At 39.0% G+C, this 288,358-nt stretch overlaps 1 protein-coding gene across 1 annotated transcript; it reads right to left on the reverse strand.

The window, feature by feature from the left end:
* Positions 1-63,878: 63,878 nt before the first annotated feature.
* On the reverse strand, positions 63,879-190,572 carry MAN2A1 (mannosidase alpha class 2A member 1). The gene is made up of 22 exons (XM_086480083.1): positions 190,438-190,572; positions 174,656-174,916; positions 165,750-165,894; positions 155,835-156,006; positions 153,993-154,120; positions 152,328-152,501; positions 149,873-150,059; positions 144,172-144,349; positions 139,928-140,127; positions 134,764-134,949; positions 133,434-133,548; positions 128,841-128,908; positions 106,783-106,948; positions 104,150-104,380; positions 103,915-104,037; positions 94,847-94,961; positions 90,595-90,728; positions 89,348-89,489; positions 85,493-85,626; positions 71,735-71,929; positions 64,912-65,022; positions 63,879-64,031 (listed from the first exon to the last, which is right to left on the reverse strand). The coding sequence occupies exons 1-22, from the start codon at positions 190,570-190,572 to the stop codon at positions 63,879-63,881; spliced, it is 3,453 nt and encodes a 1,150-aa protein (XP_086336209.1).
* Between the last annotated feature and the right edge of the window lie 97,786 nt (positions 190,573-288,358).

A 288,358-nucleotide genomic window follows, 5' to 3' on the forward strand; every position in this document is an offset into this window, starting at 1 on the left:
CCATGTGTAATGTCTGTATATATATGATATACTTGCTTTCTACCTTGCATTTGTCTTGCCTGCTTAGAGAGTTGGAACAGGAATTATCTATTGTTTTGCAGAAGAAAGGTCTGCTCTTAGTTAAAGTACAACAGTAAAAGATTGTTGACCCTCTACACATATACAGGCTCATATACACACACAAACATATTGTGTGCATAGTTGTGGCAAATATGTATGCAGTTAAACCATTTAATTGCATGTACAGTTTTCAAAGCCAGCCTCTATTTTTAAAAGTAGACATAATTTCTGGTTATATTCACAACTGGAGGTGTTCAGCATTTATTCTGCCAGAAATAGTGCACACAGACTGGAGTCAGGACCTTTGTGGAGGACCTTCATTGCAAATTAACTGTTCTAACTGCACAACTCTCAGCCATGCTTGCACATGTAATTTGGATGGTAGAATCCTGTGCTTTAATAGTTTTGTCATTCTGTGGAGCAGCAGACTGCATAAAAGTTTTTGCAGTAGCAAATAACTAGTATATATGACTGGCCACATCACATGCAGAAGTTTGTTGACAAAATACTTATATGAGATGAACCTATATCCCTTTTCCTTCCTGAACACCCATTAAATCATCAGCAGTACCCGAGCCCTCAAACCTTTGATGCTTTTGACCTCCAAGCACAGCAAGGTAAGTACAGCCTAAGATTATTGGCATTTGCTCCATTCATGACATGTTTCTCCTAAAACTGGTAAAATGGCCTCATATTCATCCATTTTCCTACACAGGGTCTTCTAGTCTGCCTCCCCACAGACCAGAAAATGTAGCCTTAAACAAAGATTAGATTGGCACTGGATTCACGTCTTATTTGATCTGCATAAGGCAATATGGCAAAGAGCATACTGCCAATAGCAAGTATGCTATCATTCAAGTGACAGTATTACAGAGTCTAGCAATGCCAATAAGATGCAGCTCCCAAAAAAAGATGCATATTATACTTTCATACTGGTTTTAGTCTTCAAACATACAGATAATATATTTCTTAATGAGTTAACCACCTAACCACAAACCAAGCAGGCCCTCCAGGAGACCGCATCTGGAATATTGTGTCCAGTTCTGGGCCCCTCAGTTCAAGAAGGACAGGGAACTGCTGGACAGAGTCCACTGCAGAGCCACAACAATGATGAAGGGGGTGGAACACCTCCCTTTTGATGAAAGGCTGAGGGAGCTGGGTCTCTTTAGCTTGCAGAAGAGGAGAATGAGGTGTGACCTCATCAATGTTTATAAATACATAAAGGGTGAGTGTCAGGAGGATGGAGCCAGGCTCTTCTCGGTGATGGCCAATAATAGGACAAGGGGCAACGGGTGCAAGCTGGAGCATAGCAGGTTTCACGTTAACATAAGGAAAAACTTTTTCACTGTGAGGGTGACAGAGCCCTGGAACAGGCTGCCCAGAGAGGTTGTGGAGTCTCCTTCTCTGGAGACATTCAAAACCCCCCCTGGACACGTTCCTGTGTGACCTACTCTAGGTGGTCCTGCTCTGGCAGGGATGTTGGACTAGATGATCTTTCGAGGTCCCTTCCAACCCCTAACATCCTGTGATTCTGTGATGTGCAACTCAATGTAACTGTGAAAGCCAGTTGAGATGCTTTTTAATCTGTATATCCTCTGACTTTCACCTGCTTAATGCAATCTTCCTGCTCATCACTTCACTATAAGCAGCCAAACCACAAAGACAATTTACATCTTTTCCAGGCAAGCATCTCACCTTAGCTACTACTTTAGTCAAAATTAGCAGAGATAATCAGGCTTCTTGTTTTCCAAATATGAATATGTAATGTGCCATTTCAAGTCCAAGTCTTCATAACACTGCTTGGCCTCAGCCTATACAGAGTTGTTTTGCTCTGTCATTCCTGAAAACTCTGGGCATTCAGCCCCATAACAAGCCCAGCTGGCCACTATTTGGTAGCAGCTACACAAGTAAGAAAATGATGCTGTTAACTTGAGTGCAGGCTTCTGTTTGGTCAATTATTAACTGAAGAGGCTGGTACAATTTTAATAAATACTGAAGTGATTAAAGTGTAAGAAAACTGATATTTGCAATGACAAGATCAAATGGCTAAATATGGGGTGCAATAATAAATTAACAAAATTAACAACTAACCTTATCAAAGAGCAGTTTCTCAACTGACTATAAGAATATTGGCATTTTTTCAGACAGACCTCAAACTAATGTTTAAAGGAGTGCATTTGCATAATACATTACACAGCACATACACAGAGTTACTAACAGCTTGTTGAAACCACCCTGTTTTCTCACTTAGTCAGAAGCAGAAAAGCATCTGCTTGCAAAATAAGCTCCCTGCTCAGTACTCCCTTCCTGCAGCTGAGTGCATGTAGGGAATTGAGTTGACTTCCTCTAAAAGGCAAATGTAGGGGTGACCTGTTGATTAATTCAGTTCATTTCCAGGTATATTTGTTTCAGTAAATGTATATAAGCAACATTTATGCACTTGATCTATTAAGATACCCACCACTTCAGAGCCATGCTAAGAACTGAAGAAACGCGAGAGAGTAGTTCAGTGGCAACATTTTCCTTCCTGAAATCATAGAATCATAGAATAGTTTGGGTTTGAAGGGAAATTTAAAGGTCATCTTGTCCACCCTCTGCACTGAGCAGGGACTTCTTTAGCTAGATCAGGTTGCTCAGAGCCCCATCCAACCAGACCTTGAATATTTCCAGGGATGTGACTTCTACGACTTTCTGGGCAGCCTGTTCCAGTGTTTCACCACCCTCATTGTAAAAAATTTCTTCCTTATATCTAGCCTAAATCTACCCTCCTTTACTTTAGAACCATTACTCCTTGACCTAGCGCAACAGGCCCTGCTAAACATATTGCCCCTGTCTTTCTTATAGGCCCCCTTGAAGTAGTGAAAGGCAGCTATAAGGTTTCTCCAGAGCCTTCTCCGGGCAGAACAACCCCAGCTCTCTCAGCCTGTCCTCATAGGAGAGAAATGGCAGCAGCAGTCTCCATGCCTGTGGTAGGAGTGAACCAGGGGTACAGACCTGTGTGGAGAAGGAAGTGTGGCTTCCCCTATGCCACTTTCTTCCTTGTGGGTGGGCAGGTGGCACAGTTCCTTCCCAGGCTGTCCTCCAAAGTATGCATACCTGCTAAGGGAGGATTTCACCCCATTCTGCAGGGAGAGCAGCATCCCAGAATCCTGGGGTTTATCAAAGCTCCAGAGCAGTCCAGTGTATCCCAGGGCAGGATGTTCACAGTCTGATTGGCCAAGAGGATTTGAAAGCATTCCACAATATTGTGGCAGCTCCTTCTACCAACCAAAGAGGGGGAAAAAACCTATTAAAGGAAAAAGTGTATGCGCAAACAAGCAATTACAATTCACATGGAGACTTAAGTCACACAACCCAGTACAGAAAGCACGTCAGATTACAAGTGAAGTTTCTGCACAGAGCTGATGTGATCCTACAATGAATGTAAATTAAGACAGTGAACATATGATCACATACCATTTTTTTTCCCAGGGATCCCTGATTTATTCACTGTGCAGGATACTTTTTAAGCTTCCTTAAAAAGTAGCTGTTCAATATTTTATTTTCCTCCTCATTGTTCTCGTGTAGTTATAACATTATTTGAGCCCTGCTCTGAAGACAGAATGTCTAATTTCCCTTTGGGTTTCTTTAGGGCAATCAGCACTAAATATCTAAATTTCTGCGTGAGTGCATTAATTTGTTTTCATGAGACCTTTGTACAGTGAGAGCCTGGTTAACTGTATTTAGCAGACAAACTAATACCTCAAATCCATAGCTGTTTAACTAGCCCAACCTTGTGCTGTCATCCCACACTCTCCCCCTGATCCACCCCATGGCCACCCGTTCCAGCCTTCTGGCTACCTTCTTCTTCTGGTCCAAGTGTCCACACAGGGGTCCTCCCTGATGACATGCAGCTGACTGAGAAGAATCTGAGTGTAGCAGATCTACAGTCTTTTCACAGCAAGAAGCCGAAAATTACCTTAACCTACTGAAAATCTCCCTTCTGGCAGAAAAGCTGCACATCTAGACACAATACCAGAACCATTGCTCTCAGACAGGCTTCTTGTGGGTATGATACAGCAGCTTCCTCAGAGCTGGAACATTAAGCAAAGTTGCTTGGTGGCTAGAAACACTTAAATAGACTTTCTAATAACCTAAAGGTATAAACTAATCTATGAAGCAGCTTTTAAAGTATAGCAAAATGGCAAAAAGAATGGCAATTTCCAGGCAGGCCTGCCTGCACCAGGTACTCTAGCATGCTGCAGGAGATTCAGACCCCTTGTAATGGCTTTGAAAGTTTTCCTATTTGAGACAGGAAAGCACCTAAATAGGAAATCTAAGGATGAGGTAAGAATTTATTCCTCATTTGTGAGAAAGTGTCTGCCTGCTGTTTCTTACCATTAAGCCACACCTAGATCCTCTTTAGTATTTAGAGAGGAAAGGTAAGATTTCAGTTGTCTTTAGGGCACTATCACAGAATCACAGAATCATAGGATTGTAGGGGTTGGAAGGGACCTCTGGAGATCATCTAGTCCAACCCTGTTAAAGCGGGTTCCCCTAAAGCAGGTTGCACAGGATCGAGTCCAGGCAGTTTTTGAGTATCTTCATGACTTGGACTTTACACATTGGAAGTTCTTATAAATAACTAAGGCCAAGATAGTAATTTTAACTTAAAACTGTACTGGTGAGTTAAGGAGTGTTCAGACATCCTATGTCTTTTGAAGTTGAGGGGGGCTGTGCCACCATGTTGATGAGATTATTTCGAAATCTTCAATGATCTTGCTGTCCCTCCTGGCTTGGCGCTGCTCACCAATGTGGTAACTATGCTTTCACTTCCATCATCTAGATCATAATGAAGATACTGACTAGTACATCACTCAGGACAGTTCACAGCAGAATCCTACTCAATACACCCTTATGTTTAGACAATGAAACATTAATAATTCTAGTGAGCTTCTGATCAGTCAGGAAATCCCATCTTTCAAATGAAGAATTTATGACCATATGATTATTACAGTCATTGCTTACTTTGCAGCACTCTACGTCATACAACTCACAGTACAAAATAATTTCCATCATTCTAGCAGCTGAAAGGAAGTTGCAGGTGTTGGGGATCAGAGAAGTTACATTTGACTGGTGCACAGAGACAACACTAGCTAGAAGTGGTCATAGTGCACTATCTTGAGCTAGGCTGTTTCCCAGGGTGGAATTCAGTACTGCAGTGTAAGATTACTCTGTTGCAAACTGGCGACTAATCTGCCACTCTGTTTGAAAAAGATGGCAGCATTGATCTGCAGCAAAAGTGCTGAACAGCATGTGGCTTTTCCTGTGATGCTGCTCAGAGCCTGGTGCATAGTGGTTTCCTCTACCTTAAATTCATACTTTCCTAAAACCACAGCTGCCAGAATGAATACCTTATGCTGATGCTTATTTTAACACAGTAATTCCCAAACCTAATTTTCAAGGTAGCAGCATCAGTTCTGGTGAACTAGAGCTGCAGTAGCTGGGTGTGATCAGGTCTATCCACTCCTCCCTGATACGTACCCTATTCCCTAATTTCACACCACTATCTTTCCCCTAACCATCTCCTACATTCACCACAAAGAGGTGCTAGTCCTATCTCCTTGCTTTCGCACCCTGGCATAGGTTGTTCCGAGCTCTTCATATCATCCTGCCTCGCCAGCCCACCTCTGACACACATCCTGGAGACTTGTGGGCAGGGGAGCTGAGTGGTCCAGGGCTCAGATAAGCACCTGATGGCTTGCAGCTGTCCACTCTCTGTACACACTGCTCTGCTGCCAGGGACCCTACAAACTCCCCTATGATTTCTACCCTTAGAGGTTCAACCTTGCAGATAGGAGCCTGAGCACCTTGCTTGTTTTGGGGCATTCTGCTGCTTTTGCTGTTTGATTACTCTCATGCATTTGCAGCCTTTGACCTGGAGCCACCTACAAAAGAAATTTACCTGCTAAGCTGCTTGAGTCTACTTGGAAGGCCTGGCTGGAGTCCTGTGGGGCAGGGATTTCTCCACCGCCTGGGAATCGGAGCTTGCCAGATACCACAGTGGCAGACCCATTCTGAAGCTGGGTTACCTGCAAGCCAAAGGTAAAAGCCTGGCATCTCCAGTTTCAAGTAATCTGAAAGGCGTTCCTGTAGATTCCCTTAGAAGACTCCTTGAACTTGGTGAAAGGTAATGGAAATCGTGATGCTTCATGGAAAACAATTAAAGCTCAACAAGCATTTTTCAAATAAATTATTTTACTGGAGCATTATTAACTTCTAAAGTAACCAATATGTGTTCCCTTGTATCTTTGTTCTTGGGTAACTAGAATAATTTTATTTTTAAACCCAAATAATTCACAGTAAATCTTCAGCACGAGAGAAGAAGCAGCAGAATTACAAACATGTATATTAATGAATTCCATGTAACGTTGCATGCTTGGCTGACAATAGTAAGTAATTAATTTTTTTTTTAAATTAATTTCATGTTTGCTACAATATTTCTGTAGTCTAAGCTATAGTATGGTCAAATTCATATCTCAAAACTATCAGCTGCAGATTTCACAGCTGTTTCTATGATCCAGCTTTACAAATAGAGCCTACTATCACAAATTGGTAAAAATACTGAAATACCTCCTACCTCTGCAACGGGGTGCCAGATGAATCCTGTATGCAACCTAGTGTTTTAAGGTATGACCACATCAGGAGTTCCAGGTCTCTTCTGTACTTTTTCACCCTGGAAATATGTGTTTGTTTATGTACACATAATTTCTGGCTGAATTACACAAAACAACTTTTGGAAAGGAAATTATGTAAGGAAAGATCATCTATTCATAACTTCCTTTCTTTATACGTTGTTTAGAACCAGAAAATGCCTCTCTGCTCTTCTTCTTTATATATAGAAATAATTAGGAGTGTGTTTAAACCCGAAACCAGCACATTTGCAGTGAGAGGGAGGGAAGGAAACAGTAATGCTCCTAATTTTGCATGACTCCAAATACCTTCCCAAATCAGAGTTGCAGAGTCATGTTGCTGATTATTCTGTCATTCTAACCTGAGGTACACAGATAACTCCAATGGTAGACGTGAAGAAATTTAAACTGCTTCATGTTTCCGGCATGCTCATTTCTTGTCCCTCAAGGATTAATCTTAAGTTTGCACTAAAATCTGTAGAAAAATCATATGGCTGATATTTGCTTTTGAAAGGTGACAACAATGTATATATTGTCTGGTTTGGGACTGTAATAAAAGAAAATTACAAATCTATAAAGTGTTCTGAAATACGAAGTCTAAGTATTTCTGACAATCCCATCCCTCCTCCACCACCCCACCAAGTGATTAGATCTGTGCAAGTTCTTGGCAGGTTCAGCAATAACCCTAAGATGGTTTGAAATTCTGTGGGCAGTTGTACAAGACACTTACACTTTATCTTGGATTTCAAACTATGCTTGATTCCCCTTCTGTACTGACAATGTCTCCAAACTTTGTTTCAGAAGCACACAACAGCATATCATGCCAAGATCATCACCAAAAATATTCACTCCAGGCTTGTCCTGGTTTGGGCTAAATCAGAACTAATTCTGTTTTAGTGCTTTAACTTTTCAGTTAAGTCTCCTCTAACTAACAGCATTTGCTGAAACAGCAGCCTGTTTTTCCAGACAGTGACTGCTTCTAGCAGTGATAAGGCCTGATGTTTATAGTGAGTACCAAGGAATGGTGAGCAGAGAGGCCCTTGCTTATACTTGTTCTTGTAGCGACCAAGGTCACTGCTAAATCTTGTACTCCGTGTTGGGGTGCTGGGAGTGAAAAGGGTCACACCTACAGGGAGGAGCGAACTGGACAGGTGACCCAAACCTGACCAACAGAGTATTCCATCCCATAGACGTCATATTCAGTATAAAGCTGAGAGATCACGAGGGTCTCGCTCTCTTGGTCTCTCTTCCTCTCTGCTTTGATGGCCGACATCTGAGGAGGACTCTGTTCTTCTGTCGTCGATCCCGATCCGTGTGCATCCCTGAATCCATTGCCTGAGTCCAGCTCCTGCATCCCGTCCCTGTCTGCTGCCGAGTCCAGCCTGTGACTGCCCCAGTGCCAGCCCTGCGGTGTGGTGGTGACATATTGTCATCAGGGTGGGGGGAGTTGGGTTTGGTATTGGTTTTGTATATATATTTGTACACATTGTATATATTTCATTATTTCCTTATTCATATTATTATACTTTCTTTTATTGTTATTGTTTCATTAAAGCTGTTTTAGTTTTCTTTTCCAAACCGTAAAGTCTCTCTCTCTTGTTCTCTTTCCTTTATCCTTTTGGGAGGGGAGAGGGGTTAGTAGAGAGAGTCTGTCATTCATTAGTGGCCAGCCCAGCCTCAAACCGTGACAATCCAGCCTGGATTCTAAAACTTCCAGGGAGTGCACTAATCACGTCCCTACAGGATATTTTTTAGTTTTGTTACCCTCACTATAGGCAAACTCTCACCCGTTTATTGTTCTTGTAGTAATTCCCACCTTTTCCACTTGAACTATTAATTTCCTACATGGCATTATGTCAAATTCCTCCACTGAATTCCAAAGAGGTGAGACCTGGATCTTTTTCCTTGTCCAGAATACCAATTATTTTTGTCTGTGAAAAATGCTTGATGACACCACCTGCCTTTCCAACACTCTTGTGTGTTCAGTCCATTTTCAACTTACCCACACTTTTTTAAGTAAAGACTAATTTAAGCCTTAACTATTGCAGAGGCCAAACTCTTGCCCATGTGGTTTCCCAACTCATTTCCCTTGTAACTCTTCCTTTTGTATCTATGTTAATACTCTGTTGAACCATGTTCTTGTTTCCCGTTTGATTGTACCTTTCTCTGGGATGAAAGATTCACTGTAAATTTTCACTGCTAGATACGGGGTCTCATTTCCCAACTCTTTCAGAACTCTGGAATAAAAAATATCCTGTCCCCTAGTGCAAACCCAAATAATTTCTTTTTGCTTTTGTTTATATATTAAAAGTTATTATGTATCTTGAAAACTCAGGTGAAATTTTCTTTTTTGGAGCCATACCTACTTTATACTCTTACGTTTTTCTTGTAATTTCCTATGAATGCAAAGCACCCTGGACTTCAGTCTTTTTATTAACAATAACAAAACCAGAAAGAGTATCAACTTTGTTGGCTGGTTTCCAGCATCAGTTTCTGCCAGCCACTATATATGCTGCTCTGAAGCCACTGACCCTGCAAACGCTCTAACCTTATAAACTTTATACCTGTCTGTGCATTCTCTTCTCTCCCTGCCTTTCGTTTTCCCTCTTTTTAATTATAGGAATGTATGGGGGGGGGGGGGGGGGGGGGAAATATTTATTTTAATTTCCTTGCCAGGTTTAACTCAACTTGACTATCCCTGTAGTCTCCTTCCTTCACCTGAACAACTGTTCAGTATCTTGTGATATAATTAAAGAAAAAACCCAAGACCTAATACCATCGTCCTTCTCTATGGTAGTAAATCTCTATGGAAATATGCTTACTGATACAGATTCATTATTATTATTACTACTAACAAGATAGAATCGTGGGTCTTTGTTTAGAGATTAGCCACACACAAACCTAAGAATGGAAGAATAATTGAATAGCCACTACAGGTTAAGATATGTGAATCTAAGGATTTCCAGACAACTTGGTTTTCTTCACATGGAAGAAAAAAAAAAAAGAGTGAAAAACATGACATGAAAAAACATTTCACTTAAGTTTTTAAGCATTTTACAGTTACAAGTAGGCCATACTACCAGAATGCATTCAGGTGGACAGGTGAGACGCACCTCCGATCAAAAGTCTCTTCAGCAGAGAGGAAGAAACCACTCTTGGATACTATCTTACTTTTGAAAAACAACCAGCAAATCAAAAGCATCCTTTGTTGCTAATACTGAGTTTATATCAATGTAGTCTTAAACAGAGATATCAACAGTTTCTCTTCATATTTTCTGATATTTGATCCTCATCCATTGCCAAGTGATCACTGATCAACAAAGACAATATTGTTTTTTAGTGGAATTCAAATACTGAAATGATTCTAGCTTTGGTACAGAAGACTTCCATGTACACTAGTTGCTTTATTTCTTGGTCACTATTTTCTATCAAGAAAGAAGCAAGGCGCTTATTGGTGAAATTCCTTCATCAATAGTACAACTCTCACTTATAGGAAATCAGCAGTGAGGAACCTAGATGCAGTTTGCTGGTCATAGTGTTCCTTAGTTCCAGTAAGCAGAATTTTTCCAGCCATTTTATCTAGAACAGCCTACGCCTTTGCAGTAAAAGAAGCCACTTTATTTGGGTCTCACATTCCAAAAGTATGGGCCTCTATGCTAGCAACACAGGATTTGTATAGTACTTTTCTGCTGTGGTCTCTGTCATGGAAGGTCAGCCTCATCTCTCCAGTTTTTTCCTCTGTTTGGATTTCTTTTCTTTGTTTTTTTTCCCTCATCATTCTTCTCCGCAGAACTTGTTCTCTCAGATATTCCTTAACTGGAATTTCAACTTTCTTCCAACTCATACAAAAGAATTTGTGCTGTATAGACAATTGCTTTCAGCCTCATGACAAGGAGTTTTAGTCCTCTGGGCCTCTCTTCATGCGACTGTGTTTATTGCTCTGTAAAGAAAGTTACTATCAATTTTTTTCCTTTGATAAGCCCTTTTAACAACAGACATGCTATATTGTTTAGTATGTCAGCTGTATTTAAAACACAAATCCATAAACACTACTGCCAAACTACCAGGCAGACCACACTATTTAACCTGTATTTTAACAGTATAATAACCTCTGCCATTATAGTTTGAACGTATAACATAAGAGTACAAGGAACTCTGAAGGCTGGAAGTGTTAAATATGAAACAGCTGCGCTGTGGTGTCTTAAGAAGTAATGAAGCATTGCCATTAACAGGCAGTCAGAAACAGGCTTAAACAATGTGAAGAAAGTAGCCACCGCTTAGCTTGCATTCACAGTATTACATAGTCTGCTTTGAAATTACCACAAAGAAAAAAGGGTCTCTCAGAATTTCTGAGCATACCCAAAAGATCATCTGTGAGTGAACATTGGCTAAAAAGTCAAACTTGAAGAAAGAAGATATTCTCCTACTCCTTCTCACTTTGCTGTCTGCCACAACAAATGTCCTCTGTTTGATCTGCAATTTGTAAAGCTCCTTTGACATCTTGGTTGTGAATACTTGCTGTGAGTGTCACAGCTGCACTCAAGACACAAATTAACACCCTCAAGGTCAGGCAGCTGTGGGGACAACCATGCACTATCATTACTTACTTGCAGAGGAGCCTTCTTAAAAATCTTTATTCTGCAGATAATGTGTGTAAGGAAGTAATTTTAATTTCTTTTCCAATCTAGCCTTTCTAATGCTACTTGCTATGTTAGACTGCAGCCTAAAACTGCCTTGATCAGTAAAGGATTTTTCACTCACTCTGGCCATGCTTTGAACCAGGTCCCCAGGCTGAACAGCTGCAGAACTTAATCTAGCTTCTCAGTAATGAATTCATTCACCTCATTCATATGCAAGTCATGCGTAAGTACCACAACTTTAAAGTAAGACCAAAACTAATCTTTTTAAATAGAGTGAATGTACAGTAGACTTAAACTGAAGAAGCTTGCACAGAATTCACAAAGGATTTGCTGTGTTAGTGAACTGCACTCATTGCAGTTAGAAAAATTCCTTTCAGTGTTGCCATCCAATTCTCTTTCTTGCCTACAGAATTATTGCTGTCCCTTGGGTAGCAGGATGAACAGCTGACTTCCAACAGCACCCCTTAAGCTGGGGCCCTTTGAGGGGACCTGTAGTGCAGCCATAGGTATAAGGACATCTTGCTTGCTCTCTGCACTCTAACATGGATGTTAAAGTGGCAAATCAGCCCTTTGTTGGGAGTCTCCCAAATGGTTGCCAATGAATCCCAGCAATATCTGTACAGCACAGTGCATTTCAGCTGAGCAAACTGCCTAGTGGTAACCTGGATCTGATGCAGCTCTGACAGTATTGCAAAGAGGTTCTCTGCAGCAAGCTCATATGTCAGCATGCTTCAGGGTGTACCTGGAGTGCCTTCAAGCCTAGAGTTTTCCTGTGTTTTATTGGTAGAGAAGATAAAGTCAAAGGAATAATGGTTGGAAATAGGCAGGGAAAATGATGCTTCTATCGGCAGCGCAATGCTGGCATTACACATGTTGCATTTGGCCTTTCTGGTGGAGGTTATTTTGCTATATTCATGTGCCACAAGATATTCTGTAATGGTCAGATCAATAAAGAGTGTGTTACCAAGGAAGGTGGCAAATATAGTCCTCCAACGCCATTCTGCTCGGTGCTAGAGATATGACACTTTATGAAATGCATCTTTCTTCTTTTTAATTGCTGCCAGTGGCTTAGGTTCAAAATAAATTAAGTTGAAAAACTGATTACATTAGTCCTATAGCATTCCTTTGCACCTCTTACACATCCATAGCATACTGAGTAGTATAGGACACTTCACTGTTTTGCTTCACTTTTATGTTGGAATATGTATGATATTCTTAAAAGAGTGTATAAAAGCTTTGTGAAAAAAATTCAGGTAGATGAATGCCTTTGTAGATCCTAATGCATTAGGTGAGAGCAGTGTTTTTCTTAAAATTTCATTTTTTTGAAGAGTAGTAACTTCTTGACCTTGTAAGAATTTCATTCTGCAATTTGTGTTTTATGCTTTGTGGAAGATGCTTTTCTCCAATTTTTATTTCACAGCCAAAGCTATCTACTTGAGAAAACCCTGAATTAAGGTCACCAGCAAGCCATTTGAAAAATTATACTTGTTTAGTCCATTCCACAGGTGTAAGTGTTGCTCTGCTGAATGTTCCAAAAATGCTTAAATATGAAATTGCTCAGTGATACGTTTTTTTTTCTCAACTGTAGTGCTTCACATATTTAAACAACTGTTTGAAGAAATACTGAAATGGAAAGTCATTGTCATTCTGACAGGGCGAAGCAGTGTCTGTACGGCTTTCGTTTGTCAGAAGTGGCACTGTTGCCAGGATACTCTGAGGGAGTATGTCAAAAGACAACAAACTGAAAGGACAGACTAACTAGACTATCCTGAAACCTGCCCCTTGCATGCTAACAAATTTAGGGAGTGCTCCTTTTCTCACTGACTTCAACAAGAACAAAATTGGGCTGCTTAGGGACAAGCTAGAAAGGATCCCATGAGGCATTGTTAAATTTCTGACACCAAAGAGGCACCCAAGATAATATCTCTGCTTGCAATAGCTTTTACACTTTCTCTGGATGTAGCTAAATCATCCCTGCAAGAAGCTTATAAAAGTTGTTTGCCTTTTGAATGGATTCTGCTGTGTGGTGTTTTCCTGAAGTGAGATTCTCTAGAAAATGTAGCTTTAAAACCTTAAATTGTAGAGATACTGATAAGGTTTGGTGGTTAGTACAGGATACAGGTTAGGCCCTCACTTCGTAAGCAGGTACATAGTCTCTCAAAGACCCAGTGGCTTAAAAGCCAAATTACCCAACTCCAGCTTAGGAAGATGATAGAAATTTAACCAAAACGGCAGTGTAACTCTTACTACAACTTTCATAAGGATATGTTTGGAACTACCTTTGCCCGAAAGAGGACCACTGGATTTCTTTGTCAAAGTGATACCCAGAGCTCAGAGGCAGCCAGCCATTTTTGTGGTTAATGTGGGTGAATCACAGTATAAATCAGTGCTCCAGATAGCCTTTCTTGCAGCTGGCACACAGCAGGGACACAGAGAGGGCATGCCCAGCTATGCTGACATACTCTGCAATCTGTACTCAACTTTCCATACAGTGGATCCTCATTCATTTTCTCTTTATCTACCACTCATTTCCCCCATGCTGCTAAACCTCTCTGTCTTTGTCTGTTGTTCCCTCCTACATTCACACATATACTCCTTTGCAAGCCACACAACAAACTTCCCCTTGCCCAGGTCTTGACTGCAGACGTCACACCTACACCAGTCTTAGTTCCATATGCCTGCTCCCAGTCCAGTCCTCGCAGGGTCTGCAGCCGCTGCACTTTCCTCCACTACTGGCACAGTCATATTTCATACTTGCTAAATAACAAACATTCACATTGCTTCTCCCCCTCCCCAGAAAAGGAGCCCCTAATTGCATGCACTGCTACCTGCACTCTCCCTGCTCTCTGATGAAGGCGACTGTTAGCAAAGGCAATAAAGAACTGTGTGTGCAGCTGGCCGTTTCTTGACAGGTTGGCTGCCCCTGCAGACACCAGTGGTTACAGACCTAATTCACCACATCACTCCTACATGCCTGCATTATGAGGCAGTTGGCAGAACAACCTTGACATTTGTGCAACTCTGAAAGAGACTGCAGGCTGAGAGAGTGCGTGGTGAGCATACTGTGCCAGCCCCAGGCTTCCCAGGCACTCAAGTGTTCTTCTGCAGCTTACTTATGAGTAGCGAGGGGTGGACACTATGCAGTGTTGTCAGTGTCATCAAAACAGATTTCAGAAATAGAATACAGTTGTTACTAGATGATGCCCTTGAGATTGCACTGTTTGCTTGGTAGTAAGGCAACATCCCTTGTGTTGATCATAAGGAAATATCTGTGCTTCAGTCAGAATCCACAGGTATCTTCATCTTCTGTGGAGAAAATATAGTCTGAGGTACAAGAGCTTATGACAGACTGAGTGGAAGTGTTTAAAGGCACATGAAATAAGGAAAAATACTGAAACTAGAATACCAGGACTGCCGTTTTTTAATTCTGTGTTTCCTGTGGGTACTATAATAAAACAAGCCCATTTATTTAAATTCTCTTGAGAGAGACAAAAACAGTTGTTAAAGGTGGAAATAATTACCTTTTATTTAAATATAGCACTAGCATTCAAGAGGGTGTTTCATTAGTATGTATCTCTGATTCATGACAAAGCATAAAAAATCACACTACCAAAACATAATGCTGTTATAAAGCTTCATCTAAACCTCAGTGAAAATGGTAGAAGGATTCATTCTGCTCTGTGAACTTTGTGTCAGACTCATTCTAATATAAAAATAAGGCTTTTAAGACTTCCTACTATGTGTTATTCAAGCCTTCTTTTACAATTTATTCAATATGAAAAAATGACATTCACAATGTGAGAAAATAATGCGATGTTCACACTAGGGCCATTGGTTAACATTTTTAATTATTTATTTCTATATGAACAGTTAAAGATTTGGTGTTGTTAAATATGTGGTTCTGAGACATTCAGAATAGGTGTAAAATCCTCTAAAGTACATTTAGAAGTCCCCTTTTTCTCAGTCTTCATTCAAAATATAGTCCAGAGAAATTATAGAATCATAGAATTATAGAATCATTAAGGTTGGAAAAGACCTCTAAGTTTAAGTCCAGCTGTCAACTCAACACCACCATGTCCTCTAAACCATGTCCTGAAGTGCCACATCTACACGTTTTTTGAACACCTCCAGAGCTGGTGGCTCCACCACTTCCCTGGGCAGCCTGTTCCAGTGTTTGACCACTCTTTCAGTAAACAAGTTTTTCCTTATGTCCGATCTAGACCTCCCCTAGAGCAACTTGAGGCTGTTTCCTCTTGTCCTCTCACTTGTTACTTGGGAGAAGAGACCAAGACCCACCTCACTACAACTTCCTTTCAGGTAGTTGTAAAGAGCAATAAGGTCTCCCTTCAGTCTCCTCTGCTCCAGACTAAACAACCCCGATTCCTCCAGCCACTCCTCACAAGACCTGTTCTCCAGGCCCTTCACCACCTCCATTGCCCTTCTCTGGACATGGTCCAGCACCTCAATGTCTTTCTTGTAGTGAGGGGCCCAAAACTGCACACAGTATTTGAGGTGCGGCCTCACCAGTGCCCGGTACAGGGGCTCAATCACTTCCCTAACCTCTGCTGGCCACACTCCTTCTGATACAGGTCAGGATGCAGAAGTGTGTGTGTAAAATATAGACTGAAACCTATATAATCGTGCATTCACAACTGAAATAGTAACATACACTCATAAAGATTTCTGGGCTACCATGAAATTGAACAACCATACTACTCAGAGTCTCGAGTCAGTATTTGAAATGAATACTCTCTATACTCTTCTTGTTCATGTGTAATGGCTGTACAAAACAAGGGACTTTGCTTTGACTGCTGTGTCAATGAATTTGGTTTCTTCACAGAGAACTCCAAGGCTCCTGGATGCTTATGAGTTGCAATTCTTTTTGGTAAAACATCTAAACATTAGTGTACAATGTGACCAAATTTACATATGATACTTTGGAGAGCTGTATTGACTGAAACCTATCTGAAGCCAAAATGCGTGTGAAATTTAACTTACAAAATGCCAGTGTAATATCCTATAAAAGATGGGGCAGAACGACACTTTGAGCATCTGGAGTTTAAGATCCTGTCTTTTACAGGCTCAAATATTATGATTACTAGATGGTTACTAGTCCCTGGTAAATGAGAATACTTTCAGAAACTGTGATTACAGGTGGCAATATTTATTACTATCAGAGGCCAAATTACAAATATACCTGAAGAAAGAAGAGCTTTGAAATTAAGAATCTCGATTTGCTCCAAGGTTGCGAAAATAAATAGATCATAGTTCAGCCACCACCCTGGAGGAGCTTTTGTGCCTCATTTCTTGCAGCCCCAGCTATATTTAGGAATGAAAAATGGAAAGATTGTCTGTATAGACCTAAGGGTATGTCTCTATCATGGAAAGCAGCATGTCACAGAAACTCCTGGGCAAATGTGGCATAGGATATCTTCAGAAACAACTTGTGTAGTCCCTTCAGATAAAGACTGTGCCAATGCTCATGAGCACTGTGCTGTGCTATGTGGCAGTCCATCATGCACTGAGCTGGCATCTGGAGCCCTGTGCTCTGTACTAATGTCCTTCATAGACACACCCAACAGGCATCCACTGCCTTAAAGCATCTACAGTTGAAGATATAAAACCTGACTTTTACTCAAACATCATTCTGCCAATGCTGTCAAAGCCCAACAGTGTTACTACCATGCTCAACTTACAGTACATTTATTGTGCAGTCAATTCATTGCAGTGACTCATGGCAAATAGTAAATAGGATATAATTGCAAAAATGGACTAAAAAGGAAAATGGGCACAATTAATGGAAAATACCTTTTATGTAGCTTCATGTCTTAATTATTTTATTTTACCTTAGCAATTTATAATGTGACGTCAGTATATCAGTCTGAATGTGGTGTACAGAACAGCCAACTCCAATTTCTTACATGCTCAGGAATGCTGAAACCTTACACCATGAGAAATAAAAGAAAGGCAAATCAACTCAGAAAAAAATGAAAATAGAACTCCATAATTTAAACCCACATCTTGAAAGTAAAGCTTTGAAGCTTATGTTTATATTGGGTTCCAGAAAAGCATATTATACCAAAAAATTTTAATAGGATTTGCTGGCTAGATGTGGAAGTTAGAGTCAGATACCCTGCTATGATTACCTTTCTCTGAATCCCCAAGGATAGACATTTGTCTTCTAAATTCTCTATCAAAAATACCCCACAAAACCTTAAGTGACAGATTTCTGGAAACAAGAATTATGCAGAAAATGTGAAACTTAAGTTTTTGTTTTGTTTATGGTGTGTTAGGAGTGTTTGCATTCTTAAAATATAGACCAAGAAGCATTTTTACATTGCATAAATGCAAGCCATTAAGCATCGTGCTCCAAGCTAAACTCAAGAAAGTTTAAAAAGTAATTGCAGAGTACACGCTGTCACACTGGAAGAAGAGAGATGACTTCAGAAGCATGGACCAAGGCATAAGCTGCCTGTATGAGGATAGGGGAAGAGTGTTAACCTTCTACAGATGCTGACTTTATAGCATTTTTTGAACACTACTCAGAGGTTTATTTAAAAACTCTCCGCAGTTCACACATGCTTCTCATCAGTCTCTCACAACTTGCTACCTTTTCTTCTTTCATTTTTGATCCTTGCTCACAGTTCCTTTTCTCCTCTGCATTCCAGTTTCCCTTCTTAAACATCAGCAGGTTTCAGGCACCACCTGCACATCTTCCTTTGCCCTTTCCTCATCACCTGGGGTAACTGTCCCAAAACTGCATTTATTCCATCTGTACTTGCTGCTACCACATCCCTCCTCCATGCTGTCTCCTTATTTCCTTCTTTCCTTTTACATGCTGTCCTGTACCCTTGTCTCTGAGTTTCTAGAGTGCACGCTCCATCTTTAACATGATTCCTAATTGCTGTTTCTGAGAAACAGAGCCATTCATGACTTTTCAGCTTGCTCCTCTCTGCTACTGCCATTTCTGGATCCCTGTGTCACATACACTGGCATGGAGATGAATTCAGTTTTCCTCATTCAGAGAATAGTTTAGCCACTGCGGCTCTTCATCTCCTTGCACACCCTGTCACCTTTGGCTTCATAGCTTCTCTCCCTCTTTTTTGAGAAGCACCCTCAAAGCCTCTTTCCTCCATTTGTTCTCATATCAAATGTACCTAGCCATCAACCTGTTTTCTGGAGTTAAGTTCTTTGGTTTCCTGCATTTTTATCATTTGTGAGAGTCTGTTAAACTCATCTATGTTGGTGTCAGCCTTCGTGTCAATGATCAGTCCACCACCTGCTCTGCACACTACTTCACCCTCATATTTTAATATAGTCAGGAGTCTTGGTTCCACATCCACCAAAAAAGCTATTATTTGATTACAGTCTTCATCAGGTGTTACTTTAATGTACCTATCTTTTGCTGCAGTTTTCCTTTCTAATCATCCTTCAGGATTTTCCACAGTATCACTTTTGTGCCCTGGCATTTAAGATTTCTGTGATTTTCTGTCATTCACCATCCATGACTTCTTTCTCAGGCCATTCTTCCTTTCCTTTTTTCTTCAGTATGATGACTGAGTCTCTGTGTGCTTCACATTTCTCTGCCCACAACTTCTATTCATCTCTTGCTGACTGGAAGATCCATAGCCTGGACTTCAAAAGAGCAGACTTTGGCCTCTTCAGGGAACTGCTTGGTAGAGTACCATGGGATAGAGCCCTGCAGGGAAGAAAAGCCCAATATAGCTGGTCAATATTCAAGGATCACCTCCTCCAAGTTCAGGAGAGATACATCCCAACAAAGACAAAGTCAGGCAAAAGCACCAGGAGGCCTGAGTGGATGAACAAGGAGCTCCTGGACAAACTCATGCACAAAAAGGAAGCCTAAGAGGGTTGAAGCAAGGCAGGTAGCCTGGCAGGAATAAAAAGAAAGAGCCCGAGCAGACAGGGATCAGGTCAGGAAAGCCAAGGCTCTCATAGAATTAAACCTGGACAGAGATATCAAGGGTAACAAGTAAAGCTTCTACAGATATATCAGTGATAAAACAAAGACTAGGGATAATGTGGACCCTCTCCACAGGGAGATGGGAGACCTGCTTACCCAGAGCACAGGAAGGTCCACTTCAACATGAAGAAAAACTTGTTTACATGAAGGGTGACAGAGCACAGAAACAGGCTGCCCAGAGAGGTTGTGGAGTCTCATTCCTTGGTGTGGTGGTTTGGTGTCTGGTGGGGTTTTAGTGTGGTTTTGGTAGTGGGGGAGCGGGCTACAGAGGTGGCTCCCGTAAGAGGCTTCGAGAAGCTCCCCCGGCTCCAATTTCGGACCCGCCTCTGGCCAAGGCCAGACCAATGGCGCCTCTGCGAATGACTATTTCAGAGTGAAAGAAGCCGTTGATCGGGTCTCTTTGTTCCGTTCGTGTTGGTGAGCGAAGGGGGATGGGAGAGAGAGAGCCCTGCGGACCCCCGGTCAGTGAGGCAGGAGAGGGGCAGCTGTGCCGGAGCAGAGGGTCCCCTGCGGCCCGCGGTGGGGTGGCGGCTGAGCCCCTGCAGCCCCTGGAGCCCAGCGGTGGCCCAGAGGTCGCCCTGCAGCCCGCGGAGGGCCCCGGGCCGGAGGAGCAGGGACCGGGCCCGGAGCAGAGCGCGGCTGCGGCCGCGCTGGAGCCGCCCGTCGGTGGGAGGGCGGCAGCCCCGGGAGGGCCCCGCGCTGGGGGGTTCTGGGGAGCTGCGGCCCCGCGGGAAGGACTCGCGTTGGGGCAGTTCCTGGAGGGCTGTCTGCCGGGAGAGGGACCCCGCGGTGGGGCAGGGGAGGGCTGTGAGGGCCCCTTTCCCTGAGGGGGAAGGAGCAGCGGGGACACCTTGTGCCGGCCGGACTGGGACCCCCATTCCCTGCCCCCTGCGCTGCTGGGGGGGAAGAGGGAGCAGAGCTGAGCCCGGGGAGACTGGAGGGGTCGCGGGGGTGGAAGGGTGTGTTGTGTTTAAGACCTGGTTGTATCTCCCATTATCCTTGATAGTGGTGGTTGTTTTGTTTTAAATTGATGTTGTTATCCCCAAGTTGAGTCTGTCTTTTGCCCGTGACCATAACTGGTGAGTGAGCCCTCCCTGTCCTTTGTCTCGACCCTCAAGCATTTTGGTTGTATTTTCTCCTCCCCATCCCTCAGGGGAGGGGGTAGGGGTGATCGAGTGGCTGCGTGGGGCTTTTGGAGCCAGCTGGGTAGGCTCAAACCACAAACCTGGAGATATTCAACACCCGCCTGGATGCAGTCTTGTGTAACCTGCTCTGAGTGAACCTGCTTTAAGTCGGGTAGGACTATATGATCTCCAGAGGCCCCTTCCAACCCCTATCATTCTGTGTGATTCTGTGAAAGCTGAGGTACTCAAGAACTTTTTTTGCCTCAGTCTTCACCAGCAGGTACTCTAGCTACACCGCCTAAGTTGCAGAAGGCAAAGGCAGGGACTGGCAGAATGAAGAACTGCCCACTGCAGGAGAAGATCAGGTTGGATACCATCTAAGGAACCTCAAGTTACACAGGTTCATGGCACCTGATAAGGGACATCTGCAGGTCCTGAGGGAACTGGCAGATGAAGTGGCTAAGCCACTATCCATCATATTTGACAAGTCGTGCCAGTTTGGCGAAGTTCCGGCCGACTGGAAAAGAGGAAACATAACACCCATATTTAAAAAGGGGAAAAAGGAAGACCTCTAGAGCTACAGGCCATTCAGTCTCTCCCTTTGCCCAGCAAAATCGTGGAGGTGATCCTCCTGGAAACAATGCTAGGGTACATGGAAAATAAGGAGGTGATTGGTGACAGCCACCATGGTTTCACTAAGGGCAAATCATGCCTGACAAACGCAGTGACCTTCTACTGATGGGGTTACAGCATTGATGGATAAGGGAAGAGCAACTGACATCATCTACCTGGACTTGTCCAAAGCATTTGAGACTGTCCCACACAACATCATTGTCTCTAAATTGGAGAGACACAGATTTGACAGATGGACCACTCCCTGGATCAGGAATTGGCTGGATGGATTACACGCAAAGAATCATGGTCAACAGCTTGATATCCGAGTAGAGACCAATGACAAGTGGCATTCCTCAAGGGTCGGTATTGGGATCGGTGCTGTTTAACATCTCTGTTGGCGACATGGACAGTAGGATTGAGTGCGCCCTCAGCAAGTTTGCCGACGACACCAAGCTGTGTGATGCAGTCGACACGCTGAAGGGAAGGGAGGCCATCCAGAGGGACCTTGACAGGCTGGAGAGGTGGGCCCGTGCAAACCTCATGAAGTTCACCAAGGCCAAGTGCAAGGTCCTGCACATGGGTTGGGGCAATCCCAAGCACAGATACAGGCTGATGAGTGGATCGAGAGCCGCCCTGGGGAGAAGGACTTGGGGGTGCTGGTGGATGAAAAACTGAGTATGAGCCAGCAGTGTGCATTCTCAGCCCAGAAATCCGATTGCATCCTGGACTGCATCAAAAGAATCGTGACCAGCAGGTCAAGGGAGATGATTCTCCCCTTCTACTCTGCTCTGGTGAGACCCCGGCTGGAGTACTACATGCAGCTCTGGGGCCCCCAGCACAAGACAGACATGGATCTGCTTGAGTGAGTCCAGAGGAGCGCCACAAAGATGATGAAGGGGCTGGAGCACCTCCCTTATGAGGACAGGCTGAAAGAGTTGGGCTTGTTCAGCCTGGAGGAGAAAAGGCTCCAGGAGGACCTCGTAGCATTCTCCAGTACTTCAAGGCAGCCTACAGGAAAGGTGGAGAGGGACTCTTCATCAGGGATTGTAGTGATAGACTGAGGGAGAACCATTTCAAACTGAGAGTGGGTAGATTTAGATTAATATTAGGAAGAAATTCTTTCCTGTGAGGGTGGTGAGACACTGGAACAGGTTGCCCAGAGAAGCTGTGGCTGCCTCCTCCCTGGCAGTGTTCAAGGCCAGGCTGGATGGAGCTTTGAGCAACCTGGTCTAGTGGAAGGTGTCCCTGCCCATGGCAGGGGGGTGGAACGAGACAATCTTTCAGGTCACTTCCAACCCAAACCGTTCTATGGTCCTATGATTCTATGACAATACTAGTCACTACTTGACCGGGTCTTCTTGTGCTCTGCTGTTGCCCTTGCCCTTGCCCTTGCTGTGGAAATCCTTTAACCAATGTAGCTTCCTCTAAATCAACTTCACTCTCTCCTTAGTTTCTCTTTAGCACTTCTCTTTCTGGATGATGTGCAAACTTCCTGAACAAGATAGTAATGCATGTAGTGAATATAAAATATTTCTGAAAATTCTCTTAAGTGGTGGAAATAAGTCAATACAACAAAGCATTCTTACAGTCAATATCCGTTGGTAATATTATTTGCTTTTCAAGGTGCATCTGATAATATTTTTTTAACTTTTTTTCCAAGAAACTGCTTTTTTTTTTTCATGTGCAGAGTATAGAAACAAAGGTTACAGGCAGTTAATAAGCTTGTTTGATATGAGTGAAGGCTCACTAATAGTTGTTGGGTGATTTGTTATTATTCGTAATAGCACCTGGATCTTAAAATAAATATATTGTGAGACTTAGTTACCACTAGAGAGAACATGGATCATCATGTAATCCCTGCATGTGTAAGCAGGAGCAAAGTAAGTAATTCATATGGAAAACATGGAAATGCTGAATGATCTGGCAAGTCTGCAGAATGTCGATGACCAGGTAGAAGAACCGAGAACAGGAACGTGTTTATCAACATGATAAACAGTATCTGTTCTTCTGAAGATAAGTATAAAGGATGTTGTTTCTACCCTTGTCATAAATACCATTTTGTGAATCAGCTTAATTTTTTAGAGGAGATGGATGTTCCTATGCACCTAAAATGGTATGTCTTTTTTAGACATAAGGGTTTCAGTTGCTCACAAGAATATATGCTTCAAACCCCAGCCAGGTGATTATCTTCAAGTGTCTTATTTTGACATTGTTAACAGAGGCATAAGAATTCTCTGTGTGTAGCTTGTGATATTTTTCCCTGTAACTTTAAATGAATTCTAATGTGTCAATTTCTCAGATCTTATCAAAGATCAGTGTTGCTGATAAACTTATTCTGGATTTCTGTTCAAGATGGAGACTGGGTGTGCAGCCCTGTAACTGCATTATGTCCTGTCTTTCACTGAGTCTTCTGTGACTGGAGCTAAGGCTGTGGGTTCATCACTCTTTGTTGAACTTTAACCTCTTTATCAGGACTGCTTTGTAAATCTTGCCAAGGCAATTAGAGTTAAAGCTCCATTAAAAACTACAAATGCATTAAGGTTTTTGGCACCATATAATGACTTTTGACAGACAGAATCTTAGCAATTACTTTTCAAACAGGAAGAATGCTGAATCTTATTGAGTGCCTTGTTTGAAAATGATAATTATAACAACATTGCCTGCTGGGTAACTTGCAGCAGTCAAGTTTATTAATTTCCGTTACTTCTTCTGGAAGCTGAGTCCTTTTCTCATCTCAAAGAGCACATCATTTTGTATTTTATTTCAAATTTAATACGCATTTTGAAATAAATTCTGAAGACATTTTTATAACAATATGCATTTTTTTTGCGTACAGAACATTTTCAGTTGGTGTGTCTCAAAACACTGATAAATAGTAACCAATTAAAACACAAAACAATAAATATGGACTTCTTGTTTTGCAGTAGAGGACAGTGATACAAAGAGCAGTTTAGTCAGTTTTATAAGATTTTACAAAAATCCCAGACTTCAATTCTCAGTCCCATTTTTGATTCTTTAACCATTCCCCCCAGTTGCGATCACTGTGCCATTTCACATACTGTTCACCCCTTTGATGCCATACTAATTTTCATCATTCTAAAATATATATTACTAGCAGAAAACAAGATACACTTGAATATGTTGTTTAATATTGCCAGTTTTTGGGAGTCAATCACTTAAAATTGGTATGTCAGAATCCTCTTGAGACAACTGGAAGGTCACCATCATCATCATTTTGCAGAGATAAGCCACTTGTTTTCCTCACACTCTTCTGCAAGAAATAGCCTCTTTGCAGAATACACTGTTCTCACAGCTCTTCATTCACTCTGAAAAGGTCTCCTCCCCATCATCCAACAGTTCAGGTTTTTTACCAGAAAAGTCTGTTAGTACCTTATTCGATCTCTCTAAAAGTGCGTGACATTCCAATGTCAAGGGTACAATATTCAGTCTATTCTGCAGAAAGCTCTTGTCTGACATTGACGAAGTCCCTTCCAGTTCATCATGGAAAACAGCTGATTTTCACATTCATAAGCGATTTAAAGTTGATAAGGCATCAATTAAAATGTGGTAACAGGTTTATACATCACTAGACCATTAGACTTGTTCAGTTTATCAACTTGCTTTCTCTCCTGAATTAGAATAAAAGACCCAAGCATTACAGATGATGGTACCATTTCACTTATTCAGCAACAGAATAGACCATATTTCCCTTGAATTTACATGCAATAAAACTTTTTCACACAACAGAAGTCGGTTTCTGGTCCAATAAGTGATTAATACTGTCTCTGAAAAGAAGAAGAAGAGCCTTATATGCACTTTCCAAATTTGCACTGCCTCCCATGAGATGCAGATGTCCCTTGTGGTAATTAATTTACACCCTGAAGCAAGAAGCTTGATCACCCCCACATAATTAAGTTAACTATGTCTACAAATGTAGTGAATGGCCTGAATGTTATGTAGTCTTAAAAAAAAAAAAAAAAAAAAAAAAAAGGCAACATTGTGAACCAGTGATCTCCCCAGGCTGATAACAATGTACATAGCATAGAATCATTGAATCACAGAATCATTTTGATAGGAAAAGACTCTTAAGATCATTGAGTCCAACCGTTCACCTAACACTGCCAAGTCCACCACTAAACCATGTCCGTAAGTGCGTGCCACATCTACACATCTTTTAAATACCTCCACGAATGATGACTCAGCCACTTCCCTGGGTAGCATGTTCCAGGGCTTGACAACCCTTTTGGTGAAAAATTTTTTCGTAATAACCAATACAAACCTCCTCTGGCACAACTTGAGGTCATTCCCTTGCATCCTATTGCTTGTTATCTGGGAGAAGAGACCAATACCCACCTCACTACCAACCTTCTTTCAGTTGGTTGGTTTCTCCTGAGACTCCTTCCTGACTAAACAGCCCCAGTTCCCCCAGCCGCTCCCCATAACACTTGTTCTCTAGACCCTTATCGTCGTTTGAGCCTACCCAGCTGGCTCCAAAAGCCCCACGCAGCCACTCGATCACCCCTACCCCCTCCCCTGAGGGATGGGGAGGAGAAAATATAACCAAAAGGCTTGAGGGTCGAGACAAAGGACAGGGAGGGCTCACTCACCAGTTATGGTCACGGGCAAAAGACAGACTCAACCTGGGGATAACAACATCAATTTAAAACAAAACAACCACCACCATCAAGGATAATGGGAGATACAACCAGGTCTTAAACACAACACACCCTTCCACCCCCGCGACCCCTCCGGTCTCCCCGGGCTCAGCTCTGCTCCCTCTTCCCCCCCAGCAGCGCAGGGGGCAGGGAATGGGGGTCCCAGTCCGGCCGGCACAAGGTGTCCCCGCTGCTCCTTCCCCCTCAGGGAAAGGGGCCCTCGCAGCCCTCCCCTGCCCCACCGCGGGGTCCCTCTCCCGGCAGACAGCCCTCCAGGAACTGCCCCAACGCGAGTCCTTCCCGCGGGGCCGCAGCTCCCCAGAACCCCCCAGCGCGGGGCCCTCCCGGGGCTGCCGCCCTCCCACCGACGGGCGGCTCCAGCGCGGCCGCAGCCGCGCTCTGCTCCGGGCCCGGTCCCTGCTCCTCCGGCCCGGGGCCCTCCGCGGGCTGCAGGGCGACCTCTGGGCCACCGCTGGGCTCCAGGGGCTGCAGGGGCTCAGCCGCCACCCCACCGCGGGCCGCAGGGGAACCTCTGCTCCGGCACAGCTGCCCCGCTCCTGCCTCACTGACCGGGGGTCCGCAGGGCTCTCTCTCTCCCATCCCCCTTCGCTCACCAACACGAACGGAACAACGAGACCCGATCAACGGCTTCTTTCACTCTGAAATGGTCATTCGCAGAGGCGCCATTGGTCTGGCCTTGGCCAGAGGCGGGTCCGAAATTGGAGCCGGGGGAGCTTCTCGAGGCCTCTTACGGGAGCTACCTCTGTAGCCCGCTCCCCCACTACCAAAACCACACTAAAACCCCACCAGACACCAAACTACCACAACCCTTCACCAGCTTTGTTGCTGTTCTTCTGACAGATAAAGTATTTTGTTCAAAATCTGCTGCCATTTGACATCAGAAAGTACATCTTTCTTTTTAAGTTAGAGAGCATAAACCACCTTCATCACTGTAGGTGTATAAATTCCTAACTGTGGTGAGCAAAGACAGGCTGCACTCTGCTCATAACTGCACTCATGGATGTTAACGTCTCATAAGCAGAGGGGATTCCTGAGTGCAGACCAAGTTTGCAAGTGGACATAAAAAAATCTGGATATGTGACAACAGCTAGGTAATGGGAATGCTTAGACTATACCTAGACAGATCTGAACAAACTATGTGTCACTTAGTGTGTTTAATTCCAATATACAGGCACCTGCATCAGATCCAGATTCTACACATGCAGCAGATACCAAAACTTGTAGATACCTGAAGTTCTCAGGAAGCTGTTTTATGCCAGTGGGCATCATCTAGATACTTGCACCAGTAACAAAACCAATATCAAACCTTATAAAACTTCTCAGACAAGACAGGGGCTGTTGATGTATTGGGAACCAACATGGAAAAACATCTGTTAAATGCCTGAAATGAATTAGGGTGTTTTCCTCTAGAAAGGTGACATGGTCAATAGCCCAGCTGAAGTGGCTCTATACCAATGCACGTAGCATGGGCAGCAAGCAGTAGGATCTGGAAGCCACTGTGCAGTTAAAAAGTTATAATCCAATTGCTGTCACTGAAACATGGTGGGACGAATCACATAACTGGAGTGCTGTGACTGAAACTGTTCAGAAGGGACAGGCGAGGAAGGAGGGGCAGGGGGGTTGCCCTCTATGTAAAAAAATGAATTGACTGCAAAGAAATGTCTTTGAAAAACAGTCATGAATGGGTTGAGAGCCCTGGTGTAATTCACAGTCTTGAGGGATATGGGCCAAATGAAAAATAGAGTCAGGATCCTGAATTTTAGGAGAGCGAACTTAGAGTTGTTTAAGGAACAAGTGGATGGGACCCTCTGGGAAACTGCCCTCAGGAACAAAGAAAATAAACAGAGCTGGCAGCTCTTCAAGAACATTTTTCTTAGAGATCAAGAGCTCTCAATTCCCGTATGGAAAAAATCAGGAAAAGAAGGCATGATGCCAGCACGGCTGAGTAAGGACCTCCAAGTCAAACTAAAGTGTAGAGACGAAAATGCACAGGCAGTGGATCAAGGGGTGTATCACAGGAAAAATATAAGGATACTGCCTGGTTGTGTTGGGCTGGGATCAGGAAAGCTAAGGGACAGTTGGAGCTGAATTTGGCAAGGGATGCAAAGATTCATAATAAGGTCTTCTATGTGTATGTTGGTCACAAAAGGAAGATTAAAGAAAATATACACACACTGATAAATAAGACACGAGAACTAGTGACAGCTGACATGGAGAAAGCTGAGGCACTCAACAATATTTTTGCCTCAGTTTTCAGTCATATTCTCTCTTCCACGTCTCTCGAGCCCCTGAAACTCAAGACAGGGACTGGGGGAATAAAGTCTCTCCATCATAGGAGAAGATCAAGTTCATGACCACCTGAGATAACTGGCTGATGCAGTTGCCAAGCCAAGCTTCATACTGTTTGAAAAGTGTCATAGTTTAACCACAGCCAGCAACTAAGCACCACACAACTGCTCGCTTGCTCTCCCCCACCAGCACAATGGAGGGAAGAGAATTGGAAGGGTAAAAGAGAAAACTCATGGTTGAGATAAAAACAGTTTAATAACTGAAATAATAATAATAACAACAACAACAGCAGCAATAACAACAATAAATTATTGTAATGAAAAGGAAAATAACAAAGAGAGAGAAATAAAACCCAAGAAAGGCAAGTTATGCAAATAAAACCAATTGCTCACCACCAACGCACTGACGCCCAGTGAGTCCCTGAGCAGCAGCCTCCCAGCCAATGTTCCCCACTAGTTTTATTGCTGAGGATGATGTCATATGGTATGGAATATCACTTTGGCCAGCTGGAGTCAGCTCTCCCAGCTGTGTCTCTTCCCAAATTTTTGTGCACCTCCAGCCTACTGACTGGTGGGGTGGTATGAGGAGCAAAAAAGGCCTTGGCTCTGTATAATCCCTGCTCAGCAGTAACAAAACCATTGCTGTATTATCAACACTATTTCCAGCACAAATCCAAAACAATAGAACCATACTAGCTATGATGAAGAAAATTAATGCTACCCCAGACAAAACGAGCACAAAAAGTTGTGGTCAACAGACAAATTTTCCAGGGACTGGAAAAAGGGAAACATCACACCCATTTCTAAAAAAGGGAAAAAGGAGGACCCAAGGAACTACCAACAAGTCAATCCCACTCTGTGCCTGGTAAGATCAAGGAACAGATCCTCCTGGAAGGTATGTTGGAACATATCCTCCTGGAAGATATGTCAAAACATATGGAAGATGGAGGTGGTTAGAGGCAGACAACACAGCTTCACCAGGTCAAATCTATATCTAGTGCCTTTCTATGATGGAGTGACTGCATCAGTGGACAAGGGAAGAGCTAGGGATATCATCTACCTAGACTTCTGTAAGGCCTTTGCTATGGTCACCCATAACATTCTTGCTGCTAAGTTGGAGAGTTATGAGTTTGATGGATGGACTGCTAGATGAATAAGGCTGAACGGCTGCATCCAAGGAGTTACAGTCAATGGCTCAGTGTCCATGTGGAAACCAGTAACGAACGGTCTCTCAAGGGTCTGTAGTGAGGCCAATGGTATTTAATATCTTCATCAATTACATAGATAGTGGGATTGAGTACACCCTCAGCAGGTTCACAGATGACACCAAGCTGAGTGGTGTGGTTGTCATGCTTGAGGGGCAGGATGCCATCCAGAGGGACCTTGACAGGCTTGAGGACTGGGGCCATGTGAATCTCCTGAAGTTCAAGTAGATCAAGCGCTAGGGCCTGCACCTGCGCTGGTGCAATCTGCAGTATCAATAAAGGCAGGGGAATGAACTGATTGAGAGCAGCCCCACAGAGGATGGCTTGGGGATACTGATGGATGAAAAATTGGACATGAGCCGGCAATGTGAACTTGCAGTCCAGAAGGTCAAGCATGTTCTGGGCTGCATCAAAATAAGCATGGCCAGCAGGTTGAGGGATATGACTCTCCCCCTCTACTCCACTCTTGTGAAACCCTACCTGGAGTACTTTGTCCAGCTCTGGAGTCCTTAGCACAGGAAAGACATGGACACGTTGCAGTGGGTCCAGAGGAGAGCCACGAAAATGGTCAGAGGCTGGAACACCTCTCTAATGAAGAAAGGCTGAGAGTGTTGCAGTTAGTCAGCCTGAAGAAGGCTGTAGGAAGACCTTATTGTGGTCTTTCCATACTTAAAGGGGACTTATATGAAAGGTGCAGAGAGGCTTTTTACCAGGGCCCGTAGTGACAGGACAAGGGATAATAGTTTTAAACTAAAAGAGGGGAGATTTAGACTGTATGTAAGGAAGAAAGTTTTGATGATGAGGATGATGAGACATTGGAACAGATTGCCTGGAGAAGCTGTGGATGTCCAATCACTGGAAACATCCAGTCACGTTGAACAGGTCTTTGAGCAACCTGATCTAGTGAAAGATGTGTCTGCCCATGGCAGGTGGCATTGGAACTAGATAACGTTTAAAGGTCCCTTCCAAACAAACTATTGTATGATTCTATGATTTATTACCCTTTTTCTCTTGTGGAGCCCAGTTTAACACACAGCTTCAAAACAAACCTAATGAATTTGGTTAATGAGATTAAACAGCAAGACATAACATTTGTCTTGGCTGCCTATATTGCATCAAGTACCTTAGTGGCTGGGGCAAGCAAATTAACATGATCACCATCATGACTTGGGTAATGTGTATTCACTAGGGAGAAAGCTTATTTTTAAGACAGCAAGTCATGATCAGAACTCTATTAGAATAATAGCAACTTATTTTAACAGGAGTAACTTTAGACATATAAATACCAAGTTTCTTCTGAGGTCATCTATGTTATGTTGGTCAAAAAGAGTTTGCCAAAACTGATTTAGATTATCTAACCATGGTTATTGATCAGCTGCAGGAGTCTTTCATAGTCTGCTGAAAACATATGGTATTGCCCTAAGTAGGTCTTATGGCAGAGAGATAAGCTAGTGTACAGCCATTTTAACCTGGAGGGAAATCTGGTCATTTGGCATCAGAAGAGTAATTATCCAGTGACATGGTATTTGAAACTGATTTGTCCCTTCTTGTTCTAAAATTTTTGGCTGATATACATTTATTAGTGTAATTCAGTTTAATACAATATTTTCATAGAAGGCCATAAAGAAGCCAAACTTTCCAAGTCTTTATAAAAATAGGATACAATTAGGATTGCTTTACGAATCACATGAGAAATGGTTGAATTCTGAAGCTTTCTTTCAGGTAGGAACAATATACTGAAGCTACTTCATTTGTATTTTCTAACTTGATTTTAGTTTTCAAAGAAAGCAAAAAAACCTCAGAGTAGTAAAGTTGCCTGCTTTAGTTCAGGAAGGCCTCTTCATCAAAGTTTGATTTAATTCATCAGTCTTGATACTGCATACAAATATAACTGATGTCGTTAAAAACATTACATTTCTAAAAAAAAAAAAAGTTCTCCTTTCCTCCAGGGAGGGGAAGTGACTATCTACCCCTTTGAAAAGGAATTATTTGCTCATCTTTGATTGTAAAGTGCCAGAAAAAGTTCTCTGACCCAGCACCTTTAAGACAACATTCTTCCTGAAATATAAAACAACCGAAGTACACTCCTGCAATGAAATTGGAAGGTTATTTTACCCTAATATTCATGACAGTTAACTTCAATGAGCCACTGTGTAGCATAGAATTTAATACTTTTTTTACACAAATACCTCAAGTAAATACCCTTAGATCTAGGATAAACAATGTTGAAATTTAGTCTGCCTATAATTTTCCGGCATTTAATAGTTTTTCCTCCACTACCCTGAACTAATTTCCAAAAAAATTCAGAGCTTTACAGATATGGTTAACTGTTTATCCTGGGCAAATTAAATTAAGCCTCTGGCATATGATGAAAAGTTTGTTTCGCCTAATTGAGCATCTAATGAGTATGGATGAATTTAAGCTACTCATAGAAATTTTGTTTTTCAAAGCTTTTCTGGTTAACATCCATTCAAATGGAGACAGCAGCACATTGCATTTGTATATACACAAGCTTTTGAAAGAAAGCTTAAAATAAGATTCTGATCCCTCCAGAAGTTTTCACATCAAATTGTGTGTCCTGTATAGATAACTGTAATTATTACCAAAATACCCTGTCCCACTTTTCCTTTTGATTCATGCAATTGCCTCTTCTTATTTCCCTGGGCTTTTCAGTACAATATTGTGTACATTCACTAAGAAGTTGTGCTCTTCAGAAGCTTTACTATTACTCTGATCAAACTAGCATGTCAGTTTTTTCCCTCCAGAATATGCACCTGGAAACTAGATACAGCTTTTTAAAATGTCAATTTTAAATTGACAAAATGTCAAGCAACCAGGGAAAGGGGTGGATAAAATTTTGGACTCTTTTGAGACTACTGAAATATTTATAGTCTTTACCTTGCTCCATTTGATAGTATTCGTGTATGAATTCTTCATCTCAACAGTATTGCAAAAGCTCCAGATAGGCACGTTATTCTTTTTTTGCTCATTATTGCACATCAATAAAGCTCTGGACTCTAACTTGTCTTTTGGGTTAGAACAGAGGAAAAAATTCTTGTAAAGTAAAAAGTCAAAAATTTTTATCCTGGAAATCTTCTCATTTTGAGGAAACCCACAGACTTTTAGACAAAGGATTTTAAAGGAAGAGATTGTGACTGAAGAAAATTCACATCCAGTTTTTCACACCACACAGCTTGGTCACACTTCCGTTACTAAGAACTCATGTGGTTATCTACACTTGTTTCTTTCAATTCCACATTAAAAAAAAAAAAAAAAAATCCCTTGTACAGCAAAAACCTGATTTGACCGTGTCTTTTTGAAGCTTGCACTAGCTTTTTTCCTTCAAAACATTTTGTTCTGCCTTCCCCTTCTTTTTAAATCTTTGTGATCCTGCCTACATCCAGACCCTAATCCCTTCTTGCAATCATCCTACTGCTTTTGTTTGTTCAGGCTTTTCTTACCTTTGTCTCAAACTACGTGCTTTCATGTAATGCTTTTATACCAGCGTCCATCCACCCTATACCTACACTGAATGTGAAGATGTGATTGAAGCACATGGAAGCATGCCCATCCTAGCCGTAATCTACCTGGTGGTGTTATGAAAATATTGCCTTCAGAGCAAACCTGCCAGAAATTTGAGTGACCTACTCAAGATGTGACTCTCTTTGCCCTGAAATCTATGACTCGACTTCTTCCATCCATTGCTTTCAAAATTGCCTGGTTTAGAGCTAGCATGGATATATATCCCAAAGTGTGCCAGTCACCTTAATTCTGGCTGCATATATTCATGAGTAGCGTATTTTTATGTGTGGCTTATTTCGTTGAGATGTTGTCTTCCTCACCCGGAGGGTCTCTGTGCTTTGCTTCCACATGATTCCAGATCGTGGTTTCGTTGGCTAAGATTTCTTCCAGTTCCTAAAGACAGTTCTGAAAGAGCCCTATGTCATTTGCTGTCAAAATAAGCTTTTTTTTTATTCTTGGAAGAAATCAGATATTACACACTATTTACTGATGACCTATGTTTCTCATTTTCAAAGCATTTGTTAACTGAAGCAAGAGCAAGACATACATAGGAACTTCACTACTGCTGGGCTGACAAACTGGCTGTATGCTGTGATGAGTTCTACAAACAGCAAGTTGTGCTTCACCTTCTCCCAGTTACTGGTATGGTTTTGGGCATGGGGATATTTTCACACAGAAGTGAAAATAGTGCCCTAGATGACATATACATATTTCAGACAATCTAAATAGTTTTATTTGCTTTGCTACAGAGGACTGTTTTTTTCCTGTGGCACTAATGTGGTCTTTCACTTGACCTGGCCTATTTAGTTATAGCAAAGTTGAAAAAATTAAACTCTGTCTAAGGCTAGAATAAAATATTCTTAGAATTTCTTATGACTTCCCATCCCTAAAGACCTTAATTTTTCCTTTCACACAAATTATTCCATAACTCTTTACGAATCTTTGTCCTTGTATTAAACCAAATAATACTAAAAATTAAAACACACCTTCTTCTCTCTAGCTTGCAACATAGTCCGGGAATATACTTTCACATCTGCCCATGATAAAAGGTATAATGCTTTCTTTGTGGTCTGTCTAAAGCTGTACCTTAGTCTGTGATAATTCAAGCTTATGGTTTTGTTTCATTTTTATTAAACAAATTAATCAGTATTGTATTTGGATTTTTCTCCACTATATTACTCTTAAATGCCAGAAGGGCTGCAGCTGCTCTCGAGTGCCTTGTACCCTTTCTGATGTTTTCAATTAAAATATTTACAATAATGACATACCATGAACTAGGAAGAATTTTCAGAGATTAAATGGACTCCAAATGTAGTAGTTGGGAATAAATTATGTAGAGAATGTTTTTGCTGTCATTGATTTTAAGAACCCTTTTCAGCATGTACAGATGTGAAAAAAAAATCCTCTCCATTTTCTCTCAGGGGGAGGAATAGGGAAGGGTAAGCATGCCAGTCTCCAAGTCCCCTGCTGGCAATAATAATTTGAGATTTTTGTTCCAGTTCGGGTAATCCTTGCCTCCCATAAAGACTTAAAGCCCTTTGTATTCAAAGAGTTCCTCTGCATTTATGGTGCTTCATTTCTGTTTGCTTGCCTCACACACAGACCAATAGCCTTCAGTTTTGAGCAGCAGTTTTCACACTGCTGAAAAGAGGATTACGTTAATACCCCCTTTGGAGCCATCTGTAGACAACTGAAATTGTTCTTCCTGGTGTTGTTTCTGACCACTGCTGCTTCCTCAATTAACTGCTTCAGCTTCTTTTATTTTGTGTTAAGTTTTTCATTTAGTGTCCACAGGGTATCAGCCCAGAGTAACATTCTCAGATTACCATGTTGAGCAGGTAGACTAGGCACACTCCTTACAAAGAATATTGTTCCAAGGGATCTTTGCTGAAGCAAAGGTATTACTGATGGCAACAACAGTACTCTGTGCTAATCCTAGGCTTTCTTATTTGGGGAGTGATTTTTGTCTCAGGTATGCCTTTTATAGAATTACGCGTGTAATACCTATGCCTTTTTTTGTTGTTAATACTAGTAAGTATCACTTCTGGCAACAAACTCATCAGTGCATCAGTGTCCAGCTTAAAATCATTTAATAAACGATTTTCTTTAAGGCTTTTATAGAGAATTTGACTGTGATGTTATTGGCACCTTTGCCAATTTTGTGCATATTATGCAAGCTCTTACAAACTCTTGTGAAATGATATAATTATCTTTCTTGCAAAATTTATATGGGTGCTCAGCATTGTCTTGGCTCCAGTATTCTCCTCAGCTGTTGTTACAGCTCTCCATTCCTGAGCTCTGTTATTCTAAATTAGGCCTATTTGCACGAGATATTTCAAGTTTCTTTCTCTTTTTTCAACCATTCTTGTTGCTTTGGAGTGGTGCCCACATTGTATAAACTTCATTCTGCTCTGGATTATTTCTGAAGCCTGCCCAATTGCTTTGTCAAAAGTCAGACTGAGGTTTTTGGCTGTTCTTTCACTTTCTTCTCCCCTAGTTCTTTTGTTCCAGACCTAATCAAGGTCCATTCCTCTTTCTAGGGTACTGTTCATCTTTTAATTCTTAAATAAAGTCACTGGCTTTTTGTATTTTTGTTCTATTTTAATACAAAGCCCTCAAAGATTTTACTATTATGTGAAATGCAAAAATACTCCTCAAACATTTCCAGTGGTTTCACCTAGCTTCCTGCTTGATTTAACTGCTGTGCCCATCAAGTGTGTCAGACTTAGCCGTTTAGTAGAAATATGGCAAAGTTTTTCTATCTTTTGATTCTGGCAGATACAGAGTGCAATACTGGTAAAATCTCTCCACTCTCCCTCCATACATATATTTTTTGGTCATTGACCACTTCAGCCTTTCATTCAGTCAGTTTTTTTACCTCCTTTTTAATTCATTACCCTGTGGGATTCAGCAGCTGCCCAGTGCTTCTAGTACTTTATCCTTTGTTGGCTAAGATTCATGCCGGAAGCCAGGATGAAAAATTCTGCACTCAAACTGCCCCCAATTATGGATATAGCCAGTTCCCTTGCTGTGGTAGGAGCTCTGCAACTTTGAAGTGGGTAGAGAAGGACAAGCCATCATCTTCAGGCTGTGATTCCCACGAGTGCTACAGCAGCCTCAGTACTGTGCCCTAAAAGTTTCAGATCCCAGGCTTCTCACCTGGTGGGTGCAACATAGAAGTATCTCACTTGGAGCATTAGCAGCCCACATAAGGCCATTCACAGGGAGAAAATATGTCACGGGAAGGACCTGGATTTCCTTTTGATGGCTGTTGCCCCCACAGCTCCTTCACTGTGTCTCATGCTGTCCCAGAATGATTTATAGTCGTTGTCACTAGGTTTCCAATGAAGACCCAGAGGGATGTCAGTTCAGTACTCTGCAGGGCCCTCAGAGTAGCAAAGTAACTACAGCAGTGCGAACTTTCTTCCTTGCAGCTGAATGCAAGCTTAGGAAGGAGGGGTGAACTGCTAGTAAGAGTGGAAGAGTCATAACATAACCAAAGCTTCAGACCAAACCCGCAACATCTGTAGCATTGCTTGCTGACTCCCTGCACTGGTATACCTTCATCTGTGTCTCCTATTTCCATCTTCTTCAGCATTACCAGTTATCACGTTAACCTCCTCTCAGCCACCAGCACTGCTTTGCAAGTCATGTGTGGCCTGCAAATACTCTAATGAGTAACTATGTTTCTAAGATTTCCTTCAGGTGAAGTACTGAATGCTTGCACAGCACCTCTGTACATAGTAGGTGCAGTCTTTTCAGCTGGATAATTCCCTCCCCCAAAGCAATGTAATTGGAAGCAATGACTGGAAGAACTAGTCTCCTTCTCCTTTGTCAGAAAGACTTCACAGAAAGAATATTTGATCACTTCAGGATTCTGGATTGCATCAAGACAGTGCTTTATGATCCGTATTAGTAAATTGTCTTGTGTCTCGTTATGTTTTCCAATACACTACTCTGCAGAGCATAGTCCCTTATTTTTTTTGTTTCAGATACCTAATAAAAGTAAGTGATTATTAGAAAACAACCACAAGATTATACAAAAATAATAAAAAAATATTATCTGCTTTATTCCAGACTGGAAGCTGGTAGGTAGGAAAACAATTACATTTTATCTAGATTGCTGAATCTGGGTAGAGAATATTCTTCCTCAAGAAGTCTCATTAACAGTATTTCTGTCTCATCATTTCAAATGCTTGTGGAAATAAGATGATAGCTAATATTTCTTCTCTAGAATGAGTCATTGCATTCATGTACTAACAGAGATCCAGGGAAGATTCTCCCCTTTAAAAACTATGAGACAAGTTCATCTGTAACTTCCAAATTACTGTTTAAGTGTCAGGCTAAAATCAGTTAAATTTGATTGAGTATACCACAATATCATGCTTATTTTTGGAGTTAGAAAGCCACTGAAGTTTCTTTGCTAAAGGGAACCCCTTTACACAAAATAGCTAAAAGTAAGTTCAAATGTCCTTAGTGGGCAATATATCTGATCTTATAAAATAGACTAGTCTGTGAGAAGTACTTAGATTTTTCAGCAAATTTCTCTGTAAGAATCTAATGAAACATTCATGTAAAACATTTCCACTCTAAAAATGCGTTTTCCATTTTCTTGCACAAAATATTGTTAAAGAGTTAGGATTCTAATTTTCAAATTGCGTTCTATAAAATGGAGGAGAACCTAAACTGCTTCCCTGTTGAAAACTTAAAAGAAATTTTTGAATATGTGAACACATGGACTATAAATCTTAAAAAACCCACATAGTTTCTTAGACGAATGAGTGCTATAATAGACAGAGCATCTGGTAAACATTTTGCTGAACTCTATGTGAAATACACTTTGGCTTACTTTTAATCAAAATTGTTCATTCTTTCTGCAAACTAAGAATATAGCCTGAAAAGCCTCCTGCACATTCATCTTACAAAATGTTCCGTTTAGGTTTTGCCTGTGACTTGCACTCTAATTTGAAGACCTCCATCTATGCACTGAAGAATCCCCCTGCTTTCAAGGCACGATTTTCAGCACAAACTGCACAACTACCAGGCAAAGCTGAGAAGGTTCTAGCATGGTATTTCTTATAACTACATCTCTACATATTTACACATATGTACACATAGAGATATTTTTTGTGTGTTTAGTTTCTAGCAGAAAGCCATTCATTATTTCATTAATTTCAGACTGGGACTTGCAGTTCTTTATTAAATGAAAGACAAAATTTGAATGATACTGAATAGAAACATTAATATAAAGACTAAACTGTTTCCTTTTTTGTATGACTTCAATTTCAAGGTCTTCCCATCTTCAATTAGTCTCCATGAATTGGTTGTTTAATGCATAACTAATCTTGAACTTGTTCTTCTCTTGCTGATGGGAAAATTAAAGTTAATTTTGTTGAAGTCGTGGTGCTTATGTTGCACATTTATCAAATGGTGGTATTTTCAAAATCCATATGACAGCTGTTCTGTTTCTCCTCAGAAGTACATGGAAGTAAATTTTATTTATAAACACGCAGACCTCTACCCTTTTTCCCTGCAAATAAAAAAAACCCAGACGAACATTTTCTCTATCAATACAGAATTTTTCCCTCATGGTGGTGGCAATTATGTTCCTATCTGCATTACAATGGGTTAAAGCATAATATTGCTTAGGTTGGAAGGTCTAAGGTACTGGCAAGAAGGGATAGAAAACCAACAACAAAGGATTATTTCTCTATAGAAGGCATACAAAAAGAATAGACATAAAGGTCTGTGACGTATTTATTTGTGTCTTGGTTTGAAAAGACAGGTGTCTGTGGAGGAAGGCAGGAGCCTCCCTTGAAATGGAGAGTGTAACCCCCTTCCCTCCAAACTATTATAATTTTGAAATTAACGGGCCTTCAGGCAAAGATATGGGGAATAGGAATAACAGTTCTTTACTAATATATATATGTATATAACACAAGGCAGGGAAAAAACAAACAACCCACTAGTTTACACTGACAAGAGTCAGGAATACAACCTGACACCCTGTTAGGGTGGCAGTAGCAGTCCGATAAGATGCTGGCTGCAGTCCTCCTGAAGTGATGAGTGTAGTTCTGTGGAAGCAGCGATCAGGTAAAAGAGTCTGGTCTTCCTCCGAAGGTCCAGTGTTCGGCAGGTAGCTCTTGTCCTCTGGAACTCCAGTGGGGGGAAAAGCTCCTCTGGGAATCCAGTGGAAGAAAAGCGGCTAGGGTGTTCAAAATCTCCGTTTTTATTTGGCATGGACTGCTTGGCTCCTTCCCCCCCCCCTCCCCGGGCGGAGTATCTCACAATGGGATGGGGAGTCGTGAGGCAGTTCCTTGATGGGCCATTAACAGGAGATAGCCCAGGAGCGAGTTACCGATGGGTCAGGCGATAAGGCATTGTTGTGCCCATTGACAGGAGATAGTCCAGAGGGGGGAGGCAGGGAGCACCGCCCCACCTGGTCTCAACAGCTCCTGAAGATGGTAATAGAATATATTTTTTTTCTTTTGGCACATTTTACACTGTAACCCAGGACAATTTGCTATAGCAGTTATATTTTAACCAAGTAAAACAATACCTGTGCCATTCATTTACTTGAAATTAATCTGAACCTCACCTTCAGGTCTTTTGGGAGTACATGACCACATTCCCCCTTTGCTAGTCCCCAGTTTCAAGCTTTCTATTTTTCCAAGGGAATTTTGCTTTATAAAACACTGGTGAGAACTATATTGTTATTTAGAATATAGTTGCAGCTTTTGCATTTACCTTCCACTGAATTTCAACAAATCTTTTGTAAAAGGCTTATCCAACATAAAACTACTATCAAATCTCTTGCAGTTGTAAAGCAAAATGGATGGATAAAGGTGAAAGTAATGATATAAACAGTATTTAATCCTCACTACAAAATCAACTACACTGAGGCTGTGAATCCTCATCTGCAGCACAGATGTAGAGTGTTGATCATTTGTAGAGCTATAACATAGCTGCTAAGACAGCAACTAAGGAATAGCATAAATTCAGAGCTATTGCAGTTTTGCAAGGATTTTTTTTCCCCAGCTGTGAGCTATCCAAATCACTTCAAGTCTGCTAGAGTCACTTCAGTCATTCATATCATATTTTTTGCATGCACAGATGCCATGGGTTTGTTTCACTGGATGAAGTAGAGATGGAATCTGCCTCCCTCTCCTGCACCAGCTTTGTTTTGTGCCCCAAGACACAGCAGAGCATCATGTGCCAGCAGGAGGATGGCAGAGATTCAATTCTGTTCACTCAAGTTTACCCCCATTCAAATGGTCTGAGCCTTGAGCTTTTGAATTCCCAATCTCTAATCTTGACTACACTGTGGCAAGCAGATTGTTTCATTAACTATAATGAACCATGTTAAGTGAGTTTCCTCTCATTTAAATAATAAGGGTGTGACATTTTTACTTTTCTGGTTTTTACTTTACTAACTAGTTTTTTCTTGGTAATTACTAACAGGTCATATTAAATTTAGGCAAATCCCTTGACACGTCTCCTCAAGCATCTTAGGGGTATTGTGACTTAGCATACCACAGAGAATCTTTTATCATTTGGAGACAGAAAAACAAATATAGGTACCTAGACATATATAATAGATGAAATTAAACAGCCTGAAATTACACAACACTAGTGAGCATTGGGAATTGATGTATGAACTTAAAAAATGGTTGAGGAACTGCCTGAAAGGGAGATGGCATGGAGCTCTGATGAAAGAAGTACTGGGCTGGAGAAAGGCAATTAGGGGATTTCTCAAGCATTGGTTTTAGAATGGATGCTATTTAAATATTTTCATCAATGACCTTGGCAAACAGAGTGTCAATATGCTAATGCAATGTACCAGTGCCATGCTTTACTGTTTTATCAGGTCATGGCTATGTTCCAGCTACAATATAAAAAAGAAGCCATATGGATTTCTTTCCATTACATGATAAGCTACCGCTGCCAAAGCAGTTCAGCTTTTGGCCCACTCCATGCCACTGTTCTTCCCAAGCCCCCTCACATGTGGAAAGGGAGCAGGAAACAAACCTGAAAGTATTCAGGTTTGGGGCAGCTGATGAATACTGTGGGAAGGCTGCAGCCTCTTCCTTATCATTCAGGGCCTCTTGGTGTTCTTGTCTTGACGTGACCAGATACGTGTATCACATGAATAAGTTCGGTTACTTAGTTGTCCCTGGATATATCCCAGGCACACACCAACTTAGGGAATGGGAGCACACACGCATTTCAAGACACATGGGAAGAAAAAGCATGGGTGTCCTATCTCATGACCTATGGACAGGTTAGGGGAAGACATTTGTGCCAAGGCAAAGAACAGGGAAGAAATCCTGTGCTACAATCTTATCTGCCTCTGTTACTGAAAGTTACATAAATTAAGCTAGCTAATAAGGCTTTTGGGGAACAAAATGTGAATTGTCCAGATAGCCTACTTAGGACTGTTCTTGATACCCTTGGATCAATATAACTTTTAGGCTGTCTTTCTGTTGAATTTTATTTTAGCACGACGTAGATGTATAGGATACAGATGAAGTTTCTACTGGAACAGCTTTTCTTTTGAGTCAGTTGCTTTCTACATATATAGTTTAATAAAGTTTTCATTTCATTATAAGAGTCTGGCAACAAACAAGAACAACATGTGGGTCTGTCTTCAATAATGTGTTCATGCTTTTTAAGTATTCCAGCCTCACAGAAAATGTAACTTTCTTCTTTCTCTTTCTAATCTCATAGGAATTCAAACTTGAATGATCTTTGAGGACCCAATAAAAACACATTTGCTAGTTTTTCAGATTATTGTTTTCAGCTTTACATAAGTTTAAAATTATGAACAGTCAAAAATAGCAGGAAAAAAAGAGATACTGCTTTTTCTTCTCCTATATTTCTATAGGTAGACAAACATTTTCTTCCAGACTCAAAAGAATGACAACAAATCTTATTTTTCTGCATTTTGCAGGCATTTTATTTTCTTTACATGGAATATTGAGGTATGTGGAGCTATACTTCTGTTCTGGAAACTCTTATGTGTGATTATGTCAAATAATAGCAGGCAGTTGTGTGAACTTGTCTCTTTAGCTTGGAGGAGACTGAGGGGTGACCTCATTAATGTTTATAAATATGTAAAGGGCGAGTGTCAGGAGGATGGAGCCGGGCTCTTCTCGGTGATGGCCAATGACAGGACAAGGGGCAGTGGGGCAGTGGGTGCAAGCTGGAGCATAGAAGGTTCCACATTAACATAAGGAAAAACTTTTTCACTGTGAGGGTGACAGAGCCCTGGAACAGGCTGCCCAAAGAGGTTGTGGAGTCTCCTTCTCTGGAGACATTCAAAACCCACCTGGACGCGTTCCTGTGTGACCTACTGTAGTGGTCCTGCTCTGGCAGGGGGGTTGGACTAGATGACGTTTCGAGGTCCCTTCCAACCCCTAACATTCTGTGATTCTGTGATGCTGTGACATGATATATTCCAAATACAGAAGTCAGTTAGCCTGCACAATTTCTCTTAAGCTTTTGACAAAAGAATCAGACTATAATATCATGATATATCATGTATGTAAAAAAGTCTAGAGCCCTCTGTTTCTAAGAAACAGCAGAATTTTGTTAATGATTCACCTACTGAGTCATTAAAATATTATTTAGTAGTGATGTGAAGAGGCTGCACCTATTTTTTGTTTTTAGCTAGAAGGAAGGTAATGCTGATTTATAAATTTTAGCCTGTGTGTCTGAATTTAACTTATTTTCCTACTTCACCATTTCAGTAAAATCTTGTCTGAGAATTATTCTGCATAACTCTGTATAAATGGATGCCGTTGATAAGACTAGCCATAAAGTGGTCTAGAGAGAGGAATACACAATTTATATCTTATGCAAGCAATTTTGTATAATTGCTAGATTGGTCAGATTTGGGGTGTAGGTAGTATAACAAACAGTGGTTATTATTTTTAAGAAGAGAAGAACATTACTACGGGACCTCTATAAAATAATATTTACCCTACTTTACTCTCCTGACTTCCTACAATTAAAGGTTGAGGGATTTTCAGAACTGCAGGTTGTACCTGGGCCTTTGTTTTTAACAGCCACTGGAAGATCTCTCTTTTCTGAATTTCTCTAACCTCTTTTTGAATCTATTTACCCATTGGGTTTCCATGAGTTATACTACTTCCTTTTTTTTTGGTTTAAATTTGTTACTCAATAATTTCAGTCTGTCTTAACTAGTTCTTATGAGTCAAAAAGACAGTAATTAATTTCCTATCTACTGTATCCAAACACATCTTCAGTTTCATAATTTTATAAATGTCTTTCCGTTTTGCCATTTTTTGTCATTTTTTGTTCTGTATTGAGGAGTCCCAGCTTTTCACTCTTTCCTCATGTTGAAGCCACTCTAATAATTCCTGTTAGGCATGCATTACTTTTTGTAGTTCTACTAAATTCTTTTAAAGGTGAAATAATTAAAACTCCAGGCAACATTCAAGTCAGGGGCATACTGTTGTTTTGTGCAAATTCACAACAGTATTTTCTAATTGTTTTCTTTTTTCCTCAACTCCCCTTCTAAAAATAAAGCCCAATATTCTGTTTTTTTTCTTGCCTGCTGCTATGCACTGGAAGTGACATTTTCAGAGAACTGTACACACTGCCTCCTGAATCTCTTTCCTCAGTAATAGCTAATTTAGTGCTCATCATTTTGTACATATATATATAGCTTCCCATATGCACTTACCATTCTGAAACTCATCTCCCAGTCTGTTTGTCCTGTCTCTGGTACATATATTGCAGTGCCTAATCCTGAATAGTAGGTGTGGTGCCAACAGATTATAAAAGTGTAAGAATAAGAGAAAAAATTTCAATAGAGATATATGTCCAAAATGAAAGACATGTTTCTGATTAAAGGTATTTCCATGCCAATAGGGAAGATATGATTAAGGGAAGACGCTGAAGTACCAAATCTACTAACATTGTTGAAAGATTAGTTAAAAGTCTGGACAAAGTGTTATAGCAAACGTCAGAATTATTTCACGGAAAAGACTCTTGTCTCGAAGACAGCCAAAGACTATGAAAACATCAACAGGAATTTAATCTTCATGCAGGCCTGAAAGCTACTGAGAGAAAAGAACATTCAAGTCAGAAAGATTTGATACCAAAGAAATATCATCAAATCAGAAAAATGAGGGAAGAATGTTTTCCACTATCCTTCACGACATGTGTTTCTTCTGATAATTTTTTCAGTCCAAGAAACACAATATCTAGAATGAAAAGTGCTATGAGAAGACTTACTTCTTTCTCTAATAGATAGCACATGCCCATTATGACACATTCATCTCACTATGGATAGGTGAAGAGATCTGGAAGGCCTGAAATAAAATTTATAATTGATAAAACCCCCATTTTTTATGGATAGAAATTCAAGACAACTCAGAGAACTCGTTATATCAAAAAACTACTTGAAATGAAAATTAAAATATTTCAAACAGATTAGAATCATAAGAAAACAATTAAATCAAACTTCTAATTTGCATACAGAGAAGTAAGTGTATCATCACAACAATCAATAATTTTGTATTCTGTTGGCCATGTGATGCACATATTATTGTGAATTTTGTGGTATGCCTTTTGGAAAACTAATAAATGTTTGATATCATAAATAAGGTATTGCCCTCTCTTACTTTTCATGTTTATTTTTTTTTCCCTAAAACTCATTACTACCTAGATGCCTACAAAAACATTAGTGGGCGTATTTTGCTAGATTATGCATAGACAAGTACTGTTGTTTACTTATGAGTTTTAAAAGATGAACTCAGAAATAACCAGTCATGAATCTAAAAGAAATAGAACTGCCCTCTAATAATTTATGTGTTTGATTAATCTGGTACTAGGGTTTTTTCTTTTTAAAGATACAGGTTTAGTCTAGTGACAAACAGGACAGAGTCACAGAGATTGGAAGAAGCAGGAAAAAAGGGAAAAAGAAATAAAAATACCTTCTTCACACTTCATTAGTAATAAAGAGTTAATTAAAACTCCTATGAAAGCACAAGGCTGATGATACAGCAGATCAGAAAGACCACTTTTTTTAAAAAGAGAAGAGGTTAGCTGTTGTGGTAGCTTTATAACAGACTAGACAGTTGCACAGACACCTATTGGAACACTTAAAGATGATAAGCCTTCCAGGCAATAGGAGGATAGATGTATATACAACAGTTTCTCCTTTAAAGTCTTCAAGATCTGTTCTTAGAGTTAAAATAAACCACACATCATATTTGTATCCATTTATATACATACATGCTATAGGTACAAGTGTATTGACATTGTTAAGCAGAAACTTTTACACTCTTATCCGTCCTGGAGCAGTCCAAGACTCCTGCTCTCATTTTAAATTCATACAGGAATATAAATGGGTAGATCTATCCCAGTCACTTGCTCTCAGTCCAGGAATCTGGACTCAGGACTGTGAGGGAGAAAGGTAGGTTCTGAACGTATATGTTGGAAAATCTCTAAAGAAAGAACAGTTATTCTTAAGTAACCTGTTTGTCTTCTTTTTTTGTGTTTTTGTTTGTTTGTTTGGTTGGTTGGTTGTTTTTTTTTTCTTTGAGTGATCGTTTCTGGATGTATTCACATTGGGGAAGATTCCCAAAATATCCTGGGTAGACCAGCCATCACATACTGTTTTTAAAACCCATTTGTTAGGAGTTACGGGTTGCTCTCAGTCTCCCAAAAACTGTTATGTGGGGAGTTTCTGTGGAAAAAAAATAGGCACTGCTTATGGTATCTAACATCCTTTCAAAAGCTTGATCTTATTGCTGAGCTTATCTATTATAAGAGGTTGGTGCGAAGTATAAAAATGTGACAAAAAAATAATCAGTCAAGAAATGGCATTTAAGAATTAGGAAAACCTGAAGAAAACAAAGAAATTATGGCACCAGTTTTAGCACTGATGACAGAGAGAGTTTCAAACAAGCAGTTAAGGAGAACTGAAGGATGTCACAGCACAAGGGGACAACTTTAAATTATGCATACTCTGTAGAACAAAGTATCTACATCATCTAGGGAGCTGATAGCAGGCTGATATACATTAGCTCACTTTTGGTTGTTAGTCGTGCTGCAACAAGTCGGAATCAGCAACTTTAGAGAATGACACTTGAAGGGGTCATCCACCTTTTAGTGAATTAGAGAATTAACTTTTTCACCACAACAAGCAGGCTATCAAAGCAGGCAACAAGAGTGAGTGATGAGCCCTTGGCATTTCTGGGTGAAACCCCTTTGGCACCAGAAATTAGCCATCTTCTGTCACTTTTACCTATGGGGAAAAACCAAAATCATCAGCCCAATAGAAGGTAATTCTTAGGTAACTAAGAATTATCCATTATACATCTTAATATCCAATTATCAGCTTCTGTCATCATGCTGGACACAGTCATTCAGGACTTATAACACTAACATTTTTACTCCATTAGTTGGCTAATCTACAGTCTTTCGGAACTGGGCAGCTTCCTAAATTGAATAGTTGGTAAATAAGTGCAAATCCAGCATTCCAAGATACACTAGCTAAAATTACAGTAAATATAAATGATAGCCGAGGGATGCTTGGGCTGCTGAAGAGTGGAGTCTTGTGGTAAAATAATACCTGTATACATTTTCATTTCAGCTTACATTCATCTTCTAATGTGTGTGTTACTTACTGTGCTCTCCCATCACCATCTTGCTGGCCAGCACAAGCTGTTATACAACAGAGTTTTTAATAATATCTCAATATTGAATAAAAACATTCCTGAGAGTCATACAGCAGGCTGCTGTTTCCAAACCAGCTCACATAATTTTTCATATTTCGTCATTTTCAACAGCCACAAGACAAAGTGCAGTGAGGGCATCCAGGTATTTACATATATTTTAAAATTTTATATGTTTTGAAACTTTGATCCTTGGAAAATATTAATGAGACAAGTATCTCCTTGAATATTCAGCTGGGTGTAGGGAAATTTGCAAAGCTGGAACTCTGACTTAGCCATTTGAGCCAAAATGCCTCCCACAGTTGTGCTGCATATGCACATCTGTTCACAATATTGTCCCCCTTCCCCTGCAATTCTAGAGCAACCCTACGTATTCCCAGGTAAGGAACAGATGTGATTTGTCATCTACAACAGGCAAATATTCTGACTTTCACTAATAAAAAAATCAAAGCCCCACTATGTAACAGCTTAATATTAATAGATACTGTTTACAAAGACAGTAAGAAACAATACAAAGGTTCACAACAGGTGTCGATACACTTCCAGTTCTGGAGAGTCATAAACTGTTCTGCTTTTTTAAAGTGGGATATTCTAATAAAGAGAAGGGTAAACTGAGTCTCCAAAAGCATGAGTGCTTTCCAAGTTCTGTGTAGTTGGCCTGGTACTAGACAGGCTGACAGAGCTGGAAAAGCTTTATATACTGGAACTGGGACAATACTTTTTCAATGTATAGAGTAGGAACCTTTCTTAAATTCACAGTCTAACGTCCTTTGTCCTAACACCAGTGGCTGACTGGAAACAAAGTTCCTGAGAGTTACTTCTAAAGTGTGGCATTCCTGTTATCTTGTTTATCTTACTATAAATTAACATCCACATAAGAGTGTTTGTTAGATAAGTATTGCTGATTGTATCTAAAATGGCTTCTTTGTAAATTCTAAGATATATTCTGAATCTAATGTATAACAGAATAATTTCACAGAAAGATACTATTTTTTTTTTTTTTTTTTTTTTTTTTTTGCTAGAATGTATTCCTTGGGAAAGCCCTATGTCACTTTTATAGCATGATTTCCTTTAGTATGCTGTGGTGGTTTGGTGTCTGGTGGGGTTTTGGTGCGGTTTTGATAGCATGGGAGGGGGCTACAGAGGTGGCTCCTGTAAGAGGCTTCGAGAAGCTCCCCCGGCTCCAATTTCGGACCCGCCTCTGGCCAAGGCCAGGCCAATGGCGCCTCTGCGAATGACTATTTCAGAGTGAAAGAAGCCGTTGATCGGGTCTCTTTGTTCCGTTCGTGTTGGTGAGCGAAGGGGGATGGGAGAGAGAGAGCCCTGCGGACCCCCGGTCAGTGAGGCAGGAGAGGGGCAGCTGTGCCGGAGCAGAGGGTCCCCTGCGGCCCGCGGTGGGGTGGCGGCTGAGCCCCTGCAGCCCCTGGAGCCCAGCGGTGGCCCAGAGGTCGCCCTGCAGCCCGCGGAGGGCCCCGGGCCGGAGGAGCAGGGACCGGGCCCGGAGCAGAGCGCGGCTGCGGCCGCGCTGGAGCCGCCCGTCGGTGGGAGGGCGGCAGCCCCGGGAGGGCCCCGCGCTGGGGGGTTCTGGGGAGCTGCGGCCCCGCGGGAAGGACTCGCGTTGGGGCAGTTCCTGGAGGGCTGTCTGCCGGGAGAGGGACCCCGCGGTGGGGCAGGGGAGGGCTGCGAGGGCCCCTCTCCCTGAGGGGGAAGGAGCAGCGGGGACACCTTGTGCCGGCCGGACTGGGACTCCCATTCCCTGCCCCCTGCGCTGCTGGGGGGGAAGAGGGAGCAGAGCTGAGCCCGGGGAGACCGGAGGGGTCGGGGTGGGGGGGAAGGTGTGTTGTATTTAAGACCTGGTTGTATCTCCCATTATCCTTGATGGTGGTGGTTGTTTGTATGAAATGTGTGTTGTTATCCCCAGGTTGAGTCTGTCTTTTGCCCGTGACCATAACTGGTGAGTGAGCCCTCCCTGTCCTTTGTCTCGACCCTCAAGCCTTTTGGTTATATTTTCTCCTCCCCATCCCTCAGGGGAGGGGGTAGGGGTGAGAGAGCAGCTGCGGGGGGCTTTTGTTGCCAGCTGTGTAGGCTCAAACCACGACATACTCATAAAGCGGATTAGCAGAATTAAATTTACTGAAAAGTACACTTTAGAAAAGCAGAATGAATAATAAGAATTAAGTTTATGAGACAGCTAAACTGAATTGTGTGTATTTACAGTTTTTTTACCCCTACAGGCCTTAAATTTAAGAGTGGCACATCTACATCTGGATCCCTAGAAATTCCAGCAGGCACCTGGAGGGGAAATTCAAGACCACATACATATTTCAAGACCAGTTCAGATAATCTTGTCAATCTGCAGCTATAAAGTCCAGGAATCACAAAGAACTCGTTGAAATAGCCGAACATTTACAATTTATACTCATTATTGTCTGATGTGAACCTCAAACTGGCAGAGCCCTCTGGAAATTGATGTGAGGCTTCTCACAGAAAACACACAGTAGATGCCCTTTAGGGCAAGGAAAAGCAGACATAGTCTCCCCACACCACTTGCATAATGACTTAATCCACAGTGCAATCCACAGCACAGCTGCCGAAGTCTGCACAAAACCAGTTTTAAATTACATTCAGCAAAGTCAGCAATAGTATGTCACTTTGAAAGAATGGGATCTGTGAGAGATAACAAATATGTTCTAAACTCAGAAGAAGCCAACACCTTCATGCTAGAGGGCAATACAGTCAGCATCAGGTTTCTTTGAGGGGCGATGTGTTCCCATTTAACTTACATGAGAATTAATTGTGGAAAGAAAAATACAACTAGCCATCCTAACATACTATTTTTCAAACACGGCAAACAACAAAGATGTTTGCAGCACTCTGAATGGATGTGAAAAATTTTCTCAAATTTCTTTGAACTAGAACTGACTTGTTATAATGGAAGGGGCTATGATCAGGATGCATAAGGACTTTCTGGCTTTATTATCGCAAACTATGGCTTTTAGCTATATCTCTACAGCTAGGAAGTCAGATACAGCAGTATTAAAGTGATTTGGAAGCTAGATTCTTCTGTTTTTATTGGATGTGAACAGAAGGTTAATAGTGTTGCCTTTATACTATGTATCCCCTTTGTGAATCCACAGCTAACATCCTGTTGTGATAGCTGCAAGCACTGATTATTATTCTGAGACTCTCAAACACTTTCTAGGATGTTTTATACCTAAATTAGGTGAGATTTTTTCCACATAGGTGGTTTACCTTGTGCAACTTTCTCACAAAAGTTTTGCCAAGTGATAATAAAAAGTTGCAAAACCAGTCATACAACTCCTAGTAGAATAACTGGTGAGAAGCAAGATGTGAATGTGGTCGACATCAGCAAGTTGCTGTTATTTGCTACTGAAAGGCTTGTAACAGTGTTACATGTACTGAACAGTACTATGGGAGGACTCCAATTTCTGCCTGTGAAGTGTCACACGACCTTCTAAAGAGGCAGAGGACACGGAAGTAAAAACTCTTAAGCCAGTGAGGAAGAAGAGGTGACATCTGTCCTAAACTCACAATTACATTTGCAGCCTTGGAGTTAGTAGCAGGGGAATGATTTGAGACGTGTTTTTTTCAGATTGATGATGCCAGTGCACTAGCTGCTTGCTTGTGCGGTTGAACACAAATTTTTAAATAGTGACCAGTGGGGAGAGTGAGCTGGAACAGCAAAGCTCTATGTTGGCTGAAGTGTCAACACTAGGACATTGAATTTACTAGAGCTTCAGGAATGTAAAAACTGTACCTGCTGGCTTTAGACACAAACATCATCACATCCTAAATTACAGTGAAGACTGTATCAAAATTCTTCTATCCTCCACTGAACTGTATTATCCTCCATATAAAGGCAGAGATGTATAGTCAGACAAGCTTGGCCATGCACAGGCCTACATTTTAAGACATTGTTCATTCACAACTTTTCCTCAACGGTATTTGAAGGCGTACTTCTGATCAAACATGTTTTCTTATCTTGTTTGTTGTTAGTCTTTGATTAACCTTATCTTATCTTTCTTCATGTAAGGTATTTGGAGCAGGAAGAGCAAGCTGAACATCAGGCTTGGAGAAAGAAAGCAAGCTCTGCCAAGCACAAGAGAGGGACAAAAGCCATTGTCATGGCAACAAGAATCAGATGTGAATTCTCCTATTGCCAGTGTTCTAGTAGATAGGTGAAAATAATCTCTGTCTAAACTGGGGGTGCAGTGTCCCTTGTTAATGATTACATCTCTAAATTATAGAAAAAAATCATAAACATGGCAAGGAAAAGTATTCAGCTAAATGGATTTGTGTATTAATTAATCTAAAGATACCATAATTTTCAAGAATGTGGAATAGTGTACAGGTATTATATAAAAATAAAATCTTTAAAATATTTTCTTTTAAAAAAATCATCCATTCTGAACAGTTGTCTTTCAACATTTTGTGTCGAGAAAATATCCTGCTTTCCAAATATTATCCTAAATAAAATTATTTCCTGAAGTTCAAAATACAAAAAAAAAAAAAAAAGTATCTGCACACTATTGTATGTAAAAATATAAACTGAAAAAAGATCACTGTAATAACTTCACTAAATAATCTAATAGGTATATGATTTTCCTTTTTTATTTTAAAAAGAGGATTACATACATTTGAAAAGGCTTTTGGAAGAGCACAAATACAACAATCCTGTGCTGTAATCCACCAATATTTGCAGAATACATTAAACACTTTCAAGTATTATCTGATGAATATTTAACACATTAAATACTCAGGAAGTATTAGAAAGTCTGGAAGTGTTTTAATTTAAAAGCTGGGACTCTTGAGTAATTTGTTTCTTTGCTCACAGGTGTTATAGACAGTACTACATTAGGTCTAAAAGAAAGTATCTTTTCTCCCATTGTAACATAACACTGTCTTACCAGCCTTCCATCCTGACTGTGCTAATTCTAACTGTTGCCTAACACCGAATCTTTGGTTCCTCAGCAAGTCAGTGGGAAGTAGCTGCCAACTGAGCTCCCGACCCAGCAATCTACTTTCTAGAGCCTGAGTGGCACCTGCCTGCCTGGCAACCACTGCTTTGCCCTCCACTGTGTGCCAAGGATGGGAGTGCTGCCTTCCTCTTCACCTCCTCTGAAGTGCTAGTCACCATCAGCCATGCCTACCTCTACATCTGTGTGTCACCTGGGAAAACATCGTGTGTAAGCAATTGTGTTGGAATCCTTTCCTGGAGAAAGAAACCCCACAAACAGTGATGTGAACTTGCATGATGGCCTACTGGCTTTTCAGTCATCAGATCTCACAGGAGTATTTTACGTGTAGTACCAGCCAACATGTCGCCTATTGGGAATCTGATGTTTTGGTGTAAATCAAAGCTGTAGCATTATGCAGGTGATAGTCAATAGTCACTCTACTTACTATCCTTGGATGATGATAATGAAATGATCCTGCGCTTTAATTAAATCAAGTACTGAATGAAAAACTGTGATTCTGTTTAGCTGCAAGAGGGAGACTGAGTTCACAAAGAAAAAGCCATTGCAGTTACTTTCAGCCACAGCCCATCCTGCTGTGATAGAAGGTACATATATACAATTAGAAAACATAACCTATATTCTAGTATTCATCTTACAGTCTTCACTGACATTAAATTGTTATATCACAGCCTCCAAAAATGTCTCTTTTTGCCATTTGGCTTTTATATCTTGTTATATCCTTTGTTCAATTTTTTTTTTTTTTTTTTTTTTTTTTTCAAGATATCCTTTTGGCTCAGACTGCTGTGTCCAGTCTGTTTGATCTCTTGATGGGAGATGATGTTTCAAAACATGAAGTTGAGCCCCAGAAGATTAATCTCCTTATAAACACCTGTATATAAGCATGAGAGAGGGCTATGCAGGAATGCTTCAGTGCACCTAAAAGCAAACTTCTTCTCTAAGTCACTCTCCAGAAGACCTATTTACTCTCCCTGAAAGCAGAAAACAAAGAGAGAATCTAACCTCCTGTGGCTAAATTTTGCTTTTCCTCACAAGTCTGTATGGTTGCTGCCATGGAGTGTCTTCCTGCGTGATACTACTGAAAGTATTAATACTTCTGCTTTATGACAAAGTCTACCACAAACATGGCAAAACACATCCTTTGCCTTATCCACTGGTCCCTTATATCACAGAGGGACCTGCCCAAGGTCTCAGTTCTAATTTTCAAGATTCTTATGACTTCAAACAGCGTATCTAAATAAATGATTTCTATGGGAATATGATGGTAGCATGAATCTTAGAATTTCAACCAAGATGAAACATTCAAATGTCTGATGGAGGCTAGGCCAAGCTTTTTCTGCCTTCAGCCACTAGTGTAAACCATCTTTCAAAGTAAACCTGACAAATGCTGTGTTTTTCCAAAAATCTGCCTTTTCTCTGTTTTAACTCTCAGACACTAAGTTTTTATGTTTCCTCAGCTAAAACCTCAAAATTGAGAATTTTAATAGCATTGCCCTTATGACAGAAAACTTCTTTAATGAAGAAATTTAGGTGAATCCTTGAGACTTACAGTCAACATTCACATTTTTCTATGTGGATCAGAATAGTTATAGGATTTCTTGCTTTTTCAGATAAAGGCTTGTATTGTTCTTTTAAAAGTGAAACAAACCACTTTTTCTAAAGAGCTTCTCCATTCAGCTTGTCCAGAAGTTATCATCACATTTTCCTTACTCAAACTGAAACCATTATCAGTTTGAGTTGGCAGGATTCATGCACTGCCCAAATGACAGAAATGCATTTGCACTTTCCAAGATCTCCAAACAAGAGTTTTGTAGGGTTATCTGCTGATACCCAGCTATGAGAAATGTTGCTGTGTGTTAACCAGATTGTTACTGACTGTTGTTGAACAACCAGATACTGTACACTGATCTCCTTTTTTTAAAGCATTGGCTCACAAAAGTCATCATGCCAATCCTCATTGTTGCCTCCAAATCCTATAGAAGACTGCATGTTTCCTAAGACAGTATGAATTTTTAGATTCCAAATACCTGTTTGCCAAAGTACTATATGTTCATGTTTCTCCCTTGCATGTAATACATGCAAAAAGGTGCATTCACTGTAAGTTTTTCTTTCTATTTTTGTATTGGGTTTGCATGACAAGGTTTTGGCAGTGGGGGGGCTACAGGGATGATTTCTGTGAGAAGCTGCTAGAAGCTTCCCCCATGTTTGATAGAGCCAATACCAGCCAGCTCCAAGACAAACCTGATGCTGGCCAAGGCCGAGCCCATCAGCGACAGTGGTGGTGCCTCTGTGATAATGTATTTAAGAAGGAGGAAAAAGTCACTGTGCAAGAGCAATTGTAGCCGAAAAGAGGAGTGAGAATATGTGAAAGAAACAACTTTGCAGACACCAAGGTCAGTGAAGAAGGAGGGGGAGGAGATGGTCCTGGTACCAGAGCAGCGATTCCCCTGCAGCCTGTGGTGAAGACAATGTTGAGGCAGGCTGTCCCCGTGCAGCTCATGGAGGTAAATGGTGGAGCAGATGACTGCCAACACCCCCAGGAGGACCCCATGCTGGAGCAGGTGGATGCCTGGAGGTTGTGACCCCATAGAAAGCCAGTGCTGGAGCAGGCTTCTGTCAGGACCTGTGAGCCTGCGGGTGACCCACGCTGGAGCAGTCTGTTCCTGAGGGACTGCACCCCATGGAAGGGATCCCACGCTGGAGCAGTTCATGCAGAACTGCAGCCCGTGGGAAGGACTCGCATTGGAGAAGTCATGGAGGACTTTCTCCCATGGGAGGGACCCCACACTGGAGCAGGGGAAAAGTGTGAGGGGTCCCCCCCCCTGAGAAGGAAGGAGAGGCAGAAACAACAGTGTGATGAACTGACCCCAAACCCCATCCCCTGTCCCCCTGTCCTGCTCAGGGGGAGGAGGTAGAGAAATTGAGAATAAAGTTAAGTACAGGAAGAAGGGAGGGGTGGGAGGAAGGTGTTCTAAGATTTAGTTTTTCTTTCTCATTATCCTACTTTGATTTGATTGGTAATAAATTAAATTTCATTTTTCCCCAAGTGGAGTCTGTTTTGACCATGATGGTAAATGCTGAGTGATCTCCCTGTCCTTATCTTGACCCATGAGCCTTTTGTTACATTTTCTCTCTGCTGTCCAGCTAAGGAGGGGAGTGATAGAGCAGCTTTAGTGGGCCAACAACAGTTTATTAAATTTCAGACATCTTACACCATTCAAAGTCCCAGATATGTTAACAGCAATGCTCTCTCAGTGAGCTAGTCTTGACTAAATGATCGCTCAGTCCCATTTTCAGCATTTTTTCCACTGCCAGATTTCCTTTTTCCGCAGATAAATCCTCTCTTACCTTGACTGAAGTTTTGAGAATCACAAAATGTCCAACAGTTTAAAATAATGATATAATCTTAAAATCTTCCTTTTCCTGGCATAAGCCATACTCAGATCATCAGCTGGATTTCCTGTCTCCTGTGGAATATTTAACCTCTGAAATCCAAGCATTCTCTCTGTGATCAGAAACAATTTATCATGGATTTGAAGGTGAACTGTATTTCTAGGATGAATCCTTGCCTGTTGATTTTCCAGTTGCATAAATTTACTTGTTTCTTTATGTTAAACAAATTGGCTGTCTCTGAGTGCAAGCTGGCTGTCCTATACACATTTCCCAGCAGCAGAAAGAGGAATATTGTATTTCTTCTAATCATTAGAGCATAGATATAAATCTCATCTTCCAGCACAAACCAGGTCTTTTCCACAGCAAATTTATTGCTATTTTCCTGAAGGGCAATGATTAAACAGGGACTGAATTCAAAATTAGTATAACAAAATTTCAGATTTGCTGTTTAGCGAGTGGTTACTTGTCCGATAGATTATACCAAAGATCTCTGCAGTAAGTGCAGACTTTCTGCCACAATAATAGTGATAAAAAACAGGAAGGAAAATACCTATATACTTGATTCTCTCAACAAGTTCTTAAAGTAGATTTTAGCTTTTTTCTGTAATATGGACATCAGCTTTGCAAAATTTCTATGTTCTCAAGCCTGTGTCCAGTGTGAAAGACAACATAGGTAGACGTATGAACAGTCACCATAACCTTCCCAACTCTGACCACTAGAGTGTAAATTGGTGTTTCTTAACTAATCCACAAATGAGTTCTGAAAAACTGGCAAATCCACAAGCAGATGATGTATAATAGGAGCAAAGTCCAACAAAACTCTTTCAATCTATGGTTGTCTGGGAAATTATCCAGCTTTGAGCATTCTCAGTTCTGTTTTTGCCCATGGAAATTTCTCTTTGTTGGTTGTGTGGCTAAAATAAATTAATTTCTTTTGAAATGATTCACATTTGTTCACATTTGTTCATATCGACAATCTTGTGTTGTCACAGGGCAGTTGAAACTATATTGATTCTTTTTCAAAGAATCAATATATGTAATACATACCAAGATACCATCTTTCGGCAAACGAACAACGTGGTTTGAGGCATTATGTAAGACAAGGGAGATTGCTTTGTGTTATCAAAGCTCTGGTGTTACCACAAAAACGTTTTTCCTTTGCCCTTTGGATTTGCCAGCACCTACTTTTAAAGCCAAGTGTAGAATACAAAATTAAACCTAACACCAGCGCCAAGTTACTGTGCACCAACGTCAATTGATAAAAATCGTAAATTCTAATCTTAGTTTCCAACTTGGTCCAAATGTAAGGTGGCACTGAACTGGTGACTGTCCTCACTTTTAGAGGAACTGTGAACTCCCACCCTGACCACCCACGGTTCCACACCTCCCATCACAACACAGTTAGCACCTTTCCAACCCAGTTACTCTGTGACCTGCATATCCAAAATGCTACCTGTCACCATAGTCACAAGGCTCTGGGTGCCTAATGACTTAGGCAGTGCCAATGTGAAAGCCGTGTGCAATATCTGTGTATTAGGGGTGGGGTGAGGGGTTTGCTTTGCATTTTCAGTGGAAACATGGCAAGGATGACAAGGACTGCTTACAGATCTTGACAAAGCCCTGAGGAATGAGATATCAATGCTTCTTTTTTTTGTTTGTTTTTTGTTTTTTTGGCTACTGACGTTTACTTAGGTGGTGCCTGTTTCACACTTACCCCCATACCAGAAACTTGTTAGGACAGCAAACCATAGACAGTTTTTTTCTTTGCTTTAGAAGATTCCTCTTGAATTTGAGTTTGGAAGAGCTTTTTGGTTCTCTCTGCTTAAATGTATGTCATCATCAAGGAAGAAATCTGTATTTGCTTTTTCCTCTTGGCTAGCACTTAAATGATTCACTGTTCTCTTTTTTATATATTAAAAATAAAAAAACCTATGGCCTGGTTACTAGTTGTCAAAAACATTCAGAAAATGAACAGAGATCCATTTCTGATCTGTATCTGCAGGAGCTTTGACTGCTAAAATGTCCCAAACTGTAGGTTTTACATTTCAGATACTCATGTATTCTGTACTGGAAAGCTATTAATAGCCCACAAATCACTGCTTTCACATAGACCGTATCTTTAAAGATGAACCTCCAGAAACTCAATCTGCAAGGCACCTTTCCTAACAGCAATTAGACATTTATTAGCTGTATTAAAACCTAATTCAACCCAATTATTAGCATCTTGGCTTGTATTCCAAAGGCCTAATTTTTGATGAATGAAAGATCACAACTCATTTTGTCTATTTGGAGACCAATAAGGTGAATAAGTTGTGGATCTCTGTGCCAAAATCATTTCAGTAAGTTTGCCTTGCAGTTATATTTGAGCTTTCACAGTTTCTTTCTCATTTCTATTAGTCAAGAAGAACCTCTTATGTTTTAGTTTGTGTCCATTGCCTCTTGTGCTGTCACTGTGCACCACTATAAAGAGCCTGGCTCTGTCTTCTTTACACTCTCCCTTAAGATATTTGTATCCTTTGATAAGATGCCCCCTTGAGCCTGCTCTTCTCCAGGCTGAACAGTCCCAGCTCTTTCAGACCCTTCTCATATGAAAGAAGCTCTAGTCTCTAGCAGAACAGAACTATACAGTGTCACTACCAGGCCTTTTTTTATTTTCTTGCTCCCTTTCACAGCTATTCCTTTGGCCACCATATTGAATTAAGCCAAGTAAATCACCAAAGAATTTTCTCAAAGATGTAAGACTTTTGCATGATTGGATTGGGACAATTTGCTTTCTCCTCTCAAGTCTTTGTGGACCTTGAAAAGAACTACTGTAAATGTACACTATTGCTGAAAGCATTTAACTGGTGTCAAAAGACTTACCTTCACTGTCATCTGGAACTGCTCATTTTCTTTCATCAGTGTGTTTTACCACTGAAGTCTTTGAAGCTCTTCTCTGCCACTAAATTAAAAGTTAGTCAAAACTTTAATATCCTATACTTTCCAGACAACTTTCTGATCTAGCACAATAAGGTTACTGAATCTCTCTTTAATGTGACTTGACTGTCTTTTTGGTTTATGGCTGGGTTTCTCAACATGCCTAAATCTTTTGTTCTAACAAAGACTTCATGTGTACTTACAGATCATTTTTTTATCTTTCCTGGAAATCCTCCAGTTGTCCTTATTTCCAAAAGAGCTTAACTGCTTTCACTGTCTTAAAAGATGGCAGAACTAGCAGTTTCAGATATTTTGCCTACAGCAGTATGTGTATAACACATATCATAGAGATTTGCTTACAATATATTATTGCTTACTTTTTGTGGTACTACAAGACAGTCGCTATGCAGGAAAGTCTTTGGAATTGCCTCAAAGCTAATAATTACTGAGAACTTGCAAATGATCTTGATTTCACTGTTTTCATTAAGTTCTCCAGTATAAAGCCTATGGTTTGAAGAGATCAGAGTTCTAAAGAGAAAGCTGTGAAAAGTCTAATTTCTTCAGAATGAATTGGGTTGCATCCCATTATTACTGAGATTTGTGCACACAAGTTATTTGAACTAGAGATTTCTTTTTTCAAACTAGTTCTATCTATAGGGTCATGCCTACCTTCTTCTGAAAAATAAGAGTTAACAAATGTCCAACACAGAACTCATAGAGAAAGCAGCCCAAACTACAGAAATTACAGATTTTGTTGGTCACTGATGTGAACAGGTTGATTTTAGAGGATCTTCGGTAGCCAAAGCCATAACACTGGGCATCATCAAAAAATCTCTGATTTATTATTGCCTGATCAATATGGATCAATTAATTCTGAGCATATTCAGGACTTCTGGAAGGTAGGTTACAGGTAAACTTGGGCATGACTGACAATTCCTGAAATGGAGATCGTGTTATATCACACTACCTTTTCAGACCACTGACAGAATAGAGTTTGTCAGCACTCCTCCATCTCTCTTGAGTTCCTGGATTCTTGCTCACACACAATTCCAGCTCACTAATGTATAAACTTATTTTTAGAAACTGGAGAAATAAATGGAGGATGAAAAAAAAAAAGGGAGAATGGCTCAAGTGGATATTGAGATAGAGAAAAATGTATGTCCTGAAGAGCAGGTTAGTGCCATGAGGCAGCTGTGGCAAGCAAGTGGGCATGTGCCCCATTCGCATGCTCGTTGATATCGATGAAAACGATATAATTCTTGAAGAGCTGGCTGAGTGCTCACACGCAGCACAGCTCATGCTTTGGCTGACACCACAGGCAGTCTGACTCCAGAAAGTTCTGGAGTACGCACTGGGCAGAGCTGGAAGGCTATGTACATGCTGAAGTCTACAAATGCCTACAGATTTAACTGGAATGCCAAGAAAGGAGAAAGTAGTACAAAAGGAATAGCCAAGTTTGGGAGAGAAATAAAAATAGACTAGCTAGCTGAGGAGACCACAGTTTACTTTGCAGGTCATGATTTGAGAGGAAGAGGCGCACATGTCTTCTTGTATGGTGGATGTGTGTGATGTAATATGGACTTTAAATTACTTCATAAAATCTGTATATTAAAAGACAGGTCCACAATTTAATACTATAATTCACAGAAATGTTTGGAGACACAGGAACTTTGTATCAGCCAGAACAGTGTGAAAATCACAACAGGGCTCCAGTGATTTGAGCTTATTCTAGATATATATTAATTTTTTTGTATGTTCCCTCTTTTAGAGGGCAAAAGTAATACCTTTGGCTGATTTTTGTTGTTAGAAATTCTTAATGACAGAGCAATTGTCCTAAAGTACATAGGACAACAAATTGAATCTCTACTTTATATTTTGTTATATATTCAACTAATCACAAGTCAGATAACCTGTTGAATCTGAGCAATGTATTTTAGTGTCAGTATCAGCATCAGTAAAGATGTGCAGAGAGATCTAGCACCTGTTATTTAAAACATGATGGACAGGTATAAATCAAATATAATTACTTTAATTTCAAAAAGTAAAAGAAAAGTTCATTGGTAACTGGAGTAAGTGGAATATGTTCTGTCCAGATGGTCATGCTGATATTAATGCATTCCAGAGTAGGATGACCTTAAAAAGGTGAAGTGGGACCCATACCCATTGTTGCCTGCTGCAGTTAGATGTCGTATACTTCTTTTTAGCTTGAAACATCAGCTTTAAAATTACGGGGATTTGCATAGTAAATGTATATGTATACTTTTATGTTTATAGCTAAGACTATCCAGTCCAACATCAAATAGTTTCAGGCACTGACTGAAATTTATACTAATTGTCTTTGCAACTCATTATGCTCAAGCTCCACCAGCACTTTGGGAAACAAACCTGTAAAGACTCTATGCCTGTTCAACTTGTCATATGTAATTACAGCATATTATATTACCATTGTATTATTTTTAAAAAAGTGTTCAGTCTAATAACAGTTGAACTGTTATTTTTACTTTATTTTCTAATGGTGTGTTTGTTAATTTAATTTACAAGAACATCTTCCACTCCACTACTCTCAAATGCTTAAAAGAGAAATTAGATTAATTCAAGTAAAAAAATTCTAGTATTTTACACCTTCTACTATTTTCTGCTAAGTGAGCGCAGTTTCTTTTGTAAAAGAAGAGCTACCCAGTCCCTTACCATACTGTGCAATCACATATGTTTACATCTCTGAAGTTAGCATCTATTTTCTTTCGTTTGGCAACTGTGAAATAGATTGCATCTTTCATCAGGAGTTCATCTCACTACAGGCAATCCTCATTCCCAAAAGTTTCCAATATACTAACCTTCTCAAAGAAGCCATGCTTGTTGTTTCGCTCTCTTTCTTGTTTTTTAAATTTAAATTAGCTATGGCTAAGGCATTAATGACACTAACCACACCTCACAATAACATTATCTTTTATTAGAGATCTTATTTTACATATCCCCACAAGATATAAAACCTTCCAAGAGAAAATATCAAAAACCTTCAGTTGAAATCAGTTTGTCTTGGACAATATGAGCAAGTAAACCAAAGGCATTTAAGATAAAGGAATGTGAAAAAAAACCCCAAATGTCAGTACAGGTACAACTGTGGTATGGAAAGTAATTACAAGGTTTTAAACCATTTCTTACACAGCATTGTCTTTAAAACCATACTGGAAGGAAAGGATGCTTGGTTCTCTTAACCAGTAGTTATAAACCCAGCAGCTATAAAAATAGAAAAAAGAAAATAAAATTATTAAATTAGCCAAAACAAGAACTTAAACTGAAATATCCAATAAAACAAAAATACGGTGTAAGAATTCACTAAGAGGTGCTGAAAAAAAAAACCAACCCAAACCCATCAACAGCCACTTCTGAACCAATTAAAATTAGAATTTATTGTCAGACTTTGACTGGAATTTTGACTTAGTTAAAGATTTCAGGAAAGGATCCCAAATTGAAGGCTGTTCTGTTGTTACACAACAATGCTGAGGCTGTTGGTCTCTTCTCCCAAGTAACTAGCAATAGGACAAGAGGAAATGGCCTCAACTTGCACCAGAGAAGGTTTAGATTGGACATTAGGAAAAATTTCTTTACTGAAAGAGTGGTCAAACATTGGAAGAAGCTGCCCAGGGAAGTGGTGGAGTCACCATCCTGGAGGTGTTCAAAAAACATGTAAATGTGGCACATTGGGACATGGTTTAGTGGGCATGGTGGTGTTGGGTTGATGCTCGGACTTGATCTTAGAGGTCTTTTCCAACCTTATCATGGTTGGAAAATAATTCTATGGATTCTACAAAAAAAAAAGCAAAATAAATGAATAAAGATTATATCTGCTGGTTAAGGAAAATTCAAGCATTGTGATTGTACAGCTGATGATAAAAGACCGAATGCTATATGAAACATCTTTCAGAAATAATTCCAACAGGCAAAATACTTTAAAATTTTATTGCATCAAAATTTTGCTTTCCTGCCTAACAAAACTGAAATAGTATTTTGAAAGCTCTCTTGCACAGAACACATAAAAATCTCTGAAGCGTTTTAATTCTAACAATGTAACAAAATAAATGTTATGAGAAATTTCTGCTGGCAAGTCTACCAAGCTTTGAGCTCCAACAAAAAATAGTATTTTCAACTACTACAGCTAAGAAAAGTTACAGTACATGTTTATTGCATGAAAACATCCATTTATTGGATCCATCTGATTCTTCCATTTGTGGTTAGTGGTCCCTATATTCTTGATATAACTTGCACCAGATCCTACTAAGTATTCCATTAATTACAAAACACACAGTAGATTGAATTATGTAGGGAAATCTATACAATCTCAACAGAGATCCAACCTGTGACAATGCATGAAATCAACGATTCGCTTTCATTTTCTTTTAAGATAGCCTGTAGCAACATGATATGATTTGATACACTGTGGAACAACAATGATGAAATTAAATACAGTAGGTAATATTAGAGTTAGAAAATAGCACATCTTTTTACCAGTTATGATGAGTTTTCATGCATTAGCATTAAAGATAAACAATGATGTATGGAAAAGTAAAGCATAAGCAGGAGATAGAACAAAGCTATGAAGATAAATGAAGATTAGGAAATTGGATCATACCCAAGTGCATGTTTATATATATTAACTGTAAACAGCAGCTCTACTTAGGGAAATATTTTTCACACTTGAATGGCTTCAGCACTAAATATGAATTACTTAATATGTGAAAACGTAGCAAAAAGTAAGACTCCATTCTTCAGTAATGTGAACACTGGCAATGTAAGTGAGGTTGCAAGCTTGGAAAATGTTGTTTAAAATATAGGCACATGATTCTGAATTAACAGGTCACCACAGTCTGTGACATGCAAGCACATGTTTTGATGCGTTTGTAAACTATGTCTTGCTTACTATCAACTCTCTGCATCAAGATGCAATTTTCTTGAAAGCAGCTGAATTTAGATTTTACAGTAATTCTTTTTGTCTGTTTCATGTTATGACATCATTTTAATACATTCAAATAGTCAAAAACTTCAGAATAAGACAGCACAAACTTGGTGCAGGAGGACATAGATCAGAGTGTGGCCAGCATTGTCAAATAGGAGATATACAGCTTAAGTATTATATAAACCACCTTTCCCCCAAAAACATTAACATAGACACCAAAATTGTAACAAGACGTATCAAAAAATAAGGCACATTTATCTTGATATGGTAATCTTGAAATAGAAAACTCATTTCAGAGAACATTGGTATCTAAATGAGTTTTATAAAAAAATCTTGTATTCATGATAATTATGGACATTTCTCATCATACATGATAATGGAATAATTGCACATATCCCAGTTGTGTCAAGTAACAAAATGGGAGTTTTATTAAACATTTCCATTGCAAAATTATTTTGTAAGTTCATGTTTTCCTATTTACATAACTCAGGTGAATGGTAGCAGTATTAAAATCTACCATCACTTATCACAAGTACTGCAGGCTTTCATTTTACCACAATTAATAATCCCCTTTGTGTTGAATAAATTGAAATTAATTGTGGAATAAATTGAGATTATTGTCATTTATATAAATGATTGTAAATATTTGGACATCAGCTACTACACAAGAACATTTTATTCTTTTTTTTTTTCCCCAAGCTGCATCAGGACTTTCTACACTGAATTATTTGTACATAAATTCATCGAGGATCAGCAAAGAAGGCCGTTTAAAATCCAATCCCCTCTTTAAGAAAATTAAAACTCCAGAAACATCATTAGTTAGCATTTAACCTGAGATTTAATTTGTTGAGAGGTTAACATCCTTAGAAATTTCTTCACTTGTTGCATTAACTTATGCCGATGTTGCTGTTTTATGAGAAAAAAACCCAAAAAAACCCCAAAACCAAAAAAGTCGCTGACAACATGGCTTTTCACTGTGTTGGTCAAAAAAAATTATAGAATGCATGTTTTTCTCACAGTATCCAGAAGCTGGAGTAATAATAATGTGCTTTTTATTGCACGTGAAACTTAGAGGAGATATAATTGCAGATTCCTCTTCTCTATCTGAGTATTAAAGCCAGATTTCAGCTTAGCTGAATCCGAAACGTATTTATGTCCATAGAACTCATATTTATTTCACTTAGATTTCTGGCATCCGGAGGTGAGTGCATCAAAGATAAAGATGCAGGTGTAAGACTTTCCACTCTGAACTTGTTAAAGAGTTTATGCACCTTTATCTGGGAAGGAAAAAAAAAAAATATTAGAAAATACAGCATATACCTTAAAATCGACCTTAACCTAATTCTAACAATGATCCAAATGATACATCTTCTTAAGGTATCAGCACAGCAATTCTTACACCAAAGATCATGAATATTTTTATGTACCACGTCTCAAATGCTATGCACTGAATTAGATCTTTAAAGGCAGTGTTCACTTGCCACATTTCAAAGCAAGTAACTTAAATCCATATATTAAAAAACTCATCAGAAACCTTTGGATTAAACTCTTCTTGTGAACAAAACACTCTTCTGCTTAAAGAAAATCTCAAACCTATTTCAAAATTTGATTACAAAATTTCAACAGATTCATAACCATCCAGTCTATCTGTAACTCTCAGAACAAAGTTGTATAATTTATATTTCATACTCTTACACATCATAAATCTACAGCAATTGCAAAATGCTCAGATACTTGCAATGGTGTTAGGCCACGTAAGTGAGCAGGAGTAGACAAAGGACATGCTATAATACGCAACAGTTTTCAAAGTAAGAGTCACATCATTTGTGGATACATTAATAATAGATACACTTCAGAATGTAATTTGACTCTTTGTACTTAGTAAAACTCTAAAAATTTGAGAAATACTGATCTGTGTTATATGAAAACAGCATTTACAGGAAGTTAATGAGATTAAAACTGACCAAGAAGTTTACTTCTTGATGCTTACATGGTCACACCAACCTATCGAATGGAAAGCAGCTTTCCAGATAAACATAACTATTATCCTGAAAATATAACTATTGAGAAATAAATACCTAGACTTCACCTATAATTTGACTTATCAGTGTTTCTGCAATACGTGTAAGGTTAGCTACCCATAAAATATCAGTATACCTTTCCCTGAGTAGTGGAACAGAGCAGACCCGTGTCTCTGTTTGAAAATCTACAGTCAAATCCCTTTCTGTGAAGAATCAGAGCAGCTTCATCAGACGGCTCAATATCTACCTAAAAATAAAATAAGAAATTACTCGGGATGTAGCAGAACTAGAAAGACATTTTAGGACCTCATAAAATTACCATTACCCTACAGTGACAGAGCAAATTATGCCTTAGCTAATGTTCATCTTATATTGAATTGTCATGTTTCATTAATGCATATAAGACTAAACAGAGAAAGAACTAAACAGCAAAGAGAATTTAAATATACAGTTATATTCTGTAGTATTTTGTAAGTTCTTAACCAAGGAGTTCAAAGCTCAGTAGATGCTCATGTACAGACTCAGAATTCAAGTGGAGCTATCTTAGTTGTATTAACAGGCTTCCCAGAAAAATTACATGGCAAAACCAAAACCAAACTAGAAATTATATGCTAATTACAACAGTCAAGTTTTAAAAACTCATTGTGACCATGTTCCATCAATCTTTCACTTTGCAAAGGTGTCCTCTAAAGTCTAACTCGTCTATACCATGGGACACATCCCTGCAGCAAAGAGGAGCCCAAGAAACCTGGTTAATATACAAGGATCACCTCCTCCAAGTGCTCCAGCTACACCACCCAAGTTGCAGAAAGCAAAGCCTGAATGAAGGCTGCCCACTGTAGGAGAAGACCAGGTTTGAGACCATTTAAGGAACCCGCAGATGCACAAGTCCAAGGGACCCAATAAGACACATCTGTGGGTCCTGAAGGAATTGGCAGATGAAGTGGCTAAGCCACTATCATGTTTGAGAAGTCGTGGCAGCCTGGAAAAGTTCCCACCAACTGGAGAACTTCCAAGGGGACACATAACCCCCGTACTTCAAAAGGGAAAAAAGGAAGACCTCTAGAACTACAGGCCAGTCTCAACTCTGTGCCCAGCAAGATCATGGAGTGGATCCTCCTGGAATTATGATAGGGCACATGGAAAATAAGGAGGTAATTAGTGACAGCCACCATGGTTTCACTAAGGGCAAATCATGCCTGACAAACTCAGTGGCCTTCTACTGATGGGGTTACAGCATTGATGGATAAGGGAAGAGCAACTGACATCATCTACCTGGACTTGTCCAAAGCATTTGAGACTGTCCCACACAACATCCTTGTCTCTAAATTGGAGAGACACAGATTTGACAGATGGACCACTCCCTGGATCAGGAATTGGCTGGATGGATTACACGCAAAGAATCATGGTCAGCAGCTTGATATCCGAGTGGAGAACAATGATGAGTGGCACTCCTCAAGGGTCGGTATCGGAATCGGTGCTGTTTAACATCTTTGTTGGCGACATGGACAGTAGGATTGAGTGCACCCTCAGCAAGTTTGCCGATGACACCAAGCTGTGTGGTGCGGTCAACATGCTGAAGGGAAGGGAGGCTGGAGAGGTGGGCCCGTGCAAACCTCATGAAGTTCACCAAGGCCAAGTGCAAGGTCCTGCACATGGGTTGGGGCAATCCCAAGCACAGATACAGGCTGATGGGTGGATCGAGAGCAGCCGTGTGGAGAAGGACTTGGGGGTGCTGGTGGATGAAAAACTGAGTATGAGCCAGCAGTGTGTGCTCGCAGCTCAGAAACCCAATCACATCCTGGGCTGCATCAAGAGAAGTGTGGCCAGCAGGTTGAGGGAGGTGATTCCCCTCACCTCTACTCTGCTCTGATGAGACCCCACCTAGATGGAATACTGCCTTCAGCTCTAGGGACCCCAGCACTAGACAGACATGGACCTGCTCAGGTTGGTCCAGAGGATGGCCACGAAGATGATTAGGGCCTGGAGCTCCTCCCCAGTGAGGACAAGCTGACAGAGTTGGGGTTGTTCAGCCTGGAGAACAGAAGGCTCTGGGGAGACCTTAGAGTGGCCTTCCAGTACTTCAAGGGGACCTACAGGAAAGGTGGGGAGGGACTCTTGATCAGCGAGTGCAGTGATAGGACAAGTGGTAACGTTTTCAAAACTGGAAAGGGGTAGATTTAGATTAGATATTAGGGAGGAATTCTTTCCTGTGAGGATGGTGAGACACTGGAACAGGTTGCCCAGAGAAGCTGTGGCTGCCCCCTCCCTAGCAGAGTTCAAGGCCAGGTTGGATGAGACTTTGAGCCACCTGTTTAGTGGAAGGTGTCCCTGCCCATGGCAGGGGGTTTGGAACTAGGTGATCTTTAAGGTCCCTTCCAACCCAAACCATTCCATGATTCTATGATGATTAAGGTGTACATGAAATGTATACTAAAATACAAATATTACACACATTTTATGTTTATAGATAAGATATACAGTACTCTTGAGGTTCAACAGGCATCAAAGAGTAAGCCAAGAGTTACTCACAATCTCAGCTTCCTAATTTGGACCAAATAGCTAAAATCACTCAGGACAAATGGGTCACACAAGCATAGCATATAAATGCCTCAAATCAGAATCCTGTTCTGATACATACTTCAATTAACAAAGGCATAGCTAGAACTGGCTGGGAAACTTCAATTTACACAAAAACATCTTTTTTTTTTTTTCTTTTACAATAAGATGTAGAAAACTACTCTTGTACAGGAAGAGGAACATAAAAGAAATTCTTCACATCCACGCAAGCTAGCTTCACACCACATGAATGGCACATAACAGCATGTCTTTCGTGCTGCAAGCTGTCTGCTGTATTGCTACGCTCACCTTAGTAATTTTCTATCATGCGTTTGCTACTTTTTTGTTGTTGTTTTACATTCTTCAGCTCTTCTTCTTAGTATATATATAATAAGGGCATGTAAAAGATGGTTCTATCTGCAGCTATGCTAGCTCTTTTCTCTAATTTATTTCTGGTTTACTTGATTTTGTACTGGTGCTTTTTCCCCAAAAGTCTCTGCCATGAGTTAGGTCCATTTCTAGTACTCCAATAAGTATCTCCTGCCTTGGAGAAACCTATGCCTACAAGCATTAGGCACTTTGTGATGCTTTAGCTCTTGAAGGTGTAAAAAACGAGAGAGGTCTTAATCTAACAGGCTTCAGATCCAAACCAATTTTCTCCCAATAAAGGAGATCTTGAAACAGCTTGAACCAGCTTATTTGAAATTCAGCATGACAGAACTTCATAGTACAACAAATTCATAGGATTAAGTACTCATTCAAATAATAAAAAATGGTGAACTGATAAAACTTAATGTTTTCTAAGTTCCTCATTTAAAATAGTAAAAATTTACTCAACAGTATTTGGAATTGAAATAAGATACTTTGCAGTAAGACCTTGACTGATAAAAACTTTGCATATTTTACAAATAACGAATAAAACTCAGTTTGAGAAGATTTTCATGAACAACATTAGTTTATAACCACCTAAAATCAGTTTTTAATTAATGAATGGCACCTACAGTCAGCATACTCAAATAAGTTTACACTACTCAGTATCATTTATGGCTGAAAAATTTCTTATCCTGCTTATTGGAACAGTAGTACTACTTTCCACATTAAGTAAGGTAATAATGATGATGTCTCTAACTATGAAATACCTGACTGCGTATTCACTGTCATTGATATGAGTGTTGCACTTAAAAGTAGACATTTTTATACACACAAAATAATACCATCTCCCTAAGCATCATATTAGTGAAATATTAAAATTCATACTGCAAAAGCCTAACTTCCTATGGGGTAAATTGATGTTAAAAATGACAAGTGAGTAATGGGTATCAACACTCTCTCTATTACAGTGGAATCAGCTCGTAGTAATCTGCATAACAAATGCATTTATGCAGTTCCAAAGACAGCATGCATATTTAATCTTTTAAGTTTTTTAAATTAAATATTATCTTAATTAAGATTCAGAAGATTTAAAACAAAGATAATAAACAATTAATGACACTTCCAGGAAAAGAGTTTTGGTAAGTATAAACATCTATGACATAATAGTCAACCAATTCCCAGGATTTTATCATGCACATAGCACTCATGTGTAATAAATTAAGCTGTTCTAACTCATTACCAAAGCAGGTGTAAGACTGAGTAAGTTGCGACAGCCTCTGTATCTACTTTAGCTTACCTCTTCTTACACCACCCCTAGGTAAATTAGATTAAGTGTATGTAAGTCCAAGGAATATTGGAACAAGGATGAATCTAATTTACATCAAGTATACCTTCTATACGTGACCATGCTAACTGCATGAAAACCTGTATCAAATTTCTCAATTTTCAACAAACGACATCCATAATCTTGTATTGATTATTACTATTGTTGATTATTGTTATTGATTATTGAAATTTTCACAGCATTGTTACATAACAAAAATTCTGTAACTACTGTACTACCAAATCTCTGATTCCCTTTCTTCGAAGAGCTGCCAAAGTTTGTTTTGATTTTGATCTCTGAGAAATAAAAAGCAGTTCTCACATTAGGCTTCTAGATGGAAAAAATTTTGCTAGGCTTTCTCATACGCTGTATCTCAGGGCAACACTGCTAAAATTTTGATGAGAAAGAACAAAGCCCAAAACATTTCAAAACTTTATCTGATTACTGTAAGCAAATAGACATGCATTGAAAAGACGAAGCAACATGACAAAAATATGTATTTATATGTAGTATAAAGGGACAAATGTACTCAGTTTTTAAATCTCAAGGCCCAGTCTACTTACAGTAGGTAAAATCTGGGTCAAACAACTTAAAAACTGGAGCTTTATTAAAACATTTCTTTAAATTTCATATTCTTAAAGCACTGGACTCTTCCATTACAAGATCACATATCTTACAACAATAGCAATATGTTCCTGCTGAGAGAAGCAGAGTTTAAAGGGAAACTAGGAATTCCCTTAAGTTTTTTCTCATTGATGTTTTCATGCACTTTCATGCATTCTGATTTCTAATAACACTTTATTTTAATTTGGTACCCTTTCATGTGAAATAGTAATGGTAGAATTTCTTGAAAATAAACTTCAACAGCTAAAGAAGCAGTCTACATTTCTGGGAAAAATTGCATTGCGTCAATTAGCCAGAATTATAACACTTATTATTCAAATTCTTGGAAGACAGGGAAAGGAAACAAAGTGATAAGAGATTAAAAAAAGACCATTTTGTCACACAAAAAATTATTTGCATGGCATAGGGCAATTTCTGCTGTGGGGAAGAACTGTTCTATACCTATAACAACAGTGCTCCTATCCTATGACTACTGATAACTTTCACTCTGAAGTGCACAAAGTAATGCTGCAAGCTCAAGACCTGTCAATCAAGTAATTATCAAGTTGTGGACAGGGAATAGATCATAGTCTCAAACAACCTTATACCAACTGGGATAGTTCGGCCAGTATAGCCCAGATAAAAATTGCAGAATTCACCTATGAGGTCTATTTTGCAGTGTATCTGCAAAACAGCAGACATAGAGCCAGCCTTCCATTTAACAGCTTTCATGGCCACATGATAAAAACAAGGTGAGGAAGTTTAGGCCTTGAAAAGGGAGAGGGGGCAGGTTCATGAAGGTCTGCCCCTGAACTTGACATGCTGAAGCAAACAGGTGTTGCTGAGCTCGCTGAGGTAAATGAAAAGATTTTACAGTGAAGTGTGGAACATACACTTCACATGAAGATTTAATCCAATACAAAGCTACTTCCTAACTCCTCAAAGGCATAAGACCCACAGAATCAAGAGCAATTCCACTTTGAAATTCAGAATAAGAAACAGTTACAGCTGAAGAAGTGTACATGAGATTGAACTACTAACAGAGAAAGTGTGAGAAAGTAAACCAATTCTTTAAGTTTTATAAGAGTAAAAATGAAGAACTGTAATAAAACAGTAGCTAATGGGCAAGTTTTGCCAATATTCTGAATATAATCTGAGGTTATATATTATAGATAAGCAGTTCTACCTCAGCCACCACCGAAGACCCTAAGGGTGAAGGGACAACTGTGGTTTCTAAGTATGTAAATACAGCAGAATGAAAAAGGGATTTCATCTATGGTAATAGCACTGGTGGATGATACTGCAGTACAGTATGAAGTTAATACACCCACATTTTACAAGGTGCTGAAAAACTGAAAAGAATTTATACAAGAGCTGGCAGAAGGAGGACACACAAAAAGTTCTAATTCTATAGTTTATCAAACAGAAATTGAAATATGGTGGTTACAATTGTGTAAGTTCTTTTGCAAAGAAAAAAAAAAAATTGAGCCCAGAACAGGGTTTGGGTTGGGTTTTTGGTTTGTTTTTGTTTGTTTGCGTTTTTAAAAATTTTTTTGTTTAATTGTAAGCCTACCAGAGAACAGTTTCACAGAAACCAAGGATTGTAAGCTGATGTTAGAATAATTAAAATAGGTCTTTTAATATTTTAACAATTTATTCATGTTAAGATGTGGTAGATTTTCTTTAAGTATTCCAAATGGAATCAAAGGGGTTTAAAATTATATGCTTTATTAAACACACAAATTATTGTACTCAGAACAAAGTCTAATGACCTTACATTTAATTCTTGTTAATATAGAAGAGGCCAAAGTATATGAACACTTCTGGTTTTAAACTTTGGGAATACATTAAAATGTGCCCCCTCCAGTGACAGAATAATGCACTATGCATACAATTATGTTCTGAAAAAAAAGACTCCCGTATTTCACATTACTTAAACAGACACAAGTCTCTAGCTCTCGCAGAATCAACAAAAACAAGTTATCACACTGCAGTTTATCATATACGCCCCCCATTAGTTTCCTAGAATAAAGTATTTGATTAAACTACATTAATAAGCTATATCATATGTTTGCTCATAAAAATAGTGGTTTGACCTTACCTTTGATTGGATTGTCCTCAGAGTGACGATATGAATGTCACAAGGCATGGATGACATGAGTGGAGAAAAAGTATTTAGCATCTCTGGCACACCTGAATCTGCATATGTTGTCATTGGAATTACAGGATGATTTAAGAAAGAAGAAGTCATATGGCTAAGAAGAGAGGGAAAACTGACTGATGCCTTCTCTTCATTCTGCAAAACACAAGAGAAAATATTTGTAAAATCAAGCAAATATACCATCATGTCTAAATTTTGAAACCCACTTACTTTATATATGATTTCATTAACTTAATACAGAATGTAAATTTATGGACTGTCCATTTTACTTTTGGAAACTGCTGATCATCTACTAATTCTCTTCTAGAACTAGGTATACTTCCTGTTTTTACAAACCACTAGTGTATCTTTCAAAATGATCATTAGGTAACACCTCATTTTACACCATTCCTCAGCTTTCTGTGATGTATAAACAATGCAGTTTAGAGAAAGAAATTAGCTACTACATTAGCAAGTTGCTCCTATCTATTCAGTATCTACTTTAATACTGACAGCAGGCTTCCTTTTCTGCATAAATTCTCTGTCCTTTATTTCTACTTTCTTCAGATTCATCTAACTTGTATGCTACATCCTTCTTTCTTTTTAAATCTAACTTCTTAAAAAACTGTCGGAAGAAATTGCAACTAGCATCTTTGTCTTGGTCTGCAATGCAAAAGATTTCTTTCAGCAGTTTTATTTCAATGTCATGCCAGCAGGAACTGAAGAGACACTCTCCAAAGATTTTAACAAGTTTTGTAGTTTCAAAGTTTTGTATTAGCAGTGCTTTTACATGGCTGCAGAAGTCATGCTACAAAATCAAGATGACTAAGGCCTACATGATCACAATAACTAGTTAAAGCTCCATAGAAGACAGAAAACAAAGGGACTTAAAAAAGGCACTTTCTGTTTTAGAGTGTCAGTGAAGAGAAGGTAGAAATGGGTGAAAACTAATTTTGCTCTTATTTTCCCTTGCATACTTAATAATATAAATCCCTGCTTGTTTAAACAGGTGATTTTTAGTGAAAACTTTGCAGAAAGTTTACTGAAAACATAGGATCTTAAGCACCGATATCTTAAATTTGCATTTTGTGATAGGCTGAAAACATGGAAACAAAAAATAAATAGAAGATACTTAAAGCAAAGGGGAGTATTATTTATCAGTTTACAATGGTCAACCACAACAGTAATTCCTGTTTTGGGATGCGTATGCACGTATGCATACTTATTTATATCTCTGCAGTAGCATTACAGATTAAATACATCTAGCAGCATAGCAACTGAAAATATGCCAGAGCTGCCAAGATGATAATTTCTGTTTTATTCTTGGTGCTTTTTTTGGTCATGACTAACACTGTTTGCCTCTCTGGTAGCTACTTAGCATAGAGGTTAGTATTTTTATAGATATATTATGACCCCCAATTACTTTCCATAAATGGTAATAAGTTGATAGTTGTAGAGGATTGTTCCTCCATGTGCCTCACTACGTTTATTTACATCTGCCACTTTACTGCATGCTTAATCAGTCTTAAGTCTCCAATTCTTCAGTTAGCCTTGACTTTTTTTTTATTACCTTGAATAGTTCAGCATCACCAGCAAACTTTCTTGTCATGATTTTATTTTCCCATTAAAGTATGAGCAAGCTTGCTCAAAGTACAGCTAAAGCTGAAAGTCTTCAGTTCAAGTGACTGCATGCACTCTCTACCCACAGGGCAAATGTGCATATACGTGTTCTTTCAAAGAAGAATAAACTCTTTCATAGCAAAAGGACACAGTTTACTCTGTTGCCACAGATGTGCTAGTCAGTCAAAACATTTTATGGTCAGTTTTCTTACTACTATTCAATTTTTCTTTTTTCTGTAAAATAAGTTGATTGCTTGCACCTGAGAACTTAAAAGAAGGTCTCCTAGAATATCTTACAAATTACACATGAATCAGTCACATAATTTATTAATCTTATTATAATATTTAAAATAAAAGATGTATCAAAAGCCCTTGCAACTGGTTCCTAGTACTACACGTGTTACCCTGAGAACAAGCATAAGACAAAATGGCTTCTAGCAACAACAGTTATTTGAGATCAGTTTTTCATATGCGCATGTAAATAATGGGCATTCATACTCAAAGCATTTGAGATCAGCAATTTTGCCTAAACAGAATTCACATTCAGCCATTTCCTCCTCTACCTTCAACCATTGCGTAACACACTACGAACACGTCAAAGTAAGAAGTGCATGCCCCATATCCAACACAGCTCCCCTCAACTCAGATTTCTCAGGTTTAAGGGACTCCAAGTAGTTGAAAAAAGGAAGAATGGTGAGCCTTCACAGAAATATCTTTTTTTAAACAATGCTTTATCTAAATGCAAATTCTCACTTAAGACATTCCAAATGCCTACTTGGAGAAGGGCCACAGTTTTTTATGGGAAGAGTGACTGAATAATAATTCTGCTAAGTGCAACTTTATGCCTGGAAGTACAGTGCTTCCTGAAAACAAACAGAACTCATTTAGATGTTCTCATTTCACAAAAAGATGTTCCTCAGGAAATGCCACCAAAGGCATTTGAGATGGAGACACGAGATCTTTCTGAAAGCTTCTGATCCACGTACAGAAAAATACTGTGCACATAAACACAAGCATGACATCCATGGGTCTAAGCCTTGCTCAAATCTCAGAGATGAGAAGAACAGGAAAAAATGGGAAGAAAGTTTGTATACTGGCCGATATGAAAGTAAAAAAAAAATCACCTGTAAAAATATGAGATGAATCCTCAGCCTTGTCTAGAAAAAGATAGCACAGGGTAGGTCAATCCTCTAGGACCAAAATCTTCAAAGCCTTCTCTAAGGCTAACAGAAGTAATATGAATAAAAAGGGTGTTTTTATATAAAGATGAAGTAATATAGATTCCGGTTGAGAAACCAGGAAAGATGGAAGGAAAGACACTGTAAACTTTGAAGAAGACTCTGGGTGTGAGAGAATCATTTATTATTGATGGGCAATGGGACAAAATTCTCAGATAACCCTTAGCAGAACCATAAAGGGTGTCTCCTCAGTTCCAAGATTCTAGAAATAACTGAGGATTGCAGAGAAACACAGTCTTGAAGGACTCCGGCAAATGCTAGAACCAGAGCTGATATAATGTGGCTCATTTTTGCCCCTGCTGTGTTTACATGTTTTATCACAGGCATAAATACTGCACTTAAGCATTAGCCACTTTGAAACTTTGAAAAGCTGCACTAAGACTTAGGCAGACATTTTATCTTGAATCTTGTATTCCCACACCTAGAATGACAGTCAGCTTTGGATGACTGTACCAACAGAATAAGTGCAGTCATTCAGTGAAACTACATAATAGCAGTGGGATTGGAGAGTACAGCCAGTGCCAAAAGCTGCCAGGACACCAAGGGAAAAAAGGTTTTGCAAACCCTGTGATGACAATGCTCTCACAGAAGACCTAGAAAAGACACTTCAAATCCCACTCCCTTCTAGGTACATCACAGTCACAAAAGGATTGGAGTATGTCTTTCCCCTCTCAACCTAGTGATTTGAAATATAAATGGGACTCTGGGAAAAGAGAGAGATGGGAAGAGTTTACATGTGCAAACAATGCATCTGGAAGAATAGTCACTATGAGCACATTCACTATGTGGGTGGCTTTCAGCAGTACCCTGCTGATGCTAAGTCAAAAGACGTAGTCCCACAGTCTTCATCTAATTAAAGTACTGCTCTCTCAAACACGGCATTATTTCCTCAACTTCAATGACAGTGTTTAGTACTCAAAGTGTAAATGGAGCTCCACTGGCAGCCTTACAAACATTATGTACTGGCAAGATTCTGACGAATGCCACTGATACAGCTGAGTGCTACCTTAATGAGATCTAATCAAAGCAAATACTGCCTTTTTTGACTACCTTACAGCACATTCATATACAGTTATCCAATTGGAAACTGTCTGTGTTGAAATTCATCCCTTTGAATGACTGTGCAATAGATGTAAACAAATCCTCATATAGGATCTTCCCTTGTCATCAAAAGTGAGTAATTCTTAACTTTCAGTTTTAAGGAAAAACAAACAAATAAACCACACCTTAGTAATACCTTACATTACAATTTGCAACAAGTTCTAAGAATGGCCTCATCTATAAAAAGTGCCCTTATATCAGAAATGAGATATTTTATTGATAAATAGAGGATTGAACAGAACAAGAAAAGACTCAGAGAGTTTTCTGGTAATAGTTTAAATCCAGGTTTAAATTCAGAACTGAGGTCCTTAATTAGAGAGGAAAACCTCTAATTAGACTTTTCAGAAATCATTTAGTAATTGAATAGAAGAAAGAAATGGAAAATACTTAAAGAAGAAAGTAAAGCTGAAGCAGTTGATAACTGGACTTAATTGAGCTAACAGAGAAACAATTAACTTTTCAACACAGACAAGTAGTCTAAAATTTCCCATAAGAAAGTAAGGAAAGGAATCTCAGGCAGACAGAATATCAATCACAATTCTTGACCATTTACTCCTCCTCTAGACTGTTCTCTGCTGCGAACAACCCTAGTCAGGAAAGAAATTTACTTTAAGTCCAAAACCCCACCAGCATCCAAAATATCTGAGCAAACATGCTGAAATGTGGATGCTGACTTTGGATGACATCACATTCAAATAAAATCTGGAAACAGATAGAATTCTGGGCCTGCTAAATCAAGGGATGCACATCAAAATAGTCTGATACCAAACCACCTGGACTATTCCTGAAAGGACAAAGTCTCTCACTCTTGTGCTGTGTGAGGAGACAATTTTTATCAACTTTCTCTATCACAGGTTCAGAAAACCAATTGGCAGTACTCTTAAAAGAAGAATGTTTCTGGACTGGAAAACCTAATCTGTAGAGTAAAAAGATTCTTCAGAGCACCTCTAGTCTCAAAACATAGGGAGACAACATTATTAAATATCTCTCAATCATAATCTCGCAACTGACAGCAACCAAGATCATCATCCAAAGAATTTAAAGTTTCCCAAAGACAAACACAGAAGGAAAAATTTGTTTCCTTCTGCACAATCCAATTGACAATCTATCTACATGTTTGATGAGATGCTGCTTCTACATGAGAAACAGGTTGTGCTAGCCTACTTGTAGGCGAGAAACAAATGGCAGACAAAATAATTGACTACATGAATATACAGTTTTACAACACATGACAAAACTAAGCGACAGGTAAGGAGAGATGCCTTAACTTTAAAATTACACACATTCTTCCCCAAATGCACACATCTTGAATCCTTAACTATGTAGAGTGCTCCCCACTTGAGGAAGGAGGTAAACAGGAAGAGGGTGAGAAAATTGCACAATATTCTTGCATACACACTGCCCTAAAGCTCCCAACTTGGAAGAGAAATTCAGATTTTATCTGGGACTGATACTCGTCAAGTTCATCGACATCAAGAAATTTACATCAAGAAACTGACATCAAGCAGTAAATGGTTTCAACTTAGCTGCAGGCTTTAAATGCAAGACTGCCTGGTTGTTACCTCAACAAGTGAAAATCAGATGCTTGCTTTAAATTCATCCAAAGTCACACATTGTAATACAAAAAGTCTGACAAGTTCTAAAAGTCCTTCAGATATGGATGTATCGTTCCCTTTCTTCTGAGGTCAACTTCTGGAGCCAGAGTTTTGGTGCCTGTAAAAACTCCTAGTGCTTTTAAGGAGGATGTTAGATAATGAGCCTTACACGCATAATGTAACAAATAGCAATTAGTCGCTAATGAAAATTGGATTAATTCTTCTGAGGTGAATAATTCCTTTTCAGTGTCCAAGAACACAATGCTGATATAACCATGAGTCAAAGAAAAAACCCAACTGACCAGCTTTCAAACTGAGTAGTGGTTGCAGAGGGAATTTTGTAGGGAAATCAAGTAAATTGACAGGAGGATCTTCTCTGAGCAGTGGGGTTCAGAAAACTTAGGACCTCAAAGCTGCACAAGAATCTTCAGCAGAACAATCTTCAGGTAATTTCTGTAAAAAAGCAGGTCCTCTACAATTAATTAGATTTTTAGGGAGGCCTGGATAAAGCACAACCAGAAATAACAGCCACAAATGTGAGTACTGAGCAGGCAGCTATCCTGAAGTCTTGCAAAGACTATAAAGGAGAATATTGATGCCAGATTATTTTCTGCTATACTAGATCATCAGTCTTTCCTGAAGTCCTGGGGGGCAAAATGCTGAAAAATATAAGGATTAGATCTGCCTGAATTGTTCATATATATATTTTTGTCAACACTGAAATATTCATCAGTTACATTACAATTTTGCACATCAAAGCATAAATTCTCTTGGCAATGTGTTTCAAGTCCTTTACTGAGAACCATGATCTGGAATGCTTAGGGTTTTCTGATAGCTATGGAAGTGACCAGCAAAGATGACTCAACTGAGCAGACAAAAACTGATATTACCTGTTTACCTCAGAGAATAGAAAGCTTTCTGTCAATTCATTTGGAGGCTGTTACACTGGAAATGCATTCCTGTCACACTAGGTGAAAGGGGTCCCAGGAGGCTGATTATAGAAGAAACGAAAATTCTGAGGCACTGTAAAATATCCATGAGGCTGTGAGTTGGTTCAGTGACTCTAAAATCAGTACAGAGTTTGTGTACTGCCTGTAGATGTTTAGCTGGCACTGAGACTGCAGGTAAGAAAACCTGGGACTGTTACAGGTAACCAAACCCAGGGAAATTTGGGTCCACAGAAGTTCTTCTCAGTCTGCTAGAGCCAAATTTGGTAACTCCTAAGACAAGGGAACTCCTCTCATCCCAGGATGATAGACAGGAGTCTGCTGTGGTTCTGCTCCTCCAAGACCAGGCAAGAGAAAGGCAGAGCATGTATTCCCAATAGGCGCGCGCACACACACACACACACACACACACACGGCCAGTCATACAAGTAAGCAGAGGGCAGCACCTTCACCAGCACCCACATAAACACAGAGCACTTCAGTAACATGAGCAGAACAGCAATCTGAACATAACTGTGCCCTCCAGCTGATCTGGTCAGACGTTCACTAATCAAAGACCCCCATTTTCTTGATTCACAAGTATTCTCAACAACCACCGATTCCTCAAAAATCAGTGTAGACTTTAAGTCCATCTGATATCCAGGCATAGACCTTAGACCTCTTAACCTTTCACTAGCTCAGACTTCACATCCTTCCAGGTGCTGATCCCCTACCGGTCAGCTTGAAGTTTGCTAGCAGTTTACATGCACACACAGAAAATATAGGTCTCACCCGCAACTGGCAGACAGTTACACCAGTCCATGTCCTGGTCCTTCAGTTCCATGGTCTCTCTCTCCAATAGCTGACATGCAGCTTATTCTACTTGCTTCCTAATCTTACCCGAAGTCGGCTAATGGTTCACACAGATTCAGAAAAGGTTGTGCACTTGCACAGAAACCAGACTTAAGAATATAGGATAGGCTGTGGTGATCAAGCACTGGACTTGATCAGACCCTTTTATGCCCCTTTTACCCCTTGTTCCTCCTCAATCCTTCTCTTTCCTATCCTATGTTCCTTCCACTGAACACCCTACAACAAACTTTTTTTTTAGAAGAACAAAACCAAAACAAGTCCAAAACTCTGTCCCTCCTCCAAATCCTGTAAGTCCTGAACCCCTTTAGGCAATGATGGCCTTAGTCTGCATAAAGTGATTTCTGCCGAGTTGTCTTGTTGGGTTTCACACCAAGAACAATCTAATCTTCTTCCTTTCATGGTCTCAGAAGCAGCCAGTTCAGCATGCTCCACTCCTCTCTGGTTAGGTTCCTTCACATCCTCTACCTACCACTGTTCCTTCGATGACTGTCAGGTCCTTACATTTAATTTAATTAGTCTTTAATCAGATGCCATAACTTCTGCTCACTGGTCTACAGAAGACTGCAGATGGCAAAGAAAGTAACTAGTGACCATGACTGTAAGTACACCACCATAATTACCAAGGCTGACAATATGCAGCCATCAGTACAGTTCGATGAAAGGGATCCCAAAAGCAAACAGACAGCATGACATGCTTTTCTTTATACTTTAGTTATAGTGTCTCACACTAATTTTATTTCTTCTCTTCTAATTCTTCTTACAGTGTTTAAATTGTTCAATAATGGTGCAGGAGGAAGGAGGAGGGATTTAATGCCTAAAGAAACAACCCATGCTAGAGTTGCGGAAGGGACACAGTGCTAGATTTTGTTTCCTGTTGACTGGGAAGAGCTTATCCTGTTCCCAATGATGGCAGAACACAGTGATAAGAAATTTTCTGGAGTTCTCCTTTGATGGGGAAGTAGGTCACCAAACTGATGATAAAGACAGAAACTACACAATGCTATCTCCTAATTTTTGTCCTCCAGAGAGGCTACCTCATTGGAAGTCTGCTGCTCATGTGAAGTTCTTGCTGCTGATGGAAACTGCTTGTCCCATGTGCAACAAGATTATCCCTTGAGAGTTATTTCACTTGAGACTACAAGAAGCAGCTGGACACAGACATTCTCCCTCCTTTAAGGATTCTGCCCTACTGCCAGACCTTGCAGCAGGAATACATAGGCCTTCCTAGAAGTGGTGATACAGAAAGGTTTAAATTTAAGACCTCAAACTGCACCAGCTCAGAGAAGCTCAGAAAAGACCTTAAAGAGGTCTACCCTTCCAGTTTGATGAATTATATGGGCTAAAAGTGGAGACACCAAGCTTGAACACTATGCATACTACTGAAGTAAAATTCTTTCTAAACAGAGCTGGCAGACAGGTATGCACATATGAAGACAAGTAAAACCAACCGAAGTAATTCACCGTAGAGAAGTACATACATACACCAAAAAATCCCCACAAGAGAGACATAGCTCTAAGCTCCGAAATCAGAGGAAGGCAGTCCTCGGTACTACGAACTTCACCATAAGTCAGCTATGAATGCCTGCTGCCCTGTTGCAGGGTGAGAACATTCATTCCCTACAGCTCTGGATGGAGCTTGGAGACATATACATCTTTGTTTAGAACCTTTCTGCAACACAGTGTGAAGAAAAAACAATATTTGAAAGAAATTAAGCTGTAAGGTAATGAGGACGGTGCTGGCCTGAAAGCAGATTGTATTTGTAGATAAATAAGAGATGGAAACAGTATTCTTGAGCAGCAGACACAAACTTCCAGCATAAGATAGTATCATCTATATAGCAGCAACAGTAATGATAATTTAAATGTAGTGTTTTAAACAAAGCTGTAAAGAACTAACATATATTTGAATCTCTCTTCAAATGAAACAAATTAATTACTAAATATATGTGGCAAGGCTCTAAAGAAGATGCATTGTGTTCTGTGTGAGAGGAAGACAGGGAAATGTATTTTTTTTTCCTCCTGTGGCCACCTTAAAACTTCAAAACTTTAAAGTTCAAGATTTTGTATATATTTGATGAGTTCACTATTGTAGTCATAAATAAAAATTATATTAGAATATTTGTGATTGTCACACATGGGCTTGAAAATTCTTCTAAATGTCAGCAATTAAGCCAATGTTGAGTTTCTACTTTTTTGAAACATCAAGTTAATTATGCTTGTTAAGGTGTGATTACGCATAGCACAGCAATGCACAAGAATAGTATATAGCTACCATGTGAAACATACACATGCATTCTAAATTTGCACATCAAGTAAGTGGCAAATACAACTCAATAATCAGACAGAAATGGCTATATCACCAAGGACATATTTTCAGAGAAACTGGATACTGACAAATATTTAATGAGAAAAAAAATAGTTGTATGTGGTGGAAGAGGAGTTTGGTTATCTGACTGCCTCATATTTGTGATTTTATTAACTGCCTCCTTCATTGTTTCTCTAAACAACCTGCCCCAAATCATGGCACCTGTTTGAGCCATTGAATCCTGGTTCTCTGCTTGAGACTAGGCTATAAATCAAGTTACATAAACTGAGCAAGTCAAGGCAAGGTATGAAACAGGCATCTGAAAAAGAAAGTGTGCCTGGCATGGTATCTTTTTTTCACCTATGTCACTGATGAAATAAAGGTATTACCAAATCCTGTTTCATTCATATTCTTATACTAATATAACACACTAAGGCTGAGAAAGTAAAAAGGTATCAATGCTTATTTTTCACAAAACTTATAATAAATGTAAAATAGTCTGTTAAAGAAACATTTAATCTTTTGACAAACAAGTATTGATAACTGTACTCATTTTCCCTCTTAGCTAAATAATAATCCCTTCAATTTAAAAATGAAATGCATTCAGTTCTTGCTGAACAATCTGAGGAAAAAGAAGAATGAATATTAGAAGAGAAGTCAAAAAGATATACAGAGCCAAAAGGTGCTTGCAAGGACAAAATGAACACATAGGCAGAATTAGTAACATCTAGTAAGAGGAGAAAAAGAACCGTACAGAAACTTTATCAATACAGTAACAACATCAACAGATGTCCATAGATCAGATGAGTATAATGTGAAGTGAGGTAAGACTTGTCTAGCTCTTACTAAAGACATCGCTTACGTAATGAACAATACTACCATTCTGAACACACATTTTGTAGTCCAGCTGGGGGGGGGGGGGGGAGACTAAAATAATTTTAGCAAAACAAATCAACCTGAAGTCTTTTGCACAGAGCCAATAACAGCATGAGTATTTACTACTAGCTAGATGAGCTAGAATTCAAGAGCCAAAATCCAGGTAACATTAGGATTAGGGACTTAGTAGAATACAAGCTCCCTGAGTATGCCAGCAATTATTAAGAATTCTACCTACCCACTGGACAGGTCAATCTCACATTTCAGGACATTTATGTGGTTTGACTCTGTCATTAAAATACACTGTTCAGGATGGGGCTGGGAAGGAAAAAAGTATTTTGGAGATGTAAATTAAAAGAAACTTTTAGTTGATATTGCCATAACCAAAAAACTCCACAGTAATTACACCAGTGATGCACATTTATTTTCATTTCTAAGAACTGCACATCCTACATTTCACACTCCTTTTATGGAGAAGTTTCCCAGAGAGCAGAAAAAATCCTCTTCTTCAGAACTGTTTTTGAGAAAAGACAGAATGAAATATTTTGGAATACACTTTAGGAAAAGCTTGCACTGGCAAAGATGCCAAGTGATCAAAACTCTCTTCTCTTGTAGCTTCCATGGTTCCTCAAGTCAATTACAAAATAGGGCTTGACAACAAAATCAGGGTCAGTGTATGAGTCATGCTGCAACCTATTACACATATAAACTGCATATAATTTCTTCATAATTTTTCTGACAGAGCTATTATAACAACTACCTTCTGAGTAACAAAGCACTAAAAAAATACGTTTGTATATTTAACAAAACAGAAACGGGATTACTACTCTTCCTTGCTTTACCACATCTGAAACAGTTACATGAACCAGAAAATGTTACCAATAGTCAAATAAATTTTGAAAAACAAAATGCTGTAACACTCTCAAAATAGCAAAGGGGAATTCCAGAAAGACAATCACAGAATGTTAGGGGTTGGAAGGGACCTTGAAAGATCATCTAGTCCAACCCCTCTGCCAGAGCAGGACCACCTAGAGTAGGTCACACAGGACCGCATAATGTTTCCTTAGAACAGCTTGCTTGGCTCCTGGGAGTTGTGCACACTTATGAGTTGGGCCAACAGCACTTTTGTGCCCAGTCTTTTATAGTTTTGATCCCCCTTCTTTTCAAGTCTGCAAGACTGTGTAAGAACAAACTGCCATTAAAAGCTTGCAGCTATTTAAAACCATTACAAACTCAGCAGAAAGGGTCAAGGGGAAGGAAGGTAGATGCTGGAACAGAGGTACCCAAACCACCTCAAAGACTTTCGATCATAGCAGGTAACTGTCCCTTCTTCTTTGAAAGACTTTCAGCAACTTGCACAGAATCTTTCAAAAATGAAGGAAAGGAAGAGGATTTTAATAAGAAAAGGGAAATACACTGTTATCCTACTGACCTGATGTCTGACTGTTTGGTATCCTGAACAAACTGGTAAATGTATACAAACACACATATAAATGTTCCACTAACCAGATAATCCCAGAGTTGTTTAGTCTGCCATTGTTCTAATTGAGGTAATCTCAATCTATTTTCCAAAGGAGTGTTTCGGTTTGAAGCAGTGGTGCTGTTGTGAAATTAAACTTACAGCCAACTCCACTTAACCAGGCACTGTGCTAGTTTGCAGAGGAGTCTCAGTGTGCATGGACTGCTTTTCTCTTAGAAGAAAGTAACCAAGAAGCTTCCCTGGAGGTATGCACCAAACGTGCTCTAACCCTTCCCATCTCCATTACAGTCTGAATGGATGATGAATACTTTGAACAGTTTTTTAAGTCTGTTCTGACGCAAAAATAGACCTGCTTTGAGCAGGGACTGGACTAGAAGACTTCCAGATATCTTTTAGTGAGTTATTTTATGGTTCTGTGGAAAATACCAAAACTGCACACACTGTCAATGCAAGCACCATGGCACTAACTAATTTGATGTCCTCCTGTTGTTTCAAATTATTTGCTAACGTAAACATACATTTCCATGTCCAATAATTCTTACTTACCTGCTTCACATTCTAATTTAAGACAACACAAATTACCCTGGATACTAAAGAAGTTTTCTGTGTCAGTACAGATCTCTCTGCAGGTTTCTTCTTTCGAAGGTAGATTAACCTGTGCAATGCTCATTGTTGTCAAAGCTAGACTGCTGAAGAATTCGTTAGCTTCTTTCAAGTTAACTCAGATATTTGCACACCACACTGCTATATGCAGTTAATATGCTGCCTGTGTTATACAGGATGAGGAAGCAGAAAATCATAATGACATGTACAACCTGAAAAAAACCCACTGTCAATCATTAAGTGGTGGAAATTAGCTTTAAGTCTGATATTATCACCCTCTCACAGTGGTTAATGATACCCATTATAAACCAGAATTAATTTCAATTTATCTGCATATTCATTAGCAGCTCAGTATACAACCTCTCATCTTTAGCGATGTGATGATTTTACAATATACCCAGTGCCGTCGTCATAATTCTACTGCTTCAGTATGAAGATGCACTACTTATTTTGTCCTCAAAAATGACAGGTAAATATGCAAAGACAGAAAATGCAAGAACTGAAAGAAAATTGAAGAGTTATTCAAAAGACTAATACAGAAAAAGGTGAACTGAAATGATCTGTGCAAGTGAAAAACAACACTTAAAATAAAATTATCTCAACTTTCCCAGAATCATAATGAAGTGAGAAGGATATAAACCTGTATGTAAATATTTCCACTTAAATCTTATTTCCTAAGAAAATTAAATTTACAGGATGTTTTCTCCTTCCTCTCAATTCATCCAAAATAATTTGTCAACCTTTGTCCAGATTTGGTTAATTTTGTTAAGAAGCAGAAGTCTTGCTTACTAGCAATTTCTTAAAAGCTTCCTCATTTAAAAAAAATGAAAAATAGAAAAAAAAAAATAAAAGAGACTTCCACAACAGTACCCCAGTCATGTGTTGAAGTATGAGCGAAAAAGCAGACACTGCATGTATTTGTGTAAGTAGCAGTGAAAGATCAAGTCTTTATGATGGAATGTGCAAGCAAGCTGACAACTCTCTTGGAAGCTACGTTTCCTTAGTTCCATGGAATGATTTCTTTACCAAGTTCGCTGCTGCTGCAACAGAAACAAATATTTACATCTTAATTAGCCAGAAAAATCCAGAGAGTGAATCCTACCACATCTGTTCCATGTCTTTTTTCCAGCAGAAGTCGGAAGATATTAGCTGTAATCTTATTATCTTGGACACCTTGTCCAAGACCACGGTTGTCATCCTGCATAAGTCGACGATCCATGATCACTTCCAACTGACCTTAAAGAGCAATACAGGGATTACACTGGTAACAAGAATATGTACAGCTTCTATTAAACATAAGAAAAATACCCTGAAATATAAAGAATTACCATTTTTGTCTTGCATATGGAAGAGTAATAGTAGATCAATATTGTTAGGACTGATTATGAAAACAGTTAATACCTTTGGGCTTAGGCCGTTTATAGCCATCCAAAAAAGTTTCATAAGCCCTTCAGCAGAAGGTCCTGCAAATTTTTAACATAAGAGTCTAAATAGAAGTTTAGCATGAGAACTTATTACTGTTAACTATTAATTGTAACAAGGACACTTGGCACACCAAGCAAAGAGGAGAATCACCCCAGGTAGCTGCAGCTGTATGGAGAGACCTTCTGTAGAACTGCCTTCATCTTACACTCCATAAAACAGTGCACCTCCCAAATATATTTTTTCCTTTCTTTTTTTTGTTTTTCTTTCACAGTTGGAGGCAGAAGTAAAACAGGTAGGCAGTATCAGTATATAAATACAGTCACACCATCTTGTAAGAGTGTTTTCACTTGTGGGAATATGAAAGAACTTTGCACCAGATGAACATTGAGTATGAAGTTCTGAGTTTACACTGAACTGTAGCATTGCTATTCAGAATAGCTCTTTCAGCATGATGTTAAACCATAATTAGCCTTATGGAAGATGAAGTTCATCTCTTTTCAATTTTGTATCTCCAGAGGAAAACCAGCTCCATGTAATTAAGGCTGTTACAGTTTTTGGAAACTGAATCTTCAAACAAGTATACTTGTTTCCTAAATAAAACTGGAAGACTGAAGTACTTGTTTCCTAAATAAGAAATACACAATTAAACTACTAGAAAAGGCTGCTTAGTAAGGTTGCCTCTTTTCTTCATTTTTCTACAAATACCTGTCCAATTTTGTGTATTCAGGACAGAAGTCAGCTGGCAATGAGTAAGAAACAAACTACCATTCTGAACTAAGGTATAAAGCTAGGATTGTGCCTCAAATTGATGGTCTTTATGGATTGCTGTATGTATGTGGGCTGACAGACAGATACGATAAGTCTCTGAAAAAAGCTAGAACCATAGTAAAAAGGACAAACATGATAAACTTTTGTCAAAGTTTTCAAGAAAACTTAGAAGATCTAGATTCAAAACTATCTCACTGTATACCCAACATTCTTTAAGAAGCTATGATAATGAAGGCTGACAAAATAAAGCTTTGTGATTCTTAAGGTGGTTGTGAATATAAACAAAATGATCAGTGCTGCTAAAGTCAGGCACAAAAAACATTTCAAAAATGGGTCAAAGATTAAAAAAGATTGTTTTAGGGAAATTTCAGGCTTAAAAATGGTAAAAGTATATTGCATGAGGCTTTGGGACATAAATGATCCCTGCTACCCCATTAATTATCTGTCAGACTGCAGGGAAGTGCACCTCTAAATGACAGTGGCGCATCCCATCTACCTGGAGGTCTTCCTGAGGTATGGAGAGTAATCTACTAAATAGTAAACTGGAGTGGAACTGGATGGAGCTTACAAGGTGGAGGATGTTCGGCATTAAAAAATGATTATGCATCCAATTCCACAAATGGTAAGAGAGATGAAATGTAGGAATAAAGCTGCGGCATAGGTACTTTACAGTTTTTGATCAAGTTTCTTAGCAGCTGAAGTTGAAGACTGATGTCAATACAGTGAGAAATCCTACTCCATACTGCTGAGATCATCTGACAGCATAAGTGTTAACTAACTGCTCCATAGTAAGGAACCTGTCCATAATCCAAGAATGAGAAGTGAGAAAAAAATCAACTGTTCATATAAATCTCAGATGGTGTGTTATGCCACAGTCTCAGACACACACATACACAGCTACTGAAGGCACTTGCCTAACTGTAATATTTTTGAATTTTCTTCCAGGATCCCTTTGAGATCCTGAAGGGCCTTCAAAAGAAGTGTCATGAAGCATCTGACTTTCAGCAGCCACAGAACTTTCAGACTCATTTTTGTTCTCTGTTAATGAGTCCAACATGCCCTCAGGACAAAGGCAGTGAACACAGTCATTTCATGACATATTACCTAAAGATAACAAGTCAGATGAATACATTCTCCTTTTTTTTTAGTGAGCGCAGAGTAAACATTTGATGTTGCTATTACTCAACCTTGACTGACTATTATAATAGAGTTTGTCAAAGGTGACATAGTTATGAAATTAATGCCATGACCAGGTATGGGATACAACTTTTGCACTTTCACTCAACTGAGTAGTAGAAAAGTCTCTAATGTCCTCTGACCAGATTGAAACCAATGCTCACATAAAGCCAGTTTCTCCCCGATACTTAACTGTAATATGTCAAACAGCACTAGCCTTGACTTCCCTAACTTGAAGAGAGTGGGGTCTCTGTGGACTTAGATGCTGCATTTTTCTGTGATGCAGAGACTAGGACTGTTAATGAACAAATACAGATGCTATTATAAGGTAATGGAGCCTCTACTCACTAATTTAGTCTCTAATACCTATGCAGTGAGTACCTACAAACACTTGGTCCTGTCAAGTTCCTTCACAAGATCAGCCAAAGAGAATTTCGTTTCTAGCAATGGAAGGCATGAGGGGGAAAAAAAAGTATTTTGGGTCTTGTGTCAGGTGGTCTTGGAACAAAAGGCTTATATTTTTGACAATGGCTTTATTAAAGCATCAGCCAGGGTTAACTCTGCCCTACAACGATTTAGGTTTGCTAATACTGCTATTAATCTAGTACAGTATTCACCTTCTGTCAGAATAGACATTAATACAACATTTTTCTGAAAAGAAACTGGGAAGCAGGTTTTGGCATAGACTCTGATGGGGTTTTTTCCTTCCAAGTATTAATTCTAATTAATATAAAATTGTGTAAATTTAAAGTCACAATATATTGAACCACAGCAAGGAATTATACATCTTAAACTATATGTATTATTTTGCCAAGTACTTGCTAGCTTTATTTGAATGCCTCCTCATTCCGGTAGCAGTATAAAATGAGCAATTTGCCTCTGTTTCCATTCCTCCAGACTGTTCAACATAGTGTTCTCTGCTCGGAGAGACAAGACCGCACCCCTTTTGGAATTCTGAACATGAATTGATTTTTCTTGTCAACATATTCATCAGGTCTTTCAAAGTATTCCATTAAACTTGTGAGGTATGACTTTGCTTCAGAAGTATGTTGACTCTTACCCAGGGTAATTTTTACCCTTTATCTAACTAATGCTAGTCTTCAAAAAAAAGCTGTTATTGTTTTCCTGGACAGGGATGTTAAGCTATACTGCATACACCTTAAGACTAGTGCTTTCTACCCTAAAGCAAACACATCAGAAAACATGATCAGCATCCTATTATTCATCTGAAGCCCTCTGCTACCACAGCAGCAGGAAAGAGAACAAACTACTTAATTTTGCTGTTTCACTGTTGAGTTCCATCAGAGTTCTTGGGTGAAAAATACCTGGTTTTGACAATTTATTGCTCATTTTGTCTTTCTCATAATCTCTTTCCTCTGTCTCCAGCTCAAGACAGATCTTCCATTGACAATGACAGGATCTCATGTGGGAACAACCTACCTCCTCCATTACAGACACATTCTAAACTCATGAAGACGTTGGAAAAACGTATTTACTTTCTTCAAATGCTAGTAGGTAATCTCTGAATGAACTATTTTAGACAATCATGAAGGACAGGCCTTTATAATACCTATCATCTTATACTTACCGTTTTTCAAGCTTGCAACACCCAGAGACTGAGCTGAATGAAGTGTCAAACGAACGCCAACATCTTGAATATAAGCCATTGTAGTCATAGGATAGATATTTGCTTGAAGAGGCAATTTGCTCATCGTCAGTCTGGGCTGGATCTGCAGTATGAACATGAAATTCAATAAAATACATTCTTTTTATTCATTTAAATTTCAAAGACCTTTTCAGACATTTATCCCATGTGCTTTAGAAGCACAACCGGCACCAAATTCACGCAACTGTATTATTTAGGTTTTTGGAGATTTGTGGGTAAAATTACCACTTCAGAAATTATAATTTCAATGTACTTTTAGATCAAAGGATATTTTAAAAAAACCTAAAAGATTCATCAAGGGAACCTAGAAAAAAAGGAATAATCACAGTTACAGAATGAGAGAAATTTTTTTCTGCTATAGAGAGCAAACAGTGAATAGATTCAAGGTAGCAGAAAAGGAATTGTTGGTCTATAATGTGAACTTCTTAAAGTGCTGGTGGAATTCTTGAATGGTACATGACAAATGAGAAGTAATATTAAAATTATTTTCATGTTTAAATATTCACTTTACTGTCTCCAGCAAAATGCAGTACTATAGACTAACTGGAAAAACAGTAGTCTTTTACTCAGCAGGTATAATTTTCAATGTATTTGCAAAACTATTTTTAGCAAGGAAGAAAGGTAAGGAAAAGAAAATTTTCTTTCTTCCGTGAGTTGCAGAGTCCAAGTTAAAAAAATGGTCACACAATATTTCATCAGCTGCATTACCAATAGAAAAAGTTGTTACACTCCAAAAATACACCACTTATTTCCACCACAGCAGCAAGCATTTTTTTCCTAGGTCTGAGGTGCTGGACATTATGGACATCTAGCATTGTGCTACCCAAAGGGATTTAATTAAATAGACAAAGCTGTGGGGAAAGAAGGCATGCAGATACACAAGCAACTATATGGTGGCTTGTCATAAGTTGCTGTATTACAATTCTTATGTTAAAAAGGATATAAAGGAATATTTAACAAACTCCTTGAAAGAAAACAGTTGCTGCTTCATCAGGTCTAAATCAAATTTTATACAGGATACATTTTTTAAAGCATTTCTCCTTCTAAATGACTAGTAGAGTTTAACATGAGAGGTTGGTTAATATAACTCAAACTCTTTACAATCAGAAGTTACTAAGACAGTAAAAAACTAAGACCCTAAGCTTTTATAATTAATAGACAATAATTACCTGATATCCATTAAGATCTGTATAGAATCTATTTTGACTGTTTATGTCAGATGAAATTCTCATTGCAAGCTCACGATTATATTCTCCTCTAATATCCACAATATTCGAAACTTCAAGAGACTGGCCTTCCAAACCTACATTAAAAAGATGCATTTAAAATCTCTCAATATTTAAAAGTGACTGCCACATACGTAAGAATGACTGTGCTTCCAAAACACAGTGATCTAGTTTTCCCCTGCTACCTTCCCTTTTCTGCTATATCTAACTAGATATCAGAAGCTAGTTCAGTTATGTACCATATGAGATATCAGTATTTCTAATTCAGTACTCATTGAACATACAGTTTCAAAACTTCACTGAAGTAGAACAGAAGCAGTTCATGAGAACAACCAATGTGGGTTCTGGTAAATCAGTAGGAAACAGCATACAACTGTTAAGTGCTGTCTTTAGCAGCAGCTAATACACTGGAGCAAGACCTAGCCATTCACTTCTCCCCTTGACTCATGTGGCTGATGCCATTCACAGACAAGAACGAAGTTACCAGCCTCCTGACAGCAACTGTTCTACTAAGCAGGAAACCGGTCAGCTGTTTTAACCAAAACAGAGAAAAATCTTCCTTAATATGACCACATGGACGAATACAACCACAACCAGGACACAAGTCTTTGTTGACACGGAAAAGATGCCTATTTATTAAAAAAAGGATTAAGTATCTGAAAGTGGAGACAGATGTTCACTGAGATTTTTTTCTACAGTGCCTCACACTGAAAATTAAATACCTTTAATAATAACCTGACCTTTTCAAACAGTTGGAGACACAGTCTGGACTGGAATCGTACCATCATTCAGCATGACCACTTCTACCCTTTCTGTTGTCTAACGGCACTAACAAGTGTGAAAAGAATTCTGCCAAGCAGAACAGACATATGAAATATCCCTTTGTAGTTAGATGAAATTACACGTCTGACAGATTGTAAGCAGAAGATGGTAGAATGTGAGGGACTGATAAAACAACTTAGTCCTTTAAAACTTGAAGACAGTTATTTAAAAATCTTAGATACTAAATACTTTTTTTTTTTTTCAACAATTCACTGTATGTCAACTCAGAAGACTCGGAGGCATGTTCATCAGTTTGGGCCCTTGAACTGTAGAATCTTTTGCAGGAGGACAAAATATCTGAATAAAATTCCTAGATTCCTAAGCACATGGACAGAAGTTAGCACAACGTCTTTTTCCTTCTACATATATAGTTTCGAATTTTTTTTTGCAGTTCTGTTTGATAGCATGTTGCAATAGTTTCCTTAAAGTCTTCACAACACTCTGAACCCTTACACAATGGAATGTTGAAAGTGTCTGCCTGCTTCAATTTTTATACCATTATTTAGTATATAGAAATGTAGTCAGGGCTGTGATTTCATCACCTGAATGAGGTGGATGTCAAGCTCTGTATTTCTTTCCTCATCTTTTTTAAAACCTGAATGCCACCTGCAGCAGTACCAGCAACTGCTAAAATGTTAACATTTAGTTACCAATGGCTATTATACTACAGTGCTAAATGAAAAACCACTCAGTTCAGAAACTACTTGTATATTCCCAGACCTAGTCGGGAAAAAGTGGATCTATCTGCTCTATTTTTGACAGTTTTAGCCACAGATTTTCAACTATTTTAAAGCAGGACTTTTAAATCACGAGTACATTGAACAAGGATACAATATTTTAGTTTACTATTTTAACATGACCAGACCATGAATCACTCTCAGCTCTTTTCTAATGCATAATTTGAGATAATACAAAAATACAATTAGGAAGATAATGAAACATAAGAAGCTTCTGATAAAAAGACTAACAGAAAGATTGATTTTTTTTTCCTGATAAAAAGACTAACAGAAGCAGAAAAGGTTAAACAGGATACAACAGGAGTATCAAGTCTTTATTTAGAAACAAAATGTAAGTATACATATACACATACTTATTTCTCTCCACATGCTTTGTTACTGTACAAACCTAGTAAAATTTCAAGATACCTTCTTTTAATAGAAGTAATGCTATATAAATAATTTCCCTTACAAAGCCCAAGAAACAAACCTTAGCAAAACAATGTCACAAATGCCTCGATTTTTAAACTTAAAAAAAGGCCATTTCATATAAGAAATTAAAATAAAAACACACCACAAAAGTAATCAGAAAAAATATATAAAAGAATTGCATAATATTTCCTTGTAAAATCTGTGAGAATGGTACAGGACTTCACCATGATGACTGGATATGTAATGGTGTAAGTATTGAAACAGTGTGATGAATTAAAAATTGTCAAAAAAAAAAAAAAGAGGAAAAAACCTAAACAGTGCACTCAAAATGAAAGATAAACATGTTAGGAATTGGCAAGCAAGTGATTTTCCCCGATAACCCATTTTCTGCGAACTGTGAAATGGAAGTATACTTACTTTTAGTTATACTTTACTAAGAAATTAAAACCCAGGGAGTATTAAAAAAAAAAAAATCCATTAAAAAAAGTGCCAAACAATGTCACCCTAATCAAAAGAGAGACTTTTCAGGCTTTTTCCCTCACCTTCACTACAAGAAACATCCCCCTTACATAAGTTTCCTCCTTGCCAAGGAGTTTACTGTGTGTGGTTCAGTAAATTAAAGTAACTTTCTTTTCATATTTTTGGTAACATAGTACATCTTGACCCCAAGATAGCTTTTTTTTTTCCCCCATCTAAGCCTGTTTTACATATTGGTCACATAAAATCTAAAAATATAATTTTGAATATAGACATCTTTCCTGAGGATCTTCAACAACAAATTACTATACAACACCTTGGTTTGTATTCATAACAAATGTGATCCATAGTTTGATCTAGAATTACTGTATCAGACAAGCCGACAACTGACCTCTGATCAGTATATGGCATACGGGTAAACTCTAGCAAATTCAAATTCAAAGTATACATTTACATCATAAAAACTCAGGCATCTGACTCAATTTTAGTTCTAAAGAGAAATACATTGCAACTGCAAAAAAAAAACCCATATCAAATGGGTCAGTTCTGTGTGACTGTAAACTAGGTATTGCTGGCAATAGTATTTTTGAAACATAAAAGGAGTAAGGAAAAGTGCAAAGTAGACTTTCAAAGTACTTACAGCTTCATTACTTGTTTTTGAAGGTGTTTAGAAAAAATAATTAAATATGATAAATAAGATTTTTAAAACCATGCAGGCAATTTTGGCATCTACAGTAAAACTAATGCTAATACAAAAGTTATGTTTAAGTACCTTCAACTGTTGAAAATATTAGCCAATGCTTCCATATTTCAGAAAAAAATCCAGTAGAGTAAATACAAATAGATGAACAACTGAAAATGTGTGTTTCCTACTTCAAGTACAAAAAGATAAACTTAAGCATTTTAAGTCAAGTTTCTATAGGAAAGAAAGTTTATACAGTTGCACAACTATTTCCTCCCTCTGTTACATTTTTCACTGGCCAATTTAATCATCAAGTTTGGAAGGGTACAGAGTTTCCAATGTTACTGCTGTCCTAGAATTTTCTTGGAAATCAGTAGTTGAACAGCAGAGAAACAAAAAAATAAAGCTTTACTGAAGGGAATGCAAGCAAAACTGATATGAAGTTATGTCCTAATAGTCAATAAGTGGGTGTTCAGGGCTGGTGCCTCTCAACAGACACAGCAGATTCTGTCACAAGCTCTTCCAACAACATAAAGGACATAAAAAGGAAGCTCAATGGTAACTAAAGCATGCCTACAGATGTGGAGTAAACTAGACTTCACTATTAATGCCACTAACAAATAACTTCACACTCTTTGCAACCTTAGAGAAGATAATATCTCTCCGTCAATAAGTTTGAAGCTATGAAAGTAACTACGTTTTTACATCATCTCCAAGGTATTTCTAAATTTTTTTTTTTTCATTTTCATAATTTACAGCTACCTAAACATAGGCATAGGTACAGATGACCCACTAAAGTTTGGTACCCCTTAGTAGGTAATATATACTATAAAATATCCTGATATTGAGAGGTATGGCCAACAAAACTGGAGTTTAAGCATGCCAGATTAATGACTTGCATGATGCTCAGAAAGCAATCATGGTGCACTGGACCCAGTAAAGACTTCAGTCTGTCAAATTCTGCACTAGTTTAGAATTGAACTTAAACATTAAAAGGACAGGTAGGATCCAAGATGGTACTGATGAGAAATAATTGCTGAGAGAGACAGAATTTCACAACTCTTACCCTGGACATTATACAGTCGCATGGTATGTGTCACATGGTGGAAAAAACATACAATTTCTGAGAAAATCCTTCCATAAGCAACTCTTATGATAGGCGGATCTGTAAAAATATAAGGCTAAAAAAAGAAAATAGAAAGTCAGAATAATTATTTCAAAAGTTTTGCATAAAAGTAATGTCAATAAATCAAAGTATTTAACAAATATTAAATAGTCTTTTAATTTTTTTTAAAGTGTTCTATACCTAAGTCTAGTCTAAAAACTGGGAATTAAAAAATCTGTCCTAATCTGAAATTCATCAGCTTCTCTTCAGAGCCCCACTTTTCCTTTTGCTAAAATTAGGATACCCCTCATTACATCTCTCACAGGTATTTATGAGGATTAATGGATACAAGGCCTACAAACACAGTAACGTATTAATATTGCAAACATATGGATTGAGCTTTTTTGCTAGCAAAATTATACTTGCTAACCAGTAAGAAAATACTGTAGTTTCATAATTTGTGGCAGATGGTTTAACTGTTTCGTTTGCTCAGTTTACTATACTAGCGGTACACACCGCATGGAGGAAAGCCGCACCTACACTGCCTGGTGGATCAGTTTGCATGTCCTTTTGAAAGTGAAAGAGGAAGATTTTTCTTCATCAAAAGCAAATACAGTTGCCAGGGGAGTCCCCTAGAATGCGGGGTAGAGCTGGGAACCATAAAGAAACCTCAAGAGGGACATTAGTTTCTTACTAACGTCTCAGAAACTAGCAGAAATTTCCTACATCCATAGCCAAATCAAAGAGAAAAAGAAAATTATTTCTCCATATAGTCACAGTATTTTGACTCTTGGCTATGCAAACAATGATCTTTTTTTTAAAACAGTTGATCCCAAGCAGAATGGTATACAATATATAGAAATACATGGAAAACTACAAAGGTAAAAATGGGTTAAATATTAAGCATGTGCAAAGCCAAAAATGAAAATATAACATGTGCAACTACTACTACAGGGCAATGGCAATTAAGATTTCTCTCAAAAAACCCAACAAAATGCTTGAAAAACATGTTATTCAGTGGGTTCTAAGCAGAAAGCTCTTAGACGGTGACTGTCCTGCTCCTATATGTACCAATGTCTTAAGAAGGACAGACCATGTGCTTCCTTCTCAAGTGAGGAAACGAAAGATCAAGTATATCTTGCGGAAGAGAGGAAATCAAGATTACATACATATAGATAAACCAGAGAAGAACAAGTACAGGTACATATCGTCCAATCTTCTTCTTTGAACATGTAACTTCATGTATGTTCACAGAAAAATTTCAAAAAGTATTGTATAAAAGAAGAAACTGAAAGAGACTTTAAAAGACTAAAAGCCTGCCTTTCTATTCACATAACTATTCTTAAAGCTTCATACAGAACTCTGTTTAATAAAAGCTTTGCCAGAACTCCAAAAGGCAACTCTGCAGCTATCAACTATGGGAATATTTTGTACAGGAGTTTGGAAAAGGAATCATAGTTGCTTACACTTCAGTAGGATGGGTCGTTTAGGTAGAGAGGGCTTTTCTACTGACCATCTTAGAGCAATGTTTTACCCAGTTAATCAGTACAAAAATCGAAATAAGGAAAGACTCTTTTGGACTTCTCAACAATTGACATAAAAAGGATACTTCCAAGGAGTCTCATCTCATCATAGAATGGTTTGGGTTGGAAGGAAATTAAAGATCATCGAGTTCCAGTGCCCCTGCCATGAGCAGGGACACCTTCCACTAGACCAGGTGGCTCAAAGCCCCATCCAGCCTGGCTTTGAACACTGCCAGGGAGGAGGCAACCACAGCTTCTCTGGGCAACCTGTGCCAGTGCCTCACCACCCTCACAGTGAAGAACTTCTTCCTACACCTCCCCTCTTTCCAGTTTGAAACCGTTACTCCTTGTCCTATCACTGCAATCCCTGATCAAGAGTCCCTCCCCACCTTTCCTGTAGGTCCCCTTGAAGTACCGCAAGGCCGCTATAAGGTCCCCCCAGAGCCTTCTCTTCTCCAGGCTGAACAACCCCAACTCTCTCAGCTTGTCCTCACAGGGGAGGTGCTCCAGCCCCCTCAGCATCTTTGTGGCCCTCCTCTGGACCCCCTCAAGCAGGTTCATGTCTGTCTTGTGTTGAGGGCCACAGAGCTGGACACAGCACTCCATCTAGGTGGGGTCTCACCAGAGCAGAGTAGAGGGGGAGAATCACCTCCCTCGACCTGCTGGCCACGCTTCTCTTGATGCAGCTCAGGATGTGATTGCCTTTTTGGGCTGCGAGCGCACATTGCTGGCTCATACTCAGTTTTTCATCCACCAGCACCTCCAAGTCCTTCTCCTCAGGGCTGCTCTTGATCCACTCATTGCACAGCCTGTATCTGTGCTTGGGATAGCCCTGACCCAGGTGCAGGACCTTGCACTTGGCCTTGGTGAACTTCATGAGGTTTGCATGGGCCCACCTCTCCAGCCTGTCAAGGTCCCTCTGGACGGCCTCCCCTCCAGCGTGTCGACCGCATCACACAGCTTGGTGTCATCGGCAAACTTGCTGAGGGTGCACTGAATCCCACTGTCCATGTTGCCAACAAAGATGTGATACAGCATCACTATTGTCTGTCAATAAGACAGACAAGTGTTATCTGTTACGAAGAATCCATTTGCCAGTTGAGAAATACAGGAGGAGTATGGTATTAGGAGGGCACAGAAGCCAGGTGACTTAATATGCTTGGATAAAGGAAATCTGAAGACCTGAACTTAGGTTAGACTTTGAGCTGGCTTTTGGGTTCTCTTATTTCCATGAAAAACTGCCAAGATCCATCAATGTAGACTGAATCTTTTCCCTTCTTCAGGCAAAAGAGATCACTATCTATCTGCCAATCTATTACACAGAGGTAGAGAAGACTCATTTAACCTGTGACTACAAGCTCCTAGAATTATATGCTTAGATTAAAAACCCTTCAAAATCCTACCTGCAGGGTAGGACAACATGAAGATCCTCAGGTTAGCAATGAAGCACTGAAACTTCAGCTAAAGGAACTCTCAGAAAATGAACTGAGAAACCTGAGGCCTTCAGGCCAAGCAAATACCCTCGCTTATCACCTAGGAGAATACTACTTACATGAACTGCAGCCTGCAAAATACATGCTGTTAGCGAAGTAACACCTATCTTAGGGGCTTATTTCTGTTTGTAAGAACATTTCTCACTAGGACTCTCTCTCACTCGAGCTATCCAGGACCAAACCAGTAAAACGGATAGATGCCGGATGAGTAACAAAGGAATGCAAAAGGCTGTGCACTTAAAAAAAGAAAAGAAAAATCTGAAGTAATTTTTCTAAAACAAAAAGTAAAAGAATACTTCGAGAACTCTGTTCCATCAAGCTTGTTAGTTTAAAACATGATAGTGACACGGACAGCAAGTACCAAAATACACTGTTGCTGTACCAGTAGAAAGTTGAAATAAGATGCATTCAACAGGTCTCAGATATTGGGATATTGCCACAAATACTAAATTCACACACTAGATTCTCCAAGTTGAGCATGTAGCCAGATCAGCTTCCCAGCTGAAGATAAAGGCAACCATACTTACTGCTCTGAACTACACAGGAAGATGACGTAATAGGAAAGAAAAGGAATTAAATGTAATTTTGAAGATATTGTCTGAAACTGATGAATCTTTTTAAAATATCATTTGTGATTCCAGTAGCACATGCATTGAGAGAAATGTACCAAAAGCAGTTTGCAATCCTCCGATTCAGATACAGTGCAGGGAAAAGGTACAAATTAGGAAGGAGAGTTACAAAGGCACATGCTATCATGTGGTTTTGGGGGTTAGAAAAGTTCTTTCCAATACAGAGTGGAGATATGATGTACACTCCAGTTCACAAGGATCTCTGTTGCTTCCTGACTGTTGGGCAAACAGGAAACAGGATAAATGAAGAAAAAAATATGGTACCGAGAGACTAGGGAAGCTTCCTAATTAATATTTAGGGCCTAGAAAAGCACTAATCCTAGGAACTGATTTCTTCACAGTCATCTGGAAACATACACAATTCAGAACTTATAAAATGATAATTGACCAGATTTGCCACACTGAAAACATTTCAATGAATTAGGCTTTTAAGCAGGAAAACATCTTTAAGCCTTGAATGTGCAATTATTCTAGTATCATTGTAAAGATCCTTGGTGACATGCACAGAGGCTTGTGAAACGGTCTGGGTCTGCAATATAAAGATATTTTTGATGTGAATGTCTGACTAATATGCAGGAATAGGCCTCTTACTTCTCAGATGCAAACCACTTCCCTTTCTAAGTGGAAGGAACAAACAATGATAGAGCTATTTGCAAAACTGACTGCACAAAGCCCTGATCTGAATTCGGTATTTACTCTGAGTATTTTTACTTTGAGTGGGAGCTTGGACTACATGGCCTTCCAGCATGAAGGATTCTACGACTACTAAGACCTTAAATTAGGAATAAAAATACTTGGGTCTCATATGCAGTGGTAGTCTCAAGACTCCACTTCCTAAACAGTTAAAATGAATAACCACTGTAAAATCTCTTCCCCTCAGCTCCACGGGAACAAGTTCCATTGCGCAAGAATCAGCAGCCTGCTGTGGCAGGTTTTGTTGAGCCTGGAAATCAGTATTTTCAGAAACAGAGTAACAGAACCATGAGTCAAAAGGTCCAGAAACCATTTTTCAGTACTCATATTCAGGTGAAATGAAATGTGATAACCTCTCCTTGAAGGAAGGGGAAAAAAAAAAAGCTAGCTAGAAATTTTAAGGGAGAATACTTGGAGCAAAATAATATCCCACTTTTCTCTAGCATATCTCAAAATACTTGGCATCAAATAGGGTGCCAAAGTGCCAAGGGACAGAGATAACTGGAGAGATGCCTTCACTTAAAGGTATACTGGATCACATAGAAGCTAGCATGGCATATTGCAGCCTGAAGGCATGAAGCATGGGTAATAAGGCTTTCCCCTTGTAGTCAAGTGAAGCACTACTAACCATTTCAGTGTGGCCTAGAAATTATGGCAGCGTTCAGTACACTGTTGGTGTGGAAGTCAAATAAACTATGCCCAGAGTAAAGTTTTCCAAAAGAGACTGAATTGCTCTTGATATCCCTGAAATTTTAAAAAAGATTTAAGACAAAGCCTTGAAGAAAAGTTGCTTTCACTAGATTATCGTTCATTTGAAAGAGTTTTATATTAGACTAGGTATTAGGGGAGGGGTCGGAGTGGGTGGGGAAATCAAATACTATGAGCTCTTGAGAACTGTTTTTTAAGGATTACACGGCAGAAGAATGACTGTTGTCATTTTAATACTTTTGTCTCCAAAAATAACGCAACCAATATGTGGAGCAGATTTTCAGATGATAGATATGATGCTTGAGGAAAATACATAGCACTAAGGAAAGAACAGACACTTCAAAGGCAGCCAGTTCTTGAGTACCATGAGCACCTTCCAGGTAACAATGCCTGCATACGTATCTTTTCCTGTTATCAGGACTGCAAAACCAGGGGAAACATTAAAAGTAGACACTATGCTTGAATGAGGATCCTCTGCCTTTTTGAGAGGGAAAATCTGAAGACAGATACAGCAAGATACTCTAAATGGATAGTCTTTCTCCTTTTGGGCAGTGGAACATCTCAATCTCACCTACAAAACTGCAGAAAGATACTGTTATCCTTTCCTTAGGTTTGAAGGCCAAGCATTTAGATAATTGAATACGTGTTCTTCTCTGAGAAGCAGAGGAAACAGGTAATCTTGACAGATTAAAAAAAAACGACTGATCATGGAAAAATGCAGCTATACAAGTCAGGGATCATAATCTGTAAAGGAAGTCCAACAATGGAGACAAAGTGTGAAGAAGAAAAAGGGAGAAAAGCTCTAGCATTAGAGATCCTGCAGGACCAAAAAAAATAAATTTTTTTTAAAAAAAATCTCTTTTCTTACATATTCTGTTACTACATAAGTACCTACAGCAACACACACATACATGCATAGACACAGCTGCCTGAGGGAGAATCACAATTTCCCAGTCTGGGTCTATAAAAAAGTCCACTTTGATTCTGAAAAATTGATTTGTAGAACAAGAAAATGAACCACTCACATTGACCCCACAAACACTTAGCATCTGACTCTTTGAAAAAACTGCTTTGTTCTATTTGCTATTGATATCAAACATGGCTAGTAAGTGGGTCATCAGATATTGACTTGTCTTGAATACACAGAAGAAAATATAGACATTTAACCGTTTCAAAGTTTATTGAATACTGACTTTCTCTCCCCCAGATCTACAGATTTACAGAGTTGGACATCCTTCACAAAAATCACAAGACATAAACATGTTTGCCCTTCACAGGCAGGATGCTTTTGTTTATATTTGTTGCGAGGTTCAAGGACGTCCCTTCCTTCCAAACCTTGATAACATTGTCAATCAGTTAAGCAGCACTGACAGTTTAAAAAAATTAAGATACTGTCTGTCTTTTTCCTTAGTACCTTGCTTTTGTTCTATTTTGTAGAAAATACAAAGACGTGGTAGGAGCACTGCCTTATGCTCTGTGCAATTGTCCTGGACTTCGCATTGGTGTCTTGACCCAAGGCTGCCACTGACTTACTTCCAAACTTCAGAGACAGCAGGGGCAGACTCATCCACACTCAAGACCCTATGCCACAACCACAGAGACTGTTCTTACTGGGGGCTGTCTTGCTGCATTGTGGCAATTTGCCATGGTGTCGTAGAACCTCAAGTCCAGCTATTCTTTCCAGAGCAGTGACAAAGAGTTATCAGTGTTCAGTGTACCTTCTCTTTAATATTGTGTAAATCCCTGTCATCACCCCAGGTCTCTGCTAATGTCCAACTTAGTGCTAGTACTAGAGGCTTATTGCTTCTTAGCAAGAATGCACTCTTTGCAGTACTCCAGGCTGTTTTTAGGTCAGCCATAAATGTGATTAATCCAAGGAACCTCTTGAAGGACTCAGATTGTGTACATTCTAGTACACAGACCACCATCTGCAGAAAGCATGACATCTGCTCTTAACAGCCTACTGAGGACCAGAGCTGCACTTTATGTGTCAAGTATTCTAAACTGCCATGGCTTTAAGTCATGGCCTGCAAACCTAGCATGTTCCAGCATCAAGTTTCTAAAATTAAAGTGGCAGAAGAACCCAAGATCAAAAAGGCTGTATATAAGTACTATAGTAAGACAGATGATTAAACTAGATGAAGAAAAATAGTTTCTGAATATTGCAGAAACAAAAAGAAAAGAACCAGAAGACTTATCAGGTGACAAAACAACCAGTTAACAAAGGCAAAGAACACATGTAACTCTACTCATACTAGAGGAAAACGACTGAATATCAAATGTAATTATTCTTAGCAAATTTTGCAGTAATACATAGAGTGAGTGGGATTGGAAATAAAACCCTAGCCAAAAGACAAGAAAACTAACTGTAATCTATCCTATTGCCACTCCATACAAGACCTTAGAAAATATTAGTCAATCTACCTCACATTGAGAACCCTGAACAGATGGTATTTCTTTTAAGACAGATATCATTAGTTCTGTTTTAGAAACTACTATAGAATTACATTGTTATTCCCAGTGGGACAACTCAATTAATGTTACCAAAATGCAAGCCAAGTGAGCCTCATGGTATATTAATGAAGCTTTTAGAAGTATCATGATTTCATTTTTACTGTGTAAAAGTTACAAAAGCTAAATACACCACCCTTTTTCATGTTGACTAAAATTGTTCTTTAATTTAATTTTCCATAAAAGTACAATACATACCTTATTTCCTAACTGTGCCTACAGGCACGTAACAGACTTCTTCTGTTAAAACCATAGCATTTTGCTTTTTTTTAATATATATAATAATTCAAAATTTATATAATAATTCAAAAGTGTAGTTAAAATTACATAGCTGCTAGATTTAGCGATTATTGTTTTTACAAGCAAAAGACGAAGTAGCATCCAAAATAAAATCAAGTAAAGTGTGACCATGCAGCTGATGACAGCTAAAATTTAAAAACTGTAAGTGAAATTGTTCAGGTATTCACAGATCAAAGCCACTAACATTTAAAAATTAAGAATAAGTGAACCCTGTTGAACACAACTGATGCAAACAATTATGGGACCAAATATACTAAATGGTTTAAAAGTGCCAACTCACAGACCTCAAAATGTGTGCTTCTAGGACAGACTGCTGAAAGCAAAGGAAATGGTTCTGTCCACTTCTAGACTGATTTACATATATAAAAACAACAACAACAAAGTAATACAATGTTCACCTTTACTTATTTTCTGAAGTGGTAAACAGAAGTCCCAGTTTGCCTTACACATGCAACTTAAGTTTCTCCAGGAGAAGAAGAAATATGCCACAAATTAGCCAGCTTCTTAAAAGGGTTCATTATTTCATCATTTGCTTTCTGAAATAGCACCTTTCCAGTTCCAAAAGCATATATTCTGTATGGTATATTAAGTCAGTATAAGAAAACTGTCATTTCTGAATTTCTAATTTGAAAACTAATAGGAGTATGCTGTTGCCCGCTAATAACTACACAGCTAAAAATTCTGATAACCCTAGACACTAAATCACAACAGTTGCTTGCTACTCTGTCTTTACATTTGTCAATTGAGACTCAGTACCCCAATTACTGTATTAAACTACATATGCTAATATCAGCTGAAAAAAAACCCTCAAGAATCAGAAAAGTGAAGAAGTGCAGAAATGAATCAGTATGTCCTATACATTTTCACCATAGGAAGTGAAAGTGAACTTATTTTATTGATAGTGAATGATCACATCACACTGGATTTCTTGCAAAGGTAGCATCTTATTTAATTTTTTTGGTGAATCATAAATATTCTGTATATATTTACACTTTCAAATTAATGCTCTGTTTTTACCCAAATCTAGGGTTATGAAGTTCTGCCAATCATTTCAATATCTAACGTCATTATTTCTAGCCATACAGCTGTATTTCAGTGCTCTTCCAATCTGTATTTGCAGAACGCTTCAAGTTACTTCAAGATTAGAATCTCTCCACAAATAGAAGATTTACCTTGGCATCTCCATCTGGTAAGAAGAGATAAGCTCCACTTTTATCCCGGTTACTTGTAGTTCCATACCAAGCAAACTCCACCTTCATTTGATGATTTTTACCATCTTCTTTGGTATTTATTTTCTAAGGACAGAGAATCGTGTTTGAAACAGTTGACACATTTAGGTTTCCACGAATAAGAACAGAAGCTCTTAAAGAAGTCAAACATTGGGTTTTGAAATATAACACAACACACCTCCAGTAATCCAGACATTCCAGAAAACCACAGCTTCATGTAAGAATTTTCTAAGATTATATTATCCACAGAATTCTGCATTTCCTTTATCTTGAAAAGTGTGTCTGGCTTCTCTTGCCTACTATTCCTCATGTATATATTATAGTCTGCTAAAACTGCTTCTGAACTTTGAACCTCCAAAAGCTGGTAAACTCCAAGTCCCAGAGGTGGTAGATGCACCACAAAAGAGATCTGTTGGGAGCAAAAAAAGAAGCCATTATTAAAAATCTCAACCTAAAAGTATCAACTTTTTATACTAAACTTATGCTCAGAGTAACCCCTTTTGCTTCAATAATTTTAGGATGGCTGAGTTTTTCCCATACTCCATGAATGAATATAAAATTACAAATGACATTCCAAAATTAACAGCTGAAGCACACTAAGAAGAATTAGCAAACAAAAATAACTGCACCACTGATTTTCTTAGCATCAAGATCAGTTACATTAATGCAATAATGATTTTCAATCTTGTTAAAGAATGTTAGCTGTGATGTGCAGTTCTGAGCATATTTGCCGTGCATTAAAGATGTGTGAACAGCATAACAAGCGGGCACAGACCCTACTTATCACTTAAGTTGCTTTTAAAAATCCATACATTTCAATAGCAAAATATAAGGCAACTGTCTCATTTTCAGTCTCTAGTTATTTAGGAGCTACAAGGTAATCTGCACAGAAGAGTAATATACATGTAGATCTCCAAAGCAATCTGCTTAGAATTCGAGGTACAGATAACGTAATTTTATTTCTTCTTGTTCTACAGTGAATTAATAGTGTTAATTATTGTACTGGTTTTGGATGGAGGGAGTTAAGTTTCTTCATCATAGCTCCTATGTTGATAACACAGGGATGTTTTAGCTGTCACTGAGCACTGCTTATGCAGCATTAGCGCCCTTTCTGTTTCTCACCCCATCCCACCAGCGAGGAAGCTGGGGGTGCACGAGAAGTTGGGAGCGGACACATCTGGGACAGCTGACCCCAACTGGCCAAAGGGATATTCCATCCCATATGATGTCATGGTCAGCATATAAAGCTGGAGGAAGGGGGACATTCAGAGTAATGGCATTTGTCTTCTCAAGAAACCATTACACATGATGGAGCCCTGCTTTCCTGGAGATGATGGCACACTTGCCTGTGGATGGGAAGGAGTGAATGAATTCCTCATATCACTTTGTTCACATGCACATCTTCTGCTTTATCTATTAACCTGTCTACCTCAATCATCAAGTTCTCACTGTTACCCTTCCAATTCTCTCCCCCATCCCACTGGGGGCTGTGTGGAGCTGAGCTGCTGGCTGGGATTAACTCACAACAATTATCAATAATTATCCCTTTGGAGGACAACTGAGACACACTTATTCAAATATCTTCACAGGAATATTATCCTGAATCAAGCCCACCTTGGCTCCAAAGTCAAAAGGAATCAGACTAAGTATGTAAGCCTGGAAGTAATACAGTATTACAGTAATATAGTACTATTATATATCACTAAGTATTTAACAAAATACAGTTTCTGATGTGTGATCATTGAGAACAATCTTCTATAATGATGTATGATTCAAAAATTCTCAGAAATTTTGTTTAAAACAAAAAATAAGAGGTAGACTCAAAATCATCTGTCTAGCTTGAGTACAAGAGTAATGGAGATTACTATCCAGCCTCTATACCTGGAAAAAAAAAAAAAAAAAAATAAAATCATAGAATCACAGAACAGTTTGGGTTGGAAGGGACCTTAAAGATCATCTAGTTCCAACCCCCCTGCCATGGGCAGGGACACCTCCCACTAGATCAGGTTGCTCCAAGTCACATCCAACCTGGCCTTGAACACTGTCAGGTTCTCTGGGAAACCTGTTCCAGCATCTCACCACCCACACAGTGAAGAACTTCCTAACATTGAATCTAAATCTGCCCTCTTTCAGTTTGAAGCTGTTACCCCTCGTCCTATCACTACACTCCCTGATCGAGTCCCTCCCGACCTTTCCTGTAGGCCCCCCTGAAATACTGGAAGGCCGCTGTAAGGTCTCCCCGCAGCCCTCTCTTCTCCAGGCCGAATAATCCCAGCTCTCTTAGCCTGTCCTCATAGGGGGAGGCACTCCAGCCCCCTGAGCTCTTTCTTGGCTCTCCTCTCGACCCGCTCAAGGAGGTCCATGTCTGTCTTACGCTGGGGGCCCCAGAGCTGGACACAGCACTGCAGGTGAGGTCTCATGACCCCAGAAAAATCAGAATCTAATTGCTTAAGCCATTGCACTTACAAAACTTTCCAGCTGGAATGCTTAAGCACATGCAGACTGTATGACTGTGTACCTAGGCTATCACTTGAAGGAAAAAGCAGCTTTAGAAGGTTGGGGGAAAAGACACACTTCCAATATTTTTTGTTCATGCAGCTGAAACTGACCCTTTAAATGTAATACACATATTTAAGTAACATTCATGCTATTTATAAATATTTTTTTCCCCTTAAAATGACTGAATTAATGGCATTATCTGCAGAAGACAGAATTGCCAATATTTGAAGTATACGTTCCATTTTCTTCAACTGTGATACTACAATATCTGTCAAAAATATACTTTAATGCTTTTTCTTTAAAGTAGCATACCTGATATGCTTCATGTGATACTGTGGTTGCTCCATCCCAAACAGCACTAATCTGGACAGTAACAGGTTTTCCCAAAGGAGATAGTAATTGAACTCTGGGTGTATTCACATTGACTGAAATCACTGAAAATCGCTCTTGTTCCATGGGATTGTACACCAAAAGGTACCTGCAAAAACATATTTGCCAAATTATCTTTCGGCAAACAAGCTTCCTCCTTCAGGTTTAATATTATTGCACAGAAACTTTACATACAGAGCATCAAAACACTGTTAGAACAACAAGTACATACCACAACAAATAAATATGCAAAACATAGCCAGGAAACAATGAGTATTTAACATAAACTCTTGTCAGATCTTCTTTTCTTAATGCTACTATTTTTCCAAGTAATTTTGAAAATACCTTACAATAAAAACAGGTCAATTTCTCATCTTAACTACTACAGAATTGCTATTAACAGTTGCATGCACAATCAGGATATTTAAGGGCATTTTAAATGTATTTTTCAGGATGAACTATTACACTCTTATCCACAGTTGTCTTCCCTGTAACATAATTTAGAAACAATGAAGTAATGAACAAAACCCACTGTACATACATGTACCTGATACATATTCTTTAAAGCAACCAGTTTCTCTCTGCTATAAGGGAAAGTTCAAAATGATTTAAATTATAGTTTACCAAAATTGCCTATGGCAACTCTCTGCATATATGTTGAAAAATTTTTATAAGGAACATATGGAATAATTTTAATGTAATCTTATGCTTGATTTTCCATTTGAACACAGACTATGTTACTAACCTAAAGAATCACCCCTGAAACTGAACAAAGCAACTTTATTAGCCTATATAATTTTTTTTTACTACAGGTTCATATATTGTAAGGTATAGAAAAATATAGAAAAATAAAATTATACTTCAACATTTGTCCTTCATGCATCTATAGGACTACCATTGTACTTCTTGTCTTTATATTGCCAAGCTCAAAGACTGCAGTATTTACAACTGTTCCCTGAAGTTTCCCTCTATTCATTTAGTCCTTTAAAAAAATTGTCTGTAACAATGAAAAATGTTCTTTCCAAAATTTCTAATAACTTCTTAGATACACAGCAAAACCAATATTCTATCTTCAACCTCCTTAACCCTTCCCATTGTAAAACACAGTTTACTACTTTATGAAATCTTATCTTTCATCAGTTTCCATGATATCCACTTCTTACTTATCAAGTCACTCCTTCAGCATTTCTCCTAAGTAGATTCTCCTCATTTTCTATGCAGATTCCTCAAGGTTTTGTCAGTGGTTTTCTTTCTTTTCCTTTCACATTTTAACCTTCAAATTCAATTACCAGCTTCACAGATCAAATTGCTTCATCTAGACCTGTCTCCTTCAACCCAAACTTGAAATCTCATTCTGTCACTCAGGTCTTTAAATTAAACTTCACCTGTAGCTTGAACCTTTTTCTATAATCTCACATTCTGACTGTAAGTCTTCCAGGTTCCTTACCCACACCTTTAGATGCTCTGTGCTTCATTATTCACTAGCCTGGCACTACAGTACAACTGAGGTCCTGCGAAAAAGTTACTGACATCGTTAAACCCTTTAATCTTTTCAATTTTCCAACACAGCAAACAGAATGAGGGTAGCCCTCCTCTACATACATGCCAGAGGAGAGTGAGGTCTCCCTGGCACCATAAAGTCTGGCAGGCAATGGACAAAGCTGCTGACATGATACTTTGGAAATAATGAAACAGCAAAATTTCAGAGTTGAGAGGCAGTGGCAAACTGCTTAAGAGTTAATAAGGAAGTACAAATTTAACTCCTCCTGAGAGAGAGCACTTCAACACGATTTTTGCATAAAGTCAGACTAAGTTAATCCACCACTAAACTATGAATGCGATACAGATACACAAAGAAAATTTTGTATCTGTATACTGATGAAACCTGTATACTTCTCCATTACTGATCTTACCTACTCCCTTTCCATCTTGCCCTCTGACTTTTTTGCAATGCTAACAAGTGCAGTTTTTCTCTATAGACTCAGAATCCTTATGAACATTAACGAGGTACCATTTTTCCCTTATCTTTTCATTGGCTTCCTCTCTTTTTTCTGCATGGAACTTAGGCTGTTCAATTTCACAGCCCTTCACTGCTACTCTACTACCTCATGATCAGTAGGAAAGGTCAACTCCAACTTCTCATTAGTTGAATAACCTAAAATCAGAGTCTACATTTGTTTTTTCCATCAAGAACCTTTGGATTACCTGCCATACATAAAGTGAGCTTCCCATAAAAATTATTTTCTTTTTAACTCCTTAGATGAAGATTCCTGTACTGAAGTATTGTTAAATCATGACTTCTGTGAATAACAACTGTTTTCCTCACATATTTGTGCATCTAACTGTGGTCAGTTCCCTTCTAGCATAACCAAAGCATCTTTGGGATGCTCCTTTTTGCCCTGTTTCATGTTGAAGACTCCTAGATTACTAGACAGCACAATAGTTAACTGTATTTTTGGTCAGCTTTCGGAGTCTTTAAGAACTTGTGCAAGGCTTTGTAAAAGCCTCCCCAAGACTTGTGTAGGTCACTACACTTTTGCTTAACCGAAGATGCCTTCTTTTTGGATAAGACTTCAATTTAAATGTTAATGTAATTCTTTTTGTAACAGTTGTGGAATCAAAACCAAACTAAACCAACACTATTCTCAGTCTGGACTCCTTAAAAAGTAGGAAGGCAAAAAAATATAAAACTAGTGAAATACTTTTTCAAGAACTCCTCATATACTGTGAAAGAAGAGTGTAAGAACTGTGTCAGAAACAATACAGATCTAAGATATTGACACCAAAACTCAGAATATATCATCAGTCTCATCCATCAACAGAACGTTACAAAAATCTTTTATTTATTCTTTCTATACAATGGAATTCCTCAGTTCTTATAACTCCAAGTAAAATGCTAGCTTATGCATACAATTCATTTCTATTAATGCTATACATCCTCATTAAATTTAAATGATCTGCCAAACAAAGAACATATTAATGTAAAAATACTTCCAGAAACTTTCTTCACCTTCCCATTGACACAAACATGTTTCACAACTTTAATTAGTCTCATGACAAAAGATCTTAGTAACTGCCATATTATCACTAAATTTCAGCAGACTATATATTTTTTTATATTCAGATAAAACAAAGCTCTTGTTGTACCAAAGTATATATGTTCTATGCCTTCTTGAATCAACGTATTATAAGCGCATTATGTATACATAGAGTAATAAGGCAGTCAGATGAGGCTAATAATGACAGGGCAGATTTTTAGCAGTTGAAACACAGGACTTTTGCCTAGATGATAGTATTTTGTTTTCAAATTTTATTTCAGCAGGACTGAAGTATTTATAAACATCCAACTCCCACCCTCAAATAACATCCCACTATATTTTAAATTCTATATGAAACAATAGAGCTACACTTCACTTAAGCTGTAGCATTACAAAGAACATCATCCATAAATGTAGAGTACAACTGCTTAATGCACTACGGTTATATAACACAGAAAGCAACTTGACAATATTAAAGTTTTCTATTCCAGATTTTAAGGCAAAACCATGCATATGACTGACTTTCAGAAGCAGCAATCAATTCTTTTCCTTTCATTATTCAGATCACTGGTGTTTGGCCACAGCACTAAGAAAACTACAACAGCTCACATCTTTTCTCCAAATAAAAGGGGACAGGCTTTAATGCCTACTGGTAAAATTCAGATTAAAATGTTTTCCGGAAATATTTTGCTCTATAAATCACATTACGGCCAAGTGTCAGCCACCATTTCCTTCACAGCCACCATTTCCTTCACAGCCACCATTTCCTTCACAGCCATCATTTCTGTCATTTATTCGAGAAATCAAAGAATTTTCAAAGAATTTTAATATAAACTGCATTGAAACAAAAGCAAATCATGAAACTTTCTACAGTACTAACCACGGCAAATTTACTCAGAGACCATGCATTCCATCTGTGCACTAGCAGCAGGAGTAAACTGCTCTCAGCCCCTCAAAAAATGAGAAGCAGGTGCAGATCTGAGCTCTTAATCCTAAATTGGATTCATCTCTGATGCACAAATATTTGCAATTTTAGAAAAGCAAATCCTGCAACCTGCTTTTCATTTGCTATATCTTTTTGGAAAGATATACCCAGATTTTTTTTACTCCATATTTTTCTGGGTCTCTGAAATCCAGAACAAGCATCTTATATTCATAGAATCATAGAATCATAGAATGGTTTGGGTTGGAAGGGACCTCAAAGATCATCTAGTTCCAATCCCCCTGCCATGGGCAGGAACACCTCCCACTAGACCAGGTTGCTCAAAGCCCCATCCAACCTGGCCTTGAACACTGCCAGGGATGGAGCATCCACAACTTCGTTAGGCAACCTGTTTCAGTGTCTCACCGTGCTCAGGGAGAAGAACTTCTTCCTTGTATCTACTCTAAACCTGCCCTCTCCCAGCTTCCAACCATTACCCCTTGCCCTATCACTGCAGGCCCTTGTAAAAAGTCCCTCCCCACCTTTCCTGTAGGCCCCCTTCAGGTACTGGAAGGCCCCTATAAGGTCTCCCCAGAGCCTTCTCTTTTCCAGGCTGAACAACCCCAACTCTCTCAGCCTGTCCTTGTAGGAAAGGTGTTCCAACTCTCTCACCGTCTTAGTACCCTCCTCTGAACTCGCTCCAACAGCTCCATGTCTTTATACAATTTTCATACAAGCCTGATCATTTTCTGTATACAACCTACCATATGCCACTAATAAACCATTCTATTAAACGTGTACATTCAAGCATCAAAAAATATTTTGACTAGTCTTTCCTGTAGTAAAGATTTAACTTGCAGCAAAAGATTTTCACTCAGAGCTGAAAAAAGCCACCCTCTCTTCTTATTTTAAATACTCTTTACTCAGCTATCAAGAAGTGTGTAAACTGGTGTAGCTATATTCCCAGGCAATATGTGAATAAAGCTGATTCAGATCTCTAGAAACACAACTCAAAACCTTGCTTTCCTAGAAGACAACTATTACAAATTTTGTTTTTTAAACTGAAAAGTTACAATATTTCAGACTACTCTTGGTTTTGTTTCACTGATGTGCATAAACATATAGGCATAGATATATATTGATATATACACACATTCACTGGTAACACCTGCAACACAATTACCATTTTCTTTTGAAGTTCATTCAATGTTGCCTTCACAAGCAAAGCATTCAACTAACATGAGAAACCGGAACTCGTTACTAGTAAAAGTCAGAGGATCATCAGTGACAAAGGATTATTCAGAAAACCACGTTTGCAAAAGGCTTGGCCTCACAACAGCTTAGGACAACAGCTTTCATTGCTTGGTGGAGGATCTCTATTCAAGTTTGTTTTGAGAACCAGTTCCTTGAGGCACTCTAGCTCAGACTGATCAATTTTACTATAATCTCTATGACAAACCTTTGCAGGTGGATTATAGTATTTCCCATTATAGCTCATCAGAACCAGTTCTCTGGGCACATACGCATCATTTCAATGCAAAGTTATATGAACAGCCCCTTTGAGGCTGCTTAGTTTCTTTCCCTCTTCTATTATAGAGGCTAAAAAACAGCTACATAGTGAAAAAAGCAAAACTGCTACAAGTACATCCAAAATTGAGCAAAGATAGAAGCCACGAAGCCAAATTATATATTATATCAACAGTCTTCCATTGAAGAACAAAAAAGAAGAAACAGAAGCACGTAAGTGCTCTGAAACGTCCGGGGGGGTGGGGGAGCGAAAAGAAGGGAAAACTCATGAATACACATTAAAATGCTTTAAGTACTAAATAAAAGGAACTGAAGTAACTCTACATATGTTAAAAATCACCAGAAGGACTGGTGGGTTAGAAGAATTCAGCTAGAAAGGTATTCTGAGATCTTGGCAGTTGATGGACTTTGATGGACTAAGATTTTAGAATTGTAAACAAAGTCATCTCACTGGGACAAAAAACCAATAAAAACTCTCCAGATATCAAATGGGGGTCAATATAAAAAAAAAATGCAAGAAAAAATTACTTAGATCTGAGAAGAGTCAGTAGACGGTAACACTGTTTAATTAGTAAATTTAAAAAAAAAAACCCACCATGTATGAGGTAGAAATGATCTGGGGGTTAGTATTTAAACTGTGTAAAACACCATAAAAAATAATCTGGATTATGTGACTTCTGCCATACGTTAGAAGCCAAAAAAAAAATACAAAAAATAAAGAAAAAAATCCCAAGAAAGCTAGAATCCTAAAACCTCTTGTGAACTGATATTATGCAGGCCCACTGTCTTTAAGGACAGTGGTAAATGGAACAAAGAGGACCAAGACGATCCACTTAAAATAGGCATTTATCTGTACATGGCAAACACGCACAACCTCTCCTGAAGAAAAGACTTCCATGATCCTTGCCATGAAGCCCAAGAAAAGAGAACAGACAATTATTTTCCTCATTTTTTCAATACAGAAAAAACTAAATATAACTGGACCACAAAAATTTTTCTTATGATTTAAAAAGCTCCCTCCTTGCTTTAGAGGGCCATGGGAAAAAACTTTGAACAAAACCACAAAGGAATTCCAGCCAGTAAGTCACCTTCACAGGGGCCCAACTTAAATGCCTCTATTCAAATGCACTTAGCATGGGGAATAAACAAGAGGAATTACAGATATGCACACGCCTGCAGGGATATGATCTTATTGGCATGACTGAGACATGGTGCAATGGCTCCTATGACCAGAGTGTTGAAATGGAAGGATATAGGCCCTTCAGGAAGGGCAGGCAGAGCGTGTTTCCCTCTATGTCAACAACTGGTTGGAGTGCATGGAGTTCTGCCTGGAGATGGATGAGAAGCTGACAGAGAGCTTATGGGTCAGAACTAAAGGGAGCACAGGGGCAGGTGACATTATAGCAGGGATCTGCTACAGGCTGCCTGACCAGAAGGACTCAGCAGATAAGTCCCTCTATAGACAGAAAGGAGCAATGCACATTCACAAGCCCTGGTCCTCATGGGGGACTTCAACCACCCTGATATCTGTTGGAGGACAACATGGCAGGGCATAAGCAACCTAGGAGTTTCCTGGAATGTGTTGATAACTTCATTCTCCAAGCAACAGAAAAGTCAATGAGGAGAGGAGCTATGTTTGACCTTGTTCTCACGAACAAGGAGGGGCCCGCGGGGAATGTGAAGAAGCTCAAGGGAAGCCTTGGATGCAGTGACCTTGAGACAGTAGAAATCAAGACACTTAGGGCAGTGAGGAGGGCACACAGCAGGCTCACTGCCCTGGACTTCAGAAGAGCGGACTTTGGCCTCTTCAGGGAGCTGCTTGGTAGCGTATCATGGGATAAAGCCATGGTTAATATTCAAGGATCACGTCCTTCAAGTTCAGGAGTGATGCATCCAATGAAGAAGAAGGTCAGCAAAAATGCCAGGAGGCCTGCATGGATGAACAAGGAGCTCCTGGACAAATTCAAAAAAAAAAAAAGGAAGCCTACAGAGGGTTAATGCAAAGACAGGTAGCCTGGGAGGAATAGAAAGAAATTGTCCGAGCAGCCAGGAATCTAGTTAAGAAAGCCAAGGCCCTGATAGAATTAAATCTGTCCAGGGACGTAAAGGACAACAAGATAAGCTTCTATAGGCACGTCCATGACAAAAGGAAGACTTAGGGACAATGTGGGCCCTCTATAGAGGGAAATGGGAGACCTGGTTACCCAGAATATGGAGAAGGCTGAGGTACTCAACAACTTTTTTGCCTTATTCTTCACCAGCAAGTGCTCCAACCACACCACCCAAGTCGAAGTGGCAAAAGAAGAGATTGGTAAAATGAACCACCACTTGCTGTAGGAGAGGATCAGGTTTGAGACCACCTAAGGAACCTAAAGGTGCACGAGTCCATGGAACCTAACAAGATGCATCCACAGGTCCTGAGGGAACTGGCAGATGAAGTGGCTAAGCCACTATACATCATATTTGAGAAGTCATAGTAGTTCAGTGAAGTTCCAGCCGACTGGAAAAGAGGAAACATAACCCCCATGTTTAAAAAGGGAAAAAAAGAAGACCTGGGGAATTACAGGTTAGTCAGTCTCACCTCTGTTCCCAGCAAGATCATGGAGCGGATCCTCCTGGAAACTATGCTAGGGCATATGGAAAATAAGGAGGTGATTGGTGACAGCCAACATGGCTTCACGAAGGGCAAATTTTGCTTGACAAACTCAGTAGTCTTCTACAATAGGGTTACAGCATTGATGGATAAGGGGAAAGCAACCAGCATCACCTACTTGGAATTGTCCAAAGCATTTGAGACTGTACAACACAACATCCTTGTCACTAAATTGGAAAGACACAGATCTGACAGATGGACGACTCTCTGGATCAGGAATTGGCTGGATGATTGCACTCAAAAAGTCACAGTCAATAGCTCAACGTCTGAGTGGAGACCAGTGACGAGTGGCGTTCCTTAAGGGTCAGTACTCGGACCGGTGCTGTTTAACATCTTTGTTGGCGACATAGTGGGACTGAGTGCACCCTCAGCAAGTTTGCCAACAACACCAAGCTGTGTGGTGTGGTCAACACGCTGGAGGGAAGGGAGGCCATCCAGATGGACCTTGGACAGGCTGGAGAGGTGACGCTGTGCAAACTTCATGAAGTTCACCAAGACCAAGTGCAAGGCCTTGCAACTGGGTCGGGGCAATCCCAAGCAATATGATTGAGGGCTGGAGCACCTCCTCTATGAGGACAGGCTGAGAGAGTTGGAGTTGTTCAGTCTGGAGAAGAGAAGGCTGCAGGGAGACCTTAGAGCAGCCTTCCAGTACTTCAAGGGGGGCCTACAGGAAAGGTGGGAAGGGACTCTTGATCAGGGAGTGTAGTGATAGGACGAGGGGTAACAGCTTCAAATTGAAAGAGGGCAGATTTAGACTAGATATTAGGAAGAAATTCTTTCCTGTGAGGGTGATGAGACACTGGAACAGGTTTTCTAGAGAAGTTGTGGCTGCCCCATCCTTGGCACAAGGTTCAAGGCCAAGTTGGACGGGACTTTGAGCCACCTGGTCCAGTGGAAGGTTCCCATGCACATGGCAGGGGAGTTGGAAATAGACAATCTTTAAAGTCCCTTCCAATCAACACCGTTCTATTATTCTGTGAAAACTAACTGTAACAACTGCTTTTTCTTAAGAAGAAACACTCTGCTGAATATTTACTCAAAACACTAGGTAAAAAAAAAAGTATCAAGTTACTTAGTTCTGTTTAAAGCTCTTATGGTCTCTCACACAAGAGTTAAGGCCTCCTTTGTCAAAAATAGGATTAAAGTGGCATTTTAAGCACAGGTCTCCTCATCCTCTTTTTTCCACATCTTGCCAAGTTTGCATGCATTTCTGCTATGAATTACTAAAGATGGAAATCATCTACAAAATAATTGTTCTGAAAACAAATGCCATATATACAACCTGAAGTGTCCTTTAATCAATTTTATCTTTTTTTTTTTAAAAAAAAGTGATTTAGGGTATCGTCTGAAATCATCTGGTCATGCTGCTGCTCTGATTCTACAAAAATTAGACATTTTCTATTATCTCAAGCCATGTTCTTAATATTTCTTTAGGAACAAGACTAATTAAAGTCCAACTGTGCAGGCTCATGACGGTGACACTCTCCTTGACAGGAGATTAATGCTTTTTCGTACAACTCTTCTTCTATTGGTTAGTAAATTGAGCTGTAGAAACTATGTTTCACAGCATCTCAAGATGCCTTTCAGTTCTACTGAAAATTTATTTAGCAAGGAAATTAGGTAACAGAGAAAGCTTTGGACAAAGTAATTCAAAACCTCATGCATGAAAATCATGTGACCAATCCAGTTTGAGGCATTCAAGTCTGATTCATGCTTGTTTTAAAGAAAATTTGACTCTGCAGGTATTGTTTAAAGCCACCCTCATTTCCAGCTTTGCCACATGAATATTTATTTCTGAAATGTAAAAAGATCTCTTTATTTCATCCAAATTATAGTTTTTCTATATACATGCTATTCAAGACACTGAAACTCTAAGCCTCTGTGTATCTTGAACTATTATCAATGACATTTGGCTCACAACTTTAACAGTGGCAAACCCTACCAAAAAATAAGGAAACAAAGAATGTGGAAATCAATCTGTCAGTTAATTTTGAGTTTAAAAGTCCACAAGCCCCTGAGGAATTACTTAACATATTTTTGAAGAGATAAGCATGGATACTTGTCCAATAATCAAAAAATAATTTTCTTCTTATGCCATATGCAGAAAGAAAGCAAAAACATGTGATATCCATAAAATAGAATAATTCTGCATCAGAAGTGATTTTTTTTTTTTTCCAGAAGAGTAAATATACTTCCATGTCAAACATGTCAAACCATACCAAATAATTTACAGAAATACAACGGTAGGGATTCAGGATATTTCTTTTGTAAATACAACTGGATATGTACACACACACATACCATATATGTTACATATACGGGAGGTGGGGGTGGTGTGTGTGTGGCAGAGAGAAAATCCAGAATTTTCATGTACTAGGAAATATCTTGACCTTTGCATTCCTATAGAGAACTGAACTGATCTGTTGCTACTAATGTAAGTAGCTATTACTCTACTCAACACTTCTTATCAGAAACCTACATACCCACAGCAAAAAAACGCTCTTCCTTTTATAGCAGATCTGCTAAGTGCCAATATAACATTTGTCAGAGTAAAATAAAACGTTTTTATCCTGAACTGGAAATTCCTTTTGCCTGTACAACAGAGCATAAATTGCTGTGCTTGTGCATTAGGGACAGCAGTTGTAAGTAGATCTGTTCTCTCATGGAAGCAACTAGTTCTCATACAAACATCAGGTAACATTTCTGGTCACTGGAAGGTCTTGTATGCCTTAAACCAGTCAACTTCTTCTATTTATTCTAGTTGGTCAAATAAAAGACAGACTAGGCTATAACCTTAGGCTCTGCTGGGTACTGCAAAATAGTTGTTTTGCTGTGACTCTCAAGACTAAATTCAAGAGACAAAAAGCAAATATAGATAATAATAAGAAAACCAGTGGACTAGAAGGTTGCTGTAGTTTGACCTCCTAACCAGAACAAGAATTCAGCAGGACAACTTTTAACAAACACTCCAATCACTATTCTTGAAAGCATCCAAAACTGTTTATACTGTTCTGCAGCTCAAGCACCCATTTTGTTAATACACAATTAAATTTTGAATTACTTTACATTAAACAACCTTTCTTCCAATTATGTCTTCCTTTTTTCCACTGTCTTCCTTTTTTCGTTTTTTTTTTTGTGTTTTTTTTTTTTTTTTACAACTGATCCTCATTGTTACAAACCTGTATGTGCTTACAGATTTATGTTCCTCATTATCAGCCTTTTCAAACTAAACCAATGATACTCTTTTAACACCTTTTGTCACTTGCTTCAACTTAGTACTCTTGTTTTCCTGTTAAGCCTTCTCAAAGTCTACTCTCTTGAAGTATGTTTTCTAAAACTAGATACCACATTTTTGATGAAGCCTTCATCGCTCTAAGTATAGCACACTATTTCAGCTGTATTTTACACAGAACATTTCCATTTAAATAATCCAAAAGCAAAATTGCCCCTGACATCGTACAAGTAACTCTCTCAATCTGATTTCCTGTAATGTCTAGGTTTTTTCTGCTTCACTAATGTCTATTTGGTTGGTCCCCACATTATTCTTCCATGTGGCATTAATACTTCCACTTGCCTGCTTCATTTCATTCTTTGACTATGAAATATTTGCTCCAGTTTACTGAGACAGTTTTAAATTCTAATCCTATATAGAGTTTGTTCCCACTATGACTCTATCAGCAGGATTGATAGAAACAGAAAACAATTTGCGATTTTATGATCTGAACTAAGCAATTTCTTGCTTGGCTTTGTCCTCATTTTGCACAAAAAACCCTCCACCCTCTCAGACGAATGCCCAAAGATATAAGCTGAGTAATATGTGATATCCAACATTTATCAATGAACATTTAAGTAATAGCTAGGCAACCAGCAAATCTGTCTATTAACTAGAGTGAAGGTAGCATTGGCAAAAATACATTTACAACAAACTGACTAGAAACTAAATGAAAGTGTGGAATTAAAAAATGATGCCAAGTCCGCTTTTCTGCTTTCCAGTTTTTAAGAAAGGAGATCAATGTATTTCAATATTCCTTCTTGGGTTAGTGGCTCTTTTAAAATTTAATCTGCACATTACAAGAATGAGCTTTCAGAAAAAGGTATACCAAGTTAAGCCCAGAGCACCAAATGAAACTACAGTGTAAGTATGCTTTAAATTGCATCAACACACCTAATCACATTACAGCACTTAGTTTCAATAATTGCTACAGCTTTGATGTACGCCTTCTTTGAGATACAGTAGATGCTGAAACCATTAGTGTTCATAACTATACAATCCTAGACATTTAATTAAATAGAATAGTCCTTTGTGAGGAAATTATTATTAAAGAGCTGCAGTCTCAGATATACTGTCATATGTAAACATGAAATTTGGGGCAGTGTGAATACAGGCGGTTTAACAAAAATTCAAGTTAAGCAAACATTTCTCCTCGATATAGTCAGAGAAAATCAAGTTCTCCCCAAAAGGAGATTCCAATACCTTCCCAAGAGGCTTGTCATTGACTGGATAAAGTCTAATGAGATTTTTCAGCTTATTTAACTGGATAAGATAAATAATGTTAATATTGTCCTCTGCATCACATCCAGCTAATCTTCTTGTAAAATTAAGACTCCAAATTTGGGATTATCAATACAGTCACAGATGTAACAAAAAAACCCTAAAACATCAATTTGTATCTAAGCAGTAACTCTTACAATCCAATTAAACTGTTTATTATAGAGTAGAATATTAATCTTGAATAGATGTAATCCAATATTATCATATAGAGCCAATATTAAGATTTTTGCCTCTTATTAAATAAGACATCTTTTCCAGTTTATGAAAAAAATCCTGCAGAAGAATTAGTTAGAATCTAATCTCAACTTGAAACTACAAGCACACAATATAAATTTGTGTTGCTTTCATAAGGTATAAAACCAAAGGTAGAAACAGAATCCATTATCCACAGATCAGCTTTTCATTACAAAATCAAACTGGTGACATGAAGAAATAAAAAAAGAGATACTATCAACAAATAAATAAATTCACAAGAAATCACTAGAGTTTCAAGTAACACAAAATAGAATTATGCTATGATTATAACAGCATTTGAAGAGGAAGTCAAATGTGTAGTTTGGAAATAGAGCTATAATGTTAATATTACGCATTCTTTCTAAAAGTAGTAATGGCTGACAGTTCTGATTAACATACAAGTAATGAAAAACAATGACACTGTGCTTAAAAAAAGAAACGTTCCATTATCTTAGCTTGACATTTCAGAATTCTGAATCATTGTAGGAATGTCTTTCCTAATGACAAACCCAAAGTCAAACTTGAGATTCATTAATAAAGCTGAGTGAACTCACATACACACATTGCTATCAATTCTCTTTTTATAATTCTACAGATGTATCTTTACAATATCCATTGCTCATACAAAAGGCAGAGAATTAGGCAGATGACAGGCAAATATTCCATCTCTCTACTCTCAAAGGAAACAGGACCTTTGCATGGCTTTCTCAAGAACAAACCATGGAACACCGTCAAGAAAACAGCATTCACAATAAACACGGACAACAGCACAGCAAGAACTACAAATTTTGAGAACACAAAAAACAACATCAACCTAAGACAAGACTTTAAAATGTTATGTACCTACTACATATGCCAGATACACATACTTCCTACGATTTGGATGGATTGTAGTGGCACACATATCCTAATCTAGAGTACATAACTACTCTCCAATTAAGGATAAAAGGATTAAGTCCAAAGGCACTATTTTAAATTTTTCTTTTACCACAAAGTTGTGAGGTGTTCTGAAGTCCAAGATGGGCTTGAAGCCCCCTGACTTTTTCAGGATCAGGAAGTACCTTCACTAAAATCCTTTCCTTGTTCCTCTTGTAGTGCAGGCTTTATAAATCTGCATTTAGAAGGGAAAAAAAATCTGGTTCAGAAGAGCAGAAAGACTTTAAGTATGCCATATCACTTCAGTCTGTGCTTTGAGCGCCTTGGACTAATAACAGTAGTGCCTCAAAACAACTCCAGTAAAAAAGCTGAAGGGGCCAGTGCCTGGAATAAAAAGAAATAATACACAAGTATACTAATATACTGAAAATGTGTATCTTCTACTTCCAAAATTGCTTGAACAAGTACATGCATATACTGCAGATCTTTCAGTTGCATTCAGTTCTTCCCTAGCATATTCCTGCATAATGATCACTTTTTGGTTTTTGAAAAACAAACCCAGGTTTTTTTCCTCCCCCAAAAGTATGTTTACTTAATCTATTCTTTCTGCATTTCATATGGCGTTTCCATTACAGACTGTTTTCAGAGGAACCCAGAAATTTCTTGTAACACCTAACTGTGGGATTTTTCATTGTAATGTTGTATTTTTTTATAGCAACTGAAGCATCAAACACCTTCACAATCAAACACCTACTACAATTGCACTGGTACTGCAAACTCCAACGAAAACTGTTGAAATTCTGTGCATTGAGCCGAAAATCCTAAATTTGTGCAGTTTTGAGAAACCACAAAGATTCTACAAATGCTGCAAACTGTATCAAATTACTTACTGGCTTAATTTTGCAACTGCAACTTCAAAGACAGTCAGTAAACAAAAAAATTTAGAACAGACCATCATTGGTTTATCAACAATAAAACAGACCAAAACCTGAAAAACATTTGATGTATAAGAATTTTTATGTACTGAAAATATAAAGATTAAATGTTTGAAATTTAACAACTTTTAGGACAACTCAAATTCAGAAGTATGACAGTCAAAACTGAGTTTTGAAAAATAAAGATTAATACCATAGAAAGCTTTGGGAACACAATTATTTGCAGCAAAGCTGCTTTTTTCTTCTTAATAATGAAAATGTATAACAGCTCAAAAAATGAACCACAGTTCAGTTTTAAAGATCTACCCCTTACATCAAAACAGACATTCATCCCTTAGCTTATTTGTTGTTTTGTTTTCAGAGTTCCCAGGCAAACATTTAGTGAAACATCAACTGCCAATGTAGGGAGTCAGTTCTGAGATAGGCCTGCATGTAGAAAAGTCACACAGTAAAAATGGAGATCTCTAAAAAAAACTGTTGTGACCTTTCAGAAAGAGTGGGAATGAAGACATCACGGTGCTGAGAACTCTTCCATGCCCCTCACTTCCTCTCCCATTAGACACTGTCAATGCAGAATTTGCCAGTTTTGGACATAAAGGTAGCTGCACAGCTAACTTAGAATCATAGAATCACAGAATGGTTTGGGTTGGAAGGGACCTTAAAAATCACCTAGTTCCAACCCCCCTTCCATGAGCAGGGACACCTCCCACTAGACCAGGTTGCTCAAAGCCCCATCCAGCCTGGCCTTGAACACTGCCAGGGAGGGGGCAGCCACAGCTTCTCTGGGCAACCTGTGCCAGGATCTCACCACCCTCACAGGGAAGAACTTCTTCCTAATATCTAATCTAAATCTCCCCTCTTTCAGTTTGAAGCTGTTACCCCTCGACTTATCACTACACTCCCTGATAAAGAGTCCCTCCCCATCTTTCCTGTAGGCCCCCCTGAAATACTGGAAGGCTGCTGTAAGGCCTTCCAACTATAAAGCAGAATGAAGGTAGACCACTTCTTGGTTTTGTTCATTTTGAAGTAACCACTTTTGCCAGAATTACTTCTACTGAAATATTTATTCCAAGCTGACACTAACTGATGTTTCAGGATTCAGACACCCGAGTTACCCTGTGTCAGCCAAGCATTTCATTGCCTTTGCAACAGCTCTTCTATCATGAAAATCAAGAGAGAGAATGCTTTTTAAATACCAATTCAATTTAGTTAAAATGACCTTGAGTTTACTACAAACAGAACATGTTCATGGCAATTACAGGTCACCTGAAATCTAGGTAATTAATCAGGCAGCTGAACACTAGGATTAACACTTTAAAGTAATTTTTTAAAAGTCATTAGGCTGTATTCAGCCTAAGCAGCCAGGGTATTAGAAACTAAAAGTGCAGCTCTTCACATACAATTTCAAAGGGTTTTCTAATTTTTGAACTACTTGCACTACTGTGCTGAGAATACAAGTGCTCAATTAAGTGTCATTTCTTAGCAGAAGAAAAGAGTCTTAAGGCTTGACTGAATGACCATTCATCCTGTCCACCTCCCTTGAAGTTACTAATACAGAGGTTTCACTTTAACAAAAACATAACAAGGTTGTGCATATTGCTATCACTATTCGATCCAATAAAAAACTAAAACTGTTGGTTTGGGTTTTGGTTGGGTTTTGGTGGTTTGGTTTTTTTGGTTTTTTGTTTTGTTTTGTTTTGGTTTGGTTTTTGTTTTTGTTTTTTTTTTATTTATTTTTATTTTTATTTTTTCCCTGGTGAACAAGGGTGCTTACTAACAACATTTGAACTGCCACAAATATTTTTGGCCTCATTTTAAATGTTACTGTATTCTTTCTTGTTGTCTTTAAACATTTTTTCTTCTTATTGACAATGGAAAATACCCTTGTTTCAACTGTGTCTTTTAAAAACTGTTTCAGTATACAACTAGGAACACATATGCCTTAGAATTAATTCAAGAATAAAAGGTATTTAAAATGAAATGTATATTATTAATATGTCAAATGCTGTCACAGCATTCTCTCCTTGTAATTACATTGGACAACTGTTTAGAATTATTGTACCAACATGGGCAACACAGGTAAAAACCAAACAAACAAAAAACCAAAAAAAATCCCACCAAACCCCAACCACCACCAAAGTTAAAGTTGCCAAATGAGAATATTAAAACATTACCCCAACCAACTCAACTTCTAATCTCAGAAAGATATAGTTCCTTTTGCATGAAGCTTTAATAAATTGCTTCACCTCATCAGGACAGCTTTCCTTTTTGGCATATCACACCAACACCAACAAAGTTTCCTTCTCAGGCAAGTTATCCTTGCTCTCATCTTCCAACCAAATACAGTAACACACTGCTCTGCCAAGGATTTTTGACCTTTGTATATTATTCTTTATCACACATTAAACTTAATAATGTAGCTTTGATTTCTACATTATAGTGCTGTGTTGAGAAAGCAGTGGATACACCTGCCAAGTGAATTTTTGAAAAGGTAACTAACATGCAAAATCTTAAAAAGTAAATAAAAATTTTCTTTCCCAAAAAAGATCGCAAATTTTGGACCTAACAGGATGAACACAATTTACGCCAAACCTTTGTTAATTACAACCTTATGCCAAAACCTGCTCATATATATTGAAGTAAGGATAATAGTCCAGATTATTTTGTATCCACTATTTGGAAAAATGAAACTTTCTTTTATAAGGTGGATGTCAATAAACTGCTTGTTGCTCTGACAGATCTTTGAAGAAATCATTGATTACAGTGTATCCTACTCAGAATCTCCTAAGCAACCTGAATATTTCAACTAGTGGAAAATGTGTCTGCTAAGCTATTAAACTAGCCTGATAAGAAGGATATCATATCATTCCTCTACAACTAGCTGACAACAGTAATTTGCAGGCAAATTATAAGTGTTGCTGGTTTAGCAGTAAAAATAATCCTAAATCAATGATTTTAAAAAATCTTTCAATATCATAGTATCTTCAGTTCAGAGGGGATGCCTTACACCATGATTGTAGAGTGCAACGGAGCTCAGTACTAAAACTCCCGAGCCAGGTACATGAAGGTTGAGAAGTGAGAAAAAAAAACAAAACCAAAACCACCAAAACACACACCACCACAAATTCAGTTATTTGGTCACGTATCACATTCCCCTGTAATGCTGTCTCCAGGAAACACTGTAGATAGAAATAGCTGGGAAATCTTGCCGCTCACAATGCTGACATACCCTTCATCAACAGCTGACTGCTTAAACTGGATAGCAAGAGGTTCAAACCCACACCCGCACCTGAGCCCAGCGAGTGCAAGTCTTTTTGGGAAGTACATCTGGCTGACTATTCCCAAGAACCAATGATGATATCAAAGGACAGGGCTCTCACAGAAGTAAAATGCAGTATCCAATTTATCAGCACACTCATAGGCTTTGTCTCTAAATGCACACTGTAATAATTGTTAATTTCAGAACAAAAGTAGTCCCATATCTAGTTGGATATTATCTTGTGAAAGCTTTGTTTTTCAGGTGGAAGTAACAATTTTTTAAAAAAGCATGCAACTTCTTTATCAGTTAAAAGGGGTTTAGTGTAATTAAACATGCTGTAACTTCAGTACTCAAAAGCCTGATCATAAGACCACTTAGTTTCTCTAAGGTGGCAGTCATAGTAAGATTTAAAATACTCTACATAACGATTTCATTGAAATTAACCCATTACTGCTTTTATAAAACTACGGATTCATAAAAAGATGGCAACAGCACACTACAGAAGAGAGATGCATAGGTGAGGAAGAAAATGATACCAAATATATTAAAAGTGGTACCTACTTAGAAGCAGTTTCAAAGATACTTCTCAACTACACAACAACCTGAAGCTACTTCGTGCTAGAACAATGACTACTGAAAGATATATTCTTTTTCCCCTCTTTTCTTTTCCTCCATGTGTAACAAAGTTGTGCTAGCTCTCCTGTACAGTCAGTCCAACCAGTTTTCAGTACTGACTACAACTTTCACAAGCAGTGAAGAGAACACTTAACATCAGAACATTTAAAAAAATCAGAACAATTAAAAAACATCAGAAAGGCTGGATGAGAGAGGCAAAAGCATACTACCAACTACTTTCCTGTTAAAAAGGAGGTTAGATTTGAAATTGACAGTATCAACTCAGTAAAATGAGAAAAAAAAAATTGTAAAATGATTGAGTAAATAATTAGACAAAAAAACATTATCTTACGAGCTTCCCATCAGTAGCGTTCTTCTAAATTTATAGGTAATATGAACCAAACTTCTATAAGAATAATCAATTTATGATACAGCTATTTTTAAAAATCTGACATGGAAATGCAAAACTACAAAAAGCTAAGTATTCAGCCAATTAAAGAAAAGTAACACCTTGCCAGTTACATTGACTTAATTTCTATCCCACATAATGGTATATACATTAGAAAACATTAACAGAAAGAAATCTAGAGATTTCATGCTACAGACATGAACAATAAAGACTATCATGAATGGAGGATAACCAAATAATAAAGTTTTTATGAGAATATGTATTTTCAATCTGCTGATGCCTCAAAATTTTAAATGAAATATCAGTTTCTGTCTTAGAAGCTTCAAACTCTGAAATTTAAGCACAGTAATCCTTTTATCAAGTTGACTTTAAGAGTCCACTGAAATTAACTTTTCACATCTTTACCGGTTACCTAGAAAACTCAGATGCACAGTCATAATATTCATATACTAGGTTTAAGCAAAAGTTACTGTCTCAGCTTACATACCACTTTTCACAATGGTAACAAAGTTAGTGGAGATTCAGACTACAACCAGAGACCAAGTTAGAAGCCTAGAAAGACTAAGCCTATTTTTGTAAGAGAAAATAATTGAACATACAGATATTCAAATGAAAATTTTAACAACAAAGGAAACATGAAGTAGTGTGCACTTAAGCATTGTCTTTAAAGTGTTTCCAAACAGGAATTCGTTAAAAAAACAGGTTTTCAGGCAGCAGTATCAATATTCCCTTGTAACCTTTCTCCTCCCCTTCTCCCTCACATTTTTTCCTCTTTATTCTATCTCCCATAATCCTGATTACACAGTCTTTGGAACACAAACTGCATCTTATACGGCTGTATGGTATCTTCACGATACTAGACAAGTTAAAATCAGCAATTATCTACCAATTTTATCTTCTTAGTAAGTTAAGAAATGTTTAGAGAACAGATGCAAAAGGCTGCTAGGATAATATTAATTTTAAAATAAAAAATCTTAACACATATATATATATACTTAATGTACAACTAAGAAGGAAAAAAAAAAAAAAAAAGGCAGGCAAATGCCTGAAACGTATAAACCCTAAAAATGGAAAAATTTACTATGCAGAGAGAGAAGTGGAACAGTGGAAGCAAACAAAAGCCTTATCAGGGGATGGAACGGGTATGAGGGAAATTTCAAGAGCTAACCCAAGCAAGGAAAGAAAAAGCATTAAAGCTACACTCAAATGACAATGAAAGTCTACATTATAACTTGTCTCCAGCCAAGTATTTATATACAATACATACAAGCCTCTCCCAGTGAAGACATCTGAGGGGATATTTGGAAAAGGTAAAAAAATTTTAGTTAAATCAAATAGCTAGGCACCTGAGGTTTTCACCATTTTGGACAAATTTAAGATAATCTATTAGCACCTATCTAGCACTCCAATAAGAGAAGAAAATTTGTATTTTTTTTTTTTTTAAATAGTATGTATATCTACATGACTGCTCTAGAAACATGTTTATATTAAAACTACATATACACACACTTTTATATACATTTAACTTTAGAGGACTGAAAACAGCTTCCCCCAAAAGCTCACAAGAACCAAAAACTTCACCCATTTCTTCAAAGAATCTGATTAGAATTTTTTAACAGTAGCAGTTGTGCTGCTGAATAGTCTGTCACCTTCATGAATTACACAACTAAGTTTTATTAGCTTGCCACTTGCTAGAACTAGAAAAATTAAACACTAACATCAGCAAAAATAGCATTCACTACTTTAAAAATGAATCTTAAATCCTCTCTTCTGTAAATAAAACCCTTGTATTTCTTGATTTACACGCATAGCAGGTCTCATATCCATACATCTTATCTACTTTATTTGGATTAGTCAACTTTTGCTGAATGTTTAAGTTCTTTCAGGTTGGATATTGAATGTTAATGGGGATGGCTGGATGTCAGTTTCAACTGAATACTCTAGAACTACATATAAATAAAGTAAGCCCTCAATACAATGGAAAGTTGAAATTGAGAGAAAACTGTCCTAGTTTATCTTCTACTTGAATTCTAAAGACAATCCAGCATTTATATATTGTGTATTTTAGGCCTTATTGTCCTTGTTTTGGCTAGAATAAAGTTAAATTTTCTTCCAAGTACCTGGCACAGTGCTGTGTTTTGATTTAGTACAATAATATTGTGGATAACAGACTGATATTTTAGTTGTTGCTAAGTAGTGCTTATCCTAAGTCAAGGATTTTTCAGCTTCTCATACTGCCCTGACAACAGAGGCTGAGAGTGCACAAGAAGCTGACAGGAGATACAGCAAGGACATGACCCAAACAAATCAAAGGGATATTCCATGCCAGTACATAAACTGGGGGGAGTTGTCCAGGGGACACTGTGGCTCGGGGAGTGGCTGGGCATTGGTCAGCAGATAGTGAGCAACTGTATTGTGCATCACTTGTTTTGGCTATTTTTTAATTATTTTCCCTTCCTTTTCTGTCCTGTTAAACTGTCTTTATCTCAACCCATGAGTTTTACTTTTTCTGATTGTCTCTCCCATCCCACTGAGGGGAGGGAGTGAGTGAGCAATTGTGTAGTGCTTAGTTGCCAGCTGGGGTTAAACCACAACTTGTAACAACTAAGGTTTTGCTCACAGTGTTAATTGAGCCAGCTGTAATTATGCTTAATTAGAATTTTCTACTGCTGCTCTCAAGCACAATTTATGAAGGATAACAATACAGTAAAAACACATAGTAAACAGATTACTTGCTGCAGCTAAATCTGTGGTATGTAAGAAACTTCTATAGTTTAAGTACTGTGTCCTCCTTCAACTAGGCATAATGGTATTAGTATAACATGCCAGACTACCTTTTTACCTTTCTTAATTTTTTATGATTTTTTTTTTTAATTTTACCTTTATTTTGAGTGAAAGTTAAAAAAATGAAATGGCATAAAAACCTACTAGGAAGTGAAAACACACACATTGCTACATCAAGTAATATGTAAATTATTTACCTTGGTTGCGATGTCAGCTTTATAACGGTCTTGCGTGGCAAAGAATCTTGGGAAGACTGAACATCATCCTACAAAAGAACATCTTTGAATATGCTTTTGAATATAGTTAAATGCGTAATATATGGGCTCTGTCTATTGTATGAACTTGATGAAGTACAAAACCATGCTAGCCATACCATGAAGAGAAGCCTATTTTAGAGCATTACACAGAAAAATGAACCAAAGAAGTTCATAAACTAAGAACTTCAGATTGACAAACAAAAAGCCTCACTTTGAACAATTCATTGAGAAAACTGTGCTTTCATTAAATGACTCTTACTAGACACCAATATCAAACTGTCACCCCATTTTTTAATTTTTGCTTAAAAACATCACAATTGCCAACTTCCTTCAAATTTTGCAAATACTTATCATACATTTTAATTAACTTTCTCAAGCTATAAATTTACTCTCTGAAACCCTACACTCCTGTATATTTGTCACAAGGATGCAGAGTTTAGTCTTCTGACTGATCTCATTGTTACCTTATTGTACATAAAAAATTTTTTCAAAAAACATAATTTGGATGTGTGTATGATGTTTATGTGATGGAAACTAATTGAGGAATTATTTCACAATATTGATGAATTCTTATTTTCCATATAAACTTCAAAAAGTTTCTCTCTTTTCTTAACTACAATATGACTCAGGGCTCACTTCCAGTGAGAAAAGGTAGTGAACAGCCATTGCTGTCACTATTGCATTAGTCTTTTAAGAGAATAGCCAGGCTATTCACGTACTGTTACATTCCTATTGGTTCATACAATGGTGACAACTACAGATGTTGCAACTGAAGCGCAAAGCTCCCAGTTCCTCAGAAAACTCCAAAACACCCTCAAAATCATGTTTTTCAAACCCAACTATTGTCCCTTACATGAAAGTTTTATTTCTGCACTCAAAAAAATAAGACTAATATACAGGAATGGTGCAATGGTTGCATAGCTTTACTTTTATAGGTTGGACCTCATTGGTTGAATCATTTGGGAATCTCTAAGTTTTGTCTATTTTTCACTTGTCTTCCAAGCAAGCTAGTTTTTGTTTGTTTATTAATGTAAAGTCTGAAAAAGTAGCACAATGTACAAAGTACTCAGTTATTAGCTGAAAAAAACATGATGCTTTTGTGTATAACTAATAGTTAAGAATACCAGAAAAACAGTGCAAGCAGTGTCATTCTGGAACCCTTCCATCACGTCTTATTTCCAGCTTCCTTTTTTCTGGCTTCAAGAAGGGCAATTTTTCCCTGTTATAGACCTAATACCTACTGGAACGCTGCTACAGTCTCTTGCTCTGTCCCTTTGACAATGCACTCTTTCCTTCTGCTTCCTTCAAAACCAGCCACTTTCAATCTTAAAGTATTCATCGTTTGTCTTTCTCATTTCTCTCAGCATTCATTCTGAATGCCCATCTCTGAGCAATCCTTGATGTCACTCACCTTCTATCAGCTGCCAAAACATATCAACAGTATTTTTAAACAAGTGCCTTTTCTACTTGCTCAAGGCTTGCAAAAGGGTTTTTGTAAATATCCTGAAGTTCTCCCATTAGCATTTTACAAATCCCACATTAAAAAAATTTCAGGTTTTGGTGGTAACCAAAGTATAGTTGTCATATTATCTTTATGATATGCTGCAGTTACTCTATATCATACAGATAAATCATAATCTACTTATGTAATGACCTTCTTTTTTCACCACATTTTATATAGATACAATGAATTCACTGAAGCAAGAACTTTCTTTTTCATTTCTGCTTTCACAGTGGTAATAGTGGGTTTGACTTAGTATGCTCCTATGCAACATACAGTTTAAACAGCAATTAGTACTTTTACAGTCCAGTGGTATTATTCCAGACTCATAAAGAACAGGAACAATGGAAGTCTAGTAAAATGTAACATCACAATATCCTCCAATGTAATTCAGAGCACTGCCCCATGAACAACTTTAAAATACTCTACCTTATGAAGATGCATATTCACTTTGTTAAGCTTTCCAACCAGGAGAAAAATGACATGTGTGGCACACACTCACATAGCACACACATGCACATATATATTAGTATCAAACTGGTAAAATGTATAAAGAACTACTTGAACTTTTTCTTTGTTTGTTTAAAATACACCCCAGGATGCCATTGGCCTTGGCCACGAGGGCACATTGCTGGCTCATGGTCATCCTGCTGTCCACCAGGACCCCCAGGTCCCTTTCCCCTACGCTACTCTCCAACAGCTCAGTCCCCAACCTAGACTGGGTACATGGGGTTGTTCTCTCCCAGATGCAAGACTCTACACTTGCGCTCGTTGTATTCATTAAATTTCTCCCTGCCCAGCTCTCCAGCCTGTCCAGGTCTCTCTGAATGGCAGCACAGCCTTCTGGTGTGTCAGCCACTCCTCCTAGTTTTGTGTCATCAGCAAACTTGCTGACAGTGCACTCTGTTCCCTCATCCAGGTCATTGATGAACATATTGGATAGTACTGGTCCCAGTACCAACCCCTGAGGGACTCCCCTAGATACAGGTCTCCAACTAGATTCTGCCCCATTGACCACAACTCTCTGACTTCTTTCCTTCAACCAATTCACAATCCACCTCACTACCCGATCATCCAGTTGCTCAGTTTAGCAGCGAGGATGCTGTGGGAGACTGCGTCAAATGCTTTACTGAAATCAAGATAAACCACATCCACTGCACCACCATCATCTATCCACCCGGTTATGTCTTCATAAAAGGCTATCGGGCTGGTCAAATATGACTTCCCTTTGATAAAGCCATGTTGACTGCTCCTAATGACCTTCTCAACCTTCATATGCCTAGAGACAGCACCGAGGTGAAGTTGTTCCATCACTTTTCCAGGGATGGAGGTGAGGCTGACCGGTCTATAGTTTCCAGTGTCCTCCTTCTTGCCCTTTTTGAAGACTGGAGTGACATTTGCTTTCCTCCAGCCCTCAAGCACCTCTCCTGTCCCCCATGACTTACCAAAGATGATGGAGAGTGGTCTAGCAATGCCTTCCACCAGCTCCCTCAGCACCCATGGGTGCATCCCATCAGGGTCCATGGATTTATTTATGTCCAGCTTGCATAATTGATCCCTAACTCAGTCCTCATCAACCAAGTCAAACTCGCCCTTTATCCTGACTTCCTCTGGGGCCTCAGGGGTCTGGGGTTCCTGAGGACAGCGCCCAGCAGTATAGATGGAGGCAAAGAAGGCATTCAGTAACTCTGCCTTCATTGTATCCTCTGTCACCAGGGCACCTGCTTCATTCAACAGTGGGCCTACATGGCCTCTAGTGATAGTTTTGTCTGTAAGGTATTTGAAGAAGCCCTTTCTGTTGTCCTGTCCTTGAACTCCCTTGCAAGTTTTAACTCCAAGGAGGCCCTAGCTTTCCTAGTTGCCTCCCTACATCTTCTGACAACAGTCTTTTATTCCTCCCAAGCAGCCATCCCCTCCTTACAAGATCTATAGACTCTCTTCTTCCACTTGAGTTTACCCATTAGTTCCCTGTTTAACCATGCAGGGCCCCTGGCTCCCTTTCTTGATTTCCTACCCACTGGGATGCGCCGATCTTGAGCCTGGAAAAAGTGGTCCTTGAATATAAACTAACTCTCTTGGGCCCCTTTACCTTCTAGTACCCTGTCCCATGGGATTTCCCCTAGCAATTGCTTGAAAAGGCCAAATTTGGCCCTGCTGAAGTCCAGGGTTGTGATCCTGCTTGGTATTCTGTTCCTACTACACAAGACCCTGAACTCCACCATCTCATGGTCGCTGCGGCCAAGGTTGCCCTCAACCTTCACTGCTTCAACCAGACCCTGCTTTTTAGTATAAGATCCAGCAGTGCTCCTCTCCTAGTTGTCTTATCCACCATTTGGATCAAGAAGTTATCACTGATGCACTGAAGGAACCTCCTGGACTGCGAATGGCTAGCTGTATAGGCCTTCCAGCAAATATCTGGGTAGTCAAAATCCCCCACAAGTACCAGGGCCTGTGATTGTGAGGCTGCTGTCAGATGCCTGTAGGCGGCCTCATCAACTTCCTCATCCTGATCAGGTGGCCTGTAATAGCCACCCGCAACAGTATCTCCCATGCTAGCCTGCTCCTTAATTCTCACCCACAAACTCTCAACCCACTCCTCATCCACCCTTGGCCAGAACTCAATCCATTCTAATTGCTCTCTCACATAAAGAGCAACTCCACCTCCTCGCCTTGTTGGCGAAGTCAAATTTCAGGACTGCATACTATTATATATTCACTGACTATATGCATGTCACTGAAGTCACCAACAAATTTATGCCCACAAGAAAATTAGAACACCTGGTTTTAATATGTGATTCATAAAGTGGAACAAAATAAGTCCACTTTAGATGTGTGGAGATTTTTCAGCATTAACTGCTGAAGCTTTCACTTTCTACTTTCCAACATCTTCAATTATCACTGTTTATATTAAGTAGCAGACTTTTGAGCAAGTATAATAAATTTCATTCTGACTTTTCCCAGGCCACTCAAACTGTATTGAAAAGACATAGTTCACACTTTATTTTTAGAGAAAATCAAGAGAGATAGCTCACCATCTTCAGGAATGGAGTTGATGTGTCATAATTATAAGCACCTTTATCCTTTAGGACAAGAATATGAGCAGAGTCAACTATCACTTTCTTCAAGTTCATTATTGAATGGAAAAGCCTGTTAAAAGTTTTGAAGTCCTAGTTAGTTTTCAGTTGGTTTTATTCAATGTGATAACATCAAAATTTAAAAATATTAAAGAGCTCAAAAGTATGTTACAGAAAAATAAATGTGATTTTTAATATCAGTATAGCATGAAATTAAGAACAGCTAGTTTCAATGGGTGACCAGACTGCAAAATGCAGAAATATTTTTAATTTCATTATTTTCCTGCCTTGCATGCTTAAACTCCACCTCACTGTTATGTTACAAAACGTATACCCTCAAAATACCAAGTACTTTTTCAAAATGCTAATCTTAGGAAAGTTTGTGTTTTATGTTTCATTTCCAGTATCTACAGTGGCAACAAGCCTGAAATGCTCGTGTCGAAGTCAAGATTGCCTTTAAGCAGAATTAGAAAAGCAATCAGAAACACAAAAATTTAAATTACCATTATTTCCATTGCTTCAGCCAACATCTGGTTTACAAATTCTTAAATAGAGAGCTGCGCAATTTTATTTTTAAAGTGAAAAAAGCAAAACCAACTGCATAACCAAGTTCTCTACCCATCAACCATCTACCATCATCTAACTCAATATGTACATATATTTTTTCTGAATAAATAATTAAAGCATATATGTACATACATAAACATAAATACACATATATCATACGGTCGTCTTCAAAAAAAATCCCGCAAAGCAGCTAGCAGAACGGTTTGTCAATACTGAGAAAGCAACTACCCATCAGATATAACAGCAATAAACAACAACAGACAAATTAAGTAGAAGACTGGCAACATGAAAAAGATTTCCCACATGGAAGAAAGGTAGGTTACAAAGGGCATGGCATTTTCCAAATAATATATACTTAAATTAGCATGTATCTTGATCATTGCTTAGCACAGGCAGATATAAAATGTTCTCCTGTACGATAGTTACTGCAGAAAATAGCAGCCATGTTATTAAAGAAATCTTGGTATTGTGTCTACCTAGTTTCTTTTGAAACCTCAGAAATTTTGTTTGGACATCAAATTCCTACTTCAGAGGATTAAAAAAATATTTCATAAATGAAGAGCAGGGGTAATCAAATCCACTTTTCTTGTAAAGCACCACTACCCTTTCAGTACCGAGTATGCTGCTAGCTATAGCAAACCTTTATCTCCACATAAATACCTCTGCTGTAAAAAAGCAAAGGGAAACTAAGACTTAAGTTTATATATTTATAATAAATTACCTAGTGCCATAATCCACAACTACCCAATCTTTAGATGTTCCTGTAATAGCATCATGATGCTGAAAGAGTCCAAGGTTCCTCCTAGCTTCTGTCAGCAATTTATAGTTCTCTACTGAAGGAAATACACTCATCTTCTCAGATCTACTGGACTGTACCAAAGCCAAGGAGTAGAGGATTTCAGCTGCCCTGGAATTGCAGAGAAGAATTGAATATTTATACAGGTTTAAAAAGCAAAAAGCAACACACACTCTACCAGAAGTATAAACTGCTATTTTTGCATCTTTCTTCATATCTAGTTCCACAAGTTCTTTAAACCTTAATCTTGTACTTTTTAGCCTGTTTCTAGCCTCAAACGGTTAAAAATCACTGCTGCACTTCATCAACTAGTTTGACTCTTGTAAGCTTCCTGCAAGGCTTCAGCGATAGAAAAGAGAGCTTTAAAATAAAACTGTGACAGTACAAAGTAACATATCGTTTTCACAAATGTGTGAGGTATACAGATCTGATCTTAAAATGATACAGTAAGGATAGACTGCCTTACAAGAGACATACAATTCCCACTTCAAAAAGCAACTTACTAAACAAAGTTATCTTAAAGAAATAGATTTATCTGTACACTCTTTATAGTATCTGTTCTGCCATTTGTTCTTTAGGCAAACTAAATTCTCCTAAAGACTTAAGCAGTTTACACCCCTGCTCACTATACATTCACCTGAACAGTGAGAACACTGGATTCAAAAACCCTTAGACTGAACAGAATGCAGAGCCCTTCTCACCTACTTCTTATGCAAAAGCCTAGCACTAAAATATTATCATTAAGTTCTCATTTGCTTTATGAGAATTTATATTTATTTTACAAAAAAAACCCCACCAAACAAATGCTGTAATTGACAGTCATTATGAAAATCTGACTAACAAAGATGCCTGTAGAAATTCTGGGAAACCATCTGTTAATTTTTTTTCCCCTCTCTTCTTTTCCTAAAGTGTTACAGTTCTGTTTTTGTAAGTTTGAAAAGTGTCAGACTCCTTTTCAAGCTTTATTTGAGCTTAATAAAGGTTTATCAAATGTTTGAAGAAAGCAAGAAGAAACAGATTAATGTTAGAAAAATCAAAGAAAGCAAAATAATATATGTTCTTGAAATAAACATAAAACTAACTTGTAAGCAGGTCAATAAAATTAAAAAAAAAATAAAAACAAACCAAACAAAAAAGGAAAACGTTAACTTTTACATTTACCCAAGCTGTCAGTCATGTGTTCATATTTAAACTAGGAACAACAACAGATTTTAAAATCATTATCAACCTGAATTTTCAGACTGTGCATTGATATTAACTGTTAACATGAAAAATACCTTTGGATTCAGTTTGCCCTCTTTGTCTTTACGCATCACATAGGTGACAATTACGTAAAAACTGGAAGTAGCATGTGCCAAACCAAACTAAAAGGCAGGCCATACATATAACTGCTCAATTTTCATGTTGTCAATATCTGAGGAACAGAATGAGATTTTGCTCTTACAGTTAACTGCTCAGAAGCTCCACGCAAAATCAAGGTGTTAAAAGTTGTGATTTTTTTTTTTTACTAGTGCACTTAAGCTTAACAACTGTGATTTTAATCTTGCTTAGTCCAAATTCATACACCTATGCATTCTTCCTACTTTGTTGTACTATAGCTTAACTTGAAAGAAGAACAAGTATATTGTAGCTAAAAAGGCATCAGATGCACATTCATCAAGTGGAGAAACCCTGTCTGAAAGTGTTTTACCTTTTTTAAAAAAAATTTTACTTAGCCACTAAACACTGACTCAATTGTAGCTAAGAAGCAGAAAACACAAAAAAATTAAGTCCTCAAAATACAGGTTAGATTTCCCTCCCCACAGTGCACCTCAATCTTTATTTTTTTTTTAAATAGGGAAGTCCATTATGAATAAACAAGGTAATAACCTTAAAATCCAAAGGAATAACATCACAATGAAGCTATACAGTAAGCACATTTTCAGTTCATACTGCTCTCAGAACTTCACTTTAAATCCATTTTGTCTATAAGGAACACATGGAATTCTTTTGCCCTTCAGAAAAGTTAACTGATACTGTTTTACAGATCCATTCAGTACATCAGTCTCTTAGACGCAGAATTTTTCTTTCAAGTTTCAACATTATTCTAAACATGAAAATGGTTCAATAGTCAAAGATGAAGGACACTCAGAAGTGAAACCACACAAAACATTACACTGGAGAACTTATAAGTAAGCATTTACCCCTCTCTAATTCTAATATCTTTCCATAAAAGCTGCATAAAGCCTTGGTTTTCTCACTTCCATTTCAAACTACTGCAGATTATCTGTAAGTAGTCACCACAGTTTTTTCACTTTGTTATAATTTGTCACTGTATCTCTACCTGATGGGACACTGCAAAGAGACCAAAATCTGCTTCACTGATTGCTCTAGGCCTTCACTAGGTTACCTTTAGGTCCACTTCATATGTAACAAATAATAAATAATTTTTCCAGGAGTTTCTGAACTCTCAAGATCTCTTCTATCCATCTGTACAGTTAGAAGTATCACTGCGGCTCTTGTTGTGCTTCTGAATTACTTCAGCAATCTTTTTGCAGACTTACCACACTTTTTCCCTGATTACATCTGTAAAGAATGAAATCACAGAATGCATTCCTAACTTGTCCCCAGCTATGCTGTTGTTCTTTGCATCTATCCATTATACATTAAACAAACTTCTGGTCACTGATTTCACCATCCTTCAAACTACTTCAATCCATCTGTCTATTGCTTGAGATTAAAAAAATCAATTACGTCTCAAATCAGCAATTATGTCAATCTCCGTTACTAAACCTTTAAACTTTCATGCACTATCTTTAACGCACAAACCCCAAACGTTTTTAAAAACAGGAAAACCCAAACAACCAACTCTATTCTTGCTTAAATGTCCAGACATCATAGCAGGTCCTGAACACTCTTTCCTGGCTATTAAGTAGCAGTGAAGTACTTCTTAATCCTGGTACTGCTGGAACTTAGAAGTATTCATCCTTGGTGAAGAATATACACATAGATATTTATCTCCTGATCATGGTTGGTTCCCCCATAAATATATATATATCTACACATATATATGCCCACCAGATAGAGAGATATAAGTTAGCTCAAAAAGAACCATGGAAAATTTAATCACAAGGTTGGGGTGAGGGTGTTATTAATTTAGAATGAGCATAATGTCAACAAACCCCCTAATTCTGCTGTTCTCACAGCTAATATGCCATCCCTGAAAATTCTTCAGGTCTCTGAAAGCAAAACTGCCAAAACCCCTGATATTAAATTGACAAGAAAGCATCTATACATTCTGTTCCTATATGTTATTCACAGAGGATAATGAAGGATGAAACACCTGCCTGGTACAGTTTTAGAAACATTGTTTTAATTCATAAGACTGAAGATTTAGTTTTCTTCCAGAGATTCTTTACCTGTAAGTCTAGCACCTTTTTCAGAAGTTAAAGGTCATTTTGAAATTCTTACATGAAGGAATCTTTCAACAGTGTTAAGTTGTAAATACTACAAATAAACTTGAAAGCAGTTTATATGAAGTTTTCTGCAATGTAAGTAATAAAAAACAAAAAAATGACAATAACGTAACCATTTTGAGAAAACAGGCTGTGGTAAAGATAAAAGAAAATTAAATCCTTGGTGTATTTTAACAGACAGAAAGGAACTTAATCATTTTCCATACTTTTGCCTAAGTAGAGAATTCAATTTCTTAAGACATCATCTGTCCTGTTTTCTATACTTCTTGTCTTTTCCAACAGCATTACTAAGCAAGGCTGTTTTCAGTGAAAAATCAAAGATTATTAGGATAAACAAGCTAAGAGAGCTAATTAGTATTTATAATGTCAATACAGTAAGTAAAAAACAAAATCCTTCCAAAAAAATCATATTCCTAGCAATGCTTGATGCTCTGTTTGTAAACTATTTCTGAGTATTTGTCAATTTTCCTCACTACTGTTAGCTTTACAAATGTCCTCTTTGTACTCTTCTAACACTGGTTTTGTATCAAAAGTTCTCACTAAAACACATTAAAAAAGTCACTCCTCTGATAACTTCTTACTATATTATTTTTACATTCTTCTGCTAAAGGGAACCCAGCCTTGCTGTCAATCCTCTCAGTTTTGGTCTTATTTTTCTTCTTTTTCCTGACAGTCTTCAGTGTCTTTACTCCCTGCTTTCCCATTTGTGAAACTTTTCTCCTTGCTGGTCAATGCAATGCCTTCAAAGTTACATTACATCGTCTCTTCCACAATGCCTTTCTATTCTCAGACCCTGGATCTCACTTGTCCTTACGCACTTCTTAGCCTTTCTATTGCTTTCATTTCTTCTTCACTAATTTTCTGGATTTCCTCAGGTCTCTTACTCTGTATTCTTAGATTGCAGAGAGAAGGCTAGAAAAAGCCCCTCTGATTACAAGAAAAACACACTACAGACCACAGAATAGCTGTGTCCCAAGTTTGCAAAGCCCCCCCTTTACCAGAGTAAAGACTTGATCCCTTGGAAGTAGGAAAAAAATTCTGCTAGTTTTACTGTATTTCTGTAGTTTTACAATGTGTCTTATCTACAGATGCTACAAGAGAGAACTACTTAAATACTCCATTACCAAAATTCAGCAATAATTTTTTCTTTAAAGAAGATACAAACACTTTTCAGCACAGCAGCACCTTACAATCTGAGACCATCTGGCACACAATATTCCTGACTACTCCTCAACTGCCTCTAACAACCTTTGTACTTCTCTCTGTAAGAGTTCACAGTATAGCCATAACAACAGGCTGGTCTGACAGCTACCCAAACTCAATACAGAAATAAAAGCCATAATACCTGCTGTTTTTCATGAAATCAGGACTTACTGATCACTTGAACAGTATTTTAGAACAACTCATTTGTTTAGATGGAAAAAATACCAAAAAAAAAAAAAAGATACACCAACTAATCCTTGTAACAAGAACTACATTTGGGGGCCACTCGGGCTATCCTTATTGTAAGTAAACTTAATCTGTGCATTTCAAAATCACTTTCCCATCTGTCCAACAGATTTAGAGTACTTGTACATTCATGTCTCCAATGTGCCAAGACATATGTTACGAATTTACTGGATGGCAGTATTTACCGTAAGTAGGATTCCAGGACTCTGTCCAGTCGTTTATAGAATGGTCGTGACGTAAAGTATCCACTCCAGTAATGATGATCTCTGTCTGCATAGGTGAAGAAGTCTCCACTTAAAACAGGGAAAAAATTGCTGTGCTTTTCACCCAAATTGCTTTCTTTGCGCAGAGCTTCGAAGTAATCTGATAAAGTTCCAAACTGGGCCTGAATGAAAATTAAAATTACTATAACATAGTTCCATTTTCTTTATCTACACATATGAAGAGAATAAATATGCTTCGTTTCACACACATTGCAGAAATATGCCAGTCTTCCAGCAGATTTACAGCAGAAATCCTACCCTAAAGAGCTTTAAAGTTTCCCTTCACACTTTTCAGACAAGCTGAATAGCTATTCCAAAAGCATTTCAACTTCATTTCAACTCAGTACAAGACAGACAGGGACCTGCTCAAGCAGATCCAGAGGAGGGCTGCAAAGATGATCACGGGGCTGGAGCACCTCCCCTGTGAGGACAGGTGGAGAGAGTCAGGGTTGCTCAGCCTGGAGAAGAGAGGGCTGCGGGAAGACCTTATAGCGGCCTCCCAGAACTTCAAGTAGGCCTACAGGAAAGATGGGGAGGGACTTTTTAGTAGGGCTTGTAGCAACAGGACAAGGGGTAATGGCTTCAAACTGAAAGAGGGTGGATTCAGACCATATATAGGGAAGAATTTTTTTTACAGTGAGGGTGGTGGAACACTGGCACAGGCTGCCCAGAGAGGTGGTAGAAGCCCCATCCCTGGAAACATTCAAGGTCCCGTTGGACGGGGCTCTGGACAATCTGATCTAGCTAAAGGTGTCCCTGCTCACTGCAGGGGAGTTGGACTAGATGGCCTTAGATGTCACTTCCAACTCAAACCATTCTATGATTCACAAAACATGAAATACTTTTATTTTAATGTATAAATTGATATCTAAAATACAAGCTAAATCTCAACAAATATTCGTAAGTCTTTACTTAAGTCTCTATCACATGAACTAAGTAATATTTCAATATTATGTAGTATATGTCTGGACTAAATAAGAAACTTAATGTAGTGCAACAAAATCATTGTTGTCTTAATCCTGCCTTTTCAAAATTAACCCTGCTGTGCTCCAGATCTCCAACATATGCTTAACCCAAGATGACTCTTGATCAAGAAACTATCATTTGCTTTTGGAAGCTGTTTTTTCAAAAACTTATACAAAGAAATTGTGTTTAGAGATCTAACATGGGGGAGTACCAAAAAAATCACTGTCTTCTGGTCATTTTAAAAAATGGTCAGACAAATGAGGCAACAACAGCCCTTTATAGGGTAGGTCAAAAGACAGTACCCTCAAGCTTGAGTGGTACAAAAAAAGGGGGAAAATATAAAAGGGAGAGGGACTGATGTCAATTCTGCCAGCATTGAGAGATGTTGTTAAAGAAAGCATAGATGGCAAACTGGATTTTGAATGAGATGGAAAAACAATTAATGGAAGTGGGAAGAGCACAGAAGATCACATTACCACAAGTATCCTCATAATGAACTATTCTTCAAATTTAACTCTTCAAATTTAAATTAAGTCACTTTATTGTTGTGGTTTTTGTTTGTTTGGTTTTTATTTTTAACAATAAGCATACAAAGTAGCATTCTGCAATTTACAACACAAGAAAACAAGTATTAGTAAAAATCTTTTAAAAGTGGTTTGGAATAGAAGGACTATTACTGTGACAAGAAAGATACGCTATTTCAACATTAAAAAAAATTAATAAACCAAACAGTATTCACTCTTCAAAATCATTCAGAAGATCCAAGTATCTGTTAGGTGGACACAGTATGAAAACTTGACACTTTAAACAACAGAAGCAGAGAAAGAGACTTATTGCCACAGAAATCCCAATATTAGTGATCCTTGCCTTATCAGGCACTTCTAGGACACTTGGCCATTTCCCTCACTATCGTAGATACATACAAGATAGAATATGGAAGAACAAAAACAAAACCAAAAAAATCAATGGATCAAGAGACATCAGGTATAGGTGAACTCCTTTATGTATGCTGGGTCACATCAGAGGAAGAAAACCTCACCAGAGCAACCAACAAAGTTGAAGAAACCTCATCCTAATGTCAGGTGAGTGGAAACATGAAATAACCTGGTAGACTCTTCTATTGGCATACAAACAGTCTCAGCTTAATTTATGTATAACAGATGTAAAGGAGATCTCCAAATGGGAGATCAAACTCCACAGGGCAAAATAAATACCTTTTATAGTAACCTACGACATACTTTTAGAACCATGGAATAGTTGCTGGCATAAGAATCTCAATGCTAACAGATATATCCACTAGATAAACATCTCAAATTGCCTGAAAGGGTAAATCTCTCATAAGATCGGAAAGGCAGAGAAGGCATTCCCTTGTGTAAGTAGTAATATCTTAGGAATATCAGCACTTAAGGAAGAAACATTAACTCTTTCTTTATATAATCTAAGTTCTTAGGAAGCTAGCATGACCTCATACTTGCCTGTGGAGTTACAGTCCAATGGGGAAAGTGAAGCAGAGTGTGAAAGTTCTCCACCTAAGCTCATATTTCCAAGGATAAATCAGTTTAAAAAAATCAACAAAAATGAACAAAAAAACCCCGAAAACCACCCCAAAAAACAGAGAGAGGAAGGAAAAAACACAACTGAATAAATAAAATGAAAATGAGACATACTCCACGGCCAACACTGATCCAGCTGCGCAAAGTACCCTAAGTATGAAGTGGCTGAATCAGAGAATTGCCTGTCTTTTTGTCTGGGTATTAACAACCAGAAAAAGGGTTGGATAGTTCTACAAGGACCTCAAAGGCTGTTGTGATTCCCAATGCATAAATCCAGGTGGGCAAGCCAGGGCTAATGAAGTAGACTTCTATAGTCCTTGACAATGGGCCGAGCAGAACCTTTCAGATAAGGATCTTTCAGGTGCCTCAGGACAGGAGTGGTCCTTGAAGAATGACCTCAGAGTTAAAGCCTTCACTTTTTGCTGCAGAGAAGACATCATCCAGCCCAGGTTAGTAAGAATGGAGTCTAGAGAAAGTATGCTGCTGTTAGGATCCAAAGAGTAACAAGCTGCACACTAGATCCATTTTTGAGGGGAGTAAAGCTGATGGTAGCAGCAAGCTTTAGATTTAAAAGATGGGCTTTAGACTTAAGAGTACTCTTCAGGTCTATCTCACTCCACTAAGACATAGCAGGGATTCACACACATCATGTCACCCACATCTCATAGGAAACAGATGCAAAATCACTCTCAAACAAGATGTGATCCCAAGAGATCATCTTTCTTATGCAGCACACAAATCCAGAAGTCAGCAGGAAGAACTAACACACTACAGGCACTACTGAAATCTCCAGTTCAAAGAATGGGGGGAGGTGTCAGAAAAGGTAAGGAAAAAAGATGCATACATGAACAATACATGAAAGACCAGATCAGGTTTAAAAAGCCTAAATATGAAAGCAGCAGTAGCACTCTTTCATGTGGTACACAAGAAAAAATAAGGTTGTGGTCCCGTATTCCTTATTCCCATGCTGAAAGATGATGAAAAAGTGTCCGAGTACAGAGAACATCTATAGTACAAGAAGTCTCTAAAGTAGACAGCTTACATATTAGAATGTATGAATGTGTATATTAACACTCAAACATAATTAATGATTTAAAGTGATACCTTATCTGATAATTGTGTTAGTATATTCACTCCTTTCGTAGCCAGGTCAATCTCTTTGATTTATTGTATTGAACAACATGTGCCAGCAATGGTGCCTCTTAGGATTTTTTGTTTGTTTGTTTTGGGGCACAAAGTCCCAAGAGGACCCAAGCAAAACAACAAAATTTGCTTGAATTTCTAATAAGAAAATACAATAGTTTTAAATAATGAAGCCTGTGAGCCTTAAATAACAATGCATGAAGCCTCTGAAGAGTACTAAGAAAACAATCAAACCTAATGGTTGCTCTCTAAAGTAATCTAGTTCAGATACTACTTATTGTTTTCAAGCAGATATTAATAGCAAAGTTTTTGTTTTGGAGAGAGAGGAGGTGGTAAGGGTAAAAAATTTAATCTGCCAAGACAAACCAATCTGCTGGTAAATTATATATAAAAGTTCTACAGTTTAATAAAAAAGACCCAAACCACAATGTCGTTCCATGAATAATCTCAAAATACTGAGAAATATTGGTTTTCTCCACAAACCAGAAACAGTGTTGTATTTACCTTAACATGCCACTCAGGATGAGAATTCATATAATCAAACAGCTTCTGATAATTCTGGTACTGCTGATCCCATTCTGAGCTCTCAGCATAGCGGAAATCATCCCCTAGTGGAGCCAACAGAACTTTAGTACGGAAAAGCTTTGACTTCTTTCTGTATTGATCTAAAATCATCCAAGCCCTTGAGGGGGGGGAAAAAAAGCACTTTAGAAAACAGAAGAATAAAGGTCAGCATTTGACAAAACAATTCTTAGACATCAAACTGCGCATTAGGGTGACCCTAAACAAGACATTCAAAACTCCTCTATCTCATTTTGTAACAAAAAGCTGGATGCAATTCTCCCCATTGGGACACTACATTCAACCTACTATTGTTACAAAAACTATGCTAATTAAATCCTCCAATAAGCTTATCAAGATCCATCTCAAACTGTAGGGCAGTCTGCATCAATCTGTTCCTGTGCCAAAACTAACTTTCAGTTTAAACTATGTTTACCTGCTTTATATTTAGATAACAATCCTAAACCTCTTCATCCTTTATTTACAATAATAAGCAAGCTCTTCTTATCCCCTCTGGTAATTTCCTTGGATACTTTGCTTCATATCTTCATGTCCTTGTCAGAAAAACTACCCATAAATATATCTTTAAGAAATTCCAGCCTTGGGAAAAAAAAAAAAAAATCTGGAGGAAGTTCACTACTAACAATCACTGTTCCCCCTTCAGCCAGCTTCTCAACAGTCTTAAAGCCAGCTCTCTTAAGCTTTAAGCATGTGCCCTGAAAAATTAAACCCACTACTTTTCTGGAACTGGCCTTTAAAAAACACCTAAATAAAAGTCCCACACAAGCACATACAGAAAAAAGAGGCAGTAAAATTATGCTTTGGCACCTACTAACTCTCTGACAGGTAAAGTATCAGTTCTGTCATTAAGCAGCAATGTATTAAAAGTTCCAAGTCTAATGTCTGGGTTACTGAAAAGGTCCATTCCTGCCCCCCTGCCCCCAACCACAATCACTATCAAAATCTTCAGATGCTGATCCTCAGTTATGAAAATAATTTTAGTAGGAAGTATTAACCATAGTAACATATTTAAGAAAACAGTAATACAAATGACCGAGTTTTAAAGATAAAATAGCAGCAAAATCTAGATTCTGGTCAGCTTTTACTTTCCACAAGTCTTTTTAATAGATGGTCTGTCGAAATCTACTTTCAACTCATATTCTTGAAGTTATGTTATACAAACATTTATGTGAGAACTGAATCTAGCCCAACATCTGAGAATTATATTTCTTTGACCAGCAAATCAGGGTTTATTTGTTTATCAGATCATAAAAGTACTGAGTAAACACAAGGTCTGTCTGTATTCTGGAGGGAGGAAGGGGTCACAACATCTTAAGGATCTACATAGTTCTGCTGAGACTAGAATAGACCCAACTAGTGGCTTCCCCATGCCTCTGTCTATAGCTTCATTCATAGTTCAGATTACCAAATATTTATGCTTGAATCAATGTTTTCCATCACTTTCAGCACGTTACCGATTTAAACCTAAAGACTTCCTCTCCACAAAACTAACAGAACAACTAGCACAACAAAGACTTTGTAATTCTACCTTCTAAGATGCCAGCCTAACTCAAATTTTCCACACACAGCACAGTTGGAAACATACATTATTTTAGAGCCTCTTGAAAAATACAGGACTTCTGGAAAGATTACAGTTAACAGGATATCTGACTTCGACATCTCTCTTCAAAGTTCTCCTCTAGTTTCTTTCCAAATCTGCTGCAAAACTTATCAGCGTTGCTCTTCTTTTCTTCAAAGTACTCATAACTGTAGGATCATTAGGTGTTTTTAAAGGGGCAGCAGGATCTTCCTCCATTGCAAACCAGTTTGAACCAAAAATACCAAAGAAAAATTAGATGTCTCAAGTCAGGCATATCTTCATAAGCTTCTCTCAAATAATGTCTTAAATCACTATTTCATACAGGAGTAAGAAAGAGTCAGTAGTAATCATAGAATCATAAGGTTGGAACAGACCTTTGAGATCATCAAGTCCAACCGTCGACCTAATACCACCATGCCCACTAAAACAAATCCTAAACTAAAATCCCCAGACAGAATTTGCTGAAGACAAAAAATATTTCTAGAGAAAAAATCAACAGATTCCACTGAGTCTCACCAGTGCTTTCCCCTTCTGGTTCCCCAGCAAGACAGTATTATCTACATTTTGATACATGTTTATCTTGCCTACCTGGATGGAAATTTGAAAACCAAAGAGATCAGTCATGATAAACTTTTTGTAGCACCATAATTATGGATGTAGCATATCAGCAGCAACTCCATTTTAATGGCTTTAAAAAGAAAAAAAACCCAAACCAAGAAATTCTTGGGTTTATAGAATCAAAAGTTCTTGGAATTGTACACAAGACAGATTATGTAGTTCTCAATATTCAGACAAACTGTAACTGTGTTCTCAGTTGGAAACACTGAATTATATCAACATAGTCAGTAACAGCATCAAGAATATTTTTCACCTTTCTTTAGGAAGTTTTCAGATGATCCTTGAATGCATAAGACCTTTCACAAATGAAGAAAACCCCTTCGTATCACAAGCGTGTTCTTTTAACACAAAAATTTCATGTATTTGGCTAAAACACATCAAAACAATTAATGTGGCTGGGTTTGCCCCTTTCTATGCCAACGGAAGAGGAGCAGTAGCCACCCAGAGTCTGTGGGAATCACAAGAAAGTTTGCAGCAGCTATAGCAAAGTCTTATGTGACAGGTTTGATAGAGGTCACGGCTTCACAGTCCCTACTACTACAGCCCATACAGCACATGAAGCATGAGGGACTCACTCTTTGCTCAATTATCTCGACTAGAAAACAAAACTATTTGGCGGATTGGCAATTTTCTATTCAGGCAATTTTGTGGAGGGGATGGCTATGCAGACAGGATGAGTACCTCCTAAGAGAGTGATCTCAAGATTCTTGAGGTTGGCAATCACAAACATTAACCATCAATGTCACAGCAACAATGTAATTCTGAATACCAGTTGCATGCTGTGCAATGTGACCAACCATAATGAGAAAAAAGCTAAAGAATAAAATTGGGCTCTTGAACAGTAAGGAGTGAATGGGAAAGTCCATTTTCCAGTCCTTCTCTGAAGTGCATAACTTGCAGTACAGATTCTTTCTTCTTTCCATGCATGGGAGAGAGACATACACCAAAACAAGCTATGCTTCCTCTAACAAAACAACTCATTCTCATTCAAGGAAAAAAAAGCAAACCAATAGCTGTTTTTTCTTGCTAGTGTGAAAAGCTCGAAACAACATTCAAACATATAGATAAGGATGCAGATGCAAAACAGGGCAAGTGTGACAGCAATCTTTATAATCTAAGCTGTTATGAAGTGTCATTAAACAAGTACAGGCTTTCAACTAGGCTGCTGTTTCATTCCTTCCTACCAAATGACAATTAAAGTGTCATGGCAATAAATCCAACAGCTACTAGTCTTAAGTTCTCAATTCAGTAACTCTTCAGCATATATGTATAACCATAATAGCATTGAAATCAAAAGCAACAGTCCCAGTTGAGTATTCAAGATCTGTGTTTTACTAATTTTGTTGCAGCTTTAGCATTGAAGAAAGGTCAGTGACCTAAACCTTGCCTCTAATTAATCAAGTGTGTATCAAATATTTTTTTCAGATCCATGTAGTGTAGATGATCTGTATTTTTCCAGTCTTAAAAAACAAAGCAGATACAAGGCAGATTAATTAGTGCTACAAACCTTTAACCTCGGAAAGTTTACGATGTAAAGACAGATTTTTCAATTACTTCTTGACCTCATATGTCTGCTTGTCATAACAACTGTAGAACTTCTGTTGTTATAGAGGTCAGACCAGAGTTTTTGGTTGTCTACAGTATTCCAACTTTTACACAAAACGTAAGTAGTGTTTTAGCATTCTCCAGCAAAACACTACTTCCTATATTTTACTGGATTTACCTGAAACTACACTCGCAAAGTATGGTTCCTGTGTTCCTTCCAGTGTTCCAAACGTAAATAATCCACACTCCCAACTCAAAGACTATGTGTTGTTCTTACTTCTCCCTTAGGTATTACCTACCATATGGCTGTTTCAACTCCCTGTTAGACATTGAAACTGTATTTATCTACCAAAAGCCGATGCAAAACATTCCATTTCAGAGACCATATAGAAATGATGATTTCTTAAATTTGATGATGTGTTGACTACATGCCCGTCACATTTCTTTTATTCTTTTACGAGGTCTAACTTAGATTGTTATGCAAAGGTTGCATCTTGGAAGTGCAGCTATAAATTAAGATCTAATTAAAGAAACAAATACTTAAAAAAGCATTCTGAGTAGGCTTTCTACATTATATTTATAGCCTGTATGTTCCAGGTATTTTTAAACAAGCTTTTACTCTTCTCTCAACTAATTGGTATACATATTCAAGATTTTTCTTTTTACAACTTTGATTTAAAGACACATGAACTTTCCTTCACCTTAAGCGCTGGGTGTGTCATAATGATTCTTCTATTAGCTCCACTGTTCTCCTGTCACCTTCAGCTTTCATTTTTCTACTTTCAAAGAAAATTGCTTTTTGGTATAATCATTCCAATTTCTACCTTAAAAATATGACAATTGTGATGTACTCTGGTTTTATCTTCAATAAAATTTTGTAACTGAATTTTATGGACAAAGTGAAGTTTTCAAGATGCTTGGCAAAATTCATACTCAGGAAAAGGACATGCAGACTTGACATGCAGACATCCAAGGCACGATCATCACTTCAAAACTTCAGCATCAAGACCAGAACCAAGAAGTCATCCTGTTATCCTTAATACGTTTGTTATACTCAGCAGTTCGCAACAACTGTAAACACCTATCTAAATTTCTAACTCTTGAACTTGGGGATGGTTTGAAGGCCTGAAGATAGTAACAGGACCATAGAATACAAGCTTTTTCTGGAAAACCCTTTAGCAGTTCTATCTTCCTTTTTTTTTTTTTTTTAATTTAGGGTTTTTTTTTCCCTTCCTCCCAAAATTGAAGAGTAGCTTTGTAATACTGTAAACTTGATTCTTACCCGTGGCAAAACAACTCAGTGTTTCTATTTGAAAAACAAAACTGACATTAATTTGTTTCCCTGTGTCCCCCCGGACATGTAAGACATAGGACTCAGAGTCATTTAAAGTGTTCCCTTTAGGAAACCTAGGCCACAGATTGCCAAATTTTGCAAGGACATGCCATGGCAAATCTCTGACCGTTTGCAGTTACAGCCTAATACGCTATGCTGTCCCTGAAGCTTTCCACTGGAAGGAGGCAGATCACTGTCTCCTAACAAAATTTGCAAAAACTAAGGTAAACGAGTAACATGACTATAACCAAACAGGTGACAATGCTCCGCATAGCATTCAAAGACACTAATAGTTGGACTCATGTATCGCCAATGGAAAAGAAAAAATCTAATGCATCTGCCCTAATTATAACCTATCTACAAATTTCACTGTCAATTATGTTCTGAATTTACCAAGAAACACTAGGTCAAGTAATATGTATTATTTTCCTATGACAAGTTTATTTTAAGAACTATATACATTCAGCAAGCTATGCAGATACCATCTTTGACCAAAGTAATTTTTTTTTTCCAAGTTATTCCCTTGCAGAATATGTAAAAAACTGTACCTGTGTTGAACATTTCCAGCATGAATGGCTTCTGGTGGAACTCTCCATGGACAGCTTACTCTTCCTCCAGGAAGACGTTTGAAATCAAACTGGCAACAGATTTTCGGATCTGGACCACAAGTATGAGGAATATCATAGCTATAGAAAGGCATCATATGACAAAGGATATCTGTACTGGATCCCAAATCTGGAATTAAATACATAGAGCACACCCTTTAAAATAAACCCTCTCAGATTCGCCAAAACTAAATCAGTTCCACGTTCTTAATCCAAGAATTGTATTAAAAGCATCAGATCCAGACAATTCCTTGCTTCGAGTACCTGTACCTGGAGTCTACCTTTGTATGTAGCTTACATATAAAGAGGCTAAAACTAGAAAAACAATGAAGCATCATCTGACTGGGGAAGGTAGGAACAAAATGTTAGGCATTTTTTTACCAACATAAATCTCATTATTTCCAGAGCGTGAGAGATGAACAAAACACATCTTTTATACTTTGAATAAATCAAAGCCAAACAAAAAAGCAAAACACAAAAAACCTCCCACCAAACCAAATCCCCTGCTCTCATTACCTCATTAGCACATTTGAATTTCTTGGCTTTAGCAATATCTTCATTTCTTGAACACGACTTCAATACATTAACAGTACTATTCTACAGACTTGTAGACAGATTCTGTGTGCTTGTGCATAGAATTACATAGAATTCTATGCAATTCTGAGACCATCTTTGCAATCCTAACTTTTCCATCTAATCATTCCCTACACATATTTTGTAAAGTCTCAAAAGAGTCTCTTTTGTTCTCTTGGAACTTAAGAGAACCTTAAGTTTACTCATTTGGTAAAACCCCTACATGCTGATTTTGAATTTCCAGCACTAACAACTTAAAGTAATTTTATGCTGAAAAAAAGGGATGATTGCTGTAAATGTGTCACAGAACCTAGCTCCTAAGTATGTCAGCAATACATATGAAAATATTCTTCAAAACCTTAACAGCATAAGTCTTCATAATTCTAATTCAGACCTTTTGTTTAAAACCTCCTATTTTATTACTGCTTACTTATTACTAAAATGGTAATATTCCATAAATATACGCATTTACTTTTCAACTACAGGACTTCTCTTTATCTCAGGTAATACATCTACATATTATGCCAAATGAGTGTGCAGAGATCTTTGATATGTGATCTGTTTTGAAAAGCCTTCTTTTGAAGCCCTAGTGTTTACTAGACCATATCATAGATGTGATTTACATATGCAACTATTCAGGAAAAAGGCTGTCAATTAAGAATTCTGTACACCAAGTGGCATACACCAACATTCAAAGAAAAATCTCTGAAGTATCAGTATCAGACAAATTCTTTCACAGTGGTATGTTTTCCTCAAGTCAAGTTTACTCGCACAGCAGATTGCTTTCTCTGAATACCCTGCTTCCTACAATTTCCACTTAAAAACACAGAGGAACTAAAAAAGCTTTGAAATCACCACCACTTTTCAATAGTAAGTACTAAATATGTTTGTTTGACCCTGTACTGATAAAGCAATGCCGTATTAGCTTACTTCAAAAAACAGAAAGACCAAAACCTAAACTACATACATATATCATACAGTGTACAGTACAAAGCAAAACGAAATATTCATATAGAAAAGTACATTTATTTACAGACATATCAGTTTGCTAAGGTATAATCACTACATTACCAAAGAAAACTTTCATTCTCTATATTGTATAAATACCAAAAAAGAAATCATATTTATGCTAAAAATAAGGTTTCAGAGGACAATTTCATTGCAAATTAAAATGATGAAATGTTTTTAATCTATTTTTCTGACTGAAGATAACCTACAAATTTCAAGTCCACAGAAAGCTACTGTAACTAATGACAGTAATTTGTCACACCAGCTGAGGAAAACTGATTGCTTGAAAGTTTTTTCCTTAGTAAGAATATAAAAGCCAGACCTCTCCATCTTCAAATAATCACTTTTGACCTTTTTTATTTTTTTTTCTCTCCAAGAGAAATGTGCCTTCTCCACTTGATTTCCACATAGTATGAGTAGCAGGAAGAAAACAAAGAAGTGAGAAAAGGAAAAAGAATATTCCACCCCATTTACTTTTTTATATATATACTTGTAAGGAACACGGGAGAAGGGAAATAAGAGAAAGCAAAAGCACAAATGAAAGTGAAGAAACAGGAAGATCAGAGGAACAATGGCAATAATACAGGTTTTTATACTTAAAACTCACATTCCCTTTGTTACAAAAAAAAAAATCCCCAAAACTTAACATACATTACTTTTTTTTTTAATAGAACTGCAAGTCTAAAATTTTCAAGTCTAGACTATCTTCTCTAAATAACCTGTTCTGTAAAGATTTCCATAGTATTTATTCAAGTTCTCTCCATATTTTACCTGTGTAAATTAACAAAATAAATTGACTTAAAGGAAAAACACATACCCCAGTTCTGTCTCCAAAAAAATTCCAGTGTCTTCTGCATTGCAAAATGTTTTTTAACCGAGTAATGAACTCTCTGTATAAGCATATTGGAAAATCCTGTGCGTTTCAGAAGGTAGGCCATTGTTGGTGAATGCCCAAAAGGGTCAACTGCCCAACCAGACTTTGGTTTTACTCCTGAAAGAAAAGAAAGAAGCAAAAAGGGAAGAAAGTTTTACTTTTCACTCGAAGAAAGCTATACCAATAAAATTCAAAACAGATCATAAAGTTTCCAAGAAGATAAATTAAAATACACAGCTGAGTATTAAGCCTCCAGCAGAACACAGACTGGAATTAACAAGCTAGAATTAAATGGATAAACAATTAACAAAAAACCCAACCCAACCCAAACAAAATCAAACGCCTTAGAGACAAAGCATTCTGTCAAACTACATAAAAACACTGAGATTAGTACTCTACATTGTTACACTATTTCAATTGTGTCTCAAACACTTTTACATGTAACCATAATGATATACACCTCCTTTTTTACTTTAAGTAGTTTACAGATGTTACAGCCGGAAAGGAAAGCTGAAAGAAAATGAATGGATGGACTTGGATTGATGTTGTAGGTTGTTGAATTTTCTAATGTTAACCCTTGTTGGCTTTGGAACTAACTTTTCTTTTGATTTATTTTGTTGGTAATCATTAGAATCTCGTTGTTAATACTGTCTTTTCACCAAACTTCATAGTAGCAAATAAAGAAGCTATATCTAACTCTTGTTTAACTGATTCTTCAACATGGTTCCTTAGCCACATTTTTACTGTCTTACCAAAAAACCAGCAGGGAATGCATTCCCCTTTTATTAGGCCTTCCCCCCCCCCCATCTCTTAATTATGTCAAGCTGTGTTTATGGAAATTGCAATCTGAGAAAAACATAGTGAAACAGCTTTTCAAAATAATTTCAGTTAATTGGATGAAGAAATCTTAACTTATTATTAAAATCACTGTACAAATATTTTCTACATAAAAGGGATTATCTCTGCTTATGGAACATTATCTCTACTTATAGCACTACAAAAAAAAACCTCCCAAAGCGACAAAAACAGTTCAGCCAATGTTACTGCTGTTAGAAATTCCTCAAAGTTTCAAAAGGAAATGAGTCTGCTTTTTTTTTTTAAAAAAAAAAAAATGAACAATTTAACATTACAACGGGTTTAGGTTTTATAACTACTGCTACAACTACCACTAAATTTCATACTTACTTTTTTTGAAACCCTTGCATAAGAGAAACTAAAGTAATTTTTAAGTCATTTTAGACTTTCATCATGATTTTCAAAAGACAAAATAGCAATTGGAAACTGTTTATGATATCAAAGGTATGTAATCTACAATTCAGTATGATCTAGTATTATATTTTATTATGCTAATATACCATGCAGATCTTTCACTGATCAAGACAAAATGTTATGACACTGTTTATATACACTTCACCCAAGAACCCTTATTTACCAACAGTAATTGCAAATACTAGACTCAATCCTATAGATTCCAGTAAGTAGTCCAATTTAACATTTCAGGAAAGCAGTGTAAAGAGAGCCTTCTAGGCAGCTCAGAATTCTAAAAAAAAGCATTTTCTAATTGACCTTCTGTATTAACACAGCTAAATTTTAGATCAATCAACATACCGAGGTTCTTTTCCAGCCATTGATGTCCTTCTATCAGTTGGTCAATTAAAGCAAAATAATGAGAAGAGGCTTCATCAGGCATGACCCATCCTCCTGTTACTATTTCAAATTGTCCATCTTTTATTAACCTGAAAAATATGTACATTGAGTTCAGAAGCTTGCATATGAAAATACACTCTTAAAAAGTAATTTCTGAATCCCAACAGGTATTTACCAGGTACACGATGCCAAAATCTAAATTGCTTGTGCTACTTCCATCACTGACTACATCTTCTTTAATCAAACAGGTAAAGAATAAATAGATGAACAGGGAAATTTTTAAAGCCTCTCTGCAAGGAAAACAGCTTTACTGTGTGTGCCATAATATTTGGGGTTTTTTGTTTCTAAATCAGGAAGAAAGTTATTTCCTGCATAGATTACAAAACCAAACGTGTACGTGTCACAGCACTGAAGGGCAATTGAGCCAAGATGCCTCGGCATTGCACACGTCAAGCACTACTAATATCTCCCCATCTTTGATCTACCATTCTTTCCATTGTTTTAGAGAGCTGATCGAGCTTTGAAGTTTATGGTATCTATAAAGGATTAAGAACATCTCATTAAAATGCCTTCTTGAAACAGATCATTGGATGATGATCCAGTCTCTCTATTACAATGTCAGTGAACATAATGATCATGCTTCCAGCATCAGGGGGTCCCTAGAGTTAAATAATGTGATTTTAGTACTTATACTCTACACTAGCAGACAAATGTTTAACCAACCCAAGTAAGAAATACAGTAAACTTATCACATTATAGATAATACCTGTAAGAGTAATGAAAAACATATAGCAAAAATAATCTCCAGTGCAGCTTCTTTAAGTCTTACAGCAGTTTAACCAACATCTGATTCCCCTGAAGAAAGGACACAGCTCCCTAGTGACTATCCTTTACTGTTTATTGTGTTCCAAGGGATCTTTTTAATCTCAAAAAACAACAGCTGTGCTATAACGCTTGTGCACTGTACATAAATTTTTAAATAGATAGTTTTCTATATCATTCCCAAGATTTCCAGCATTACCTAAACTTTGCAGCTGTGAGGCTCTCCTAGCCTTAATGTATACTGCAAACCATGAATCTTGAGAGGGGGCATGAGAAGGAGGGCATAATAGACGTGACCTAAGAACTGCTGGATCCTGTCTTAAAGCAAAGGAAAACAAAAAAAAAAACACAAAATAAAAAAAGCCCACTTTTTTTTAAAACTCCAAATTAGATCCTCACTTCAAGTTTATCAAAGCAGCAAGCTTTCTTGTGTCAATGTCTAGCCAAACCTTTTACTTCTGTATTATATTTTGACTTGTGATTTTAAAAAGAACTAAGAGCAAGGGTGTAGAGTATGTACTACTTTACCATTTAAGCAGCTGCATGTTTTTTATAAACACACATATTGAAAACCAAAAAAAATCTCATTTCATAATTGTATGATAACCGAAGAAAAAAAATTACCATATATAAATAGCTATTATGAAAGATTATTTTTTATTCCATTGCCGATACTTCAATGAGACTTCAGATAAAGTTTATAATCACAACTCCATTCCAATCTCAATGACATCTTCATGGTTGTACATGGAAACTTTTAGTCAATTTTTTCAGCAACTCAGTAATTTGCCTTCACTTCTCTAAACAGATTTTTATTTTGTAACTGGAAAAAAAATGAACCAAGCCCAAAAAACCACAACTTGACTAGTCGATTATTCTAGTAATTCTGCATCACGCCAAGTGAAATCTCAAGTTTACAGTGTAGTCAAATACACTCAGAATGTGACACATAGAAGACAAGAAACAGTTCAATGTCCAAACCTTTTAACAGCATCTTTTCTTTGGCTATCTATTCCATCCCACCATTTTGAAAAGTAAGAAATCTCAGACCACATAAATTTCCTTCGGTTGTCTTCTTGCAGTTTTATAACCATGTTATTTAAGATATGCTGTGTCTGATCTCTGAAGTAATCATCAAAAGTCTTCAGCCAGCCTAAGAAAAAGAAAACATTAAATTGCTTTCAATAGTCTTAGAGACCTGCCTTCTTCCCACTCCCTACAAAAAAGCAGAAAATTTTAGTATTCAAAAAATAATTTTTAAATCTAATAAAAGAAAACCCCTTTATTCTTGAACAGAATCTGAATATTGATTCAGAAAGGATATATTACACTTCATTTCAAGGAAAAAAATTACATTCATCTTAGGTAGAAAGGCAGAGCTAATGTAATTTGACAATATGTACATTCTTTTCCAGTTCACATCAAACAGATAATTATGTTTCAAAGAAATAATCTTGTAATCAGGAATAATTACTAGACACTGGTGCACTACTTTCAGGTTGCACTCTTACTCTGTAAAGGTGAAATTTTAATAAAGTATTCAGAAACAAACAAAAACATGACAAATTTCTAAAACCCTTCCTTTTTCACTTTGCAAATGATGAAATAAAACTGTAACACTACACAGAAAAATTGCTAACTCAATATCTTTTTTTAAAAAAAAACCAGTTGTTTAGCATCTAGAAGAATCATCACATCTGACATAAGTTTCTGTACAGATAGAACACTAGGGTCTATTCTAATCTGTCTTAAAGGGGAAAATACATTTTTGTCAAGACAGTTAGTATGAGGGCTTAAAATCTAAACTTAAACATACTTTCTATAGAGGTTTGGAAACAGTTTAATACAAAAAATTTGACAGCAAATTACTCTTACACAACAGTTTCACAAAGACTGAAAACGGAAAAGCAACAAGATGAATTTGTATTCCTTTTGTGCTGTTTTTAATCAAAATTTGTTGTGATCTCTGCCTATTTTGGTAAGTGGGTTTTTTTAATCGAAGCTTTCACTCAAAGAATTGAGTATACATAGCCAATTAATCTTTTTCAATGCTCATTTGCTTTTCAATAAATCAAAGAAATACTTTATGATATTTACATAAAAAGATCCACATATAGTAGTCTACAAATTTATAGTGTTTTACCAGGAATTTCTTCTGCAAGAGACAATACCATGCTAGCCAATAACAGACACAGGATTAACTAAAACTATCCTATCTTTTTCCTACACAGAAATATACCACAATAATAAATTATTTTAGCATATTTTTATATTGTAGCCATAAAAGCAAACATACTGACTTAGTCTTCTTAAACATTCTTGAAAAACTTAATAAACCAATCTAAATAAAGAAGCACATGGCTAAATGACAAAGCAGCTGGCGTAAGAATCTATTATGATGTAGGAAGAGCAGTGCTGTGATTAACAGTTGTTTTATTTTAATATATTCAGTTTATTAAGCTATATAGGAAGGGTATAACACGGTTAACACACTGAACTTAAAACACTTCAGAAAGTTCTAGGAAATATTGACAAGTATTAGTTGCAAGCCAATAGAAAGTCCTTTGAAATTTAATTACAATGCATCTGGCATTTTGCACTTAAATGTTTCTTTCTGAATAGAATAGTTTCAGTTGGAAGGGATCTACAATGACCATCTAGTCCAACTTCCTGACCAATTCAGGGCTGATCAAAAGTTAAAGCATGTCATTAAGGGCATAGACCAAATGCATTTAAACACTGACAGGCTTGGGGCATTGACTGCCTCTCTAAGAAGCCAAGTCCAGAGCTTGACCACCCTCTCAGTAAAGAAATGTTTCCTAACGTCGACACTAAACCTCCCCTGACACAGCTTTGAATCATTCCCATGTGTCCTGTCACTGGATCCCAGGGAGAAGAGTTCAGCATCTTCCTCTTCACGTCCACTCCTCAGGAAGCTGTAGAGAGCAATGAGGTCACCCCTCACCCTCCTTTTTGCCAAATCGGACAAGCCCAGAGTCCTCAGCCGCTCCTCACAGGACATGCCTTCCAACCCTGCCACCAGCCTTGTTGCCCTCCTCTGGACTCATTCAAGGACCTTCACATCCTTCTTAAATGGTGGGCCCCAGAACTGCACACAGTGCTCAAGGTGGGGCCGCACCAAGGCTGAATATAGCAAGACAATTTCCTCTTTTGTCTGGCTGGCTGTGCTGGGTTTGATGCACCCCAGGATGCGGTTTGCTCTCTCGGCTGCCAGGGCACCCTGCTGACTCCTGTTGAGCTTGCTGTCACCCAACGCCCCCAGATCCCTTTCTGCAGGGCTGCTCTCCAGCCACTCCTCTCCCAATTTACAATTGGGCCGGCTGTTACTCCATCCCAGGTGCAGTGTCTGGCATTTGTTCCTGGTAAATTTCATGCCATTGATAGCTCTTAAGTCCATGACTTACAGAGGCTGTCCAATTTTGCATGGAGCCATAAAGATTAAAAAAATTTATCAAAAGCTGAACAGAAAAATGAATAAATTAATTTACGGTTGCTAGCTGAAAGTCTGCTACTAAAGACTACCACATTAAATTTATTATTTCACATCTCAGTCCCTAAATCCAGTGCAATTCAAGTTCATTCTTGTGCTTATCCAGAAACTAAGAATTTTTTCCCAAATTGGAAGAAAAGATTTACCACTGTTATTTGGAAACTCTCAATACAAATACAGCTTACATATGGGAAAAAGTGCCAATGGTTTAAAGCTGCAATTAACCAAAACTAAACATGCCAACAGCAGCAAAATAACACTTGTTGGTTTAAATGTACATAAGGACCTTTGTCAATACAAAAACATAAACAAGAGAAAAAATAATACTGTCATTAATGCCATTATGCTAGTCCTGACTTAATAAGTATTCAGTATTTTGCCAGCTACATTCATTTTCTGCCAGCACATGTGATCACAATAAAGGGTACACACTGTTAAGCTGCTTGCCTTTTGATTGTCTCATTCATGTTTGTCCTCATAAGTGTGGCAACCTGATTCCTCCCACTCACCTGCTCCAGAGATTTATCATCATCATGCAGTTGTCCATTTTTTCACTTTCTTCCCCCACTTCGTTAATCTACATTTTCTTGGGTCGACAGCAGATTCCAAGAATCATGTCAGTGCAATCCATTGCTATGCAAAAAAATCCTGAAGCATCTCATTAACTGATTTGCTACTTTTCCTGTCTACACCTTCCGGTTCAATTTCCTTCTTGAAGCTCTACCAGCTTCTTGCACTAGGGAAAGGAATGGTTCTGCCTTACCACAGTTAAGACACACTTGTAGAGGCAATGCAAAGTTTCAGAACAAAATCAGAACGGAATCTGACAAATTAGCATTATTCAAAAAGTAACCTAATTAAGCAGAAGCACTTTACAATTTGATCACGACAAGAATCAACAATCAACTTTGAAAACACGAAACCGTTACTACTTGTAGTAAGCACTGCTTACACGCATCTGAAAGGCTGTTGGGTTTTTTTGACATTTGTATTTCTTCTGCCTTTTGGTTCAAAATTAACTGTTGAAATGAAACAAAAAAGACATTGAAAAGACTTACTACCATAAGTCATCCTCCACTGTTGTCCTGGGTTACAGTGTAAAATGTGCCAAAAGGAAAAAAATATTCTATTACCATCTTCAGGAGCTGTTGAGACCAGGTGGGGCGGTGCTCCCTGCCTCCCCCCTCTGGACTATCTCCTGTCAATGGGCACAACAATGCCTTATCGCCTGACCCATCGATAACTCGCTCCTGGGCTATCTCCTGTTAATGGCCCATCAAGGAACTGCCTCACGACTCCCCATCCCATTGTGAGATGCTCCGCCCGGGGAGGGGGGGGAAGGAGCCAAGCAGTCCATGCCAAATAAAAACGGAGATTTTGAACACCCTAGCAGCCTTTCTTCCACTGGATTCCCAGAGGAGCTTTTCCCCCACTGGAGTTCCAGAGGACAAGAGCTACCTACCTACCACCGGACCTTCGGAGGAAGACCAGACTCTTTTCCCTGATAGCTACTTCAACAGCACTACATCCATCGCTTCAGGAGGACTGCAGCCAGCATCTTATCGGACTGCTACTGCCACCCTAACAGGGTGTCAGGTTGTATTCCTGACTCTGTCAGTGTAAACCAGTGGGTTGTTTGTTTTTCCCTGCCTTGTGTTATATATATATATATATATATATATATATATATATATATATATATATATATATATATTAGTAAAGAACTGTTATTCCTATTCCCCATATCTTTGCCTGAAGGCCCGTTAATTTCAAAATTATAATAATTTGGAGGGAAGGGGGTTGCACTTTCCATTTCAAGGGAGGCTCCTGCCTTCCTGCACAGACACCTGTCTTTTCAAACCAAGACAACTGTTTAAAAAGAAACGTATCCTTAAAAAAAAAGTTCTAGTTTCTCATGAAATCTGTTTTAAAGAAGAAGCAAATCTAGCGAATGTCTGTAACACTCCCCCTTGTCAGTTTAATGCGTTTTTTAGGGCAGTTTGCGTCTCTGATTTACTTTACAGTAAATTATAATTAATTTCACTGTCTAAAATTCACAATCAATGCTGCTTCTTGCAACCTAAGAAACTTGAATAATTTATTAACATTAATAAATAAAACCATTAAATTTCAGCTAGCATTATACAGCTTTCCAGAAAACAAAAGGAATTTCTTTGCAACAAAATTAGTGGAACTTCAGTTCTTGGGTTTTTAAAATGTACATCTGAGTTACTAAAAAAACTTACATAATTTTTCTTACAGTTATGCTTAATTCTCAACTAACTAGCTCCCGGAAGAAGACACAATTAACTAACTGTTTTGATAGCTAAGGAAGTAAAAAAGGATCACAAGCTGAAAGAGGATGTCTCAGTTCTTAATTATACCTGTGCTTCACGTAGCAATGGTAAAAGTTTTTCTTAAAAACAATAAAAACAGCTAATGGACATGAAGCCATCAGTTCTTATCAGTGCTTTGGAGAACTTAAGCATGGTATATACGTTTAACTGATCATACACAGGCACACAATAATGACAATAATGCAAATACTAGAAATCAATTCAAAAGTTAAGTTTTAACTTATAGTTTAGTAAGTATGATCGCACATGGAAAGAATTTAGCATTAGCTCCTTTGTAGATTGAACAATTTAAAAAAAATCCCATATTGTAAGGTATAGAATATGCACAGCGATTTTTTAATTTAGAAATCTTGCATCATCATTCTATGATGTCAAAACTAACTAGAGCAAATATACAAGTTAATATCTTGCAGATGTTTCTGACAAAAAACTTCAGTACTAATTTCACCAAAAAGAAGTATATTTTCAGTAAAGATGAATGGCTCATTGGCCAAGACTGTGAAATTAAACTTGAGAAACTTGATGTCTCTCAGGTAAGGCTATCCCAATATTAAAACTAAAAGCAGACTTAAGTTTATTTTCATTTTTCTAATTGGCATAGTATAAACCAGAAAACACAGAAAGACACCTGGGACAGCCCTATGTTGAAGCATTCATCCTGATTCAGAAGAAGCTAAACAGAATATGTGACCCATGTTCCCCAAACATATTCTCTGAAATAAAGTAATTTACATAGAAGCAAAGATACCGATATTAAAAAGGTACAACAGTGTGTTTACTTTTCCAATGGCATACTTTAATTTGTGAAAGATCTCTGCTCAATGGACCACAAGAATAATTTCTTATTTCTCACATTTAATTTCATAAGCATAGACAAAAACTCAAATGATTGCACATTTCATCAAAAGCAAAATCTGTCATAAATGATGAGGTACTTCAAAAATTATGATTAGACTTGTTACGTGTTAGGTCTACACAATGCAAGGTCTGTTTCTGCTTTGTACATCTCAAAACTGCTGACCTCATAACAAAAATGGGAAGAAACTTTCTACTGATCAGGAATTAAAAAGTGGGCTCTCTGTAACGATCCTGTCAGTTTTTAATGGAACTGCCCTGAATTATCTTTTTTTTCTTCCTCCAGACAAAGGAAAAAGGAAAAAAACCCTCACTACAAGTCCCCTATCACCTCATATGCAACCACAGAAACACTGAGTAGTGAGCCAGGAATAAAACCTGTAAATTTCTGTAATTCAGCATATCAAGAAAAACTTGTCAGCTGCCCGGTTTCCCATTCTATTCCTAGATCTCATCTTCCTCTACAACAGAAAAATTAGGTGTTCACCATTAAATGTATATTTTATAGTCCTTACATAGCCTTCACAGTTTGTTTTGGTTTTTTTGTTTTAGAAAACACTATATACTGTTGCTGATTACAAAAAAGGAAAACAAGTTCTAGACAAATAGTGGTGACTGATCTTTTTCTTCCTATTAGAACACAACGTGAACATATTGATCCACGAATTTTCAATTTACAGTCTGAAACTTAGAAAGGTAGTTTTCATAGGTCATTCAAACGGCATTTTTTCTTTTCTCCTTCAGCTTTATACTAATCTGTTTTTATATTTCGGTAGGTCAGACAACAGTCTAAGCAATCTGTGTTCCAAACACAAAGAAGTTACCTGAAAACCATATTCAGATCTGGTCAACAGAAAACAAACCTGAAACTCCATGGTGTATTAACACAGCATCAAACATTTATGCTTCAGTTTTCTTTTATCTTAACACTGAAATTAACTTCATAGGGCTATACAAATTTCCGCATGAGACATGGAGACTGTCTTAAATAACAAAAAGGGATTAATGTGAATGCTAGTAAGGTAAAGTTGCCAATGTTATAGATAATTAATGAAGTGTTAAAAAGTAGTATTTAGGCTTGACATACATGTACATAGACTTTCACATACATTTTTATTTGGGTAGAAATTGGGGGTGGACAGGCAAAATCTATTTTAGTTTCAATTCCACTGAAGTGCTGCTTGTACTAGGTCTATAACAACCACACGCAGCAATAAAATACTTTGATCTGGTACACACACATATTACAAAGCTCACGAGTCTCAATTCTTAAATCATTTAATGAGAAGACATTTCCAAAACCATCACTGCCACGACAGCAATGAATGCTAGAGGTGTCTTTCGACCCCTTGGGTCATAATTGAACAGGATCTTTCAAGTCCAGTTGTGCTGTTTGACGGTATTGCTGTCCCTAGGCAGGGTTCTCTACTCTAGAGTTCAGCTGCCTAATGCACTTCAGGCAGTCACATGAAACTGCTGTTGAAGCACATGAGAGCTAACATAAGGGCTTTGCTAGCACAGCAGGTTACGCGATTGCTCATTAATCTGCTCCACAAAGAAATGCCACCCATCTGCGATGGCTATAACCTCACACAACTCGGGTATTTGTAAACCAAACATCTCTCTGTGGCTTGAGATTAATGTGCACTGTATGAATCCCACCCCCCCTCAAATCAGACACGCACTACTTCATCAACTGCAAACAATTAAAAGACAATTATGCCTGCCACTGATCAGAATTGTGAAGGGGACTCATTCTCATATCTGATTTCCCAATAATGGGTAAATATATTAGCTAATGAAGGGAGAAGCATAGAGACCCCAAATTTGTAGATCCTGGCTGAATTTGCGCAGAAGCAGTTAACCCAGATTTAGCAGAACTCAGGAACACAAAGTGTTTCAGAGCATCAGCACACAAATCATCACCAAAACCAGAACTTGGAATCTAAGACCATGACATTCCCTTCCCTAGGGTTTCTGTTTCAAGACAGTTTCTTTGTCTTTGAGCTACAGATTCTTATTAGCATAACTGGTGATGTGAAAAGTTAAACAGAAAGTAGCCTGAGGTGGGAAAACCATAAAATGTAATGAGAATTTAAAGCTTCTGCAGCTAATACAGTTACACCGTTACTGACCCCATTTCTTGGTAAATATTTTTCACATACATTGGGACACTATAGGTTCATTATGCCTTAAGCTTTTTCGCCAGGAGGCATTTCCTTTGCACCATGTCTTTTAATCCTCTATGGGAAAGGAATGTAACCATTAGCTATACAAGAGATTTCAGATCTCTGTTACAGTTAAATTTTCCTTCTTTCAAGTGCTTACTAATATTCAGTTTCAGACTGCAGAGAATTCCACGGAAATGTCCTTACCAAAAGCAGTAAGTCAGGAGATTTCTATGATAACACTCTTCATAAAAGCAAACAATCGCCTTTGGTGATGGAATAGTTTACTTTACTGGGATTATATCTCAGTTTAACTCTATTTGATGTCAACTGAGAAGCCTGAACAAGCTGAGAGATATTTAGATTGTATGCATGAGGAGATGCAGATTTCTTGATTTTGGTTGCTGCTGGTGGAATCACAGATATAATTTCGTAGTAAAGGCATGAAGAACTTAGGTATTAAGGAGGAAGACTTTAGGAACCAAAACTAGACACCAGTAAGAAAGTCAGCTATCAAAGGTGAACGACACCATCATTAAGACTTCAAGCAAGTCCTTGGGAATAAACTATGCAGGAAAAATTTTGCAACAGAAAGATGAGAGACAGTTCACAGATTTCTTCAAACCTTATGAGAAGTTATTACTGAACGGGTAGCCACAGAGAGGGCTTCTTTCACAGATCTGGAAGAACTATAGATTTAATGAGTGACTCCCTCCAAAATAGGTATCTAAATGCTAGTAAAAATCAGTGCCAGAACACTGAGCCCCTACCAAACCTCATGACTTGAATGGACACTGGCAAAGTTTTCCACAAAGCTCTTCTCAGCTTCTCTCAGGATGTCCCCCTGCAGCTCCCAAGCCCCAGGCTCCTGTAGAGCTACCTCAGTTTGCACTGTGCAGGGAGTCTTTGTTCAATCTTGCTAAAATCATCTCAGGAGGACAGATGTGACTCTAGACAACCAGCCTCTAGCACAATGCCAACCGTCCTCCCCAATTAGAATACGATCCTACTAGCTTCAGCAGAAAGAAGGTAAATTCCATACCCCTTTCTAATACAAACCAAGAGAATTAAAAGTTCTGTGCAATCCTTTAGGATGGTTTCAGATTCATTAAATGACTGTACAGAGTGTGGCTTCTTTCTACAAATGTTTTCAGGAGAACAACAACGAGACAGGAAAGAAATGGACACAGGTTTAAAGACAGTTTTACAAAAAAGGCAGATCAAAGTTTATACTGTGATTATTTTCTCTGAATATTTTTACCCCAGCATACTTTGTTATTTTAGCTGTCATAACTGGTCAATACAGTCCCTCCAAATTCCAGTATTCATTTTCTTTGAAAACACTAGATGTGTACAAATAAAAGTCACTTATGTTCAAATTACCATATCTCACTTCACTCAGTACTTCAAACAACAAATTAAATTGTTAGTAGTACAGTAGTAAAGTTAAAAATCACTGAAATTGTGGCTTTCCACAATAACAAGCAGCTTCACCAGCTTCTCATGGTCAGTGTACATGTGCCAGGAGTATATTACAGCAGTATAATTCACTCTTTTTGGTGTATTTTACAGCCATTTCAAAATAAAGTAACACTTCTCCATTTTATTTATTACTTAGTAAACATCCATCTGGGACAAAGAAGTGAAATTATGTAAGCATACCTAGGTTTCAGTTTCAATCCAGACTTTACATTATCCCACTGTAGGCTGGGGCAGGGGTGTGCACAAAACCGTAAAGAAACTGTTAGTCAAAACCCTTAGATTTGCCATTGCTACATCTTCCAAAAAACACATCTCTACCACAGGCTGAGGCTTAATTATCTATGACAGTTTAGAAAGTCAAAATAAGAACAGGCCTTATTTAATTCAGCAATGAATCAACTGACTGGGTTACCAGCAGGAAGGACACAGAAAATCCATATTACCTTACAATATTAACAACAAAGTTCTACTCCAGTTAATAAATAAGTATAAGATACCCAAATCAATACAGTTAAAATATTACCAGGGTCATTATGTGAGTGAGGCACGACAAAAACTTGTAGCGGTTCACTGTCCCATTCGTTTTCATTGTATGTGATATCAAATCCTTGTTTCCACACGCCACCATCTGGATTGTCAAAAGGAAGAATGTCATAGACATCCAACATCTAAAAAAAAAAAAAAAAAAAAGAGTAAAAGAAATATAAAACATGAGTTCACAAAAACAGCTCTGCTATTAAAAATCAAACCTGTTTTAATTAAAAATGGATCAGCTTGTTCATTACACTGAGAAATATGAAGTGTCAAATTAATAGAAAACTGAAAAATGAGAGCAAGTTTCAAGTCACACTAGGACACCCAAGACACAGGTGGCAGGAAAAGAAGCATTTGACAGGCCCTGTTCTCAGGAAACTGAAACTGATTAGGGAAATGGTAGGAATAAGAGCCTTAAGTCACAAAAATTATGACAGCTTACAATGGCATTGGGGCAGGAGGGTAGGAAGAGGATTATATAGAATAGCACAATACATTAAACAGGGGAATGAAGAAGATTGAAGAGGACAAACTAAGCACGCAGTAAGAAGGGATGACAACATGAGAGAGGTTGAGGCAAAAGTCAAACTTGCAACAGGAAACAGAAAGAAACTATATTCAGAACTATAGCTAATTGCTTTAACAAAGCTCCTTACATATTTACTGTTGCCCAGTACACTAATTACACAAGGAAGGACATAGTTCACTCATCAATGCAAATAAGAAGGTTACAGGTAAATAAAGCAACTCTAGAGTTAGTTTAACAAGTTCCTGTGACATTTATACACCACTAGATAGCTTCAAAGAGAATCTTCTAAAATGAGCTTAAACCAAAGTTACCATATCCAACATTTCTTTCTTTTTTGAACGTGAACTATCACGCAGACAAGCCTTTTAGTGGCACTATAGTTTAGAAAACTTAAACTAAACTTCAGTTTAGTTCTAACCCCATGTAGGAATGTAACTGTACACCTGACAAATTTCTTCAACAAACATTTCACTTACACAAAAATAGCCTACAGGAGTCATTTACTACATGAACTCCACAAGAGTTAAAACTTTCCAGTGGTAAGCTGGTTTCTGTCCTGCTAGGAAACTTTAGAAATATACAGACATCTGAAACAAACACCTGATGAAAGAAGTTAAGGCCTTGTGATCCGTTGAGTTGGCTGGCTGCCAACCCCCCACCCAGCTGCTCTCTCACTCTCCCTCTTCAACACCACAGGGGGAAAAGATGAACAGCTCATGGGTCAAGATAAAGACAGGGAGATCACTTACCAATTACCATCATAGAGAAAAATCTGACTTGAGGAACATTATTTTAATTGGCAATAAATTTATTTAGAGTTGGATAGTAAGAAATAAAGACAAAACTAAAACACCTTCTCCCTATCCCTCTTCTAGCCTGGTTCAACTTCACTCCTTTGTTCCCAACTCCTCTATGTCCCTCTGCCCTAAGTGGTGCAGGGGTATAGGGGCTGTGGTCAGTCTATAACGGTTCCTCTCCACCACTCCCTCCTCCTCACACTTTTTGCCTGCTTCAGCATGGGGTCCCTTCCACATGGTACAGTCCCTCATGAACTGCCCCAGCATGGGAATCTCTCCACAGGCTACAGTCCTTCAGTCTGGATTCCCCATGGACTACAGTTCTTTCAGAAAATATCTGCCTGCTGCAGCATGGGGTTCTTCATGGGCTGGCTGCAGGGAAATACTTGCTCCACAGTGTTCTCCCCGACCTGCTCCAGCAGTGGATCTTCTCCCCTTCCTTCTTCAGTGATCTTGGTGTTCACAGGGTTGTTTCTCTCACTTTTTTTTTCCTTATACTTCATTGCCTTGCAGCATTTTCCCCCTTATTAAAACACATTCTCCCAGAGGTATCACCATCCTTGCTGATGGTGAGCTCAGCTGTATCCTGCAGTGAGTCCGTTTTGGAGCTGGCTGGAACAGGTGTGTCTGGCACGGGGCAGTGCTGGCCTCTCCTCACAGACACCACCCCTAGAGCCCCCCACTGCCAAAACCTGGGCACTTGCACGCAGTACATTCCACCCCCACCTCTGTGAAACACATATTTAAGAACAGTCAATAAAACATGCATTCAACACATACTCTTCACAAACTTCACTTATGTCTACAAAAAAAATTCCAATATCAAAATTAAAATGACATAACAACAATGAAAAAGTGGAAGTTTTACACACAGGATAATATTCCACACCTTGTCCCTTCACCTCATTACAACAACAAAAGAATCCCCAGTTATTTCACTCTGGCAATATCCAGTCCAAGCTTTGGCCATTACCACTCCCAACTGCTGTCCTTATCTTACACTCATTAAGCCCCAGGTTGGGTGCCAGAAAGCACTGGGTTGGTGCCTGGCAGCCAGCCAAAGTCAACCCATCACAGGCCTTTAGCTAAAGATACAAAGAGAAGTAAGTAATGTTAGATGGGAACACAAGCCACTGTAATCCTGGAACTAGCAGAGCCTCAGTTGGGCTGACAATGTCCATACACTAGACATCTATGACCTGTATGAGATCTTGTCACATTACTGCTCCACCAGGATTGCTTCCACTGTTGGACAATACTGCTTAACGGAAAATGCAGGTGCAATACTTGCAGATATATGCATTCTGTATGGCCAGCTTCAAGGAACCAAATAAGGGTTACACTGAAATTAGCCTAATACCATATTTTCTTGTTTTTCTAAAATTTGATTTTGAGGAACTGTAAGTTTTCTGTGAAATGCAACCTTCTGAAGAAAATTAAGTGCATACTCTGTAAATCTGCCAGTTACCAATGAGTGACCTTAAGACTTAACTCTTTCCATATTTCAACCATGAAAACATACTTGTTTAAAAAGTCACAATTCACGGAATTGCCCACATTCCTATGAGTTTTTCCCCAAGGATGAGGCCTGAATTTCACAAGCAACTTTTTGCAGTCTGCAAGATACCAATTTTTACAGTCCATAACACACAATTTTTTCTCCCCTAACATCTATTACCTTAGTTATCCCAAACCATGCTCCCATGATTATGAGCTCGAGAGCTGTAAACTGCAATTCAGGAAACAGATCTTGGAATCTTAATCAACAGTTGTCTGAAATAACTGGCTCAATGACCTGACCCATCATCTAGATAGGTTTGCTGCCTGCCAAGGGCCCAGATCCTTGGCAGGATCAGTTTGTAGATGAACTATCAAAGCATGTCCAATTCGCTGACAACCTCTTGTTGTTCTTCCTTGTGGGTGCCAATGATACTGCCAGGGGCAACCTGGCATGCAACAAAAGTGACTACAGAGCTCTGGGGGCAGTAATCAAGGTCAGAGGCTCAGGTGGTGTCCTCTTCAGTCCCACCAGGGAGGGGCAGAGGTGTGAGAGGATGACACTGATAGTACAGGTCAATAATTGGCCTCTGAGCTAGCGTTGGCAACAGGTTTTGGGGTTCTATGACCATGGGACCTTGTTTGCAGATCACTGTCTGCTTAGAAAAGATGAGATTCAACTCACTAAGTGGGGCAAAGGTATCTTAGTCACAAGGATGGCTGATCTGCTAAGGAAAGCTTTTAGCTAGGAATAAAGAAGGAGGGAGAGAGTTACCAGCAGCCCTGTGAGGGAGTGATGGATAGGAGTGATGTGACATGAAAGGATTTAAAAATAAAAAATAAAATAAAATCAACAGAACAGGGCTTTAGCAGGGTCACATCCAGCATTTGCCTGTAAGCAAGGAAGCGCCTACAAGGCACAATTACAGAGAAATCCCCAAAACCCTTTCTGGGAAATCAGCATGCCAGGCTGTCTCTCTGAAATACACTAATGCACACAGCATGGTGAATTAAACATGATGAGTTAAGAGATCTTCACGCAATTGCAAACCTATAATCTTCTCGGGATCATGGAGAGATGGTGGGATGACTTTAATGACTGTTAAGTTGCAGGGATACAGCATCCTGAGGAAAGACGAGCCAGGAAGACAAGGAGGGAGAGATGGCCTTTATGTGAGAAAGCAGATGGTGTACATGGAGCTCTGCCTGCAGATGGTTGAGAAGCTAACTGAGAGCTTATGGGCAAGGACTAAAAAGCATACCAGTATGGGTGACATTGTAGTGGATGTCTGCTATAGGCCACCTGACCAGGAATAACAAGTGGACGTGGCCCTCCACAGACATGCAAGAGCAGCCTCATATTTGCAAGACCTGGACCTCATGGGGAACTTCAATCAACCCATTATGTGCTTGAGGGACAACACAGCAGGGCAGAAGCAATCCAGGAGGTTCCTGAAGTGCATCAATGATAAATACCTAACCCAACTGACAGAGAAGCCAGTGAGGATAGGTACTCTGCTGGACCTCTTACTTGCCAATGAGGGGCTTGTTGGGGCTGTGAGGCAGCCTTGGCTCCCATGATCATTAGATGGCAGAATTCAGGACCCTGAGAGGAGTGCAAAAAGCATGATCACATCACCAGACTTCAGGAGAGCAGACTTTGGCCACTTTGCTTGGCAGAGTCCCACAGGATAAGAACTTGGAGGGAAAACTGAGCCAAAAAAGCTGGTAAATATTAAAGGATCACTTCCTCCAAGCTCAAGAGAAGCCCATCCCAGCAAGTATGAAATCAAGTCAAAAATGCCAGGAGGCCTGCATGAACGAACAGGGAGTTCCTGGAAAAACTCAGACACAAAAAGGAAGCATACAGAGGGTAAAAGCAGAGACAGGTAATGTGGGAGGAATACAGAAACACTATCTGACCATCCAGAGATGAAGTTAGGAAAGCTAAAGCCCAAATGGAATTGAATCCAGCCAGTAATGTCAAAGGCAATAAGAAGGGCTTCTATAAGCACACAGGTGACAAAAGGAAGGCTAGGGCCTGCTGCTGAATGAGAAAGGGCATCTGGTGACATAGGACATCAAAAAGGCTGAGATAATCGAATATCTTCTTTGCCTCAGTCTTTACTAGCAAGACCGGCCTTCTTGAATCCCAGGTCCCAGAGACCAGGTGAAAAGTCTGGAGCAAGGAAGATGTGCCCTTGGTGGAAAAGGGCCAGGTCTAGGAATATTTAAAAAAAATTGGATCCATGGGCCCTGGTGGGATACACCCACAAGTACTGAGAGAGCTGGCCACTGTCACTGCAAGACCACTCTCAAGAGCCTTTGAACAATGATGGTGATTAGAAGAAGTGCCCAAGGACTGGAGGAAAGCAATGTCACTCCTATCTTCAAGAACAGCAAGAAAGAGGACCCAGGAAACTGCAGACTGGTCAGCCTCAACTTGATCACTGGCAAGGTAATGAAGCATCTAAACCTGGAAAACACTTCCAGGCACATGAAGAACAAGAAAGTCATCACGAGTAGTCAGCACGGATTCACTAAGGGCAAGTCATGCTTGACCCAACTTGAGAACCTTCTACGATGAAACGACTGGTCTGACAGATAAGGAGAGAGCAGCAGATGCTGGCTACCTCAGCTTCCATAAGGTTTTTAGCACTGCCTCCTGTAACAACCTCATAGAGAAGCTGCTGATGTATGGGCTGGATGAGCAGTGGGATGAACCAAAATCCAGCTCAACAGCCAGGCACAGAGGGTGGTGATCACTGGCATGAAGTCTAGTTGGAGGCCAGTAATCAGTGGTGTACTCAGGGGTCACTACTGGATCCAATCCTGTTTAATATCTTCATTAATGATTTGGATGATGGAGCAGAGTGCACCCTCAGCAAGCTTGCTGATAACACCAAACTAGGAGGAGGGGCTGATACTTCAGAGGGTCATGCTGTCATCCAGAGGGACCTGGACTGGCTGGAGAAACGAGCTGACAGGAACCTCATGCACTGCAACAAGGAAAGTGCAAAGTCCTGCAGCTGGGGAGGAGCAACCCCAGGCACCAGTACATGTAGGTAGCCCAGCTGGAAAGCAGCTTGGCAGGAAAGGCCCTGAGAGTCCTGGTGGACACCAAATTGAACATGAGATAGCAATGTGACCTTGTAGCAAAGAAGGCAAACAGCATCCTGGCCTGCATTAGGAGGAGGTGATCTCTACTCTGCGCTGGTGAGGCCACACCTGGAGTACTCTGTCCTGTTCCAAGTACAGTACAAGAGAGACACTGACACGCTGGAAAGAGTCCAGCAAAGGGCCACTAAGATGATGAAGACTGGGACAGCTCTTATATGAGGAAAGGCTGAGAAAGTTGGAACTGTTTAGCCCAGAGAAGGCTTGGGGGGCAATCTTATCAATGTTAATTTAATGAAAGCCAGGTTTCTTTTCATTGTGCCCAGTGACAAGACAAGAGGCAATGGGCACAAACTAGAACACAGGGGGTTCCTCCTGAACATCAGGAAACACTTTTTACTGAGCACTGGCACAGGTTGCCCAGAGAGGTTGTACAATCTCCATCCTTGGAGATACTCAAAAGCCCTCTGGACACAGTCATGGGCAACTGGCTCTAATTGACCCTGCTTGAGCATGCAGTTAGACCAGATGACCTCCAGAAGTCCCTCTCAACCTCAACCATTCAGTCATTCTGTGATTTGAATGTTAATCAGCAGCAGTTAAAAAAAAGCCAAGAAAAAAAATAGGACTCAAAAAACCTCCTGCCTCATTTTTAAAAGGAGCAATGCTACTAAGTGCAATGTCAGATGCTTCAGTAGCTGAAAGTGACAAGACAGGAGACACCTCACAGTATTGGTTAAAAGGTCCTCCAGATCAGCATGATGGCTGTGAGGATTCCATCTTCTTTGAGCATAAATTCCAGATACTTCTTGAACTACTGACCTAAAAAAGTGCCAGGTCATACCCATATGTAATCCAGAGTTCTTCATTCTGTTTGTTTTATTACCTAGTCCATTTTTATCTCTGAAAAAAAAGTACACATTAGTCTTCTATTTAATTTGAATTATATCAATTCACAATTTGGTTCTTTTCAGAGGGCAGCTCTGTTACAATTTTCTACCTACTTACAGACACCACAAGTAACAAAGTATACAATTTCTCGATTTGCTGTTCCTCCATGAAAAAAGTTGGTTAGCTATCTTATGAAAGAATCTTTCAGGTCTCATCTTATTACTAACTTGTTTTGTCTCATTTATGCAAAGAAAATACATCTCTCAGTAGCAAGTAACAGGTAATACTTCTCACTGAAATATCACAAAGGTTTTTAATCCATATTTGAATACATTTTCAAAATGGTGTCTTCATTATGGGAGACTATAATAAACTCTCATAATTTATTCGGTGAAGCATCTTTTGCCTTCATTTTCTAAAGTGATTTTTATCCAAACACTACACCTCAGCTATCCTAGCTCATACTTCTTTCTAGTGTCTCATTTTATTCTCATACATTCACGTAAAAGACAAACACTGAAAAAGTAAGGTTCAAATCGTGGGTTTAAATTAACATTTATGAACAGCAGGTAATTAACACTTACAAGCTGTTTCAGAATTTAAAATATAGTTTTTAAAAAAACAAATGAAGGGAAACCAGGGAAGGGAAACCAACCAGGGAAGGGAAGGGAAACCAACCAGGGAAGGGAAGGGAAACCAACCAGGGAAGGGAAGGGAAACCAACCAGGGAAGGGAAGGGAAACCAACCAGGGAAGGGAAACCAGGGAAGGGAAACCAGGGAAAAAACTTGTTTTACTTTCCACTCATAAGAGGTTAAAATGTCCAAGAATTTAAGCCAACACATTTTACCTCAAAATTCACAACTCGCATTTACTATAGTTTATTTCTAACACACCTAAAAAAGCACATCACTTAATATCGTAACAGACTGTAGGAAGAATAACCTGTTAACAATCCAGTAACCTGAAAACATGTAAACACAGGTCCACATTTACTTTCCTGCACAGAAGTCTTAATATGTATTAGAAACATGAACATGCCGATATTGCCTTTTAAAAAACGTGCTTTCTCTGTAAAAGACATATTAAGGTGATGCCTATCCCTGAACAGCTTTAAAGCATTATGAATGATACATCAGAGGTCACAATTGTTCTAATGCATACTTACTCATCTTAAGTCCACTGTCTTTTCCCTGCAATAGAAATACGTTCGCTTCTAGAATGAGAAAGTTGGACTTCAAAATTTAATCTTTGCTTTAGAGTACTACGAATATTTACAGTACTCCCACAAGACTCCCAAAACCAGTATAGATCACAAACTTCACACAGTATTCTCAGTGCTTCTGAAACACTCCATTAAAACTGAATATGTAAGAGTCCATGAACTCATAAGCATCACGAGAAAGCAAAATAAGTTCAAGTTGAAGTGTCTGACTTTAAAAACTTCAACCTCCAGTTCATGCCAACGAATCTACATGGTATATGTTCCTCCTTTCTGATCAAAGTGCTTATACAAACTGGAGACACACAAGAATGCTGAAATACAGAAATGGCATTCAAAAGGGAACACAGTACCTGAGGTTTTTTCAAATTATTAGCTCTTAAACATTCTTTACCTCCCCATCAAGATCCATCTACACACCTATCCCTAAAATGTAAAGCCTATTTAAATCAATATCCACAATTTCCAGTTTATTTGTCATCAATTTTAGAACAATTTGGAGAAACTGAAAGAGGCTCTCAAATGCTTTCCAAAGAACTTCTGATAGTACAGGACAATAATCTGTGTATAACCACTGTTTTTTGTTGCCTTTTTTTTAAGAACTTTTAAGCTTTCCAAAATATTGCCTCTTCATAATCACTATTCAATTTCTAGACAGTTTAAAAAAGGATAAAAGGCATAGTTTCATAACATCTGATAAACACAACAGTCATTTGAACAATACTATTACATCATAGATTAGGAGCCTAGTACCAAGCTTTTACTACTAATCAGAAATTTTCAGAAGTAAAAGCTAATGACAGCTAGGACTCCAGCATAATGAAAGACAGACAAACTGCTTACCTGTACACCTGAACCATAACTTCCACTTTTTGAAGCAAACAAACAATCCTCAGAATCAACTGCAAGCAAAACTGAAGCAGAAGGGAAGAGCTCAGAGACAGATCCTTGACTGAAGTTTATAGCCTCTGGATTTTTTTGACCATCCTTCACTGATTCACTCAGATTGATCACAGAATCTCGTATGTTTGAAATAATCTCATTATTTTCTGCCAACAGGCGTTCTAAATGATCTATTTTTTCTTGCAATATTGAAAGCTGGCCCTGTAAAAAAAAAAAAAAAAAAAAAAAAAAAAGTAAAGTTTAATTATTTCTCAGACCAATTCTTGACAGAATTTTAAAAAAAAAAAATCAATTTCACAATAGTGTATGAACACACAAAAAATCAAATAAATCTTTATGCTATACTTTATGTAAAGACAAACTAATAAACCTTACAAAAACTTATAAAAATTATAAACTAATAAACTAAACCCAGTTAGGAAGTGTGGGATAGACAAATGGACAGTGAGGCGGATTAAGAACTGGCTGAAGGACAGAGCTCAGAGAGTTGTGATCAGTGGTGCTGAGTCTAGTTGGAGGCCTGTGACTAACGAGGTTCCCCAGGGGTCAATACTGTGTCCAGTCCTATTCAATACATTCACCCATGACCTGGATGAACGGACAGAGTGCACCCTCAGCAAGTTTGCTGATGATACAAAACTGGGAGGAGTGGCTGACACACCAGAAGGCTGTGCTGCCATTCAGCCAGACCTGGACAGGCTGGAGAGTTGGGTGGAGAGGAACCTGATGAGGCTCAAAAAGGGCAAGTATAGGGTCCTGCACCTGGGGAGGAATAACCCCATGCACCAGTACAGGCTGGAGGTCAACCTGCTGGAGAGCAGGTCTGCGGAGAGGGACCTGGGAGTCCTGGTGGACAACAAGTTACCCATGAGCCAGCCATGTGCCCTTGTGGCCAAGAAGGCCAATGGCATCCTGGGGTGCATTAAGAAGAGTGTGGCCAGCAGGTCGAGGGAGGTTCTCCTCCCCCTCTACTCTGCCCTGGTGAGGCCACACCTGGAGCGCTGTGTCCAGTTCTGGGACCCTCAGTTCAAGAGGGACAGGGAACTACTGGAGAGAGGCCAGTGGAAGGCTACTAAGATGATTAGGGGGCTGGAGCATCTCCCCTATGAGGAAAGGCTGAGAGATCTGGGGCTCTTTGGCCTGGAGAAGACTGAGAGGAGATCTTACCAACACTTATAAATATGTAAAGGGTGGGTGTCAGGAGGATGGGGCCAGGCTCTTTTCAGAGGTGTCCAGTAACAGGACAAGAGGCAACAGGCATAAACTGGAGCACAGGAAGTTCTGCCTCAACATGAGAAAAAACTTCTTTACTTTGAGGGTGGCAGAGCACTGGAACAGGCTGCCCAGGGATGCTGTGGAGTCTCCTTCTGCTCTAGGGGAACCTGCTTTAGGAAGCGGGTTGGACTAGATGATCTCCAGAGGTCCCTTCCAACCCCTACCATTCTGTGATTCTGTGTATGAAACATTCTGCTCTCAGAGTAAGAGAAAAGAGCAAAAGTTATGTTTCCCACCATGAACTTGAATTCGCAGCACAAGAGTTAATAGTGATACAAAGATATCCTTAAAAGGTCACACTGTTTCAAGTACCAGTTATGGCAACTTCAACTTTTTCTCAGGTCTTTCACAGATTTGCAGAAACGTGATCTTTTAACTTATCACATCAGAACATCAAAGAGAAAGCCATTTTTTAGAAGACAGTCACATCACGATGGGATTAACAGGAGGTATGTATTTTCATTTTTTTCTTGTACATGCAAAACAGTATTTGTCAACAAATACAGAGTTTCTCGTTTTCAGTGACATTTAGAGAGAAATGAACAAAAGCACTTAATGGGGGTAAAAGGTCCCTTACCAGTCTGATCATAGTATTAATCTGTATAACTAGACCATTACAAACATCAGGATAATCCTGTAAAAGACAGCTCAAACTGATAGCACTTTCAGTCAGAAGGTCTCAAATCAACAGGATTTTGTAGATTATTCTTGTGTGCACTGCAAGAAGGATATAGAACAACATTAATGTGAACTGAAAGAAGTCAACATATCTCCCAAGGCAATTGGAAGGAGAGACAGATACCACAAAGCAATTTAATAGCTTCTAATCACTGTATTTTTGGAATATGGGAGGGAGCACAGCAGAACAAGATACCTGGAAATGCTACTGCCCTCTCATGTACTAGCCACTCCTTCCAAACGATTTGAGGTATGCTTTTTTCCAGGCATGAATGTATTAGCTTTCACAGAATCACTAAAGGCCTGATTATTTAACATATTTTTAGGGATATTTCATCTTAACAGTAATTTCTTTCCTTCCTCAGGCTGACTTAAACCTAGCAATAATAAGAAAAGATATAGAACAAAAATCCAGTCACTTCCTATTATTAAAGTTGTGGTCAGACCCCAAAATATACAATGTATGATTAAGGGTTTTTTTTCAAGAAGCTGTCATTACCACAAAACCTACTGCAGATTCCGGCATTTACATTTTACTCATTACATTCAACACAATTAACACTGATTCAGTAGACAGCTACTCTCTGACCTATGATTTTTATGACAAGCAAAAATTCTTCCTAGCACCAATGTCTCATTTCCTACAGTAATACAGAATACTATTAGAAGCAACATCTGTACATGACACGTTTTTCCCATTTGACAATAATTCACTTGAGGTCTTTGCATTTTCCTTTTAAAGGACAAATTGCTTTCCTCAAATGCCAAGTTAATTCCAACTTCCATAGTCAGGCTGTAGTTTGCAAAGGATTAAGCCTCCTTTCTAAATTGTGATGCACACTTTATTTTAAATTCTGCTCACTTTGAGAAGTCTGCAGGAATGAAAAAAAACATCCCTTACCAAGAGATGTCAATCAGCCTTTTGGGTTCTATTAAATCGTCATTCCTATAATTCTATCTTTAAGTAAGTTCTTTGTAATTCTACAGAAGACATGTTTTAGTATATTTTAACCTGTTAGCGAGTTTGTCCACTCATTTTCTGGGCTATGTAAAGTGCTGACCCATTGCTTTGGTTTTTTTTTCATACATTCATACACCCTGAAAGCATCCAAGCTCAAGATCAGAGCATCCCAGTGGGCAGGAAATCAAGAAAGGGAGCCAGGGCACCCACAGGGAACTGATGGGCAAACTCAAGTGGAAGAAGAGAGCCTATAGATCTTGTAAGGAGGGGATGGTCACCTGGGAGGAATAAGAGACAGTTGTCAGAGGATGTAGGGAGGCAACTAGGAAAGCTAGGGCCTCCTTGGAGTTAACCCTTGCAAGGGAGATCAAGGACAGCAGAAAGGGCTTCTTCAAATACCTTACAGACAAAACTAACACCAGAGGCCATGTAGGCCCACTGTTGAATGAGGCAGGTGCCCTGGTGACAGAGGATACAATGAAGGCAGAGTTACTGAATGCCTTCTTTGCCTCCATCTATACTGCTGGAGACTGTCCTCAGGAGCCCCAGACCCCTGAGGCCCCAGAGGAAGTCAGGATAAAGGGCGAGTTTGACTTGGTTGATGAGGACTGAGTTAGGGATCAATTACGCAACATGGACATACATAAAGCCATGGGCCCTGATGGGATGCACCCATGGGTGCTGAGGGAGCTGGTGGAAGGCATTGCTAGACCACTCTCCATCATCTTTGGTAAGTCATAGGGAACAGGAGAGGTGCCTGAGGACTGGAGGAAAGCAAATGTCACTCCAGTCTTCAAAAAGGGCAAGAAGGAGGACTCGAGTAACTACAGACCGGTCAGCCTCACCTCCGTCCCTGGAAAAGCGACGGAAAAACTTATCCTCGGTGCTGTCTCTAGGCATATGAAGGATGAGAAGGTCATTAGGAGCAGTCAACGTGGCTTTACCAAGGGGAAGTCATGTTTGACCAACCCGATAGCCTTGTATGAAGACATAACCGGGTGGACAGATGATGGTAGTGCAGTGGATGTGGTTTATCTTGATTTCAGTGAAGCATTTGACACTGTCTCCCACAGCATCTTCACAGCTAAACTGAGCAACTGTGGTCTGGATGATTGGGTAGTGAGGTGGATTGTGAATTGGTTGAAGGAAAGAAGTCTGAGACTTGTGGTCAATGGGACAGAGTCTAGTTGAAGACCTGTAACTAGGGGAGTCCCTCAGGGGTTGCTACTGGGACTAGTACTATTCAATACATTCATCAATGACCTGGACGAGGGAACAGAGTGCACTGTCAGTGAGTTTGCTGATAACACAGAACTGGGAGGAGTGGCTGACACACCAGAAGGCTGTGCTGCCATTCAGAGAGACCTGGACAGGCTGGAGAGCTGGGCGGGGAGAAATTTACTGAAATACAACAAGGGCAAGTGTGGAGTCTTGCATCTGGGAGAGAACAACCCCATGTACCCAGTATAGGTTGGGGACTGAGCTATTGGAAAGTAGCGTAGGGGAAAGGGACCAGGGGGTCCTGGTGGGCAGCAGGATGACCATGAGCCAGCAATGTGCCCTCGTGGTCAAGAAGGCCAATGGCATCCTGGGGTGTATTAGAAGGGATGTGGTCAGTAGGTCGAGAGAGGTTCTCCCCCCCTCTACTCTGCCCTGGTGAGACCACATCTGGAATAGTGTGTCCAGTTCTGGGCCTCTCAGTTCAAGAAGGACAGGGAACTGCTGGACAGAGTCCACTGCAGAGCCACAGAGGGGGTGGAACATCTCCCTTCTGATGAAAGGCTGAGGGAGCTGGGTCTCTTTAGCTTGGAGGAGAGGAGACTGAGGGGTGACCTCATTCATGTTTATAAATACGGAAAGGGCGAGTGTCAGGAGGATGGAGCTGAGCTCTTCTCGGTGATGGCCAATAATAGGACAAGGGGCAATGGGTGCAAGCTGGAGCATAGGAGGTTCCACATTAACATAAGGAAAAACTTTTTCACTGTGAGGGTGACAGAGCACTGGAACAGGCTGCCCAGAGAGGTTGTGGAGTCTCCTTCTCTGGAGACATTCAAAACCCCCCCCTGGACCCGTTCCTGTGTGACCTACTGTAGGTGGTCATGCTCTGGCAGTGGGGTTGGACTAGATGACGTTTCGAGGTCCCTTCCAACCCCTAACATTCTGTGATTCTGTGAAAACAGTAACAGGTTTTAAAATGCAACACAGGCAAACAGTTATCGCTTCCCAAAGACAAAAATATATTTTGACAACAGATCCAGATTAAGCTAATTGATATGTAGGGTGAACATCCTTAAATCTCAACAGTTTAAAGACAAATATTAGAAACTTATAAAATAGATGAACTGAAAACACTAGGAAATCAATATGCAGATGATGGGATACTGAAAAGGAAAAAAAAAAAACCAACAAAAAACCCCAACAAAACCTGTAGTCCCATGCCCCCTGGTGGCACAAATGAAACAACCAGACTGAAATCTTTCAATTGCTACATTAAACATAGTGTGTACACATTTCTGTGTAAAATTAGTATTTTCCCTTTCAGTGTCTGTGACATTCTAAAAGAAAGAAAGGTTTCTCTACTCAGAGAACTAATAACCTATTATGGCATTCACTCTAAAAATAACATATATAAAAAAATAGCAATTGCGGCTTTACAGTCTGCCCAACATAGGCTCTAATTTTTAGATTCCTAAGCAGCTAAAGTATAGCTGCCATTTATACAAATTATTACCTGCTTCACTGCAGTTGACTACAGTTCACCAAAGTTACCAAGTGTGTAATCAGCTAAAATGCTGTTCACACCTATCCCACCACTATATATGCTGCCCCTACCACTGTAACATCAGACAACTGTTTAAAATGTATATTCTCATTTACGTATGTTCTAGAAATATTTTACCTCTTCCTACAAGAGAAGAGTTTTATATTGCTTAGCAATACCCTGTCAACTACCCTGTCATAGATTACACCACCAATCTACCTTACATCATCTAGCCAATTATAGTCTCTCTAGCACTGGCCAGTAACAGACACAGGGGAAAAAATAAAAAGAAAAAACAAAACCCAACAACAACAAACCAACAAACAAAACCAAAATCAAACAAACCACACAACCAAAATTAAAAAAAACAACAAATATGTGTTTAGATTGATCCTTCCATTGGCATATAGCAACCTCCAGCAGTCAGATATAAACTTTCTATCTGGAGGTCACATCATATGTCATATCTCTAAGATGGACATTTCATTTAACTTATAGTTCAAACCCTGAAATATCTACAAGTTCCTCCATTATACTATTTATTATGTAACAAAACACTTGTTTTTGGTAAACTAAATTCCCTGTTTCCTGTGTCACAAGAAATAGTAATTTGTTCCCTGATCATATTCAAACAAAAATTATTTTATATGTTGCTATATACTTCCAGCAATGATTTACTTTTAAGCTGGAGGGTTCAAGCCTACCTAGGACTCTGAAGAGTAGTGATTCTTAGAAGTCTGTTAATGTATGTTACTTTAAATGTGGAGGTAGATATTCTGTTATTTGGAGAAAGAAATCCTTACGAAGACGTCCCACTGTAGAACTTCACAGAGGATATCAATAAACACAGCCCTGTTTTCTTTTCTGAAGACTATGAGATGCTTCATGCCTCTCTTCTAAAGCATTTTAAACATGCCATGTACTAACTAAACTTGAATGCAAAACATGAAATAAAAAGCTACACTTAAGAACATGGAACTATGACCTATGCAGTACCCAAATTAAAACTGACAGGCAACCAAATCTTTTGAGATTTTAAAACTATTTTCAATTTCTGTTGTGAAAGGCAGCCACCATGAGAGTTAACTTTAAGAAAGAACAGCGTCACAAACTACGAATCGAAACCAGTTTTCATTATGAAAATAGTTAATGTCAAGAATCCATTCTCAAGTAGAAGATTTCACATGGATAGAAGTTATGAAAAGCTAGGTCTGCCTTCATTGCACATTTACCTTTTCTGCTTACTCACAAATAGACAGGACTAGACAATGCCTAAAACATAGTATTCAATAGAAAAATTATTTTTAAATGAGCCCAACAAGGAAAATATTGCAACTCTACATGACAATAAAACGAACACATGAAAATAAATTACATTGTGTCAAATTTTTTACAGCAAGGCAACCGACTTACACTGCTCAACTTCAAAACAGTGAAGTTACTCTAGAACTGTTTCATCTTACTGATTGCTAGCAATAGATGTTGATTTACTAGTAAAAGAGATTAGAAGCTTGTTACAAGGGGCATTAAATAGGTCTAATTGAAAAATAAAACACAGAGGTCCTCTCCATTACTAAAACATACTCTAAGAGTATTTTGCTTCAAAATAAGTTTGAAAATTTTGCACACATGTTGGGTGAGGGGGGAATTTTTTAATTTTTTTTTTTTTTAATCTGAATAGAGATGCACCAATTTTTCCTTAGCCAATTCTGCCTGAAATTTTGTAATCTACATGGTGTTGTAGATACTGGATAGCAAAATCTGGCTAGCTGCACAATTAATAAATGTCAGCAGACCTCTCCTGATTTTACAGCATCAAATCTTCTCAGAAAAGAAGTGATCCTGATCCAAGACTTAGAACTCTGCCTCACTGCATAGAAAATTGCAGGTATGCTGTCTGGTTAAGTATGTCTTAGACCAAGCGAACATCATTAAAGGACTCTCTGTTAATCTACATACTTGTTTTAACATAAAAAAATGAAATGTAAACTTATGTGAATCACCTGGCCTATACAACCAGTTAACAAGTTTATAACAACTTAGGTATGAACTTCTTTCTTCCATTTCTCTCTGCCTTTATATTGATAAGATTGTGCAAATAAAGATTTTAGGAAAAGCAAGAAAGGCCACCCTGCTGTTACTCCACAGTAAAGCAACTATTTCTACAAGTGTAAAGTACCAACACATCCAACAGTACCGAAAGTAGGTACAGCTCCATTGGTAGAAGAATGGTATCACATGAGCAGTGCATCTATTCACCATCCCCATGGTTACATAGGGCTGGACTCAATTAACAAAATCTTCCCATGTGAGGACAGCACAGATCAGCACACCCTCCTCCCATTTGGAACAAAAACTGTCCATACCTGCTAGCTGCACTGAGCAACCTATCACTACCACGACATGAACCAGCTACATAAACAGTTTCTTATGCTTCAGTCAGCCCGAACCCTTTAGCAGTTTTCATGTCCCAAATACTGCAAAGCAGTCTGCTTTCCCAGTGCCCTCTGCTTGTCCTTCTCTTTCTGCTTCTGATATAACTCTGATGTGTAACAAGGATTCTCTCCAGAAAGGAGAATACTGACACCCAGCAGAAGGAGGGAAGTCCAGTGACACAATAAAAGATCAAGCTGCTTTATTCTGGGCAAGTGGAGAATGGACAGTTTCTCCCACCCACTCACTGTACATTGCAGAAAGGACATTAGTTGCAACTTTCATTTCCTCAGTGAACATTCACTCCTTCTCTAAACGCAGTCTCTTTCAACAGGTCACTAATGATCATTTCATCAGGAAAAAGACAGCTAGCTCAAATAATTGAAGTGGGAGTATGACAGGCTCACAGATGAGGAAGTCTTATGGAAACAGGCAGGCAGAGGAGAAATCCACATTAGAGACTTCTGAGGTTAGGTCAGCTGGAACTTGATTACTTGTAGCCAGACTCGGCCAGCAACCACCAAGTGCTTCGCTCAAATCCTGTCATAGCCCATTCTCGTTCTCACCCACATAAACAAGCAGGAGACCACAAAGGAGCTGGCAGTGTCCTACATAAGTGGCTCTGGTGCACCAACAAGCTGTGGTGAAGAAAGCAGAGTACCACAATGAACAGAGTTCTCCAGGGCACATGGAATTCAAGTCAAGACTGTTGCCTATACAGATTTACTGCAGTAAACAGTGAGGAAACCGAACTCAAAACCTCTCATTTTCTGGCTGCACTGAACAGCAGTCTTCTTACCAATTTTACGTGCTAGTCCTGTCAATAACTATTTCCAGGTACGTCTTCACAAATCATGTACTAAATTCACTTAAATCTTGATAGAAACCTCTGATCAGATGCCAGGAAACCAAGATGGTAAGAACAGAAAGCACTCTCTGTTCGCTGTTAGAGCACTGTGCAGCGAACAGAACATACTAGGTGTAAAATTAAATGGTCAGCTCCTGTACACAAAAAGCAAACACGTAAAAGTTAAAAATGCAACCTGATGTAGCATCAAAGTTTAACATTCAAACACAGTGTTTCAGCATGTATTCACATTGCAAGGTAGGACACAGAAGAGAAAACGAAGCATACAATGCAGCCTGACAAATAGATTCTAAGAAGCTGATGGACTTCCACATTCTGTTTTACCAGAGGCAGCAATAACAGGAGTGCTTAATGTACTATCATCCTAGACTTAAGTTTCCTGTTAAATTACATGAGATAAAAATAAGACATGCTGTTAGGGACTAATTTGACACCATCATCAGTGATCTGAAGGAAAGGAGAAAGGAAAGGGAGATGAAGACAAATCTAGAAATACTCCCTGTTTAAAGTAAATTAATCTGAAAAAAGTTCACTGCTACTTTTGCTGATATGTTTCAGGCTCATTTCCTTTTTGATTCCCCTCCCTGCCCTCTACTGAATCTTTGTTTAAATGGCTAGCAATACAAAAGTGAAGTATAGCTTACATGGCATTACGAGCACTAGCATTTTAATAACATTAAGTCAAAACTTAAAATAACAAAAACATGCATCAGACAATGAAAAGGTCAAGTAAGAGAAAACTAGGAAACTTTCTCCATTTAGTTCATACAGTTTAAGTTAGGCATTGACTCCAGCAGAAGGAAGTGTTCATTTATAGGTGGTGTTAGTTCTTTTCTGAAAAATACATTTTGCTCAACATTTTGCACCAGATTCAAAGACTGTAACTGCAGGAGGTTATTAGCTTCTGCTTGACTGCTACTTAGCCAAAACTTTACACAAAATGTGCAAGAAACAAAGACAAATAAACTCTGTGAACATTATGACGTACAGAGAATTGTTACAGACCTGTAATTATTTTCAGAAAGCCAGCCCCTCCTCCTTTACAACATACTAGAAGCTCAGCAGAAGAAATCCCAAATTTTCACTATCTTACACTCAAGATCATTCCTGTGACACTCAAAAGGCTTTTAGATTGTGAAGTTACTAAGAGTTGTTAATAGGGTTTTGGTTGGTTGTTTTTTTAAAATATATCAAAATGTTTCAAAACGAGGAAAAGGGTAACTTTTGTGGATTTCTTCACTCAACATTCAATCTTCTCTGATGTGAAACTCATAAGAACGCTACTAAAAGTCACTGTGCCCACAATTTTGCAGTGCTCATAAGTCAGAAAATGACAACTTCAAAATAAGTACAACCTTAATGGCCACTATTCACAATTTAGAGTAACGCAAATGTTTCCTAAATACCTGATTCCACTGCTTCCAATACTTCTGCATGCAAAAGTCCTGTTCGTAGTTATACAACGTAGGTTTGAAAGCTCTCAAATGCACTTATAAAAATACACCAACTACTAAGAACATGCAGCAACAAAACGTGTATTTATAGTCCACATAAACTATTGATTTCTACTTCACTACAGCAAGGCACCTAGCAAATCTCTAGCTGGAAAAGGTGTTTATAGTGTATTGGGAGCTTTTTCAAAACAGGAAGCATACAGACTCACCGACACTGGAGGGAGCTGAGGTTTACACTGCACAGAATTAGAGCATGGTAACTACCAAGTATGAGCTGATAAGCTGCAGATAACAGCCACCTAATGGAGACTCAGGGCTGACTGAAGCTAGTGCTTCCTTATAGTAGGGGAAGTACTACCTCAGCAGTACTTCAGAGTAAAGTTCACAAGGTGCCTTTGTTCAACACACAGATTCAGAGAACTGCTGGTGTTTTTGCCATAATTTCCTGCTATTACTACTCCACCCTACCATGATTCATACTTTGGCCAGGTGATACTACCATCAAATTATTGGCAAGCTCAGATGAAATAACATTGCACACTGCAACAATCACTACTTGTGCCATTTGTGCAGAAGTATTTGATGCATTGTGTAGATGCCTTGAAAGTATGAATCCAGCAAGGAAGCTTTAGCAGTACCACCAACAGCCAGGCCACTTAATGTTTTGCTGGAAGGACACGGGAAACAAAACAAGCCAGCTGCTTTCAGAGGAAATGTACTTGATCACCTCTGTTCAATGCAATGCAACTAATGAACCCATAAAAACAGTTAACACCCATGAGAAGATCAGAGTAAGCTTCAAGTAATGCTGGTCAAAGTGGTGGGCGGGGCTGGCACAGAAAACACAGAAGGGGCAGCAGGGCAGAGATCTTATTCAAATACCAATTGTTTAGAAAAAAGAAAACAGTAAGGATGGAAGTTGCTGTATCTTTGTGCTTTGCCTTTTAATGAAGTGTAAGGGAAAGACCAAAGAGAAAAAGGAGCAATCACTCGGTGCCATTCCAGTTATCAACCAGAATCACGGCAGACTGGAGTTTTAAAAATATATTTCTAGAAACAACCTTGCACACAGTGGAGACGTATGTCCCATAAAAGCCAAGGCAAGCTATGTGAAAGTAGTTAGAGGAAAAAGCTCATGTCCAAAGCATCACCTACCAGGTAGAAACACAGGATGCTGCTTTGTGTTGCTGCTTTGCCTTGCTCAGGCATAAAATTCACTAAAAATGAACTTTCATGTGAAGACTACACAAAGGCCACATATTTCTGAAGCAAGATGCTCTTACAACTAAATCCTCCACTTAAAAAAAAAAAAAGTTAATACGTGCCATACATGTTTAGATGTGAATCTAGCAAAATCTAGAATCAAAAGAAAGCTTTCCAAAAGCTTCTGTAAATTAACAGCTTTTATGGATCTGTTCAAAGTCAAGGTAAGGTTAGTTGAGAAAACAAGCCATGTTAGGCTAATGATTTTTTTTTCTGTTTGGGTCCAAAATACAGAAGAGATTAATACGGGCTTATCAGTACTTGGCATTCATTTGTATGCAGTAACACAGATACTTCAAGAGAAGCTGCTTATGGACTTATTCCACTGTACACTTGATTTGAATGTAGCTTTCATTTAGTAGTTTTCCATTTAGCCCACAAATCACTTGCACAAGAGATGGCATAGGACTAACCACCACTCTGAACCTCCTTCTGCTGCACAGTCACACAAGATGTCTCAGAGAATTCTGTGTTATTACAGACAAAAAAAAAATATATACTCAACCATTTTTCCACTATATTCCACTAGAAGACACTTATACAATGATCTGTACTGACAACTGGTACTATAATAATCTAAAAATGCACCTAAGGCTATTCTTCCACCTTGACGTCGTTTCTACACAATGTTGTAATATTGTTCCTAGCCTGAGACAGGGTACTAGGACACATCATATCCTCAGATGTGTCCTCAGATGTGTCCTAGCACCCTATGGCTAGGAACAGGCTCAGATAGAAAGACAGAGCTTGTGATATGACCATTGTAAGAATAATATACACCTTACAAGCAGGCAGGATATATAAAGATAGATGCAGGAACTACAGAGTGAGAGGCCTGTAAGTCTTGATCTCCATGTAATATAGGTACCTAATCTCCCCAAAATTAACAGGGTCTTCAGTTCTATGGCAACATACAGATCTTCTGATATTATGATTTAAATGCACCATCTATGATAAGGCGATAAATGACTTTTGCTCAAGTTCTATTATAGTTGTCACAATGCCACCTTGCCATGGATAGGTGTGGATAACATTCACTGTAAAACAGACTACTGATGCCAGCTTTTGCAAATCCAATACCTAAAGAAACACAATGTCACCACTGCCTCCCAAGCCTGACCAAAGGTGCTCTTTAGCACAGCAGTGAAAGGCATTTACAAGTATTTGTTTAGAGAGTACATAAAGGTATCTGCCTATATATATTCATCCATCTTGGGAGACCTTATCCAAAAAACTATTTCTGCAAGACATTTCTGTTGGCATCCTTGAACAACTACCTGAACTCTAAAACCAGAAAGCAAGCTCCTGAAGGACAATTCTTGACTATTACGACAGATACGCCTGAAAGAAGACAGGTTCGCAAGACTGAGTCTGACACAAACTGCCCCAAGACTGTGCAAAGAGAAGGCACTTTGTCTGGAAGAAAAAGTGGAAATGGAAGTGGAGCAGCAATCCTAATCATTCATTTCCCTACTGGCATCAGGTACCAGGACACTTAGGTGAATGCAGACCAACAGGCACTGCCAGCTGAAAAACTCCAACTCTAATCCTGGCAGAAATCAAATACAAAGCCTCGATAGGCAAACACTCATAAAGCTAAACAGGAGTCTGCTTCCAGAGTTACCCACTTCTCTCCTCTTAGCGTAAGCCACGTAGGTCAGAAAGAAGAAACTAATCAATATTCAACTTCCAGGACACGAAAGGGGAACTGCAGAGAGGAACAGCAAAGCTGAAAAATTGTCAGAACGGAAAGTATGAGGTATGAAGAGGTATGAAATTAACCAATGCAATAATTTGTGAAAAAAAAGTCTCAATTCCTTTTTTCTAAGCAAAAAAAGTTCTGACCTTTGTCATCAGGAAAGAGAATGTCTCCTTAAATCTGCAGACAGATGATCCACTGCTGCCATAGCTTTTCACAAACAAAAACAGCTGGAAGTTTTTATTTCTGTGGCTAGTTTCACTTACACTGAGTTCTAGCAACACTGCATTGACATGAAAACTTTTTGTCAGCTGAGGTAGGGTTAAAGCTTTTCCTTTCAAATATTTTTAGTGGCTTCTATTCCACATTTCATCTTTCGCATTTACTTTAAACCAACGTTATAGGGCTCTGAAAGCATTTGCTAGGAGTCAGAGGTTTCCCAGTCGTAACAAAACAAAAAATTTCTACCCTATGGGGGAGCAAAAGGAAATGACAAAATCACATCAATTTCATCTGTAAATTCTCAAAGGATAAAGCACTAAGAAAGGAAAAGGTAACTGTTCACCCAAAGTAAGGGCCGAAACAGTGACAGGCAGAAGATTCTCCAGTGAGAGTCAGTAGCCTCAAAAAAATTTAGATATGGAAAAGGCAAAAAAAAGTAAACACTGACAGACTGTTCTAGAACATGGAGGGTAGGAAGGAGGACAGGAAAAATGTTTGTCTCTAGCTGACTAGATCACATAGAAAGAAGAGGTGTAATAACAGATTAAGGTACTAAACCATTGCTAACAAGAGATAAGACCATGTTACACCGCAGACCAATGTTACACTTTAGGACATGGACAGGAATTTCACCTGCAAGACATTGACAATGGAAGACAAAACATGTCTAATAAATCTTCCCTGTTCACTCAAGTATTTCAAACCAAAATCTAACATTAAAAAAAAAAAAAAAAAAAGACCATCCACGTACAAGCTTTCCTGTTCTATATTCTACCTGAATTAAACTCAACTGGTGGTAGAAAGACACATGAAGTGATTTCCTCATATATGATACTGACCTTATCACCAAAGCAGCACTCGTACTGAGCTGTTTCAAGTGTCACACATGGCATTACCCTCCTGCTGGAGTTACATTGTGAACAGACACAGCTGCTGTAGCCACCCGTGTCTTGCTCTCTTCTCCTAAGATTCTTACCCATTCTCTTAGATCCTGCAAAAACTAGTGGCTGACCTCTGAACTGTAACTTGAGAGAATAAAGGTTGAACAGATCTGCACTCTTTCATTACATTTAAGCCAAGGTTTTAATCTTTACCATTAACAAAATGGTATCAGCTATTACTTTTGCATTAAACGAAAAATTAGTGACTCTATCAGAGATAACTGTCACTTTTTAAACAAGCCTTCTGAGTTCTGCTATTGACTCGAAGGCTCACTGCTGTATTAAAAAACCTTTCATTTGTTTTATTTCCCAAAAAATAAGTACGGTGCAAGCATAACTAAGCTATAACTTTACTTTCTAAAATTTTTTTAGTCTACTACTATAAGAAAGCAAAGCAGTACTCTGCCATTCTGCACACCATACCATGTGCTCTCTGAAATACCTTTATTCTTGTCACGGTTAAACATTCCTTAGTAGAACACTACCACAATACACAGCTTTTAAATTTCTGTCCCACGCAGACAACAAGGCAAAGTGAAGAACTAAAGAACTGCTTCGTTTAACCATGCGGTGCAGTCAGGTGTAAGCCAGTTACGGCTCCAAAGCAGGGCTTCGCGAAAAGGAAAGCAGGAACAAAAAGCCAGCTTTGCTCTAAACCTACCTGTTGATGCCATTGCTGAGGTCTACCCTCGAGCTCTCAGTCTTCCCTGTCAGCTCCTACCCGGCCTCCGCACCGGTTCCCACAGCGCGGAGCAAGCCCCGCGCTCCCCCTCGCGCTGCCCGCCCCGGTCCCGAAGAGGGCGGCCGGCCGGCCGGTGAAGCCGGACAGCCCCCGGCCCGGCCGAGCCCCTCACCAGCCGCCCTTCCGCACCTCCCCCTTGCCGGGCGGGTGGGCTGCGCCCGCCCCCCCTGCAGCCCTGCGCCCCGGGCCGGGCCTCGCCGGCAGCAGCGCCGCCCAGAGGCGGCACCGCTCGTCCCCCGCCCCACGGCCCGGCAGCCGCGGCACCTCGCCGCCACCGCGGCCGGCCGGGAGGGGTCGAGCCCCGACACCCCCAGCGCGGGAGAGGAGAGGGGGCTCGGTGGCGGCACCACCGCCCTCCCCGCCACCGAGCCCCGGCGGCCCGGGCGCTCGCCCACCCGCCGCGCCCCGGCCGCCGCCCCGCTCACCTTGGGGAAGGTACCCTCCCGCCGAGGGCTTTTCGGGTGGTCGAAGTGGCCGCGATCCAGCATCAGGTAGAGAGAGAAGATCACCACGCAGAAGACCGCGCTGCCGAACACCGTGAACTGCCGGCTCAGCTTCATCTCCGCGGCCGCCTGGCCGGCCCCGCGGCGCTCCTCCAGCCGCGGCCGGCGCTACCGGGCCCCAGTCGCCGCCCCGCGCTCGGAGGGGAAAGTTCTCCCGCCGCGTCGGGCGGCGGAGACCCCACGTGGCGCCGCCCCCGGCGCGGGGCAGCCCCAAGTCTTCTCCGGAGAAGTGAGAGAAGTTGCCCCCTCCCCCCCACGGCCGCTGCGCCGGGGCGGAGAGCGCTGCGGAGACCCCGCCGGCGCAGCGAGAGTTTCCGGGAGCGGATCGGGTTCCCAGGCAGGTTAGACGAGCGTGGCAGTGGCGGCAGCGGCGGCGCGGCGGGGCCGACCGAGCGCCGCTGCTCGCTGCCCGCCCCCACCCCCTTCCTCCTCTTCCTCTTCCTCCTCCTCCTCCTCCTCCTCCGGCCGCCTCCCTAGCTGCTCCGCTCCTCCTCGTTGCCGGCAAGCGGCGTTGGAGTCTGGCACCTCCTCCCCCGCCCGGCGGCCAGAACGCTGCCGCCTCCGGAGCACCGCGGGCCGCGCACACGCTCCGCGCCGAAATCGCCTCCGCCTGCCAGCGCCGGCCTCCGCCGCCGCCGGGGTGCCGCGCTCCGCCCCCGCGCGCCCGGGCGGGTGGGCGGTGCCGCGCGCGTGTCACGGGCGCGGCACCGCCCCCGCCGGCCCGCGCCGCCCCAGCGCCGAGGGGTTATCGTGCCCGCGGCGGCCGTGGAGGACGGCGCTGCTGTTCGGTGCTAGGCGGCGAGGGGAGCCGTGGCCGCCGCCCCCCTTCCTCTGAGCCGCGGTGCCGCCGCGAGCAGGAGGGCCCCTACCCCGCTGTGCGGCATGGCAGGCCCTGCCCCGAGCTGCCTCCCGCCGGGCGGCGCGGGAACGGCTGGCCCGCGGCGGCGGGCGCTCGGAGGCGCCTCGTAACGGCCTCCCCGCGCCCCGGCTGCCGGCGGCGTGTGGCATCCTCCGCCGCGGGAAGTGAGGAGGCTGGAGGGGGCAGCGAGAGGGGTGCTGTGGCCCTCCGCCGCCCTTCCCGTGCTTTGCAGTGCGCCGCTGCGGGGGGTGTGGGGGGGTGACCTCGGGCACCGAACGAGCCCCAGCGTCCTCTCGTTGCTTAGCGTAGGAGCGTGGCGCCTCTCTGTGCGGGTCCTGTTCCTCCGCTGACAGCGTTAGGTGCCTTCGCGGGGCGCTGCCCGCCTCCAGCTTGGGTCGGGCTACGCCTGAATAAGCAGCAACCTTCACGAAAAGCACCGCGTCTGCCCGCAGGGACGGGTCACGGCTGTAACGGGCTGCTCGAGGGCCTGCCGTTCAGATTGCCCACTCCTCCACTGCCACATTCAGCTGTTTAGTTTTCAAAGACTTAATCTGCTCAGGTTTAGAAAATGTTTGTGCCTGGTATCTGCTTCTGACCAACATTTTGGGGAAGTGCATACTAAGATGCGGTGGCTGCCATTGAGAACGAGACACATGCTGAAAACATCTTTCACCACTCTGTGTGTGCTTCTTTTTTGAGGACTGTCATTGAGATATACGCCTACTACTTGAAGTCAGGATGTATGTGTTAGCATCACCATTTTCTTTTTCCATTAAACTCCCCTCAAAGTTGTTAAAACTGTAATAACAGACACAAATCTGGCCAATAAAGTTCAGTAGGCTTTTGTAGAAGCCAAGAAGCTTAAATCGTTGCTTTTTCCATTTTGGGAGCTTGTTCCAATATCTTCCAGAACCTACTTGAAGGCTCAATTATTCATAACTTATCCCTCCCTTTCTCCCACTGGACAAAAAGTTAAAATGTTTGCTTCTGGCTTTGAAAGGTGATACAGGACTCCTGCAGTTACTGGGTATGGACCTTGTGAGCTACTGTGGTGGGGATTGCTGACAGCAGAGAAACTGCCTCTCTTATGTGATGCACTATTGTGCATACTGACTGCATTTAAGATTTTTCAATGCAGGAGAGTGAGAAAGAGAGAAAAGCAGCTGAGCACTGGGGACAATACAGTGAATAACCTGGGGAAGGACAGAAAGATGGGGGCTACTGTAGGAACAGAAAGCGAGTGATGACCAGGGAAAGCTGGGAATAAGAGGTGAAGCAGGTTAGGGGAAAAAATGACAGTAGAAGGGCACAACACTCGGTGTTGGGTGAAATAGAGGAAAGATGCAGATGGGTCTCCTACAGAAACTGGAATAGAACCCAGGAGTTTTGAAACCTGACATTGCCGTGCTGTTCAGCAAAAAGCTGTAAACACAAGGATCTGACCATTTCACATTTGCTCTTATTCCCCCTCTAGTGGCAGATCCCCACAGAAAATACAATGGTTCTTATTCCATTTGTTGTTTTGTTAGCGGATTTCAGAAACTTTTATGAATCCAAAAATCCAACTTTGCCGTGATTTACGTAAGATGTCATTTCCAAATTTCTTAAGAGGGAGGTTATATTTAAATCTACAGTAAACTAACACTAAAATTAGAAAAAAATGGCCTCAGGGTTTGGAATATGTATTATTGAGGTTGACTCTGAAGCCTTTGTTCATCTTGTGCATGATCAAGTATTGCTTTTCCTCTTTTTTTTCGTGGAATATTTAGTTGATTCATTTAACAGGGTAATGGGGTGCTGTCCTGGTTTGGGCTAAATCAGAACTAATTCTGTTTTAGTGCTTTAACTTTTCAGTTAAGTCTCCTCTAACTACCAGCACTTTCTGAAACAGCAGCATGTTTTTCCAGACAGTGACAGCTTCTAGCAGTGATAAGGCCTGGTGTTTATAGTTCATACCAAGGAACAGTGTGCAGAGAGGCCCTTGCTTATACTTGTTCTTATGGCGACCAAGGTCACTGCTGAATCTTGTACTCCGTGTTGGGGTGCCAGGAGTGAAAAGAGTCGCACCTACAGGGAGGAGCGAACTGGACAGGTGACCCAAACCTGACCAACAGAGTATTCCATCCCATAGACGTCATATTCAGTATAAAGCTGAGAGATCACGAGGGTCTCGCCCCTTCGCTCTTCTTCGATGGCCGACATCTGAAGGACTGATCCGTGCATCCCTGAATCCAGTGCCTGAGTCCAGCTCCTGCATCCCGTCCCTGTCTGCTGCCGAGTCCAGCCTGGGACTGCCCCAGTGCCAGCCCTGCGGTGTGGTGGTGATGTATCGTCATCAGGGCAGGGGGGAGTTGGGTTCGGTATTGGTTTTGTATATATTTGTACATACTGTATATATTTCATTTTTTTTCCTTATTCTTATTATTATCTTTTCTTTTATTGTTATTGTTCCATTAAAGCTGTTTTAGTTTTCTTTTCCAACCCGTAAACTCTCTCTCCCTTGTTCTCTCTCCTTTTCCCTTTTGGGAGCGGAGAGGGGTTAGTAGAGAGCGTCTGTCATTCATTAGTGGCCGGCCCAGCCTCAAACCGTGACAGGTGCCTAGAGGGAAAAACCAGGACTCTGAACAAACTGGTTCCCTGTACACCTTCTGTTTCGCTTGTTAAAAAGTCAGAAACTGATGGGTGGGAGGAGAGTACCACAGAGAGACAGTAGTGATCAGGTGGCTAAGAGAACAAATGTTGCCACAGACAGTCAGACCCTGTTGTCCTCTCTGTTAGAGGGTTTCTGGATTATACTAAGTCACGCAAACTGAAATACCTACAAAAGGCTAGGGTTGCTTTCTGGGCTCTTTCTCAAGATGTACATGATCTAAATTGCAGAAATAGGCAAAAATTGCATTTGCAGCTGAGGCAAATGAAAGCAATTAGCTTAGACCTTTCCTCACAAGGATCTTTTACATACAAAACTGTAATGTTTGCAATAAACTATCATTTCTTAGAACATCATTAAACTAAGGAAATTAACCATTCTACTGTCAGTTCACTGTTTCAATGGTGTATGTGAGAGGTCACAACTTATGATTACAGTAAAACCGTATTTTGAGTCATAATAGTTTCAGCGAGAGAAGTCTGCATAAACCAGGGGTCAAGTGGAAAGTAGTACCTGGTCATACACTTTAAAATTGTGTCATAATGTGTATCTTTTTGAGGGGACAAATACAGGTTACTTTTAAACTGTGTCATAATCTGTATACAGACCAATTCAGGTTTTCTAGGCAACATTGTGACATGTTGTTTTCTCTGTGTTTGATTTTGCAACTCTTCCTATTCTTGTGGTCAGAGAGTTTTTTTAGGCGACACTTAAGATTAGAGATCATTACCTATTTAGATACATGCTCTGTTCTGTTGTGTTAGATACGCTGTAGTATTCTAAAGTTTAATAGCTGATAGATAAGGATGTATCTCCTGTAGAACGAGGGACTTGGTTAATGTGGTCCAAGACTGAAACTTTTAGTCTAGCATCAATCAATCTGGTATGGGTGGTATCAAAGACAAGAACTACAATGTTACCAGGTCTGGTTTGTTTTTTTTTCTTTCACACATAATGTGAAGTGGATATCAGTACTATGTAGTGTTAAGACCTGTTCTGATTCTCCTAGAGATGTGGTGCTAGGCCCAAAAAATTCTTCTCAAGCAGAATTCAAGTTGCTTTGTCAGATGCCTGAACTCTGATATAGAGGGGATAAGAAGTGTTAGCCTCAGAAATAAGGTTCAAAATCTGGAGCTGTTCAAAGAACTCTCCTGGGCAGTCAACAGAAAACACTGAAGTCTTTTGTGTAAAACCTAGCCCTTTCCCAGGATTTAGGCATACTAGTAAGAGACTGGAAATTAGTATTTTCATCTACTTGGGTTCTGTAATTTTGAGTTTTCTCTTGAATATAGATGTTCATAGTTTCTTTTTCAAAGATACACTATTTCCACTTTTGAAATGTGGAAGGAAGATGATGATGCTGACCACTTTTATAAACTAACCATGTTTACTTAAGTCTTTATATGCATATCTCTGTATGTATAAAGCCATAAATACATACATATATATATGTGTCAAAATATGTCAGTACTGGCAAGAATACACTGTTTGAACCTTGGTCCCCTTTTTCTTATGCCAGTAACCTGTATGCTAGGCTACAGTAGAGAAGGTGGACATAGCAATATTTCCAAGGATGTATTTTGTGAATGGTGCAATCTTCTTGCTATATCTTTGAAGTTATGCCTGTGTTTTTTCTACCCATTTAGAGTTAGGTGGGAACCTGGGTACGAGGTTGGGACAAAGTTATGCAGAAGTAAAGTACCAGAGCTGTAGTCATATGAATAAGTTTTGTCTCAAATACAGATGTGTCTTAAGGCATAGGCAGCTGCCGAGTGAATATTTTCTAGATCTCTGTTTTGGATTTGGGCACCCAATGTTTTTCTAATCCATTCCTTAGATGCCAAATTCTTTTTCTGGATCTAGCCTCTAATAGCAAACAGAGGAAACTAGTTTTTCAATAGTTATTTTCTTACTGACCAGGCTGATGGTATCTAAATTACATTTTCCAGTAAAGTCTATGGAAACCTTACCTCTGGCTGTTAAGGGACTGTACAGTCAAGTAAACTCCATAGGTGAAGGGATCTACCACCCAAACAAGGAATAAAACATAGAATTATTATACAGGTATAACTTTTACAACTTTCTTAACTGCATGTTAACTTGTAAGAGTGGATGAAGATATAGTTATTGTTGTTAATAATATTGTATAAAAAAGAAACTGTGAAAGTGTTTACTGACAAAAATGTTTTTTCAACACCAAGTCAATGAATATTAAATCACAGGATTAAAAGACGTTATATTTACTTTAAAAAATATATATATATTATATAACTAATATATATATATACCTTCAGTTCTCAGAGACAAATTATTTTGGACAGGGTATTCTTAGTGTATCATCATGATATTAAACCATTATTGTTGGATTGGATAACGAGTGGTCAATACATGCTTATTTGAAAATGGTACGTAGCCTCAGAAATTTTGTAGGAACATAAGAATCTGGCAAACTTTGCATTTCATCTTCAAGAAACTGATTTTTCTTATCCTTTGTAGCAACACATGCAATATAAGAAAAGGAGGAAGTTTCTTAAATCCATAACGTACTGTGTTTGATAGGTAATTACATTTTTGAGTATGATACAGAGGGCTAGAATACTTTTAGTTTGCCGAAGATATTTCTTATTGGAAATGGGACTCAGTGTTGTTGTTGGACATTCAAAAACAGTTGTGGTTGTTCAGAAATTTTTATTCTTCTGAGGTTGCCATGTATACCAAGCTTTTTGTGAGTGTTTTTAAATAATACAAAACCAATTGAGGTAACAGAAGCACATGCATATATGCATGATACTGTAATGGGGAGAACCTGCAAGGTGTAATAATTACAGAGAGTACATTTTGATGTACAGATACAAGTGCATAAGTGAGAAGAGCTCACCTTCATTACAATCTGTTCTCGAGACGTGAGATTTGAGATCCTTCCTGCCCTTCTTTTCTTTTTTCCACCAATGTTAAGTATACATATTCTTCGGATTCAGATTTGGTACAAATGGACATAGGGAGGGACAGTTCTTAGTTTCATTTTCTTAAGAAACTTAGCTTGTCTGAGCATACATTCCCTTTTCTTTTCCTGCTTCAGTAACTTTTCAAGCTGTGGATGAAGTAAACCACATTTGACAAAGATGGAATCTTAACAACACTTAATTTCCCAGACATATATAAGAAGTGGTGGCTAGGATACAGGAGGTGACAAAGCTACACAGATACTGACTGTCCAAGAACACACATTGCTCAGAACATGCACAGCTTATACAGCCTTTGCCCGCAAGATCACTGGAAGGCGTAGGAAGAAAATTAAGGCACTGTGGGAGGAAAAGGTAGCTAAAACATTGTGCAAAGGAAGAAAGGAAATTTTGTAAGGAAGCAATGCAGGAAAAACAGAGAGAACATGGAGGGGGAGCAAGATTATTGTGATCAGAGACATTTAATATTTTAGCTGCAGCTATAGAAAACTATAATCCATTAGTTGTTCATGGAGTAACTTGATCAAGTTAGAATTACTGCAAGCTTATTTCTCCCTTTTCTGTTTCTTTCCCTTTTCCTGTTCACTCCCTCTTCCGCTTCTCCTTTTTAAACCAACAAGACCTCACATTCCTGCCAGGCTATTTTTATTTGATGTTTCCTCAATGTCAAATCAATCACTTTTATTTAAATACAAATGAAAAATCAACGAGGAAATGGTTTAGCAGTGCCTCATTGCCTACTATTAGTATCATATAGCAGTACTTGCCAGTCTTTGCATTTATTGAAAGTGTAAGGCTCCAGACTGCAAAAATCAATCAACTTTCAAAGCAGTGAGGTCATTCCTCTCTAAAATATTAGTGACTAGTAAAGGAAAAAAGGCATTGCCTTCACCTCCATCCAATTTCTTTGCTTGTTTTCGGTATATAACTTTTAAATATTGTGTTTGATCGCTTGATTGAATCAAGGACCAGAGTCATATAAATTTTTGGTAAAACATTAATGTGTATTATATAGAGAGAACTATATTTAAATGCTGATGGCTTTAGAATTAGATTACAATGGCCTAGTGTAGATCTTGAAACGTTATATAACAGAGTGGAGCATCAGGCAATTAATAAACCCTCTTGTATTTCTCAAGTGAATTGCTGCAGAAATTTGATTTTTATAAGGTACTTGTATATCTCTATTTTTTCATTCCCTTACATACAGAACTTGTCTCAAGCTCCTTTTAGAGTGCGTGGTTTTAAATATATGTTTTTCAGTTTCTGTCTTTATTTAATAACTTATTATTTAGTAAAGAAAAAAATGGTGTGGTATTTGTTGTTAAAATCAGAATGTTGAAAATGTATCCACGCAGAAAGTTAATGTAGAGGCTGACAATTGATTACTTCTCTTCTGTTATCCTGATAGGCTAAGCAACTCAAACATTATATTAATCTATTATAAATTGGACTAAACTACAAAAGCATAGAATAAAGCAATGCTAAATGTATGGCTATTAAGATTCTTGACTTTCTTTGAAACACATGGGAGACTTTTTGTTTGTCCACAAACAACAGTGCTGACCATTCTTGTAGGTCAAATTAGAACTATATGATGCCTCTCACCAAGTACTGTCTGACACACTTTCCCAAGCTTGTTAATGAACCACATGCCTTAATCTGTGAAAAGGATGTTTGCCTTGAGGACTGAATTAATTTTTCCTAAGGGGTGGCCAGTTGGTGCACTAACTGTAACAAAGCCATTTTCTACTGGAGAACCTTGAACTGAACAGTCCTGCTTTCATCCTAGATGAGCTGGGTCAAAACAGCTGGATTCTAGGGGCTGATAGTTTCACAACAAATGTTAATTTAATGAGCATGGCATGACAAAAATCAAAAAGTTACCTTCCAAGATCTGGAAGTAAGCCTTGACAAGCCATATGTCATTAAGTTTGGCTGAAAGTGTGTAAACCCGCATGAAAGCTTACTGGTGTTATTATGGAACAATAATATACTATTCTGTAACAAGGAACACTCAAATCAAAATTTTAAATAACAAAAAAAAGTGTTGTTGGACAAGCCTGTTCATTGATGATGAATCTAGTCATTACACAATGTGTCAAGGTATTTTTACAAAGCAAAAGAATGCCTTCTTTCTTTGCTGAAGGCTATTGGTTGTCTGCTTTTTATTTGTGTACTCAGTCATGTGTCTAATTATATGGAAATTCTCTAAAAATAGAATAAAAACAGAAGAAAAAATGAACAATGTATTGCAGTACACATATTTTATTCTCAAAATAATAGCTGATTCTTTCAGTATTCAACACAAAGCAAAGACGGAGCACAGAGTGAGAAGCCTGTATGGTAAACAATGCAGCACTGGCTTTACGGGTAAAGCAAAGGCTGAGTTAAGGAAAGAAAATCTGAATTCCATTGTGGAATGGAATTTTTGGGGACCTCTTTCAGTGTTGTTCAGTTCTCAAGAAAAATAGTGATCAGAGCTATTATGTGATACTACAGTAACATCTTAAAAACAGGTATGGTCAGTTTTCTGCATCTCCAAATATCCTAAATGTGTTAAATACCATCTCTAGAAAACATAACAGGAAGGAAGTATTTAATGAAAGCTAAAGAATATAGTGTATCTTGATTATTTTCAGAATTATCCACAACTGAGAAACCATTCTGGGAAATGCAAATCTTTAAGTGTAAACATAGTTTAAATGGAATAAAGCAGCAACTAATGGGTGGAGATAAAGTTCTGCATTAGCAACATCAAAGTAAAGAGCAATGTCTCAGATATGTTATAAGAAGTCGCTTAGAAATATCAGTTTAGATTTTTAATTAACTAATATTTAATGAATATTAAAAAGCAACAGTAACAAAAATGTTCATCAGAGCAGCAAATATTATACTTGTTAAAAAGGCCAGTTACAAGTGAAAAAGTAGTACTATCTACTTCAGAAGGTCTGTTTTATCATTGTAAGTCTAGGAACAGAAATATATGTAAACCAAGTTTAGCTTATGTTTTGCTGAAATGTATTTGTTTAAAATATAAGCTTGACCAGCTGAATTAGCCTCCAAAGTACAAAAAAATGGGTCAAATATGAGTAATCTATACTCATGTACAGATGGTCTTATGCATGTTTTGGTTCCAGAAGTTTTAAACCATGTGGTATAAGAAAGAGGCTGAGCACATCCACAGCTCTCTCCCACATTACACAGTAATGGCCTAAGCAGCCAGAATGGTCCAGAAGTACGTTTGGTGGCGAACATTTTGCTACGCTTTGGAGCAATACCTTGGAGCATATGCAAGTATACGGGAATGTGTTATGTCATTGCCCACCTTCATAGAAAATAACTGTTAATTTCTACAGAAGTGCTAGGTCTTTATTTGAAGAGATAATTCACTGTAACTTCAAATGCAAACATCCCTAAGATTATGTCAGATGTTTCTATCGTTTGGTATACAAACTAATTAAATCACAGCATATATTTACAAATTTACTGCTCTTAAAATAATGTTGACAATATGGAGCAAAATTTGCATATGTCTGTTGTTGCTTGCTGCTTATTGACAATAAAGTTGTAAAATTGCAGGAACAAAGTATAGTGTATTTTCAGATTATATTCTTGTTCTTATTTTTTCCTTTGATCTCTTTTCTATTCGACTGAAAAGTACATCATGAAAAGAATATTATGAATCAATTCACCTTTTGAGAAGCATCTTTTTCTCTTGGTTGATGCAGTTGACAAAGTGCAAGAAAGTTGTGAAAAAATGTCTTTAGTGTGTGAGGCTCTGTACAAAGCAACCAAAAAATTGTGTAGGCAGCCCGGCTCTAAAAGGCCCATCATTATTAAAAGGAGAAGGCAAACAAAAATGGTCAAAAGTAACAAACATCACAGGAATACAGATTTCATTAGTTACAATTCTTCAGACCAAACTAATCCTTTTTGTCACTGTAAATTGCCTTAAAAAACCCTAAAAAGCTGCCTTTTGTGCTGCCCACACGTGAATCTCACAAATGTGCTAAAGATTAATTCTAACTGAATAAAGCTAATAATTTTACACTAACCAAAGGGATGGACAGCATGTCTCCACTTGCATCACCACCCCCTAGAGAAGGGTAGTGCTCTCCGCAGTCCATGGCTGCTGCTCTGGGGTCTTCGGGTTTGAAGGCGGTAGTGGCAGTCATAACATTGCTTAACAGGTTAAGATTTCAACAGAAACTTTTGCAATAAACGTGTGTGTGCATTTGTGTGTGCAGTAGAAATCAGTGGACACTTAAAGAACAATAATGTAGGAAAAAATGAACATTAACAAGATGAGAATATTGTTATATATTGGAACACAGAAAGAATGCCCATTACCCTGTCAAACACCTTGCAACTTCCTCCCACCAGCCCGATTTTGTGTTTAGATTGATTTGCTGCATATCCAACTCTGTCAGCAAGGAGATAGGCCTACTAAGGGCTACTGGTCAGTAATACCTCTGTGCAAGAATTCTGTAGGATGTTGAAGTGTTAACTTAATTTAAAAAAAAAAGGGGGGAGTTTTTACATGCTGTAACATGTTCTAGCAGGCTTATATGACCCTCACAGTACATGACCTACATTGCAGGGAGCACAATACTTGATTGCATTATTCCACTACTTCATGTCACAATTTAGAAAGAAAAAAATAAAAATAAAAATTTTAGCACTATTTATACAGTTCTGGTGAAGATGGCCCCACAATTCCTGTGGGAGATGGATGAACAAAGAATTTTCTAACATGGTGTCTACAGTTACAGCATTTTAGTGTTTTAGTTTGAAAGTAAAAAGTGAAAGATAGGAGGAAAAAGAGAGGCTGTTCTGTTGGCAACAGAACAAATAAGACTGTTTCCTACTATTTTCCTCCTTCTTTGATTTGCTGTAATTTAATAAAGGACAAGCACCATTTTCCACAGTGGTGGCATGTATTAGCCCGTCTTTCCCTTAGGAAAACTTACATGTTTGGAGTTAAGCCAATTGTGAAACTTCTCCATCAGAAGGGCATTAATCAGATGTCTGTCTTCTACCTGGTCACCCATTTTTATTACCTCTATAAGACCATAATATCTTTGTTATCATTGTCTTTCTGTAAGATTCGATTCATGTTTGCTAGTGCTTTTAAAAGTTATAGAAGAGCTTTATTATTACAGAATTTTGGTTTTCCTCATTAGATAAGGAAAAGTACTGAGATTTTTGAGAAAATACTGTTGTCTGTCATGTAAAAATTTAATAAGTCTTCTACCTTATTTAATAAGACAAACTTCTACCACCACAGCACTGAAGATTTGAAACAAGTCCTAGTAGAAATGTATGCTATCAAGTACTGGAACTATCCTTAACATAACCAATCCTCAGACAGTTTGTTATCAAGTGTTATTAAACAGGAATCGCTAAGTAGTTATGGCAATATCCTGACATTGTATCTTGTTTTCCTGTTGGTGATGTTGCATTTCTTCCATCAATGATTAATTAGCTCCTTAGTTCTTTCATCTCTTTCTTTCTGCTGTGAGGAAAGATGTGTGAATGATGCAGAGAAAATTATCTCCCAATCTCCTCTCTGCTGGAGACAACAGAGAGAGGATTGACTTCTATAGCTTTTTCTTCTTGGCATGCTAACTGCATTACAAGCAATCACATGCTTCTCAACATAACAATGTCTGCTCCATGACCACATTGCCAACGTCAGCAAAACACAAGACTCAATTGGCACTCTCTGTGGTGATGACAAGTAATATAGGTGTCTGATTTGCGTACAGAAATTCACACTGTATCATTTTATTCTTGCATTTCTAAGAGATGGAGTTAAAATGCCTCCTCATGCTTATCATCATAGAAGAAAACTATTGAAGTCAACAAATGTCACTTCGTTGAAGTCACATGCTGCAGGTATGAATCTTTGCCTTTGTAATTATTAGGACCAAGATCTGCTTTTCAGAAAGGAAATCAGTTTTTGAGTTTGTGTTGATTTTCAGATCAAAATTTCATAACTTTGTTCATTTTATTGCTAAAAAGCAGAATTTCCAAAGCTTGCTTATGGGACTGAGAGGCAAAAGTTTGTCTTTTAGATTAATGTAACAACTGAAAAGGAGCAGATGAGCATGCGTATATAGATTGGGTACAAGATCTCTAAGAAAACTGAGACCTCAACAATAGGTGGGACCATTTCATGACAGAAATTTAATATAATCAAGCATGGGGTCAGAACTTTTCCATGATGAAAAATAAATTAAGACATTTTTATTAGGAGCTTGCTCAGTGCTTTAATGACAGTATGCTTATAAAAGTCTTGTACGGTAATGGTATCGAAGACCCTGCATAGTGTACGCTGGCAAATAAGACTTCAAATCAGACAGGTGCTAGAAAATTCTAGTTGGTGCAGTGGTTCTAGTGGTTCATGCCTGTTGTGCTTTCAGAAAAACCTCAAAACCCCTTGCTGCCCTTTGGGTGAAGCTTTACTTTGATGTATGTCAACTGGATAAGAAATAATTTAACTGTATAACAATAGTGAGACAATGTACCTTCAACAAGTTTTATAACACTTACAAGCTTGAATGAGATTACTTTGGAAGGGATTGATGGTTTGTGATAGATTTGCAGGTAGCCATTAAGAGAATATTCACACTTACACATTTAAACTGTGAAGCAAAAACACAGACGCTGAATTAGGAAGTTCTGTGGAGTATTTTTTGCTTCCAGTTACACCAAAATTATGTGTATTATGAACTGTGGCTATTGCTTTGTATTTCATCTGCAACTTGTAGATGCCTTACAAACTAAAAACTCGCATCTCTTTGCCATCAACAAAATTCTTTGATGACAAGAAATTGGACACATAACTTGATGAAAGTATATGATACTGTAATTTTCTAAATCATAATGACAATATAAATAATTAATATATTTTTATCTTCTTAGCAAGTTTTATTAGATATAAATTACATAGCATACTATTCACTTATTAGTGTGAGTATTTTGTAGTACATAGAGTTAGAGGTAATCTTGGAATTTAACTTTGGCTTTAAATCAATAACTTTGTTAGGATTTAAAGTAGATTTATACTGTTACTTCAGTTACATAACTGAAGTACAAGTTATGTACTAAACTAGAACGTAAACATTTGAAGACTGCTCTGTAGTTAGAAAAACAAGTGACATTAGTTTCTGGTTTTAGAAACCATGAACGATCTGCCACTACCATTTATTTAATAACACAGCAGTAGTCTTCCGGGGGGGGGGGGGGGGGGGAGGTGTGCAGAGTTGTGGCATTTACTGAATCTTTTTTAAATTTAGGACAAAGGAGAGTGGTGAATTAGTGGTTTTGAAGTTCTTACCACCTACCAGGAAGAATTCTTTTTTTATTGTCATCAGAAAAGGGTTGTTAGTGATATTGCCTCAAAAAAATTTCTTAGATGAGAAAATATAGTGTTATTCCAGAACTGATTTCACAGTTAAGCTGAGGCAGCAAATCTTTGGCTAGATAATATGCTTTTTGATGGAAAATTCTCTTCCCCTGTTTTCAAGGCAACCTGCTTTCTTTTTGCATGTTTTACTTCTACCAGTGCTAAAGCTAACCAGTATGTTAGCTGATATTTAAGGGATAGGGTTTCTACCTTTACATAATTTCAAAGGAGTGATAATTAAAGTTTACTGAATCACAGCTCACATAGGGTGGGAAGTCAGGCCTTTAATGGTACAGTTTATGTTTACCTAAGTTGTCACTAATGCTAACAGAGTCAGTCTTACTGTTTACCCCATTCCTGAATTCACATCACCTGTCTTGTGCTGCACCGTTAGAGATTGTGATGGTGCATGGTCAGTGCAATCAGGCAACCAATGAAACTGATACCTAAGGAAATAAAAATAGTTTGTTTTGAGCCAGCTGGGCTCCTGAATCCAACTGTCCCTTTGATCGCAGAAATACTTGTGCTGGCATAAGCAAGAGAACATAGGTTTATATTGGCTTAAGCTGAATGTTAAACAACAGCTTTAAATGTAAAGCAGTTTAGCTGGCAAATAAAGGTAAATTTACCTACAGTTTTAACGCAGGGATGCAGTGATCTGAATTTTGGGTGTGTCTGGATTGTGAGTAACAGTCAAACATGCAAAACTGAAATTCTTTACTGGGTCCTGAATTTGTTTAGTTACTAATGACTGATGAAAAGCTGTCAATAGTTCTCTTCTGGTATTTCCTGCCTCTGCAGAGCTAAGATACTCTCTAGGCAGCTTAAGCCTTTTGGGACAGCATTTCCAGGGCCAAAGAAGAAAACAGCATGAATTTTGAATTCAAACTGCCATAATGGATGAACAGTTGAAACTGCCATTACATTTCTGGAGTTGCATTATTTCTTTGAAAGAAATACAATATATTGGAAAGCATCCAGAGAGCATTGAAGAAAGCTGAGTATCATATTGGACAACAGAATTGTTCTGATCACACAGGATTTTTGCATTTATGCAGCTCAGAAATCACCTGCCTAACTATCCAAAAAGCATAGAATTTAGTGAAACTGAGTGAAACTAGATAATCCATTTTAAAACAGCTTGAGTTCTGAAATGGAATTAATTAGTCAAAAGACATTTAAAACCCACAAAATTCTGGTAGAAGCAATAGAAACATATTCTTTTTCTTTTCACCTAACAGTTGAAAGGTCAGTTCCTAACCTTGACCCTAGGCCAGGTGTCTGAAAAGATATGTACAATATTTTTTCTGAACTTACCTAACTTGCAATAAAAAGAGACAATTCTGTCAAATCTTAGGAAAACTTCTCTTTTATCACTGTTTTCAGAGTGATCTGTTAATAAAAGAGTAAAATTCTGAAATTTTATTACTGCTACCTGTTGCCAGGGACTAGATAAAACATTAAGAGAATTGGGTCCATGGAGCAGCCACCTTTAATTTGTTGAGTGAAATAAGCTATTAAACTCCTAGTAAAAAAAAAAAAATTAGCTGAACGATGATAACAAGTCAAAACACAGCCTTAAGTAGTATCTACAACTCTATGCAGAGCCTCGTGCTGCCTTTCTTGGGCTCCTTTAAGTATCCAAATGAATAAACAGCCATCAAAATATTAGTCTTTCTTCAAAGGAAGAAAAAAAATTGAAAGATAAAAAACATTGAGCCAGATTTTATTACAGATTGAATAGAGCTGTGAACAAAGAAATTTGCAATTGTTTGACTACTGCCAAATTCTGAAAAAATGACTGTGCATTCCTAGTAAATAAATAGAACTTGGTGGATTCCATCCTCTTCTCTTCTTCATTTCTTTTTTTATAACAGAAGGCTTTGTTGTGATTCAAAATCTAGACAAATAAAGCAGAGGACATGTTACTCTTCTACTATTTTCTAAATTAAACATTTTTTTTTCATTTAACAACAATTCAAGGATAGATGTATTTTTAGTCCTGTAAAATAAAAATATTCTTCAAATATAGAAAGAATTTCACATGCATCTAGAAATATTTAAATATATATTTGTAAGTGTTAGCAAAGATAAGATACAGTCAGTAAAAGAATGTATACTGCAATAACTGTGGCAATTAGAAAGCTATGCATTCAAATACAGTTTAGAATAGCTTTTCAGCTCCTTTTTTTTAATGTTAATGGCAAGTGTAGCAGAAAGGAGATATTTTAAGGAATCTCGACAAGTTGAAAAACAAAGTTAAATAGATAAGAAGATTATCTGTAGTTTTTTAAAATCATTGTTTTATTATTTCTGTGTGGTTTTTTTCTGCATCACAGTTAGTCTGGACCTGTCTTGCTCAGTAACTCTAAATGTCACAGTTATGCTACATTTCTGTAGTGAATTACTTTGAATGTGTACTCTTACACCTTTTCTATGATTAAAAGAAAACAAAGCAAAAAAAAAAGTGTGCCATCACAGTTGGCATACTTGGCCAAAGTTTCAGCAGAATTAAAGATTATGGAATCCAAATTATATTTCCTAGTGTTACCATTGGCCTGGTCATTACTACAAAGATTTAACAATGACACTTGGCTTCTTTTAGCACAATCTGTCTGTATGCATGCAGTTCTCTAAATAATTCTGATGCATTTACCAGTGAATATAAACCTATTCCTCAAACCAAGTAAGAGCTCTGTTAGTATGTTTGCATTTATGCAGTTCCTAAGCAGACAAAGAATGATATCACGGTTTGAACAGTTATCCCCTAGCAAGCTGACAATACATGTCTTCCTGCAAAAGAAACTTCACTGGTCCAATGTTTTAATTCTGCTTTATGGGTCAAAGAATGGCTGAAAGCCTAGCTGCTAAATCCTGGCACAGCTTTCTGGGAATGATGCCTACTCCGCCTCACTTTTATGCTGTTGTGTGCTTTAGGAAAAATCGTCTATATTTCTTTAAAACATTGATATTCACATATTGCATCAGCAAGTGTGGGTTTTTTTTGTTGGAATGGGAGGCAGGGAAGCCTAGAGTTACAGCAGGGTCTATGCCAACTAAAGAGAAATAAAATGCACCAAACTTACTAAGATCAAGGAGCAAAAATATAAGCCTGTGTATTCCATTGAGATATGCTTTTCTAAGTATTCATCACTGACATGTTAAATTGGAACCCTGGTACCTTCCTGTTAGTAATAGTGAACAGCGATCTGATCTGAACTAAGACATGTCCTTAAAAAGGTGCCTGTGGGAGAGAATGTTAAAGCTGTAAATGCAAATAATGTTGAGAGCAAGAGTTAAATGCTAGGAAATGTCTCTGGATACAGTAGAAAAGGAATTTGAGTAGATGTGATGCAGAAGTGGCTGCTTCATGAATATAGACAGCTCATTTTCTCCAAAATCCTTTCCCCACCTTCTTCTCAAAATGATAGCTGTATGTACTTGTTTGGACTTGAACATTTATTTTCATTATAACATGGTGCTTGATAGCAGTCAAAAATGAGATGTATTTTTTGCAGAGATGTTTTCTAAGTAGTTATGTTATGTAACACTGAAAAACTGAATAGGAAAGACTGATCTTTAGTACTCAAAGAGATCTTGCATCTTTCAGTGTAAAAGACTGAAGTGTCAAGAGTGACCTATTGATCAAAACATCAGCAGGCTTACAGCACAGCAGCCACTTGACATAATAGAAAAAAATTATTTCTGTCCAGGTAATGTAAAAGCCTTCACCAGGTTTTCAGTCTTCCTAGAAGTATACCTATAGTCTCACTGTAGCAGAAAATAGTAAGAACTGCCATAAATAAACTTACTGTCAGTCGCAATTATGCTCTGCATGGACTATTAAGCAGCAGACAGCATTCTGGCAGAAGCCAGTCTCCTACATCTTGATAACATGACCAAACTGTGTAAGAAATAAAGGCTGGCCATTAAGCCTAAACAACTGATAGGTATTCGTACTAGTTCCACTGCTGCTATGTTACTCAGTGTGCTACTTTGCGCCAGGACCATAAATGCAGCAGGCCTTCTGCTGTGGCCCTGTTTGGACTCCCAGACGACCAGTCATGACTGCTGCACAGATCTGCTTTTAGCTTTTCCCTTGTCTGCTCCACAACCTGTCTCAGCACCCACCTTGCAGTATTAAACTGGTAGGACAAGGCAGCTAAACTGGACATGCTCCTGCCTTGATTTTTGGTTTGGCTTTTACCTCTTGACCTTGGTCTTTTGTGATTATAGTCCCTAATTCCAGTCCTTGTATCAGCCTAGTCAGAGCAATTGCTGTGACAGCCAATGCCTTGGTTATGATCTTTTAACATCTACTGCCTACATGAGAATCTTACATATTAATACTTACACTTTTTTAAGTAGTATTTTCTAGACAATTCTAGTTCAAGAAAAAAATTAATGTATTTGTCCTTACACACACACAGATGTCAAAATTTTCCAAAGTAATTACTCATTTTCATATTGTATGATTTCATGTTCTGTCAAACCATCCTTTTAAATCTTACCTTGGCCACATAGCAAAATATTGGCATACCTCAGACTTCTTGAAGTCAGCAGGCAAATTGAAACTCTTACCATCAGCCTCGGAGCTCAAATGTACTCTGGGACTCAACAAATGTTATTAAATGCAAGCAATCGTGACACAATAGCATGAGGGGTATTTTCTGTAATAATGACTGTCCTAGGTGTAAGGCATTTTTAGCCTTCCTTCTGTCTTCCAAAGATACAAGCCACAACCTGTGGCAAGTCAGGTGGTAGTTCGGTCTTACTCTGAAAATGCTGATTGTCTTTGGTGATGCTGCCATTCTGCAAATAGAAAAGTACCTCTCACCCTCTCAATTATAGGAGATAGTTCCACTGATCAATACAGCATTCAGTATCAAACAGCATCCCTTGCCCAAAGCCGTGTATCTTTTGCTATAGTCTTTTTCTACCAGGGCTTGATGAATCTGGGAAAGGCACCCAGCTCTGATTACACCCCATCAGAACTACACTGGCTTCACTGTGTCTGCTGTAAAACCTGATAGACAGTGGACAAGCATTTCTTAGACTGAAGTGTAAGATCCAAGCAGCACTGGAAAATGAACTTCTCTGGGGAAAAGAATGTGATTCTTCGATACTCTACACTTCACCAGCATTAAAAATCAGTTGACAGAAGGGAAAAGATGGGACTGTTAGGATATTGATAAATTTCCCTCATTTTTTGTTTTGCAACATTCATTCTGGAAGGATGAAAGTTAGATCATGCTATCTGGTGAACTTAAACAGGTGGTGAGTTTACCTTGATAAAAATCATTCTGTTAAAAGCAAACTTATTTATCTATTTACTCGATGCCTAAGCAAATGTCTAAGGAGGCATGCATTAGCATAACTATCTTTCTAAAAGGTTGCTGTTTTGAATCAGCAAAAGTGTCATTTGAGGAAACTGATACAGTAAGAAAGAGTGTACTAGTATTTAAGATATGGAGTGGCAGTAGAAACAGAGAACTATATCACATTTGAGTTCAGAGACTAATGACAGTCCGGTATGCCTGTACCTTCACTGCAGCAGAATAATTCACTATTGATATTAAACTTTTGTACCTCTGAATTCTGAAAACTAACCTGTGCTTCAAAAGGTTAGCAGAAATGGCACTGTCTAGCCATTCAGACTTTTGGATGTTATCCAGATGCACTAACTTTATAACATGATAAATAGTATCTGAGCATACTGCATTGACTTGTGTTATTTTTTTGAGTTTTCTAGCTCATGCTTAATGAATTGCCTTTATCTTGCCCATCTGTATTCCTTTTTGTTCAGTTATCAAGTACCATTTACCAAGACAGCAGATAATAAAGAAAAGCCCATTCAGTACTTCCTAAATAAGCTGGTCCTCCGCCGGCTGAGACCTGGGAGAGGTGTAACCTTTCATCAGATTTCAGAGGTCAATAATACAGGTGTTTGAGTAGCTGATCCACTGAACATAGAAAACAGTCACTTGCCTCCTGATTTGATCTTGTCCACTGAATAATGAAAACAAGAAAGGATTTAGCTATGTTTTTCTTTAAAACATATTCTTGCTAGAAATACTTTTGTAGTATTGGTTATGCTGAATGTATTTTCTTCACACTGAATTTATTATGGGTGTGAATACCCATTATATTAATTTAAACAGAGGACTAAAATTTTTTCTTGTTTTTATGAATGGTATTATCATAATTTTGTGTAATACCTCATGCATTATTACAATATATTATTTAATTTTTTTGAAATGTGTGACATGACATATTAAATCTAAACCCTCATGATTTAGAAATAATCAAGAACATCAAACTGAATACTAAAGGTATGAATTTCTTTAATTTTATCAGAGTAAGCCTCTTGTATACACTCTTACAGGCAATGCTGGTTGTAGCAATTTGGTCAGCTTGAGTCACTCAGACCATTCCTAGGGTCCTTGTACACAGCAGTCCTAGGAAGATGTGATCAGCAACTTGCTTGTGCAGATCTCCTACACAAAGTAGCATTAAAAAGGACAAAATAAAATGTTCCGCCTTTTTTCCGCCTCTCAGAAGTCAATTCTGTCAAACATAATCTTCATCACCATGTGTTTTTCCCAGGGTCTGATTCAAAATTCAAACAAGAGCATGGGAATTTTTCAGAGGAAATTTTTTCAGACCTTTATTCCATTTGTTGCATAATTCTCTATTTAGCTGTGTCCTACTTTAGCACTAAACAAGGTGTGAGTTACATAGGCCAAGTCAGACATCTATCGTGTATATAATAAGAGTTTCAGTTCTGGTTAGGCATATTCTTTCATAACAGGAAAGAAGTACTGTTTAAAGCTAGTGGAAGAATGGTGGAACAGTGCTCATTGAACAGTAAGAGATACATACAATTAGGATAGGTCCAGTTAGGAGTGCATGAACAGTGATGCTTAACATTTTCTTTTCCCTATCTTAACCTAGTTTCTGTAGGATATAGCAAAAACAATCGTTGTTACACCTGTAGCTGTCATAAATGTTACAACACTATGAGATGTGGAGTAGACAACAAAATACACTCAAATCGTTCTTAAACCCTAACCTTACCAAAAGATCAGTGTATCTTAGAAGTTATTAAAAATTCATTAGGCTTATGATCCAACTCTCTCAAGTGTGAGGCTTCCTATTCAGTTGAGGGAAAAAAGCGTCTGCAGGAGGGAAGGGTCCTTGGAGAGACAGAATGCTTATTTCTTCCTCTTCCCTGGAGGCTGGGTGCCTCTCCATCCAGAACCTTGTGCTCAGATTTAGCCTGTTTTATTTATGCTTTGTGCTTACTTTTTGCCCATTTATGTGCAGATCTCTTTCTAAAACTGTGAATTTCAGGTTATTTTAAAATAAACTTAGTTAATCCACTCTGTATTTTCATAAATGTGATAGCAATCTAGAGTATGCTGAAATAACGTATTAGCCTGAGGCTCTTGTATTACTAGCCTTCAGTTTTATCACAGAGCTCTTTCTTATCCCTTGATACCATTCAGTATCAAATTGGGTTTATCTTGCCTTTTCCCCCAGACATGTCCAGTATTTTTAGGAACATTTCCCAGAAGCTGGATGTCGTAGTTTATGGTAATAAACTATTATTATTTTTTCTGACATAGATTTGGCGTATTTCTAGTAACACACTTTCTAAATTATTCACTGGCATAAATCAGCAACTTCCAGGGAACATTTCCTGTCAGTATTCCAGATAAGACCATACCATTTTGGCATTTTTTTTCTACACTGTCTTCTGTCCCCCACATTCCTTCTATCATTTCACACCATGCAGGCTGTGCTTTAACAGCTTGGTGTTTGCAGTCGACTGCAAAGCAGTCACTTCCACAAAGACAGGTATGTCAAGAGCTGTGGACCATGGAAGGACATGGGAAAATAGGTCCTTTGTATTCCTGAGAAGCTAGCCAGGAACAAGGCTATTCAGCTCCCCCTGTTTCCTGGGCAGTTTCCAGATCAGTGGAAGTGGTGGGGTTTCAGGGAATGCATAGATATACTAAAGGAACTCACAATGGCCTATGTCGAGTTCCAGAGTCAGGACTGTACAACTCAGCATAAGTATCTGCACTGAGCTGTGCTGAACTGAATCTTCAAAGGGAGGCTCTGCACACTCTCAAATGTTGAGCAAGGCCTTGAAACCAAAGGACTGCTCTAGCAGTCTCTTCCCCCACTCCAAGGCACCACCTTCCAGTAAGATCACATCAGCAGTGGAGGAACTGTTGCTGCCATCATTGCTAGTACCATCAGACCCAGTGGTGAATTCCAGTCCAGGCGCTCCTCTGATCAGTGAAAACTGGGTCTTCATAATTGAGAGTCTGGCAGCTCTTCTGATCATTGCCTCCCACAGCAACTGCAGCAGACAGAAGCACTGGCTGCTGAAAGATACCTCCTTAGCTGTCAGCTAGACGACACTGCAAGGTCCCACCACAACACCTCACCTCATGCAGTTAAAGTAAACACAACCACGCATACTTGTCTACCAAACAAGAATGACCCTGGCAAGCATTTTCATATGGCTATGTGTGTGCACACATACTAAATGACCAGTTGTCCTCAGCTCTGCCCCCTTCCAACAGCGGACATGGTAGCATTCTTGGAAAATGAGACTGGATACTCCATCCATAGCACAAGATCCTCCTCTTGCATGCATTTCTGAAAGCAACAGAGAGCTGACAGGTGGGGAAAAAAAAAAAATTGATTTATATGGTGGCTGAAGATGTATCCAGTGCAGCAGTTTTCTCTCACTGTAACCTTTTTTTTCCCTGTTCAAGCTGTTTTTCTTAGCCCAGGCTAAAGGCCACTACATACAAATCCAACAGCTTTCTCAGCCTTTGTCTCCTCACCCCAAAGCTACTTCCCAAACATCTGTCCCATCTTCTAGACAGCCCTGTCCATGCCTGGTGAGGACTGTGACTGCCCAGCATGCCAGCAAGGGAGGGTCCCTGTCTGACCCAGTATGTAGAGCAATGTGGTCACCATGTAGCTCCTTAACTAGGGCAGGGCCTGGATCCATTAGAAGTAGACACATATACTAGGAAGGACTTCTTCCAGTAATTGCAATTAAGGCTTTCCTCAGATCCTAGTCTTCTAGTAGAACATGTTCATGGTAGCCACCCTGACACCCCACAAATTGGGTCAGGTGTGTTGGCATATTTTTGCAGACTCACAGGTAAGGCAACTAGAGCAGCCTACAGAGACTGGCACAATCCAGCCACAGCTGGTTAGTGCACCCCACCATATCACTCACTCCTGGATCCAGATGGGTAGCAGCATGGCAGGTGCTGCCTACCCTCTGCAAATCTGCGTGATGCTGAGCAACACCTGTGTGTTGTGCGATAGCTTCATGCAGGCTGAATGATGATGTAAAATGCAGCTAATAAGCTTCCATACTTAGGTTTTTCTGAAACCCACGTTCCTCTTTGCAGCCATCCTCTAGCAGCACCAGTTAGACGCTTGAGTCACTGACCACACAGAACAGGCTCAGCAAATGAGCACGGGGAACCTCTCATTGCTCCAGTCATCCTTTCTCTGCTCGCTTTCCCTAAACCTCTCTGCCTCTCTTCCTACAGGCTTGGCAGCAGCCAATAGCAGGAGGCATATGTCAATCAAAAAGCATGGCCCAGAATAGTTCCTGTGCTGGGAAATACTCAGGTCTTCTTGGACTATCCCATCCATACACTGACCTTATTAGGGCCAATGCTACTGCATATCTCAGAGCGACATGATACAACTGGGCCTCTGCCACCAAGTATTGAAAGTGTTAGAAGACCAGGCTCAGTGTGCAGCAGCTGATGGGCCTAATCATGCTATAAGTATTTAATCCAGAATTGCTCATTCTTCACTATTGAAGTTTTACCATTTGTAATTTGACTTTTATTCTTTTTACACCATTTTCCTTTATTTTCTGGTTTAAATTAGCATAAAATTCGTTTGAACTAGGTTTATAAAATAAAATAAAATAAAATAGTTAAATATTTATTTAAATTTCATGGTAAAATAATTTTCGAGGCAGTATAAAAATTAAAATTAGTAAAATAAGTCACCTTAAAACAAACATCCACTGGAATTAAACTTTCACCAGCCAAATAAGTTATTGCTTTTCAAATTCAAGAAGGATATCTGCTACTTATTTTTATTTACTATTATTTTATCATTATTTTGTGGGAAAGAGCCACCAAATGTTGACGTTGTTCTAATTTTATACAAAACTTTATCCCTTGGAAAGTTATGTAATTTTTTATTTTATTTTAGAATTGCTTTGAATTTCAAAATTGATCTCTGATCTGACTCCTTTTTTTGTTTCTAATAAATCTGTAAAGGTACTTTCTCAACATTGTTCTCCCCATTTCCTTGAAAATATAAAGCTGCTGATGCATCAAGGTCCAATAGTTACGTCTCAATGCATTCTGCACTGAACCCACTTGCAGATCCATCCTATGGCTGTTTGCCTGTTTGTCTTATTTTCATAGACCATTGATCAAGCCTACTCCCAGTTGTAGAAAAGCTGTGACAGGTCACCATGTAACAAGTCTGGATGGTTTAGTTGCATCCCCTGGATGCATTCAGGGGAAGTCTTAAGTTATAGAAGTTGACTTCACCTGGATATGCATGACTAAACATCTGCCACAACAAATCTGTGTTCTCGTCTCCTATGTTCATCTAATAAATATCAATGTGCCTAGTAAAGCTAATCAAACTGAAATGTATCCTGAACATGGCAGATGAAAAATCCTGCAAAAATTCCCCCTTTTGTTCCTCCCTTATTGCTTCTTTCTCCTTTTGCCCGTCACTACCGCAAATTCTTCCATTTCCACCAACCACATGGACCGTACTAGGCTGCTCTCTGGGGGCTGGGGGATGCTACCACCGGGCCAGGCAGGGAGCAGGGGCAGACCATAGGGGCAGCAAGGGGCAGCCCCAGCCCAGGGCATCCAGCACCTCTATGGGTGCAGGAAATGCCACAGTTTCAGGCAGACTGGTTGGGCTATAAATGTTACTCTGCCCTCTGAGGATGAAAAGCAATTTTCATGAATTTTCTTCATGAAGCAGCAGTTGAAAGCTTTGTGTGCTCCTGTCATACAGAGTTACAGCAGATTCCCTTAGTTATCGCAGGTGCACTGGGTCAGTTATTTTCAGGATCAGGTCAAAGAATGCACTAGCACTACACACATTCACCAAAAGGAGATCTCCTCCAGTTTTCTGTCCAGCACCAGAAACCAGACATGAAATGTGGCAGGTACATTCTTACCTATCTTTATCACTAAATTTTGGAGCAGCCAAATATACAAATTAAATCTCTATGAGAATCTGAATGTATTTCAGGTGTAGTATCAGTTAGGAAACGGGACTTGCTTGGACTTTATATAATGTATTTTTAAACTTTTTTTAGACTTCAGTTGTCAATACTAATCATTATGTTTTACAGCAGGGAAGGAGAAATAGCTAGAAGTAAACTCTTTTGATCTTGGCCAAACAAATGGAAATTCCCATGGAATGGAATGAAGGCTGGAGCAGCCTGACAGCACAAACACGAAGTTACACAAAGAAAACACTAAGATAACAAAGAAAAACTCTTGGATTATTTTTTTCTTTTAGAAAAGATTCATTTGGTTTTGCTCCTATATTTCTCCAAAGAATCACTCATTTTATTCCTTGACTACTTGTAACACATTATATTACACTGCCTTTAAACAAACCAAAATATTACAGAACATCTTCCATTAGCACCAGAAGCAAATAAAAAGACTTATTTTATTCTCTTGATTTAATTGAAATATGGCAGGATTGGATTCAGATTATTTAAAAGAATTAATCACATCTAATATTTTTGAGTTTTGGCCCAGTTGTAAACTAAAAGCAGAAAGATTGAAGGCATTATTTTAGTGAAACTAAGCTTGTATTCCCGCTTGTTTAAATCCTGCCATACTTGCAATTAAAGTAAGAAGTACTGATTGACATAGAACATTTCTTATATTTAAAAATAGCCAAGTTAGACAATATCAACATATTTTCTTGGATGAGTAGCTAGGAGATATGAAGGACAGACTGAGCATTTCTTTCACAGATGGAAAGAAATGGGTCAACTGTTTTGTTTTACTTGACAATTTAAATATGACCTGTAAACAGCTGAGCAGGAACACTAATATTTGACTCCCTTGTGCTAGTAAAGGTCTATTTTTTTATCAGGAAGTGCAACATTGCCATGTATTCTCTGACATTGCGCAACATCCATTTGGTTTGGTGCGTACACAGTCTTGCACATGGAAGCCGGAGAAGGGGCTGGCAGTGCAGTTATCCTCTGTGGCCCAGGGCAATGGAGTGTGTTTCCATAGGCAGCAGCATCTCCCACATCCTGCTCCTGGCTGCAGGCTTCCTCCTCCACAGCCACTTTCTGCCAGATCTAGCACTCATCAGCCTTGTGTGATGCCAATTTGGTTACCTAAACTGAGAGAAAACAAACCTAACAGCAAACCAAATACTTTCCTGTCGGGCTGGTGAGTTGAAGCAGTCTGGGAGACGGGCCAGAGCCCAAGCAAGACAGGGAGGAAACGCCTGTGGCTGGGAGAAAGGACATGGGATGCATGGGCAGGAGGAGGCAGAGGAGGCAGGATCTCTTTCTCTTAAATCGTTTCAACTATCTTGTGTAACTTCACCCTGCGACACAGAACACAGGCTGCACAGCAACATGATTTCTCCATTTGTTAAACAAATGAGTTGTCCTCAGACCTTCTTTGTCACTGAAAGGCACATATATAAATCAAATACTCTTTAAAAGGTCATTTGTAGTTGACACAAGTGCTCATCTTGTGAATGGCAAAGTGAGACCTGGTTCATGACTAGGACTCCTAAGAGTTACAATACAAATAATCACAGTTGCTGGGCATAGTGCATTTCTTTTACCTCACTGACAAACATACAGCTTGCAGAATCAGGAGTGGCTCAGAAGTTATAAGGAGCAGCCTAGAAATACTCCTTCCTTTTGCTAGATCAAGCTATTTAATCACCTCTGAAGGATCAAGCCCTTTATGCCAGTTTGAGAGCAAACTAATCTCTTTGTACTATTGGAAGAGATTGAACAGTTTGAAACGAATCTGGAAATTGCTTCAATCGGTAAAAGGAAACAAAAGGGATAACTAAGCTCTTCAACCTGATCATATGTCTTCAGTCTCATTTGTGAAAGACGATTTTGACCCATGTTCCTCATTTGTTTTCAGAAGAACTGAAAAGACTTGAAAGTAGGCATGTAAAATTGCAAAAGGACAGTCTTAATTACCATCAATCTCTTAAACTGTCTGTTTGTTCCAAATTCTGAAACTTGTATCATTTTAGCCCAAAGAAACTATGATTATTTCTAGTTCCCTGTTTCATTTTCTTACACTTCCCCATGCTAATCTGAATGAGCTACTATATCAGCTTCCAAACCTTATCCAATCTGATAATTTTCAAATGGTTGGTTCTCTCCTCTATTTACTGGTCCAGCCCAATTTAACATTATCAGCAAATTTAGCTACATGTGAAATTGCACACTCCCTTCAAGGTCATTTATGTCCACAAAGAAAACTGCAATAAAAGAATATGAATGAGACAGAATAAAAGTAATGAAATTCATTTACAGCTGTAATGTACCTTGCATGTCATACAAAACAGAAGTATAATACAGTACTTGATAAAGCTGCTCAGGTGGCACCTTGTGGTGGTTAATTTAAAAAGGCGTATTATACATTTCAGTCTTGTTTGTGATTTTCCATCCTGTTATTGCTTTCTTTCATGATCTTTAACCTAGCCTTAGTAAAGCAATAATAAATTAATGTCTTTTCCTGAATGATTTTAAAGCAAGAATGCCTCTAGAAAGCCATCTTTTCATAACAGAATGCTGTTGGGAGAACCTGGTCATATAACTTTCCTATAATAACATCAAAAGCTTCAATTTTTAAAAAAAATTACTTCATTCTCTTCCTGAAAACAGTTCTTTTCTTTTTCCTGCATGGCATACCAGAAAGGGAAAAGGAGTGGAAATTGGCCAAGCCACAGGGAGAAAAGGTCAAAATGAAAGTACATTCAGGGAAATAAATGTTATTAAAGATGGATATCTGTGTCTACTCCATAGTGTGCCACCATTTTCAGGGAACACTTTGAATAATGGATCCTAATTTGAGACATGTTTCTACGGAAAAAGAAGGTTTCCAGGCAGGGGACAGATGTCCAGAGAAACAGACATTTCACTCCTGAAGTGACTGGCCTGTTTGGGCTATAGATGTCTTACTCAGTGTAAGCTCTGCAGAAAAAAAAAAAAATAATGTTTTTATGTTTAAAAATCCTTCACTGACAATAAAAAGGTGTTTGTGTACTGAAAAGTTCTTCACTGGGAACAAATTTTACCCCTACATATCTGCTTTTAAAAGTAGCCTCTTACAGAATTTCTTTTAGAACGCATATCAAAAACCCCCATGAATTTAACTGTTCAGCTTTTAAATCTTTGAATTTTTTTATCTTTTTTTTTGATGCCTTGAAAATTAACTTCTAAACATACTGCTTTTTGCCTAGCACATCTTTTTCCAAATTATTTCTGTGAACTCTTATTTGTTTGCTGGGTGCTATGTATGACTGCATTCCCTCTCTTTTCTGTCTGTCCAAGAGCGTGGGGTCCCTCACGCCTATACCCCAGCTGCTGCATGGGTGACCAGGCTGGGCAAAGGGGGGTTTCTGCGGACCTCTGCTGCTGTCCCACTCGGTGGCCTCCAGCAGTTCTCTTCTCCACAGTGACAGTTTCTCCCTGAGCCACTGTAGGGGTAATTGCCCACATTATAAAGTGTCCTGAGATCAACTGGTAAATTACGTGAGCATCGCATATTCTTGTCAGAAGGAACAAATCAGAGCAAACGATTCACACTTATGGCATCTCCCAGTTCTGAACTGTTTATTTCACGTCGCTGGCAGGCGGTGCGTACACCCACAAGCACTCTGCTCCCGTTTTCCCTCCTATGCACACGGCTGCAGCCTTGGGGGAGGCTCTGCACCCATTCACAGGTTGGGCAACCCCTGCCCCATTCTTAGCATGGTCAGGGTCCTGCCCGCCCTTGGAAATGCTTTTCAGGCGTGCACGGGATGACTACCACAGCTCTGCTGCCTGCCTGAACTGCGGCTCTAGTCTGGTGGACAACCTGAAAGTTGCTGTGCAAAGATACTGTGGACCACTCTCACTGTGTGTCATCGCTTTATTTCAATTTCTTCTACCTTTCTGTGTTGTGTTCTGATTTTTCTTGAATATGATGCTGTTCTTAAGTATGGAATCAAATACTTTAATGAAATATGGATAGACTTTCTTTCACTAAATCAGCGGGATAACTAAAGAATTCTAGCACAACAGTGAGACATCTTTTTTTTCTGCTTCAGGAATTCATAATGAATGTTCATTAATAAATTACAGCCTAGTGGTACATGAACAGATGTGCCTATGTGAACTATTACAACTGCAAAGAATATAATCATATTCCATACAGCTCTCAAAATCTTCATTAGTACCTCCCTGTTCAGGTCTGAAGCTTTCTGTATGTTGGGTCTTCAGATGGTCATTTTTTCTATCATTTTCCAAATTACTGTAATCAAGTCCACAGGCTTGTAGTTTAGTTTTTCATGGTTTTCATGATTTTAATTAAACAGAATAACTACTGCAGCCCACCTACAGGTCTTTGTAATGGACCATTTTCACTGTACTCCAGCTTGCATTCAGGGAGTTTCCAATGCTATAAATCTTCCTCTTTGTCTGTGATTTTCCCTAAAATTAATATCACAGTGCACACAAATTCTATGCAGTTGCCTCCACAGAATAACAGAAAACTAGGAATGATGATTTGACTTGATTTTCCCTTCTTTCTGAAAGGTGCACGGAAGAGATAACTTAAGCCTTTTAAGTTCAGGAGATGCAAAAACCCCTGAATTAGCTCTTTGAGAAAAAAAATAACAATCAAAATTATTTAAGTCCATTGGTGTGTGCATATGGTACAGCATTTCTGTCTAAGTGGCCCTTAGCTAATCCTAAAGAAATAAGATTAGAAGATAGAAGCAATTATTTGCTAACATGAAGTTTGAACCCACGTACTACTTTATGATGACAAACCACAGTTTTTATATTTTTTTCTAAAATCCAAAGCAACCTTAAACTAGTTTTCCTAAGCATAATAGCTATCTTTTCAGGAAATAAACACTTTTTTTTATTATTATTATTTTTATATTTGTTATATATTTTTAAAATGGGTCTCATTCTGTTCCTTTTTTCCCATTCTGTACTTGAATCCTAAAGTACAGAGGTAATTGTCATGTTTTAAAGGAAGTAAATAAATGAACGCATGCATTGTCCAAATAAATCTTTGTATATCTTTGCTACTAAAATGATGCTAGTATTTGTTCTGAGTCCAATAATTTTTAAATTCAAATGACCTCACATCCAAAGACATTTTTGAGTTTGTATTTACAATGTTACTCTTATTGCATAGAAGTACCATGAAAAGTAGTAAGGGACTTAAATTTTGCAGATGTTGCTCTGCAAAAGTGTACTCCAGATATTAGCATGGTATAGCACAATTCTCAGGGAGGTGGAAATTATCTGCCTCTGTTTCTCGCCTTGCCTTCTCTCAGAAACTTAAAAAAATCTGATACTCGTATTTTAATTCAACTGTTGCTTCAAGATAGTCACTAAATAGGTGTGCAATAAACATTAACCTGTGCAACACTTTTGTTCTGTACTCTCCAGTTACTCAAATTATTCATATTGATTTTTTAAATTATTCAGCTTGTTCTTATGTGCAGTAATTTGTTGAATCAATTTAGGTTTAATTTCCCATTACAGTCCCGTAAATCTTCTATGTGCTGCTTTGCCTTAGTGATATTGACTCTGTGCAAACAATTCAGGGGCTTTAGAAGTTTTTTAATATTCATCGCTTCAAACGTGATTAAAATTTTTCCCTCAGATCCTTATTTCTGAGACCTGAATTTTAGGCAATAACCTATTTAGGGCTCAGAATATTTCTATCATTTCAAATATTGATGCAGCAGACTCAGGCACCTTGAACAAGTGAGCAAGCACGAAACTCATTGTTCTTAGTACATCACATGCCACATTTTGGTTATTTTTACATACTTAATTTCCTCTCTCTCACTAGAAAAATTGTGAGAAAGCCATTTTTTTAATCCCTTTAATTGTACAGTTGAATACTGTTAGTCTTTCATCTTGACGGATTACAAAAAGAAGGGAGAGAACATGTTAATCCTCAAATACAATCTATATTCCCTGATCCCTTGAATTTCAGGTGGTTTGCTATTCCCCAGAAAGTCCACACCTTTCTCCTTTGGTTGGATGTCACCGTCCTGGGCAAGGCTTTATGAGGACAGAAGTAGCACCCTTTGCAGGCTGATAGAGTCATAAGAGCTACAAGGATCAGATCTGTGGATTCTACCTGTTAATAGCTGCAGCCCATAGGTGCTGACTGCATGTATGCATAAGAAGAAAGGTATTTCCATACCTTCTTTTTACATGTAGAGACATTTGTTAGAATGCCTGGAGTCTGACCACATCACTGTGTGCGAGTGTTGGGAGAGACATATAACTACCAGTGCAGACTGCGCTGCCTAAATCGTCTTCTCCAAGAAGATCATGAGCTAGATTGAAGCCTTTTGTAGGTGGAATCTATCCCACAATTTACAATAGTGAATGCTTCCTCCTGCCTTCACCAAGCCTAAGCCCTGACCCCATATGCTTCAGTGCATAAAATGAGAAAGCAGGAGTGCAGTCACTCTGACCAGGATTGTATCTGCTTGGCTACCACTTGCCAATCATCTGAACCGTTAATTTTTTTTTCCTTAAGTTCTTACTTTACTGCTTTTTTTGAAGAGCATGGAATATTGGTGATCTTAAACAGTAGTTGTGTATGAATTCTCAAGAAAAAATTTATGATCTTTTGAAAAGTCAAATACTGCTTTTGACTTCACAGACACGCAAAAATCTTATTGGTGGTTTTGATGGTACACGGAAGACAAGACATTTCCCTAATTGTATCTTGAGTTTGCTTACTGCTAGGTAAAGATGAGCACTGATTGAAGCCTGTAAAGAATTCATAAACTTGGTAAGAAAAATATCATTATAAGCTTTTTTGGTTTTTCTTTTTCTAATTTAGCACTTAAAATCCTCTAAGTGCTGTATAAAGAGTAAGTGATCTTCATATACACTTCCCCAAACTGTATAACTCCACTTTATGGATATCGATAAACTCAGGAGTCCTATCCACACGAAGACAGGGATTTTTGATACAGGTGTTTTTATTTGCCTTTCTAGAAAGATTTAGTTCAAATCACAAGTACTTCTAAGTATTACAGATTTTTGCCAGCTGAACTCATGAAGATTTTTGTTCTGCACAATATTTTGTTGAAGTAAGTTCATGTCGTATGAAGGAGGACTCCCAAACATTCATTCTGTATGTGTGAAAACTGAGCATATATTCTGACATTTAGTTTTCTACCTTTTAACTGTGTGAAATACCACCTTCTTTTTTTATGATGCGTTGCTTCCTGTAGCTGCTTGTGGTGCCATCCCTACGAAACTTGGTTGCTTCAGAGAACCATAGAATCACAGAACCATTTGGGTTGGAAGAGATCTTTAAAGGTCAGTTAGCCCACACCCCCTACTGTAAGCAGGGACATCTTTAGCTAGATCAGGTTGCTCAGAGCCCCGTCCAACCTGACCTTGAATGTTTCCAGGGATGGGGCTCTACCGCCTCTCTGGGCAACGTGTGCCAGTGTTTCACCACCCTCATTGAAAAAAATTTCTTTCTTGTATCTAGTCTGAATCTACCCTCTTTTAGTTTAAAATCATTACCCCTTGTCCTATTGCTACAAGGCCTGCTAAATATATTGTCCTCATCTTTCTTACAGACCCCCCTGAAGTACTGGAAGGCCGCTCTAAGGTCTCCTCAGAGCCTTCTCTTCTGCAGGCTGAACAACCCCAACTCTCTCAGCCTTTCCTCATAGGAGAGGTGCTCCAGCCTCCTGATAATTCTTAGTAGCCCTCCTCTGTACTTGCTCCAAGAGGTCCATGTCTTTCCTATGCCAAGGACTCCAGAGCTGGACATGGTACTCCACATAGGGTCTCACGAGAGTGGAGTAGTGAGGGACGCTTTTGATGCAGCCTAGGACATGATTGGCCTTCTGCACTGTGTGAACCCCAGTGTTGTGTGAGGTGTGACTTCTCTTTATAAAGTTAGGTTGACTCTTCATCGATGTGCTGGATACATCCATGTGCAAATTAATTTTATTCTTTAAAACTGTTGCTGCTCATTTGTCCCATATGGGTAATGCAGTTCAAGTCTATGGCTCCCCAACTCTCCACTGCAATTTTCTATCATGTTAGCATCACATTAACTACTTTCGAGTCCTCTGACACACAGGCAGTTTAAAGTAAGATGTTACACTGCATGGCTGGCAATTCCTAGTGGCCCTACGGAACTTGATGGGTCAATACTATCTGGTCCTAGCAATCCATTATTGTTTAGTTTAGTCCATTTTACCAATATGTTCTTGTGGTGGTTTGGTATCTGGTGGAGTTTTGTCGTGGTTTTGGTAGTGGGGGAGGGGGCTACAGAGGTGGCTCCTGTAAGAGGCTTCAAGAAGCTCCCCCGGCTCCAATTTTGGACCTACCTCTGGGCAAGGCCAGGCCAATGGCGCCTCTGCAAATGACTATTTCAGAGTGAAAGAATCTATTGAGTTCTTTTTTTGTGTTTCTTTGTTGTTGAGCGGAGGAGAGGGATGGGAGAGAGAGAGCCCTGCGGACCCCCGGTCAGTGAGGCAGGAGAGGGGCAGCTGTGCCGGAGCAGAGGTTCCCCTGCGGCCCGCGGTGGGGTGGCAGCTGAGCCCCTGCAGCCCCTGGAGCCCAGCGGTGGCCCAGAGGTCGCCCTGCAGCCCGCGGAGGGCCCCGGGCCGGAGGAGCAGGGACCGGGCCCGGAGCAGAGCGCGGCTGCGGCCGCGCTGGAGCCGCCCGTCGGTGGGAGGGCGGCAGCCCCGGGAGGGCCCCGCGCTGGGGGGTTCTGGGGAGCTGCGGCCCCGCGGGAAGGACTCGCGTTGGGGCAGTTCCTGGAGGGCTGTCTGCCGGGAGAGGGACCCCGCGGTGGGGCAGGGGAGGGCTGCGAGGGCCCCTCTCCCTGAGGGGGAAGGAGCAGCGGGGACAACTTGTGCCGGCCGGACTGGGACCCCCATTCCCTGCCCCCTGCGCTGCTGGGGGGGAAGCGGGAGCAGAGCTGAGCCCGGGGAGACCGGAGGGGTCGGGGGGGGGAGGTGTGTTGTATTTAAGACCTGGTTGTATCTCTCATTCTCCTCGATAGTGGTGATTGTTTTGTATTAAATGTATGTTGTTACTCCCAGGTTGAGTCTGTCTTTTGCCCGTGACCGTAACTGGTGAGTGAGCCCTCCCTGTCCTTTGTCTCAATCCTCAAGCCTTTTGGTTGTATTTTCTCCTCCCCATCCCTCAGGGGACAGGATAGGGCTGAGCGAGCCGCTGCGGGGGGCTTTTGGACCAGCTGGGTGGGCTCAAACCACGACAGTTCTGTAATCTCATCTACCAGCCCTCCGCTTCTCACTAGTTTTGAGTATTCCTTAAGTTGATTTTTGACCTGTCTCATGTTCCTATACTGAACTTAAAATAACTTATGATTCTTTCTATTTTGTGCATTTCAGTATATCATTACCTCTGCTGTACAGGCATGCAGGCTTTCTTACAGGATTCCAAAAGGGTATTTTTTGTGAGAAGTGGTAAATGTTTGCTCTGTGCCTCCATTAGGCTGGTTTTTGATTGTCTATGTAACTTACAAATATTTTATTTTGGCTATCCTGTCTTAACAAAGCTCATTTTTATGCAACTTTGAAATAAGGATAAGATTTTTTGCCTTTGTAGATCCTGCAAAGAATATCAACTGACAGTACCCTGTGATCACTGTGACTTCGTAGAGTAACTGTGGTGGATTGACCCTGACTGAACACCAGGCACCCACCAAAGCCGCTCTATAGCTCCCCCTTCTCAACTGGACGGAGGATAGAAAATATAATGAAAGGCTCATGGGTCAAGATAAGGACATTTTAATAAAGCAAAATCAAAGGCGACATGCGAAGGCAAAGGGGAAAAAAAGATTTTATTCTCTACTTCACATCAGCAGGTAATGTACAGCTACTTCCTGGGAAGCAGGGCTTCAGTACACATAGTGTTTGCTTCAGAAGACACATGTTGTCCTAGGTTACAGTGTAAAATGTGCCAAAAAAAAAAAAAAAAAAAAAAAAAGTATTCTATTACCATCTTCAGGAGCTGTTCAGACCAAGTGGGGCGGTGCTTCCTGCCTCCCCCCTCTGGACTATCTTCTGTTAATGGGCACAACAATGCCTTGTCGCCTGACCCATCGGTAACTCCCTCCTAGGCTATCTCCTGTTAGCGGCCCATCAAGGAACTGCCTCACGACTCCCCATCCCATTGTGAGATGCTCCGCCCGGCGGGAGGGAACCAAGCAGTCCATGCCAAATAAAAACTGAGATTTCGAACACCCTGGCAGCCTTCTTCCACTGGATTCCCAGAGGAGCTTTTCCCCCACTGGAGTTCCAGAGGACAAGAGCTACCTGCCTACCACTGGACCTTAGGAGGAAGACCAGACTCTTACCTGATTGCTGCTTCAACACAACTACATCCATCGCTTCAGGAGGACTGCAGCCAGCATCTTATTGGACTGATACTGCCACCCTAACAGGGTGTCAGGTTGTATTTCTGACTCTGTCAGTGTAAACCAGTGGGTTGTTTGGGTTTTTTCCCTGCCTTGTGTTATATATATATATATTAGTAAAGAACTGTTATTCCTATTCCCCATATCTTTGCCTGAAGGCCCGTTAATTTCAAATTATAATAATTTGGAGGGAAGGGGGTTGCACTTTCCATTTCAAGGGAGGCTCCTGCCTTCCTCCACAGACACCTGTCTTTCAAACCAAGACACATGTAAATAACGAATGGCCCCCCTTCCTCTGCATTTGTCTTAGATTCATTGCTGAACAGACGTCATATGGGATGGAATATCCCTTTGGTCAGTTTGTGCCAGCTGTCCTGTCTATGCCCCCTCCCAAGATCTTCACAGAATCACAGAATCGTTTGGGTTGGAAGGGACCTTTAAAGGTCATTTAGTCCAACCCCCCTGCACTGAGCAAGGACATCTTTAGCTGGATCAGGTTACTCAGAGCCCTGTCCAACCTGACCTTGAATGTTTCAAGTGATTGGGCTTCTACCACCTATCTGGGCAGCCTGCTCCAGTGTTTCCCCAAAACATCTTGCCCACTCCCAGCCCACTGGGTGAGGGAGGAAGGTTGGAGAGACAGCCCTGATGCTGTGCGAGTACTGCTGAGCAGTAGCCAAAACATTAGTATGTTATCAACACCTTTTTAGTTGCCTCTATAAAGCACTGAGGGCTGCTATGGGAAAAATTAAGTCCATCTCAGCCAGACCCAATACAGAAACAATATGAACGATGTCTTGCACTGGTGAGGTGTTGCTTCTGCTATTGAGGTTCCCTCTCTCACTGTTCCACAAAGCAGTCATTTATGGTATCTAAGGATTTAGTCTCAGCTTCATGACCCGGTAGGACATCTGTTCAAACTACACGCAGGTCATCACAGTCTCCCATTACCATTGTGTTTCTTTGCCCTCTCAGCTTTGCTGTCATTCAGGGTGTCAATCACCTATCAAGCTTATTGTCATGTCCTTATTTCCACTCTGGGCAGGTTTATCAAGACTTATGAGATAGATTGATGCCATGTTGTTGGCTGCAGGGCTGACAGCCTAGGCACAGCTTAACAGAGTGGATTGTTGGTAGCTGTTTTCACAGTACTGCTTATTGTTGTCGGATATACTGTTTCAGAGGAAAACAACCTATTGAAGAAGAGGATATACAGCACGGAGCAGGACTAACTTTTCTAGTCGGACTGTCAAGTAGGTGCTGTGCTGCTGTCCGTGTGGTATTTCATTTGACTGTGTACTCTTGAGACTGTTATGTTAAAGTGCACATCTGGTGACTCTTCCTCTTGTATACTGGTTTTGGTTTAGTAGTTTCATATGTCTACTTCACGACTAAATAAATACATGCGTACAATTTTGTATGACAATGTCCAAGAACTAATCACATTTTTAAAAATCCTTAAGGAGCGCATGAGGACACAGTTTCAGTAGTGTTAGCACCACCCTACAGAGACATCCACCTCCACAACTGACATACAGTTGGGTAACCAAGCTTCATTTCACAGAGGGATGGTGAAATGAAGCCCATTTCACAAAGGACTTCTTTCAATTTCTAGAGCTGAAGAATTAACACACCCAGTAAATTAGTTAATTACTTTAATATCTTTTGCTATATGACCTACAGAGTAAGAATGTATCCAACATGTCACATAGTACAAATTTTATAAAACGTTATTAGATTACTGTATATAAAAAAATCAGGCTAACTTGCTTGTTTTATATATATATATGTATGCATTGCCCATATATATCATGTGGTATTTTTTGAATTAAAATCTAGTTGCTGAATTTTTACTGACGTGCGTAAACTGTACTTCAGATTTTTCATGCATGTACTGACTAAAGTCATGACTGATCATAGAAATAAAAAGGCTGAAAATAAGCCTAAATGAAAAATTCTTAATGGCTGATGCAAAATAAGCACAAAATAACTTCTCTAACTCAATTAAATTTTCACAAGATTTTTTTTTGCACTGAAATCCAGCTATGCTAAATAGAAGCTTGAATGAAAACTTAGTCTTCTTCCCTATACCTGCTATAGTTCGGTGTGAACAACATTTGTTAATAAAATATCTGATTAACAATATCCATCAAATTACTGCTTACGTTGCTAGGTACAGATACGGATATAGATACAGATATAGATAAGGACATAGATAGATATAAATATAGAAATAGATAGAGATATAGATACAGATATGATATATAGATAGAGACAGAGACAGAGATAGAGATAGTTTAGATATAGATACAGATAGAGATAGATATCATAAAAAGTGAAGTCTAATATTTTTATTTCTTAGACATTGACTATTAAGATCGTCAGCTACTAGTGATACTACTAATTAGATGCCACATCCTTAGGTTCGATCCATATACACATATATGTGTTCATATTTACACTAAAAATCAGTTCTAAGGGTGGTGAATTGGTCAAACAGATGAACGATATTATTTATATCAGTATCTCATTTTAGGACTCTGTACTTTTTTTCTGCTTGGAAAACACACAAGGATCTTTCTGTGATTTTTTTCACGTGTTTTTTTAATTATATGAGAGTAGGTGCATTCTTTATAGCTGATTTTTAACTAGAGGCATGAAGAATTGACTTCTTAGTAAACAGTCATGACTTACTTTTGAATGACTGTAAATGATTAATTTTCACATGTAGAATTGCTTTTACTTCTTTTTAAGCATTCTTTATATGGATATTACACTGAAGTATTCAGATCTTTTTAATTTTATAGATTAAAAAGGCATTTGAGAGTAGAACTGTTATAAAAACCTGAAGAACTATAGGATAAAATGTAACATAAAAATAAATTTCCACACAAAATCTGAGACAAAACTGTCAAACCTTATTACATCTACGCAAAATCTATTATCTTTAATCCAGAAAATTGTTCCTGAAAATGTAAAAAGTGAGAGCAAATAAAATCAAACAAAAGACTAAATAAAATCCATAATATTCATGGACATGTTGTCTTATCTACTTTCTTAAAAGGGAAAATATATTTGTTGTATTTGTTTCTGAATACACAAAAAGTGTTACATAGCAATATAAAGCAATCATCTACTTTTCAGTTTCGAGTTTAATGTATAACAGTATTGAAATTCAGAACAGAAATAATCTGTCAAATCGATGTGCCTTTCTTACATTTTACATCATACTTCATGGAAGATTCAGCAATTTATTATTTCAGCAATTTTTTGTACAAAGTAAAATCATACAAACATTATTTTATAGTTGAGACTGAAATCTCAGTCATTGCTATATTTCTCAATTGAATGTACAGATTTAATGAAATTAAAGCACTTGTTCATCAGCTTGTCCGCTTAAATACCCATTTTATATTTAAACATTAATTTAAAATAATGTTATGGATAACTGGACTTGTGTCAGTGTGATTTAAAGACTGCCTGTACTGCTGTCCCAGTTGGACTTATTTAGAATAATGGGCTTTATAACAGCTTTTTGTGTTGTGCTAATTTTCTACCACACATGTAATGGCAACATAATCAAATGTTTAACATATTGATAATGAATATCCACAGCTACTAGCACTGTATAGCTAAAACATCCTGACTAATCAGATACCCAAGGGACATGACACAGTGGAGAATTAAGCACATAATGAAAATACCAACAAGTCCTCTGGGCACTAAAAGAAAAGGGCAAATACAAACAAGTGCTTCTTTGATGTATTTTGTAGCCAAACTAACAAAATCTACATGGCTGTATGTAGGATCAGATGAAAATTTGGGTGGGTGGTGTATTTTTAATGTAACCAGAATTTAAAATTTAAATCAGTACTTGACTTCTTTTGTAGTTTGTAACCTTCAACTCAAGAGAAAAAACTAAACGTGAAAATATCTAAGAGCATCAGTGGCACCGAATTTGCATCATGATCATGAGCATGTTTAATAAGAAAATTTAAAACTATTTTCCTGTCTTCTTTTTGCTCTACAGAGGAGCTTTGTGAGAACATAAATAATTATTATTTGAACATTTTAAAATCCATATGTGAGGTCAATGTAAATAAGTGCCAAATGGAGAGGTTAGGCAAAATGTAGGGGTGGACATTAAAATGAGAAGAATGACAAGAGTAATTGCTCATATTGCTCATAACATGGCTCACAACTGTAGCTTAAAACACCTGGACTTTGCTTCTGCTCAGTTACACATCAACCTTTGTAAATAAACCAGTATGGATGATGTAAATATTATGGGTTAACACCACACCTTAACTACAGCAAAGAATTTTAGTGGGACTTTAGCCATAAAGAAGTAGCTAACTAAAGGCAAAATGCCCCAATATCACACAATTAATAATAGCATACAGTACATTTACACTAAGAAATTAAATGTATACCGCAATACACAGTTACTTAATCAACATGGGGGAAAAGTAAACCATCTCTGAAAATTCATCTGGGATTGAATAACCACTGGTATTTTCACCTAACTGTGAAACGGAAGGGGAAGTTGGAAGGGGTCTTACGCCACACTGCCTGACACCTGTGCTATAGGCATTTCAGAGGGGTTTTACTTCAGATTTAGCACTGGCCTGTGTGGAGAAATTTTAGGCTTATAAAGGTTCAACTTACTTAAACAAAGTAAAGCAATATGTTTATCATGCCCTGGATAGAGCAAGGACGAGAGCTGAGCAACATGTTCATCTGGCAAAAAACAGCAAAATGTTAAGAATACTGGTATCCGCTTATCCCTTGTGCTAACCATATGAGGGGAGATAATGGCTGAAAGAGGGAGCCTTGCAGCAGCAAGACAGCTAAAGAGTGAGGGACCAAGCAGAAAACCAGTTTCAGCACAAAACTTTGAAGGCTACGCTGCCCTGGAGAGAAACTGTTGCTTAACTATCTAAAAAATTAACATTAAAGTTAACATCCCTGCTTACATTAATGAGAATTATAGAGATCACGCTGTACACGTATGACTGTGTCACTCAACTCTCTGCCTAAGTCATGCTATGCATAACCCGTGGGAGGGGAAACAAAGAATTAGAGAATAAAAAGAGGAGATTAAGGAGTAACAATTGGGAGGAAGGGACTGAAGATCTAGAAGAGATGGTCGACGGGCTGTGCTCCTCTTCCTCCACCCAAGATAGGGACCCCTTCTTGGTAAGAATTATGTCTTCGCCCTGTGGCTAATACCCTGGAAAACTTGGCTAGCAGTATTATAGTATATAAGCACTACTGGCAGTAAGTGTATTTATCAATGGCAATTCCGTATTTGTTGTATCTGTCACCTTAATAAATTATGTCTATTTGCAGCTTTGCAAAACTGTTTCAGTGAAAGTCCCTGAGAGGGCTCTGACAGGCAAATGCCATATCCTTCCTCTTAATACAACAGCCTGAGTGCCTGATCATTATAGCACTACTAAAGCTGCTACCCTGGGCTGCCTTTCTGGTTTAGCGTCATCTGAAGGAAGCATGTACCCTCCAAGAACTACGAATCAGAGCATATGGGGATGAGCAGGAGATTCACTTCAAAAGTGCACACTTGACCCAAACTAAAATTTTCGTGCAAGTACCTCTGCTGGGACTAGGCTGGAAAGGCTATGTTCTGAACTGGGGATGTGAAAAGCCCAGCCTCTGTGTTTTCCAGAGCTGTTTTCAGAATTGCTGCATCTCAAAATGTCTCCACTTAACCAGAGCCTGTGGTATTTGCAACACTTCCCTTCTCAGTCATTCTTTGGAAAATATCTGCTGCTCTTTAGTCCCACATCTGAGTAATTACTGGTACCTGAAATTCATCCAGCTTTTACCTCTGAGCAATATGCGCCTGACATAGCTAATTCCTAGAGAGGCTGGTGGCCACCGTGCCAAGTGTCTGCACAAACAACCCCTATTAAAAAAATCTGCACCTTGATTTACTCCTTTCACGTTCTTCTGTAAGTCATTAGCTACCACAAGCTGAAAAACTGCATTTAGTACCTCTTTCCTGAATAAAAGTCAGGACAACATGTTTACCCTGAGGGAAAGCTAAGACCTACCTTACTACCTAGAATGAAAAGCACATCCAAGATGAGCTTAATTCTGACAAATGCAATCATAAGCTGCTTTGATGGGATCTCATCACCTTGCAAGTGGGAAAGTTCAGAAGACTGCTTACAACAGCAAAGAAAAATAAACTTTGAATTTTCCATAGAAGGGGATGAAATACTTTGTGAATATGTGTGATACCAACAGAGAACCTAACCACCTTTTGAAGAGCTGGATTGAGCTGTCAGCCAAAATCTAAGTCATCTTAATAAACAGCAAAAAGTTTTACTGAAATGAACAACAAAGGCAAAAAGGAAAAGAAGAGCAAGAGATGGAGAAATTTCATCATTGCTCAATGTCCTTTCAATGTTTGTCAAAGCGACAAGGAAGAACAGGAATTGGTAACATATCCAAGTTACTCTGTACTTCTGACCTTTTCCTACTCTGTTTAAGAGTCCAGTTCTGAAAGCAGAAAACATCTTTAATGTGTGCCTAGTCCAGGAAACAAATTATTTTATTGAGCATTTATTACTCTCCATACTTGTAATGGAAAGAGCAGAACCTGGCAGGGAAAGAAGCAGGGTGGAGGAACTTAAATAATTTTCATCATAATTTAAATCAGTAAGCAGGAGATCTTGCTTTAATGAACTTTATTATCTTTTTTATCATGAGTAATTTTCAGTTACTTTCACAAAGGAAGATTGTTCTCATTAGCTGGTAAAACCGTTATCCAGCTTGTTTATGGCTGATACAAGATTTACAGTAAGTATGATACTTTTTGCTTTCTGGAAGGATCTGTCATATTTGTATAAGCAACTGTGCAATTTAACATAAATTTTATCTACATTTAAGCATTCTTGTTTTATTATTAGAAAAGCATCCTCGTCTACCTTCCTGACGAACAGTATTTAACTTTTCTTTGTTTATGCCTGCACCTGTAGAAATCATGGAAATGTAGAAAATGAGATGGAGTTTAAAAAAATCCATAGAGCAATATTTTAAATTACTTTATTCATGATTGGAAAGGTATCTTTCAATAATCTAAGTGACATAACATAGTTATCTAATGTCCTAATAGTTTTTATTTTGAAATGATGTAATTAAAACAAATTATTACACACAGTTAGTGGACTGAAGGAATTAATATTCCCACTGAAGTTTTTTAAAACTAGCAAGTACTATCTTTTTGCACTTTAATCGTGTAGATGAGGAAAGTGAAAAAGAAGTTTATCTGCTTCTTAAATTCACTGTAGCTTTCGTAATTATGGAACTAGTCTTTGGGGTGAAAAATATGAATAAATTAGAAAAGTGTTTCCTCACATCATCAGAAGAAGCTGTTGATAACCAGAAAACTCTGGGTCCATATATGTATTATGTGTCTCTCAGTTTAGGTACAATGGAAAGGATTTTTACCTGGTGTCTTGTTTGACTTTGTGTCTCATTTCAGAAATAGCTTTCTGTCTTACCCTTTTCTGTTAAACCAACCTATGTCAAATCCCACAAACAGATTTAAGTATATTGGAAATTTGGATTATTCAACAGCATAGAGGTCTGTTTTCCCACTATTATGAAAATTTTGATATATTCTTATTGATGTTACAGAAAATGATGGCTGGTATGCCATCAGGGATGTCATATTATAAAGCAGAATATGTTCTCCATCATGCCTTTTTTGCTCTAATGTTGTGTATCTACCTGAAAGCCTGTAAGATGGTGATTCCGCAAAATGATTTCCTGTTCCCATATGTTTTACTTTAATAGGAACTGTAGACCACCTGGTTTAACTAGTTAATTTTAGAGACAACCAGGGAATATATAGCTGTGCCTATGGCGTATAGAAAGGTGCATTAAAATGAATTATGTATTTTAAAGACATAATAAATGAAGTAGCAAAGAAGGTTATTCAGAGAGTTGACCAGTGGCCCAGATCCCAAGCTCTACTGCAATATTTGTGCAAGATATAACTTTGGTAAAGTGTCTCTGCAGCTGATTTAAACCAGCTTACTATTTTAAATGTGTAGCAATTTGACTGCTTTGACTAGCTCTTACTTTGCTACATTATTAGTGTAATGTGTCCTCATACAGTTCAAAGATGAGTTGCAAAATTCAGTAGCCAATCTCTATGGTCGGCTTCCAAACTACTGTGGTCACTCTCTTATCTGCGGGAACAGCTGACCTGATACAGCAGTTTTGCATTTCAAGGTGGGTTCTAATCTCATCTGCCAGAAGCTGAAAGCTGACTTGGTCATCTGCAAATGTCTTCTTCAGTCACTGTTTCTCCAAAAAGTAAAAATATATATTCTACAAATTTAGTTTGACAATGTCAACAAAGTCATCAGAAAAAGGCAATATAGGTTTCCCAAGAAAAAAAAAAAAAATTGAGCTTGGTCAGCCTGACTGCTTTCTATAATGCAATGACTGGCTATGTGGATGTGAGGAGGGTGATTAACATAAAATAGCTTGAATTTAGTAAGGCTTTTGACTCTGTTTTCCACAGCATTCTCATTTGGAAGCTGAGTTGAGATAGGCAGGGCAAACAACCTTTTAGATAGACTGAAAATTGTCTGGTCAACCAGTATCACAGGCAAGTAATCAATAGCTTGACATCTGGCTGGAATGCCTACTTAGCCAGGTATCTGTACTGAGGTCTGTGCTGTTCAATGTCTTCATTAGTGACCTGGGTGACAAGACAGAACGCATCAGCAGTGAATCGGTGGACAATACTAAATCAGAGGGAGTGGCTGGCACATCCACCAGTAGTGCTTCAGTCCAGAGGGACCCTGAGAAACTTAAGGATTGGACCAGGGATTGGTTATACCACAAGAAGGGCAAAGATTTGTACCTGGGAGAGAATAATCCCTTTCATCAATCAAGACTGGGAGCCAACTACCTCAGCATTAGCCCTGATGGAAAGGACCTGGGGGTTACAACAGAGTAAATGCCAACAGTACACCTCAATCACAAAAGCAGAAAAATGTAACCACACCATGGAAAAGGTGTGATCCGGCAGATGAAGTTATCTTCTTCCACACGGCTAGGCTAAGGCTGCACCTAGAATATGGTGTCCTCCGGTTTTAGGCTCCCTGTTCAAGGTGCATGTTGAGAAACTGGAAGGAATCCACTACGAAGATGGCTAATGCCATACAGCATGTGACATAGGAGGAGCAGAAGAGAGAACTGGGCTTGTTTAGTCTGGCAAAGAGGGGGTTGAGAGGCAATATAATACCTTCCTACAACTACCTGAACAGGTGTCTGAAAGGTGACAGAACCAAATTCTTCTCTGTAGAAGCAGAAGAAAAAACAAACAGCAGCAGCCACTAGTTTCAACTTCAAAGTTCAGACTGGACATGAAGATTAACTTTTACTGTAGGAGAGCAGTGAAGCACTGGAAGGGGTGTTGGGATCCAGAGAGACTGCAGAAAGGCCATTCTCAGAGAAAAACTCAGATTGACAAAGTCACAGCTGGCTCAGTTCTTGTGTTGCAATAGTCCTGCTTCACACAAGAAGGGTTACTTCCAATCAACATTTCTGTGAGTCTGTGATTCCCCCAAACTGCTTTCTGCACTAGGTCCATCTGATGATGAAGAGGGATAATATCCTCTTCATTTGTCTTTCCTTCTTATTTGCCAGGCTGGTGGAGACTGCTATGGTTTCCAGTTTGTTTTCCATGAAATTTTTCAAATCAAATTCTTAGGTGGTTGAAGATGAAACAACTGGAGTTACCAGACCAGGTACTGTAGCTAATATCACAGAACTAAAAATTGCATAATCTCAGGCAAAACAAGGAGGAATCTGAAAAAAAACAAACCCCAAAACATTTGTAATCCTTGGCACAGGCTTTTATTTGGATGATCTAATGAATATCTGATAATATGCTTGTAAAATATACTCATAAAAATACAGTCGGACAAAAGATTAGCTAGTGGCACATGCAAAACCTTGACTGCAGTGGTGGGAAGAAGGTTGTGTAATTTGTAACCAGCTAAAATAATTTGGAATTTATTTGAAATTCACAGCTTTAATCACTGTATGGAAGAGAAATTCAGTCACACTGGATTGATGGTATTGTGACACTTGAAAGACATTGAATTGCTTCATTCACAATTCAGATAAAGCCAAGACTTATCCTTCTGAAAACAAAATGGTGTCTGAATAAACAGTGATTTTCTATTAAAAAAAAGGACCCTCCAGATAATGAATGTATTTTTTAAAAATATTTTATATATTTAAAAGACTTTAATGAAACTGTTAAAAACCTTATGTGTAATATTTGTAAAAAAGTGCAGAATATCACAGTGTTCAGGGCCTCACATAGTAAAATAGCTAGGTTCTGTTCCAGTAAGTTCTATTTTTCAGATCATAGAGAATCTGCAAAGAAAGTCCTGTTGAGGGAAAAATTGCAGCAGATGCTAAGAAAAGGAAAGCTCTCAGTTTCTAATTCTGACCTTATTAATCAACTGTGCACTGGAGCTGCACAGTGCACTGGCATTCACACATAATGAGAAATGGGGAAATCGTTCTCAGCAGACACATGGCATGGGGAATGCTGGACTATTTTAAAAGCTCACTAATAAGGATTGGGGACTTTCAAGTCCCCTGGCAGAGTTTCTATTCTCCATTGTTTAATTGTGCTAGTTAGGAGTACGGTGTATTTCCTTCCTCAGCTATCATTTTACAAAAGCATGGGTAAATCTAGCTGAAGCAGTTCCTAATTTGACCCATCTCACTGTCAGTGTGCTCTTGAAGTGAGCAAGCACATGACAAGAATCTTGCTTTAGGTTGACTAGCATTTGTACCTGCGTGCTAAGTATCCAGTAAATCTGGAGGAATATGTGAGCATCAGGAGAACACAAACCCTTGATGATATTTTCAGGAACCGATCTGGACAGATTCATGGATTTTTCTTTCAAGGTATCAGCTGTCTCAGTATAAAATCATGTAATCTGTTGTGTGCTACTTTTATATGGGAAAACATTAATTGCTGCCATCAGTCACAGAGATGGATATAGCTTACAGGTAGATTAAAATTTAAGCAGAAAGAGCAAAATACCTTTTTATATAGTGATAACCACGAGGTCACATTGGAAACCTGAGGAGGTGTTCAGCAAATGACTGGGAATGCTTGGGAAGAATTACAGCCAAAGGAATTCAGGCAGTAGTGTTCCAGGTGGAGCTATAGCTGTTGCAAGTTGAAGCTGCGTAAAACTCAGTCTTGCATGATGTCATGATGTTATTCTAGATATCACTAAATTAGCAATATAAAGATAATTTCCCGTGTAGAAACTACCTAGAACTCCCCTTTTTAGGGAGATGTTAAGTAGCAAAAGCAAGCACGAAAGAAACATAGCAGACATGGATTTTTTCTTGTGTGGCTGTTTGCCTGTACTATGTTCAGGGAAAGGAGGTTTTAGGTGCATTCAGTATAAGCAAAAAGATAACATCAAAGAAATATCTGATTTGCATAACTGATTTCCATTCTAGTGCAACATTTAAAGAGAATCAAACAAACATACTAAAAGACAAATACATGCTAAATGAATCTTTAAAACTCAATAAAGAACATGTTTAAAATACTAGTTAATGAGTTTGTAATCATGCAAGATCTCAGAGTTTATATTCTTCCCAGATACACATCTCTCTTTAAAAGAAGGAAACAATTGAATTGCATATACTTGAAAGGATGTCTGATATTCAATGCTGTTACTCTATTTCCTTATCAGTTATCAGTTTGACATAGTTATACATAGGACCATTTTGTATATCGGCCTATCAGCATTTAGAATTTAGTTTTCAGTTTCCCTAGAGTGTTGCCTACTCACAAAATGATTATTTGAAAGCCAGTATTCTAAAAATAGATACCATGTTAGACATAGGAAAAACAGACCATAGGAAAACAGATCGTAGGAAAAGCAACAGCAACTAATGACCTATTTCCTAGATATAGCAGAAATAAGACCATGTTAATTTATTTTTATAGTCAGAAAAGCCTATCCTAATGATGACTCCATTTGGTTTCTGTCATTATTGACATGCAGCTAGTTTTGTCTAAATGAAAGGATGAAAAAATAATAGATAATCACTTTGGCTTTAAGTGTTATTTAAAATTTTGTGAAGTTTTACAGAATAACTGGGTTTTTATGTATATACATGCATAAAAGCAATATAAATTTGACAGTATAAAGTTGGTCTAAAGTTAGGATCCACATTCATCTGGAATTATTAATCCAGTCAAGTAACAGGGCCATGTAAATTATTGCAATACTATCTTTACAAATATTTGTAGCAATAATGCTTTAGATTTTATATTTTAGTTAAAATAGAGTAAATCTATAATTTCAGAAAACCTGGCAGTATCTTATAAAAACAAATCAACACCTACACCAGTAATTCCGCTGTGTCACTACCAGTGCTAGTGCAGTGTGCTGACCAGATCCAATATAGCTAGGGACATAGGAACAGGCCATCCCAGCCCTTTCCAGAGCATGAACTACATAAACCACTGATGCTAAAATGCATAGACTGATTATGATCTCAAATAAGAGTTCCCTATAAAAGAATAGTGATGAGTCATTATTGTCTCAGATATATGTCTCAGAATTAATAATAGTAACAAAGTTAATCTTTTGCTCCAGATATAAAAGATCAAGCATGTGCATGTGTACATAGTATATAAGCACCCAGTAAATAGCTTTAAAATACTTTAAAAAGAATGTCAGAATGGCTGGAAGATTATAAGAACTAATTAACTTGATACTGGCAGAGATTAAAACATAGAACATTTATGCCTGGTTAGTTGCTTTCTTTGCTGAAAATTACACCACCTTCTATCTATAATTATGCAACAGTACATGCAGGGGACTGACCGGCTGGGGAGCAGATCTGCAGAAAATGAGCTGGAGGTTTTGGTGGGCAAATTGAACAGGAGTCAGCAGTGTGTCTCTGTGGCAAAAGCACAGCCACCCATCCTGTAGTCCCTGTTTTTCATTCATCACCTGGAAGCAGAAAACCAGAATTCTGGCTTCAGTTTTCAACATTTGAAGAACGTCTGTCAATGAGAAAAAAAAAAAAATAAAAAAGTAGCATTTACTCTGAAGTAGTTTACTACAGCAAAAGTACTGGCAAAATATTTTCTACACATAAGGATTCAAAAAGGTTTTATTTTTGTGTGAAACATGTCCACATTTGCTGCACTGGAAATACTGAAAATAATATAGGTACAATAATATATAGCGCTAGGATATATTCACAAAGTTTGAGCTGACTTAAAAAACTAAATGTTTTCCAACTTTCTGATTCTGTATATAATTATGAAGCCTTTGATTTCCATATCTGAGGTCATAGATATAGCATGTAACTTGACTTATTAAAATAAATTGTCAAGGTTATAGTAGTTTCAGGCCTTATTAGATTGTAATATTTTTGAATTAAATTTTAAATTGTTTCTTTTAATTTAAATGAACATAATGGTAGTTGTTTAGTCTACTGTCAGTGCATTTAATACAAAATAGGATATTGGAAAGTTAGAGGGGTTCATCAGACTAGGAAGGAGGATTAATACAGATATTTTAAAACTTCTATTTTAAGAGAATTACTAACTATTTCTCCGCAAGGAGGGGAAGCATGGTAATAAGGTACCCCCCTGCTCCTATCTTCATTTCCTCCTGTGAAAAGGAGTGTCTGATGCTCTCTCCCCTTCTCTCACTCACTGGTATTGTCCGTTCATTCACCATTAGCCATGCTCCTGCCATTTTCCATATTCTGCTGGGGCAGGAGGGGAACACTGAGTCTCTCCCAGCACAGGGATACCATATGTTTTGTAGTTTCCTGGTTTCTATTAGACTTTTTACCACCTGTCTTTCAGGACCAGTCATCAGTTATCCGGTCATGCTGAGCTTTATATGTCTTTTTCCTGCTCTCTGAAACTTGTGATCCAGACTCATATGACTTAAGATTCAGAAGCCAATTGTAATCATTTACTTAATTAACCTATCACAGCAACCATCAAGAGGAATATGACAAAATGATTTGCAAGGTTTCCCAGGGTAAATCAGCAGAACATGGTATTCAGTTCAGTGCTTTCTTGCGAGACTGACACAAAACACAAGCACTCATCTGGTCTTGACCACTAGAATAGGTGTTTTGTTATTGCTTTGTTCTGACAAACACCTTGGTGATCTTAGCTAAAGTGTAAAAGTGCTATTCGTATTTCCTTTGAAATATTAACTCTGCACCTCTTGTCATATACCTGTGTTGTAGGAAAAGCCCATTCTGAGACTAAAGACTGTATGAAAGTGTTCAGGATTTGCTAGACCATCTTGCTGTCAGTCAGATAATATTTTTCTTTAATCAGGAACATTAAATCGTATTAACTATACTTGTGTCATGGTTTAACCCGATTGCTGCTTAGGTAATCCACCCCACCCAGCCAACTCCCCCCAGTTTATATACTGAGCATAATGTCCTGTGATATGGAATATCCCTTTGGCTAGTTCAGGTCAGCTGTCCTGGCCGTGCTCCCTCCCAGCTCTTTGTGCACCTCCTTGCTGGGAGGGAATGGGAAACTTAAAAATCCTTGATTTAGCATAAGCACTATTTAGCAATAACTAAAACATCAGTGTTATTAACATTATTCTCACACTAAATCTGAAACACCAGCTACTAGGAAGAAAATTAACTCTATCCTAGCTGAAACCAGGACAACTTATAATCTCTGCAACCATTTTTCCATCATCGTCCAACTGTGAAGGAAAGGATGAGTGAGACAAGCAGTCAGAAGTCATATTGTCTGTTTCAGGCTGCGTTTTAAATTATATATAAATAAAGAAATCTTGTTAGCAATTATATCATTCATTACACTGTTTGTACAGTTCTTTTTCCTCTTAACAGTGTCATGGATGGATTGTGATTACATGTAGTTTGAGTCAACCACAACAATACACTAGATGTTTTCCTGTTAGCCTTATTAATAAAGTAAAAACTGCAGTTCAGACATCTAAAACTGTCTTCAAGATTGGCAAGCACTAGGCATTCAATACAAAAGAGCCTTCTACTGAGCCAATGTGAGATAATTTACCTCTTTGAAGGTTTCATCCTAATGTTTCATAGTCAGATACTAGTTTAAACCTCAGAGAAATAGATTTTTTTAACCTTGCCAATGTTTGTTAGCAACACCTTTATAACTGTGCTGTAGACCTGATATGTGTAGAAAAATCCAAAACTTCTATGTATCCTTCATATCTTATGGTAATGAGTCCTACCCCTTAATTACATGTTCTCACAGCACTGTGCAGCACAACATTGTTGTATTTGTGCTGTTGACATATCTGCAACCTTATTTTGATGCAATTTTTGATTGCAATTTGATTGCAATACCACACTGCATGAATATTCACCCTTGAATTATTTTTCTGAGACATTGTTTTATTCCCTTTGTTTTTCATACTTTATAAGTTCGCATTTCCCATCATAGAATGGAAAAGGTACGCAGAGAGAGTTATACCAAGGAATAGAGGAAAATGCAGAATATTAAAAAGGTCACAACAGCATGGCACACTATTTTAATTCATAAAATGTGGGACAGTCTAAATGCTTCCTGACACCTCATTCTAATGACAAATACTGTAATAAGAAACATAAATGGCACAAATTATTCCATTCACTTGACAAAGATTATGAAAGCAGGAAGAGGTGCAAAATTAATCAGTTCTTTTCCTATAATTGTATTCATGTGTGGTCTTTAGACACATTATTTGGAATGAATACACAACAAATCTAACTTAGCTGTTAACTATATTAAAAGAGAATGGGGAGACATTTTCCTTAAGTTGATTATTCCAATTTTTAAATAAAAAACATTAAAGAACTGGATTACTGTTAAATCATTTTCTGTTCATTTCAGTATAACTTTTTTCTAGCATAGTGTGTTGTATTAACTTCCTTCTTTCCAGGAAAGGCTCCACTGGAGCAAGAATCACATTTAACTCAAGAGGACAAAATTGATCAGAATTTATTAATAGGCTTCTTATTGTGCCTGCTAGTATGCTGCCAGACTTCTCTTTGGTGTCCTAAGTATGCAAGAGAGCATATTTTTATTTGTACCCAATCATGTTTTATCCAGTTTGGAAGACTGCATAGAGCAAGACTTTTTGTTAATAATGATGTTATTTTCAACGTAATCTATTTGTCAGAATGGGAACTTTGCTAGCATACTATGTAACAAACAGAGAGCGTGTGCTCTTTCAAGCAGCCCCACTACAGTAGCTGTTGACACTGAACTGATTGAGACCGCTTTAACAGTGCAGCTGAGGTTTACCATAGGCTTGGCATAGTCACCTCTTTGACCTTGTTAGCTCCTGGCTGCATGAATATTGCAACTGTTTTAAGATGTTTTATCATGACCCTTGCTTATAAGACGAAACTCTGGTGGCTGTGAATAGCTTGTCCATGTATATTCCATAGCCCTGGTGGTCAGGGCTGTAGTGTTTGGCCAGCTATGTCCACTGAAGAACACGCTGATCTCTGGGTGTCCTTGGGCCTCCTTTCACACAGCATACCTGTGCCTGAAAATAAGTTTGTAACAGTTTTGAGAGGTATATGCCTGCTCAGTGAACATTTGAAAGCCATAAGGCTGCTACTTCTCCACAACTGCTGACCCTCAGCTGATAGAAGGAACTTGTAGAGCTCTGCAAAGTACCTGCCTCTCATAGAAGCATTAGGTTGGAATAGACCTCTGAGATCAAGTCCAACCATTGATCTAATACCACTGTGCCCACTAAACCATGTCTACAAGCACTACATCAACACCTTTTTTGAACACCTCCAGGGATGGTGACTCAGCTGCTTCCCTGGGCAGCCTGTTCCAATGTTTGACCACTCTGTCAGTAAAGAAATTTTTCTTAATGTCCAGTCTAAACTTTCCTTGGCGCTACTTGACGCCATTTCCTCTTGTCCTATCACTAGTTACTTGGGAGAAGAGACTGACCCCAACCTCACTAAAATCTCCTTTCAGGTAGTTGGAGAGAGATAAGGTCTCCTCTCAGCCGCCTCTTCTCCAGACTAAACAACTCCACTTCCCTCAGCCGCTCCTCACAAGACCTGTTCTCCAGACCCTTCACCAGCTTCATTGCCCTTCTCTGGACACGCTCCAGCACCTCAATGTCTTTCTTGCAGTGAGTGCCCCAACACAGCATACAGCATTCGAGGTGCGGCCTCACCAGCGCCAAGTACAGGGGAACGATCACCTCCCTACTGCTGCTGGCCACACCGTTTCTGATACAGGCCAGGGTGCTGTTGGCCTTCTTGGCCACCTGGGCACACTGCTGGCTCATGTTCACCTGGCTGTCAACCAGCACCCCCAAGTCCTTTTCCGCCGGGCAGCTTTCCAGCCACTCATCCCCAAGCCTGTAGCGCTGCGATCCAAGTGCAGGACCTAGTACTTGGCCTTGTCAAACCTCATAGCATTGGCCTTGGCCCATCAATACAGCCTGTCCAGATCCCTCTGCAGAGCCTTCCTATGCTCGAGTAGATCAACACTCCCACCCAATTTAGTGTCACCTGCAAATTTACTGAGGGAGCACTCAATCCCCTCGTCCAGATTATCAATAAAGATGTATCATTTCTATCCAGTGATAACGAATGCCTGCACTTCAGGATAGCAGACTTACATATGTCAGTTCTAGACTCAAAGACATGTATCTACTCAAAAATTTCACTTAACGTTTGACTCCTAGAGCTAAGAAGTATTTGGTAAGTCGAGTAACTCTCTTTGCAACACTGACAGGATCGATATGGGTGACAGTTTACTGTTATCCTACCTATGTCTTCACCTGCTTCCCTGTGCACTATGCAGGGTAGATGACACCAAAATATAAAGAACCCATAAAGAGTCAAACATCTTATCTGTTGTTGAGTATAACCAGGATAAAAGGAAGAGGGGACACAAAGCCCTTTCATGTTGCTGGTTGAAGTTTTACAGGCTTGGGTCAGAATGCACATGGGTCCCAGGCTTATGATCTTTTCCCCAGCCACATATTATTTTTTTATATATGTTTCTCAGGCTAAGGAACAAGGGTCACTCTTCTCGATTCTTATGTCAGTAAGCAGTTTTTGAAAAACATTTTTTTCCCCCTCTCATTTTACACTGTAAGGACATGCACAAGGCTTTCCACCTTGACTGCTACAGTTTTTACTCATTTTGTATTATAAGCCATAACACAAGTATAGCAAGGCTGTGGCTATTAGTGCGTTGATGTCTCACACCAAGGTTATCACACATGATAAACAGTGGAGTGAGGTTGCTGAGTATTCCACATGCTTCTTTATAGCAAAAAGTAAGCAAGGAAGCGCTACTAATGTCTCTCACAGGGATTCCCTAGGACGCAGGTACACATCCTGTCCAACTACCATTCTTTGTGTAACAGCGGCTACTTGAGATCCAGGAAGAATCACAGAATAACGAAATAATTCAGGCTGGAAGGGAATTCAGGGGATCTCCAGCAGGGTTAGCTGTGAGGTCAGACCAGGTTGCTCATGGCTTCATCTGGTTGATTCTTGAAAACCTCGGGTCTTGAAAACAGGCATAGATACTGCAAAACCTCTCTGGGTACAACCTGTGGCACTGCTTGTCTGTCCTCAGGGGGGAAAAGGTTTTTTCCTTTTATCCAGTCTGAAACTCTGTTTCTTGCTGTTGGTGTCCATTTTCCTCCTGCCATACATTGTTGTGGAGATCCTGGCTCCATCTTCTCAATAATCTCTTCATAAGTATTTGGTGCCCCCTAAAACCTTCTCTTCTTGAGGCTGAACAAGTTTCACTGAGTGGATCAATGTCTTTCCTGCATTTGGGGCCTCATAACTGGATGCGGTATGTACTGGTCTCAAGAGTGCTAAGTAGAAAGGGATATTGATTTCACTTCATCTGCTGACTGTGCTTCTGTCAATACAGCCCAATGCACTGATGGCCTGTATTGCTGCACAGGGTTCTTCCTTTCCAGATGTAGGGCTTTGTACTGAATTGTTGGATTTCATGAGGTTCCTGTTGGCCATTTCCTCCAGTCTGCATAGGTCACCATTCAACATCAGCTTTGCAGTCCTATCTGTCTCCTTAGCTCTCCAAATTGTACAGTATGAAACTCATACAGCTGGGGAAGCCGGCCACTTTTACTACTGCAAATAACAGTGCCTTAAAGAGAAGCTCGTAACTCATAGGCTTTTCCAATTGATGAGGACTCATAAACTTGTTCAGAACACAGCATCACCCCTACAGAACTGCATAAATTCTCCCTGCTCCTCTTACACACATGACACGGAAACCAGTAAGTCATATTTTTATTAATCTGCACGCATTGCAATTTGGTCAATAAAATAAACCTTCTCCTCATTTGTCAGTAAGGATTTAATATCAAGCACTTTGCCCTATCATAAACTTGTAAAATTACAAGCTGGAATGTGAGCATGGGGAATAGACATACACTGTTTAATGGTTATTTATATGAAGCATCTCATATAAATCAATGAAAGTATTCATGTAATTAAAGAGATTGCAATCTAGTTATGGAATGCTGTTATATGTGCAAAATATGTCACACAAATTTTAAGGGTATTAAAAGTAAGGGTGTTATAAGTACCAAAAAGTAATGAGATCTAAACTGTAATCATCCTTTCCATTATACTTCGAGATTATTTTGATACACAATGCTTGGTTTTATCTATTTTGTGAATTCTTGTAATTCCAATTTGATAAATTTGGTCTTTTGAAATGGATAGGCTGGATTTCAGTATGGATTTCAAGTATCTTGCAAAGCAAGCCGCAACAGTTTCAGGAAAGCCAACACATAAATGTACATATACATTCAAAAACCCTACTTCACCACAGCTGGGAAAACCCAAACTGTTAAAAAGAAAATCCACACACCAAAAAGCAAAGACATATAGGATCTGTGAAGCACCAATACCAATATTCTAGACACGACAACTAAATAAAACAAACAAATTATAATCACCTTTCTTCAAAATGGGTGCTACATGAAAAAATGTATAAATCTTTCGTCTGCACCTCTTCCTCCTGTTTCTCCTGAACCTTCATCACCAGGATGTCAGACTTCACTGTAGCTCCTTCATCACTCTGTCTCCATAGCAGAGGCCAGGTCAGCTCCCTGAATTCTGAAAGTCCTGTTCTTTAACAGCTATAGCTCCCACCTTGACCACTGATGTTGTTTCTCCTTCTCTTCTAACACATATTTCTCCTGAGTTTTAAGGATTCTTTTTTCATTGCTTACCCTCACAAGCCTTAAAACATCTTCTTGCTATGCTGCTCCCCATTTCTTTCTGCTTTATCTTTTGTCCCTCTGTTATTACAGCAGTGGTGCAATACATGCAGTTTCGTCACCACCTGGGCCCCTTAACACCTGGCTGGCACTGACAAGAATCGTTCTATGTGTTAAGTGTGATATGCTACAAGAACCGGCTCAGCCACAGCAAACTCTAACCCTTTGGTCAGCAGAGGCACTGGATGGGTGACTAAAAATTGTGCATGCAGCTGGAGAGAGAGCTTTATGTTCACCTCTTCCTGTATTTTTGTAGAGAAGAAGACCACAGAAGTTACTGGAAGGACAAGCAAGCTGACCTGGTGCCTCTGTTGAGCTAAGGAGAAGAAATAAAAGGAATGTTAGCGTTTGCTGCCTGACAGCCTTCAGCTTGAGCTCCTCTGGTATTATCAGCCAATGCAGTGCAGACTGCACCAGTCAGCAAAGAGAGAATATAGGAAAGTAGTTATATTGGAAAGCTAGACAAAAAATAGTAACACTATCTGTTTTTCTAATCTATAAGAATTTCTCAGACTTCCTTATGCAGATTACAGCTGTGATCATGTCCCTCTTCTACTCCTCCTTTCTTCTTCCTCTGTCCTAAATGCTTGAACACAGTTGCTCGGAGAACGACCGTCCTTGGTTATCACAGGGTTACATTGGTATTTCAATAGTTTCTGTCTGAATCCACCAAAGATATTAATCCCTAAATTTAAAGAGTTTGTGATATTGAAGTCATATTCTTCTTCAGAGAATAATGGTGTACCTAGAGGATTCCAGTCTCTACTGCAACAAAGGCAAGCTCCCCCTTCTTATTCACAAAAATTCCCCTTAGATTTCCTCCATCCTGGCCCTGTCAATTGAGAGACATCTACTGCTACTTCCCTCATGTTGGTGTCTCCTTGATTCTTCCATGATTGTGCAGAACTACTCTTCCCTTTGTGATTTTTGACATATTGGCTGTTTTGCCCTTTGCCACTTTCCCTTATTTAATCTATCCCTCAACTTTCTGTTCGTATTCAAGTAATATAGACCACACTAGCATGCTCCAGTTTTGTTACTTTCTCCTGATACTAATATCACTCTGTTGACTCAATTACAAAACACTTACCTCTCTTTTATATTTTAAATTTCATTTCTTTCTAGTCTATCACACCACTTTGTTGTCACTTCTGCACGCACCAAAGACACTGTTGTCAATTCTGCAATGTTTTATCTTGATATTACTCTTGCATTTCAGAAGCATTTTATGAAATTTTGCATGAATGTCATTATACAAAAATAAATTGAATTGTTGCATTTTGTCATTCATGCCTGAGTGAATGTTTCTCACAGAAAAAAAAAAACAACCCACAAAACCAACAAAAACTTATCTGAATTTTAAAGTCTTCACAGGATTAGGATTTTCAGGCTTTTTTAATGACGTGTTTTAACCATTGCCCACAGTGGAGGCACTAAAAAATGTGGCTAAAGGAATTATGTATGTGTGTAAAGTAACCCAGTACACTGAAATAACAGAAAATAAATTAGAGATAATTCAAATAAGAGATAATTATTATTATACTGAATTAATGGGGGAAAAATTTATGACAGTGGGTCATATAAATCTTATTTTCTATCAACTACTCCATCAATCCCTTACTTCCATATTATTATAAAACATTACACCACAGCATTAAACAAATGGGCGTGCTCATGGCTCTCTTGCACTTATATTAAAAGCATGGAAAAGTATGTACTGCATAACAATGCATGTAGAGTAAACCAAAAGGCAGGCAATCATAGGTAAATTTGGATGTCTACAGAAAAACAGATGTTCAGTGAGACAACAGGAAAGATACAACCTTAGACATGTAGTATAAAGGGACCAAGACTTCCAAAAACAGGAAATCAGATGAGGATGCAGAAATGGCATACTTACAATAATAACAATCCTTGAAAACTATTATTAGTGTGAGAAAGATTTGTTTCAAAATGGAAAGCTCTGCTGTATTCAATTTTTAAAGTACTGTGATGCAATGAACAAAAATACAACCTCGAGAAGAGACTATGATTCACACACTTCTCTCCAGAGGCTGAACGATTGTGGGCTAAAATCTTGTGCTTTTTCTTTGTCACATCAGGTGCTGCAGTGCCTCATGGGATATGTCAAGTCTCCTCAGTAAAACCACCCTGCCTTCTGCAGCAAATTTACATTTCCTTCACACGGGGGAGATTTTTCTCTTGATTGCTTTAAGGGTCTCATATGTTGCAGGTCCATAAACTTTCTATGGAGATGGAAGGAAAAGGAACACATGTGTTGATTTGAAATGATCTATAAAAAGCAAATATCATAGCTGTAGGTTTGGTGATGGTGGAATTCATGACTCATTTTTTCTTTTGTTATTTTCTCTTTCTTTGGAAAGGGACTTTATAAGCTGATACTTCACTATCCTATCCCCTCAGCATCATGCCTCTTTCCCTAAAGAAATATGGCTCTTCTTCCATACTAGAGCCAAGCAGCTCAAAAATACTGATGCAATGTTTTCAGTAAGAATCAGAATGTGATTGTGTTGCATGGTTCTCAGAATATTTCCCACTGATGGCTAGACCATATTATTTTGTTTCTTCCTTTCTGTCTTCCCACCACCAATGACAGAAATCCTAGCTGGGTAAGAATTTCTAGCTCTTTACTGAGTACTGTAGCAAAGGATAAGAACTCCTGAAGTAGAAAGACTTCTTCCCTACTACCACCAGAACTACAAAAGTCACAGGACTGGCTTATAAGAAGCAGAGTTTGCATTTTGTCATTTGCAAATTTACAACACACATATTTTCTTTTTCTTTTTAACAAAATTTTGCCCATTGCATCTAAGAAAGAATGACAAGACCGACCATGTAATATTCTTTCCGTGTGGAGTCCATCATTATTCAATAAGGAGGAAACCTAAATATAGTTTCAAATTAAAAAAATATTCCCAAGACTACTTAGACTTGCAGGGAAGCAGATGCCTTCATTATCCCCAAATTTTTATTACGCCAACGTTTTAGTGACTAACATCTCATCATAAGATATTTATCATCATCTGTTTGTGTGCTATGGACATAATATACTCCACACAAAGCAGTGGATTATAGGTAGCTACTACAGGAACATGTTTGCATATATGCCTAACTAGAGCTTACAACTTACTATTGTTTAGAACGAATCATACTGTGATTTTGGAGTCCAGGCTTTATACAACATACTTGTTAAGAAACTGCAGTTGCCTTTGAGATACAATATAATAGCTTTTTCATTTTTAAACAGCTTTAGAAAAGATTTTCTGAGTACTAAATGCTTCATTTAGTAGGGCAGAATTTACTCTTTGACTGAAATGACCCATTGCTCAAGTGTACTTTCCAGCTAACGCATAACAGTCAAAGAACACAAGCAAAACAACTGTCAGTGATCAAAAAGAAACATGTTTATGTAAGATATCATTATGTAACTACCTGTTTTCACTGTAATAACAAGCCAAATACCATAGACCATCTGCATGCATAAAATATTTCCACCTACATGGCATGAGGCTTTGATAGTCCTTAGCAGACTCCTTTTTGGTTTGAAATGTAAATATGATCTAACTGCTGTGCTTTCACTTTAATTTCAGTGGGGCTTTTGTCCTGAGCAATTTGAGTTCGCTGTCATTTCTTCTAAGTAAACATGTTGAAAGAAATTTGCTCTTTTAGGATCACAATACAGCTTTTGTATGCTCCAGCTGTTTTAGAGATGAATAATGATAAGACTTGAGCCTATTCTTAGCACATTCTTGTAGAAGTCCACTAGAAAAGTACACCAGAAGGTGGTATACTGCTTGTCAATGAATTCCACACAGATATCCCTCGTTGTGTAGAAAATATGTTTGTCACAAACCTAGCTTTAGTCTTTGTGGGAGGCATTTGAACTTTCCAGTACAGTGAGAGCAAGACAGGGATACCTGATGAAAGGCAATAATCCTTTCAAGTTGCAGGGTCCAAACATTAAGTATCTTATGCATGCCTGGTTTCCCTTCACTGATTAGTAAAAGACTCACTAGCTACTATTTAATTGTAGGAATGGATAACTTTTTAGATGTGGAAGTCCTCAGACTTGCATACAAAGAGTTTCACCATTTTCTTCAGTCTTCCTCTCTGCTATGGAATTGACTGTCAAGTATTTCTTGTTCCCTTTGTGCCTGATGAAGTTTCTGTATTAACAGAAGTGCTTCACAAGGCACACGTTGTTTACATTTCCTGAATATATTCAGTACTTTTCTGACCTAATCAATGAAAGTGTTTATATCCACTGAACTGATAGTTAGTTTCTAACAGATAGTTTTATCAGGTTTTTGTACACCAGTATAGTGTTGCAGCTGCACGGATGTGAAATCTGCAAGGGGCCATGCTTGCAAGAATCAGTCCTAACCTGATTAAGAAATGAAAGAAAAAACCATAGAAACATTTTTCCTGATCAAAGAGTTTGTAAAAATCTGTTTCACAAAGCCTGTCTCTTAGCTCTGTTTCCTTTGACATTATTTGAGTTCCAGCAGGACACATGAAAGATGTATAAAAAGGATTTAGCCATATTCTCGAAAGTGCTGTCATCCATTATGTCCATCATAGGGAGATGACAGTCCTCATGCTATCTGCATAGGACTAAAGGGTCTTTAGGCATATCAGTAGGAACATACTGGGCAGGCATAACCTTAATCCTAAAGCCAGTCTCTCTGTTTCCAGCAGCACTTATTCTTCTTTTTCTTTTTGGCAGAACTACAAGGTTAATTTTAGAGAGCCACTGTACTGTATCCTGTAATCATGAGAAATTTCCACAAAAAAGATGAGTCAAAAGTGGAGAGTTCAGCAACCTCTAAATGTGCGTGTCTATGTGAAAAGATTTTTGTTTCTGAAATAATCCTGAAGAATCAGTTTTCAGCAGGTAGACATCTGGATACGTATGTTAAAATTGGACAAGAATTATAGTCCAGACATACAAATCAATACATACCTAGTGGGCATTTGAACACAAGCACCTACCTAGCCTGTGACATCTTCAGTTACTTATTTTGCAACAACTATTGTTTGTGTGCTTTTGTACATACATCTTTTGTTGACAGACTTCAAGACTAATACTTTTAATCATACTTCTACCTGACAGTTAAGAACAGTTTTTCTGTTATCTGTGCAAGAATATGAACTGTAACAATCCCCCCTCAGCCATTTTCTTATCAAAAGCCAAAAGCATGGTTTTAATTTATGTTTGCAATTTCTGCAACGTTAGTATAATTTCAGCCAATTTATGAAACCAGATAACAGAGTAAAGTCTTTATAAAATTTCAATTATTTTTATAACCTTAAAAAAAAAAATTTACTTGCATTCCCATTTCTATCCATACAATGCTCAGATCAATGGTTCTTTTTGCAGTGAGCAGTACCTTAGCGTACAAGTGGCTCTCATGACTTTAGTGAGGTTTCCTATCCAATGTACTTCAGTGAAGCAAAGCAAAAATGTCACAGGCTTGTACTATGCCTACAGGAATGAATTCATGATGAGGACTACTGAAAGTAATTGTAAACAAATAGAAGTAAGCACTCATAGTAGCTAACATGAGGAAAATGTTTTCAACAGTGTAATTATGTGCGTACACACATGGAGTAAGGAAACAGGTACATTTTGGAAGAGTTTCAGCAGTTAGTAGCATATATGTAACTGGACCCTTTGGCATTTTACATCCAGTCTTCTGAATGAGACTAAAAAGAAATCACCAGTAGGAAGCTTTTTCTAATACAGCTCTCACTAATCTTGTCAAAAAGACACAGCCTCTATGAGACATGAACATACCTGCAATTTTGAGGAAGACTATGGAGGTGTATAATGAGGATGATGTATAATGAGGGATGGAGGTCTATTATTGCCTTTTCTTGCAGTGATTTAAGTTAAAATTGTCTTCAGCTGGGGAGAAATGGAGTAATTAACTGCAGCTGTCTCCCTGAAGAGCTATGTGGTGTCTGGGCTGAGGTAAGTTCAAATGGACTATGAGAACATAGAATGAAAGCAGTCGTAATGAATCAAAGTATCCTGTCCATTTAACCCAGTCTTCTGTCTCAGGCCTACATCCTAGACTCATGTGTCTAGGGATAAAACAAGAATAAGGCAACCATGCAGGGATAACTCCCAAGAAGAGGTCCTTGCCTCCAGTGCTTTGTAGATCAAGAAGGCATGACCTTCCAGGGCATGTGATGTTCTAGAACCTCATGCAGAATCAAGCACTTGACACATAGGAGGCAAAGTCAAATTTATCCGAATTTAACATAATTAAACAGAACTCTTGAACTGACTTTTGATAATTGTTATAAAATAATGTAAAAACTAGCACACGACGTCTTTCCATCTATGAAGAAAAGCTTTTTGTTTCCTGCAGATTTTCTCTTACATAAGACATATATCCACAGGTAAGCATCAGAAATATTGCTGAAAGATTCCAAGATTTAAAATTGCCAGTAAGAGTCTCTAGGTTGTAAGTTTAGGGTAAATCATAGCAGTAGATAGACGAGGTCGTATTCACCTCCAGCATTATGTTCTTGAAATCCTGTGGATTAATTTAGAACAGACTCAGTGTGATTTTTAGAAAAGTTCACCCAGAGAGCAATTGCTTCATGTTGGATGACACATTTAAGTCCTTTATTGTTTCTGACAAATCACTTTGCTGCCAAAGCATTTGAAAAGTTCACAGCTTTTCCGTCTCCAAGGTGCAGTATATTTACCATTCAATCCTTCACTGGACTTCCGGATATAAAAGTTTTTCAGGGTTATGTTCTAAAATACGATTATAAAATTATTCAGGTTCTAAAAAACTTATATAAGATTATTTCTGAAGTTAATTTTCAGTGTCTTTTCTGTAAAATAGAAGTAAATAACTTGATTAGGCAAATATCTGAACAAAGACTCAGAAGTCTCATGCCACATTACTGTTGACAAAGCAGCCAAAACACTTGAGTGTAAATGGGGACTGCAGATCCATATACAACATTTGTGCATCTCTATGATTCTCTGTATGCACACATATACATACATATATAAACATGCATAGCTGTGCGTCTATGTACATACATATATTAGTTTTGGAAATATCTGTCAGAATTTTTGTAAAAACTTTTGTTTAGACAGTTTCTGTCATTAACTAACCTATTAAAAAAGTAAGAAATGACAAAAAGCCATGGCTGATTATTATCCAAGATTCATGCATTCATATTTCCCTCAGTTTTTATGAGCTCTCAAAAGATATGTTTTATAGAATACATAAGTATAAATATACATGCGCAGATGTTTCATATCTTTATTAAAATAGTGTGTGCTATTTCCCTAAAGCAAATTACTTTTCTATCAGCATACCAGAAGCTAAGGAGGAAAAATATTGTAATAATATTTTTAATTTCAGATATACTCGTTAGACTTGTCTTCTTTCCAATCAGATTTGAAAATTGTTACAATCAAGCTTAATTACCTTTGCAATAAAAGTGATTAATTTTCTTCAGAGACTTAACCGTAGCAGTTCAAAATACCATTATGAATCTGCAACATATAGCAATCACTGAGACTTGTGCTGCAAAAGTTACTAGGGCTATTGAAAGCATAGCGTAAATAAATGATTTAATCACTAATGGAGAACTGTCTAACACAAAGTACTCTTCATCCTTACATGGACGTATTTTTAATGTTATAGTCTACAAATATAATAGCAGAAAAGCTTAAAAAGTACACTGTAGAGTTTTATTATGCTTGAGAAAATATTTTTTTATACAAACTGTAAACGCCTAAATGATTAAATAATGTCTTCAGAAAATAAGAAAATCAGACACCTCTGTGACTGATTATATCTGGTATTCATGTATTATTGGCTACTGTACCTTGCATAGACTGTAAGAAAAAAGTTATTTTTTACAGAATTTAAACATGTGAGGATATTCTAATGACCCAAGTAATCCTTGTAGACAAAGTCATGTATGTGTGCATGCACACACACGCACACACAGAGCACCACCTTCCTCCTCCTCTCTGTGGTCCCTCCCACCTGCCCACACCAGCAAGGAATTCATTCCATGGACATTGATGCTAACAAATTAGTGTAGGGAGTAGTTATTATCCAATTGCCAGGAATTCATTACTCACAACTGCAAGGTTTTCTGTCTACTGGAAAAAAAGTGGTTATGTCACACGCAGAGACTATCACTGGTAGGGAGTTAGCTTTGAGGCATTATAGGATATTAAAAATGTGTTGTTCCTCATTGCAGCAATGTTGTCAATCTGTAGTACATAAAATATCATGCCAACTTTATCACCCAGAATCCGTACTGTTTATCCATTCAGACCACGCAATGGCTCACAAGTCTTGCAGGTTTCACTGTATAAGAATACAGCACTTTTCCACTGGCTGCTTCAAAAGTTCCAGTATTGTGAAATAGGACTAATAGTAGCTTGTCTATGAGCCTAAACAATGACGCATATTGATCAACCAGTCACACAATGTTACTGTCTTCCCTTCCTCCTTATGTCCAAATCTCTTAAAAGTGTCCAGGTTCTTCACTGACAGAGAGCACATGTACCTAGAAACCAAAACAAAACAAAACAAAACAAACTGCTTAATGTAGTTGCCACCTTATGGCAGAGGTGGGGGTGTAGGAGAGGGACGGACCAGAGGAAGGGGAGAAAAGCAGAGAGGAGAAGGGGAAGGGGAAGGAAAAAGAGTATTTTCGTAAAAATGACAGGTGCAGTCCTGAACTTCTGCACTACTTCCTCTCTTCCCTTCTATAAACGGAAGGAGAATCAAAAGCTTTCCATCGATGAGGTGTATCCTGGGGAAGAGAATGGGAGTGTAGGACAGGAAGGCTCAGGGCAGCTGGAGAAGAGACATAGAGATCAGAGGTGGGGGTGGGAAAAGAACAATGTTACATGCAGGGCTCCTGGAATGGGGCTGGACAGCAGTGAGACAGTAATGTATCATTCACTCAAAATAATACAAATACATAATAAATAGATAATGCATTATAAATGCACAATAAATAGTAGAATGGCAAATACCTACCAATGCCCACCAACACAGCCTTTGAGTAAGCTGGTTTTTGGTTTTCATGGACTTTAAGTATTTTGTCAGATAAAGTTAAACCTTGAATCAGATTCTTACAGAAGATTTTCTAAAAAAAGCTCACGGGAATTTTCAATAGTGTGCTCATGTTTGCTCAGGTAGCTACCAGATTTACTAGATTTTCACATGCAAATATTTGAGTTCTGTGCACATGGAAAAGTAGTCTTACTGACTGACATAAAAATAAAGTACAGAATGGAAACTCTTATCCAACAGGCCTTCAGTGTGCCATTAAATGCACTTCTATTTGGATTATGATTAACAGAAGAAAAGAAAAAGCTTAGCTTTTATCAGAAAGTAAGAAAAAAGAGAAGTGAAGGGCATGACACAAGACCTCTGCTTTCCTTTTAATTACCATAGAATTAAAACTTTGTGAAATAAGTGCTTCCAGGAACAGACCAATAGGATTTTCCACTAAGAAGCAGAAAGAAAACACTGTGGCTATGACTTTCTGTGGTTTATAACTGGAGCAATCACTCATGTTATGAGCTACTCTTACAGAAAACAGTGTACATACCTACCTTATTGGCTAATAAATGCAAGAGCCCTGCAGAATTGTAGAATGTGTCTACCTACTATGGGGAGGCCACATTTAAATCCATTTTTCCTTTTTGAACTTTTAGTTCTTGTCTAACAGTAAAACTATACCAAGATCTTTATTACTGTGGTTGTTTTGGGGTTTTGTTTTTGTTCTAAAATATGTTTACATGAAGTGCAGGCTTTGTAATACTCTATTTTAAAAAATAATTAGGTTACTAGTTTTTGAATTATGCAGGACTCTTAAAAAATAAGCTATGTACAAATAATACTGTATTGACCAACCACATATGAGACCTCCATGTTTTATAACAGATATGTGACTGATAAACATCAAAATCTGTTTGCAGTGGTTTATCTCCGGTTTACATGGCCAAATGGTTTTATGATTCTCAGGCTGGCCAATTTTTAGGAATGTGCCTCAAAACGCAGTAAGTTGACAGGCTCTTACCACCTATGACAATATTAATGTCTCCATAATTTTTTTAAGCTTTTTCATCTGTCAGTCTACACAGTGTCTGCCCAGTGATTGATTATCATTAGATACAGTGATAATTCTACAAACAAACAGTGCAGGTGTCCATCTGTGTCTTTCAGGCCTAGTAGTCATAACTTAGCAAGTGTACTTGAATGAATTTTAAACTCCCTGTGAACCAGAATGGGAAAAGGATTGCTGGGAGAGGTTACGTCTCATATTATACTAACTGATACTGTTGGAAAAAAGCAGACTGTCAGATATGCAATCGATTCTTTAAGTCTAAAAGAGAAACAACAGGTTTCTCTTCAGGCTGGGAATTTGCTACAACTTTAAATGAAATCTTCCAATCAGGTATAAAACCAGAAGAAAAAGCAGAAAAAGAAGACGAGGGGAAAAAGGAGCTTGCTTACATAAAAGAGCAAAGAAGCTTATCATTAAGCTTTATAAGGCTTTATGAAAGGCAGGTCCTGCTTAATGAACCTGATCTCCTTCTATGACAAGATCACCTGCCTGATGGATAACGGAAAGGCTGTGGATATTGTTTACCTCGACCTCTGTCAAGCCTTCGACGCTGTTTCCCATGGAATTCTAGTGAAGAAACTGGCTGCTCATGGCTTGGATGAACACACGCTCTGCTGGGTAAAACACTGGCTGGACGGACGGGCCCAGAGAGTGGTGATCAATGGAGTTAAATCCAGCTGGCGGCCGGTCACAAGTGGTGTTCCCCAGGGGTCAGTACTGGGGCCACTTCTGTTTAACATATTTATCAATGATCTTGACGAAGGGATAGAATGCACCCTTAGTAAGTTTGCAGAGGACACCAAGTCTGCTTAAGGGTAGGGAGGGTATATAGAGAGACTTGAACAGGCTGCATCAATGGGCTGAGGCCAACTATATGAGCTTCAACAAGGCCAAGTGACAGGTCCTGCACTTGGATCACAACAACGCCATGCAATGCTACAGGCTTGGGGATGAGTGGCTGGAAAGCTGCCCAGTGGAAAAGGACCTGGGGGTGCCGGTTGACAGCCGTGTGAACATGAGCCAGCAGTGGGCCCAGGTGGCCAAAAAAGCCAGTGGCATCCTGGCTTGTATTAAGAATAGCGTGGCCAGCAGGAGTAGAGAAGTGATCATCCCCCTGTACTCAGCACTGGTGAGGCCACACCTTGAGTACTGTGTTCAGTTTTGGGCACCTCAACACAAGAAAGACACTGAGATGCTGGAGAAAGCGCAGAGAAGGGCAACAAAGCTGGTGAAAGGCCTAGAGAACAGGTCTTATGAAGAGCAGGTGAGGGAACTGGGGCTATTCAGTCTTAAGAAAAGGAAATTGAGGGGAGACCTGATTGCTCTACACCTATCTGAGAGGACATTGTAGAGAGGTAGGTGCTGGTCTCTTCTCACAGGTAATCAATGATAGAACAAGAGGGAATGGACTCAAACTGCATCAGGGTAGGTTTAGGGTAGACATTAGGAAAAAATATTTTACTGAAAGTGTTGTCAGACATTGGAATAGGCTGCCCAGGGAGGTGGTTGAGTCATCATCCCTTAATGTATTTAAAGGTTGTTCAGATGTGGTGCTTGGATATATGGTTTAGGGGTGTACTTGGTAGAGTAGGGTTGATGGTTGGACTCGATGATCTCAAAGGTCTTTTCCAACCTGAATGATTCTATGATTAACAGGTGAAAAGGTGTGATGGCCATTAGTACTTAAAGACACGGGGAGAGAGAGGTATTTGGTAGCAGAGCCCTGATAAGGGTGAGTAATTAGCTGGTGATGGCTTTTGGGAGAAATTCTAATGCATCATAAAACCAGGAGCTCCACCCAGTTGGTAATTTTCAGTCCAATAAAATCAAGAGTATTTTATTTTCTAGTCTATACTGACTCACTGGGTTCAGCACACTATTATAGTTCAGTGGCCCAGGACAAAAGCATTTTCCAGTATTATTTTCTTTCCAACTTGTGGGGAATAAATTACTATTTAACATTCCCTTATGAAGCAGACTATCTTCTACAGTCGTATCCAGTAAGCTGTTTTCCTTGGGTAATAGGTAACTAGATCTTTTCCCACGCCTACCTTGTTCTTTTCTCTACACCCAAGGTTTCAGTTTAGATGGAAATTTTTCAACAGCCCCAGTGTTTTCCTCTCAGGACCATCACCAAAATCTGATCTACTCCTTATTCAACAAAGAAGTGAGTAAGAGGACTGAAGACTTTGTTAAGTATCTCAGACTAAACGTAGATCAGCTTTGTTATCTGCGGTCTCCTCAGTCATGTATATTATCACCATAATCATCACCATTCATTCCTGTATTTTGGATTCACTGCTACTGATAGTTGTCCACACAGAAAATGCCCAAATCCAATGCCAATTTCTCTTTTTATAATTTGGTGTACACCGTTTTCAGTCAAAGTTGCAAAGTTTTCTAACTAGCACTTACGCTCTTCAGCGTGGCTGATATGTGTAACTTGATTTTATTGTCCCTACATCTCATATTGTTACTTGAGCAACCATTTAAAGCAAGTTTTAATGACTTTTTTGCAGGAGGGTAGACAACACAGTTAATAAATAAAACTTCTTAAACAGGTAAAAGAAGTTGGAATGAACTCCCTTACAAGGCTGCATACGAGTTTCTGCAAAGCTCCCTTCTTGGCAAAGGATTTAAACACATTTGAATCCTACTGGCTTCAGTGACAGCTGAGTACACGTTCAAGTATTTTGCGGGTGGCTGGTCACCATATTCTGTACCTCGCAGAATGTAACTTTTAGACAGATCTACTGGGTGAGAGAGGGGATGGGGGGATATTGAAATGTAGGATAATGGCACCCATAACTTTTTTTTTCCAGATACAAAGCAGAAAAATTCAAGAAACATACTTTTGAAAGTGAATGCTAAACTTCAAAAGCTTATAGGAAACTTTGAAAATTATTTTCTCATACTACCACTATAAGATAGCAGTGGTAGGAAAAAATAATTATTAATCTTTTAAAATTGTTTATCACCAGATGTCCTTTCTCAACTATTCAGTATCCATATGGCAGCCTTTCTTAAGTGTAAGTGTACTTGTCCATATTAAAAAGAAATCTCCTTAGAGATCCTGGGCTATCACAACATGACAGAAAAATGTGCCCTTTTCTGTGCTCACTTCCCTTTAAATCTGCCTCCTCAAAATAGCAGATACTTCCAACTGTATACTTGTGGACTGGTTTCACAAGTTGATTACCAGTGTTCTGGATCATTGTAAATGAAACCTAAAGGCCAGTCCAATCCACTGAGCTGCAAGGGGATTAATTTATTTTATAATGTGGAACATATCTAAATATACTGTTGAATTACAGAAAGTTTTCTGATGCAATTTAGTTTCATCTGGCTCTGCATTTGATGGAACAATTATATAATGATGAAGTACACTAAATGTATGTATACAATTTGCAAAACTCAAAAAAATAAAGGAATATTTTGTATAAAGATAATACCCACTACAATCATATTACACTCAGGAACATGAAAGGAATACTAAATTAAAAATGGATTACCACATATGTGTGTGTATATATATATGTATATATCATTGAATAGATAAAAGTGAAGAAAAGCAGTGGAAGTTTTGATATATTTTCTTGCTGTGATGACTATTTACCCATAACTCAAAAGACTCTGTAGCTCTTTCCTACAGACAACCTGATCCAGACTGCTACTTGCACAGTCCAGATTCTGAAATCCAATGCAATTATTAGTTGATTTATCTTCAGTTTTGTTCACAGACAGAGGCAGAAGCTGTTCCCCTGACTTTGAACAGGGGTTGTTCATTTGGAACGCAAGAAAAAGCTAGAGGTGCTGTGATAAGGCCAAGACAAGATTTTAAAATGCTCACAGACAGCTTTTCTGACTCACTGGGAAGTCTGCAGAGCCAGCACAGGGACTATGCAACACGACACTTAGTCTTAACTGTGCTTTCATCTCAAGTTGGCAAGCAATGCAAGATTAAGCAGAACAAGAAGAACACGTAGGTAATTATGAAAAGGCAAATCTCACTCGGCAGTGGTAATATTGCTGTCCTCCAGAGATTGCTGCTTCACCATTGTATAAAGGATTCAAAATGAATAGCCATTCCCCAGGAACTTGCAGACTGAAGACAGCACGCAATGCATTGTACAAACCCATAATTGAGGCAATGACTAAGGCACCTACTCAAAAGTATCTCCCCAAAAATGTCTGCTGTAATGGCTCTCACAAATACTCCCAAAAAGAGATATTCCAAAATATGCAGCAGTGTTGAGCCGATGATTTCTGGCTTCTGCCCCTAATCACAACGTGCAGCTGCACAGAATAGTCGTGAAATTAATTTGAAGTTTATCCATGCAATAATAATGTTTCATGGAAAATATATGCATATTGCTTCAGATCAAATATGCAAACAACTGGTCAGTCTCCAAATAGGCAAGTTTTACAGAAGCAATATACAAAGACAGCCTTAACCTCTGACAAAATACAATACATTCTTTCAAAGGAAAGATCTACATTGACATATTCTGTTGAACAAGGTAGAGAGCCTATGGCAGCAGTGACTAAAGCAATAAAGATTAATAAAGGTGACAGTACAATTCAGAAATGAATGTGATTTTCTGGTAGAACAAAATGGTTTGCAATAGGCACTATAAAATGTATTTGAAAGTTCTGTATATGCCTACATTAGGGGTTTAATTCTTTTGAAAACAGTATAGTAACTCTAAATAGCAATTCATGTTTCAAAGGTGCTTAAATTAATAATTGTTAAGTTCTGATTATATGGAAATTCATACTATATTTCAGAAGTTTTAAGAAGTAATGAGTGTTGTTTTAAGAGAAACAAAGTAACAGAATGTGTTGTGGAAACCTTCATTATAGGTTAGTTTGTGTGCCGGTTTGAAAGCACTTCAGTACATGTTGATTACATACAAGGTGATTTTTCTGTTGTTTTAAATACCTGTACTCCTACAACGTTTACTCCTACTATTCCACAACTAGTACCACTATTGATGATAATGATATAAGATGGAGAAGCACCGTTTCATTTAGGCAAACAATTTTCTGTTTTCTATCATCGTGCTTCTATCATTCCGGCAATTTAGCCAAAGGAATAGCATAGCTAGTTGATGCCATCACAACCCAAAGGCCTATTAGCCTCTAAGTTTAATTGTATGTATTAGTACAGCAAAGAGCAAAAATCCTTTATTTGAAGTGTTGACTTCTGAGAATCTGAAGGCAGAACAAGGGCTGACAAATAATGAATATTGCTCAAAAATCATTAGGTGTTATTATGAATGGAAATCTATTCCATCTGTTGTGATGAACTGGTCATATACAGCCTTCTTTAAAATGAGATAATTGTCATACAAACAGTGAATCCAGAAAGCATGCTCTTTGTGCTATTCCTACTGTCAGTAGAATTTAACAAGTGGGAGCTCAAAATGAGAAAGGAGGTAATGAAAGCATTAGTTTAAATTATGTTATTTAAATAAGAAATGAGGCTAGTTCTCCTCTTGTATGGAGCAAGTGCAGGAAAGCATAAAAAACAAGCCCTAAGGGATCAAGCCGCCCGCCCGCCTGGACCTCTAATGGGAGCCACAAGCAGGCAGCTAGAGCAGGGCGTAAAAGCAGAGCCATGCAGGCGTATTTTGCCAGCAGCTCCACAGGGGCTGCCCGTCTCAGCCCAGGGTCGGCAACAGCGCCCTCCGGAGGACTTCATACACGCAGAAAGCACTGCAGAAAATGCCTCAGAGGGAGGAGGAGGCTGCACAAAGAAATGGTTTCTAGTGTATTTGCTTTATTTTACTAGAAAGAGAAGATTAAAGACTAGGGCTTGGATTTTGTCAATCTGATGTCCGGAAAACATGTTGAGCTTTACTCCCGAACTGTGAACAGGCTTGCACACATTTCGTAGAACACTTTCTCCCTTTCATACTCACAAGGAACAAACTCCTGGTCAGTTTTGGTGAGGATGGTGAATATCACAGCTTGTTGAGGTTCTCAGAGTCCTAAACAGCTTTACCAAGTGTGAGAAGACAAAGAGCTTGTTCACAGATTCTCACAGGTCTTGCCATTTACCCTTGCATAATGATACTCACATAATGGTCCCAATTCTAGTTAATAGGGCATACCTGCTGAGATTAGTAATGCAGCATCTCAGTGGTAATTCAGTTCAAAAGGAAGCTTTTGTAGGATGTCTGCAGTACACAATTTAATTGTATTAAGACTAGTTTACTGCCAGCCTCACTGATGGTACCAATAGTCTGGATATGTTAGCCTAATATTTGATTACCTATTTCATTTAACTTGTAGGCCCAGGCCAAAACAATCAGGAACTTTCTAGATAAATTGCATGTTCCCAGCAGAAGAATGCTCAATATACCTACTTGATAGCACAGTTCAGGGGAAATACAGGGGAGTGGACTTTATCTGCTTTAAATCTGGACAATTCAGAATTTACCTAATTTTCATCTAAACTAAGTCTATGATTTACTATTGTACTATTGCTCTTTGACGCAGATTATAATGAGGTTATTATACTGTAACTTCACACTCTCCCTTTGTTCCTGTTGGACAGCATTCTGCTTTAAAAACACATGCCTTTCATAGGTGTGAGGGAGAAAAGGTTTGCAGGAGGGAAGAAGTAACACCTTACTGCTAGTAATGCAGCCAAGTAAAGGCTGAGTTAGCTGCTTGGAGCAGGAATGGAAGACAGAATCCAGTTAATATTATGCACGAACATCTTGAATGGCATCACATTGACAACATGGGACAACATGGGACAAACAATACTCTGATGAGGGTGCCACCCAGAGCTGGTTTACAAGCTTTGCTGAGGTCACCAAAGCAAATGCAATCCTGTGCTTCAGAGACATCACCCTCTGCTAGGATCAGTTCCCGAGGAGGGCAAAAGTCCTCCTTTAAAAGCTCTCAGTAGGCTCTCTTCTTTTCTAAGCACAACCTCAGGAAGAGAAGAGTATGTGCCATTGAGAGTTTGCCCTACACATTCACCTCTGAAAACACATGGAGCACGACAAAAAACGTGTTGGGAGAAAACATCTGAAGCCATGCTGTCATCTAATTCCTCCCAACTACCTGTTTCACAAGATGGCACATGTCCTCTCTTGTTTTCTGCTGCACAATGAACACAACCTCAGCAGCTTTCCCACCCACCTACTCTTCTAACCACAGTAGCTTATACTACAAACACTTAAGAAAGGCGTAAAATGCGTGTTTATATCCTTTGAGGGGAGAAGAGAACTGAAGATGAAAACAAAAGGAAACACTGTAACTCATTTTAAAACAACATGAATGCTTTGAAATGGGCTCTGAGGATTTGTCCTTGATTGGTCTGTAAAGGGCAGGTATGTCACCCTTAGGTTCATCCAGGATCAGGCAGCAAGTTATAGAATCATAGCATCATTAAGTTCGAATAGACCTCTGAGATTGCCAGGTCCAACCATTGACCTAATTCACCGTGCCCACTAAACCATGTCTACAAGCACTACATCAACACCTTTTTTGAACACCTCCAGGGATGGTGACTCAGCCGCTTCCCTGGGCAGCCTGTTCCAATGTTTGACCACTCTGTCAGTAAAGAAATTTTTCTTAATATCCAATCTAAACTTTCCCTGGCGCTACTTGAGGCCATTTCCTCTTCTCTTATCACTAGTTACTTTGGAGAAGAGACTGACCCCAACCTCACTAAAATCTCCTTTCAGGTAGTTGTAGAGAGAGATAAGGTCTCCCCTCAGCCTACTCTTCTACAGGCTAAACAACCCCACTTCCCTCAGCCGCTCCTCATAAGACCTGTTCTCCAGACCCTTCACAAGCTTTGTTGCCCTTCTCTGGACACTCTCGAGCACCTCAATATCTTTCTTGCAGTGAGGGGCCCAAAACTGGACACAGTACTCAAGATGCAGCCTCACCAGCGCCAAGTACAGGGGAATGTTCACCTCCCTACTCCTGCTGACAACACTATTCCTGATACAGGCCCGGATGCCATTTGCCTTCTTGGCCATCTGAGCACACTGCTGGCTTATGTTCAGCTGGCTGACAATCAACACTCCCAGGTTCCTCTCTGCCTGGCAGCTCTCCAGCCACTCCTCCTCAAGCCTGCAGCACTGCTGGGCGTTGTTGTGGCCAAAGTGCAGAACCCAGCACTTGGCCTTGTTGGAACTCATGAAATTGGCCTTGGCCCAGCGATCCAGCCTATCTAGATCCCTCTTAGATCTTCCCTGCTTTCAAGCAGACCAACACTTCCACACAACTTAGTGATCCCTCTGCAGAGCCTTCCTACCCTTGAGCAGATCAACATTCCCACCCAATTTAGTGTCATCTGCAAACTTACTGAGGGAGCACTCAACCCCCTCATCCAGGTCATCGATAAAGATATTAAACAGAACTGGCCCCAATACTGAGCCCTGGGGGATACCACTTGTGACTGACTGCCAGCTGGATTTGACTCCATTCACCACGACTCTCTGTGCTGGGCCATGCAGCCAGTTTTTAAGCCAGCTTAGAGTGCACCTGTCTAGGCCATGAGCCACCAGCTTTCCTAGGAGAATGCTGTGGGAGGCTGTGTCAAAGGCTTTACTAAAGTCCAGGTAGATGACATCCACAGCCTTCCCCTCATCAACTAGGCAGGTCGCCTAGTCATAGAAGATCAGGTTCGTTAAACAGGACCTGCCTTTTATGAACCCATGCTGGCTGGGCCTGAGTCCCTGGTTGTCCTGCACCTGTCATGTGGGTGCCCTCAAGGTGAACCGCTCCATAATCTTCCCTGGCACCCAGGTTAGGCTGATGGGCCTGTAGTTCCCTGGATCCTCCTTCTGGCACTTCTTGTAGATGGGCATCACACTGGCAAGCCTCCAGTCATCTGGGACCTCTCCCGTTGATCAGGATGGAGAGTGGTTTGCGAGCTACTCTGCCAGCTCCCTCAGTACTCTTGGGCGGATCCCATCTGGCCCCACAGACTTGTGGATGTTCAGGTGGCATAGCAGGTCATTAACTGCTTCCTCCTGAATTACAGGGGGTTTATTTTGCTCTTTGTCCCTGTCTTCCAGCTCAACGGGCTGATTACTTTGCGGGTTGCTTGTCTGACTACTAAAGACTGAGGCAAAGAAGGCATTAAGTACCTCAGTCTTTTCCTCATCCTTGGTGACAATGTTCCCCTCCGCATCCAATAGAGGATGGAGATTCTCCTTGGTTCTCTTTTTGTTGTTAATGCATTTGTAGAAACATTTTTTGTCATCTTTCACAACAGTGGCCAACCTGAGTTCTAGTTGGGCTTCTGCCTCTCTTAATTTTCCCTCTGCATGAACTAACAAGCTCCCTAGACTCTTCCTGAGTTACCTGCCCCTTCTTCCAAGAGTGGTAAACCCTCCTGTTTTCCCTGAGTTCCAGCAAAAACTCCCTGGTTCGACTAGGCTAGTCGTCATCCCCGCCGTTTCGTCTTCCGGCACACAGGGACAGTCTGCTCCTGCACCTTTAAGATTTCCTCCCTGAAGAATGTCCAGCCTTCCTGGACCCTCTTGCCCTTCAGGACTGCCTCCCAAAGGACTCTCTTGACCAGTGTCCTAAACAACCCAAAATCAGCCCTCCAGAAGTCCATGGTTGTGGTTTGGCTGCCTCTCCTCCTAACTTCACCAAGAATAGAAAATTCTTATCATTTCATGGTTGCTAAGCCCATGTCAGCCTCCGACCACCACATTTACCACTAGTCCTTCTCTGTTTGTAAAGAGTAGGTCAAGCAAGGCAGCTGCCCTTGTAGGCTCCCTTACCAGCTGGATCAGGAAGCTATCTTCCACACACTCCAGGAACCTCCTGGACTGTTTCCTCTCTGCTGTGTTGTATTTCCAGCAGACATTTGGTAAGTTGAATTCCCCTATGAGGACAAGGGCTAGCGATTGCAAGACTTCTGCCAACTGCCTCTTCCTCCTGGTTGGGTGGTGTATAACAGACTCCCAGCAGGATATCTGCCTCTTTGGCCTTCCCCCCCATCCTTACCCAGAAGCACTTGGCCTTGTCCTCAAAATCGTTAAGTTCTACACAATCAAAACACTCCCTAACATACAAAGCCACCCCACTGCCTCTCCTTCCTTGCCTATCCCTTCTGAAGAGCTTATAGCCATCCATTGCAGCACTCCAGTCATGAGAGTCATCCCATCATGTTTCCGTGATGGCAACCAAGTCACGGCTATCCTGCTGCACAATGGCTTCCACCTCCATTGGTGTAGATGCACTTCAGCTAAGCTATTGATTTCACCCCCAACGTCAGCATGCCATCCTTAGGTCCATCACTGGTGGGTCTTGTTTTGTCCCCTTCCCCCTTCGAACTTAGTTTAAAGCCTTCTCTATAAGCCCAGCCAACTCATACACAAGAAACCTCTTCCCCTTTCTAGAAAGCTGAATTCCCTCTGTCACCATCAGGCCCGGTGCCTTGTAAACCTCCCCACGATCATAGAAACCAAAACTCCACTGATGGCACCAGCCTCTGAGTCACGTATTAATCAGGTGTGTTTTCCTATTCCTTTCAGTATTCTCCCCTGCCACTGAAGGGATTGAGGAAAACGTGACCTGTGTTCTGGAACTTTTGTGCAATCTCCCCAGTGCCCTGAAGTGCCTTTTGATGGCCTTTGGAATTTTCTTTGCAACCCCATCGCTACCAAACTGCATAACCAGTAGTGGGTAGTAATCAGAGAGCAGTACCAGACCAGGGAGTTTCCTGGTAATACCTCTAACCCGGGCCCCAGGGAGGCAGCAGATTTCCCTGTGGGATGGGTCCAGTCGGCATATTGGGCTGGCCATTCCCCTCAGAAGGGAATCACCAACAACAATTACTCTTCATCTACCTTCTCATCTGCCTGTCTCTCAACTACTAGGGCCCCTTCATCCTCATTGGTGTTTAGTTCTCCCTGCAGAGCAGCATATCTATTTAGCAAGGGCACCTGGGGCGTGCGGTAGCCACTGGGGTGCTACACCAGCTGCGCCTGCCAGGAACCTGTTGCCACTGATCCCCATCCTCCAAGTCATCACATTCAGCAAGATGGAGAGGGGACAGGGAACCCTCTGTGTCCTTAGCACTGTGTGCCTGTTGGGACTGTTCCAAGGAAGGCAGAGTCCAAGTCCATCAGTCTATCTCCCTCTGACATTCCCTTATAACCCTCAGCCTTTCGACCTCCTCTTTCAGCTCAGTCATAAGGCTGAGCAGATCATTTACCTGCTCTTATCTAACACAGATGTTGTCTCTGTAGGCCTCCATTGGAAGTGCAAGGCTCCGTCATGATGTGCAGCTGGAGGCCTGGACACCTACATGCTTGCATGAGACCTCTGTCTGGGTCACCACATTTCTTTTGACACCAGCTTTTGGTCAGATTCACCTTAGGATCAACTTTCAAAATCCCAGCTGTAGATCAAGATACTTAAAGACACACACACAAAGTCCCACTTTAGCTGTATAAATCTTCCACAGGTCTCTGGTATCTTGGGTCACCAGCCAGTGCTGCAAAGGGTTAAATGGATCAGTGACTTTTCTTAGTCACAGAGAACCTGATCACAGTGCTCTTTTGTGGAAAACTTCAAGAAAAGTGATTCATATCTGAGTTTCATCATATGGGTCTTTGCTGGCCTGGGGGAACTATATGCATTGCCAATGCCATAGTGAGTTTTCTTAATGGCACAGGACCACAACGCTGTGAGTTAGATAAAGCAACTGTTCAGCTGGAAAAGCTTATGAAAAAATACTAGTCTCTAGGCTCAGGCAAATAATTTGAAGAAATATACAACTGAGAAACATGGAGACTTTGCTGAAGATGCAGACGTAATTTGAGGTTAATACATTTCCCAAGGGTTTTAGAGAGTGATTCTGATGTTAGGGAAGTTTTCAAGTTGTTAACATAATACAATGTTTATAAGGTATCTTTGAAATGTTTTAAAATGAGTGTTTGGAAACCTCGATGACTTAATATATTTAATAGTGATTGTGGAGTAATTAGAAATGATTTTGTTTCCACGGGAGATTATGAATGATCAAGACCTAGAATGAAAAGCAATTTTACAGAATTCAAAAGGAAAAGGGAGACATATCCAACCTGCATTACTTCTCCTTCAGATCCTTTAAGACTAGACTCTAGTGCCCTGTGGGCACTAGAATGGAATTACTGAAATATTGTAATTTTAAAAATATTTTTTCCTGAATGTTTCAGAAGCAACTTATAAAAGAAATGTGGAAACTTATCTAGAGCAGTAAAGCCAAGCTGTAAAGTGTTGGGGACAAAACTACTGCTTTGTGAAACGCATGGTCTGAAAAGCAGATCCTGGTCAAGGCTTCATTAAATCAGCCACTGGCTAAGACAGAGAAAACAACAACTTTATTGAATAGGCAGTAAAAGAAGGGAAAAAATTTCTCTCTGTTATTGCATACATACAATTGTGTGATGTCATCCATGTATGTAAACAAAATAATAAAGTTGAAGCAAAATATGGTTTTGGAACAATTGTTGAAGTCTTGCAAAAATACTGAGGAACAGATTAAATCCATGTTTCCAGCGGATGTTCAGGTGCTTTTGTAAAATTAACGTCATATATAAACACAGATCAGTGTTTAAGTGCCAGATGGTTAATGAAGGCCAGCCAGGCAACTTTCATAATTCACAATAATGAGTATGGTAATGAGCTTGCATTATAAACTGAACAGCTGAGTGATACCTAGTGTCTACTTGAATTAACAAAGCATTTGGAGCGTTTGATATTAGCGAAAAGTGTTGCATTTCGACAAAAAAAAGACAGGGAATGTAAATGATAGACTTGGTTAAGTTGAATGAAAGGATCCTCAAAGATTGTTACAAATATTATAAATAAATTTAATCTCCATTAATATAGAAAGCAACTAGAATTATAATGAAGTGACAGAAATTTAACCATGAAATTAGTTCCACTAATGCATCCAATAACGAACAGCTTTTCCATTCCAGCATTTTCTGTTTTCATTGGCTTTGCTAGTAGCAACACAGACTGCAACTGCTTTCTTTGGGCATCATTCTTACAAAAGTTAGGTTTGGTACAACCACAACAGTGGCACATCTAGTACTTGTCTGTGATGTAATGATCTATTTGCATGTGCAGTTACATGATGATACCTGCAGACTAGTCCTACAGTTGTAACAAATCATTTCCACTGTGGCCTCCGTATGGTTACATTTTATAAAGAAAACATGGTTGAATTCTTTTATCCATTATTGACGGGGACCAGTCTGGATCATAGATGGTGTCTCAAATACTTAGGAGATGGCTTGGTAAAAGGTGATGTCAAGATGCAGTTATGGGTTGAGAAACACAAAGCTGATGACTTGTGAAGGTGGTTCCACTTCTTCCATTCACAGGTGGCCTCTGGTGGGAACTCTATTGTCAAAATGCTGTTCCTCTTCCTTAGACTCAGGCAGGTCCTCAGACCATGCCTGGACAACAGCCTTTACCTTTACAGCAGATGACTTCACCTTGACCCTTTTATTTTTTTCAGACAGCCTTTTAGCCTTCAGAAATGCCTATGTGATCTGACACATCTGTTTTGCTTTTCCTTCAAAGTAGCAAAACCGCAATAAAACAAAGGCTTTGTCTTTCTGTTTTACCAGTACTCAAATCTTCATTTTCTGGCTAGCTGTTCATGCGAGGTACCTCTTTAAGAAGAGATAAATTACAACATGCTGGCATGTTCATCAGTCTGCATCAATACATTAATAAACACAGGCTCAGCAGAGCTATGCTGATAGCAGTTCTAACAACATTATTTTTAAAGCATTTATTTATGGAATAGCTAAAAAAGTTAGAATTTGATTAAAAAAAATCTGGACAAAGTCTTCTATTTAAGCCATAGAAATGTGGACTTAAGTGTAAAATTTTCACTGGATTCAGTAACACTTTATCATTAATGGAAATTCTTGTTTTTTCACCAAAATTCTTGCCCTATATCTTCTTGATCTCTTAAAGACATTAAAAGTTTCTGGAATTAATAAGTTCATCATTTTCATACGAGCAACATGTAAACTTTCAGGGTCTATTTGGTCACTTCCTTATACCTTGTATAGCCACCATTCAGCTGGAGCCTGCTGATTTTTCTGGAGTCTGCAGATTTTTCTGCAGTCTGGGCTGATGAGAAATATGCTTGACACCATTTTACTAGGAGTCAGTTTGGAAATTGCTGGTGAAAACAGACTAGTGGCACTCTGCTTCTTCCAACAGCTCTGTAATCTGCCTCCTTTTACTAGTCCATATCCTCCTTCTTACCCTTCTGTCTTGTCAATCAGATGCCATGACACTGCATTGTCAATAGAAAGCAATTTACAAGATGCCTATATTCAGATACTACACTTCTACAAAATGGGTGCTCTCAGAAGGAAAGTTCAATATTCTCTTTGGATTCCTTTCACAGAAGGGTATCAGGGTGCAAAGATTTCACTTTCCTAGCCTTATGCCTTGGATTAGACCTCTAGACAAAACCTCGCTTGTTTTACAGAAGTGACAAAGTAAAATCAGTGGAAGTGTGTGGAAGATAGCTTCCTGATCCAGCTGGCTTTGTGCAACATGTTTGCTTTAGCCATACTGTTCTTCCGTTACCTTCTTCCCTTTCATCATTTTTATTAGGCACTTCAGGAGCCTATTTTTCTGTCTGCCTCATTAATCCTTTTCTTGCATTTCATATCCTATTTCAGCCATTTCTGTACATTATTGTATGCTTTTGTATTTGCCTGTTCTGCACAGCATGCCTTCCATTACCCAGTTTGTTTTCCTTTTGTTTCAATCCATGTGGTTTCCCTGGATTCCTTTCTGGAAGTTCATTGCTTTGCTGTTTCTCAGCATTTCTACATGAGTCATTTCATTTGGCTTTTGATTCTGTTGTTCAGGTTTGATATCTATTTCAGGTGTATTATACCACAAAATGTTCACAATTTTACTTTAAGACTGATAACTGCCATTATGATATTAATTTACTTCTAATCTAGATGTACTAAGGAAATTTTTAATATTAGTAATATGAATTCAAGCATGATTTGATGGAGAGAGGATGTTTTTCTGTTGGTGTTATTGACAGGCTTTGAAAGTGCTTTTTCAATATCTTCTGTACACAAATAATTTAAATAGGATAAATCAAATTTGATGACTGTAAGATTTCTACGTAAGCTAAAGAAAAATACTAATCTTCTGTGGGAGGAATAATGATTGGTTACCAGTAAGACCTAAACCTCTGGGACAAATCTAGGAGATGTTTTAAAATCACGGCAGTAACAATCTGCAAGATTTAAATAGCCTAAGAAAAGGTCAAAGAAGAAGGGTAAAACATTACTGACCAAAATATTCTGAAAGTAACTTCAGACAGTAATCTTTATGACAAATACTGGTGGGCTGACTTTGCTTTCTTCCTTTACTGAATATTTGTCATTCTAACTTCCTCTCCCTTCTGCTTTTTCGTACTCCTCTTTTTCTTTCCCTCTCCCTCTCCTTTTTCTCCTGAGTGCTTCTTTTTTTCTTATTTCATTTCTCTGTATTGATTGTATTAATACTCCATGTCTTTTATTCCATTCTGGTTTTACTACAAGGAGAAACCAAAAATTAATACATTCTACAAGCATTGACATCTATGACAATATCTTTAATCAATGTTTTCAGAACAGGGTCACTCAATTTGTAATATTAGGAACTACGTTCAGCATAATTTTCCTTCTGAGCTATTTTTTAAATTGCCAGAATACACCTGTGTTGATATATGCAGTATATGATACCTTATAAAATATAACATATAAAATTTTAAAGAAATGCAATTTACCTCATGGAATACCACATTAATGGTACTGCTACTGTTGTTACTATGCTTGTGTAATAAGCTTGGGGGTCCTGGTAACACTGAACTCTATACAGATGTAGAGTAAAGAAACTGCTTTTGTTTTGAAGAGTTTGTTATATATTCATTTCATTCAGGTATACATATTCCATTATAAAGTTACATGAACTTTATATACTCAAGATGATTTATAAATAAATAATGTCCATACTGAATGACTCCAGAAATATAATTTTAAAAGGGAAATTCAATGGGATTTAGTCTCTCTAAATGGGATTTTCCTCTCACAATGGGATTCAGGCTGTATTGAAATTCAAGCTTTGTGATTATAAAATTGTATTTTATTAAATGTCTCACAGTTATGAATCTAAAATGAGTTATCATTATTGCTTTTCAGTGTTATTTATATAATCATCTTGCTTCATTTGAGGGAAGTCAGGGATTAGCTATTTCTTCTTTAATGCATTCCCAAATATTCTGACATACTGTGATTGAACACACATGATTTTTCTTTACCTTCTAGGGATTTGTGCTCAGACCTGTGTCTGTGAGACTGGGATAGATCAGTACAACTGCCTTATAAAGTCACAGTTATTTTTTGAAGAGCATTAATTACTGTATATATAATTTAAAACATTTAAAATTAATTGTGAAGGACAGGAGAAAATTAAAAATGTATTCAGAAACAGGGACTTCCTTATGTGTGATTTGTGAAGGAGGAAAGCAGGAAAAAAGATTGTTTTCTGTCTTATAATGATTAGATAAAAAGCAAGAGTAATTACCAGCTCAGTGGGTAGGCTGGTACAAAGGAAGAAACACTCATCAAGCAGTTGTTTTTTCAGCTTCAGCAGATTGTGCACATAAACACACACAACACCCCCCTTTGGTGAGTTTTGCTATCCTGTAAAATATAATGAATTATCTTCATGGCACATTTTGATGCATATTGTTCCATATGATCAGTTGATGTCATTTCGTTTTTTACATTGTCTAAGACTTAACTAATGGCTGCAATTAAAATTAAGGATAACAAGGTGGGTATGGAAATGAGGAGTGCATTTTCCCAAGTCTTTCCAGATTAAGCTTGTTATGAGCACGAAATACAATGATGACTCTATGAATAATTCTTAATAATCTTGAATATAAAATTTAGACCAATCTGGAAAAACCCTAGTGAAATAAAGCTTCTGTTTTCTTACTTGGTATTCTGGAGCGTGTTCACGTAAGAGATTACTTCTTATATCAACTATTCATTCCAGTAAATTTCAGAGTAGACCTAGGAGTTCTATAAATCTGGTACAGAGTAAACACATTAATATTAAACAGTATGCTATTTTATCCAAAATTACTTGATGTACCTTACATTCTTTGTCAAAATACTCTGAAGGGTATCATATGGATTGCTCATGTGAACAATTGGAAAAACAGGTTTCAGAGATCCAGACTTGGTATCCAAGACAGGAATGAGCAGATCAACAGAAAAGACCAAATACAGAATTAGGCTTGTCAAGTCAGATACTTCAATGGCTACATTTTAATTCACTAATGTATGTGTCTTGGGAGTCAAAATGTCTCATAAGTGTTGGACAGAATTCTAGTTCTGAATCCACCAAAATACTAAGTTTCCTGCCTCCCTTAACAGCATAGTTTCTGAGGTTTCAACTGGCTGTAATTCTTGTTTATGTAGTAGGTAGCAGTAGTTTTAAGATAAGCACAGGACATTTACAGAAATTAACAATAGAAATATGTCAGCAAGTACTGGAGAGAAGGAACAAGAAAATTTTAGAAGTATCCATCTTCTGGTAACTTTCTCCTAGCCATAGGCATGGGTGCTGTGGAATCAAGGGTTAGTGTCAGGAGAGAAGAAACACATACTGAAATTCATGGTTCACATCAGCTTGGTACCAAAGCACGCTTAGATGACGTTTGCCCACATTTTCTGTTCCCTGCCACTTTAACCAGTGCTTTATTCTCTTTAGAGTACTGGGTGAAATATAAACCAAAGCCTGCACATACACTTTTTTTCCTTTCATTTTTTTTTTTTTCAGCTCTCGCGTCTTGTAATGATTTAAGGAACAACACTATTTGCTTACTAAACTATATGGTGTAATGCACAGTTAATACACTGTCCATGTATCTTTCAATGAAAGATCAAAATGATGTACCTAATTCCTTTCTCACTGGTACCAATTTTAAAGTCATCACGGGAGTATTATATGGCATTTTACTGCTATTCTAGTTTGTTTTTCTCAGTGATGCATACCCCGTATTGGATTTAAACAGATCTTAAAAGTTAGAAACATTCAGACCCAGTATTTGTTATAGAGAAACACCCATCAGCTGAATTGTTTCAAGATACCAGTTTGTGTAAAAATAAAGGGTCTGAATGGCAGTGAAAAGAGATGGATGCAAAGCATAAGAGAGTAACTCTAAAGCAGATGAGGAAAGTAAAATATTTTCCCAAAACAGAAAGTATAATCTGTCTTCTATCAACTCACCTAATCTATGCAAATTTGCAATGTGTTCAGCAACCAGTAAATGTGGTCACAGAAAAGATGGATGTTCCATATACGGGAAAGGCAATGCTTATCCAGATGCTGCAAAGCTATCTTAATTTGTGGCTCCTTTAGACCAAGAACAAAGCAGATTGCCTGCAACCATAGCTACTGGTTCAAATGTCAAATTTCTCTCTTAGATGTACAATGGAGGTGGCAGCAGCTGACAGGTAATCCAAGTGTGGAGGATAAGTGGATAATAGAAATTCCAGAAGAGATCCCTTGCAACAGTTGAGGAAAGCCAAAGGTGAAAAGAAATGCTACAGTCACTTGGGTGTGAGTGTTTGTGAATATTGCAGTTACATTCCACTGTGAGCAGTGCAAATTCAGTATTGTTTCTGTCGTCTTCCTGTTGCCCTGCCAGCATACACGATTCTTTTTCTTTTTTTTACCTTTCTTACTGGAAATGCAGACTACAGCAACATCAAGTGAAAATCTGACCCACTCAGCAAAAAAAAAAGAGAAATGTAGCTAGGGATTCTCAGTTATTGCCTCACATCTAAATGCACAGAAATTCCACTGTTTACCCAGGCAGAGCTGAAAGCTGTAAGGCTCCTTTATGTGCCTCATGATCCTGCATGAACATAGTCCTTCACAAGTCAGCACCAGTGCCTAGTGGGCTTACTGGGCCAGGTAGCAAAACACACAATTTTGTATAGACTCTGAATTAACTTTTGCTCTGTTTTATACTGCTTTTGGATGAGATACTAGTAATGGAGAGATCTGACCCTCCCATTGCTTTGAAACAAGCAACTACAACTCACCTTTGAGGGAGTAAGTGAAGATTTATTTACTTTTTCTTTTTATATAAGAGAAGCCAGACAAGAAAGCAGAAGAAAATTCCAGAGAGAAGTCCTGCTGTGGAGCACAGGGGTAGGACACAACAGTTCAACCAGAGAGCATAATTTTCTAAATGAAGTTCCTTGTTTAATGTGAGTTTTAACCATTGTCACACTGACAGCTGGGGTGCTGAATAAGTTTGTGCGGGATATGGGCTAGCATTTGCATGTGTATGTGCTTATGTGTAATTTACATAGTTTTTTTGGGATACATCACAATTTGCATCACTTTTTCTAAAGTGCTTGCAATATACCAGATGGAATAATTGTGTTTCTTTTCTGAAGGATTATTTTAAAAGAAGATCCAGTGCTGTACTTTATTTATAATCACAGAGAAAAGTAAGAAGCAAAACACGAAGCAACTATAGGAAATACTATTTTATTTTGTCAGAGTTCTTAGATGACATTTGACCTCCGTGAACAGTTCCTGCTTATCTTCCCTCTGGACTAAAAACCTCTCTTTTCCGTATCCCAGGTTGCATTATAACAAAGGCAAATGTCCTATATGTGCATTAAAATTTGAAGTGGTCTTTTTTCACTAGAACTGCAATGCTTGGACAGTAGTATCTGTTGCTTCAAAACAAAACACAAGTACTCCTGCAGCAAATGGCTTAAGAGGAAAAAATATACTTCAAGAAAAATCTCCTTTAACTAAGAGAAAAGTTTAGTATACCATAGTCCACTTTAAACAGTCTTCTTGAAAGGAAAGTTAACCATATGAAGCTTGGCTTTAGCGACTTTGTTTCAGCTACCCAAGCTGGCTCATCCAAAGCTAGTCAGGGCACCTCTGTAACACATTACAGCAAAAGTATACCTTAGCTTTGCTTCAAAGTTCGTATAACCTTTCAAATATAGCAAGGTTATAAAGTCAATTTCTTTACTGACATAAAAAAAAATTTTTGGTTTCCTTTTCAACACATTCTATTTGGTTACATAGCACAAATGTTTGAAAAACGTTTTTCACAACCTATCTACAAGATGATGTGTCTGACTAGATGTCATAACAAAAGAAATATCATTCGAGAGACAAACAATTTGCTCTCCAAGTTTCATTCTTATAGATTTTTGGAGTATGCCGATTAGATGACAGACTGGTATGACAGACATACATAAATAAAATTAAGAAAGAAATCTCTCACTTTAGGGAAATCTCCCTGCAACTCCGTGAAAGTAGTTCAAAGTCTAAATTTCAAGTGTTACTATTACTGTTTCCCCCATAACTTCTGAAGGCTAAATAGTGCATGCACACCTATGCACACCTCTTTCTGTCACATAGCTAAAATGATGACAGTACTCAGTGTCTTTTATAGATTCTTTTTGCTAGGCTCTACATCTTTTGAGATTTGCATAACTGTCACGAAAACCAAAGGGAAACAATCCTTTTGAAACTATTTTGCAAGGCCACCCTGAGAAAAGGAATGGAATTACTTAAAATTGCTTTAAAAACTTTTTTGAAAGCTAACAACCTTGTAAAGTATGATACCATCCAGCTCCTTTGCTTACTTAAATGAAAATTTTCCCAAATAACTTATCTTTTATTAGAAATGAGATGTATGAATCTTCACATGATTAAGATTTACAGTAGATTAGGGACAAGGTTAAGTTTGCATTTGTTGTAGGTTTAAAAAAATTACTGTTGTATTTCTTGTAAACATACCTGTTTCACACATGCTCCGTAAAATTTTGTAGTAATTCCCTGCAGTGAAATCAGTGAAAACAGTGCTAAGTCACAAGGACGTCACTATTCACACATACAAACACCAAAACCAAGATACTCCTTTCCAGCAGCAAATTGTAGATAATGCTTTTTCCAATTCTCTCTCCTTAGTGTCTACCTATAAAGCAAGCACCCTTATTTAAGAATAAATATGAAGTCCTGAAACAAGTCCCATTAAAACCGTCACAACATTGAAAGATGTAATGTTCCCTTTGCAGAAATTATATCAACAGCAACAGCTGTAAAAAAAAATCTATCTTTCCTCACGTTTTTGGGAAGATGTGAATATGGATAGCCTATTACCTTGAGTGTCATGCCACTATTCCTAAGTACAGCAGTATTATTCAGAAGGAATTAACTATAACTATACCAGTAGGAGGGTATCTGCATGATGAAAGGAGTACAGATGTAAGAAAAGATTTTTTAATGTTTTGGGAACTGAGAATTTGTTAGACCAAATTTGTAGCAAAACATGTGCAAGAACTGCTGCTGGTATGCTTTCCTTCAAAGGCAGCACTGCATCTAAGATTAGAATACCATGTAGCACAAAATATTGGCAAAATACAGGAAAAGCCTAACTTGCATTGCTATTTTATTTTAAACAGTATTCTTGTAAAGTGGTTTTCCATTTTCCAGGAAGGCCATTCTGTTTCATTTTGTTCCTCATTAAAATGCTCAAAAAATAACTTATCCTTGAAAGATCCCTGTGGAAAAACATGCTATGTTATCCTGAGCAGACACAGTCCTAGTTGGGATGTTAGAAGAGAACAACTGGAGATTAAACACCCTTGCAGAAGTTAGGAACAAATTGTTAAGCTCTTAGGACAGCACTCTGTGCCCTTCTTAACTCTCCGTATCACCCACATATTTGTCCTTTACTGACAGCAGTGACTCACAGACTGTAAAGTATGACCTTTGGAATGGTGTCAGTGCTGGGCACCATAGCTGTTACCTGACCCCTGCTCCCAGTAACAAGACCAGTCAACTTTTGCAAGATGTGGATGGTATGAAAGACCTTTGATAACTATTAAATAGAGTACAGTGCAGAGCCATCTGTCAGCCACTTTGGTAAACCATTCTCAGCCACAAAGCCATGGCTGCTTTTAATGAATATGCTTTGCCTATCTCTGTTTATCATCTGTAAGGAGAAAACACTCCACATTGAATATAGTAATGAAAAAGTCAGTATAAGGTACATATTAGAGAAACTATACAAAAATACAATTTACCGAATAAATTTTTCTATCAGATACACTTGAAAGAGAAAGAGCAACTAGCAGCACTGGCATGGGAAAAGGAGATACATCACACAATGCAGTTTGAAAGAAGGGAGGAATTTAGCAAGATACAGATGGCAGGAAACAGAGAAGAAAATGATGACATTAACAGCTTGCACAGTCTGCAAAGGAAAAAATAAAAGGAAGCAGGTTAAAAAAGAAAAAAAAAAAAAAAAGTGATGGTGGAGAGATAAGTTAGGGGCTACATCCAAGAGGTAAACTCCAGAAAATGTGTATAGATTTTTAAAAGAAAGAGGTGGGTTTGAACTGGATTTTTAAAAGGCTGAGGAGTCATTTCAAGCAGTTTCCTCAGAATCCTCCTTACTGTTGTAATACAGCAACTTCAGCATTTTCTGGTGTTATTTCCAAATGAAGCCAGCACACCAGCCAGCAGATGAAACCAAGTAAATTTTGCCAGCTACCAACATTACCTGCTAACTGCAAACACTGTAACTGCGAAAATTACCATTAATCAAATTCCAGTATTGTTTAACAACCTCTGAGTTTAACGATCTATCTCTAGTTTAAAAATATATTTAGAGCATTGAAACAGAGTGGTGGAGTTACATATTTTCTGCAGTAATACCTCACGCTAGTGTGTACCTTCCTGTCTTACACAGTAGCCTCCATGCTTCCCAATACAGATGTTTTCACCATGTACTTTCATCCTGCTAAGTCAAATGCTTTGGAGTATCCTGAAGCCAGTAAGTCAGAAAGCTGGAAAGGGCATAAGTATTCACTGGTCTAAGGAAGAGTTAAAGTCCTACTGACACACAAATGATTTCTAGCCCTCTCTCACTTTTTAGAAGACTGAAGTTGTGTTGTTGCTTTAATGACATTTACTCAGCTGAAGAATTACATACAAGCTTTGCTCTACATTAAAAAAAAAAACACCAGACAAAACTATTTTTGAAATAAACTGGTCAGTCTTTCTAAAAGAGCCTTTCTCCCTTCTTGGACACACGATACTTATTTCCAGCTTCCTAGATTACAGACTTCTCAGCATATTAAGTTTTTGGCCTGTCAGCCATATGTCTGTTTACCTTATGGACTGTTGCCTTTATGGGTTTTAATCTTACGTCCCGCTCCCACAGCAACTGCAGCTGTGGATTATCTCAAAGGTCTCAGAGATAAGGAGTGACATGGACTATTGTAACTGCCTTTGCTAGCACAGCAATACGGATATCCATACAGCCAAACACTTCACGAACTTCCTCTTCATGTTGCATTTCAGACATGACCATACAATAGCCAGAGAATTATCCAAACACTTAGTTCTTCAACAGCAGTACTAATTCTGATATAAACTGCTTGCGGTAGATATTTCTGTGGTACACTAAGGGCTGTAATCTGTACGTATAATCCTCTTTATGTTGTGACAGCTGTCTGATACGGTGTTCCTGTCCTCTCTGGACAAAAAAAAAAAAAAAAAAAAGGCAGCTAAATCACTCTAGCATCATGAAATTGCAGCATATTAAGCTGTTTGCATCATAATCCTTTGGATGTTTTCCATATTCTGAAAAATATGGATTAAATTATATTTCCCAAATCCTAGCCTTGAAGAAATTAAAGTGGTAAATAAGCATATCAAAAATAATCACCGTACCACGGCACCAAGTCTACAGAAACACATGTAACTGCTGCACAGCTGCCAGAGCCTCCCTGCACCTTTCACTGCTTTTCTACTTGTGTATAAAGTGTCCCTCAACATGATGTCCTTTGAAGGTGAAGCTCAGGAACTGAGCGGTCTTCGTTAATGGCTTATTTTTATGGCTTTGTATCAGAACCAGTACTTCCAAAAACACAACAGAGATTGTATTACAGCAAGGGAAAATCTCACTCCTGCAAGAAGGAGGTGATAGTTTACAAATTAATGGCTCCTTAAAAGGAGAAGAAAAGGAAGTTACATCCTATTTTATTATTATTTATTTCTAAATACTCGAGTACTTCAGAGCTCCTCAATCTTAGCCTCCTTCTCTTTCCTATTAACAGCAGTTCTGCGTCTTTCCGAAAGCCGCCCGTAGCAGACGCTGCCGGTACCTGCCGGGGGACGGGGGCGGGCTCCCGCAGCCCCCCGTCAGACACATGGTGCCCTCTCCAGGCCGGCCCCGCGCACCGGCCGCCAGCTCCGCGCTCACCACACGGCGCGACCCCCGCCGCCGGGGCCGGGGAGCGCTTCAGGGCTTTCGGGCGAGGCAAGCCCCCGCGGGTCCCCCCCCGCACGCTTGTCGGAGCGAGGATGAGTGTCCCCCCCCGCTCTCACACCGGGCAGCCGCTCTAGCCCCGGCTCCCACCGCCCCAGCCTCCCCGCCACCGCGCCGCGGGTGCGCGCGCTCCGGCCGCACAGCAGCGGCACGGCGCCACCTGCGGGCCGGCCGGCGGGGCCGGGGAGGGAGCGTGGGGGAGCTGAGGCCAGCCGGGAGCCCGCCCTTAGCTGGGGGCAATTAAGTTCATTAACCACAGATGTGAAGCTGCTGCCTGCGTGCCCAGGGGGGCCTTTTCCTGCCCTCACCGAACGGCCCTCGCGAGGTGACACGCGTCTCTAGCGCAGCCGGGGCCTTGGGCTCCCGAGCTTGGCCACCTCGCCTGCCGCGGCAGAGGCGCCGTCCCCGCCCATTCGGTGCTCTGGCGGCCCCTGGGGCCAAGATTTCAGCAGTCCTTGACAGGACGAAGCTCGGAGGTGAAAAAACGCACTTGAAAACAGCTGCAGCCCAACGTTGAGGCACGGAAGCTGGCTGTAGACTCGCCCGCTGAGGTGCTGGGTACAGGCACAGCAGCTGGGAGCTCAGCAAGGGTCGGCTCACCTTCAACCACGACCTACAGCTCTACCCACCAGCCAGCTGGTGCTGAAGCTGGATCCACGTGTTGCTGTCCAGAGGCAATGGTTTTCTTCTGGAGCTGAAGATGTCAACCATTGTACATTGGCTACAGCTGCCTCCTCTGAGAATTGATTCTGGAAGCAGCTAGCAGATGTTGCCCCCACAGCTCTGCAGCTCCCGTCCTAAGACCTAGATCTGCTACTGAGCATCTTCATCTTTGACCAAAATCTCCCCCTTTTGTCTCATTTAATAACTGGATACTTGGGAGCCATCGTGATAGCCTGTAGGCTGTGTGAGACACTCGGAGTTATCCTCCAGTGTTAGAAGCACAGACTCATAGAACGTATTGGGTTGAAAGGGACCTCTAAAGGTCATCTAGTCCAAACCCCCTACAATAAGCGGGGACAACTCTAACTAGGTCAGGTTTCTCAGAGCCCCATCAAGACTGACCTTAAATGTCTCCAGGGATGGGGCTTCCACTGCCTCTGGGCAACCTGTTCCAGTGATCCACCATCCTCATATTAAAGAACTTTTTCGTAATGTCCAACATAAATCTACCCTTTTCTAGCTTAAAACCATTACCCCTCGTCCTATTGCTATAAACCCTTGTGAACAGTTCTTCCCCAGTGTCACAGTTTGAGGCTGGGCTGGCCACTAACAAATGACAGACGCTCTCCATTAACCCCTCTCCCCTCCCAAAAGGGAAAAGGAGAGAGAACAAGGGAGAGAGACTTTACAGTTTGGAAAAGAAAACTAAAACAGCTTTAATGAAACAATAACAATAAAAGAAAAGATAATAATAAGAATGAGGAAACAATGAAGTATATACAATATGTACAAATAGATACAAAACCAATACCGAACCCAGCTCCCCCCACCCTGATGATGATACGTCACCACTGACACTGCAGGGCTGGCACTGGAGCAGTCCCAGGCTGGACTCGGCAGCAGATGGGAACGAGATGCAGAAGCTGGACTCAGGCACTGGATTCAGGGATGCACGGATCGGGATCGACGACAGAACAGACAGAGTCCTCCTCAGATGTTGGCCATCGAAGAAGAGAGAGAGACCCTCTTGATCTCTCAGCTTTATACTGAATATGACGTATATAGGATGGAATACTCTGTTGGTCAGGTTTGCGCAACCTGTCTGGTTCACTCCTCCCTGCAGGTGCGACCTTTTTCATGCTTGTGACCCTTTTCACTCCCAGAACCCCAACACGGAGTACAAGATTTAGCAGTGACCTTGGTCGCTACAAGAACAAGTATAAGCAAGGGCCTCTCTGCATACCATTCCTTGGTACGAACTATAAACACCAGGCCTTATCACTGCTAGAAGCAGTCACTGTCTGGAAAAACATGCTGCTGTTTCAGAAAAGTGCAGTTAGTTAGAGGAGCTTAACTGAAAAGTTCTAACCAGAATTAGTTCTGATTTAGCCCAAACCAGGACACCCAGCCTTCTTACAGGCTACTTTAAGTACTGGAAGGCCACTATAAGGTCTCCCTGCAGCCTTCTCCAGGCTGAACAACCCCAACTCTCTCAGCCTGTCCTCATAGGGGAGGTGCTCCAGCCCCATTATCATTCTCGTAGTGCTCCGCTAGACACACTCCAACAGGTCCATGTCCTTCTTGTGTCGGGGGCTTCAGAGCTGGACAGAGCACTCCAGGGGGGTTCTCACCAGGGCAAAGTAGACAGGTGAATCACCTCTTTCGATCTGCTGCCACACTTCTTTTGATGCAGCCCAGGATGTGATTAGCTCTCCTCCTTGTAAATGACAGGGGTGCATATGGAGACTCTGCTGGAAACCTTGACATAGCTGGCTAACAGGCCCACTAGACAGCAGTGCAACTTGCCTCTTAATCCTCCACAGATCTACGCTCTGAGCAAGCTGGGGGGACAGTCTTTCAGCGTAGTAATTGGCTGCAATTTGAACTGAAGACCACAGGAGGCTAGCTGACCATTAGCGACAAGTTGAAGGAATACATCGCATACTGAATTCTTTGAAAAATATGCTTCCTTTTCTAAAAATTTATATTGAACATATGTGGCCAGTCGCCAGCCAACATTCTTCCGTCATACTGAGAGAATTGTCTTCCCTTGGCTCAACACCTTTACACTGCAAGCTCAGGGCTGGGACAAACATTGATGTTTTGTTTGATCTGAAATATAGTCCAGTGGTGCAGCTTCTTAATTGGAGCTGACTGGTAGCTTTTCCATTTCTATATATATGGTAGGCAGAAAATATCTGAACTTATATGCTTATAAAGGTAGAATGGTTGTTGGCAGACTTTTCTCCTTTGAAATTAAGATGTGAAAACCTTATTTCACTGTTTATTTTCTGGATGACACATTAAAATATTGTTATTGGGAGAAAATACATTTTGTTTGAAAGTGTACAGAAGCAGTAAAAAAAAAAGATGAAGAAAGTTGAGCATAATTTTGCATGTTACAGCAATTGTTTTAAGTGAGATAACTGTGTTTTGTATCCTTACTAACTGGCTTAGTTTGAATAAGCAATCTGACTGGCTAGGGAAGATTATGAACTCAATAAATAAAGAAAATTCAGCCCGTGTATATATTCCACTTTCTTTGCCAGGAAACAAATTAGCTTGACTTGGCTTTCACAGTATGATCTGCAAGGGTTGCAGAAATTACACAGAATTCTCAGATTCTGCGAACAATCTCCTGATGTTTTACACATAGAAGATATGCAGACAGCCAGCAGTTTCTGTAGGACAGGGAAGTATCTAGCAATCAACAGTGTAGTAGATTATCAACAAAGATAACAAAGTGGCTTGACTGGAAGTAGGTCAATATGTATATCCAGTTTAATATTTTCAAGTTGTCCTACCTAATGACTGTATAAAAATCAATCACTTTTTTCTCCAACGATTAGCAGAATTGTCATCTGGTTTGCTAGTTACACCAATAAAGTCTTTCAGGTGCTGTTACTGAAACAGAATGAACACAAGTAGCAAGATAATTCCTATAATAACTCCTAGACAGATTCTGGTTGCTGTAAAACCAACCTCTAGCAAATGAATTATGCCATCCTATTTAATTTGAAAATTTTACATTCTGAATTTTCATCCCCTCTGTTAATTGTGTTGTTTGTATCATTTTGAAATCAGTTGTTCTATGAAGAAAAGGACTGATGGGTCTGGTCTCCTGTGGATGAAAGAACTGATGCTGAGTAAACATGGGAGTTATCCCACCTGGGGTGGACTGTGCTTCTGTTTTCACAGTGAAGTCTGTCCTACTCACTGCCTTTGAAACGCGTAGAAGCTGAAAAAGCTCTGAGGCAGACAGACAAATAATTGGATTAATTAGGAAACCAAGCTGCAGATATGGCATATTTAACCACGGAATTTGAATATTTTAACTTCCTAATAAGTAGGCAGCATCAGGTTTTGGATCAGTTAATTTTTTGATGAAGCTGTATCTGCTAACTGTCAGATTTTACCCTTTTCATAAATTGGTTCTCACTATAACAATATTTGCCTTTCTTAGACTTACTTTAATTAAAGGGATGAAAATTTCTGTTTTAGAAACAAGAGCAGACTTTGTAACTGCAGCCAGAGTATCCAACAGATTTCTACTATGCAGCATAAGGAGGGAGGACCCTGTTGTATTTTCTGTGCAGCAATGTTACCAGTTTTAGGCAGTTGTCCTGTTTCTCTAGGGCGGTACAAGCAGAGGCTACACAGTTACCGGACGGGTATCTATAGGGGGACATCTGAATTTCTCCTCAGCCATTCACATGAAGTCTTGCTATAGGACTACCTGCATAGAACAATTTGTAGAGATTCTGACAGCCTTGAGTTTGAGAAAAACTGCACACTAAAAGATATGAAAGCTCAGTATCTATTAAATGTAAGATACCTGTTTTGGTGGTGAAGGCACTGACATGCCTATCTTAAGCCTGTTTGAAAATCTTAACCACAATATCTACAGGTAAGGTTGCCATTGGTGTAATTATCATCTAAAATAGGTTTATCCCTCTTTTTATTAACCCAGGACCCATTTTGGTACATGTGACTGTGGACATACTTTAAAAGTTCTTTACAGTACCCAGATTCAGTAAGGAAAAAAATGCTGAGGTAGTGGAAAAAAAGGTTCAAAGCCCTAAAAAGTGGCATCACTGTACTGGCTAGGGATTGTGTAACTTCAGAAGCTGAAGACAGAATAAAGCTCCATTCACGCTATCAAGAAAACTAAAAAAATCAATCCTCTGTTGACACGAATACATACATCCTCACAAAAAGCAGGCATTTTTCAAAATGATAGTGGTTTTTTTTTAGTAATTTCTGAACAACTATTGCATACAAGGGTTTGAAAGACATGCTTGCAGCAGATATACAACTCATACAGATTTTTTGCATCTCACTGAATGGATGAGTGCCTTAACACATTAGATATGCCTTCACTCAAGTCAGATTTTTCATTATTTCAAGAAAAGGATTGGAGCATCTTGAGCAGTGATGTATTCAAGGGTGTCAATAAAAAGGCTGAAAAGATCATCTGGAGCCTGGAAAAGAATACAGTAGCCCAAACTTTACTGTCAGTTGTGCAAACACAACTCCCAGGATCATACTGTCTTTGCAGTCAGAAGTAAAAATGCATCAACATTGTCTATTCTTGAACATGCATCTCTGCTCCTGAAAGCAGAATTTCATTCAATACTTATAAATACATCTGCCAGATTACCAACCCACTAAGAAACTCCCCTTCCATGGTGTTTTAAGCTAAAATGCCAGGCTGCGGGCTGGAGATCCTGAGGCACAGGCAAGTTTTCCATTATGACTGCTTGAGAAAGGTAATCTTTATCTTCTCTGAGCTTAGGAATGGTTATCTTCTCAGAGCAGCAGAAATCCTTGCCCTGTGCAAATTCAGAATACAGTTTTATTGAGTTTTTGAGGAGCTTTCCAAAACTTTGGCTCTTTCTCCTTGACTACACCAGGATTTATTTTTCAATTTAATCATTACCATGATACCAAGAATGATAACACTGCAGACCTCTTACCTTACCTGGCTCCTAACAGATTAAACTCGTTACTTACCTCTAACACTTGAAGATTCCTCTCTCAGAAAACAATCGCTAGCCTTAAACTCCAAAATTATTGCTTTTTGCCAAAACAGTGTCCCAAAAGTACATCAGGGCACAGCGAGGCCTGGCTGCTCTGCAAAGGCAAGCTGGGAGCCGAGTGTGACAGCAAGTCCGTGGGAGCAGTGGCCTCACCGACAACGTTGCAGGGGTCAGCATTAGGGCCAGAGATGATGATCACAGTCAGATATAGTCCAGCGGAGCCCAGCAAGGCCATAGTGCAGGGACAGGTGTAAGGCTGAGCTAGGAAGCCCAACCAGTGGGTCCAGGTCAGGGCCAGACTGGGGGAGGTCCGGGACAGGGCAGAGACCAGCTGTTGCACAGCTGTGGTGACACTGGAAGGCCACAGCTCGAAATGGCCCCTAGGGGAAAGGAGGGGCAAGTCCTTGCTTCCAGCTTTCTTCACTGCACTGGTGAAGTGGCCCACCTCGGACTCAGCCAGCCGAACTCCTTCACTCCACCAACTGAACACCAGAAGCGATTCATGCTCACAACCCTGACTTTGTGCCAAAATTTGGAGATGTAATAGATGTGCATAGACACACACTGTACTTCTATCAGCTCCAGAGAATACTGACAAGATTACTTCAACTACTCTGGTCTATGGTATCAGAAATATCCTGTAATTCTGTTCTGAAGAGCAAAAATTTAACCATTTCAGAACAACTGTTAGGCCTTTCAAATTGAGCTGGTTAGCTTATTATAAATGGTCAAAAGTGCAAACCCTTGAAACTAGTTACCAAAACATTTTGCTATATATTTAAAAAATAATTCTAGTATCACATAATTTTTTTGAGCTGACAAACCTAATCAATCATTGTGATAATATTCATTTCTCTTGGTGTGCTTACAGGATGCAGAGTCATCTTTTACTGTGTTACAATATCACACTGACACACCTGAGAAATTTGGTAGAGGGGATCAGTCTTGCCCAGCTACAAGCTTTTCTCTCACCTTTTTGTTGGATCTTTCATGCCTAGTTTTAATGTGTGTTGAATGCCTAGGATGTAGCAAGTTCAAAGCAACTGCTACAGTAGATGAAGAGTATGCATAATAGCAATTAGTTGTCTTTTAACATGTTTTCCTTTTTTCAGGACAGAAGAAGTTGTCTGATTCTGTTTAAATATGCTGTAATTTAGGAAGAAGATACAGGGAGAGATTTCCACAACACAAGGGTAAGAAACAGAAGAATCTGGGGAGCTACCACCTTTGACTTTGTGCGTAGGCCTACATGCAACTGTTTGAGTGCTTTCCTGACAATCAATGTTTTCCTGACTAAAGTCCTTCAAATTTTAATCCTAATGTGTGCTGGGTTGATGAATAAACAGGAATTATATTTGTATATTGATTAGGGGGGTCTCAGGTCTGTAGCTATTAACTAGTACACTACCCGTTTGTCTAGTAGCTTTTTGTGGAATTTCATGGGTTGGGGGGGGGGGGAGTGTTGTTATTTGGGGTTTTTTTAATACAGAGATGTTCACTGGGATCTAAATCTTGATTCAACATATCACTGCTGAAT

The sequence above is a fragment of the Leptosomus discolor genome, chromosome Z, assembly GCF_034619465.1.
Source record: "Leptosomus discolor isolate bLepDis1 chromosome Z, bLepDis1.hap2, whole genome shotgun sequence".
NCBI classification, from domain to species: Eukaryota; Metazoa; Chordata; class Aves; order Leptosomiformes; family Leptosomidae; genus Leptosomus; species Leptosomus discolor.

Excerpts from the sequence above, each read along its gene's own strand:
- MAN2A1 (XM_086480083.1), bottom strand. The coding sequence starts at position 190,572 with ATGAAGCTGAGCCGGCAGTTCACGGTGTTCGGCAGCGCGGTCTTCTGC. Across the intron at positions 94,962-103,914 it reads TACCAGATGGAGATGCCAAG|CCTTATATTTTTACAGATCC; the intron begins GTAAATCTTCTA and ends TTCTTTTTTTAG. Across the intron at positions 64,032-64,911 it reads GTTCCACTACTCAGGGAAAG|ATAAAGGTGCATAAACTCTT; the intron begins GTATACTGATAT and ends TTTCCTTCCCAG.